General features: G+C 34.1%; 62 protein-coding genes across 62 annotated transcripts in view; 35 read left to right on the top strand and 27 right to left on the bottom strand.

The window, feature by feature from the left end:
• The window catches only part of MONOS_11548 (putative signal recognition particle subunit SRP19), a 749-nt gene extending 451 nt beyond the window's left edge, over window positions 1–298 (top strand). The window contains exons 3-4 of the mRNA XM_067864087.1: window positions 1–50; window positions 104–298. The exon at window positions 1–50 is cut by the window's left edge and continues 65 nt beyond it. Coding sequence (XP_067720364.1) covers window positions 1–50; window positions 104–201 — 148 coding nt within the window. The 3' untranslated portion in view covers window positions 202–298. The remainder of the gene's footprint in view (window positions 51–103) is intronic.
• A 465-nt stretch (window positions 299–763) lies between these two features.
• On the bottom strand, window positions 764–2898 carry MONOS_11549 (uncharacterized protein). The gene is made up of 8 exons (XM_067864088.1): window positions 2873–2898; window positions 2768–2815; window positions 2654–2723; window positions 2590–2608; window positions 2374–2511; window positions 2248–2306; window positions 1223–2184; window positions 764–963 (listed from the first exon to the last, which is right to left on the bottom strand). The coding sequence occupies exons 1-8, from the start codon at window positions 2880–2882 to the stop codon at window positions 896–898; spliced, it is 1374 nt and encodes a 457-aa protein (XP_067720365.1). The 5' UTR covers window positions 2883–2898; the 3' UTR covers window positions 764–895.
• Window positions 2899–2923: 25 nt separating this feature from the next.
• MONOS_11550 (uncharacterized protein) lies at window positions 2924–3712 on the top strand. The gene is made up of 4 exons (XM_067864090.1): window positions 2924–3031; window positions 3119–3302; window positions 3358–3419; window positions 3495–3712. The coding sequence occupies exons 1-4, from the start codon at window positions 2945–2947 to the stop codon at window positions 3555–3557; spliced, it is 396 nt and encodes a 131-aa protein (XP_067720366.1). The 5' UTR covers window positions 2924–2944; the 3' UTR covers window positions 3558–3712.
• Window positions 3713–10172: 6460 nt separating this feature from the next.
• On the bottom strand, window positions 10173–10535 carry MONOS_7486 (uncharacterized protein; the record flags this gene model as incomplete). The annotated part of the gene is made up of 1 exon (XM_067877815.1): window positions 10173–10535. The coding sequence occupies one exon, from the start codon at window positions 10533–10535 to the stop codon at window positions 10173–10175; it is 363 nt and encodes a 120-aa protein (XP_067720367.1).
• Window positions 10536–10559: 24 nt separating this feature from the next.
• Window positions 10560–13151, bottom strand: MONOS_7487 (uncharacterized protein; the record flags this gene model as incomplete). Its single annotated transcript, XM_067877816.1, has 1 exon — window positions 10560–13151. One exon carries the CDS (start codon window positions 13149–13151, stop codon window positions 10560–10562), a length of 2592 nt encoding a protein of 863 aa, XP_067720368.1.
• A 5090-nt stretch (window positions 13152–18241) lies between these two features.
• On the top strand, window positions 18242–19418 carry MONOS_10990 (Adaptor protein complex 4 (AP-4), sigma subunitB). The gene is made up of 4 exons (XM_067863482.1): window positions 18242–18394; window positions 18449–18535; window positions 18585–18665; window positions 18725–19418. Exons 1-4 carry the CDS (start codon window positions 18257–18259, stop codon window positions 18848–18850), a joined length of 432 nt encoding a protein of 143 aa, XP_067720369.1. The 5' UTR covers window positions 18242–18256; the 3' UTR covers window positions 18851–19418.
• Window positions 19419–19731: 313 nt separating this feature from the next.
• On the bottom strand, window positions 19732–21650 carry MONOS_10989 (uncharacterized protein). The gene is made up of 3 exons (XM_067863480.1): window positions 21364–21650; window positions 20811–21301; window positions 19732–20750 (listed from the first exon to the last, which is right to left on the bottom strand). The coding sequence occupies exons 1-3, from the start codon at window positions 21509–21511 to the stop codon at window positions 19989–19991; spliced, it is 1401 nt and encodes a 466-aa protein (XP_067720370.1). The 5' UTR covers window positions 21512–21650; the 3' UTR covers window positions 19732–19988.
• Window positions 21651–23483: 1833 nt separating this feature from the next.
• Window positions 23484–27599, top strand: MONOS_10988 (uncharacterized protein; the record flags this gene model as incomplete). The annotated part of the gene is made up of 1 exon (XM_067863479.1): window positions 23484–27599. One exon carries the CDS (start codon window positions 23484–23486, stop codon window positions 27597–27599), a length of 4116 nt encoding a protein of 1371 aa, XP_067720371.1.
• A 348-nt stretch (window positions 27600–27947) lies between these two features.
• MONOS_10987 (uncharacterized protein) lies at window positions 27948–32611 on the top strand (the record flags this gene model as incomplete). Its single annotated transcript, XM_067863478.1, has 1 exon — window positions 27948–32611. One exon carries the CDS (start codon window positions 27948–27950, stop codon window positions 32214–32216), a length of 4269 nt encoding a protein of 1422 aa, XP_067720372.1. The 3' UTR covers window positions 32217–32611.
• Window positions 32612–33410: 799 nt separating this feature from the next.
• On the top strand, window positions 33411–34324 carry MONOS_10986 (uncharacterized protein; the record flags this gene model as incomplete). Its single annotated transcript, XM_067863477.1, has 2 exons — window positions 33411–33644; window positions 33689–34324. The coding sequence occupies 2 exons, from the start codon at window positions 33411–33413 to the stop codon at window positions 34322–34324; spliced, it is 870 nt and encodes a 289-aa protein (XP_067720373.1).
• A 1156-nt stretch (window positions 34325–35480) lies between these two features.
• MONOS_10985 (putative amino acid transporter) lies at window positions 35481–37528 on the bottom strand. Its single transcript, XM_067863476.1, has 4 exons — window positions 37409–37528; window positions 37267–37329; window positions 37109–37200; window positions 35481–37054 (listed from the first exon to the last, which is right to left on the bottom strand). Exons 1-4 carry the CDS (start codon window positions 37461–37463, stop codon window positions 35771–35773), a joined length of 1494 nt encoding a protein of 497 aa, XP_067720374.1. The 5' UTR covers window positions 37464–37528; the 3' UTR covers window positions 35481–35770.
• Window positions 37529–39963: 2435 nt separating this feature from the next.
• MONOS_10984 (uncharacterized protein) lies at window positions 39964–41078 on the bottom strand (the record flags this gene model as incomplete). Its single annotated transcript, XM_067863475.1, has 2 exons — window positions 39964–40118; window positions 40583–41078. 2 exons carry the CDS (start codon window positions 41076–41078, stop codon window positions 39964–39966), a joined length of 651 nt encoding a protein of 216 aa, XP_067720375.1.
• Window positions 41079–47812: 6734 nt separating this feature from the next.
• On the bottom strand, window positions 47813–55598 carry MONOS_10983 (uncharacterized protein; the record flags this gene model as incomplete). The annotated part of the gene is made up of 3 exons (XM_067863474.1): window positions 47813–48937; window positions 49085–55458; window positions 55511–55598. 3 exons carry the CDS (start codon window positions 55596–55598, stop codon window positions 47813–47815), a joined length of 7587 nt encoding a protein of 2528 aa, XP_067720376.1.
• Window positions 55599–59349: 3751 nt separating this feature from the next.
• MONOS_10982 (uncharacterized protein) lies at window positions 59350–59763 on the top strand (the record flags this gene model as incomplete). Its single annotated transcript, XM_067863473.1, has 1 exon — window positions 59350–59763. The coding sequence occupies one exon, from the start codon at window positions 59350–59352 to the stop codon at window positions 59761–59763; it is 414 nt and encodes a 137-aa protein (XP_067720377.1).
• Window positions 59764–60422: 659 nt separating this feature from the next.
• MONOS_10981 (uncharacterized protein) lies at window positions 60423–60851 on the bottom strand (the record flags this gene model as incomplete). Its single annotated transcript, XM_067863472.1, has 1 exon — window positions 60423–60851. The coding sequence occupies one exon, from the start codon at window positions 60849–60851 to the stop codon at window positions 60423–60425; it is 429 nt and encodes a 142-aa protein (XP_067720378.1).
• A 5144-nt stretch (window positions 60852–65995) lies between these two features.
• MONOS_14396 (uncharacterized protein) lies at window positions 65996–67222 on the top strand (the record flags this gene model as incomplete). The annotated part of the gene is made up of 2 exons (XM_067867195.1): window positions 65996–66809; window positions 66954–67222. The coding sequence occupies 2 exons, from the start codon at window positions 65996–65998 to the stop codon at window positions 67220–67222; spliced, it is 1083 nt and encodes a 360-aa protein (XP_067720379.1).
• An 81-nt stretch (window positions 67223–67303) lies between these two features.
• MONOS_14395 (uncharacterized protein) lies at window positions 67304–67762 on the top strand (the record flags this gene model as incomplete). Its single annotated transcript, XM_067867194.1, has 1 exon — window positions 67304–67762. One exon carries the CDS (start codon window positions 67304–67306, stop codon window positions 67760–67762), a length of 459 nt encoding a protein of 152 aa, XP_067720380.1.
• A 44-nt stretch (window positions 67763–67806) lies between these two features.
• Window positions 67807–68088, top strand: MONOS_14394 (uncharacterized protein; the record flags this gene model as incomplete). The annotated part of the gene is made up of 1 exon (XM_067867193.1): window positions 67807–68088. One exon carries the CDS (start codon window positions 67807–67809, stop codon window positions 68086–68088), a length of 282 nt encoding a protein of 93 aa, XP_067720381.1.
• A 111-nt stretch (window positions 68089–68199) lies between these two features.
• MONOS_14393 (uncharacterized protein) lies at window positions 68200–68544 on the top strand (the record flags this gene model as incomplete). The annotated part of the gene is made up of 1 exon (XM_067867192.1): window positions 68200–68544. One exon carries the CDS (start codon window positions 68200–68202, stop codon window positions 68542–68544), a length of 345 nt encoding a protein of 114 aa, XP_067720382.1.
• A 297-nt stretch (window positions 68545–68841) lies between these two features.
• Window positions 68842–69654, top strand: MONOS_14392 (uncharacterized protein; the record flags this gene model as incomplete). The annotated part of the gene is made up of 1 exon (XM_067867191.1): window positions 68842–69654. One exon carries the CDS (start codon window positions 68842–68844, stop codon window positions 69652–69654), a length of 813 nt encoding a protein of 270 aa, XP_067720383.1.
• Window positions 69655–70422: 768 nt separating this feature from the next.
• On the top strand, window positions 70423–71022 carry MONOS_14391 (uncharacterized protein; the record flags this gene model as incomplete). Its single annotated transcript, XM_067867190.1, has 2 exons — window positions 70423–70507; window positions 70553–71022. 2 exons carry the CDS (start codon window positions 70423–70425, stop codon window positions 71020–71022), a joined length of 555 nt encoding a protein of 184 aa, XP_067720384.1.
• Window positions 71023–72762: 1740 nt separating this feature from the next.
• On the bottom strand, window positions 72763–75183 carry MONOS_14390 (uncharacterized protein; the record flags this gene model as incomplete). Its single annotated transcript, XM_067867189.1, has 2 exons — window positions 72763–74393; window positions 74793–75183. The coding sequence occupies 2 exons, from the start codon at window positions 75181–75183 to the stop codon at window positions 72763–72765; spliced, it is 2022 nt and encodes a 673-aa protein (XP_067720385.1).
• Window positions 75184–77664: 2481 nt separating this feature from the next.
• On the top strand, window positions 77665–78625 carry MONOS_14389 (uncharacterized protein; the record flags this gene model as incomplete). Its single annotated transcript, XM_067867187.1, has 2 exons — window positions 77665–77797; window positions 77880–78625. The coding sequence occupies 2 exons, from the start codon at window positions 77665–77667 to the stop codon at window positions 78623–78625; spliced, it is 879 nt and encodes a 292-aa protein (XP_067720386.1).
• Window positions 78626–79619: 994 nt separating this feature from the next.
• Window positions 79620–81510, top strand: MONOS_14388 (putative GAMM1 protein; the record flags this gene model as incomplete). Its single annotated transcript, XM_067867186.1, has 5 exons — window positions 79620–79745; window positions 79862–79922; window positions 80188–80381; window positions 80664–80759; window positions 81027–81510. 5 exons carry the CDS (start codon window positions 79620–79622, stop codon window positions 81378–81380), a joined length of 831 nt encoding a protein of 276 aa, XP_067720387.1. The 3' UTR covers window positions 81381–81510.
• MONOS_14387 (putative ubiquitin-conjugating enzyme H5b) lies at window positions 81440–83830 on the bottom strand (the record flags this gene model as incomplete). The annotated part of the gene is made up of 12 exons (XM_067867185.1): window positions 81440–81652; window positions 81727–82211; window positions 82333–82343; window positions 82479–82572; window positions 82624–82665; window positions 82731–82845; window positions 82907–82920; window positions 83006–83060; window positions 83177–83193; window positions 83302–83352; window positions 83404–83458; window positions 83792–83830. 12 exons carry the CDS (start codon window positions 83828–83830, stop codon window positions 81584–81586), a joined length of 1047 nt encoding a protein of 348 aa, XP_067720388.1. The 3' UTR covers window positions 81440–81583.
• Window positions 83831–85956: 2126 nt separating this feature from the next.
• MONOS_4921 (uncharacterized protein) lies at window positions 85957–86863 on the bottom strand. Its single transcript, XM_067875031.1, has 2 exons — window positions 86310–86863; window positions 85957–86251 (listed from the first exon to the last, which is right to left on the bottom strand). The coding sequence occupies exons 1-2, from the start codon at window positions 86835–86837 to the stop codon at window positions 86201–86203; spliced, it is 579 nt and encodes a 192-aa protein (XP_067720389.1). The 5' UTR covers window positions 86838–86863; the 3' UTR covers window positions 85957–86200.
• Window positions 86864–87169: 306 nt separating this feature from the next.
• Window positions 87170–95121, top strand: MONOS_4920 (uncharacterized protein; the record flags this gene model as incomplete). The annotated part of the gene is made up of 7 exons (XM_067875030.1): window positions 87170–87275; window positions 87371–87561; window positions 87648–88191; window positions 88249–88905; window positions 88984–91794; window positions 91984–94968; window positions 95024–95121. The coding sequence occupies 7 exons, from the start codon at window positions 87170–87172 to the stop codon at window positions 95119–95121; spliced, it is 7392 nt and encodes a 2463-aa protein (XP_067720390.1).
• A 1306-nt stretch (window positions 95122–96427) lies between these two features.
• MONOS_4919 (putative guanine nucleotide exchange protein C9orf72) lies at window positions 96428–100737 on the top strand. Its single transcript, XM_067875028.1, has 9 exons — window positions 96428–96563; window positions 96618–96750; window positions 96800–96881; window positions 96935–97022; window positions 97076–97176; window positions 97245–97304; window positions 97524–97596; window positions 97900–98766; window positions 99110–100737. Exons 1-9 carry the CDS (start codon window positions 96462–96464, stop codon window positions 100208–100210), a joined length of 2607 nt encoding a protein of 868 aa, XP_067720391.1. The 5' UTR covers window positions 96428–96461; the 3' UTR covers window positions 100211–100737.
• An 11-nt stretch (window positions 100738–100748) lies between these two features.
• Window positions 100749–102671, bottom strand: MONOS_4918 (uncharacterized protein; the record flags this gene model as incomplete). The annotated part of the gene is made up of 1 exon (XM_067875027.1): window positions 100749–102671. The coding sequence occupies one exon, from the start codon at window positions 102669–102671 to the stop codon at window positions 101007–101009; it is 1665 nt and encodes a 554-aa protein (XP_067720392.1). The 3' UTR covers window positions 100749–101006.
• A 111-nt stretch (window positions 102672–102782) lies between these two features.
• Window positions 102783–104126, bottom strand: MONOS_4917 (putative MOB kinase activator 1A). Its single transcript, XM_067875026.1, has 3 exons — window positions 103693–104126; window positions 103406–103633; window positions 102783–103342 (listed from the first exon to the last, which is right to left on the bottom strand). The coding sequence occupies exons 1-3, from the start codon at window positions 104099–104101 to the stop codon at window positions 103335–103337; spliced, it is 645 nt and encodes a 214-aa protein (XP_067720393.1). The 5' UTR covers window positions 104102–104126; the 3' UTR covers window positions 102783–103334.
• Window positions 104127–108327: 4201 nt separating this feature from the next.
• MONOS_4916 (uncharacterized protein) lies at window positions 108328–112003 on the bottom strand (the record flags this gene model as incomplete). The annotated part of the gene is made up of 1 exon (XM_067875025.1): window positions 108328–112003. The coding sequence occupies one exon, from the start codon at window positions 112001–112003 to the stop codon at window positions 108494–108496; it is 3510 nt and encodes a 1169-aa protein (XP_067720394.1). The 3' UTR covers window positions 108328–108493.
• A 1659-nt stretch (window positions 112004–113662) lies between these two features.
• MONOS_4915 (putative nucleolin) lies at window positions 113663–114732 on the bottom strand (the record flags this gene model as incomplete). Its single annotated transcript, XM_067875024.1, has 1 exon — window positions 113663–114732. One exon carries the CDS (start codon window positions 114730–114732, stop codon window positions 114013–114015), a length of 720 nt encoding a protein of 239 aa, XP_067720395.1. The 3' UTR covers window positions 113663–114012.
• Window positions 114733–114745: 13 nt separating this feature from the next.
• Window positions 114746–115000, top strand: MONOS_4914 (uncharacterized protein; the record flags this gene model as incomplete). Its single annotated transcript, XM_067875023.1, has 1 exon — window positions 114746–115000. The coding sequence occupies one exon, from the start codon at window positions 114746–114748 to the stop codon at window positions 114998–115000; it is 255 nt and encodes an 84-aa protein (XP_067720396.1).
• Window positions 115001–115927: 927 nt separating this feature from the next.
• Window positions 115928–116404, top strand: MONOS_4913 (uncharacterized protein; the record flags this gene model as incomplete). The annotated part of the gene is made up of 3 exons (XM_067875022.1): window positions 115928–115955; window positions 116018–116077; window positions 116130–116404. The coding sequence occupies 3 exons, from the start codon at window positions 115928–115930 to the stop codon at window positions 116402–116404; spliced, it is 363 nt and encodes a 120-aa protein (XP_067720397.1).
• Window positions 116405–120175: 3771 nt separating this feature from the next.
• Window positions 120176–120980, bottom strand: MONOS_4912 (uncharacterized protein; the record flags this gene model as incomplete). Its single annotated transcript, XM_067875021.1, has 2 exons — window positions 120176–120810; window positions 120905–120980. The coding sequence occupies 2 exons, from the start codon at window positions 120978–120980 to the stop codon at window positions 120176–120178; spliced, it is 711 nt and encodes a 236-aa protein (XP_067720398.1).
• A 1665-nt stretch (window positions 120981–122645) lies between these two features.
• Window positions 122646–122870, bottom strand: MONOS_4911 (uncharacterized protein; the record flags this gene model as incomplete). Its single annotated transcript, XM_067875020.1, has 1 exon — window positions 122646–122870. The coding sequence occupies one exon, from the start codon at window positions 122868–122870 to the stop codon at window positions 122646–122648; it is 225 nt and encodes a 74-aa protein (XP_067720399.1).
• Window positions 122871–122992: 122 nt separating this feature from the next.
• MONOS_4910 (uncharacterized protein) lies at window positions 122993–124176 on the bottom strand (the record flags this gene model as incomplete). Its single annotated transcript, XM_067875019.1, has 2 exons — window positions 122993–123210; window positions 123321–124176. The coding sequence occupies 2 exons, from the start codon at window positions 124174–124176 to the stop codon at window positions 122993–122995; spliced, it is 1074 nt and encodes a 357-aa protein (XP_067720400.1).
• Window positions 124177–128698: 4522 nt separating this feature from the next.
• Window positions 128699–129572, bottom strand: MONOS_4909 (uncharacterized protein; the record flags this gene model as incomplete). The annotated part of the gene is made up of 2 exons (XM_067875017.1): window positions 128699–129087; window positions 129539–129572. The coding sequence occupies 2 exons, from the start codon at window positions 129570–129572 to the stop codon at window positions 128699–128701; spliced, it is 423 nt and encodes a 140-aa protein (XP_067720401.1).
• Window positions 129573–138239: 8667 nt separating this feature from the next.
• Window positions 138240–141743, bottom strand: MONOS_4908 (uncharacterized protein; the record flags this gene model as incomplete). Its single annotated transcript, XM_067875016.1, has 2 exons — window positions 138240–141000; window positions 141433–141743. 2 exons carry the CDS (start codon window positions 141741–141743, stop codon window positions 138240–138242), a joined length of 3072 nt encoding a protein of 1023 aa, XP_067720402.1.
• Window positions 141744–144083: 2340 nt separating this feature from the next.
• On the bottom strand, window positions 144084–146628 carry MONOS_4907 (uncharacterized protein; the record flags this gene model as incomplete). Its single annotated transcript, XM_067875015.1, has 3 exons — window positions 146577–146628; window positions 144155–146477; window positions 144084–144104 (listed from the first exon to the last, which is right to left on the bottom strand). Exons 2-3 carry the CDS (start codon window positions 146453–146455, stop codon window positions 144084–144086), a joined length of 2322 nt encoding a protein of 773 aa, XP_067720403.1. The 5' UTR covers window positions 146456–146477; window positions 146577–146628.
• Window positions 146629–147165: 537 nt separating this feature from the next.
• MONOS_4906 (putative Sec23/Sec24 trunk domain) lies at window positions 147166–153086 on the bottom strand (the record flags this gene model as incomplete). Its single annotated transcript, XM_067875014.1, has 7 exons — window positions 147166–147325; window positions 147563–150326; window positions 150719–150829; window positions 151136–151256; window positions 151563–152617; window positions 152688–152823; window positions 152868–153086. The coding sequence occupies 7 exons, from the start codon at window positions 153084–153086 to the stop codon at window positions 147166–147168; spliced, it is 4566 nt and encodes a 1521-aa protein (XP_067720404.1).
• Window positions 153087–153280: 194 nt separating this feature from the next.
• Window positions 153281–154407, top strand: MONOS_4905 (uncharacterized protein). Its single transcript, XM_067875013.1, has 5 exons — window positions 153281–153377; window positions 153435–153465; window positions 153529–153649; window positions 153713–153850; window positions 153922–154407. Exons 1-5 carry the CDS (start codon window positions 153345–153347, stop codon window positions 154121–154123), a joined length of 525 nt encoding a protein of 174 aa, XP_067720405.1. The 5' UTR covers window positions 153281–153344; the 3' UTR covers window positions 154124–154407.
• A 286-nt stretch (window positions 154408–154693) lies between these two features.
• Window positions 154694–156522, top strand: MONOS_4904 (uncharacterized protein). The gene is made up of 2 exons (XM_067875012.1): window positions 154694–154865; window positions 154932–156522. The coding sequence occupies exons 1-2, from the start codon at window positions 154814–154816 to the stop codon at window positions 156350–156352; spliced, it is 1473 nt and encodes a 490-aa protein (XP_067720406.1). The 5' UTR covers window positions 154694–154813; the 3' UTR covers window positions 156353–156522.
• Window positions 156523–156781: 259 nt separating this feature from the next.
• Window positions 156782–159373, top strand: MONOS_4903 (uncharacterized protein). The gene is made up of 2 exons (XM_067875011.1): window positions 156782–157763; window positions 157840–159373. The coding sequence occupies exons 1-2, from the start codon at window positions 156915–156917 to the stop codon at window positions 158962–158964; spliced, it is 1974 nt and encodes a 657-aa protein (XP_067720407.1). The 5' UTR covers window positions 156782–156914; the 3' UTR covers window positions 158965–159373.
• A 4742-nt stretch (window positions 159374–164115) lies between these two features.
• MONOS_4902 (uncharacterized protein) lies at window positions 164116–170886 on the bottom strand (the record flags this gene model as incomplete). The annotated part of the gene is made up of 1 exon (XM_067875010.1): window positions 164116–170886. The coding sequence occupies exon 1, from the start codon at window positions 170860–170862 to the stop codon at window positions 164116–164118; it is 6747 nt and encodes a 2248-aa protein (XP_067720408.1). The 5' UTR covers window positions 170863–170886.
• A 1837-nt stretch (window positions 170887–172723) lies between these two features.
• MONOS_4901 (uncharacterized protein) lies at window positions 172724–173029 on the top strand (the record flags this gene model as incomplete). The annotated part of the gene is made up of 1 exon (XM_067875009.1): window positions 172724–173029. The coding sequence occupies one exon, from the start codon at window positions 172724–172726 to the stop codon at window positions 172994–172996; it is 273 nt and encodes a 90-aa protein (XP_067720409.1). The 3' UTR covers window positions 172997–173029.
• A 117-nt stretch (window positions 173030–173146) lies between these two features.
• On the bottom strand, window positions 173147–173575 carry MONOS_4900 (putative 60S acidic ribosomal protein P2-1; the record flags this gene model as incomplete). Its single annotated transcript, XM_067875008.1, has 2 exons — window positions 173147–173170; window positions 173249–173575. 2 exons carry the CDS (start codon window positions 173573–173575, stop codon window positions 173147–173149), a joined length of 351 nt encoding a protein of 116 aa, XP_067720410.1.
• Window positions 173576–175527: 1952 nt separating this feature from the next.
• On the top strand, window positions 175528–177172 carry MONOS_4899 (uncharacterized protein). The gene is made up of 4 exons (XM_067875005.1): window positions 175528–175663; window positions 175733–175806; window positions 175869–176359; window positions 176420–177172. Exons 3-4 carry the CDS (start codon window positions 175940–175942, stop codon window positions 176939–176941), a joined length of 942 nt encoding a protein of 313 aa, XP_067720411.1. The 5' UTR covers window positions 175528–175663; window positions 175733–175806; window positions 175869–175939; the 3' UTR covers window positions 176942–177172.
• A 1401-nt stretch (window positions 177173–178573) lies between these two features.
• MONOS_4898 (uncharacterized protein) lies at window positions 178574–179209 on the top strand (the record flags this gene model as incomplete). Its single annotated transcript, XM_067875004.1, has 1 exon — window positions 178574–179209. The coding sequence occupies one exon, from the start codon at window positions 178574–178576 to the stop codon at window positions 179207–179209; it is 636 nt and encodes a 211-aa protein (XP_067720412.1).
• A 1966-nt stretch (window positions 179210–181175) lies between these two features.
• On the top strand, window positions 181176–184633 carry MONOS_4897 (uncharacterized protein; the record flags this gene model as incomplete). The annotated part of the gene is made up of 3 exons (XM_067875003.1): window positions 181176–181534; window positions 181640–181728; window positions 181899–184633. 3 exons carry the CDS (start codon window positions 181176–181178, stop codon window positions 184631–184633), a joined length of 3183 nt encoding a protein of 1060 aa, XP_067720413.1.
• An 879-nt stretch (window positions 184634–185512) lies between these two features.
• On the top strand, window positions 185513–191790 carry MONOS_4896 (putative casein kinase I; the record flags this gene model as incomplete). The annotated part of the gene is made up of 2 exons (XM_067875002.1): window positions 185513–185823; window positions 185900–191790. 2 exons carry the CDS (start codon window positions 185513–185515, stop codon window positions 190956–190958), a joined length of 5370 nt encoding a protein of 1789 aa, XP_067720414.1. The 3' UTR covers window positions 190959–191790.
• MONOS_4895 (uncharacterized protein) lies at window positions 191709–192915 on the bottom strand. The gene is made up of 2 exons (XM_067875001.1): window positions 192209–192915; window positions 191709–192154 (listed from the first exon to the last, which is right to left on the bottom strand). Exon 1 carries the CDS (start codon window positions 192884–192886, stop codon window positions 192251–192253), a length of 636 nt encoding a protein of 211 aa, XP_067720415.1. The 5' UTR covers window positions 192887–192915; the 3' UTR covers window positions 191709–192154; window positions 192209–192250.
• A 141-nt stretch (window positions 192916–193056) lies between these two features.
• On the top strand, window positions 193057–194685 carry MONOS_4894 (DNA repair protein RAD51). The gene is made up of 4 exons (XM_067875000.1): window positions 193057–193284; window positions 193355–193465; window positions 193526–193731; window positions 193798–194685. The coding sequence occupies exons 1-4, from the start codon at window positions 193071–193073 to the stop codon at window positions 194263–194265; spliced, it is 999 nt and encodes a 332-aa protein (XP_067720416.1). The 5' UTR covers window positions 193057–193070; the 3' UTR covers window positions 194266–194685.
• Window positions 194686–195189: 504 nt separating this feature from the next.
• On the top strand, window positions 195190–196662 carry MONOS_4893 (putative nucleosome-remodeling factor subunit BPTF). Its single transcript, XM_067874999.1, has 6 exons — window positions 195190–195306; window positions 195377–195395; window positions 195511–195561; window positions 195665–195790; window positions 195864–196221; window positions 196354–196662. The coding sequence occupies exons 1-6, from the start codon at window positions 195245–195247 to the stop codon at window positions 196437–196439; spliced, it is 702 nt and encodes a 233-aa protein (XP_067720417.1). The 5' UTR covers window positions 195190–195244; the 3' UTR covers window positions 196440–196662.
• Window positions 196663–201018: 4356 nt separating this feature from the next.
• MONOS_13716 (uncharacterized protein) lies at window positions 201019–205437 on the top strand. Its single transcript, XM_067866444.1, has one exon. The coding sequence runs from the start codon at window positions 201050–201052 to the stop codon at window positions 205118–205120; it is 4071 nt and encodes a 1356-aa protein (XP_067720418.1). The 5' UTR covers window positions 201019–201049; the 3' UTR covers window positions 205121–205437.
• A 3513-nt stretch (window positions 205438–208950) lies between these two features.
• On the bottom strand, window positions 208951–210445 carry MONOS_13715 (uncharacterized protein; the record flags this gene model as incomplete). The annotated part of the gene is made up of 5 exons (XM_067866443.1): window positions 208951–209313; window positions 209372–209497; window positions 209551–209649; window positions 209980–210134; window positions 210271–210445. 5 exons carry the CDS (start codon window positions 210443–210445, stop codon window positions 208951–208953), a joined length of 918 nt encoding a protein of 305 aa, XP_067720419.1.
• A 306-nt stretch (window positions 210446–210751) lies between these two features.
• On the bottom strand, window positions 210752–211078 carry MONOS_13714 (uncharacterized protein; the record flags this gene model as incomplete). Its single annotated transcript, XM_067866442.1, has 1 exon — window positions 210752–211078. One exon carries the CDS (start codon window positions 211076–211078, stop codon window positions 210752–210754), a length of 327 nt encoding a protein of 108 aa, XP_067720420.1.
• Window positions 211079–211221: 143 nt separating this feature from the next.
• MONOS_13713 (putative SRP40, C-terminal domain) lies at window positions 211222–213006 on the top strand (the record flags this gene model as incomplete). The annotated part of the gene is made up of 2 exons (XM_067866441.1): window positions 211222–211453; window positions 211545–213006. 2 exons carry the CDS (start codon window positions 211222–211224, stop codon window positions 212672–212674), a joined length of 1362 nt encoding a protein of 453 aa, XP_067720421.1. The 3' UTR covers window positions 212675–213006.
• Window positions 213007–217691: 4685 nt separating this feature from the next.
• Window positions 217692–222548, top strand: MONOS_13712 (uncharacterized protein; the record flags this gene model as incomplete). Its single annotated transcript, XM_067866440.1, has 2 exons — window positions 217692–218411; window positions 219171–222548. 2 exons carry the CDS (start codon window positions 217692–217694, stop codon window positions 222546–222548), a joined length of 4098 nt encoding a protein of 1365 aa, XP_067720422.1.
• A 1908-nt stretch (window positions 222549–224456) lies between these two features.
• On the top strand, window positions 224457–224999 carry MONOS_13711 (uncharacterized protein; the record flags this gene model as incomplete). Its single annotated transcript, XM_067866439.1, has 1 exon — window positions 224457–224999. The coding sequence occupies one exon, from the start codon at window positions 224457–224459 to the stop codon at window positions 224997–224999; it is 543 nt and encodes a 180-aa protein (XP_067720423.1).
• A 9791-nt stretch (window positions 225000–234790) lies between these two features.
• Window positions 234791–237253, top strand: MONOS_14100 (uncharacterized protein; the record flags this gene model as incomplete). Its single annotated transcript, XM_067866875.1, has 1 exon — window positions 234791–237253. One exon carries the CDS (start codon window positions 234791–234793, stop codon window positions 237251–237253), a length of 2463 nt encoding a protein of 820 aa, XP_067720424.1.
• A 1427-nt stretch (window positions 237254–238680) lies between these two features.
• MONOS_14099c2 (uncharacterized protein) lies at window positions 238681–239136 on the top strand (the record flags this gene model as incomplete). Its single annotated transcript, XM_067866872.1, has 1 exon — window positions 238681–239136. One exon carries the CDS (start codon window positions 238681–238683, stop codon window positions 239134–239136), a length of 456 nt encoding a protein of 151 aa, XP_067720425.1.
• Between the last annotated feature and the right edge of the window lie 3364 nt (window positions 239137–242500).

Below are 242500 nucleotides of genomic sequence, written 5' to 3' on the forward strand. Positions count from 1 at the left end.
AAAAGATGAAAAGAAGCCAAGGACTCCATTACGCGAAGACATACCATCTAGTATGAGAAATTTTTGATTCAATCGCCTTTCTTTTCTTTATATTTGTTTTTAGAATTAAAACTTGAAAAGATGGTGGCTGAGATAATGAAAAATAGAAGAACGGAAAAGGGACAAAAACAAAAATCAACAGGAAAAGGAAAACGAAAATAATTCACTTCATTTTTGTAAAAATGATTATTGAAAGACTTTCTCATGAGTGAAATATTTGTTTTTCAGAAGTTGTATCAAAAAAATCAAAATGCCTAAATTTTATTATTTTAAATACTTTCAAACAAGGAAACAACAAGAATTCTCATCATATTTTTTGACAAATCATTCAAAAATAATTGTGCTTATCAAAAGTGAAAAAGGGAAAAACTTGCAGTAACCGGGACTCGAACCCGGGTCGCAACGATGGCAACGTTGCATTCTACCCCTAGACCATTACTGCTTGTTGAAAAGAAGGTTCTTTTGCTTCATAGCTGTTAGTAATGTTTATCATAAAAAATTTTTGTAAGGAAATACTTTTTATTGAGAACTTCACATTTCCAAACTAATATTTAGAAACTGTCCTGAGATATTTGAGTATGTGTTTAAATTGCAATGAATCACTTTTTATTCAAGATGTATTTTTTGTGTTTAATTTTTCTTAAAATATTTGTTTTGATGAGATAAAATAATTATTCAAATATTCTTCCTCTCAAAATTAAAAAAGTAAAAATACTCATAAATATTTTTTTAATAAATGAAATTTTTGATACAAGCAAAATCGGGCATTATCACATTATAATAAATGAAACTTTAATGTGATCGTTTCCGGTTTATGCTTTGTACCAAAAAATTTTTTATTCGTTCCGTAAAATAATTATCTTAAAAACTGTATCAGTTGTATCCTGCATCGAGCCTGAAGGGTTGACGGAATGCGAAATGGGTCTGCAAATAAATCACAATGTTCAACAAAAATGAACATTCATTTTTGTTTTTGTTTAATTTTTATAACAAAAATAAATAAATAAATAAATAAATAAATAAATAAATAAATAAATAAATAAATAAATAAATAAATAAATAAATAAATAAATAAATAAATAAATAAATAAATAAATAAATAAATAAATAAATAAATAAATAAATAAATAAATAAATAAATAAATAAATAAATAAATAATATAAAATAAATAAAGTTTCAAACTTTTCCCTTCTCCTTCAGAGCACAACTGACGTGGCGGGATAATCTCCTTCACGCTTCCAATGCGCATGCCCAGCACACTCTCGTCCAGATACATCGCGGCTGTCCCTGTCTGCACAATGAATGACAGCATCGTCACAGGCGAAGCCACAGGCACATTCGACGCTGGTGCACGAGGCATAGAAGAAATAGCTAGTCCACAAAATGAGTGTGAAACTGTTGACTTTGAAGATGTTGTCTTTGAAGATGTTGTCTTTGTAGCATTGCTGCTGGAAGACGATTCTGCTTTTTTCTTTCCCTGTTGCTGAGACGCAGAAACGGGTTTGATGTTTCTTGCTAATACGTCCTTCACTGGAATGGATGTGTTCTTTCCATTTGGTTTGTCAAAGTTGCATATGTACCATTGGATAGCCACTTTGACTGTGTCGCCTGGAATAACTTTTCTACGCGAACGAAGCACAATCGAAACAGGATTGGCTGCAATCAATTTTTGCAGTTCTTCCTCTTTTGCTTTCTCTTCTCTTCTCTTCAGTGCTTCTTTTCTTTGCCTCTCCCGCTCCTTTTCCAGCTCTCGTTTGATATCTTCGTCGCTTTCGGAGTCGCTATCCTCGTCAATTGGTTCATCCTCATCCGATTCTGCATCTGCAGCTCTTGGAAACTGCACAGTTATGTTGCATGTACGAACAGTGCTGCGAGTTTCGTGGAATTTTGAGTTGTCCAATGCCTTTAATATAGAAAAAGTGGGGAAGAATGTTAGCTTTCTAGCTTCTTGATCCCCGCAAATTTCAATTGAAAAATTCTCCGGTGATAGTGTAGAAGTTGGTTTGGATGAATTTACTTCATGTTGCTTTGCTTCATTAAGTTCTAATTTTTTTCTGTCTACGCTCTCGTCTTTTTTGATTTTTTCCGTTCCTGTAACTTTCTTTTTATCAGGTTCTGTAAATTCATCTACTTTAGGAATAAGTCTACAGGAAGAATTTAATTGTATTTATTTGTACAAATGTAAATTGATGAAAATAAAATAAAACCTAAAAATTGTTGTTGTGTCGAGTGACGAAATAGGTAAAGTTCTTGCAAGTGAAGCATGCTTTAAAAAATAATAATAATGAAAAAATCTTTTACAGAAAATTATTGAAAACAAAATAATTTCAAACTGCAATAAATCCACTAAGGATTATGGATGAATTTCCAATAACAGTAAATCCTCCATCAACATCATCGCAGCCAAATCTCAACTGAAATGAAACTTGTGGGCAACAATGATTTAGTTCGCACAGTTCATATTTTTGAGTCTACAACGCAAGTTATAAAAAATACAAAATGAGAAACGAAATTTTGAAAAGAATAGCTTTCAGGATTTTTGTTCACACGTTTGAAATGTTTGTAAATCTAAAAAAGCAATTAATAAAAATGAATCTAAAGAAATAATCAAACATTAATGATGACTTTGAGAAATCATTATCATCCATTTCTAAAGTAGCCTGTGTTGCGTAAAAATGATAATCTAAGAAAAAGTAAATTCTAAATAAATACAAAATAATTAAATACGTTGCTTGATCTTGATATGCGCTAATAACCCAGGTGTAACCTTTAATGCTGACAAAAATGCATTAATTTGCGCGATAAAATTTAACTAAAACAAAAACAGCTAACCGTAAAACATTGAAAAAACTTAAACAAGATTACTTTATGGTTGTCTTTCCCATAAATAAAAGGCAAAAAACAATGGGAAAACGATTGGGATGTAAGGGCAATGTCCACAACAAAAGAGAGAGAGCCAACCATAGAATTGCAGTTGAAAAAGAACGTCCTGTATGTTATTTATTGTATATGTTTTGGATCTTAACTGTTTTCGTTTTATCATCTTTTTTTCATTTTAAATTACGGTGATTCTATTAGAAAGTTTTAGCTGACTACGAGGAAAGATACAAGCTGTTAATGGCTGATCTTAGACTTCAAAATAGAAGAAAAGCTGCTGATGCAAAGAAGGCTGAAGAAATAAGAAAGCAGAAAGGAATTGAAACCCCAAAAGAAAAAGAAACAAAAAATGAGCAACAAAAATCAAAGCCTAAAAAGAAAATGAGTTTGTTCTTATCATTTTGTGTTTTATCAGTTTGTTGAGCATGTTCCAATTTTAGGTGAATCTCGAAAAAAGAAAATTGAGCTAAGCAGGCGTCCTGACATTCGAAAAAAAATACAGGTTTGTAAAATATAAAAATGGAAGGTCAAGTGTTTTTTTAACTTTAATTTAATAAACTTACAAATCCATTTTTAGAGACGTATCAAAAGGAACAGAAAGCCAAAGCATAAAAAACGTCATATTGCTGCTGTTGTCTGAAAAACATCATTTCGCTATTTTAAATGCGTCTATTTGCTTTGTAATTACAATGCTTTATTTTTTGGTTATTAAATGACAATGTTCAATGTTTTCAATTGATTAATTGATTGTTGCTTATCATTTCACATATTTTAAAAGATATAGCAGATTATAAATTTTTCTTAAAAATAAAAGGATATACAGTGAAGCTCGGTTATAATCACCTCGGTTGTAATCAAGACCGCGAATAATCACAATTTTTCGTGCATCGATAAATTTTGCATTTTTCCTTATGTAATTTCATCGGATATAATCACACTAAAATCGTGAATAATCACAAAATTTGAAAATTTATGGGTATTTTTCTGTTTATTTCGAAATTTTTGAAAAAATGAAAGTTGTTTTTTTCTGCTTTATAATGAACAAAAATTTTCATTAAAACATTAAAAATTGAAAAATCGATTCAAATGTGTGGATTTAAATAAATATTGAAAATTTTCTTTTTTAATCTTCAAAAAAATTTTTTCTGAAAAACTTTTCAATGAAAAAGATGGTTCGGTTGTAATCAAGTTCGGTTATAATCACAAAAAATCATGCAAAATGGATTGTGATTATAACCGAGCTTGACTGTACTTCAAAAGTATAAAGTTTTGTTAGGTTTTGAAAATGAACATAAACGTCAAACATGCATAATTATTTTTATGTAGCATAAAATATTATGAAAAACATCAGAGTATACTAAATTCTGAAGTTCTTGTTTCGAAAAAAGATTGATTATCCAGCATTTCAAAATTTGCATTTTCATTTATTAACATCAAATTTTCGAAATTATAATACTTCAAAAATTAAAAAATTGGAGATGCCGGGCTTTGATCCCAGTGCCTCTCGCATGCTAAGCGAACGATCTACCAATTGATCTACATCCCCAGGTTGTGAAACAAATCTATTTTAAAAATATTAGTAAATTATTTTTTAGAGAAAAAAAAAAAAAATTTCAGTCAAATTTCTGAAAAATGGTTTTATTTTTATTTCATTTATGTTAATTATTTTGTGATCCTTTTTTAGAAATTATGATTAATATTAAAGTGATATTTTGTTGTACTTTATGAATCCATAATTTGTCTTTCATATATTACAATTTGTGAATTCACTTCGAATTATGATTAATGAACAAAAAAGTTTTTTTTTTTATTTTTTTTTATTTTTTATTTTTTTTTTTTTTTTTTTTTTTTTTTTTGCAGACAAAGAAATAAGAATGTTGAAATAAGGAATATTGAATTGAATGAATTTCTGTGTTTTGAACACTTCAGTGTTAGAACCAAATCCACAATCCTCATTTATTAATTTTTAGATTATTTAAATTTCACTTTTGTCCGATAAAAAATGTGAAAAAAAATGATATTTTTTCATTTAATGAAAACACAATGGCAGATGTTCCTTGAACTTCTTAAGGACATAAATTTGGTCTTCATTTCAAATTTCCATTTAAAAGTTTTTGAAACAATGCGGTTATCTTATAACCTTTGAAAGCTGCAATCTCTACAATTATTAATTTTTTTGAAAACATGTGATGTGTGAGTTTCTTCGAAACCTTATAAAGTTTCAACAGTTGTAAAGAGATATAAGAAAAAGAAAAGGTTAAATTAGATTATTATTGAATAAGTTTTGCGAACGATCAGTAAGATGCTATGATCGAAGGTCATGCCAAAAAAATGAATAAAACATTTTAACAAAATTTTATTTTTCGAATTCATAAAACTTTCACAATTATGCACACACAGATAAATGTTTTGATTTCTGAAATAATCACACATTCAAAAAGAAAACACATTTTGTTAAAAAAACCACTATGTGTGGAATTGAACGATTTGAATAAAAAAACATGAAGCTTCGGACATGTTTTTATATTTGTGTCGCTCTTTATGAAAACTCACATATTTGTAATTGTCAGGATAATTAAAAATCATATTAATTGAATTTTTTTGATTTAATAAGTTAAATCATTTTTTAATAAAACTCATTTTCCGTATTATATTCAAGTTTTATTTATGTTTTTTCTGAGTTATTTGAGTGAAAAAAAGCTGAAATTGATTTTTAAAAAATTTGATTATAAATCCAGCATGTGTGTGATTATTTTTGAAATCATAACTTTTTTCGGTGTAATTATTATTTTGAAAATTCATTATCATTTGCTGAATATTTGTCATTTAAAGATTAAATGCTTATCATTCGTTTCAAAAGCCAAAGTTCGACTTGAAAAAAATAGAAGATGTGTCATTAAAAAAATCTGTAACTTTTCAGGGTCCATTCTTGAATATTCCTTTCAAATGTACAATCCGAAATTTTTGACAGAAAAAATATGATTTCGAAAATAATCACTCATGAAAATGAAACTTGTTTTTCTTTAAGAAAGTTCCTTTTATTTCAATTTATTTTTCATGAAAAGCTAATATTTATAATTAAAACCAATGCTGTTTATTTATGAATATGCCTTGTTATGTTCACAAAATTAAATAAGAAACATTTTTCCTTCTTTGTTCAAAGAAAAAAATTTTCTGAATGAATGTCATTATTTCAATAGATCAAATGAAGATTAACTGTCTGAGATAAATTTTATTAAAAATAGAATATTTGAATTAATGATAACTTTTTTCTGAAAAAGCACACGTACGAATGTTTATTGACAATGAAAAAATAATTTGATATTAATTATTTTTGATTTTCAAGAGGACAAATATCGCTTTAAACACTAGACAAGATCGATTTCATAATAACTGCATGAGGAATAATTCTGACAAATTTCCTCAAAATATATCTCATCAATACGAACTCTATTGAAATACAAAACTTTCAAGACAGCTTCATTTGTGCTCAGAAAAAATATATTATTAAAAATTCGGAGAAAGAGGATTTTGAGTTTCTCCGAGATTTTAATAATAATTATCTCTGAGCACAAATGAGACTATTTTGAAAGTCTTTTGTGTCACGCGAGTTTGTATTGATAAGATATATTTTGAGGAAAATTGTCAAAATTATTCCTCTTGCGGTTATTGTGACATCGATCTTTCCCGGAATTTTATGCGATATCTGTATTTCATCGATAACAACATTAATATTTATTTCCGACATTTTGACAGAAACAGATTAATATCTATGAGTGTTTATCAATAAATCCTCAAAACGTTTTGTATCAAACAATATGTTTAACAGTGTTGAATAATAAGTTCATTTATCTCCAAAAAATGTTCACCAAATTTGAATAAAATATTGCGATGATAAACAAAACTGAATCTTTCACTTTTCGAATTTTTTATTCGACTCAAAATTTGCAAACATTGTTCTCAATTATGCATTTTTCTGTTCTTTTTTGCATTGGAGAAGAAAACTTATTTTGATATGATTTCAGAAAAATTTTGCAACAAATCCCGGTTTTTTTCATTATTATAAATATAATACCACAAATATCTTGCAATAAAAATCGAATAACGTTTGTGCAAATGTTTCATAAATTTGAGTTAATCTTTTAGAAATCATTGAATTTTTTTGGAGATGTTTTTTTCAATGATATTAAGCAGTTAAAAAGAAAATTTTCTTTTTCATGGAAAAAGTTTCACAACTGCTTTTTAAACATATGTTTTAGATGAAATATCGATGAAGACGTCTTTAAAAAGCTTTTTCATTTTTCAGTATTCTTTTGTTGGATTCAATGAATATTTTTCGTCAGAAAATTTTTAATGAATTATTACGATAACAAAAATTATTACTCACTAATAAGGTTGAGTGTTTTTACCAAACGTCATTATTTAAGATCAAATTGCATATAGACTTTGAGTATCGTTCAACAATGTTATGGTTTGGATTCATTCTCAAAACTAAGCCTTTGCGACAAGGAAAAATTGAACGATGATTGTCGGTCGATTGGAAAAACCAATGTCGAATTTTTTTTTTTTTTTTTTTTTTTTTTTTTGAGACATGAAAGTTTTTATCTGTGTTGAATAATTCGATTGAACAAAAACAAATAAATAAATAACAAAAAAATTTAAGAAAAAAGTTTCAATTTTTCAAAGATCAAAAATACCATAATTATAAATAATTTTATCCTAATAATGGGTTTGATCAAAATAATTAATTGTTTAACTGATGAATCGTTAAATATAAAGTGTTGTAAGCTTCGCATTTCATAAATATTTATGGCATATATTTAATGTCTATAGTATGTTTTTTGCTTCTCGCCAATTTCATTTTGTTCTCAAAAATGATCTTTGTTAATGAACTATTATTTCACTCTCGCATTTTTCAATGCACAATCATTTCAACCTGTTTGAGAATTTTAAGAATTTGCTAATTTCATAGGTAGTGGATGATTGAGCATAAGCTTTTAGAAATTTCACACACTTTTACGATCCTTTAAAATTTTGATTTGAATTGTGTTTTGATTATTTTCATTTTATTGTTTTTGTATAGATTTCAATTGATTTTTTAAAATAAACGCAATTTCAAATCGATAATTGAATAAAAGTTTATTTTTTCAAAGAAAAATTTAGATTTTTAGTGTTTGAAAGTTGAGAAAATTATTAAATGTTTTAACTGTAGATTTTTCACAATAATTTTAACTCTTTCATTTGAAAAAATATCAAAGAATGAACTTTGAAATATTAACAATTTGAGAATGACACATTAAAGCAAGTTCAGAAGGTTTTTGAGAAACTGAGATGCAGACATAGACCAGGAGCAGTGAAGGAAAGTCGCACGGGAGGCGTGGAAAATGAAAAAGGATATGAAAATGAAGTTTGTTTATGAGAAGCGGTTTTTGTATTCGGAATCAGAAGAGCTTCTTCTTTCTGAGAGTGGGAAAACCGAATATATCTTGTGGAGAGACTCAGACAAGATCCCTCAATGGATATAGGAAAAGGAGGAAGACGAAGAAACAGAAGAGGAAACGAGAAAGAGATTTCCAGAGTCATCCGTTTCATCCACTTCAACGAGTGATTCAGATTCAACTTTTGTTCGATCGAAGAGTCTGTGCCCAACAACCTCATCAATGTCGAACTTGGTGGATGCAATGGCATGCTCATCTACTCATGAGAAACTGATTGTGGATTTGAGGGATTCTCTGTTCATGTTGCTTCATGGAAGGAACGAGAAAAAGGAGATGGCGATTGGCACTTTGAAGGAGAGAGAAGTGACAGCTGCTTGGGTTTTATTGGAGGTGGCGAATGAGACAATTTCACTCGTTTTGTGAGACGGAAGATCTGCTTTTATCGTTAGCTAGTCTGAGTCCTCATGTTGCGTTGTTCTCTGAGCATGCCATCACCTGCATTTATCTTTATTCAGATTGTTTTGATGATTCCGATTCGTAATCAATCTCTTCAAGCTCCGCAATTGAAATATCTCATTTGATGTTCCGATGATGAGCGAGAGATTCGTAGATTCACTACTGCTACCATCTGTTCTTGAGGATGAGGATGACACCTTGAAGGAGTGTTTGAGGTGGAAAGTGGCAGAGCTACTGACAAATAAGAAGGGCATAGGTGTAACTGTCTACCTTTTGTAATTCTGGATTTTAACAATTAATTTTGTGATGTTTCAAAAGCAAAAATTATTTAAAAACTTTTGTATGGACCGATTTTTCGCAAAAATTTTTGTTTCTCGTGAAAAAACAGTTTTTAAAAATGACCCATAAATATGAGTATTTTTTAAAAAAATAAATAAAATAAGATAATTATGAAATAAAAAGTGGATAAAAGGTCATTAATTATTACATTGTCCTATTTCAATAATAATAATTTGAGAAATAAAACATAAAAAAAAAATAATAAATAAATTAAATTATTTTGATCAATCACATAATAAATTTTCATGTTTGAAAGGAATCTGTTTTTGCTTTTTTGCATGATGGATTGTGCAAATTCTGGCCAATCTTCCTTTTACTTTATGTTAAATATATTTCACATAAATGGATGATAATAAACATTTTAATTTGCTTTAACAGACTGCGCATTTTCATTTTGAATATCAAAGATCATTCTTGTTCATTTCAGAAATGATTCAGTTTTGAAAATTCTATATACTAATTCCTCTTTTTTGTTAGTATTGCATAATATTTCTATTTTCTCTAATATTCATTTTAATTATTCAAATTTTGTTTTTTTCTTTTAATTTTTTTTTAGCATACCGTTAATTGATATTCGATTCAATTTGATATTATCAATAATTTTTTGTGTTCATATTGTGATTTCTTTTTTAAAAAACGAATGAATCTTAATGGTTTCTCCTTTCAAAAGAACAACATAGACAAAAAAATACCGTCATTTCATATTCATTTTTCCTTATCATTTTTCATATTTTCTATCAGTTCATTGAAAAAAAGCGTGTTTTTTTAATTCACAAGCCTTTCCATTACATGCTAAACTTATTTGAGAGATCAAAAAACTACGAAAAAATTGTTTGATTAAATAATGACAAATAAATAACAGAATGAACAAAATTTCCATTACAAGAAGTTTCAAATTCTATCTCTATCTCTATCTCAATCTTTATCTCTTTCCCTATCTTTCACTTTATCTCTTCCTCGTATTTGTGGATAGTCCAAGTCACTTCTCCTTTTTTCTCTCCCTGAATGCAAATTGCGTTCTTTCACATCAAAATCTCCATATTCACTCTGTTCTTGTCTATCGCTCTAATCTTTCGCTCCTCTCCCTTTCTTCCCTCTCTTTCATTCATCTTCATTGCTTCTTCTTCTTCTTCTTCTTCTTCTTCTTCTTCTTCTTCTTCTCTTCTTCTTCTTCTTCTTCTCAGCTCTCCTTCTCGATTCTGCCTGATGTTGAAATTAACAGAAGCTAGTGGCAAAAAATGATGGAACGGTGAAAACGAAATGGCAACTGGCTTTTCGGCTGCTCTTTCTCTTTCTCTCTCTTTCTCCCACTTCGTTCTGTTCTGATCTCTATCTCTATCTCTATCTCTATCCCTTTCTCTTTGCTTGTCTCTTTCTCTCTTCATATTCTCAATCCTCTTCTTCTTTTCTCAAAATCTTTGTCTTCTTCTCATAATTGCCTTCCCTTTCCCTTTTCCTCCCTCCTTCCATCTCTCTCCCTCTCTCTCTCTCTCTGCTCTCCTCAGCAGCTCCTCTGGTAACATTTCCATCATCACTATCTCAATCAATTTCCGATCCTTCTTCACTGTGTCATTCACAATCTCCTCCAATTCTTCTGTTCTTCTCTTTTGCTTTCTCCATCGAATTGATACAACAACAAATCCTATCAGAATAATAAAAAGAACAATTGCCATGGCAATCACAGCCCACAATAAACTTGTCAGGTTGCCTCCTTTCACAACATTGTCATCTCCACTTGTTTTGGATTCACTCCTGTTCTTTAGGACAAATGGATCAGTTGAGGAAGGAGGTTCTGCATTCCCAAATAAAATGTGCACACTCACTTCTATTTCTTCTCCACAACTGCTTATGAGATCTTTCTCCACACTTCTTTCAACTTGTGTTTCTGACAAGAATCCACTTAATTCAAAATCATAATGTTCAATCTCTTTCTCTTCTCCTTTCCTCTTCACAACAGAGAATGACAGATTGCATGGAACAGGAAGCATTCCTTTGAATATCAGCTTCATTCTATCTGTTGATTCTTTTGCTTCCACACTCTCTAGAACAGGAATGAAAAACGATGAATCCCTTTCGGAAGCAATTCCTTCAAAACTGCATCCATTATTTAACATCCAAAGTAATGTGTTTCTCTCCAATCCATCTCCCCCTTTCAAACCCATCACATTCAATATTCCAGAATCTGAACAGATGATATTTCTTCTCAATGACGGATATCCTTCAATGAATGGATTGTTGTTCTCAAATCTTCCATCATTAACAGTCATTTCCCCTCCACTCATTGTTATTCCACCATCTGGCGAATTCCAGATTGTCGCATCCTTCATCATAACAGAACTCTTCACAACTTCAACAAGAGATCCGTCCCATTTGCAAATATCTTTTTCCTCATTCAAATATTGTTCATTTCTTTCCTTTGCGCTCCCATTAAAAATGCAACTGTCCATTTTCATATCCAAACAATCCTCCTCTTTCATCAATTTCCCTTTTGCTTTGTTTGAACGGATTCCACCCATTGTGCAATTTGTCACTTGCATTGTCTTTTTCATTGACAAGCAAGATATCAATGATTCTTCATTTCCTTCAACTGAAATGTTTTCTGCGTTGAAATCCTTGGTTGTTAATTGTCCACATTCATTAATATCTATCAGAGATGGTTTAATTGTTGAATTGCTAATCTCTAATGAATCTATCACTGATGGAAGAGAAGATGATAGATATATTGAAGATTTTTGAAGAATGAGATTTGATATTGTGCATCCGTCAAGTTGTAACTCTCCTTTTGCCATGTTTATAATGTGAAATGGAATGTTTGTAAAACCTGCATTTCCATCTTCATCAGATTGTTTTGTAGTGAATGAGCAATTCATTATCTCAAGAATCCCTCCCTCTGGTGATATCAATGATTCGTGTGAAGAGATGAAATTTGAATCAAACACAAAATTTACTTTCACCAACGAGACTGTTCCGGTTGTTGTCACCAATGCCCCTCTTGTTCTTTCAATCTCTGATTTCACTTCAACTTCACACATTTCTCTGCTCTTCGAACTCAAACTCATCTCCTCCAGATTAATTTCTCTTCCAATTACACTCTCAGCGTCAACATACAATAGACTCACATATTCAGATGTCAAATGCACCATCCCATGCTCAATTGAATCACATGGAAGAGCGTTTGTTCCACATTGCCAGTCATTCGATCCATTCACGCTGCAAACAATAATTGTGTCACTCTGATGGATCGTCACAAATCTAATCAGATCTGTGTCACCTGGATAATCGCAACTATCAATTCCATAAATTGCATTGTAACGCGTATAATGACCTTCTCGAAGATCAAACTGAAATTGTGTTTCATTGATTTGAGATGTGATGTCATAACATTCAATGAAAATATCTTTTCCAACACTTGCACCGTTGTCACTGAATTTCATTCCCACAAATGAAAAATTCAATTCTCCTCTTTCCTTTGTTGCCAAATACACTCCTCCTCCTTTTCCTGAACTAAGGCTGCAACTGCAATGACTGATTTCCGATTCAATCATCTTTATTGATCCAGACTTTCCAAATGCGAAGAATATCGCCCCTCCTTTTTCACTATCTTCTGCTTTGTCTTCTGTGATGTTGCTCTCATTTACAGCCAAACAAATCTTTTTCTCACTTGCAGACTCCAAAATGCTCGCTCCATTTCCACTTCTCTTCACTCCTGAAAATGATGAATTGTCAATATTGAGACTCATTTCCTCACCCACTTTATTTATCTTTGTTGTTGATTCAGTTCCTTTGATCAGAAGAAGACATCCTCCACTTTCATTCAACGATTCTCCTCGAACATTCACCAAATGACAAGAAACTCCAGAATCGTGAATAACAAAAATGTTGTTTCCAATATAGCACGAATCCATTGAAAAACTGTTCACTTTCACATTTCCTGATGAAAGTGAAAACAGTGTAACTGATGATTTCACATCTGAAAGCGTGACGGAGTCTAATTCAACCATCTTCCAGTTGATTTGATCAAGGAGAATCCAACCGTATTTTGCTTCCCTCCAATCACGCTCATCTCGCAGTTCTTCATATGCAATTCGCCATTTTGAGTGTTTGATTCGATCATTGATGTGATTGTTCTGCTAAAACTTGGTGGAATAATATTCCCAACGAACTTCATTTCTTTTTAACCTTGTGCTATTTTTTGTACAATTTTCACTCAAATCGGATATTTAATTTAACATCTATTTAATTTCATAAGAAAATAAATGATATTTTATGTGTTTTGGAAAAAATTTTAATATAACAATGTTAATAATTAAAAAGAATGTTTCACACGATTTGTTTGTTCTTCTTTATTCATTGTCACCATAGCTTAATAATAATATCCTTGTACTGCATGCAAATATTCATCTTAAAAATCATAAACAAAATTCATAAAAACTTGAACGATATATAGATAACAATTCATCGCACACTTTTAAACTACATTTATATATATGATTTGTTACATGATCTCAAACGAGGGTTCAATTCTTGGCGAAAGAAAGCAAATTCTAAATTTTTGGATATTCAAAATATAATTGTGGGATTGATCAAAATAATTTAATTTATTTATTAATTTTTTTTTATGTTTTATTTCTCAAATTATTATTATTGAAATAGGACAATGTAATAATTAATGACCTTTTATCCACTTTTTATTTCATAATTATCTTATTTTATTTATTTTTTTAAAAAATACTCATATTTATGGGTCATTTTTAAAAACTGTTTTTTCACGAGAAACAAAAATTTTTGCGAAAAATCGGTCCATACAAAAGTTTTTAAATAATTTTTGCTTTTGAAACATCACAAAATTAATTGTTAAAATCCAGAATTACAAAAGGTAGACAGTTACACCTATGCCGAATTTTTTATATAAGTTAAGAAAATAAGAAGTTTTTCAATCGGTCGAAGGATTACAACCTTTTTTGCTGGAATGATCAAAAGTTTTGCTCAAGAAAAGATGGAAGATAGATATTAAAAAAAATTGATGAGGAAGTCAGTATTCATGTGACTTCATAAATTGTTAACATATGTTTTTGCATGGAGATGCTGTTCGTGAAATTGTAAATAAGAGAATGTTCACAGTTTTTGTTTGCCAATGCATCATATAGTAAAATAAATTCAACTTTAACATTAAAAAATGTTTATTTATGAACTTATGGAGATGTGATTTAAAAATAATAATTGTCAAAATTTCAAAAATAGAAATTGCTTTATATTGAAAAGCGTTATATGATAAATAACAAAGGAGCATATTAAATGAACAAAAATGAAAAAAAAAACTAAAGAAAAAGTAAATTATTGAGAGTTTCCAAAGAAAGAGAGTGCCTTCTATCCCCAACAATACGTCGAAGTCGAGAAAAGAGGCGCTCACAAGAAGCTTCGCTACACGGAAACGTAACCAAGGCGAAACAAACGTTCGAAAATATCGAATGAAACATGCCAGACTTACTAATTTCTGCAAAAAAAACAAATAAATTATTCTGTAGAAATGATTGATCACAATCAAGAAGAAATGAAGAATACAAAGCTTCAAGCTTTTCCTTGAAGTTTTCCGTTTGGTTCAGAAACACTTTTGATATATAACCATGAAATCCACTTTTCATTCTTATGAACCAGTCCATATTAATTTTCTCTTGGATGTTTCTTGTTTCTTCAACCTTTTGCTCTAAATTTTTAAGAATTCCAATTTCAATTTGTTCATTTGAACCAATGAAAACAATATCTTCTTCATTTTCTTCATTTTTCTTTTCTTCATTATCATCCATATCATCCGTTTCATTATTTCCTTTTTCTTCAAAACAATCTTCATTTTCTTTTCGACTTTTGTTACGAGTGTTGTGAGTTACATTTTTTTCATTGATGATGAAGAAGATTCAGATTTATCCGAATATTCATCTTCTTCAGAATCGCTTTCAGCTTGTAAAAGTCCAAACTCATCGTCATCTGTTTCATCTGTTTTCTCCTAATGTTTTGAAGAAGATTCTTCACATTTTGTTGAAAAGTTTTCTTCGATTATTTGAAGAAGTTGAACAATTTGAGAACATTCTGGAAATGAGTTTTCTTTTTTTTCAGAAACTTTGGCTGTAGAAGACTGATTTGACGGAGGAATGATGGATGAGTCTTTTTTTTGTGTTATCATAGAGTGATGGATTTAGTGATCGAATTGCTGAATGAAACGAATCAATTGTGAAAGGGTTAAATGAGTATGTTGACGAAGAAGAAGGTATATCAAATGACAATTTATTTGGAAAAATATCGCTATCTATTGGGCTTCTGGACTCAAAGATTTGTTTTGAGGTTTTCGAAAATAATTCTTTCTTTCGGTCACTTCGTTTTTCGAAGATAAAAGTTCTCAGATCATAATCGACAACTTGATTTGATGAATTTGATGAAGAATTTGAAGTAGAACACGATGAAGAATTTGAAGCAGAACTTGATGAAGAATCAGAAAAAGATGAAGATGACGGGGAGGAAACTAAAAAGGATTCGAAGGACGAAGACGAAATAGAAGATGATGGCATATGTTTTGATTGCTCTAATGAATATAATGGATTCATTTTTTTAGAAGTGTTTTGAATCAAGTTTTGTTGATTTGTTTTTGATTCAGAGTTTTTCGTTGTTTGATCCAATGTTACACTACGAAAAACAAGTTCGTAATTCGCTTTCAGCCTATTCAATTCTTGGTTGTATGACTCAGAAAAAGAACCCAATTGATAGTTTTTTCTCCCTCCAGGAGTCAATGAAAAGGCCAAAGAGATCAGGTTTCCCCTGTCACCTGCAAAAAAATAATTAAACAAAAGGATTATAATATCACATAAACCAGATTGCCAGTTTTCTTCAGAGAATTCTTCAAGGTCCTGCATCCATGAGTAGCGTGCAAATGCTTTCACCAGCAGAGGGAATACATCTCCCAACTTCGTTTCATCTTTTTCGAACTGTAACTGAAGTTCTCTTAAGGGAAATAATAGTAGTTCACATTTGATCACATTTTCGATAAAAATCAATTCCTGTAATTTTGAAAAATTATCATCATGAAAATGTTTTCTAATAAAAAAACAAATATCATAAATGCAAAGCCATCTTGTTTCTATGAAAGAAGGGCATTTTGGTGTTGAGGGTTGCCTGCGGGAAATCACCTTCGCTTGTTTCGTAAATGTAATAATTGCATCTTTCTGTTTTCCGAAAAATTCGTTGTTGTTGAAAAAATGAGATACAACTAAGTTTAATAAATGATTGCAACAATAAATAAAAATTGGTGGTGTTCCTTTGTAAAATGACAAAGATTTTTCTGTAGTGGTTTCTTCTGAAAGGCTCTGAATTGCAAGCTTCTGAGGAAGCAAGCCATCTGTGCAAAAGCACCGAACTTCTCCGTGTAAATCTTTTATTTCAGTCATGATTTGGACTGCTAATTGCGAATAATCAAAGGACGAATAGCACGCTTTAACTAATTTATAAAACATTGGCTTAGCACCCGGATTCAACGGAACCACAGTTACTGCAGTGTACTTTTTGCCAGCAATTACTCCACCTTCAATCATAATTCCGACTGAAGAATTGAAAATTGCAGCATCCCTTTCTTTTATTGCACCTTCCACTTCCTCATGAATTATTGAAGATAGTTTTCTGTAATTCAATGTGGGAAATATGGTTTCGGGAGAAAATGATGGATTTTGTTGAGAAATCTGTATGAGAGAAGAAATGAAACTATTAAACTCAGATGAATAAGCGGACAAAAATGCAATGTTACAATGTCCAATTAACCTCAAAAATAGTTTTTTCAATAAATCATATTGAAAATGAAATGGAACTAATTTTCTGTTTGAGTAATAAGTTGCTTGTTTGAGAGGATGATTCTGCTTCATAAATTTGACGATTGATGAATTTGTCAAAAGTGGACATTGATGATTAATTATTCGATCACATCCTTTTCTTCCGGAAACTCCACAATTAACTCCTTCTTTGCTGTTTGGACACAAATAATAAATATGTCCATCTTTTTTCAACGTTCCATCATTTTTCACAGGTGTGTAAGCTATCCAAACTGAATTTTTTTGAATTTCAAAGTGAACTTTTCCTATGTCTTCTCCAGTGTTATTAGGGTGCCTGTAAACTTGATAATAATTAAAACAAATGAAATGATATAATTTTTGATCAAAACTTGAAAATATCAAACATTTTCCAAAAATAGTTGATTTTGAACATTCCAACTCAACAAATGAACAATCACTTTTTTTTAGCTCTTCTATTTTTTTGCTTAATGCAGCACTCTTTTGTAAAAAAAAAAATGAAATAAAAAAGTTTCTGCCAAATTTTGTCTAATGTTAAATTCAAACGATTTCTTTAGATTTTGCACTGTTTTGTAATTCCAAAGGCAAGCTCCTTAAAAAATCCTCATATGTTGTCAATTGATTCATGATATCAATGAAATAATCAATATTTCCGTTCGACCGACTGATCTGTTCGACCGACTGATCTATTCGACCGACTGATCTATTCGACCGACTGATCTATTCGACCGACTGATCTTTGTCGAAAAAATGAATTTTTGAAACAAGGGAAAAATACAAAATCTTATGTTAAAAAAAGGACAATAAGTTATTTTTCATGGACTAATGATAATTTTTTAATTTCGAAACCATGAAAAATCAATTTCTTAATAGCAAAATGTTAAAAATTATTCATTTCCATCAAAAACAGATAATTGTTGATTTGTTTGTTTTTCTATTAATAAATCAAAATATTGAGATACCATGATAAGAAAAAACGAATAAATGAAATGAAAGTGAAATTAATATAAATAGAAATATTTTGCATTGTCGGTCGACTTGTCGAACACTTTGGAAAATGTCGGTCTGTCGCAAAGGCTTACTCAAAACAGGTTTTTCAATAAAAATATTAAAAATCGTTTTAAGATCACCACAGTTCTTGAATTATCTTTTCTTTCCCAATTCTAATCACCAACGTGATTTATTTTCGTTAATCTTTTTTTTTTTTTTTTTTTTTTTTTTTTTTTTTTTTGTTTTCATAAATATATTCACAATCTTTCATAGCCATTATTTCTGTTACAATGATCCAATTTTTTTTGATTGTGAATAAATTTGGTGAAACACGACTTTCACAGTATTATGAATCAATTCCTTTGAATGAAAGAATTGCTCTTGAAGGAGAAGTTGTGCGAAAGTGCGTTTCTCGGCCCGATGGTGCAGTTTGTTATTCTTTTTTGTGCTGGCATTTTAAGTTTATTGCTGTCTTTTTTTAGGTTCCATTTTTTAATTTTGAAAAATATACAGTCTTTCATAAGCGATATGCATCGTTGTACGTAATTGTTGGAACTACTGATGAAGAAGTGTGATTTTAATTGTTTTTTTTGTGTGTTAGAAAAAATTTGCACATAGAATGAACTAGAAATCATTGAATTCATTCATTTATTTGTTGAAACATTGGATGAGTATTTTGAAAATGTCTGCGAGTTCGATGTATGAATTAATTTTTTTTTAAAGATTTGAAAGCAGAATAATGAAATATTTTTTTACAGGTCATGATGAATCTTGATCGAGTCCATTTTATTGTTAACGAAATGATTGCAAATGGGCACATAATTGGTACTGAAAAGACTGAAATTTTGGAACCAATTGAGTATCTTGACAAACTTTGTCCTTAAAAGTGAAGTGTAAATACCAAATTATTCTTGTTGTAAATTGAAGATTTCTGGCCTCTGTTTTTATACACTGTTTTGGTTTAAATCGATAATTTATACATGTAAATGTTTTTGTCTCCTCGTTTGAGGAAGGTTTTTATTTTATTTACATAACTTCTGTCTATTAACAGGTGTAGTTGATGCAATTTATTTTTTAAATGCTTTGTTTTTAAAGTGAGTATTTTATTATTTTCGATCCATTACTATGTTTATGAGAAATTTTCATTTTCTTTTGAATTTTTTATAAAAAGATTTTTACACAAAGTTTCATTTGTCTGTTGTAACTTATAAAATATATAAGCCGATTAATTCACACTCGTTTAATTGACTTTTTATATTCTTTGTTTGACATTTGACGGATTGATCTGTTTTTATTTTGTTATTTGTCTCTTTCTTTTAACAATCAAGGATGAAAAAAATAAGCTATCGAATGATTAGCTCTTTTTATTTACTTTTTTATTCGACTTTTCAGAATGGACACTCTTTGAGGCATGAATAAATCTCAATAATCTATCTGCATTGAAAATAAAAATATTTTCTTTCAATATTCACTTTGATTGAATTTTCTGAATGAGCTTTCTTGACATAATTATTAGGTATCCCTTACACGCAAATTATTCTATCCATGTGGTCACACACAAAATTTGAATAAAGCAATTTTCATTCAAACGACAAATATTTGTTGTTCAACAAATTTTTGTGATTTCCTTTTCAAATCAACAGAAACTTCGAGTTTTTTAAAAAATCGTATTTTTCGATAAACAAATAAAATGAGAAAAAGAATGAAATACAAGTTGCAAATAGTGCGAACAATTGAACTAATAAAATCAACGTGTTGTACAATGATATAAAAATTTGTAAAATTCCAGAGAAAAACATTCGCAGGAAACCAACTTTCAATGATCATAATATTAAACTCAAAAATACATTGCTCTATTTTATGAAAAAAAAAATTACTGTATAGAAAATTCAGTATAAATTAAAAAAGCATAAAGGAAACATTTCTAGCCATTTTTGTTGGTTACGAGCTTGCATAAAACCGTAGCAAGCTCCTCAAAAAAAAAAAAAAAGTCAGAAAAAAAAGCACCATTAAAACATTTCCTCAAACATTCACAAAATAATCAGAAATATTTAATGACAATTCACAATCGTATTCCTTGTTAATATAATCATAAGTTTCATGAAAGCTAGCAATTGTATCTTCAAATCCTTCTTCTTCTAGCTTTTCGCGCATCTTCATTTTGGTAGCCTTGGTTTTCGCTTTGACAGATTCGCCTTCATTCTTTCCATTAAATCCGTCTGAAATATTCAAAAAGAAATACAAGAAATCTCTCACCATTTCATCTTTCGGAGTTGATTTCTTCATTTCTTCTGAAAACAGATCAACGACTCCTTCCTTCAGCAAGTCATCAACTTCCGTGGCTTTGTTCGTCGTTGTACATCTTAATGTTTCAATGCATTGGTCGCTTATTCTTCTGTGATTATCTCTTGATGCTCGAAATACCTTAACAATGCTACCAATTAGCACAGAAAATTCTTCATTCCATAATTTGAACCAGAAAAAGTAATTATCAATTGAATAGAGCCATCCCTTGATAACAAGCACTTCTTTGACTTCTCTTCCTCTTTTCTCTTCTTTTCTCTTCCAATCCACATTTCTTGTCAGTTCTTCCAGCTCTCTTGAGGCCTCTCTCGCAAAATGCAGTTCATCTTCAATAACTATTTCCAAACTTCCATTGGTATAAAACCTATTCATCAAAAACTCCCAAGCATATTGATACGCCAGATGAGTAAGGTTGCGATGCTTTTGGTGAAATTGGATAATATCTTTGATTTCATCCAAGAAAAGTTCTTGCTCCATTTTCTAACAAAAAAGAAAGAAAGAAATACAATGACGTTGGGGATATAAAAGAAATACACATACATCATATCCAAAGCAACGCAAAGCCATAAAAGCCATTTCCACTTCTTTTTGGTTCTCCTTGTCTTTCTCTTTGCGCAAAGCAACTTTCAGAAGATAAGGTACACATATCGATATAAAATTTATAAAAGTTCCATTGTTAAGGAACAGATGGCACTCACAAAGATCAACCCATAGCTTTTCATTTCTTTCTCTCTTTATCATAACTTCGTCAGAAATCACCTTTTTAAATACTTTGCTCAGTGAAGATTTTTTAAAGCTATCAACCCACGTATATTTCATAATTTTCCAATACCCAATGTTCTTCAACAAATAAAGAACATTTTTCATCGAAAGTTTCATTTCTACATACATATTGAATATTTTATCGAACATTTCTTTTGTGAAAACTGTTTTTAATTCTTCTTCATTCATTTCTTCCATCGCTTCGTTCAGTTCTTCAATTCTGTCCTTCAGCTCAATTTCTGCGCAATAACCAAGTTTATCAAACAATTCTTCCAAATGAATTTAAAACAAAACGATGAGAACCTTTCAAATAACGGAAAAAGGAACAAACCTGAAAAGCGTTCAGTCGTTGGAATCTTTTTATGCTCATCCACTTGCTTATCATCAATGCACGAACTCATTTTGCTTATCATGCACAGTGAATGATACATTCGAATTGTTTCTTTGCTAACAAAAAAATCGATAAATACAAACATCATTGTTTATCTTTCAATACGGAAATTTTACAACAAAAAAGGAAATGCCTTGCTTTATTGAAAAAAGGTTTTGGAAAAGGTCCAACGAAATTGCAAGGCTACGTTGAATGAGGCCAGAAATGATAATCTTTTAATTCTGTTTGATCAAACCAATAATTATGCATGATGATGAAATTAAACTTTTTCATTTCAAGCAATTGACTTTTGGACTAGGAATTGAATTTTTTCTAAGAAGGAAATGAAATTTAAACCTTTGAGAAAAAGAAAATCGATGAATATATCAATTCTTGAAGAGAAATAAATAATCACTTTTGCCTTCTTCAATACTTACGGAAAGCAAGGGCAACGAATGTTTGCATACTCAACGAATGCAATCTGTTATTGAATTACATTTTTTATTTTCATTTCCAACGAATCGTGGAACTGTTGAAATTGAATGAATTCGAAAATCAAGAAGAGTGGACAAAACAAAAGCATTGAACGATTTTCGCAAAAGGAAACAAATATGAAACAATCGACCTTGGAGAAGAAACAAGGCAAATGCTTCAATTGCAAGAGAGGAAAAAAGAATCAGGAAATGAACATTGTAAGAATAATTTGATAAAAAAGCAAAAGCAACAAAGCTCATCAAAAGATCTTTTGAATGTGAAACAGCTGATAAAGTTTATCCTCCTTATTACACTCTAAATTATTGAAAACATTTTACAGAAAAAAAACATTTCCGAATGAAAAATAGGGATTGGAAGAGGAAACAAAAAGGCAACTATGTCTCTGAAAATTAATGACACTTCCAAGAACTCAACATTCCTTCTTCCTTTCTTTTTTCGGTGTATTCATTCTTCGCCATCCTCTTTCTCCTCGTTTTCCTTTTCCTCTTCCTCTTTTTCTTCCTCTTTTTCTTTCTCCTCTTCTTCTTCGTCTTCGTCTTCGTCTTCTTCTTCTTCACTTTCTTCTTCTTCACTTTCTTCTTCTTCACCTCCTTCTTCTATATTAGTCCTTGTATTTATTTTGAAAGTTGTTTGATGAAAGCATTCAAATGCAACTTTCAGTTAGAAGTGGCGCACTTATGAAAAAGTTTCCGAGATGAATGTGGCGAACTGGGCAAGAGGGATTTTGGAGAAAGAAAATAAATTGCGTTTGAGTTGGGTGATATTGAGAAGAAAGGGAAAGGAAGGGGAAGGGGCAATGGATGGAGAGCCAAGGAAAAGTATTTGTGAGAAAGGAAAATGAACATGAGAAGGAAAAAGGAAGGAAGAAAAGAGAAGAGAAGGAGAAAGTTTTGAAACAAGATGCACTACAGAGTGGTTTGAAGGAGTGAAGGGAGGGGAAATGGGGGATTCCCGTTTGAATGAAGGAAAAATCTGTTAGAGGTTTGCATTTTTTATGGGAGATGGAAGTAAATGAGGCTGAACAACAAAGAGATTGGATGTTGGATTTGTCAGCTGTCTCGATCAGAAAGGTTATTCGCTTACGCTGAAGACTATTTGGGAAGAGGGTTTATTCAAAGTTTTTCGAGTCACAGATATCATATGAGACACTTTTTGCAATCAGAATAAGTTCTTGTGGAACAAGACTTTGTGCATTGGTTAAGAATCAAAGAAAGTGTTTTGACAGCGATTGGAAATGTGCGCATCGAATCAGGAAAAAGTGAATGGTCTTGAATATGTTTGTATTCGTTTTAATTTTCCAGTAATTTGTTTCTTTTGCAGTTCAGATATTTGTTGAATGAATTATAACCAAACAATATATTTTCGAATCCAAATTTTGATTGTTCCATTAAGAAAAATTCAAAAAAGCATATTGAAAGAGTTAAAAATGGATATTATTAAAAAATGAAGTCTTAATCAAAGAAAATTCATTATTCATGCTAATTTCATGAAATTAAAATTTGGAAATGTTAAAATCAGTATTTTTTGTGAAATATGATCAAAAGACATAATAGTTAATATAATTTGTGAATTTATGTTTATTAACAATGAGCAGGCGTTTGCTTTTATTGATCTGTCTGCTCATCGCCAAAACATTTGAAGTGCAAGATATATTTCCACTTACCGCATTGAAAAATCAAGATTCTTGCACTGAAACACATCAACACAATAATCGTGCTTATTCAAATAAAGGCACTCCAGAAAATAAATACTTACATTCAAAGAACGCTATTGTGACTGGAATTATGCAAAGCATATTTTCTGAAGCGAAAGGACTTCGACGGCTTGCAACAACTGCAATTTTTTCTTTTTTTGAATTCTTCAATTCTTCAGTTGGACTGAAAAATGTGGCACTTGAACATCCTTCTTCACCTTTGATGCTTGTTGCAGATAAATCAAGTGTGATGCTGGATTTGTGCATTTCCCACCAAGAATCTGAATCTCCTTTTCATTTGCAAAGTGGGTCAATCTGCATGGCGAATTTGAGTTTGACCCCCCAAATGAATGTCAACCCTTCCAGTCTTGTTTTTTCATCTGATGATTCAAATATTGCCATTTTGAGAAATTCCATCGTTACAGATCTGGCTGTTTCATCCTCAGATTATTTCCTATTGTCTGGAAACAGTAAAAGTGAAGAGATTTCTAACTGTGCCTTCAGGAACATGTCTGTGAAATATACCACAAATGGTGATAATTTTGTGGACCATTCATGCTTGTTGAGTTCAATGGAGAATTGCCTCATTTATTCGTGTGTGAATGCCTTTGAAGGAGGGATCTCAAGTGGATCGCTTTCTTCAGAGAAATTTGTCTGTAAAAACACAACTACTCTTTTTGGGAAAAGGGGAAAGAATGCTCTTCAGAAAAAAGAACAAATGGACACAACAGAAAGCCAATCCTTTTCATTGTGTGAATGGGAAGATTGCACAGCACCACAAGGAGGTGCTCTCTATGTTCATGACAATGAAAATGCACTTTTGACAATTGAAAATTCTTCTTTCGCAAGATGTTATGCTTCATTGACAAGAGGCGGAGGGATATATGCTTTGAAAGTCGCTGAATGCATTGTTCAGCACACAACATTTGATCAATGCTCAGCTGCAGCAACCTCAGATTATGGTGGTGGAGGAATTACAGCAGAGAGCATATACGTTCAGTTAATGGTTGAAGATTGCTCTTTTCACAGCTGTTTCTCCGGAAACGACGGAGGTGCAATTGAACTCAGTTGGTCGAAAACAGAAAAACAGAAAAAATGTATCATAAATTCCAATTTTGATAACTGTAGATGCAATGTATCATCTAGTGGAATAGGAGGTGCGATCGAACATTGGGATCCAACTGATAAAGTTATAATTTCAAATTGTCTATTCCGCAATTGCTATTCAATGTGTGGAGGAGGCGCAATTGGCTTATTAGTTAATAGTATCAATAACGGAACATTGCTTTGTTATTGCTTTTTCCACAATAATACATGCCAAAAAGGAGGACATGACATTGTTCTTATAGATTCAACATCAAACAACATTGATTCCACATGCTTTTCAACAAGGCAAACAGAAAACAGAGTTAGCACTCATTACTATTCTGTTATTGATAAAAGCGAATGGCTTCGAAATGATTTCGGAAAAGTCAGATTTGTCTCATCAGTGCAAACAGAACCCAATGCCATTGATACATATTCATGCGGACTGCATAAAAACCTTCCGTGTTGCACCATCAGGCACTGCCTCACTCAGCTGATTCCAGAATTTGTAACTGATATAGAGATACTCACAGGCACAATCACAGAGACAAAAAGTGTGGACTGCAACATCAATTCTTTCACAATATATGGACAAAGCGATTTGAGCTCAACAGTTCAAATTGAATTAGAGGCAGCTGGATTGTCTCTTTTTTCAGTCTCAACAGGAACGTTGGCTGCCAGAGACTTTGTTCTTGTGTGTGACTGTGCATATGAAAATAATCGTGGTTCAAGACTGTTTGAGATTACTGGAACAGGAGAGATGCATATTAGCAGATTGAACATATCAACAGGAAGTGGGCAAACTTCAGAAACAGCTTTTTCAACAGAACTGATAAATGTTCAGAATGGGGTGTTTCAGATGGAACATGTGAACTGGGCAAAGACAATCTCCACAACTTCATTGTTTTCACTTTCTTCAACAAATGAAATTTCATTGACTCTCTCAGAATGCACCTTTGATGGGATTGAAAGAACAACAAGCGGAGCAGCAGTGATATCGTTTTCGAATGACAAAGCTAACATGAATCTGGATTCTTGTTCATTTTCAGGATGTGGAAGCACAAATTCAGAAAATGGAGGATCGATGATGCTGTGTGTTGGGAATGAGAATGAGGTGAAAGTGAAAGGCGGATCTTTTGATGGATGCTTTTGCTCAGAAACAGATGGATTTGGGGGAGGAATTCTTCTTCAATTATTGACTGATAATCCAGATTTCCTGATATCCTCTTCTTTTGGAATAAACACAGCCAAGTGGGGGAATAATATCTTCGTCATTTCACCAGATTTGGAAGCAATTGCCAATCCTCAAAAGATTTCGTGTGTTTCAGCTTCTTTAGATACTTTTGACAAAGTGAGAGGATATGACAATGGAAACACAAGTGTGGCCATTCCTCTGTGTATCTATCTCCTTCCCGATCCAACAGAAATATATGTGAGTAATACTGAGGCATCCGATCACTCACATTGTGGAATTGCTCAATTCCCTTGTTTGACAATAAAGCACTCACTCGCAAGGCAAACAGGAGAAAAGAAAATTATTGTAAGTGGAATGATTTTGGTGAGCGAAGAAATGACATTTGCAGAGAGTGGGTGTGTTATCGAAGGAAGCGACGAGAATAGCGGGTGGTCTGTGAATGCCGATGGCGATATATCAAATAACCCGATGCTATGTGCACATGGAGATGCAGCATTGTCAAATCTTATCTTTTCTCTCCCTCCTTCTCTGTCGACTTGCTTCAGTTTCCTTTCATCGGACAGATTTTTACGGATTGTCTCATGCTCTCTTTCGCTTCAAGATCCATCGGCTGATCTTAATCTGCTGTTCTTATTTGTTGAATCAGGAACCTTAACAATCGATACATTCTCTGCTTTTCCATTTAATATAAATGGAAGACCGTTTATTTCGTTATCAGGAAGCAGCACAGAAGCCAAATTGAAAAATGTTTATTTGATTGAGATTGAAACAAGTTGTACATCAGGATTATTTGAAGTGGTTGAAAAGGCTTCAATTCAAATGAGTGATTGTGAAATTTCTTCGATTGCTCCATCAGAAGGAATAACATCCACTCGTTTGATCTCTTCCACAAGCGCCAAGAAAATAAAAATTATTCGAACTGATATTTCAAACTTTGCAGTCAAAGACCAAAATGGAGGAGCAATCGAGTGCACTGTTGAAAGTGGTTGCTCTTTTGTCTTTGAAGAAGGAAGCATGAGCTCGTGCAAAAGTGAGGGAGGGAGTGGAGGAGGGTTGTGGGTTCAGATGAAAAGTGGATCATCTCTCAGCATTGGCAATGTGACAGAATCCCTTTCAAACAATGATAATGGAAATGAAGAAGAGAAAAAAGTGTGCTTTTCTCATTGTTCAGCAACTGCAAATGTTGATGGGAGGAAAGGATTGGGAGGAGGGATATATTTGTATTTGGATGCTGGAGCATCTGATTTTATATTGAAGAGCGTGAGATTTGATGGATGTTCAGGAAGGAAAGGGAAAGACTTGTTTTTGGATGCAAATGATCTGAGGGCTGTGACAAACACAGCAACAATCTGCTTCAATGTTGATGTGAATGACCTTCACAAGTTGAACGGGTTTGAGCGCTCAACGGCAAATGAAGAATTCGTGATACCACTTGTTGCGTATTTTTGGAGCAACTTCACATCCCCTTGCCATGTTGGAGGGCAGAAGGCACATGATTTCAGTGGGTGTGGATTTGAGCAGGTTCCGTGTTGCACAATTACTCAGGCAGCAGATTTGAGGTTTTCTGGAAAAAACAAGTCGATAAAACTGCATTCTCCATTTTCATTTGTGGAAGAACTGAAGATAGATTCAAATGAATGGAGCGTGACTGGAGAAGGAAATTCCTCAAATTATGAGATTGAAGCAGAAATTTCTGGTTCACAAAGTGGAGTATTCAAGACACACTGACCAACAACCTTTGATGAGGTTGTGCTTTCTGTTGCAGAAAGAATAGGATCTTATGAAAGCATATTCCATTGCATTTCCAGTCAATTGACAATTCAGAGCTGTGGAATTGTTGCCTCGGAAAACGAATTGCGAGTTTCCTTTGTGAAAGTGGAAGGGGGCGAGGTTGTGATAAGCAATGCGTTTGGGAATGCAATCGGATGGCAGGTGAGTGCGATTATTGTTGATGGGGGAAGTGGAGGTTTCTCTTCAGTTGAAATCAGTGAAAGCAACTTTTCCGGAAACAGCGAGCAAAATGGATGTTTGATTGAATGCAGAAGCATAATGAGTTTGAACATCACTAAATGTGAAATGAAGACAATAGAAAGAACAATTGGAAATGGAGGATGCATAAACGTTGACAACAGCAATGATGAAAATACGAACACACAAATAAATATTGAAGAATGTTATTTTGAGGAATGCTCTGTACTGGCTGATAGAAGCAGAGGAGGGGCTATCAATGCTCAGCTGAAAGGAAATACGCATTTGGATATTATTTCTGGCACATTCACAGGATGCACAGCGCCAACTGGAGAAGAAGGGAAAACTGGGTTTGGTGGAGGGATGACACTGAAGCTGATTGATGAGTATTCTTCATTTGTGATCTCATCCCCTGTTTTTGATTCTGATAAGCCAAATACTGCAAGATATGGAAATGATCTTTTTGTTGAGTCATTCAACTTGACAAAGAGCATCACAAATGACTCACTTCCATTTGTATCTGAGCATTTAAATGATATTTCATTGAATTCCATGAGAGGGTTTGATGGGAATGACACAACGAATGCTATTCCATTTATCTATTTCTGGCGAACATTTGGCTCAGAGATAGTTGTTAGTGATGATGGAAAAGATGTTTGCACTTGTGGATTCTCAGATTATCCTTGTTTGTCAATTGATTATTCATTAACAAAACTGCCAGAAGGAAATGAAAGGAATATAAACATCATTGGAAAAGGAATTATTCAAAAATGTATTGATCTCAGCGGAGTTTCTATTAAATCAGATGATGAAGAAATGTGCTCTTTGGAATGTCACTCTTCTCTTGAAGGAGCAGAAGGAGCTGCAATGAAGATTCAGGGCATTTCCAAATTCGAACTGATTCGCTTTGTTATTCCATCTTCATTTACAAGTGGAGTCAATTATTTGATGCATGTTGACTCAAGCGATGGATCATTGACTGTGAAGGACTGTTCATTCACAAAAAATGAAGAAAGTGGAGAAGAAATAATTAATTTTGGGCTGATCAAAGCAGATGGAGGAACTGTTCAATTGGAGTTTGTGTCAATGCAATCACTCAGCTTTTCAAAAGATGTTATTTCTGTTTTGTCAACAACAACATTGAATGTGAAAAACCTGACGATGAAGAATGTTGAGCTGGAAGGAGCAAGCGGATTGAGGATTTCAAAGAGTTCAAAAAGAAAGAATAATGAAGAGGAACAAGATGTTCTTATTGAGTGGAGCATTTTCGAAGAAGTCACCCAGAACACAACAGATGATATACCAATCATTCGAAATATCAATGATAATCCATTGAAAATTGTGATTCGAAACACAACGATGAAGAAGTGTGGAGGGTTGAAGTGTGGAAAAGGAGGAGGGATGTTTTGTGTGTTGAATGAGGGAGGAAGCTTTGATTGCTCATTTTGCACAATTTCTGAGTGCTTCTGCTCCACCACAGGAAGAGGTGGGTGGCTGTTTCTGGAGTGCACCTCGACAGCCGAGCAGCCTCTGAATTTTGTGCTGTTGAATATCACATTCAGAGACAACTCTGCATTGAGAGGAAGAGATGTGTATGTTCGATGCCACTCAATTGAAACACAAATAGTTGATGAGCAATTCCTTTTGGATTTCAGATTGCCATTTGTGAAGGATCTGGCGATATGGGGATGCACAACCGACTCGTTTGTGGGGGAAGAAGATCTTCTGCTGAGGGTTGTGAAATACCAGAGCGAGACGATATTTGTGTCTTCTGTTGCAGACAATCACACAGACAGCAAGCAATGTGGAGAGTTCAGTATGCCTTGTCAATCGCTGAATATTGGAATTCAACACATTATTCCATCTCTGTACTCTCAGCTGTTGATATCAGAAGAGACAATAATCAATGGAGAATGTGAAGCGAAGGATGTGATTATCCGCTCACTTCAATCTCCCTCAACTGCTTTGTTTCATTTGAACTCAACAATTACAGGTGATTCTGGGAATCTAATCACAACCACAGAGAATATTCGAATTGAAAGATTGAAATTCAATTTTGGGAAATCGTTTTCATATTCAGGCAATTCAATTATTCATGAAACAAGCGGACAACTTTCTCTTTCATCTGTTGATTTTTCTTCTGTTGGGGAATCAGAAAACGTTGAATCTGTTGTTCTCAATTCAACGTTGTTGAGCATCGAAAATGGAATTCTTCATGTTGATAACTGCTCGATAACAAAGCTTTCATTCAAGAAATCTTCGTTTCTATTAAATGGAGATGAGATAAATATAACGAATGTTAAACTGGAACAAATCGAATCAACAACAGATATATTTGTGATTGGAAAATGTGGAAGTGTTGTATTCAATGGAATTGATGCTTATGGGGTGAAGTTGTCTGGAGGTTGTATAACTTCTATTAAAGAAAAAACTTCGGGAGCAATTTCTCTTGTTGATTCATCATTCAACAACTGTTCGAGAAATTCAGAAGGAGCTTCAGTTTTCTCTGCTTCTTCATCATCCGCTCAAATAGTTCTTTCCAACTGTTCTTGTTCCAACTGTTTCTCTTTGTCTGATAAAGGAAGCATCATGGAATTTGACAACATGAAAGATGCTCATATGAATATGTGTGAGCTTGAAGGAATTCTGACAAAAGAAAGTAAAAGAGAAAGAAATAATGAATCCAGAGAAATATGTGAATGGAATGGATCGCTTGTCCACGTGGAAAACTCCAATCTTGACTCAAAAGAAATAAAGATAGAGAATTCGTCAAAGGGAGGAATATCAATGAGAAGAGGAAATGTGAATATTGAGATGGGAATGTTTGCAAACAACAATCCTTTCATTGAAAAATATCCATCACTCCGAAGAAACATCATTTGCTCAGATTCTGCTTCATTGGCCATTTCCAGCTTGAAAGGTGGAGATGGATTGAAAGATAATTCTTCTCTTTGGATTCTGAATGATGGATGCACGCTTGGAGGGATAGCAGGAGAAAGATCATCTCCTTTTTTCATTCCCAAACTGGAAGATGTTTTTGTGAATGAAAATGGAAGCAACATTTATATCAAATTCAAGGGATCTCTTTTTGTTCCATGTGACTTGTCATTCAGATTGATATTCAAAACAGGGGATGTGGAGTTGGTTGAGACATATCATTTTGACGAAGACAGTTTTGTATCAGAAACTGAGGTGGTTGGGGAAATTTTATCAGAAAATATTTCGAAGATTGCAGATGAAACGGAGGTATCAGTGATGATTCTGTTTGGTGGATCCAACAAACCATCATCAACAAATTCATTCATACTGAAGAACAAAAGTGAATCCGAACCAAAAAGAGATGAAATAATATCAAAAGGAGAGGAAAAAATTGAATGGAGCTTATTTGCCTTTATTGGGTGCATTATTGTTCTGGTGATTTTTGTTGCTTTGTTTGTTGCGGTTCTTGTGCTTCTGCGAAAGAAACTGAGGGAAGCCGAAAAGAAAGTTGAGAAAGAGAGATTAGAAAATGAGCAGATAATGGAAAAGATGGAGAGAAGAAGAAGGGAAAACAATGGAGGGAACTTTGAGATGAGTGAAATGCCATCAACATTGCTGGAAGGGATGACAAGCCAAATTCCGCTTCTCATTGACAACGATGAAGATCTTCCAGAGCCTCCTACAATGAGCAATAAAGAAATTCTGAATGAAAATGATCTTCCAGATTTGGAATCTCCATTGCCATTTTCTGGGGAAGCTTCTACTTCTGGAACTTCACAATCGAGTTCATTCAATGTGATATCAGCAAAGAAGCCATTTCGAGAGAAAGAGAAAAAGAACATCAAAACATTACACTCAGTGATTCATTCAGTTCAGGGTAATTTCACATTGGGAACAAGAGCGATGGATGTTGTTGATGGAAAAGAAGTGGTTTTTGTTGTTGCAGAGCTGTTTGAGCATTTGATTTTCGTTGGAGACGAAAGAGTGGAAATGATGGAGAGGCAGCTGTGCCCATATTCAATCTTCGTTGAGGAAGGAAATGAAGAAATATACGTGTTGACAGAGGAATTGGAGGATGAGAAGCAGAAGGAAGAAATGAAGCGATGGAAGGCACCTGAAACTGGAGTTGGAGACGAGGAAATAGAAAAAGCAGTTGTTTTCACACTTGGACTGATTCTTCATGAAATGACAACAGGGGAAGTGCCTTTTAGCGAGTGCATTGCTGAAGAAGCGCAAGATATGATAAGGGATGGAGTGCGACCCCTGACAGAAGGAATCGAAGGAGAAGATCTGATTAAGCTGATAGAGAAGATGTGGGCAGATAAGCCAAACGAAAGACCCACATTGGTGGAAGTGATTGGCTTGCTGAAAGATCCGGAGGAAGAATCCGAATGCTAATTTGCTTGGCTTTCTTGTTTCTTAGTTATATTCTTGTGGAATGGGAGAGCATATCAAAAATGTTCGATAATATAAATGTTGCAAGCTCCGTATGAATTGTGTTGAATCTTGCCCAACTGAACTTTCTGATCGCAAAGGTTATTAATTCTTAAACTTCTTCAAATTTGTGTTTCTGTGTAATTTATTTCACAATTGTTTCATGTATCAATCTTTTTGTTTTGAATCTTCTACATCTCTTGAACAGACTCACTAAATGTATTTTATTTGATTGTTATAATCTTTTTCTGAATATCATATTTTTTTTGTGTGTATGTTCATTAGGTTGGAATTTTGCATCTTAACTCGTTTTTCTTTTTGTGAATCTATTGCATAAATGAATATTCGATGCATTCACTCGAATTCTTAAAGAGTTTTTCTAAATGTAATCAATTTGTTGTTACTTCTTTTTGACAAAGAGAAAACAAATAACGTTGAATCGTAAGTTAATCAAATTTTGTAAAAAAAGTTTTTCGAATTTATTATACTGAACCTATAAAAATATGTAGGAGTCACATATTAGGAAGACAAGATTTTAGACGATTCTTTTTGAAATCAGGCTTTCGTTTGAGTTTTATGTGATATTTTTTTCTCAACTGGATATTTGAAAAAATGAACTGCACATTAAATACGTTCTATTTTTGAAGTTGCTATTAATGAAACAAAAATATTCGATAATCCCAAAGAGAAAAAAGATTAGAGTTTTTATTATACCTTCTCCTTTTTTTTCACTCTGACCTATTTTTTATTACAAAATTTTATGTACCACTTTTTGAAATAACAACTTGATTTTGAGAATAAAAGGAATCTATATTGAATTTTTAAAATGTGTTTTGAAATGAAGCCTATTTCTCATGGGGTAGGGGGGGGGGGGGGGGGGGGGGGGGGGCGGGGATGTGGGGGTTTAAAACCTTCCATCAAGCTTCCACGAGAAATTGGTTGGTTTCAAGGGGTGTTAAGCCACTTTGTTCATACAAAATTATTTTTTTTTAATTTTTGAATGAAATTCATATTGTTTAAGAAAAATGAAAATTAGATCAAAACCTTAAAATAAATAATGAAAATACGTGTTAGAGAAAAAAGAAAAAAACGGCAGAAAAAATTAGAGCATGCCATGCTATCCTTTCATTATAGAAATAATATGAAATTCTAGAATGAATGGAACACATTGTGTGTTATGTTGTCGTCAAGATCACAGACGCCATCAATTCTAAGCAATTCAGTTGCAGCAGCATTAGAAACGCAGTTCGGGCGTTGCGAACTAAAAGGGAAGTTGGAAAACCAGGGAGACCGCAGGTTCTCAACAGAGAGAAGCAAGAAACAGTTCTTGATGTGATTAAAATTGTCATTATTTGTGGGAGCAGTTTAACAATGAAGAAAACAAGAGAATTGGTTTGAACAAGTTTTTTATTGTTGCAATGAAATTTATTCTTTAGAGGGAAAATGTTTTTAACGATACAAAAGAAGAAAACGAGTCACATATCAAGGTCTTAAATACTGCGGCTTCCGATTTTTTGAAGCGGCATCCTGAGTTGAGGAAGAGCAAACCAAAAAGTTTTGACATAAATCGGCAGGCTATGTCATGTGAAAGTGTAATGAAGCCCTGGTATCAAATGGTGACAGGTTTTCACGAAAAAAATCATTACACACCTTCATTAATATTTAACGTTGATGAATCATCATTGCGAGTTCCATCTGCTGCCAGTATTGAAGTTATCCATCAATCCAACAAATGCGCTTTGTATTGCAAAGAAGCACAAAGAATGAACAATGCAACACTTGTTGCTGCAGTGGCTGCAGAAGATTATTCATTGCCTTGCATCATTCTCTGGCCAAGTGAAAAACAACAGGACGAACTGAAGCCTCTTCTCTCTCCAACTCTGGACATCTGGCCTAACAAAAGTGGCTGGATGGACAAGCAAAACTTCAAGAAATTTGTAGAAACAGTTCTTCTCCCTTCCATAGTTGAAAGCGCATGTCACTGGAAACAGATAAATGTCTTCTTTTCATCGGCTCTCATCCTTCACGCTGAGATCCTTCAATTTGGAAAACTTTCTCAGAAAATAACATAGACGTCGTAACAATCACACCATACAGAATTCATTTATCTCAGTCACTCGATAGATGAGAATTTGCAACTCTCAAAACTTCTCTTTCTTTATCATTTGATGTTCCATCATCCACGTCATTGTCTGCTTCGAGAAGGACGCTTGCAGATGAACTTCATCAATCAGTTCACACCGCTTTCACTTTTTTTGTAATCAATAACTATTAAAGAATTCGGATTCTTTCAAAATACGTTCGGTCCAGTTCTTCGCAAACCACTGGAATCATCAAAATATCATCTTCCTTCTTATCAAAACAGTTTCGATTATTTTGAAAATTTGATCACAAAAAAAGATCATCTCTATGATTTGAATGAAAAAATGAAGAGAAAGAAAATGGAAAAAAATGAAATGGTTGAATTCAACTAAAAAATCAAATGAAAACGCTCTGATGAAATTTTTGAAGACACAAACGAAGGGGAAACGAAGGACTTCAAAGAAAACTTGGAAAAAGAAAGATTATTCGTAAAATTGATTAGTCTTTTTTTCTTTTTTTCTTTTTTTGAATGAGCATCATTTCATCTTGGTTTTTAAATAACAAATGAAGAACATTGAATTATCATCCTCTCACGTGAACAACAATTTAAATGATGTATTAAATCAAAACAATTTGAAAAGCTTAAACTTTTCAATTTGAAATGTTTAATCTGAGCATTTTCAGTTTGAAAAAAAAAAAAGTTTTCAAAAAATAAAAAGATCATTCCAAAAAAGTTCAGGTTTTTTCACTCAGTGCAAATCGAAAATAGAAATATAAAGAAATTTGTTGCATTTTCTATGTCAAAGCCTTCACATTATCCCATTAGTTATCAATTGTGGATTTGGTGAATGAGTGTTACCATTTAATAAAGAGACTTTTGTCCTTAATATCATTATTTGTATAAAAAGCTAATTATTTGAACATCCAAAGAAGTTATAACAAAATTTTAAAGAATAGCTTTCTGGCATGGAATATGTGACAGTGTTCATGTGGTCATTTTGCTTTCATTGTTCAGTTCAACTTTATAAATAAACTTTGAAAGAAAATAATATCCCATTCCTCAACATTCTGAAATAATAATCATTCTCCTGTTCTTCTTGATAAAAAGTTTTTAATTTTTGTTAAAAAGTCAATTATAATAGATAATTTGCAGAATAATTGTTTTATTAAACTTTCTTTTAAGCCAAAATATATTTAAAAATAATGTATTAAAAAGATAAAATGTGCATGTATTTGAAATGTGAGAAATAAATAATTCACATTGGATGAAATAAAGTTACATAAAATGTGTGAAACAGTTGTAATCAAAACGCTAAGCAATCAAATTTCCAATCAACCTATAAATAAATAAAACTTATTTATCAACAAAAAAACGTATCTAAAACGTATCGAAAAGCTAAAGAAAGCAAAATCAAATTCAATTTCGTAATGCTCCTTCATCCATTCGCCACCAGCTCGCAGATGCCAACTGACAAAGCCACAATGCCGTACACAACCGATGCTCCAATAAACACACCATGAGACCACCATCCGCTGTATGGCGTGCCCCATTCAGTTCCGCACTTTCGTTTGCTTTCAAACTGTAGCAGTGCAGGAATAAATACAACCAGAAAGACAGCGGAAAGGCCGCAGAATTCAATGACCACGTCCAGTGACGGGAAAAACAGCGCCAGTAGAAACGGAGGCAACGTCACCAGATACCGCAGAAGCAGCGGGCCAGCTCTGCCATAGGACTTCTTGAAGTGATCAGGAAACGAAGAGAAGAAAGAAAAGCCCACAGATCCAGCAATTAATGGAAACACAGACAGAATGTTCGCCATTGGAAACAGCATCACCGTCAGCTTTATCGCGATTGCAAATGCAGCTGGGATCTTCAGTCCATCTTTTCCTGCTTGTGAGGCTGCATCCACATCTGTTTGTCCATCCATTTGAAACCCTTTCTGCCCGAAATCTGCCCAGTTGAGAATCACAAACTCCCTCGTGGAAGGCCCCAGCGTCACAGCTAGCAGTACGCCAAGCCCCAAGTACAAAGTACCCGAAACTACTAGTGCCACAACTGTCAGACAACCAGCACTGTGCCTTTCCTTTCCCATCAGAGGCACAATACTGGGAAGGTTGTATGCACAGTTGAACGCAAAGCACACAGCAGAAAACAAAGTTGGAAATCCAGACCAGTTGAAACCAAACATTTTCATCTCGCTGTGATACGATTCCATCTTTTCAATGCTTTCCTGAAGTGAATTCGTCCATTTGTTCCCGTTAACAACAAGAGAGACAATGCAAGATAAAGCAATCAATAGAAACGCAACAACGCGATAGCCCATGAAAAATGACTGCACATGCGACATCCAGTTCATATTGAACGACTCAAAACCAATCATCAGCGCGCATAGTAAAGCTACAAAAAATGAATATACTGTTCTACAAGAAAAGGATGGATTATCTTCAATGATACATTCTCCTTCCCATTTCAGAATATACTGCATAGTTATGCTTGCACCAATTGAGGAAAACATTGACACATATGCCCATAGCGATCCCAAAGCATACAGTAGCATAACAATGTGACAAAATGCAGCTCCAATCTTTCCACAAAATATTCCCATTGATTCGCTGAATTCGATCTGTAACGATGTTATTTTGTTCATAAAGACCTTGTGTTTAAGTTGTTTTGACTTCGCATATTTAAATCCACGTGATCGTGAAACAGTTTCAAGTGTCTAAAGATGTTGTAAGTCAACTTAAAAAAACACAGAAACTCATTTATTGCAAACCCACACAGCCCCAAGCATCCCGAACCCCGTAGCAAGTACCGTTGCGATAATAGATAATGGCAAACCGCTTTTGTAGTATGCATGAGGAATTGCTTAAATTCACGTGAAAGCATTCTTTCTTTGTGAACAAAAACAAAAAAGATCAGAGAAATTCACACCAAAAAATCCTGTACCAATGATTACGTTCAGAATCATTCCAAAAGAACGACATTTCCCCATCCCTTTCATGGAGCATACCGATCCAACAAAAATATAACCACAAAATATTTAATATCAATAATTAAAATTTTCAATTCAGACCTTTAGCATCACCTTCTGTTGCGCTATCTGGAGCTTCATCAAGCATGCTCGTCATATTTATAATGCAAATGCAAAAGTAACAAACAAATTTCGCACGAAGAGCAACGGCAAAGTCTTCTTTCAAAATTTGATGACCCTTAATATTATATGCACTGATAAGAAAAATATTTTGAAAAAAAATTGATGTTGACAACTTTATCATTATTCAAATGACAAAAATCATGTTTCTAAACATTTCATGATTTCCATATCTTCATTCGCTCCCTCCTCATCCACATTTCTCCTCATTGAAGAATGTAATTTCAGCTTCTTTGAAGCATTTGTTTTTTGAGATTTGGGATAAAATTTTTGCTTTATGAATTATGTTCCACGAAAAGATAACAAAATATTTTCTCAACTATTTAATTTTTCAAGTTTTTTATGCATTGTTTTAAAAGAATTTTAATGATATAATTGAAGAAAAAGTTTCTAACAAATCTTTGTTTTTTTCATCAATGCAAGTATTTTACACCATATCAACAAAAAATTTTGTAAGTTCAGAAAAACAAAAGAAGAAGTAATAAACAAACAAAAAAGAGGAGCAATCAAATCATAAATTATGCACATTATGTTGTGGTGGGATGAAGAAATTAAATTTTAATGAAATTAGAATGAGCTGAAAATGACGAAATGAGCAATATAAAACGAAAGAAACAATAACGACAGAAAATATAAATTATACATTTCTTAATGATCAATTTCTATCTACAAATGAAATAATGCGAATAAACTATTTTCAATGGAGTATCAAAATGAAATAAAAAATAAATGAATCATCTAAATACACAAAAATTATTTGAATTTTTACAAAAACCACCAGAAATGGTCGCTTTTCATAGAAATTCCAAAAAAAAATTTCCAATAAAGGATAAAAAAAAGATAATGCCGAAAAAAGATAAGTATATTTGCTTCCAGATATATTTCCAGTGAAATTCAATCAGAAACAAAGCATTTTGAGATAAAAAGATGAAGTACAACAACACATCGAAATCATTGGGGAAAAAAAAAAAATAAAAGAAACCCATAATTTCTGGCAAAGATTATATTTAAACAAAAATATTCTTAAAAAAAAATGCACATACATCAGAAAATACAAAATCAAATAAGAATAAACAATCTATTCTACAACTAAATATGTTCTTTCAATCAGAAATATTTTGATTTAAACTATAAACATGTAAAATATATTTCTAAAAAGATAACAAAATAAATAAACAAAAATGGTATTTCAAAGATAACAGGAAATATACAATTGAACATAAAATTCAAAAAAATTATTCAGCTATTTGAAAAAAAAAAAAAAAACCGCAAAATTCCTAAAAAGATATCTGCCATCTCAAATATAAAGGAAAAAAATAATGCAACAAAAAAAAAAAAAAAAAAAAAAAAAAAAAAAAAAAAAAAAAAAAAAAAAAAAAAAAGAAAAGAAAAGAAAAAGAAAAAGAAAAAGAAAAAGAAAAAATATTAAAAGAAAAATAGAATTAACTAAAAAAACCTAAGCAAAAATATAAATTTTGAAAAATTATCTTTGTAAAAACAAGAATTATTAACGAAATTGTTCAAAACAATTGAAAGACTTTTACAACATAATTTATTTATTTTTTCAAAATAAAACAAAACCAGAAAAAATACATACACATTTTTAATCAAGAAATAAATCATTGAAAAAAATAAAATTTACAATAAAGGAAAAAGAATAAGAATGAAACAACATCCCTTTGAAAATTCCATCAAAAATATACAATTTGAAAAAATAAAAATAAAAATAAAAATAAAAATAAAAATAAAAATAAAAATAAAAATAAATAAATAAATAAATAAATAAATAAATAAATAAATAAATAAATAAATAAATAAATAAATAAATAAATAAATAAATAAATAAATAAATAAATAAATAAATAAATAAATAAATAAATAAATAAATAAACAAATAAATAAATAAATAAATAAATAAATAAATAAATAAATAAATAAATAAATAAATAAATAAATAAATAAATAAATAAATAAATAAATAAATAAATAAATAAATAAATAAATAAATAAATAAATAAATAAATAAATAAACAAATAAATAAATAAATAAATAAATAAATAAATAAATAAATAAATAAATAAATAAATAAATAAACAAATAAATAAATAAATAAATAAATAAATAAATAAATAAATAAATAAATAAATAAATAAATAAATAAATAAATAAAAATAAAATAAAAAAAAAAAAAAAAAGAAAAATAAAAACATAAAAAAAAACATAATAAAATAAAATAAAGTAAAAATAAATTAAACTTAATACAAATATTAACACAATATTCAATTTGTTATAATTCAAAAGGAATTCAACTAAATTTATAAGAAAGTTTTTCAATAGCAACATTAATGCAACAATCAACAAATGAATAATGTAAGAATTGTTCTATCAATTGTAATTTATTCTTCATATTTCAAACTTCTTCTTCCTTTTTTTCTTCATTTTCTTCAAATTCTTTTTCTTCTTTCTTCTTTCTTCTTTACGTTTCTTCATCATCATCATCTTCTTCTTCAATAACCTTTTCTTCTTCTTTCCCTTCTTTTCCTTCTTCTTCTTCTTCATCTTTTTCTTCTTCTTCTTCTTCCATTTTCTCCTCTTCTTCCTTCGCATCTTCTTCAATTTCTTCATCAATTTCTTCAATCACACACGAATCATCAACAGAATTTGCATATGAACTTGTACAAGCCAATGAATTTGTGCTGATGTTTGTGTTATTATTCGTATTTGGATCAATATCTTCACAAACACTTGATGAAATTTCTGTGTTAATGTTATTTATTGCTCTTTCTGTTTGATTGATAATTCTTTCTTTTGCTCTTTCTCTTGCTCTTTCTCTTTCTCTTGCTCTTTCTCTTTCTTTTTCTCTTTCTTTGTTCATTTTCATTTTCTTTTTCATTTTCTCTTTCTCTTTCTCTTTCTCTTTCTTCAGCATCAATTTTCATTTCTTCTTCTTTTTCATCATATTCTTCTTCTCCTCCTCCTCCAATGGAAGATTCTAGATTTGTTAAAAGCAGTTTCTTTCCCATTGCCTTTTCCTCTTCTTCTTCCTCTTCTTCCTCTTTCCTTCATCTTCTCCTCCTCTTCCACCGATATCACACTCGCCCTGCTTATCTTTGCATGAATATAAAGCAACCACTTCCATTTTGCTTCTTCTTCTTTTTCTTCATTTTTCGCTTCTTCCTCTTTTGTCTTTTTTGCTTCTTCTTTCTTTTCTTTCTCTTCTTCCTTTTCTTCCTCTTCCTCTTCCTCTTCTTTTGTTCTGCCCTGCCTCAAAAGCCCCAAATTGGGCTTTTTGGGCACTGGAACACACAGCGGCGTCTGCCAATTGCACTGTGTATTCAACACACTTTCTGTGTGATGGAGAACAGGCTGAATAGACTGAGAAGGCAAAAGTGGATGAAGAGGCTGAATAGAATTAAAAGGAGAAGAAAGTCGAGGGTAGTCTGGTAGGCGTGCCTTGTCCAGAAGCGGTAGATGCTTCCAGCGGACTGTCCGCTTTGGAATGGAAAGTGCTTCTGATGTGCTCTTCAAAAAATAAAGAGCATGAAGAATTGTGTTTGGTTTGCTTTCTGCGGCTTCGTCTGCTCCATTCATCATCCTAGCTTCTTTTCTGCTTTCATCATTGTTTTCTTCTTCACAAAAAATGTTATTCTTGCAAATATGACAAGTCCATGAAACGTGGTTATTGCTTGAAACTCTCTGAATTGAAGGACGAACACTCATTGTTTTGTTAAAAAGCTGGCTTCAAAGTTAATTCGGGCAAATATTTTTCAAATAAATACAATTGTTGTTCAAATGAGTGCCTCATTTTTATGCGCCTTGTGCAGGAAACATATTTTATTGCTACTGTTGCAGACCAATTATATTTTCCCATGAGATAAGCCGCTGCTACAAATAACGCACGAGATCGTCCATATACAGAATGAATCAGTATGCATTCACCGACATCTAATCCATGGTCAACAAATTGCACCAAGCTATAAATGTTAAAATGGTCTTTATCGAAGAAAAATGAATTATCTTCATCTTTCAAGAAAAATGTTAAATAACTTATGCCAAAGTTACTGTACGCATTAATGATTTCTGTACCAGCACAATTTACGATATGTGTAATTCTGTTTGTGCTTAAAACTTGAGAAAATTTTGCGATAAGCTAAAACAGCAAGTTTGCATCGAATCACACCTCCATTGAAAATGCAGTTTCAGCAGGGCCCATGTAAATGCTCCCTTTCAATCTGCTGACAGGTAAAATACGATAAAGAAATCGATAATTATCATTTTCTATAATATCTCTCTTTTTCACAACTTTACAAATCGGTAAATGCAAGTAAAATTGTTCGATTACTTAAATCAATATGAGATAAAGGTCAAACACTTTTTTATAAAAGAAATATAACTTTCTCTGAATATTGATCATTAACCCATTGCATTTTCATTATTCAAAAAACATCGCTTATTATGATATTTCCTGTAATCCAATAACAAATGAGACATCATAAAAATAGATTCTTCATATACAAAGGTGACAAAAAGTGGTGAATGGGAACAAAACGCACTACTCAAAAAATTACTCAAAGAGAGTTTTATTTCAAAAAAAAGTGACACTTAATGGATATAAAGCAATCTATAAAATTGAAATATTCATTTTCGACTCAAAATTCAAGTGATTAATAATTGCATTTTTCATCAAAAAATCAATGATCATACAGATATCGCATGAAATACCGGACAAGATCGATTTCACAATAACTGTAAGAGAAATAATTCTTACAATTTTCCTCAAAATATATCTCTTCAAGACAGACTCATTTGATATATAAAACACACAAAATAGCCTCATTTATTCTCAGAAAAAGTTATTTTTGAAATTTCGGAGAAACTCAAAATCATATTTCTCCTGGATTTTAATCATTAATTTTCTCTGAGCACAAATGAAGCTATTTTAAAAGTCTCGTTTATCAGTTGAGTTTGTATTCATGAGACATATTTTGAGGAAAATTGACAAAATTATTCCTCTTGCAGTTATTGTGAAATCGATCTTGTCCGGTATTTTGTGCGATGTCCGGTATTTTATGCGATATTTGTACACTTATAATATTATTTCTCAAATTTTTTTTATTTGGAATAAGAGAGGCTATCGGTTTCAATTCTTTCACAATGAGTGAATTAGGGTATTATATAAATTAAAATATGAACCTAAATCACTGATTTAAGTTTTATTTATTAAAGAGATAAAAAAACAGGAGTTTTGTTGATGTAAAATTTCAAAAATGGGTCACAAATTCAATTATTCGACTAAAATTAAATTTACCAGGAAAAATATCCCACATGGACTTATTATTTATTTTGATAACGAACATTTACGTTTTTAGAAGCATTTTGTGCAGTACGTTTTGTTCCCACAAATCGATTTGATTATATAAATGAGTTTGAATTAATATTTTTTGTCTTCATGTTTGTTTCTTTTCCATTTCTTTTCTCATATGAGATCTTGTTCAGATTAATTATTCAATCATTTCCTAATTAATAACAGTCATTGAAGCATTGTTTTCTTCATCGCCGACTGGTTCTTCCATTTTATCTGGGTATGCTAATTCTGTTTGTTGTTTTTGAATTTGAGCTCCTTCTTCATATTTTTTCCTTCATTGGTGTATGTTCTTCAGATTGTGAACTGATATTTGTTTCGGAATCGGATTCATGATAAGAAACTGAATCAAACTCTGACTTGGACCCCCTTTCCTCATATTAAAAAAACAGTTGAATGGCATCTTGCTATCACGTGGTCCAGCTAACTTGACACATCTGTTTGGACGTAATGCTTTGTGATGGTGTTGCTTCAAGGAGAGAGTCTGGCAAACTTGGCAATTTGTGCAAATTGAATTTCCTCCATTGCAAGCTCCTTGACAGATGAACACTTCCGTGAGAACGGCACGAAACACTTTGGAATCCCAGCCCTCAGTTTCACTTCAGCTGCATAATTACGAATCCTTCTTACAGAAGAGGTCAGATGAGTTTTCTCATCGATGAATACTGAAGTTGCATTTGGAAAAGATTCTTTGATTCTGTTCCAAAGTTCCTTTACGGAAGCTGCTGGGCACACAAGCGGCTGTTCTTTTAGAAACGGGATGATAATATCTGTCCGTTCTGTTGATGTTTTTAATGATGAATCGAGTTTTATTGAATCATCTCCAATTGCAGAATTTAGAAGGTTTATCCTTTCCAACCCCGTAAAACGACTAGCGAAGATCAACATTCATGTATATATATAGCCTTTTTTGTAAATTAATGAAAGCCAAGATTTCTGTTCCCTCCTTATAATATTATTTTCTGCAGTTGTGGTTTCCAGATCTCTTGTTTGTCTTTTTTCTTCCTGTTTCCTGATCTTCGGAATCATTTTAATAACCTTTGCATGAGTGTTGATTCTCCCAGGACTTAATTGTTCAGTAATTCTGAGATAAGCGATAATGCATCACATGTTTGTTTTGAGAGTTGAAGCCTTCGTCACTTTGTCTTTCAGTCAAACGAAAATGGTAGCACATTTTTCAACCAACTCGCTCCATGCTTCTGGTGGTTATCTGTTCATATTATCTTCCATATTTCGCTGGAACGCGCATAACAATATGAATATCCTTACCTTGTGTTTTCTGCAACGCTATATTTGCATTCATCGATAACTCTTTCGGAATATCCCTTTGAAACAAGCATTTTCCGAAACAATTTTTCTCCTTGCGATTCAAAGGATTGATGAGAACTATTTTTATTCTACCTTGAGGAAGACTTGCTTCCATCCATTTCAACTGTCATCCATCTTTCAGCACCTGATTCTGCTCTTTCCATCCCCAATCGCAGAGTTTCGATTATTTCATAAGTGGTTCCCATATTTTCCCTCTCCAATCTGGAATCTGAAGAAGAACATGTGCTTTTTCTTCAATCGATTTCACAAGCGTTGGGACAATTAGAGGGATAGGCGTGTGGGCTAAAATATCGTCTCTTTGCCATGATTGTTGGAGTCCGTCTTCGTTTCGTGGGTTTCCTGTCCAACACTATTGATCCGTCTTTGCATTCGACTTTGTTACGAGTGCATCCATTGATATTTTGAGATAAAGGTTTTCTGTGATCTCGCTTTTCTTTTTTAATTTTAAGGAGTAACCTCCACTTCTTTCTAGCCTGGAGAGAGCATCTGCTCTGACATTCTTCTTCTCTGTCAAGTGTTGGAGTTCTATCTGAATGTGATTGTTCTGAATAAATGTCCATATTTTCATCAGCAACTTCTTGAAATATGCACTTCATTCCATCGATTGACATTGAAAACTGCTGTTGTATTGTCTGATTTGATTAGCAAGCTGAAGACTTTGTTCACATGAAGAAGGTGTCTGAAATTGTTGAGTGCTCGATTGATTGCATATAATTCCCTGAAATTCGAGCTCTGGCATCTCAATTTCCCTGGAAGCGATTGATGGAAATCGTGTTTCTTGTTGTTCATTTGAAGAATCGCTCCCATAGCTCTCTGATGTATCTGTTGTTAAGGTTGCTTGTGGCAGGAATAATGGGCAAAGCTTTCTCGGTTTGTTCCCCTTCAATCGCGATATCCATTTTAGAATACGCGGAAGGGTTAATTGGTTGATCCTCATGCTTCCTTTCCATCCCACATTTCTGACCATTCTGTTCAGTAGCATGCACATCGATGGAAGAAGGAGTGAAGCTTCCTTGAAAACGAAGTTAGCTGAACTTAGCTTGCAGATGAACAATGCGAAATCTCTCACTCTTGTTTGCTTGCATTTCAGTGCTCAGCGCCTCCATCTGCTGCACTCAACGAAGAGTTCTTTTTTTCTGTCTTTCTCCAAAGTTACAGTGAAGTTGGAAGTGTCACATGAATATCAAAAAAATGAAAAATTATTTGATGTTTTCATGTGGCTCTTTTCCAGATTAACAATAAGTCCCAGTTTCTGAAATAAACTTATAACTGCTTTTGCGATTCTCTTCAGTTTTTGCTTGTCTTGATGGAGCAAGACAATATCGTAAAAATGAGCGAAAGCTTTTTTTTTTCATCTTTTCCGAATGAAAAGAACAACAACAGAAAGAAAGATTCAGATAAAAATTTCTACAAAAACGCAATTGTTTGTTTAAGAAATCATATTTCTTCAAACGAGAATATGGTTTGAATGCCTTTTTCGAATGTTTGATCATGAACACGAAATCGTGAAAATTCCAATTTAATATCTCTGCCTTTTTTTCTCAGCAAACATTGACTTTCAATTCAATTAATATGAATATTGCATTTCAGCCATTCATTTATTGAATTTTTCATGGAATTTTAAAATTATCAACACATCGAAAAAAATTTTGATTACAAAAATAATCACACATGTTTCTATTTCTGACCCTGTCAATAATTGCACAAATTTGTGACTCTGATTCATCAAGAAAAACGAACGTGATCTGAGCTGTTATGTTATTAATTCAATTGGTGAGTTGATAAAAAGTTTGCGATTCAAGTTAATTTGAATTCAAAAGCACATATGTATCAATTGAGAAGAGCCAGATCAAATATTTATCATATGAGTTTTTGTTTACAGTTTCCCTTTTTTTGAAATTCATTCAACCAAATATTTTCTCATTCATCGAATCTTTTGTATTATCTTTGATTTACGCTTCTTGCATCACTTTTTTTCGAAAGTTCAAGTTGTCAAAACATTTTTTGATATGTTTCCTTGAGAAAAAGATTGAAATTTTGGAGAGATCTCATTTTCATTCATTTTTTTTTTTCCAAAAAGAATATTTGTTTTCAATACGATCAACTGAAAATTAATTTTTTTGATGGGTCAATAATTTGAAATCTCATTTGTAATGAATAAAAATTTCTGTTCTTCACAAAACAATTACAGGAGAAAAGAAGTCAGAGTTCAGAACAACTGTTGAAAGAAAAGGTTTCTTGTCACCTATCTCAAAGCTCAATCAAACGACATGTCAAAGAAGATCGTCCATCTCAATTTTTTTGTTTCATTCAATTGGAATTTTCTTTGTCACAGTTGGAGTAATTAATGTTTTTTTTCAAAACAATCAAAGAATTCAAATCGAGATTCTTATTGCTTTGATAAAATCCAAATTCATTTTTGTTTTCATTCAAAAGAGGTTGTTGATCAAGTTGATATTTGAAGGAAACTGATTCTCTGAATCATTTTTAATTTCTTTTGCTTTTGACAATTTATAAAAATGAAAAAAAACTGTTTTATAATCTTGATTGATTTCTTTTTATCTTTTCAATCGAATTTGAAAGCTCCAAAATACAACAGGTGAATGAATATATTATGCGAAATGAAAGGACGAATGAATGAAAACGCAATCACTGGAGAAGAGTCATGATGAACTGGAAGAAAAAAAGAAGACCATTTTCTTTCAAAACGAATCAAAATTGTTAGAGATGAAGAGTTTTGCAATGCTCCTGTGTTCGTCTTCTCATCTTAAAGATGGAAGATGAACGAAAAGCAGAACAGAGAAAAATAGAATGGGAGTTACAAAAAAGAAAGAATGAAAGAAAGAAAGAAAGAATAAAATATTTGATTTGCAGAGATGAAGAAGAAAAGCTCCACAAAATTCTTCATTCTCCCTTCCCCAGCGAAAATGGTGATGCAAAACTATATAATCCAAAGAATTCAAACAACACAAACAGCTTCAATATCAACAACTTAAAAGTGAAATCGCACAATCACTGAAGCAAACAAAAAAATGCAAGTGGTTGAAGAATTATTTAAAAAAACAAGCAAATACAAATGCAAATACATAAATACATAAATGAAGAACAACATCATTCCCAACAAAAAAAAAAAAAATAAAGGGAAAAACAAAACGAAAAAAGAGTCTTTTTTGAAAAAAGTTCATTTTATATATTCCAGAAAACAGAAAATATTTCAAAGAGAGTAATAAAAAAATTAATCAGAAGAAAAAAATCTTGTGTTTCTGATGAATTCAAACACTGCAATTGTTTCAATATTTATGCAAACATGTGCAAGGGAAAATTATTAGCAAATGAACGAAACACACTATTCTTCTCTCAATAAAAAGTATATCAAAAATTTGATAAACAAAACAAAAAGGTGTTGTTGAATAGCAAATATATTAACAAAAACAAAGTGGCACCTTTTGCAAATATCTCTGCCCTCCGCTTTTTTGCTTGGATAAATCCAACGAAACAAAGAATAACAAATCCATTTCTGTTATTACTCATCTCTAATTCATTCTTTATTCATAAAAACATATCTTCATCTTTCTTTCTATTTTTCTTTTTTCCGAAACTCATCAATGCTTGCCCTTCTCTCCATTCTGTATCATCAACTGCTTTCTCTTGTTTGTGTTTCGCTTTCAGATCCAGAATGCAGCTTCACAATAACCCCGCTTCGCTCAACGTATTCTGACTCACAAACATCCGAACCATCGCAGTATGCAATTGCATCTGACACCGTCGCCATCGTGTATCCAGACGGCAACCACCCAACCAGATACCGCTTCACCTGCACAAGCGATGCTCTCCTTTCTGGATCTCCATCCAACCCATTTTTCACCGCCTCACACATCTCTGATTCCCATATGCTCTCCAGCCCTGGTCTCTCCCCATTCACTATCTTCTGCCCTGCCACTTCTGCCTCATACTCTCCAAATGGGATTTGAAGGGTCAAGCACTCCCACAACATCATCCCAATCGAAAACACCACTGTCTTCTTCGTTGCTCCCATCTTCTTATTGATCAACAGTTCTGGTGCCTTCCATCTCAAGCACTCTTTTTTGAAGCTATCTTCATCCTCAAACGCTGATGAGGGCAGAGAGTCATCATCATCATCGCTGGCAGATGTTACAACAGTTGATGATGAAATGGATGAGGAATCTGAATCATCATCTGACAATAAGTCCGAATGCATCACAATGCAGATCACCATGTGTTCGGAGAACAATACAATGTGGGGACTGAGATTGGCAAGTGACTGAAGAGGATTGTCCATTTCATCAAATGAATGAAGGGCGAGATTAGCTACCCAGAACAGGATCTGGGCAGCTGTTTGTTCTCTTTCCTTCAATGAACCAATTGGCATCTCTTTTGTCTTATTCCTTCCATGAAGCAGCATGAACAGTGAATCCCTCAGATCCACGATCAGCTTTTCATGTGGCGAAGAGCATGCCATTGCATCCACAAGATTCGACATGGATGAGGTGGTTGGGCACAGACTCTCTGATCGAACAAATGTTGAATCTGAATCAGTTGTTGAAGTTGATGAGATGGATGGTGAGGGAGTTCGCTTTCTTGTCTCTTCTTCCTTCTCATCCACTTTCTCCAGCATCCATTCTGGGATCTTGTCTGAATCTTTTCCTAATATGTATTCAGTGGAGCCACTCTCAGATAGAAGATGCTCAGACGACTCCGAATGTCCCAAACTTTTCTCATACACCTTCTTCTTTATCCTCTCTTCATTCTTCTTCTCTGCCTCTTTCTCTGCTCTCCTCCATCGCTCCTCTGGTGACATCTCCATCGTCACCATCTCAAATGCCTTCGGATCCTTTCTGATGTTGTCATTCACAATCTCTCTCAGATCCTTCGCTTCATTCTTTACCTTTCTCCATCTGACTGCAAGAATAACAGAAACAATCAGAACAATCAACAATATCACAACAAGGATGATAACAATAAGCAACCAATAAGATTTCCCTTCTTTTCCTCCTTCAACAATCTTTTCATCTCCTTTGAACTTTGATTCTGTTTTGTTTTTCACAATCTGTGGGCTTGTTGCTGCCAATTGCTTTCCAAACAATATCATCACTGACACCTCTGTTTCATCTGCAATCGTTGAAATGTTTTCTGATGGAATTGTTCCAATAACTTCCGTTTCTGATATGAAACTGTCTTCGTCAAATGGATATGTCTCAACCAACTCGACATCCCCTGTTTTGAATATCAATCTGAATGACAAGTCACATGGCACAAAAAGAGATCCCTTGAATTTCACAACAACATTGCATCCATTTTCATTCACAGAAACTTCTTCCAGTCTGGGAATGAAGAAAGGAGATGATCTTTCTGCGGCTATCCCTCTCAAATCACATCCATCATTCAAAATCCAAAGAGAAGAATTATCTTTCAATCCATCCCCTCCCTTCAAGCTGGTGATGGTTAATGAAGCAGAATCTGAGCAAATGATATTTCGACGAAGAGAGGGATATTTTTCTATGAAAGGATTGTTGTTCATAAATTCACCTTTCTCAATCGTCACATTGCCAGCAGACAAAGATAATCCACCCGATGAAGAATCCTCAATCTTAATTTCTTTTGCCTGAAGATTGGAATTTTCCACGTGGACAAGCGATCCACTCCATTCACATATTTCTCTGAAATCTTTATTTCTTTCTCTTTCACTTTCTTCTGTAAGAATTCCTTCAAGCTCACACATACGCATCGAAACGTCAGTCATATTGTCAAGTTCCATGATGCTTCCTTTATCAGACAAAGAGAAACAGTTTGAACAAGAACAGTTTGAAAGAACTATTTGAGCGGATGATGAAGATGCTGAGAAAACTGACGCTCCTTCTGAATTTTTAGAGCAGTTATTGAATGATGAATCAACAAGAGCAATTGCTCCCGAAGTTTTTTCGTTCATAGAAATGATGCAACCTTCAGACAACTTCACCCCATTAGCAGATATTCCATTCAGCACAACACTTCCACATTTTCCAACCTCAAATATATCTGTTATTGAATCAATATTTTCCAGTTTCACATTCGAAATATTTATCTCACCTCCATTTAGCAGAAATGAGGGTCTCTTGAATGAAATGAACGAAACTGAATAGTTGTCAACATGAAGAATTCCATTTTCGATGTTCAACAATGTTGAATTGAGAACAACAGATTCCATTCTTTCTGATATCAAAATCGAAGAAAAGTCAACAGATGAAAGAGAAAGTTGTCCGCTTGTTTCGTGTATAATTGAATTGCCTGAATATGAAAATGACTGTCCAATGTTGAATTTCAATCCTTCAATCCTAACTTTCTCTGATGAAGTGATAATACTCCCTTTGTTGGTTATTGTTGAGTTCAAAAATACCAAAGCAGCTGAGGGAGATTGAAGTGAGCGGATAATCACATCCTTCGCTTCGCATTCTCCGACAATAACCGTCTCCTTTGAGATCAACAGCTGTGAGTACAGAGATGGAATAATGTGTTGAATTCCAATATTCAGCGATTGACAAGGCATACTGAACTCTCCACATTGCTTGCTGTCTGTGTGATTGTCTGCAACAGAAGACACAAATATCGTCTCGCTCTGGTATTTCACAACCCTCAGCAGAAGATCTTCTTCCTCCACAAACGAATCTGTTGTGCAGCCCCATATAGCCAATTCCTTCACAAATGGTGCTCTGAAATCCAAAAGGAATTGCTCTTCAACAACTTGTGTCTCGATTGAGTGGCATCGGATATACACATCTCTCCCTCTGAACGCAGCGTTGTCTTTGAACGTGATGTTGGATAACACAAAATTCAGCGGCTGTTCAGCTGTCGAGGTGCACTCCAGAAACAGCCACCCACCTCTTCCTGTGGTGGAGCAGAAGCACTCAGAAATCGTGCAAAACGAGCAATCAAACTTTCCTCCCTCATTCAACACACAAAACATCCCTCCTCCTTTTTCACACCTCGTTCCTCCGCACTTCTTCATCGTTGTGTTTCGAATCACAATTTTCAATGGATTATCATTTTCATTTCGAATGATTGGTATATCATTGGTTGTGTTCTGACTCACTTCTTCAAATAAACTCCACTCAATAAGAACATCTTGTTCCTCTTCATTGTTCTTTCTTTTTGAACTCTTTGAAATCCTCAATCCGCTTGCTCCTTCCAGCTCAACATTTTTCATTGTCAGGTTTTTCACATTCAATATCGTTGCTGACAAAACAGAAATAACATCTTTTGAAAAGCTGAGCGATTGCATTGTCACAAACTCCAATTGAACAGTTCCTCCATCTGCTTTGATCAGCCCGTACTCAATTATTTCCTCTTCTCCATTATTTTCTTCATTTTTTGTGAATGAGCAATCTTTCAGAGTCAACAATCCATCACTTGATCCAACATACATCAAATAATTGACTCCACTTCTGAAGGATGATGGAATCACAAACCGAATCAGTTCGAAATTGGTAATTCCAGAAATCTTCATTGCTGCTCCTTCTGCTCCTTCAAGTGATGAGAGACATTCCAATGAGCACATGCTGCTCTCATCAGATTTCATTGTTATTCCACTCACATCAACGTATTTCTGAAGAATCGCTTTTTCAATGATGTTAATATTCTTTTCATTTCCCTCTGGCAATCGATCCAATGAATAATCAATTGACAAACAAGGATAATCCGAGAATCCGCAAGCTCCAATATCTTTTCCTTCACCCCCAACAAATAACTCTGAGCCAAGTGAGAGCCAAAAATACACCAGTGGAATTGCATTCGTTGTGTCATTTCCGTCAAAGCCTCTCATTGAATTCAATGAAATATCTGCCAGATGCCCAGAAACAAATGGAAGTGAGTCATTTGTGATGCTCTTCATCAAGTCTGGCGATTCAACAAACAGGTCATTTCCAAATGTCGCAGCATTAGGTTTTTCAGAATTGAAAACAGGAGATGAGATCGCAAATGAAGAATCATCATCAATCAGCTTCAGTGCCATTCCTCCACCAAACCCAATCTTTTCTTCTTCAGCTGGTGCAGTGCATCCTGTGAATGTGCATGAAATAACATTCATTTGAATGTTCCCTTTCAACTGAGCGTCAATGGCCCCTCCTCTGCTTCCATCAGCCATCACAGAGCATTCCTCAAAATCACATTCTTCAATATTTATTTCTCCATTTGTATTTTCATCTTTGCTGTTGTCAATGTTGATGCAGCCTCCGCTTCCACCTTCTCTTTCTATTTTTGTGTAATAGCTTTTTGTCATGTTCAACCAGGGAGTGCTCGTTAACTCTGTATTTGTTCCACTTCCAGACAATGAGATTAACGAATTTCCACTCAAATCAATTGATGAAGCTGAGAATTTGTCGATTATCAGGATTCCAGACTCAATAGATAAGAATAGAAATGTCAATTCTGATGATGGATTTTGAAGAGAAACAGAACAGTGAGACAGAGTCAACGAAGAAGACAAACAAGAAATAAAAGTGGAGTGTGACGAAAGAGAAGATGGAAGAGAGAAGATGAGCTTTGACAAGACTGTTTCAATATTTGTGGTTATCATCGCAGCATCAGATTCAATTTCAATATCGGAGACGATCCATCCACTTTGACCATCGTTTCCTTTGATTTCATGCTTCTGTCCAGCAAAGGCCATTTCATCGCTCATCGCAATCATTTCGCTCACAACAACTTTCTTTTCTCCTGTTTGCCTTGTGAGGGAGTGCTTTATTGTCAAACAAGGGAATTGAGCAATTCCACAATGTGAGTGATCGGATGCCTCACTATTACTCACATATATTTCTTCTGGTGTGGGGAGGAGATATATGCACAGAGGAATAGAGACACTTGTGTTTCCGTTGTCGTATCCCCTCACCTTGTCAGCAGTATTTGATGATGCCGTAACGCATGTGATTTTTTCTGATTTTGCTGTTTCTTCCAAATCTGGTGAAATGACGAAGATATTATTCCCCCACTTGGCTGTGTTTGTTCCGAATTCGGAGGATATCTGGAAATTGGGGTTTGCATTCAATAGCTGGAGAAGGATTCCTCCCCCAAATCCATCTGTTTCTGAGCAAAAGCATCCATCAAAAGATCCGCCTTTCACTTTCACCTCATTCTCATTCCCAACGCACAGCATCATCGATCCTCCATTTTCTGAATTTGTGCTTCCGCATCCTAAAAATGAACAAGAATCCAGATTAATGTTTGCCTTACCATTGAAAAACGACATTACAGCTGCTCCGCTGGTTGTTCTCTCAATCCCATCAAAATCACATTCAGAAAGTGTCAATGAAATCTCATTTGTCGAAGAAAGTGAAAACAATGAAGTTGTGGAGATTGTCTTTGCCCAGTTCACATTTTCCATTTGAAAAATCCCATTCTGAACATTTATCAATTCCGTTGAAAAAGCTGTTACTGAAGCTTGCCCACTTTCTGTTGATATGTTCAATCTGCTTATATGCATCTCTCCTGTTCCAGTAATCTCAAATAACCTTGAACCACGATTATTTTCATGTGCCGAGTCATGCACAAGAACAAAGTCCCCGACAGATAATGTTCCTGTTGAGACTGAAAAAAGAGACAATTCAGCTGCCTCTAATTCAATTTGAACTGTTGAGCTCAAATCGCTTTGTCCATATATTGTGAAAGAATTGATGTTGCAGCCCACATATTTTGTTTCGATAATTGTTCCTGTGAGTATCTCTATATCAGTAACAAATTCTGGAATCAGCTGTGTGAAGCAGCGGCTGATGGTGCAGCATGGATGGCTTTCATCCCGTCCGCATGCATATGTGTCAATGGCATTGGGTTCTGTTTGCACCGAGGAGACAAATCTGACTTTTCCGAAATCATTTCGAAGCCATTCGCTTTTATCAATAACAGAATAGTAATGAGTGCTAACTCTGTTTTCTGTTTGCCTTGTTGAAAAGCATGTGGAATCAATGTTGTTTGATGTTGAATCTATAAGAACAATATCATGCCCACCTTTTTTGCATGTATTGTTGTGAAAGAAACAATAATAAAACAAAATTCCATAATTGTTTGTATTTATATATTGGTAAACAGCGCCTGCTCCACACATTGAATAGCAATTGCAGAATTGGCAGTTTGAAATAACAACTATTTCTGCAGGATTCCAATGTTCGATCGCACCTCCTGCACCATTTGAAGAGTCATTGCATCGACAGTAATCAAAATGCGAATTAATAATACATTTTTTCTGTTTTTCTGTTTTCGACCAACTGAGTTCAATTGCACCTCCGTCGTTTCCGGAGAAACAGCTGTGAAAAGAGCAATCATCAACAATTGGCTGAATATTTATATTTTCTATCGTTATTGCACCACCACCATAATCTGGGGTTGCTGCTGCCGAACACTGGACGAATGTTGTGTGCAGCACAATGCAGACAGCGATATTCAAAGCAAATATCCCTCCGCCCCTTGTCAAGGAAGCGTTGCATCTTGCGAAAGAAGAATTTTCAATTGTCAAAATTGCATTTTCATTGTCATGAACATAAAGAGCACCTCCTTGTGGTGCTGTGCAATCTTCCCATTCACACAATGAAAAGGATTGGCTTTCTGTTGTGTCCATTTGTTCTTTTTTCTGAAGAGCATTCTTTCCCCTTTTCCCAAAAAGAGTAGTTGTGTTTTTACAGACAAATTTCTCTGAAGAAAGCGATCCACTTGAGATCCCTCCTTCAAAGGCATTCACACACGAATAAATGAGGCAATTCTCCATTGAACTCAACAAGCATGAATGGTCCACAAAATTATCACCATTTGTGGTATATTTCACAGACATGTTCCTGAAGGCACAGTTAGAAATCTCTTCACTTTCACTGTTTCCAGACAATAGGAAATAGTCTGAGGATGAAACAGCCAGATTTGAAATGATTGAATTTCTCAAAGAGGCAATATTTGAATCATCAGATGAAAAAACAAGACTGGAAGGGTTGACATTCATTTGGGGGGTCAAACTCAAATTCGCCATGCAGATTGACCCACTTTGCAAAAGAAAAGGAGATTCCGATTTTTGGTGGGAAATGCACAAATCCAGCATCACACTTGATTTATCTGCCATAAGCATCAAAGGTGAAGAAGAATGTTCAAATGCCATATTTTTCAGTACAACTGTAGAATTGAAGAATCCCAAAAATGTGTTTTTCACTGTAGATATTCCTGACTGCAATGTTTTCTTTCCTGAAAATGAACTCTGCCGGAACAAATAATCATTGTCCACTTTCGATTGAAATTGTGCATCATTTGAGTTTCCTTCACCATTATAAACACAAATAATGAAAAATACAAAAATACAAAAGAATACCTTTGTTCTCCAATGTGGCTGTTCCAGAAAGATCTCGTGCTTCAAATGCCTTTCCAAGAATCAAACATGCAAAAAGGAGCAAATGCATTCTCGAATGGAATGACAATCAATTTTGATTTGAAAATTTTTATTTTTTTCCGGATGATCAAATAGAAATTAATTATGGTTTTTGACACAATTAAAGAAAAAAGGATTTCTTTCAACAATCGTTTTGAGAGCAGGTGAAATACATGTGAGTAACTTCCAAAGCGATGTCATTTCTTCAATTTTTGCAAGCCATGAATCAGTGTCTTCTGTTTCAGGTTAAAATTTTTCAAATAAAAAAACAAAAAATAAAAAGGATGAAGTTTGAAAAAAATATGAACAATAATTGAAAAAGAAGGGACAAATCGGGTGATGGAATATGTTCAAATTAATATATCACAAATAAAATAAGAACCAATCTTGCATCACTTGTGAATCAACAAAAAAATATTAATATTTCTGAAAATATTTGGTTTTTCAGAAAACGTTGAATTCTTCATGTTTGTGGCATTGGTTATGTTGAACATAAAAAAAGAAACTCATCAAACAGAAATATCTGTCCAATAAAGGAACAAAAAGTTGAAGCTTCTATTTCAAAACACATACCCTCAATAATTACTCTTTGAAAAGGTGCTATTTCGAATTGTCAAATGTCTCCTCTCCCAACACAATTAAATGGAGATTCCTTCTTCGCCAATTGTTCCAATCTTCGCTGAAAACATAAGGTGACAATCTTTCTTTATCGTTCTGTTTTTGCTGTTTCAAGTGTTCATCCACCTTCTCTTTCTTCTTCCTCTTCTCTCTTCTTCTCATCTTCTCTTCATTTGACCTTTCTCCCTTGACAGATTTCTATTCTTTCCCTCAATCCTATTCCACAGTTTCTCTTCCTTCTCTCTCTCTTTCTCTCTTCCCTTCTCTTTTTTCCTTATCATTCTTCCCAAGCATCATAAATAAATTCATCTTTTCTCTCCAACTGTAATCTTTTTTCTGTCCAAACCTCAAACACCAAATCTCCTCTTCTTCAAATAAATCTTGTGGGGAGTGATTCATCATCATCCCCTCCCTCAAACTTTCTCTTCCTTTTCTCTCTTCTCCATTCTTCCTTTCGCACTCTCTCCTGTTTCGCCTTGTCAAATCGCTTCTCCAGCTTCTTCACCCAAAACATCCAAATGCATTCCTCTCCTTTATTCTTCCTCCCCTTTCTTACTCCTTCTCAATTTTTCTTTTTCATCCATTTTGGGAAGCATCCGATGTTTGACATTCAAAAATACCCATCTGTTTATTTTCTGCGAGATGAAACTTTTTAGAGACAGCTTGTGCTGATTGAAAGGAGATGTTTCATGAAACCTTCTCTGCATATATTCTTGAGGGGAAAAAAAATAAAAATTAACAATTAAAAATAAAAAAATTTTTTTTATTTTGTTATTATAATTCAAAAAATACATTTTCCAAAAAAAAATAAAGAAAAATAAAATAAATCAAAAAGTTTTCTATTTCTTTCATTCTGAAAATTTTTCATCATTCAAAAAAATCAATTTTTTCTGCAAACAAACACTTGCACATTTTGACCTTCTTCATTTGCTAAGCACTCCCATTGCGAAATATCAACAATCTCATTTGCCTCTTCTCTCTTCTCAATCTCTTGTTCCTCGCTTTCCGTTCTGCATTAGCCCTGCTTCAATCTCTTTCCTTCTTCCTCCCATCAACCCCATCCTTTCATTCTCTTCTCCATCTTCCTCTTTTTCCTGTCTATCGTTGCTCACTTTCAATTCCTCCACGTTGTCATTTCAACTCATGAAAAGCCTTCCAATGCATAATCATTCAACATCAGTGCCTTATCATATGAATTGCATGCCTTTGAATAAAATCTGGTATGTCTTCAAAATGCCCCTTGTTGAAATTCCTAAAAAGGGAAAGATATTGTGAAAGCGAATGGCACAGAACAAATGAATAAATAATTCAAACCTCTCAACAAATGCAAAGTTATTGATGTCCAACTACTGTACCAAACTTAATTTTTCAATGAAAAGCAGCCAATACATGTTTGGCAAATTCAAAAAGATTACAATGAAAATGGTAGCATATTCAACAAAGAATGAAGGCTTTGAGAGAATTGAATGTTATTTTTGTGAAACTGTCGAAATTGCTGTAATCCTTTTGGTTTCACCTAGCAAGGCAAATAAATACATAAACAATCAAAAGCATGTTGCACAAAAAATAGTGGAGCCTTCAAGCGCATCCTTGTCAGCTATCTGATAAATGCTGTGTTTTGTGCATGAAATCGATATCTCCTCCATTGTTTGCAACAATTTGGGTCTGGCAAATAAAAGAGGGATTGTCATTGAACTATGTGTTGGATGTTCTGTCATTCTTCGAATATTGTTTGTTCGCGTTGTTGAGCTGCGTTGGCTGAATTTTGATTTGGCGATTTTCCTTCCTTTGAAAAAACACCCTCACTTCCAATCTTTTTTCTTCTGCACATCCATCACAAATAAAGAGTTAAATAATTAATACCCTTTCTTTTTCAATGCTACTCCAAAAATAAGGTTTTATTTGGAATTTACAGTCATCAAATCATCTATTATGGTTGAATGAAAGAAAAAGTGACATTTGACAATATATTTATTCAATATTATAAACATAGTATTGAACATATATGAGTGACTATTTCTCTTCCATCATTTGGCTTATAATGTCCTTGTTTTATTTTTTAATAGATACAATGCAGATTGAATCAAATTATTCAAATTGAAAAAATAATTTAAAATAGTGGGGGTTATTTAAAATAACCCCTGTTTATTTGAATTGACTTGCTTATTTTTAAAATCTTCATCCTATTTTGAATTGAATGTTCAAAACATGAAAATAGATAACATTAAATGATTTGCATAAAAGATTAATGTGAAATACTGAAGTTTTTTTGATTTTCTTTTAGAAAAAATTTTGATCTTTCAATAATCAACTTCGAAAAAATAGAATATTTCGATAATTCGTTTAAAATGCTTTTCCAACTTATGTTATTGAAAACGTGAGTTACATAATGCAAGTATATATTGTTTAAACAATTAAAAATTCATTTTTCCCAATATACAAATCATAAAAGCTTTTTCAAATTTTTAGTTTATTTCTTCGCAATTGAAAGTTGTTTCTTATAATTGTTTCAACATTAGCAACTTCAATGTGATGCCTATCTATTCCCTTTGGATTACTCTGCTTTTCCCGTTTCAAACAACAGCTATTTTCAAACAATATTGTTTTTCATTTTTCACCTTGCTGAAAAACAATGTTTAAAATCATTAACAAGAAATATATAAAACACTGAATATTTATAGGTATATATGGTTTTTTTTTCAAGATTTCGTTTTTTATGAAGAACATTTTATATTATTTCAAATTTTTCTTTTTCGATATTTATCTTCTAATTTTGCAAATTACACAATTTTTTTGCAGTTCCAAATGCTATCAACATTTTGCCTTTGGATATACCACATTTATAACACACTCTATCCTCAAGATTTCTCACAAACGAAATTTCTATTTCAATTGTGGCAAACATTTATTCTCTCGTGTCAGCATCAACAGCTTTCGCTTCCAGCACGTTCAAAACACCATCAACTGTTATATTGTCTTTTTTGTCAACAGCTCCGACACTTCTCTCTCTGCCTTCAATGCTTCTTTTCTCCACCAAACACGCTCTTCATCAAATGCTCCTGTTGAACACATTGGAAATGAAACTAATAAAAAGAAACCTGGAAGACTGATTTCGTTTGACGTGAACAGCCATCGATTCGAGTGGTGAGAATGGAATGATCCAAATGGTGGAAGCGATTGAGGTGGAGCACATAAAGTCAACTGCGAAAATGCAAATCTCACAGTCATATCGTGTTCTTTTCACAATAGTTCATCCAATGGTGAAGGAGAAGCGTCATACAGCTTGCATTTATTTCATGGTAACAACGAAATCCAATCACACAAATTGTTCAGCTGCTGGTGGAGGAGCGAATTGCCTTGGAGGAATGCAGACAAATTCTATTCGGCTGCTAATAGAAAACAGAGTTGAAAGTTGTTCAATAACAAGTTGGGGTGGAACTGGTTGGGAAATAGTGCTTGACAACATGCCATCAGATGCAAAATTTTTGTTCACCAAATGCAAGTGTATTGCAAATACTGGCGGTGATGCGGCAGGAGCAATCACATCTAATTATCCTCCAGCAGTAACTTCTCTTTAATATTTACCACAAAAGTACCAGTTCATTAATAACAAATTGATAAATTCATCATCTTCATGGGGAGGAGCCGGGCTATGTTACATAAACACCTTCACTTGGATGAGCGGGTTCAAATTCATCACATTCTGCTTTTTCGATGGCAACACTGCCACTAATGGCAGAGGAAATGATGTGTTCTTTTACGGAAGTGATATCACCAAATCTCCTTTCCAGCAATGCTGTTCAACAACCCAAGCTAAAAGAGTGTGGAATGCAGGAACTGCTGATAACACTGTGTACAACAGTTGGCTTCCAATCATCAACCAGAACAAAATCGTGTCAAATAATGGGACAAACACAGATCTCTGCGGAATCACACAACTCAGTCCATGTGAAACAATAGAATATGCTCTTGTTCGCATGGCATATCCCCAAGACGCCTCACTCACCCTCCTCTCCTCAACATTTGTTCCAACTCAAACACTCACTTTCAGTGTGGCTGACACTAAAATCACTGGAAATGGCACAACTGCCACCACCATCGCCTCCAGTGGCATTCCCCAACCACAAAACTCATATTCGCAGTCATCGCAGTCATCATCATCATATTCATCATATTCATCAATATCAACATCTTCTTCACCAGATCCATCTTCCACTTTTTCCCTCTTCCAACAGACTCAGGGCTCCCTCACGGTCTCTGCCCTCGCCCTCACCCACAACTCCTCAAACCAAATAACTCCCATCCTCTTCCACCTCTCCCAAAGCTCCCCTTCCCTCAACCTCAACACAACCACCATCACCGGAACAACCTCCATAACAATAAAAACTCCCCTCTTCTTCCTCACTGCTGGCTCCCTCGCCCTCAACCACACAGCAATCACCAGTCTCGCCCTCAGCAGCCAAAGCATCTTCCACCTCACCTCCCTCACCGCTCCCCTCACCCTCAACTCCTCCATCACCCACATCACTTCCACTGCAATCCCCGCCAGCTGTGTCCTCTCCTCTGCCACCTCCCCTGCCCTCTCCCTCTCCCTCGCCAACTGCACCATGACCAACATCAACTCAGAACAGTTCAGCCAACAGACTGCCACAGATGGCGGATGCATCTCATTCGCCTCATCTACATCTGCCAGCACATTTTCTGTGAATGACACCAAATTCACTGTATGTAATATGAGCGATGAAGAAAAGTGTGTATTTGAAATATATGAGTTGATAAATAAAAAGAAAGAGAACGTGGGATGCTTCTAAAAACAGGTGCAAAGGTGAAAAGAAGAAAATGTACTTCTTTTTAAAGAAGTTGGCATTGGAGATTTTATGGGGATGTGGTATGAAAATGAAGAGATAAATGATAACGAAAATAAAAAAGATGCGTGAAGTAATAAGAAAGAGAGAGGCTTAATTTAAGAAAAAGAGAAAGATCATTTGGAAATTATGAGATTACGGCAAAAGAGAAAATGAGTGAAAAAATGAGGAAATAAGGAAAATGAAAAGGAAATAGACCTACGATTCTGCAACTGCAACATCTAAGTGCAATGTTTATTGTGATTATGGATTCTGTATTATGAAACACGCTCACGAAACAAATTTATTCTTCAGAATTTTCAGAATATTGTTGTTTTCTTTTTATTTTTTATGCAAAAATGATAAAAATTATCTTCAAAGTGAATCATTCTTCACTAAAAATTCAAAACAAATAACATTTTCACTTTATTAACAAATAATATATTTAATTTTTGTTTTATTTATGCTCATTTTCACGCTTCCGTAGAATAATCAAAATTTCATTTATGAAATTGTCAAAAAGGTTTGATTTTTCTTTTGTTTCCACTTTGTTTTCAAAAGTGTTTTTTGTTTGTTTTATTTTCCTTTCCCACAATTATTATTAATTTGAATGATCTTTTCTAATTTGAATTAGGATGGTGATTTTTAAATTTTGTGCTTTTATTTGAATTGAGTGGTATTAATTCAAATTAATAGAGGTTTATTTAAAAAACCTCAATTAATTCAAATTTCCCAACTTAATCTGCATTGTATCTAATGGATAATTAAAATTTTTAACAATAGATAGATATTTTCAAAAAATAATAAACTTAAGGTTTGAATGTTTTCTGTAAAACAATTATTTTTCATTTTTGCTTATCATGAAATGCAGATTCTGACCTGTGCGACAAGTGGAAAATTTTGTCAGTGACTGACACAGGTGAGCGTCGTAATAATTTTTTCTTGATCAAAACCTTTTTTATAATAATCTTATTTTTATGTATTTTTTCAAAAAAATATTCACTATTGGTGTTCATTATATTGGAATAACTTTCATAAGAGTGACAACACTTTTTTGAATGATAATTGAATTTTTATAATATTATTTTAAAAATGTTGTGAATTGAGTGAATTATGGTTTACTGACAAGATCAGCGAAACTTGGAATTCCTTAAGCCACTGAAAGTCACTTTCTGGAAAAGTCTGTCACTTGGTTTATAAATTATGGATCCAAATAGCATAACGAATCTCCCTCAGGAGCTAAAGCTGTATGTTTCTAGTTATGCAATCGTGTGTTTCATATCGCTTTTGTTTTTGTGTTTTGTCATTTAAAGCTTTTTTAACTGTATTTAGCAAGCATCATTCATCAAAAAGTTGGAAGATTTGTCAAACAAAAATTGTTAATTTGTTTTATCGGAATTGATCAAAGCACCAGACAAAGGAAACAGAACGTTGTTTTCGTTGAAAAGAATGAATTAATAAATAATTCTATTTTTTAATTTTTTCTGTTTACAGGCATCCAAGAGATATATCAAAAATGATTACGAATATATTATTGAATTTTCTTTAAATAAAAAAAATGTCAATTAAAACTATCAATTTCAATAAAAGACAACTTTATCTTTTATATTTTTTGATATATAGTGTGTTTCATTTGTCATTCCACCCATTTTATTATCGGGAACAATAATTTCTGACTCTCCAGAGCACTTTCAGAAAAAAATAAATAATAGAAAATTATAAGTATAAAATTAAATACTGTTCCTGAAAATATTTTTTATTTTTTCAATTTTAGTGAAAAGATCTGGTATTCTTTGTTTTATTATTGAGATCAAAGATTTGCTAATATTTCAACAAGCTTTTTGTTTTGAATGTTCTGAGTTATATCATTGTTGAAAAACTTCATTTGTTTTTTTTTTGTTTTCGGTTAATTTTTGATATTGAACACTTCGTTTTTCAATTATTTTTATAATTTCGTGATTTTTTGTTAAAATATGAAAAAGCGGTATCGTTTGTGATAATCATGGTTTTTCACGTTGAAGAATAAATGTCATACTGATTGAAAGGTGCATCACGAGAATTTTGAAATGAAAGAATGCAATTTGAAGCAAATGAAACAAAAAAACACAAATACAAGTTTTTTTGATAATAATCACAATCGTTGATATTTTTTAAAGTATTTTTTTCATATTATTTTCTTTGTTTGTCGACAATTTTTATATTTTTGCTTTCAAATTCAACAAAAAATCTTATTCACTTTATTGCAAACTTCAATTTGTTGATATATTGCGAAACGCAAAAAATAATTAAAAAACGAAGTGTTCAATATCAAAAATTAACAAATAACAAAAATAACATGAAGTTTAACAACAATAGCAATACTCAGAACATTCAAAACAAAAAGCTTGTGCAAATATGAGCATATCTTTGATCTCAATAATAAAACAAAGAACACCAGATCTTTTCACTAAAATTGAAAAAATAAAAAATATTTTCAGAATAAATAATATAAATATTTTGAAGGTTTCCTGCCATTCATTTTTTTCAAAAAGTGCTCTGGCGATACAGAAATTTTAGGTAACGTTAATAGAAATAAAAAAAAAAAGTGGGCGGGGGGGGGGGGGGGGGGGGGGGGAGGGTAAGATTAATGATTCACACTTTAAGAATTCTTTTGTTAAATGGTTGAAGTTTATTTCTGAGTGTTTTTTCTTCAAAACTTTGAACAAGGATCACTTATTTTGCATTTGAAGCACAAATGTGCCGATGCAGTCTGTGAATGGTTTTCTTTAACGACATCCTGAATTGATATTAGTGGAAGCCATTGATCAAAAATTGGTGAATTTAGCAATTGAGCATTGATGACAATTTTTCATCAGAAATATGTCGAGTGTTCTCAATGTCTTCATCATCTTCCTCTTCTTTCCTAACATTTGAAATCAATATTTTCTTTGAAGAAGTCACTGATGGTGAAAAGGGGTGTGTTGAAAGTGATGAAATAATGCCAGCTTTCGATAACGCTCTTTGCTTGTTTTTTCAACACTGTTCATCTCGACAGCATCAGCCTCCAGCAAAAGTTCAGCAAAAAATAAATAATAATCCTCTGACAACATTGAACAAATGAAGCGAATGAACCTTTGATAGAATCATCTTTCAAATAAGAGAAGGAATTGATGGGACACTTTATGAATTTCAAAGAAACTTGTGTGCTTTTTTTCAATCAACATATTTCCATGATCCCTCAAACTCCTCTGTTTCTGATCTCACAAAAGGCAGTTCTTCAACTATCATTTTCTTCAAACTTCTTTCTTGGTATTTTTTTGTCACAACAAAAACCATAAAGCAGACTTATTCACCAATCTTGAAGGATTGCAATGTTCAGGAGGAAACTAGAGGATTTCTTTAGTTTAATCCAAATACAATCCTTTCTTGGTTTTATTATTTGATATTAATGAAATCTTATCAAAAAGAAGTGCAATTTAAATATCAAACATATTATTATCAAATGGGACCAAAAAGTCAGCAAAACAATTTCACCCTTTTTTGTGCTTCATAGGTTTCATCTTTTTAAAAAAGGCAACTTTCGGAAAAACAGACACTCAAATGGAAAACAATTCAGTAAAATATATTTATTTTCAAAAATTGATAGTAGCTGCAAATTTCAACTAGCAGCTTTTCATTCTTCCCTTCTTTCTTTAACTCTCAGTTGATAACAATGCATTGAATTCGATTGCTTGAAAAAGAATTATGGTGACATCTTCCCAGTTTATCTTTCAGCACTTTGCAATATTCCATCTGGCTCAGAAAAAGAAGAGAATTTCAAAAGGAAATTTTCATTCATGAAATCATTTCATTGATTCCATTGAGTATTTCAACAATGAAAACTGAAAACTGTTCTTCGGCATTCATTTTATCAAAGAATATTTTCATTTCTATGTCATATATTTTTGTTCATTTTCAGAACCTTTTTCATGCATTGCAAGCAACATTGAAAATAAAAGTTACAAGGTGAAATAACAGAGGAAAGATCTCATTTTTATTAAAAAAATTTTATCACTGCATTTCGTTTATGAAATTTGTTTTGAAGTCATTTTTTCCTTATTTGTTTGCTCTTAAAAAAGAAAGAAAATCTTATTGAGATTATGTATGTCGTAATTGATAGTTTATTTGGAAAATCAATTTCAAGTTATGTGTATGTCATTTTATAACAACTTTTTTCATTTTTAATAATGATCGGAAGACCAATTTTTTTATTGAATTCAAAGATATGTTGAATATTTTTTAAAAACAAAATGACAACGATTATCCATTCTTTTGTTGTATTTTTCTTTTTCATTTGCAGTTGAAAGAAAACAACAACAAATGAAAAACAATTTAAGTTATTGTTATGATTTATTTTTTCAAATGTTTCACCAAAAATATTTATATTTCGAAAAAAAATTCATTTTCGAAAATTAATAATTCGAATTCGGAATTAATAATTCGAAATATTAAATTAATTATTCTAATTTGGAAATAAATAATTCAATTTCGTAATTTATTAATTCGATTTCGAAAAAGAATAATTCAATTTCGAAAATGAATTATTCAATTTCGATATTCATTTATAACAAAAATTCTTTAATTTATCTCGAGAATGTATTTCAAAAAATATCAAGTTATTTTTTTTAATCAATCCAATTTTTTTACTCATAGAAAACTGTTGTTTTTTATTTCAACAATCAATAAATCAATTTTTTTTTTAGTTTTTTTTTCATTTTCGAAAATCATTACTCAAATAATAATTATTTAATAATAATTCATTTTATTGAATAACCAATATAATATAAATATCATCATTCACGTTTTATTGATTTGGAATAGAGAAAATCAACTAACGCAAGGAGCAGGTTTGCTCCTCAACAATGAGTGTTATTATTTATTATGTGTGGTTTTAGATCAAACTTTGCCTGCAATTTAACTTCTTTGCATACCATTGTCATCAATTTAAATGACGCAAGATACTGTTAGAGTACCAAATAGTGACGGTGAAGACAGAAGTAATGATTTGATGCACAGGCTTTCAAGGGAAGAAGACATGATTGAAGAAATTACAAGAAGCCAAACACTAACAATGCTGTCCGGACCTACGGGAATGTTACCAATGAGAAAGGTGAAGAGGGAACGACTGAAGAGAAGAAGCAGATCGAGATCGAGCGAGCCGGAGTCGGACGCAGAATTTTGTGATCTGATCGCAAGAAGGAAACAAGGAAAGCGTGAGAGATTACGTCGTACATTTAGTCGAGTGATGATACGGGAAGATGAAAAAGATAGCGAATGGGATTCTGAAGAGCTGGGAGCGCTGCAAGAGAAAGAAGGAACAGAAGACTTCACAAGAATTTTTCCCAGGGAGTGGTTGACACCCCGGAGGCAAGCGAGCGAGTTGAGGAAATTCATCGAGTTCTGTAAGGCGGGATCCTTACGAATGAATGAGGACATATTGAATACGTTTATTCCGGAGAGAGAGAAGGAATTTTTCACGGGACACACAGACACAAGCTGGAACGCGCTAGCCGTGACGGGGGTCACAGCTGAAGGAAGGAAGGATTCTCCGGAAGCTGTTCGAGCCATCGAATTGCTCCAGCCTGCCCTGGAATCGGGCTTTGAAGCAGCGAAAGCGATCGCAGCCCTCTCGGTGAAGGATCTTGAGAAGGCGCACCTCATGGAAGAGGAGAAAGAACGATTGAGAGGACTATTTTGCTCCTATGCGCTTATTGTCGACTGCATCAGCAGAATTAACCTACTAAAGGTTATACCCCAATCGGGTTGGGAAAGCGCGAAAGGCTATTAAGAAGGAGGAATGTCCAAGGATGTATTAGAGAATTTGAAGAAGCTGGTAGAAAGCACCAGCATTTTTCAATCTGAGGGAGATGCAACAGGATGTTGTGCATCTCCCGAATCCACAACAGGTTTCGGGACCATAACAGATAGAGGGGGACTTCCGAGAAGATACAGTTCGGGAAGGAGCACCCAAGGATGTGTATACAGACAGCTCCAGAGAAGAGGATGCGGCAGGAGCTTCACAAACTTCAAAGGAAAGAAGAGAACACCCCAGTTCCAAGCACAGTGTGTCCCCACCATCGTTGGGAGGCCAGCCCCAATTCCTGGTCCATTACCACCGGCTCCCCCAAGGACCCAAGGAGTGACAGCTATGGAATCAACAATTGAAGCCGACTAATGGTCGCGAGAGTAGAGAGAAAAGAGAGTCTCGCTTTGCCGCAAGACCGAGAGAAGAGATAGAGAATCAAATTACAGCGAAATGAATATACATCGAGAAACCGTAGCTCCGGGCGAGAAGCGATCAGAGCCGGATATGCAGAAACAGCATGTCAATATCAGAGATGCACTGAGCCCGTTAGATCAAAGGAAGGAGAGAGAACGAGAAATCACACGGGATTGTGTGATGGAGATATCGAGAGAAGATGCGCAACACGATACAACGAAAGAAGACTCCGCATATCCCCGAGTGAGGAGACAGATGAGCGAGAGGAGGAACGAGAAGAGAGTCTTGAGAGCTTTTGGGACGGTTATCGATTCCCCAATTGGGAATGCTCTGGAGAAGAACTTGTGGAGAGCGATTGCAGACACCCACGCGACAGAAGAGGACACAGAGATTCAGCATAAACACATGATGTCAGAATTGAGGAGGAGTGAAACGATTGAACCATTGATGGAACCACTTCCTGGGAGACTGGTGAACAGGCTGAGCGAGTGGTAGAAGATTGGGGGAGACAAACTAGTGAGCCGTGGTGTAAGAGCTCGATGGAAGAGTCTCCAGTCTCCAAGCTCACTCGAGGAGAGAAAACACAGGCAAGAGTTTCGGGTGACGATAGAAATGACGAGGAATTATTTATCCCTCTTGAAGGAGGAATTAAAGGACGGAGTGGTGAAGCCCATACTGGAGTAGGAGGTGAAGTGGTTCAACCCGACATTCATGGTGATAAAGAAGAACGGAAAGTGGAGAAAGATACTAGATTGCAGGGCGCTAAACGAGGAAGTGCAGGGAAAGCATTTCAAAACGGATACACAGGAGACAGTGGTTGAACTCCTGAAGGAGAATGATTGGATGGCCACTCTCGACATATCGAGTGCTTATCAACATGTCAAAGTGGACGAGCACTTTTGTCCCTATCTGTACTTCAGCTTTCAAAGTCAATGCTAAGCTTCCATGGGGATGCCATTTGGAGCAAAGGACGCGCACAGAGTATTCACGAAGATAATAAAAAGGGCAGTGTCATGTTTCAGAGAAAAGTGGAAAGTGAAGCTCGTAATATATCTGGACGACAGTCTCCTCATGCACCCAGACAGGGGAGCGTTGAGATCGATCTCACAGGAGATAGCCCAGTTCCTGAGGAATCTGCGCTGGATTCTGAAGGAAGAGAAACTGAAGTTGGAACCCGCAAGGAGCGTGGAGTTTCTGCGATGGTTGTGGAACTCAGAGAAGATGGAAGTGATTCTCCAAGAGAGGAAGAGAGTGCTGCTCCTGGGGGATGTGCGTAAATAAATAGCACATGCAAAGAAATGGAAGAGACAAAAGACGAGGGATTTAGCAGCACTCCTCGGGAGGCTGAATTTTGTGAGGAAACAACACCCACCAGCGAGCTTGTGGATGAAGCGCATGCAATATGTGCTGAGGCAGGCGATAGCCCGCAGAGGCTGGAATGGAACGGTGATCGTTAACCCAATGATGTTGGGAGAATTAACACACTGGAGAAAGATACTACAAGTAAACAGAACAAGGAGTCTGAAGAGAAGGAACAGACCAGCAGAACTAACAACGGACACGTCAGAGCTGGGATGTGGTGCAGTATTAACAATACCGAGGGAGAACAAAGAGGAGAAGATATATGTCCACGGGAGTTGGACCCTCCAGGAGAGCGCGTTAGCGATAAACGAGAAGGAGTCCAGAGCAGTGTTGAGGACACTAGAGAGAAAGGGAGCATGGCTGCAACAACAGAAGATGGACCATATTCGTCTGAAGACAGACAATATGTCCACGAGATGGACAATTCAGAAGAAGAAGAGAGCGCCATCGCTCATTCCAACACTGAGAGCATTAGGGAAGAAACTGAACAGACTGGACATTACGATACAAACGGAACATCTCCCGGGAGAATAGAATACAGAAGCAGATGCACTCAGTTGGATGGCGAAAAAGCTGGATTATGCACTGAGGGAGGAGGAAGTTGCAGAGATATAGTGAACAATCGCACCGAGAATACCAGATACAATTTTAGAACAGATTGCGCCTGTGCCCTGCGGAAGTACTTGGAGACAATCCTCCGTGAGAAGGAGGAGAGAGAGAGAAACACAAGAAGACGACATAGTGCTAGTCCATCCGTTCCTGAGAAACATCGGACGGGTGGTGAAAGAGAAAATGAAAGGATTTCAGAGAGAAGTGACGATTATGATTCTGATAGCCTGGCGGGTACCGACCTGGACCCCGCTGCTGCAGCCTGGGCTTTCGATAAAGACCCTGGGGACCTTTCAGGAGTGCATGATACCGGGAGCGAAGATGAGAAGGCAAGGCTGGAAACTACCCCCAGGAGAGGTAATAAGCGTCAGACAGGAGAAGGGAATATCCAAGGAAGGGACCTCTTCCGAACATAGGGAGAACACGTCGGAGCAAGAGATATAGCAGCAGCAATACTTAGAAATCAAAAGAGCGAAAGAGATACGTGGAGAGCACTGAGAAAATTTAAGCAATTCATGGATAGAGAGAGCATGGATGACACTGACCCCCTCGCAAACAAAGATGCAAAGTGGATTATGGCGGAGTTCATCGAAACACTCTCGAATACAAACCTCTCAAGCGGAGTGATAAATCAGACAGAATGGAAAGTACTGGATTTTATTAACATATTCAGAGAGATTAAAATTGATGGGAAGGATATAGAAATATTTCTAAACACTTTTGTGAGAGATAAGCCGAGAAAGGGCAAACGATACAAATCAATGTGGGACTTGACGATCATCACGAAATAGGCTGAGATCACCTACGACGCAAAAGATATACGAACACTCCAGAGGAGAGCCCTCATCCTGACTATGATCTTTGGAGCTATAAGGCCAGCAGAGCTGGAGAGAATGAGAAGTGATACAACTTTATTTAAAGATAATTTTGTCCAGACACAAGTACAAACAAAAACATCAGGGGGAGAGACGGTTAAGGTTATCATAAATAAACATCCAAACCTACGTATAGATGCTGTTGAAGCGCTCCAACGTTGGTTAGAGTTTACAAAGATAACGTTCAAAGATGAACATGTGTGGTTTGATATAGAAGGGAGTTAACCTGCAAACTTGCAGAGGATTAAAGAAGAATTAGTGGCTGTCTTGAGAGAGAACGGAATACCCGACACATTTACCGAGTACTCAATGAGACACGCAGTGATTGCACACTTTGCTAGACAACAGGATGCAGATTGGAAAGCAATCAATGCCTACGCGAGATGGGCATCAGGTTCAAGAGAAGAATAGGAATATCATACGGTTTGACCGGTACAAGACACAAATTGGATGCTGGAAACAATCGGTGGATCAGTACCCCAGAGGGGAGAAGATTACAAGCCAGAAAAGAGTGGAGATTCGAAGGAGGGGACGCTGGAGATGGCAGATGCAGATATGAAAGATCGCACCGAGGAATCACCAAAATCTGTTCTTGAAGAAGGGAGGAAACCTACGAGAAAGCGATCGAAACGAAGAAAGATACTGCTGAGTGAAGAAGGAAAGAAAAGTGAAACGGCTCAGTCACGAAGCTCTTCACCCAGACAACCGAGTCGTCAGAGGACACTCTCCATAATCCCCAGTAACATCAGTGAGCTGACTAAAGAGAAGGACATAACTCCACTGAAGAAGAGAGGCAAAGACCTGAAGAGGAGTAGGAGAAGAAGCATTGGACAGATAGTGAATGACACGGAAGAGGCAAGGGACAGACAGATGTCTCCTCAAAGGTATCTCAAGAGGGAGCGGGTGTAGGGCAGGAGTGCTGCACCATCACCCGCACGCTCTCAACTCATCCGCCGCACTGGATCGTGCAAGGAAGGGGGTTTTTGATCACGCGTGCTGAGATAGTAGGGATTTCGAGACTCATTATTGAGGAGCAAACCTTCTCCTTGTGTTTGTTGATTCGCTCCATTGCGAATTGATAGAACGCAGTGAGACAGATTTGCTCTTAGATAATACGAATGCAGATGGATAGACGATAGGCGGCTGGGTGCGAGAATGGAAAACAGACTGGTATGAAGATGACGAGAAAAAGGGCGAGATAGCAGAGGAGAGAAGTAAGGAGAAACCGCCATGAAAGATTTGTCTCACCTTTAACCTGTATTGAGAAACAGGGTTTGAAGAAAAAGTTTTTAACTTGAGCTTACTCCAATATTTCACGTGAATAAATTGCAAAGAGAAGAGTCAGACTGATCCACACAGCGTGTGGTGAGTGGATTTGCTCTGCTGGATCAGCAGAAGAGCAGGAGGCAGAGCTCATCACATGCAGTTTTCTTTTCCACGCCTCGCGGAAGCGAGAGTGGTTTTTTTTCTGCTCCGTTTTTAGCTTTTGCCTCACCTGATCCCTGCATGGACTGCAGGAGACAGCTCCGAGGGGCGATGTCCCCTGTCCTCTGGTCTTCGTGACCAAGGCAAAAAGGCGAAGAAAATGGTGAAGTGAGGCGGACAATGCATTATTTTATTATTATTTAATTTTTAATGTTATTGTTTTATACTTTTGTCTCGCTCTTTTTCCACGTCATTTTTGTTAGGGCAAAGTTCTCACTTAAACCACCCATTATTCAGAAATAATAAAACTGATTATCTTGGAGTGAACCTGTCTCTCTACGTTCTATCAAGAAATTTCATTTCTGCAATCATTCAATTGATTCTGTCAAGCATTTCTGTGGTGAAAACTTTAAACACTTCATATGCATCCATCTCTTCAACATTTTTATTAATTTCCCAAATCATACGTTTTGTTCATTTTCATAACCTTTTTCAAGCGTTGCAATCAACTCTGAAAAAAGGAATTAAAGAAAATAATCAGGTGAATGTTTCATTTCTTTCAATTGAATCATTTGCAGCTCTCCATTCAATTTAACTTCTGAAGAAGTCATTTTTTCCAAAAAAGTTTGCTCTGAAAAGAAAACAATTAATCTTTTTTGAAATATTGTGCCACTTTTCCTGATAGTTGATTTGGAATAAAGGATTTTGTGTGATTTGGACACTGTTAAATAAATTATAATTCCATTTTTTTGTTTTGACTGTAAATTAATTTTTTGAATGAATTCAAAGAATTATTGTTAGTTTTTTTTCAAAATTGTCTGGAAAAGGAATCAACATTATTTATTCGAATTATTCAAAGAGAAGTTTCTGTTAATGAAAAACAACAACAAATGAATAACAAATTTTGATAGAGATGCTTCTATTTTTTGGAATGTTATTTATTTGTTTTCTTAAAAGTTGCAGTGTATTTTTCACATTCTGAAAAAATACAAAAAATACGCGTCTATATATATCAATAAAAAGATTTTGGTGATATTTTGTGTTCATAGTATTATTAACCGTGTGATATGTTTTGAATAAAGTGAGAATATCAATGATAAAAACAGTTAAACAAATTGAAAAAGTGATAAAAATAAAGCATGACAAAAATATTCGAATGAATATACACATGGAGTGACAAGAATAATTGCTGTTCCAAAAGATAAATGAAAGATCCATTTTTAATTAATCATTCATTTCTTGTTCCTTTCCGTTATTCTCTTCATTTCTTGATCTTTTTTTCCTCACAACAACAACAACAATCACAATCACCACAACTGCAACCACAACAACAATCGGCACAACAATGGCAACAACGATCCCTGCCATCCTCTTTTTGTTTTGTTCTTTCAGTTTCTCTTGTCTCACTTTCACATACTTCTCATACACATCTTCAGGCTCTGATTCTGCATCGTTTGCTCCCTCGATCCACCCAGCTGTTGATTCATCATAATCATTCGCAAACGCAAAGGCATCTTCTTGTTTGCAGAACTTGTCGAAGTCTGGGGCAATGATGAACAGAGAAGTTGTTTTTGAGCCAGCTGTGTTTGAGCTGTCAATCTCCAGGTTGTGTTCTGAAGGGAGTTTGAGATTCGATGTGGCCTTGGGCATGTCAATGAATATTGCTCCTGATTTCCCTTCTGGTGCTGAACATGACTTGAATGAACATTTGCTTCCCCTTCCAATGGCCACTCTTGATTCTTTTGAACTGAGGGTGATATCCAACCCTGCAGATGCTCCTTTCTCCGATTTCACTTCATTAATGTTCAATCCTTCGATTGAAACCTTCGAAGATGAATTGATCCCATCATTGATGCTGATTGCTGCTCCATTTTGGACATTCACTTTGCTAATGTCCATTCCCTTCAACGACACCTCTCTAGCTCCAGAAAATGAAAATGGTGATGATGAGAATGACACAAATGAGGTCTCATCTGTGCATTTCACTGTGTCCATTTCCACACTTCCAGATGTCACACTCACAAGACTGCTTTCCAAGGGGCTGTTTCCATCAGCATTTGCCATCATTCCTTCTTGTGATTGTGATCCAATTCTGGCAAATCGACATGTTGATATTTTCAGTGATATTGAATCATATCCAGCACCGATCAATGTGTCCCAATTCTTTGTTGTTGAAGAGATTTGGAATGCCAGATACTTGAATTCCACAGTTTTCTGGCAAGAAAAGAGAATTGATGGAACAAAAACATCACAATCAATTGCCACTTCCGTATTTCCCTCTCCATTGTCATTCACTCCTTCAATTGTTATTCCACTAGCGATGTCGAAACTAATGTCTTCTGCTTTGACTGGATCAGTTGTTTTGATAATGTCAATGAAACACTTTTCCCTCTTTTCCAAATAGTCGTATGCGTCGTAGATGCTATTGATTGCTGAATTAACATCGACTCCATTTCCCTTCCCTCCTTTCTTCACAAATGCCCTTGTCATGTTGTCTTGTTTCGGAGGAGGCGGCGGATCAAAAAATGAACTGACGAAATCACATTCTTTTTGTGTGTTGTTGTCGTAACCAACAATATTCCACAAATTCCCTCTTCTTGTGTAATCAGCTGCAAAACTGTCCCTCATAGCATCTGCTATTTCTTTGAACAAAGTACTTCTTTCCATATAAATATATAATCCAGTATTTCTCTTCATTCCATTATATTCAGATGAGCAATCCTTAAATACAAGATTCTTTCCATTCGTTGGCCATTTCAGTTGAGATGCTGATGCAATATAAGGAATATACAAATAAATTCCACAAGATTCACCGCCAGTGCATGAGATGAAAGATGTCACACCTCCATCTCCAACTGTGAATGAATTTTCACTGTTATTGTTATAAACATCTAATGTTCCTAACATTTCTGTTTGACATTCAGTGAATGTGCAGTTATTCAGAAAAACATCCACTTTTTTTTCATGATATTCCCATACAGATATAATTGATCTATTTCCTGATATTTTTTTCAAAGAAATATTTGTTAATAAAACTGTATTTGAATTACAAGCATAAAAAACAACGTCAAAAAATTTGATGTCATTTTTATCATCAACGCATTCAACACTGTCCATATATAGATTCCCACCATCCATATTCAGCAGTTTATAATTCAAAGTTCCTCCATCATATGGCGGACGAACAAATTGACAGTTTTTTATAGTGAGATTTCCATTATATGCTTTTATCAATGCAGGTGAATATAAAACACCTAATGACATCGGAAAATCGAATGCCAAGGACTTGAATTCCACATAATCTTCACACGTGAATAAATTTCCTTTTGGATTCACATCACAATTAATTGTAACCATTTCATTTTTGGTTCCATCGCTATTGACTCCTTCAATGGTGATTCCTTGGTTTTTGTTGAAAGTTATAGCTTCTGCTGTTTGTGCACTTTCATCAAGGACAATAAAGATCTTGCAAGCATTATCATCTCCAAGCAGATCATATGCGCTTTGAAATGATTTCTTTTCCTGACCGATCTCTGTTCCAGTGTTGGTGTCATCTCCTGTTTGCTTCACATAAACTGTGTAAGGTTTTCCTTCATTCAATTCTTGTGAAATTGCAAATGTGAATGTCAGAAAAACAAAAATCATGAGTTTTGATGTTTCTTGATCAATATCTCAACAGATCAAAACATCCTTTATTCAAACACAAACCGATTCATTCAATGGTTTGCACGTCATTCAAGATCATTCGAAAAGTGAATTTTTATCATTGGATAATACATTAATCGTATTACATGCACCTTTTTAAATATCAATTGATTTATGAATTGAAAAAAAAGTTAACGCCCAAAATATATTTTGGAAGCCCATTTATCAAATGAAAGTTGAAAAGATTCGATGAAGTTTGCGACAGAAAATGTTTCATCGATGAAAAACGAAAAAAGAAAAATCAGGAAAAAATGTGATATCTTAGGTTTTTCTGTTATGAACATGAAAAAATTGATTTTTTATCAGTGCAGAATCTTTTGGAATAATTCTTTGACTCAAGTATTATTTCTTTCACATTGAATGTGGATAACAGAAAAAATGAAGTTTTGAAACATTATCAATTGTGTATTGATTCACCACCTCGTTTGAAAATGACAAATTTTTTTCTTGTTCTTTCCACCGGAATTAACAATACAAATATTTTTATCTCTTTTTTAAATTAATCAATATCATTGACTTGACTCGTCGATTACACAACCTTATGAACCATTTCATTGTGATATATTTTTAAAAAATCTGTGTTGATGTGTTTTTGTTTTTGAAAGAGTTTCGATTTTCTGTATACTCCTAATTTTGTTCTTTCTAATCTATCTCATCTGGAGCCAAGCTCAGTTCATTGTTTTGTGTTCGGAGGTGGTGAAACAAAAAAACGGAAGGCAATTGCGACATTTGCAATGGGCATTTTTTGAAATTAACATTTAAAATAAACCCTTCTCATTATTTTCAGTTGGCAGTTTCATGATATCAGCAAGGATGTCAGTGAAAATCAGGAAGCATTTACAGATTAATGTGCCAGAAAATGCAAAGTTGCATGTGATGTGTTCATTTCTGAAAAATGAAATGCTGCAAGTCCAGTAATAGCACATATGATGAACACCTTCATAGCTTTTGATGAATATTTTCATGGTTTTGAGGATTATTTTATTCAGAAAATCCTATTTAATATTTCAAAAATGTTGCTACACAATTTAATGAACTTTTTTATCACCTCAATGTTGAATTATTCCATTTGAAAATTCTTTAGACAAAGAAAAACATACGAAGTTAGACATTTAGAAGAAATATCGAATGGAAAATAAAAAAATATAAAAACATTTTCGCCAAACGAGAGATTGGTCGATGAAATAGTTATTATTTGAATGATTTTTGATGAAATAAGGAATGAAACATATTTGTTGCAAGATTTTTGAATTGTTTGACATTTTGTTATAATACACAATTTAATAAAAAAGAAAGTCCATTCCAATTCTTATTTGATTATTTTGAAAATTGATAACCATAAATTATTATTTCAGTTTTTTATGACAAGAAGAGAAAGCTCTTCCAAGGGTGCTGTAAATGCATGTTTAGGTGTTGAATCGTTTTATTTGCAATATTTTATATTTTGGAATCGTTTTATTCAGGCAGCCTTCCCGATGATATTTTGAGGATGTTTGAGTTTTTATTTTCAAAATATTTTGATGAAACGAGATTTGCCCTTTTTGCGTATGATTGTTGCAAATAGAATCTTTGGAAAATGCAACTATTCAACGATTCGTTCGTTGTCTCAGGTGAATCGCCGATTCAATCTGCTCTCAAAAACGGAAGAGTTCGTCTTTTTTGTTTTTTCATATTTTTCAAAGAAAGAATCAACATTTGACGCTTTGCATTACCTTTTCCCACTGGTTGTACAGATGTGCGAAAATCAAGTGTCAAGTGATAATTCCCTTCATGCACAAGATTTGCCTTCTGCCAGTTTGTGCGTTTCGAGACATTTCCATATTTCAGCCAAATTCGGAAGAAGACTGGAAAGAGAGCTACAAATACGGGGTGAGCACAAAGGGATGGAAGGAGACATTGCAGTTTGTATTCTGAAGCATTTGAACATTTTTTATTCTTTGACTGGTTGTTTGTCTTTAATTTATGTGTTTTGTGTGAATATTCTCTGTTGCATTTAGAATATACAAAGAGCTGGCACACATACGAGATTTTCCACGGATCTCTGAGGAGAATAGGAAAAGATTGATGAAAAAGGCGCAAAAAATTACAATTTACTCAATTTTGCGATTACTGTCAGAGATTTTGTTGGTGCTTGGGTTGCTCAGTTTCTTGAGGAACAGTGAAATTGCTTATAGAGAAAGAATGAATGGAGAAGCAACCAATAAGTCATTTGCAGACACTTTGACATTTTCAATGCTTCTGGTTGGATCGTTTTGTTTGGCTGATTATATCATTTCGCACTTGAAAAAGCACGAGTATTCAAACAAATGGTGGTATATTGCCAACGGAATTATTCTTTTGACTGTGATGTATTTCGACTATTTTTGGAAGCACATTCCGATATTTCTGTTCATATGGCCATATTTTGTATTCACTGTTTTGATGTATGTCTTGCTGTTTGAAAACGAATTCAAACAGACAGCTTCATTTTCAAAATACCTGTATTTGCTGTTGGATATCGTTTCAGCTGGTCTTATGCTGATGTTTTTTGTGATTGCTTCGCTGAAAGCAGACGGTTTGACCTAACTGATGAATTTGAAATTTTTATTTCTCTTTCTTTTTTTTTCTCACAAAATGCATTGCTTGATGTTAAACAGCACACATTTATCAAGTTTTAGTGAGTTTGACATCACACGAATGGAACGACATATTTATGCTGCCAATTTTGAGTGTTTCGATCATCTGTGCCCGTTTCTTTATTGCGATATATTCTGATTGCGTTCTTGGCAAAAAAATGGATAATTTTGATCCTTCGCTGATTGTTATTTCAATGGCACTTGGTGCAGTGACTGTGCTTCCGTTTCTGATTCTTGTCCCGCTGAAGCTGGATGGTTCAATCAAGCTGCATTTTGGCTTTTGTATTGCTTCTTTGATTGTTCCTTTTGCAGTTTTAGAATATTTTACGATTCAGAATGTTTGTCAAGACTTGCGTCATGGGTTGGATTGCGAGTGGGAGAAAGAAGAGATTGAAAGTGGGTATTGTTTTGGGATTAAGAAGTTTAAGTGGCTGAGAATGAAACTTGGACTGTGCAAGCTTTCAAAGGGGGAGGCGGTTGTTGGTTTTAAAGAGCCCTCCAAAACGGAAAATTGGATGCAAATTGGAAATGCAGGTTACGCCAATAGAGAACGATCAGAATTTCGGCTGACTGATTTTGAAACTAAAAAAGCAATGCGAATAAGAAGGTATTACTATGCAAAGCTTGAAGGCTGCAGCACCAGGGGATCTGATTGTTTTGCGAAACATCCGGAATCTCTTTTAGTCAGGCTCTTCAATAAGATGAACACTTTCGATTTCAAGTGTTCGCTTGTTTTGGTTATTGTTTATGTTTATTTGTTTCTGTAAAATTGCCTTGTTTAAATATATAGAGTTTTTTCTTTCCTTTTGTTATTTCATAGAGACAAAGAGTTTTTCTTTTCTTTTGAGGCTAATTTTATTTTCAGTTTTCAATATTTTTTTTTTTGTTTTTTTTTTCAATTCAGCTTATTTGCCTTTTTGTTTTCAAATTTTGCTTTTTTTGAGTAATGTAACTCCGAAAAACTCGTTAATAATGGAATTAAAGAAAGAAAAATTGAATTATTGTGAATTTTTTCAATTCCATTTTAATCAAATGGTTTATTCTTCATAAATACAAGATTATTTTTTTTTTTCATTGAAGTGTGAAATTGAACTCGATTCGTAAATATCATCATGAAATGTTTATTTCCAAAAATGTTTGAAAAAACTGTTTTATATATCTTATTCAAAATGAAATAAAAAGCAAAAAAAAATATTGTACAAAAAATTGATCAAAAATTTTGGTTTAAGTTTTTGTTAATTCTGGTTTAATTGAAATATTTTTGATATGTCAGATATGGAAGAAAAAAAGACTATTGTTGTGCACAAAGGAAACTTTCATGCGGATGATGCCTTGTGTTGTGCAATGCTTCAATTACTTCCTGAGTTTGCTTTTGCTTTTTTATTTTTCAATGATTTGATTTGATATTTCAATTTCATGCATTAATCAAATAACTTTTCATTAATTCACTTTTTTGCCCCTGATATTTTCAATTGGGCATTTATATTTTTCTTCCTTTATCTTTGAAATTTTAATCATCTCGCACAATGCAGATATCATGAAGCAGAAATTATCAGAACGTATGAATTGTGTTTCTCTCTTGTTCATATGCATTTAAATGAGTTATTGAAAAATCTGGAATATTGACTTTTGTTTTTAAAAAAAAATATAATTTTTTTGAGAACTGATCCAGCGATTATAGAAAAGAGCACAATTGTGTGCGATGTCGGAGGCATATATGATGCTTCTATTTTAAGATTTGATCACCATCAAAAGGGATATATGGAAATATTTGGAGGAAAAAGCGCTGGAATCAAGATGGCAGCATCTGGATTAATATACCGCCATTTTGGAAAGCGATTACTCACGACTATATATCCAAATTTAGCAGAAGATGAATTTTCATTGGTATTTTAAGCTTTTAAGTTCTCTTTTAAAAAACAAATTGAAATACTTATATTTATTTTTTTCTATATTAAAACAACCTAATCATATTTTTTTATTTCTGTTTTACTGCTGTTTAGAACATTGCTTATAATAAGTTATATTCACGTCTGATAAAAGAAGTGGACGCTGAAGATAATGGTTTGTATTGACTATGTGTTTTGAAGTGTTTCGTGAATAAGAAATCTCGAGGAATTTTAAGTATTTTTTGAGATTATCTCGTAAAATTTTTTTCAGATATTATTAAAATTTCAACTTTTTTTATTCTTTTTTATCAAAATTGCATCTTATGCATTTATGTTTCTGTTGATACTAATTTATTATTATTATTTTATTATTATTTTATTTTTATTTTGACTTTTAATTTAAATTTTAATTTTTTACTCATTTCCCCATTCATTTTGAGGTATTGATCCATGGAGTGGTGTGGAAGGCTTCAAGCCGCTGTACTCGACCCACACGAATCTCGGTGCGCGTGTGGGCATGCTGAATGTGTGGTGGTGCGAAGACTACAGCCAGGAGAAAGAGAACACGCGGTTTATGGAGGCAGTGGAGATATGCCGCACGGAGCTGCTCAGCCAGATGAAGTGGGTGGTGGAGGTATGAGTATCCATACATATATATATGAATATGTGAGGAGGAAGAGGAAAAGAAGAAGGAGAAAGGGGAAAGGGGAGGGAGAAGAGGGGGAAGAGAGGGAAATAGAAAGAAATGTGAGAGAAAGTTTATTGAAAATTAAAAAAAGATGTGTTATGAGAATGGTTATTGTGCTTTTGAGTTTGTTCTCGTTTTGTTATTCTTCTGTTTTTTATAGAAATCATTTTTTTTTTATCATTAATTCCATTGCTATTATTATAATTCGTGAATTTAAAATCCATAAAGAACTTTTTGCCTGCACGTAAAATTGTACAAGAAGCTTATGCAAAACGTGAGGGGCCAATTATGATCATTGAAGGGAAGTGTGGTCCTTGGAAGGAGGTTTGAAAGCAATAAAAGATAGAAAAAATATATTGGTTGCGAGTAAATAGAGAAAAGAAAGCAAATTATTAAGTTATATGAAGAGTGAGAAAGAAAGAGAAAGAAAGAAAGAGATATTTTCTCTAACATTTCTGAACTGGATTGGATTTCTATTTTTTCTTTTTCTATCTCTTATTTATTTATTTATTTGTATGCTTCATTCAATTCTTCAAAATCACTTTGATTTTAAAAAATAATAATAAAAAATAAATAATGCCCTGAACACAGCATCTGTTTGAAATCGAGGCCGAAGCCAAAGCGGAAGAGCCTGTTTTGAATGTGGTTTCGTTTGACAGGGGAAGGCAGCAGTGGAACTGCATATGTGTGCCTGACTCCCCTCAGTCGTTTGGTTTGAGGCTTGGCTTCCCTCCTGAGTGGAGGGGGCTGCGCAATGAAGAGCTGGAGAAAGTGTCTGGGATCAAAGGAACAGTATTTACGCATGCAAGCGGGTTTATGGGTTCAAATGAAACCAAGGAAGGGGCGATTGAGATGGCAAGAAGATCTGCTGAGCTACAGAAAGATAAGATGCCTGAAGTGATGCAGTTGTTTAAGTCAACACGTGATTTGTACGCAAGCACATGAAGTATTTTAATAAACAGATGGAATATTATCTTTGATTATTTATAAAAAAATCATTGATTTTAACGCTTGATGAATTTTCAAAAAAATTTTTTTAAAAAAGAAAAAACATTTTGAGTGATTTTCAAAGAAATTTGAATATTTATTTCATTCTAAAAGGTAGTATTTTCAAAATCATGAAGCGTGAAATACATATCTTGTTATGATCATTCTTCAGGAATTTCTGGATTTTTTTCAGCCATTGCTGTTGGTTGTTTGTTCATATAAAAATTGTACTTGAAATAAATAAAGTTGGAAAAAAAATACATTATTAAAAAAGCAGAAGCGTGGAAAAAATCAAATATCAAACTTGATATATTAAGTGTGGAATTGAAGGCTTAAATGGAACTGATTTCACTTGAAGCAATTCGGATAGCATTGAAGCATTTTCTGCAATCGAACTGCAAATAAAAAGTGCATTTTCGGAAGCAAGTTGTTTGCCCATTTCAGCAAATTTCTCCCATGCATCACGAGTTATAAATGGTGGATCAATAACAACGCAATCAAAGCTATGCTGCATTTCTGGAGGTAATGAAAGAGGTTTCTTATAATCATAGCAAATATATCCTTTTTCGCTTTCCCACTGTGAATCAATATCAAGCAAAGCTGAATGCTCAAAAATGTCTTTACTTTGCTGCTTCAATGACATGAAAATTGAGGGACAAGCAACGCATGCAACAGAATTGCATTTTTGCCTCTTAATCTCTTCAATAATGCAATTTATCGTTGGTTGGCTGTACCAGTACTGATTATATTCTTCTTTTTCAGGGGTTGTTGAAAGAAATCTGTTCGGCTCTAAAGACATTAAGAAAAATTAACTTCTATTTTGAATAATTTTCCCCTAATAAAAAATTGAACATAATTGTTTTCTTTATTCCATATTTTTTTGCATATAATAAAGAAATAAATACAAAACTCAACTTATGACTACAGAAGGTATAATTGTTTTATATTTCCAATTTAGCGAATGCTTCAATTAAAATATTTATGTAATTTGAAATTTTTTTTAAAAAACTCAAAATAAAAATGTGTAATGTTTATTATGACAAATGATAGTCTTACGAAGCGTATTGTTTTGTCCATTCTTTTGCTGTTTCTTCAAACTTCTTTTTATCTGTGCGCATAACTTCAGCGATTTCAGGTGCGAATGGTTGATCTAAATGGAAGTTAAAATGACAAAAGAAATTGAAACGAAAATGATTCATACTTGGATCGGGATCGGTGAGAAGAACCTGAACAGCAAGAAGAACTGAAGGAAAAGAAGTTTTAAAAAAAAATCTTTTTTTCATTCTGCAAAATCCAAAAAAAAAATACCTTTTGAAATGGACATGCTTGGCGCCCAGTCTGTTTTGAGAATATCTAGACAAATTCCTCCTTCTGGATTAACATTTGGATGATAAATCTTTGTTCTAAATTTAACTTGTGGAGGCTAACGTTAAAATTGTAAATTATTTCAAAATATTGTTAAAAATTAAATTTTAAAAAATTACCTTGAATGGATAATCTATAATTGTTCAGTGAAAAAAAAGAAATATGCGTGCAAAGGGCAATTTTTATATACATATATACAATTTATATTTTAAACAGACCGGTTGGGAATTTCACATCCAAATAAAACACTCCTCCTTCGTAAGGGGTTCCTTCCTTATGTATAAAAATTAAAATTCAATTCAAAATCAAGTTGCATGAAATAGGATCGTGCATTAAAAAGAGGGTAAAATAATGAAGGTGAAAGAATCAACAAGCAAAAGGCGACAAACTGGACCGCAAATTGTTGCTGATTATTGTAAATAGAATGAAAAATAATTCCGCGTTGCATTAATAAATCGTGCACTTAAAAAAATAAAACAAAACCTTGCCAATTAAAGATGTCGGTATCCCTAACTGGACCTCCATTGCAGCCCAAAGGAGGATCGTTTTGAAGTTCGGTCAATTCCTATAAAACAGAATGCAACTGTTAACGCAAGTTGGTTAACATTTTAAAAACCGATCAGACTTTTTGAATACGCTTTATTGCCATTTACAACAATCTCTTTTGATCGCTACCATATCAATTCTTCCAGCGATCAACAAATAATAAATTAAATATGGCTGCAAACTATTTTTTATTTCTTATTTATGATTTTCTCTCATTTTAAAAAACTCTAATGTGTGCTTTACTTGTTTTATTTTTGTATTTCTTGATAAAATTCCTGTAAATTATTAGTCTTTTTTAAGGGATATTTTATCTTTATTGTTTTTCAGTTCAAAAAAAAATGATTTTAAAAATGATAATTTAAGACATTTCAAAGAATTGACCGGACGTTAAAAACGGAAGGAGTGGACTCAATCGACACCTTTTGTAAAAAGCATTTTTTGAGTATTTTGATTCATACCCTTTCATAATCAAATAATTGATGAGAGAGAATGTTCATAAGTTGTAATTTAAAAAAAGTGAAGCGATAGACAAAAAAGACATAATAAAAAATTTCAATTAGTGATCTACTTTGTAATCGGATGTACTTGCTTCGTCTTCTATATGGGTTATTATTTTTGAAATCATATTTTTTCGAAGAAGTTTTTCGGTTAAAAATTTCTTTTTAGGATAATTGTCAATGAACACAGAAAAGAAATAGCTGCAACAAAAATCATCTCTGCCTTTCTTTCACATCAAACAGTGTCTTTTGATTCAATTGAATGAATAAAACATTTCAACAAAAAGTTTATTTGTGAATTCAAAAGAATTTCATAATAATGCGCCCACAGAAAAATGTTGTGTTTTCAAAAATAATTACCCATATCTTTTGTATCGAAATTATAATAGAAAAAATCTTCAACAACATATAATTCATCTTAACTTGATTCCTCATTTGTATTTACAGAATCACTATTACAGATATCGCATAAAATACCGGACATCGCACAAAATACCGGACAAGATCGATATCTCAATAACCACAAGAAGAAAAATTCTGTTAATTTTCCTCAAAATATATCTCATTGATTAAAACTCAGTTGATAAACGAGACTTTCAGGACAGCTTCGCTTGAGCTCAGAAAAAATTATTTTTGAAATCTCGGAGAAACTCAAAATACTATTTCTCCGAGATTTTAAAAATATTTTATTCTGAGCACAAATGAAGCTATTCATTAAGCCTCGATTATCAAATGAGTTTGAACTGATGAGATGAATTTTGAGGAAAATAGTCAGAATTTTTCTTCTTACAGTTATTGTGAAATCGACCTTGTCCGGTATTTTGTGCGATGTCCGGTATTTTATGCGATATCTGTATCTTTTTTTTCATTATGGGTTTCGTTATCTTTAAAAAAGAAAATTTTTTGACAAAATTTGACGAAATCCAGATTCTTTCTTTTGAAAGAAATAAATCCACAATTGTATCATATATGAACCGATCTCTGATACCTGTTGTGGATAAAAATTTTCTAAATTGCGACTAAATTCCTTCAATCATATTTGTACATACTCCGTCTTCAGTTCTGTAACGATACTTGTGACATACTGTCTTGTGTGAATATCCATATTCAGGTAATGATCTATATGCAAGCCATTCATCGGAGCAAATCATGCTATTTTTTCTTATGTGGGTAATTCTTTTTGAAAAGTCGCAAATGTTTAATTTTCGTATAAATCAAAAATTTCATATTTTTAAAAATTATTAGAAAGAGAACATCAAACTTCACTAATATGGAATCTATCTCTTGATAATGCTATTTCACACATTCTGAAGAAGAATCGTGAATGAAAACTGAAATTTGAGCATTATATGAAATATTTGATATATTTGAAAATAAAACGTTTGCGACTTTTCAAAAAGAATTACCCATGTTTGTTATTATAATTGGAATAAGGCTTTCTTTTTTTTTATTTCGAACTCTAACAATTGCTTAATAACCTGGTTTGTCCAATATATTCTTTTCAACCATTCAGAAAAGTCAAATCTGTTTTATTATTTTTCCTCTTTTGCACTTTCTTCGACGAAGCAACATTTCATCAATATCAACAATCATATTTTTTTCCTCCAATCCACAATGATTCCTACAGCAATGACTCCAACCTTATTTTTCGAGCTGTATTTGAGTAAAAAGAAACGGTAGATGGGTCCACGTTAAGAAGAATAGATATTTGAGTTATATTTAAACGTAGGAAAAGTTAAAGAAGTAACATCAATAATTTTGAAATCCCCAATTTTGTATGATAATTAATCAAATTGGTAAATGGTGATTTTCTTCTTTTGCATTAAGGACAGCGAAGAATAAATGATGATACTGAATTTCTTCCAAGAAACATAAATGAACCACAAAATCTTCACTTTGTTTTTGATATATCAAGAATTTGAGTCCTAAACCATTCTCAACAACAACTGATATCATAAAACATTCGAAAATTTGTTGATAATTCAAATTCATCTTTCTGCATGCTCTTGGAAATAGAAAAGAAAAAAAAAAAAAAAAAAAAAAAAAAAAAAAAAAAAACTCTTGTTTAACTTTAAAGTTCAAAAATAATCTTCGAAGTTAATTCCAGATTTTATAATGAAGTTTAAAATTCAGTTCAAATTTTATTTAATAGTGAAATGATCGAAAAATTCACACATAAAGCAAAAATGTCACACATTTACCGCAGATAATTAAGTGTGTTACAAGAATAAATACGTATAAAATATATTTCCTGACGATAGATTTGAAGGAAGCAAAACACAACGAATTACATAATTTTATTGTGTTAATGTGATGCTAAGATCAATCAATTGAGTTATATTGAAAAAACGATATTGCAAAAGTTGATGCTCATTTCTTTTTGTTCTTTGCAGAAGGAGCTTCAATTGTACCTTCCTCATCCTATAAAAAATATTTATTTTAAATCTTGGAAAATAGAAAAATCAATTAAAACAAAAACCATTTTATCCAAAGCACTAAACAATGCATTTGCCCTTTGTCTCCACTGTTCCACAAATGTATCGTTTTGATGTTTCAAATTAATCATCTCTGAAAGATCCATTTGTGCTTCTTCCATTTCCTTATCAAGCTGGGGCCGTGAAGGAAGAGATAGAGCCTCTTGTATTGAAGGTTGAAGCGACACAACTTTATCTGCATCTTTTTTAGCCTGTTCCAGTTCTAAATCTAACAATGCCAAAGCTTCTGCTCTTGTTTTTGTTTCTGCTTCGATCAGACGAATTCTTTCAGCTAAGCATTTTTCATCCACAATTTTTGCTTGCCTAACTAGTTGAGCTTGATGCAATATAATTCGCATTCGCATGCATGAAGTGTAAAAAAGCTCTGCTGCCTCTTCAAGTGTCTTTTCATCAGTGTCGTCATTCTCAATAAGATCAGCTAATTTTTGCTGCTCAACAATCAATAAACGATATTCTTTATCATCTTGAAAATATAAAGCTCTTGCAGTTGCTATTTTATCGTTTAATGACATGAAATAATAATCAACAATTGATCCATAACCAACAATAATTTTTGGAATCCAAAAAACATCATTTCATGTTCATCAATTTGTAATTATATCGTTTATTGATTCCACTAAAAGCAATTAATCTACCCATTTTCAAAATTCGAAAATTTTGATTTTAAGATTTTGAGAGATTTCGTTGCATTTATTCCTGGCAAAGCACGTACGATTTTATAAAAATTACTATTTTGCAAGTGTAATTGCAAAATAATAAATGGGTCATCAAACGTCGCATTATACAAGCTCACTTTTAAATTATATTATAAATCTACCACAGACTCCAGTACAAGGAATAGAATATGCAATTCATGATTCGTTACAACAAAACGGATATGAAGACTCATATTTTTGTCTGTGGCAAATTAAACATAAAGATAAGGATTGGGAAAATGTTGGACAAGGGCCGTATGCAAAATTGCTAAATTTCATTCTCATATTATGATATAATTCATAAAAATTTCCTTCTTTTAAATGAAGTTTTTATACTCCGAATGAAAAAGATATTGGAGGATTTTTGCGACTCAGTGTTTACTCTCAGGAATTGCATTTAAATGAACCAAATTTTCCTCCTCTTCAGCCTCTTCCAAAAGGTGCATTACTTGTTCCACTATCAGAAAGTTTCTCTGAAGTTCAGCATAAAATGACAGATACTTATCGTAAATATTTTATCCAGATGATGCTTCTTATGCAAGTGTGTCTTATTAAATTTTATAACAAAAAAATTCTAATTGTTCAAAAAAAATATCAACACGATTTCCCCTCCCTTTCACAACCCAGCCAGTCGCCCCCGCCCCTCTGTACAGCATCCAAAAGAAGCAGGTCTGCCTGCCTTTGGGGCTGATTGAGTACAGCCGGATGAGCCTTTCGCAGCTCGCCCAGGAGCTTCCGTCGCACTTGACACGCAGCCAGATGGTGAATATGGAGAAGCACATTTCTCTTCTCTCTGATTTTGCGTCTTCTCCTCATGCCTCCCTCGACCAGCGCGTCTGCCCTTCGTCTCAAAGAGCGTTTGTGGGGCTGTCTTCACACGAGGAAAAAAGGAAATTGGAAGAAATTTTGGGGTGGAAGAAGAAGAATATGATGATGATGATGAGGAAGAAGAAGAATTGGAATGGATGTGAAGATTGTGAAGAAGGAGATGAGAAGCAGAGAAAGATAAACAAGACTATTAATTCAATAAAGGCAAGAAATACAGTTAATTCAAATAATTCAATGAAATCTGTTAATTCATTGAATTCAGCCAACAAGCCAGCCATTCGCACAGCTGCTGCTCGTTTGCTTCGTTTTGTCAGTCCGAAGCTTTCAAAACGTCTTCTTCCTGGTTCTTTCTCCTTTCTCAATGAAAACATTAATCAAAAATTATTCATTGAAAATAAAGAGAGAGAGAAAGAAGAGAAAGAGAAAGAAGAGAGAGAGAAAGAGAAGAGAGAGAAAGAGCTGTATTTTGCACTGAAAAGGGCGGTGGAGAAGAGGCCGGTGATTTACACAGTCCATTTGGAGAAGGTTTTTGAGTGGACAAGCAAGTTTTGTGTGATACCCTTTGGAGAAGGGCTGAGGAGGGTGTGTGAGAGAGAAGGGGGAAAAGAAGAAGAAGAGGAGAGAGAGAAAGAGAAAGAAGAGAAAGAAGAGGAGGAGGAGAAGAAAGAAGGAGAAGAAAGAAAGGAGAAAAGAGAAGGAAATGAAGAAGAAGAAGAAGAAGAAGAGGAAGAAACGAAATGGGATGGAAGAGCTCCGGAAACTCTTTTTGAAGATTTGGAAGAAGGAGAAGAAGAAGGAGAAGAAATTGAATCTGAAGATAATGAAGAAGAAGAAGATTATGCAGAAGATACAGAAGAAGAAGAAGAAGTAGAAAGAAAAGAGGAAGAAGAAGATAAAGAGGAGGAAGAAGAAAACAATGAAGAAGGCAAAGAAGATGGCTTAATCAGGTTTCGTGCGCCTTCTCCACTTTTTGCAGAGGAAGAAGAAGGAATGAGAAATGAAAAAGATAAAGCTGAAAGAAAAGAAACAATAAAAAAAGAGAAAAAAAGAGAAAAAAGTTTTCCGGACAAAAATAAAAAAAAAGGGAAGCAAAAAATGATTGAGAAAAATGCAACAAATCAGAATCATATTGAAGTTGATGAACACATTGGTGTTCTTAATGAAATAAATAAAATTAATTCTTCTTCTTCTCCTTCATCATCATCATCATCATCATCATCTTCTTCTTCTTCTTCTTCAAATTCTTCTTCTTCTTCTTCTTCATTCTCAAATAGCATCAAACAAAAGATTTCTGCTCTTTTTCCTTCTTTTAGCCACACAAAACCAGAAATTCATTCACAAAACACACAAAACACACAAAATTCGCAAAGTCAATTAGAAAATGAAGAAAATGATAACAATCATAATAGTTATAATAACACACAATTAAATTTATCTTCTTCCTCTTCCTCTTCTTCTTCTTCTTCTTCCTCTTCTTCACAAAATTCTTCTTCTTTAACAAATTCTTCTTCCTCTTCAAATAATTCATTTTCCTCTTCCTCTTCTTCCTCTTCTTCCTCTTCTTCCTCTTCCTCTTCTTCCTCTTCTTCTTCTTCAATTAACCCACAAACCTCAAATAATTCTCTCTTTCGCCCTCCCAATGAAAACTTAGTTGCTTCGCCTTCTTCTGCTTTTATCCCATTTTCCGGCAGCTTTCACACCCAAAATGGAAAAATTAATATGCAAAATTCAAAATTTGAGCATAATTCGAATGAAATAGAGAAGAAGATGTTGATTAATTCTTCTTCTTCTTCTTCTTCTTCTTCTTCTCTAAATTCTTCCTCCTCTTCTTCATTAACTTCTTCATCTTCATTTCAAAATTCATCATCATCTTCAAATTCATCATCATCATCAAGTTCTTCTTCTTCCTCTTCTTCTTCTATCATTGAATCACAAAATTCTTGTATTATTCCTCTTTCTTCTCCTTCTCCCTCTTCTCCTCCTTCTTCTTCCTCCCCTTCTCTTTCTCCTTCTTCTCGTTCTCTTTCTCTTTCTCATCTTTCTTCTTCTTCTTCTCCTTTTATTTCTTCTTCCTCTTCTTCTTCTTCTTCTTCTTCTTCTTCTTCTTCTTCTTCTTCTTCTTCTTCTTCTTCTTCTTCTTCTTCTTCTTCTTCTTCTTCTTCTTCTTCTTCTTCTTCTTCTTCTTCTTCTTCTTCTTCTTCTCTTTCTCCTCCTCCTCTTCTTATTCCTCAATCAAAAACCACATCTCCTTCTTTTCCTTCTCATTCTTCTCAAATTAATTCTTCGTTTATTTCTCAAAATTCGATGAAAAACGAAGAAAACACGAAAAATTCAATGAAAAATGATGAAATTTCGCAAAATTCAATGAAATTTGAAGATTTTACTCGAAATTCAATAAAAAATGACGATTTTTCTCAAAAACAAACAGAAAATCAATCAAATTCTCTATCAGAAACAACAATTCAACCTCATCCGAAATCTCTTCCTCTTCCTATTTCTTCTTCTTCTTCTTCTTCTTCCCCTCCTCCTCCTTCTCTTCCCCTTCTTCCTCATTCTCTTCCTCTTCCTCTACCAAATTCTTTTCCTCTTTCCTCTTCTTCTTCTTCTTCCTCTTCTTCTTCTTCTTCCTCTTCTTCTTCTCTATCTATTTCTCCGGATTCTTCTTCTATTTCTCCGAAGGAAATGATTACTCAACCAAACAACAAAATAGATACACAAATAGATCAACAACCAAATATTACTTCTTCTTCCTCTTCTTCTTCTTCCCTTTCTCCTCTTTCTTCTTCTTCCCTTTCCCCCTCTCCTCTTTCTTCTCTTTCTTCTTCTTCTTCTCCTCTTCCTCTTCCTTCTCCTTCTCCTTCTTCCTCTCCTCTTCCTCCTCCTCTCCCCGTAGAATTCCCTCCCTTCCACTCCTTCACACAGACCACGATGCTTTCTGACCCGCATTTCACTTGCAATTCGCATCAGCATTTTCATCTCTTAACTTTGAATGTGTCAAGATTTATGGAGTCATTTGTTGAGGAGATGAGGAAGAGAAGGAAAGGAAGAAGAAGAAAGGGAAAGGAGAAGAGGAAGGGAAGGAAGGGAAGTGATTTAAATTCTTCTTTGAATTCTTCTTCTTCTTCCTCTTCTCCTTCTTTCCCCTCTTCTTCTTCCTTTTCTTCTTCTTCTTCTCTCCCCCTCTCTCTCTCCTTCCTCCCTTTCATCCCTCACCTCATCGCTTCTGTAGTCCTTCAACAGCTTCCAGACGTAGTTTGCCTTCAGAAAGTTCCTTGTTCTTCGTTTTTTTTCAGAAAAAAACTGAAAAAAGTGAAGAAAAAAGCGGAGATGAAGATGGAGAAGGAGAAGGAGAAGGAGAAGGAGAGAGAGAAAGAAAGAGAAAGAGAAGAAAGAGGAGAAAGAAAAGAAGAAAAAGAAATAAATCCATTTCGAATCATTTCAACTTGTTTCACTTCGAATCAACAGAAAAAATCACATTCACTTCAACATTCACTTCCTCCTTTCCATTTCATTGTCCCTTCTTCTTCTTCTTCTTCTCTTTCTTCTCCTCCTCTTCCTTTGAATTCCACTTCAAATCTTTCATCATCATCATCATCATCATCATCATCTTCTTCTTCCTCTTATTCTTCTTCTCCCTCTTCACCCTCCTCCTCTTCCTCCTCTTCTTCTTCTCCTTCTCCCTTCTCTTCCTTCTCCTCCCCTCTCTTTCATGTGAATGCTCCTCTTGTCGATCAGATTGCCCGGGCGCTGTTTGCACAATACGACGGTGTGGCTGCTGATGTTTGTGAGTTTGGTGATGAAAATGAATTTAATGAAGAAAATGAAAGAAACGAAAGAAAAGAAGGAAATGAAAGAGATGATGAAGGAAATACAATGAATGCAATGAATGAAGAGAGAAAAGAGAGAAAAGAAGGAAAAGAAGGAAATATAATGAATGTAAAGAAGGGTACAAGAAATAATAATTGCGATGATAAATCAGATAATAATTATAACAATAATAATAACAGTAAAAGCAATAGAAAAAGTGGTGGAAGCAATGATTATTACAATAATTGTGAAGAACATTCAATAAGCAGCAGCAAAAAAGATAATTCTTCATTTTTTTCTTTCTCTTCGAAACACAATTTTCAATCAGAAGAGAAGAAAAAAAGAGGAAAACAAACAAATTTAAGTTCGAATTTTAGTTCGAATTACTCGAATTCCGATGTTTTTGCTTCGACTCCTGCAATTTTTCCTGATATTCCATTTGAATACGATGATGACAGCGAAGAAGAAGATGATGAGGAAGATGATGAGGAAGAAGATGAGGAAGAAGAGGAAGAGGAAGAGGAAGAAGATGATGAATTTTTTGAAGAAGATGATACCAATGAAGAATTTAAAGTTCATATCAATAGAAAGGAAGAAGAAGAAAATGATGAAAAAGAAGAGAATTCCAATCAAACCAACTGTTTTTCTCATTCAAAACTTAGTTTTCATTCAAAATCACACAAAATTTCATCCAAAAATTCATCCAAAAATACATTCAAACAGACAATTAAACAGAAAAATGGAACAAGTTATGTTGACTCAGTCAACTGCATCTTCTTCAAAAGACAAGCACTTTCAGCTAAAATGATCCCATTTGTCGTGAAAATGTTTCCGGACAACTTAAATAAGAAGAGTGGAACATGCAACTCAGAAGGAATTGATGAAGAAAAGAGGAGGAGGAAGAAGAAGGATGGGATTGAGAACAAGACGAAGAAAGAAATAGAAAAGGAAATAACAAATAAATCAGAAAAAGAGGAAAATAAGTCGAAAATGAAGAGTTTTCCTGAATATTCATTGAGAAAACTCAAATTAAACAGAGATAATCAAATTCCATCAAAAATCATTGAAAAGTCATCAATTTCAAAGAAATTGGCAAAAGAAGTGGAAAAAGAGTTGAAAATGCAGCAGGAGAAATTTATTTCAAGGAGAAGCAGATTCAAAGGATTTCGTGTTCTGCTTCCATCTGATGCAATAAGTGAAAAAGAGAAAGAGAAAGAGAATGAATTTGGAATGAAAAGAATGAGGCTAATTCAAAGGGAAAGTTTCAAAATGAATGAAATTTCTTCTTCTTCTTCCTCCTTTTCATCATCATTTAATCCAATGACAAATAATCAATCCTCCTCCTCCTCCTCTTCTTCTTCTTCCATTCGCTTTCTTAGGATGCGAGCACTTTGTGTTGTTCTCGAAATGAATCCAAAGACATACAACGGAACGCGTCTGGGAAGTGAATACAAAAATGTTTCTTCTTCTTCTTCCTCCTCCTCTTCCTCTTCTCTTCCACTTTCCGAATGCCTTCCAGATCGCTTTGCTGACAAGCTATCCATCCTTCCATGTGATGCAAGGCAAGGTGTGAAGCTTCTAGGTGATTTTATGATGTCTGACAGAATGAAGAAGGAGAAACGGTTGATGAGGGGAGAGAAGGAGAAAATTGCATTCAATCCGAATTTGATACTTCTTCAAAACTCGAGAAGGAAAAGAGCAACATATTTGTCATTAAAAAACAATTTGTTTTCACAAAATTCCCCTTTTCCACAGAAATATGCGACAAGACAACCTTTTCCTTTTCTTACTCCTTTGCAGACGGCTGTTTTGCAGACTCATTCAACAGTTTCTGCTGTGAAGAGACACTATGTAAATACCAGTTGTGTGATGGTGGTGTCGTTTGTGTTGTTTGAGGAGGATGAAAGAGAGGAAGAAGAAAGAGAGGAGGAAGAGGGAGAAGAGGAGGAAAAAGGAGAGGAAGGAGAAGAAGAGGGAGGAAAAGAAGAAGGAGAAGAAGGAGAGAGGAAGCAGATGAATGAAGAGAAGGAGAACACAAATAAATTCGAAGAACTGGAGAAAAATGAAGGGAATTTGTCACAAAATGAAGATGAACAACAGCTATTGCAAAGGTCATACGCAAAAGAATCCACATTTAACATTTCAGATAATGAAATAGAAGCAGCTTCTTCTTCCACTCCTCCTCCTCCTACCTATTCTTCTTCTCCATCATCATCATCATCATCATCTGCAAAATATCTGCTCACTAACAAACCTTCATCCACCCCAATCTCCTCCTCTACTCCTTGTTCCTCTTCCTCTCAATCCCTCCCCTTGATCCAGTTTATGCAACTCTTCCATCTCACCCACGGTCTCATCGACGTTCTTCATACCGCTTTCAAAACGACAATCGAAGCAAAACAGAGAATAAGCCGAATGAATGAAGAAAACAATGCGAAGGAGAAGCTGTGGAAGTCCAGTGCTTTTCTAAGCATGCAGACAAGGACGCCTTCTTATCGACTATCAGATGCAGTGAAAGCACAATCATTACGTGAATTCTACTCATCTTTGTTTGAAGGTCTCAAAATTATAACCCCAACACCCAGATCTTCTTCTTCTTCTCTTTCTACTTCTGCCTCATCTGCTTATCAAGATGTGCCAACAAACCTGCTTATACCTGAAGTCCTATCACTTTCTGCAGATTCCACGAATGATAGTAACTTTGGCGGTATGTTTGCTGCTTCTCCTTCTCCTTCCCCTTTTCTTTACTCCAACAATAATGTTCATTCTTCCCAGTTTTTCCGGGCAAACCCATATTTCCGCTTCCGATTTCTCCGAAAAGTTTTTCCTCCACTCCGCCCGCTTTCTTCAGCGAGGTCAGTGGCGTGTGTGAGAATGGATGATGCAATGACATTGAGGAGGATGAAGTGGAATGTGCGGATGAAGGCAAAAGGATGGGGATGGGAATATGAGGATGGATGTAAAGGAGAGGGAGTAGAAGGAAGAGAAGAAGGAGAAGATTATAAGTGGAATAATAATGGAATTAGTAACAGAAAGAATGAAGGGAAACTTGTGAAAAGTTTGTGCAAAGGTGAACTTTGCACATCAAACAACCCAACAAACACCCAAATTTTATCTCTTTTATCATCTTTTCCTTTGCGTCAGTCAGAAATCTATCAACCAAACATCACAGCTCCTCCTCATTTGCTCTCTGATAAGCATAGTCATCCATGGGAATTGCCTTCTCAGAACGATCCTACAAAACCTGGGAGAAATGGTTTATCTTCTTCTTCCTCCTCTTCATTTTCTGCTTCTTCTTCTTCAAGTTCTTCTGGTAATTCTTCTTCTATTTCTGATGCTTTTGCTTCTGTTCCAATCATTTTGTGCAGCGGGCTTTCCTTCTCTTTTCAAAAAAACAACTCCACAATTCAATCGCAAAACACACAAAACACACAAAACAATAATATTTCGTTCCCTTCTTCATTAACTTCACGATCCTCCCTCTTCTCCCAGCCTGCACTTCGATTTCTGTTGAATGGATTTGAATGGAGTGGACATAAACTCTTTCAAAATGGCTCTTTTTTTGCTCGTTTGCTTTGCGAAATGGCTGGTTCAGTTGGAGTCCAATTGGTTCCTTCTGAACAGTTTTTGCATTCTTCCTTTGAAAATAACTCCATTTTGGTGAATGAAAAAAATGGAATTAATTCAAAAATTTCAAGTTTAAATCAAAGAAAAACGATAAATTTACATGTTTCAACTGAAAATTGTGGTGGTCCCTTGTCATCACCTGCGAAATTGCTTTCTTTAACTCGCTCTCCTTTCATGTTTTCTTCTCTTCATCCTCAATTTTATACCCGTTTTACCAGCTCTTCCAGCACAAATTCTCAAAATAGCACAAATTTGGGAGGTTTTGAAGGAAGGGGGCAATTCAATGGAAGGAGTTTTTTGAATTATACTTTTGGACAAACACAAGCAAGCACATTGATTTCATCATTTCCAAATCAATCGCAACAATTAAGTGAAACAACAACAACAACAACAACTTTTCCTCCTTCCTCTTCTTCCTCAGTCTCCCTCTCTCCAAGCCACCCTCCTCCTGTTTCCCTTTCATGTTTCTGCTCTCCTCATTTCATTCTCTTTCACTCCCCCATTCAACTCACTGACTGCTTTTCTTATGTCTCCTCTGCCCGCTCTTCGTTCTCCTCTGCTGCTTTCCAATCAAAAAGGCTTGTTCGCATCCCTCATCATACAAATCCTCATCATAAATCATTCAATTTAACTGACTCTGGCTCAGAATTCACTACTTCTCTTCTAAACCCTTTTGTTTTCGCCTCCAACAACCTCCATCCAGTGTCGATTGTTCGGTTTTCGGTTGATCAGCCTGAAAATGACTCAAAAAACGGAAATTTTGATTTGAATTGTTTTTCGGGTGTAATGCCAACTTCAATTATTTTCCACAGATTTTGGGATCAGCCACAACCAATACAGAAAACATTGTATTCGTGGATGATTGATCAAATGAAGAAGGCAAACAAAAAGAGCAATATTTGATTAATTCAAAGGTTAACAAGTGAAGCTGATCCGTTGGATTACGTTTATTCTTCATTTGATTCTTGTTTGTTGCACAGAAATAAAAAATATTTTCGTTTCATGGATTGTAATTTTAGGTTTATTTTCTCGTGAGGGAAAAACATTAACTTTTTAGCGTTTTAAGTTCATATGTATTTATCCTTCATTCGATGGATGCCTTCTTAATTTGAATTAACATTTTCCGTTTTGATTTTTCGTTCCATTATAAATTTTTATTTTAATTGAATTGATTAAAACATGACAACTGCATTGCATCAATCGCCATTCTTGATGTGCAATTATGTGGAAGGAATGTTTGTATCAATGTGGGATGAAATGATTGGTCCAAAACTGATAAAGGTAGGATTATTGTTGATTAGAAATAAAAGCTATTTATTTTATATTCTAATGAAGTTTTGGGATGGAAAACATGAAATTGATAATAGCATAAAAAACTATTTTGTAAAAAATTCTTTAAATTCACATCAACCAAAGTCGACTGCAACAAATACATTTGAAACAAAATTGAGCTTTTTAGCTGAACCATGTGTGCATTCTTGTTATTATATATTGTATCCTTTATACCCATGATGTAGATTGCGTTATATTAAGTTGTATGTTTTCGTGCAAGCAAAAAAAGAGATATATTCCACATTCTCTGTCAGTGATATTTCCAGGGTTTGATACTTTTGTTTACAACTTTTTTGACATAATTGATTTATTATATGAAGTGAATATCATGAAAGAGTAAAACAAGTTCTTCATGTTCTTGATGGTTGGATTCTTTCTTTGAGCAGAAGGCTGAAGAATCTTATACAGGTTTGCAATGAATACAATTGTTGAGAAGTGATATTTATGAAATTAAAACATAGAAATCTCCTTACTCATTGCAATACTTTGGAAATTTAGTTTCTAAAAAGGCATTTGAAGTTGAGGCAATCATGCGAGCTCATGAAAAACAACCTCAAATACAGTTTTGTCTATTTTTTTGTTGATTACGAAATGCCAACCTTTAATTATTATTGAAATCAATAAATTCAGAGATACATTTTTGTATGCTCCACCGACGGAATTTCATCCTTTGAACCAATTCGTTTCCAGGTGTGAACAAATATCACTGATGATCCAAGAAAGTCATCATAAAAATACAAAAAATATTTTTATTAATTCAGTTGATCATAAAAATATTGCTTGCATTAACACTTAATTTAATTCTATCCTTTTTGTTTTTAAGGCAATTTTTATGCACATTTTCCATATTAATAATTTATTTATTTATTTATTTATTTATTTACAAAAATATTAATATCTTTTTTTCAGTGCTGTATCATCTCATCTTCAGACATGCTATCATTCCATCGTCGTTGGGCAAGACAAGAAGACTGTTGATAAGGTTTGTTGAAAAAGTTTGGGAATATACAAAGTTGTGTTTCAAATGCCAAATAAATTGAGAGCATTCATTATAATTCGAATAAATTCATGTTTTATGCTCTCTTTTTTATTTTTTTTTTTAAACTTCAAAAAAATTTTCCTGTTTTTTGTGACTTATGTTTTCATTAACATTCCTAAAACCCTCATTTCTCCTCCCCTCTGACTTATTGATTATATCCTTTTCATTTTGGCTCATTCTTTTTTTTCATTTTCTTCTCTTCCTTTTCTTTCTTCTCTTCCCTCTCTTCCCTCTCTTTTCACACAGATGATCAACACTCTTCTTGTCTTCTCCCCTCAAGACATCGCTCTTTCCACTCGCCTTTCTGTCTTTCCAAACGAAATTTCTCTTTCTTCTTCTTCTTCTTCCTCTCTCTTTTTCACTGAACCTCCTCATTCCTTCCCTTCTTATGCTTCTTCATTGTTCCATCTGCAATCCATCAAAAATTCTGCAAATGAACAAAATTCTCCTTCTTTTTCCGTTACGTCTTTATCACCAACAGCTCCTTCACTTGCTTCTTTTTCTTTTTCTCCTTCTCCAAAAGTTTCATTTCAATCAACTTCCTCTTCCTCTTCCTCTTCTCTTTCTTCTTCCTCTTCAAATTCACAAGAAAAGAATGTTTCATTGGAAGGAATGCAAAAAGAAGAAGAACAAGGAAATGAAAGCACATTGAAAAATCCAATAGAATTATCAAATAACATTAAAGAAACGAAAGAAAAAGAAGCAGAAGCAGAAAAAGAAGAGAAAAAGGAAGAGAAAGAAGAGAAATCCACTTCAATTAGAGAGGAGGAAGAAGAAGAAAAACAAGAAGAAGAAAAGAAAGATAAAACAAAAGAGAAAGAGAAAGAGAAAGAAAACAATCAAAACGAAGACAATGAAGAGAATCACACAGAAAACCGAATAGAAACACGTACTTTAAGTGAAATCAGCGGCCAAAGTGTTGCTTCAACAGAAACTGATTCTTCTTCTTCCTCTTCCTCTTCCTCTTCTTCTTTTCCCTCTGAAAATGACCCATTTAATTCAAAAAATGATACTTCGCAGCAGTTTATTGCTGCTTCTGAAGAGGAAAAACGAAAATGGCTGGCGAATTTCGCGAGATTTGTACCTGGATTGGCTATTCAGGGGATTCCATCGGTATGTTGAAGAAGAAGAAGAAGAAGAAGAAGAAGAAGAAGATGGTTATGATGATGATGAATGTTTGATGAATGTTGGATGGATATTATGGAATGAGCTATTTGTGTTGAATGTGATGATTATGATTGTTGTTATTGAAGTTGTTAATGCAATCGTAATTATTAGTAAAATTTTCGTTTTTTGTTTTTGTTTTTGTTTTTGTTTATTCTCTTTAATATTCTTCACTAATTTTTTCTCATTTCTCTTTTATTTTCTTATTTCTCTTTTTCTTTTTCTTTTTCTCTTTCTCTTTCTTTCTCTTTCTCTCCATCTCCCTCTCCCCTTCTCTCTCCCCTTACCCCAGAGCCTCTCCCCCGACTGCGACTATGTCTATTTAGCCTCTGGCCATCCCCTCACTGTCATCGACATGGACAGACAGACAGTAAAACAGCACCCCGTCCCCCGCACATTCCGCGAGGCGTGTGACGAATACGATCTTGTGGTGGAGGATGAAGACCTGAAAAGAAGCAAAATCCTTCAGGAAAAACAAAACATGAACAAAAACCTGACTTTGCCTCTCCCGTCGTTCGAGTTTGATGTGCCAAAACTTTACGCTTCTGTTGAGAAAGCCGCAAAAATGACCAACGCAAGCGATTCAATCAAGTCCAACACGTCTTACATCACCGCCATCACCATCCTCACTGACCTCCCTTCCAAACAGCCCGTTTCAGCCGTCTCTTCTTCCTCTTCCTCTTCCTCCTCTTCTTCTCTCCCTTCCCTCTTCTCCCCAGTCACGCAGCCTTGCTCCATCATCGTCAACGCCCTCAGACAAATCATGGACATCCCACAACCCGCACCCAGGCTCTTGTCTGCTCTTCATCTTCGCTCTCTGCTTCTGAAGGAAGCACTGGGGGTGGCCCTCATTCACAGGGCAATTAGTGCGGAAGGAGAAGAGGAAAGGGCATTTGCGAGTCAGAAGCACGGGAGGAAGGGAGGGGTGGGAGGAGGAGGAGGAGAGAGAGGGGGAGGAGGGGGAGGGGGAGGAGGAAATGGAGGAGATGTGTTTGGGGAAAGAGGAGGAAGCGGAGAAGGAAGGGGAGCTTTTCCTATGAATACACAAGGTGCTGGTTCTTCTTCGTTGTCTTCTTCTTCTTCTTCTTCTTCCACCTCATCTTCCTCATCTTCCTCCTCTTTGACATCATCGCCTTCTCCTCTTTCCTTATCCACTTTGACATCTTCTTCTTCTTCTTCTCTTTCTTCTTCCTCTTCCTCATCTTCCTCCTCCTCTTCTTCTTCTCGCAGCTCCTCCATTGAAACGCCTTTAATCAAGCTGAATGCGAAGCTCTTTTTGAACTCGGACGATTTGAGGCTTCTGATTGCACTGGGCGATCGCTTCTTTCCTGGTCTGGCAGCGTCGTTTACGTCGAATGAGTATGAGAACCTGGCAGCGATTGAATATTATTGAGGAGAAGGGAAGAAGAGGAAGAGAAAGAAGAAGAGGAAGAGAAGGAAGAAGGAAGAAGGAAGAAGGAAGAAGAAGAAGAGAAAAAAAGAAGAAGAAGGAAAGAAGAAGAAGGAAAGAGGAGAAGGAAGAGAAGATATTCAGAAGAAAAAATTAAACTGAAATTGAAAATTTAATGAATGTTTATTGATAATTTCTTAAAAAAAATAGACATTAGAATATTTCATTTTCTGTTTTTTTCATTGTTTTTGTTTGAGTTTGTTAAAATTTGAGAGATTTGTTGAGATTTGCCAATCTTTCTGTTTTCTTATTTATTTATTTTTATTTGAAAAGTTGTTTGAATGAAGATTAAAATTGCATTGTTTTTATGAAAGTTTATGGATTTATTTATTCATTCATTTCGTTATATTTATATTTCTTTTCTTTTCTTCCCTTTTTCGTTATATTCATTTCAGCTGTTGATATTTGCTTCTCTTCACACTCAAAGAAAGCAAGACAGCTCGAGTTCTAATATCAAACACCAAAAAAAATTAAAAGAGAGAATTTTATGTTTTTTTTATTTCATTTTTGCTTCTTCTTTCGTTTTAACTTTTTTTCTTTTTGACATTTTTTGCTCATGAAACAAATAAAAAAACATTTTGAAATGTTCAATAATAAAGAAAAAAAGATATCAAAATATCTAAATAAATAATTTCTTCAACACATCCACACAAAAATCTCTTCTCCCCTTTCGACTTCATTTCTTCCATCTCTCATATCTTCTTCTCTCACACTCTCAACTCTTCAACTCATTAACCCATCAACCCATCAGCTCCTCCACCTCCTCCACCAGCTTCTCATCCGCCAGGCATTCGTCCAACGAAGGCAGCAAAATTGACACGGGCAGCTCTTCCTGCGGAATCTTCACAGGGCGCGGGGCATTTGAGTGTGAAGAGATGTATTCGGCAATCCAGCCAGCCGGAACAAGAGTTGGGTGGGGCAAAGAGAGCGTGTGATGATAGGAAGAAGAAGAAGCAAGGGGGGAGGTGGAAGGGCTGATGGAAAAGGGAGAGAAAGAGGAAGGCTGAGAAGAAGAAGAAGAAGGAGAAGGAGAAGACGATGATGAAGCTGTTATTGGTGACGTGGAGTGTCTGATGCCAGCAAGATAATCAACAGTGGCGCTGATGCAAGAAGTCAAAGGAATTGAGGAATCACTCTTCATTGACGATGAAGGAATAGCTGAGGAAGAAGGGGGAGAAGAAATTATAGAATTAGCAGCAATAGAAGAAGAAGAAGAAGAAGAAGAAGAAGAAGAAGGTGAAGGTGAAGGATAATACGAATGTGACGAAGAAGGTGGAAGAGAAGAAAAAGCATGAGGAGGATGAAGTGGCGGGGGAAGAGGAGGAAGAGGAGGAGGAGGAGAAGGCATCGCAATTGCTGAAGAGGATGACTGCATCATTGGCATTGGCATTAATTGTGGCGGCATTGAAGATGATGACAATGGAATTTTGTTCATTTGCTGATTAATGTGTTGTTGAGTGGCATTCACAGCTAACTGAGAAAAAGGGCTTGGATGAAAAAGCTGAGGCTGTGCAGTTGCGAAATGCTGCTGAGAAGCAGGCTGCATGGCCATTGTTGCAGTCATTGTTTGCATCTGCAACTGTGTTTGAGGCGGGCGTAACGAAGCAGGAAGTATTGGTGCAATCCCATTTCGCGAACGCTCATGAACATATGTCATTAGCTCTTTAAACAGCTGATCGCTTAATCGAATCTCATCTTTAAATTGAAACATTATTTTGTCTAATTCCATGCGCTCTTTCTTTTCTACAGTCTCGTGATATGTGGTTCTCAGAAGAAATGCCAGATAAGTTATATTTTTTTCACATAAATGAGGCCGTGCGCTCAGCAGGCTAACAAATGTCAAACACAAGTTCCGACGAGCTTCAAACAAAGAAACACCATTTCCTCGCTGCTGAGTGCCATTTTCGACGAGTACCTTGCAACATATATAGCCAAATGCACCAAAAGGAAATGAAGTCTGATCATAATTTGAAAGTCCAATTGCAGTCTGAACTTGAGTCTGAAGATCAAAGTCTAATTCGAACGAAGATTTACAAACAGCTATCCACTGTTCAGTCAAATTTGTATTTTGTGGCATTTGCGAGCTTGGAATTGGTAATCGCAGTCTTTTGGCTTCGGAAATGAGCGCAGATGAAATCGCTTCCGTAGATAAATGATTTTTATGGCACCACACTTGCCATTTAAAATAGTCGTTATGATCATCTTCATTCAACAAAGAAACCAGTTTGTCGTTTTTATTTAACTCAAAAAGATATTGTTTATTTATTTCACTATTTTCTGCTGTAGCTTTTGCGAAACGTTCGACTAATCGAGCAATTTCTTCGTTTTCTGGTGGCTCTATTGGATCAGCATTAAAAATCTGCTGACCTCGCAGTTGAGGAAATGAAAATTCCTTTGCATACATAAAATGATATTGAATAAAAAATTATTATGTGTTTGCTTTATGAAATTGGTTTAAAATTCGATAATTTCTGAAAAAAACAATGTTTTGTTCCAAACTTTTTCTGCAACTTTGCCATTAAAGTCTTTCATTCCCGTGTGAAAAGCAAAATAAAATTTTTTGAAAAATATCTGAAAGCAAAAAATGGATCATAATTCATAAAGCAAATAATGTCATCTCAAATACCTAAATTTTTCAATCTTTTTTTGGTATTCATTAACAAAAGGTAAACCGAAAACCGATTAAACACAATTTAGCATCACTCATTCAAATGGCAAATTTCAGAATTTTACAGAATAACAAATGAAAAAATTTCATTCAGCTTCAATTTCTATTATGAAAATAAGCACAATTGTCATGTAGTGCAAGTCTTGGTATTTCCGTTGCGCAACAGAAAAGAATAGATATCACTTTTTAATATGCTTACAAAATGCAATTGCAGCAAGTAATTGACAGACAAGAAAATATATAAAACTCACGCAATTATTTGCTTTATATTTTCTTTAAATTTTTTACCCCTTTTAATATTTCAAAAACAATAAGCGATAAAAAAATAAAAAATCAAAATTTTGATAGGTTGCATTTTAACATTTTTTTACATTGCAAGATTCAAAATGACAATGTTATTTATTCAGCTAAGAAAGAAATAGAAAGTTTGAATATTTTATTTTAAAATAAAATTTAAAAACGATGCATACATAAAACTTTTTTAATAAGATCATCAAGTGGCGCCAATTCTTCTTTCTGAACCAGTTTAAATTCAGTGATGAAGAACAGGAAATGCTTGAAGCATGTGTTCAAATGTGCCTCTTCGCCAAGCGAAATGATTTTTTCGAAATGGCAATGATAAATGTGAGCATAAACGCGGAACAATCTCTTAAATATGTTTTTCACAACGTCTTGGAAATTTCTCGGAAACGGAACTCCTGAGAATGTATTTGATGCATAAATAATGTTAAAAATAATATTTTAATTGCATGCAAACCTATTTTCGATGGGAACAGTGTTTCATCATCAAGCTGCGATTGAACCCATGTCATTAAAGCATCAACGTATTCAGGAGCTGACAATTTAACAGGCTTCTTGATTTTGACACCATCCGCCCAACGATATTCATGCGTTGGGCCTGCGCTCATAACTGGGCAAGTCTCGTTTGTGCAAAACTCCGTGATCGTTCCATACAGCATGTTTATCTGATTGAAAAAATCAAAAGTGTTCACAGCAAGCCATTCATTCAGATCCTCGCCTTCAGGCAAAGCAACAGCCTCTCGAAGATTACCGCTTCCAAGAGTCGTCTCAATATGCTTCAGCAAGTCTTGTTTGTGTGTGTCGTCTGCTGAAACATTTTTCTTTTTAATCATTGTTGCCTTGCTCGCAAAAAGAGCGAAACTCATTTTTTATTTTATTATCTTTATGCTTATGGCATAGATCAATTTAAGAATAAATTCAGAATAATTCTGTTGAGACTTAATCGTGAACAAAAAAATGTGTGGTTATCATAAAAAGCGAAATGTTTTCGTGTTATTTCAAATCCGTTTTTTTCTCTGGACTGATTATGTTTAGTTTTACATAAAAAATGTATTTTCATTTGAATGAAACAGACATTTTTTTCCTTAATCTTTATCACAGATTTTTTGAAAGATTGAACTTAACCAGCAAACCCTGCGTGACACACCAAATTCTGAAGTGATTTTTTTTTTTTTTTTGATTTTTGACAAAAGTGGTATATAACTATTCATCGACAAAAAGGTACCTATGTGTGTGATTATTTTTGAAATCATAACTTTTTTCGTAATGTTAATTTTTCAAAGGTTGGTTGTTATTGGAGAGATATTTTGCATTTTCATGTTAAAAGCATCACAACTATTTTCAAAACAAAATTTTTTGATTCAAACAATATGACGACGTCTTTCATAAGCCTTTTCTCTTTTCAGTGTTCTTTTGCAGATATTCAAGGAACTATTTTCATCCGAATTTTTTGAATGAATCATTACAATGTCAAAAATAATCACACATATATTATTCAATCTTATTTAAACAAAATTTTGAGAAATTAATAAATCGAAATTTTTTATCTAAAAAAACGATTTTTCATTGAAAGATTTGCATATTATGAAATAATAAGTGATTTTTTGAATTAAATGCAGTAATCGTATATGTGGAAAATGAATAAAATGAGGCAAAAATAAAGTTTATGTGATGAAAAAAGTGATAAAAACGGATGAAAATTGAAGTCATGAACATAGCCCGGGAAAGGTACAAAACCCGGGAATATCTAATGAAAAACTCAAAAAAGAAAAAGTGAGTTGAAGAATTTGATATTGAAAAAATCAAACATCTCCCTTTTGTTCTTCAACAGTGCTATATTTAACTTCTTTTTAAAATGATGAGATTATTGAATTAATTCAATAAAATGAATGAATCACAAAGTCATAATGTTTGCTTTTTTTTTTCAATTTGTCTTATTTTCCTTCGTCTTCAGAGCTTTCAAAAGTTTTAGCCACTGAAGAATTTAGAAAATAAAAATCAAAAGCTGAAAAAAGAATTTTTTTTCTTTCAAGAAAAGAGATTTCTCACAAAAGCATAATATCTTCTGGCTTTGTCTCTTCTTCTGCACTATATCGACTAACATCAACTTTGAGACAGGGAATGGATCCACAACATAATGGAAGACCGAATTTATTTAATAATGAGGAACAAGAAGAAATAGAAGAATGTGCCAAATCTCATTCACTTTCAACGGATTAAATAACATTCAAAGATATCAGTTATATATTTTGGTTTTTGTTTTGATATTTATATTAACTTTTTTGATGTCGTCTTTTCCGTCCGAGAATGTTTTGCAAAGAAAAACCCGAAACAAGGATGATAACAGCGAATTGACAGAAATTAATGAAAAATAGGCAAGACGGTTCATAAAAAGAAGCAATGCTCTTCAAACGGTGAAACCAAAATCCATTGATGTGAAAAGGTTGCTTGCATCTTCAACTGAAAACATTTCATCGTGGTTTTCATTGCTGGGGGAAACAATAAGAACAAACAAAATTTCCGCTGATATGATATTAAATATAGACGAAACAGGTGTCAGTTAATGTAAATCTGATGACAATTTCGTGGTCAAACGATCAGATCAAGAAGACACAATGTTACACTACAAACTTCCTCAGCCAAATGCAACATTGGTTTTCGGAGTTTTTGCAGATGGATCTTCTATTAATCCAGTGATGATTTGGCCTTCAAAAACTGTTCCAAAAGATCTTGCAGTAAAAAAATATAAACGATTAGTTATAGTGTCCAACTGAAGCGGGCGTAGAACAAAAAATGACTTCAAATAAATAATGATGAAAAACATTTGACCAACAGTTAACAAAAAAAGAATTGAATTACATGGATCTGAAGCATCGGTGCTTATTATTATGGATGGGCGTTCATCGAGGCTTTGCTCGCATGTTATTACACGGAATCGTGAACATTATATTGAAATAAGTATTCTTCCTTCGCACACCACACATTTGACACAACAGCTTAATAAGTATATGTTTGGTTAAATTAAAAAAGTCTGTATTCATTTTTTTTTTGCCTCCAACAGAAAGTGGAATATCGTCATATTGAAAAACTCTTGTGTCATCATTGGCAGATGTTTTGAGTGCTGCGTTGGAACCAAGAACTATAAAAAAAATCGTTCTATGCAAGTGGAATTGAGCCCTTCTATCCTTCCGTTGTTTTGGATCGATTACCCAATCAGTTGTCAAACGAAAAATTTTTTTCAATTAGTTCATCGGCCCGTGCTTCAAATGGAGTTTTAAACATGAAAGTTTTGACAAGTGATAATTTTGTTCAGGAGAACGAACAAAGTGAAGAAGGTTTGAAAATTTTCATGAAATTTTCATGAAATGAGTATTTTATTAATATTATTTTTAAATTTCGAGGAAAAGAAAAATGTGTATCCTGCACCTTGAAAGATAGTCTGCAAAAGCAAATGTCAATGAGAAAAGCAAACGTCGATAAATGTGATGGGAAAACAAAATAAAAGATTTCAGAACAAACTCATGAAGAAGAAATGGATGAATCTTCTTTGTTTTCAGGAGAAAAACAAAACAGAAAACAAGTGTTTGGAACAAAATGTAGAAAACTGTTTTATTTCAGCTGAAAGTGTCTTTTCTTTTCAAACAATTTTATTTTGCTACTTGTTTATAGAATTATTTTCTTTTTGTTCGATTATTTTCATATAGTCTCGTATCAGCGAATGTTTCTTTTCGATTGTGATTATATATGCTCGTTTCATTTGAAATCAAGAAAAACTTTTTTAAAAAACATTGAATGAACATTTTTTCAAATAAATAATTTTTTTTTTTATTTTTGTTAATTCAAAATAAAAAAGAAATCAGGAAGTGGAGTTAACAATTGAAAAACTTTTCAATTGATTGGGCATTCCCGGGTTTTGTCACTTTTTAGAGTTTTGTTTAAGACTTGATATTTGATCTGATTATTTCAGGTTTTGAATGCGAAAAAAATATGATTTTGTGATTTGTCAATTTCTTTCTCGAAAAACAAAAAACAATTATTATCTGAAAAAAAAAGATTGTTTCCAACAGATATAAGTTCCGTCTTCAATAAAAATATTTATTTTCCTCTTTTTTGATAATGGTTCATTGAAGCGTGATAATATCGTTTGCGAAACAAGACAAAATATTATATATGAAGAAAATAATAACAAATGAACAGACAATCAGATTATCCACATTATTCAAAGCACAATCTCCAGATTATTGTTCAATAATTGGGTCATTGAACAAAATTCACTGTCACAATTATTCTTATTATCGTGTCGAGCTACGAATGAACATTTGAAATGCTCTAATTGAATAATAACATAGAATTTGGAGAACAACACGAAAGAAAAATACGAGAATTACGAAAATGAGAATCATCATCACTGAAAAATATAATCGAGTTTAATATTTGAAATTATATCGAAACACAACAATAAGTGCAAATGCTTTCAAAACATAACGAAAATCGTGAGATAAAACAACTGAAATAAAATTTCTCATCATCATTTATCTCTGACTCCAAAACAAATCAACATGGAAATCAACAAAACACAAACAAGAAAACATTTTCATGGAAAGGTATTTCAGTTTCATTTATTGATTGAGAATTTTAAACATCTGTTATTTTGCCAAATCTTTCATTTTGTTCTCTCAATCTTTTTGTCAGTCTTTCTTTATTCACGCAAAAAATCTAATAAAATTTTCCAGAGCCATTGTTTTTTGTGAATAACCAAACTCAATTCATTATTTTCTTTCAAATGTATTTCATTTTTTCTTTTTTTGAGTTTTATATTTTGTTTCATTTTCCAAATGGAATCTTATTTCACAGATTTCTCTTTTGTCTGCTTTGTTATTCAACTGCATTAATTTTCTAGCTATTTTGTGAATCGAGGAAAATAAAATTTTTACGTCAATTTCTTTGTTCATTTCGATAATAAACTTTTTCTTTGTTGTTTCCATGATCTTTTTTTCGTAAAAAGAAAAAACTCTCTTTTGGATACAACCGTTCTATATTCTCTCAATTTTTTTTTTGTCTTTTTCAAAAAAAAATTAACATTTCTTTTGTCTTTTGACAAAGTTATGTTCTTGATAAACTGTGAATTTATAAAGACAAAATAAAAAAATAAAATAAAATAAAAATACCAATTGAGCAAATGAGAATTTTTGAAAAAAGATGAATACACACTGAAGCGTGATATCAATAACATAGAAAAAAGAAAAATCCACTTGCCATTAATCCTTCATTTCTTGTTCCTTGTCATCACTCTCTTCAATTCTTGATTTCCGTTTCCTCACAACAACAACAACAATCACAATCACCACAACAGCTGCCACAACAACAACAATCGGCACAACAATGGCTGCAATGATCCCTGCCTTCCTCTTTTTGTTTTGTTCTTTCAGTTTCTCTTGTCTCACTTTCACATACTTCTCATACACATCCTCAGCCTCTGATTCTGCATCTTTTGCTCCCTCCACCCACCCAACAGTGGAATCATCATAATCATTCGCAAACGCAAAGGCATCTTCTTGTTTGCAGAACTTGTCGAAGTCTGGGGCAATGATGAACAGAGAAGTTGTTTTTGAGCCAGCTGTGTTTGAGCTGTCGATCTCCAGGTTGTGTTCTGAAGGGAGTTTCAGATTCGATGTTGCCTTGGGCATCTCAATGAATATTGCTCCTGATTTCCCTTCTGGTGCTGAACACGACTTGAATGAACATTTGCTTGACCTTCCAATGGCCACTCTTGATTCTTTTGAACTGAGGGTGATATCCAACCCTGCTGCTGCTCCTTTCTCCGATTTCACTTCATTCATGTTCAATCCTTCGATTGACACCTTCGAAGATGAATTGCTCCCATCATTGATGCCGATTGCTGCTCCGTTTCGAACATTCACTTTGCTGATCTCCACAGTGCTCAATGACACCTCGCTGGCTCCAGAAAATGAAAATGGTGATGATGAGAATGACACAAATGAGGTTTCATCTGTGCATTTCACTGTGTCCATTTCCACACTTCCAGATGTCACACTCACAAGACTGCTTGCCAAGGGGTTGTCTCCATCAGCATTTGAATTCATTCCTTCTTGTGATTGTGATCCAATTCTGACAAATCGACATGTCGATATTTTCAATGATGTTGAATCATATCCTGCACTGATCAATGAGTCCCAATTCTTTTCTGTTGAAGAGAATTGGAATGCCAAAAACTTGAATTCCACAATTCTCTGGCAAGAAAAGAGAATTGATGAAACAGAGACATCACAATCAATGGAAACTTCTATATTTCCTTTTCCATTTTCGTTAACTCCTTCAATTGTTATTCCATAGTTGGTTGAGAAGATGATTCTTTCAGCCTTCACAGATTCTGCAGTTTTGATAATGTCAATGAAACATTTCCCACTCTTTTCCAAGAAATCATAAGCATCGAATATGCTGTTAATTGCTGAATTAACATTGATTCCATTCCCCTTCCCTCCATTCTTCACAAATGCCCTTATCATATAATCTGGTTTAGGGGGAGGAGGATCAAAATAAGTGCTTGCAAAATCATATTCAGTATAATTGGAATAATCATATCCAACAATAAACCAAGAGTTGTCTCTTCTTGTGTAAGCAGCTGCAAAAGAAGTTTTCATTGCATCAGCGATGTCTTTGAATAAATAAACTCCATTCCAAATACCAATGTTTAATCCAGTATTTCTCTTTATCCCATTTTTATTTGCAGAGCAATTCTGAAAAACAAGATTCTTCCCATTCGTTGGCCATCTCAGTTGAGATGCTGATCGTGCATTTGACAAATTCAAATAGATTCCACCAGATTCTCCATTTGTGCAACTGCATGAGGTGAAAGATGTCACGCCTCCATCTCCCACTGTGAATGTGCTTTCACTGTTATAGCTCGAAACGTAAAATGATCCTTCACTTTCTGTTTGACATTCAGTGAAAGTGCAGTTATTCAAAGTGACATCCACCACATTATCTCCATATATTTGAACAATAGGTTTGCCACTTGATATTTTTTTCAAAGTCACATTTGTAAATGAAACTGTATTTGAATATCTTATATAAAAAACTTTATCGTTAAATGAGACGCTTCGACTATCATCAACACACTCAACATTGTCCATATAAAAATCACCATGTTCCGAAAGCACAAGGTGATAATTCACCTTTTCATCATTTGTTGATGGCCGGATAAATTTGCAGTTTTTAATTGTCAGACTATCGCATCCGTAAATCAAGGCACTGTCATAGTAATATCCATCACTTAATGCTATTGGAAAATGGAATGCCAAGAACATGAATTCCACTTTCCTCAAACATGAAAATAAATACTGATCTGAATGCACATGACAATCTATCGAAACTATTGTATTCCCAGTTCCTTGGCTGTTTATTCCTTCAATTGAAATTCCATTGGTAACATTCAATATTATGGCCTCAACTTCCATTGAAATGTCCGTTTCAACAATGTCAATGAAACATTTTACACTTTTTTCCAAATAGTCATATGCTTCTGTTATTCTGCCCATAGCTGATTCCACATCCATTCCATTTCCTTTTCCTCCATTTTTCACAAACACTCTTGTCATATTGTCTGGTCTTGGAGGAAGAGGATCAAAAAATGTGCTTACGAAATCAAATTCTTCTTCATTGCTATACTCGTATCCAACGACATTCCATTTATTGCATATTCGAGTGTAATCAGCTGCAAAACTATCCGTCATTGCATCTGCAATATCTTTGAATAAAGTATCATTTCTCATTTCAATATATAATCCAGTGTTTCTTTTTGACTCTCCTTCTCCACAAAAGCAATCCTGAAACACCAAATTCGTTCCATCTTTTGGCCATTTCAGCTGTGATGCTGATGCAATGTTTAACATTCTCAAAAAGATTCCACCAGATTTGCCATCAGAACAACTGCATGACGTGAAAGAAGTCACACATCCATTCCCAACTGTGAACGTGGACTCATTATAGATGCTACTCACAAAAAACACTTCATTTCCACCTGTTTTGCAATCCGTGAAAGAACTGCCGTTTAACGTTGTATGAAAACCATGAATGGAAACGATGGAGTTATCACTTGATATTTTCTTCAAACTCACGTTCGTCAATGTAACTGTATTTAAATTCTCTACAATAATAATACCATTAAATGTGACGGTATTACTGTCATCCACGCACTCCACACTATCCATAAATAAATTTTCAAAATTCATTCTCACAAGACAGTAATCCGCAGTGCCAGCTTTTGTTGATGGTCGAATAAATTTGCAGAATTTAATAGTCAACATCGAGTTGTTTCCAAAAATAAATTGATCTATTGTGTTTCTTGAGTCATTTTCTTTGTAAGATGTTATTGGTAAATGGAATGCCAAATATTTGAATTCCATTATTCCAGAGCAAAAAAATAAATTTCCACTCACATTTTCATCGCATTCAACAGAAACCATTGTGTTTCCTTTTCCATCGCTGTTTACTCCTTCAATGGTCAAACCTCTGCTGAATGTTATTGCCTGAACTTTGAATGCAGCTGCATCATTGACAACATAGATCTTGCATGCTTGATTATATCCAAGAAGATCATATGCACTTTTCAATGATTTCATTTCCTGACCGATTGATGTGCCAGTGTTGGTGTCACTTCCACTTTGCTTCACGTAAACTTCATAAATTGCTTCAGCACTCACTGCTTGGAAAATAGATAATGCGAAAGTCAGAATGACAAAGAGCATTCTTTTTGTTGTTTTTCGATCAGGATCACAATTGATCGATTTTTGTTTAATACAAATGCATATCAGATTCATTCAAAGATTTGGTTCCAACGGGTGAATATTTGAAATGGAAAGGAATAATCACAAACATATTCAAATATCAATGACTTCCGTCAATCGTTTTTTTGAAGAAAAAAACGGAAAAAAAATAAATAATACATACATCAAGTTAGCGCCCATAACATATTTTCGTTGAAGGTTTTGCCATTTCGTTTTGTTTCCAACGTAAATCAAAAGAAAAAAAGATATAATTCCTTAATAATGTTTTCGATGACTAATCACATATTTTCAGACGCGAATAACAACTTTCCCATAATTAATTCTTTTTTTATTGTTGATGAAAGAAATAATAATTCACTTTCAATTTTCTTTTCTTCATCATGGAAAATTTTTAAAGAATTCGAATAGAAATGCAAGAATAATTTTTGATAAACCTTATGAAAAATTCAATCATAAATTTCTTAAAAGAAATTAAATAATCAATCATTATTAGATTTTCAAATCTAACATTTTTAAAACTGCAGTGAGGGAAACTCAAAATAACAACAATGACTTAGGAAGAGTTTTTGAAAGATAATGAAGTTAAAAAAGTTTTTGTTACGAAAAAGCGTCAGTTTATGATAGTCATTTCGGAACTTCATTCCAATGTCAAGCTTCAAAGACTTGGACAGCACAGCGAATTTTAATAGACACCAACGCATCCATTTTTTTTTGAAGCAGAGAAGAATGAGGAACTTATTGCAGTCATTTGCTTCAGTTAAGTTGTTGGGAGATGAATCTCAAGATAATTGATGTATTGTAGTTTATTCAAAAGAAATACTGGCAACTGATACTTATTGCAAAATATCTGCTGCTTTCAATTCGTTCAATTGCCTTATTCTTATGTTTTTTTGAAGGAATTGAATGGCAAAGAAACGAATTTGAAAGAAGTCTAAAAAGAGACAAAGGATGAAGAGGAATGAGAATTTGAGGGGAATGATGTGTTGAACTCAGGAAATGTTTTGAAAGACGGGATATACCAGATGACGAAAGACACAATCATGATGAAGAGGGATTTCTCATTGTATCATGAAAAATACATCTTCTTTGGGAGCCTATCTGTTTTCGTTTCAGTGAAAAATAATGGAAAGAGAATAATTCTGATAGAACTTAGGAATGAAAAGAAGAAGAGAATGTCATGGCTCATTCGATTTCTCTTTCAAAGAAACAGAGAAGAACAAGGCATCACAATCGAAAAAACAAATTGGAGTGTTGATCAGTCATTTCCTTCAGCTTTTGATATCCTCATTAAGAGATCTATGTATTCCAAATGGAATGTTTGTGATGTTTCAGAAACAGAATTGGAAATTCTTTTTTGGTTGTTTAATCTGCCTCAATTGAACAGAAAATAGATGCAATCTTTCCAACAAATCTCTCAAAATGGTGATCATTTTTCATTGTTATATTGTTTTTCCTTCTTCATTTTTGATATCTTTTGTTGAACTTCAAAGACAACAAGATTTCATTCAAAATTCTTCTTTGAAAATGATCTTTTTCAGTCTCATTGTTTATTAACAGGATGTTGATTTCTTTTCACATTTCCTTTTTGGATGTCAAACTGTCTCTTTTTCAAATTCGAATTTTATTTGTTTCTGATGAATAACTGTTTTGGGGGGAATTCACGATGATGATGAGTGTTTGTTAAAAATATAATAAAATTAATATTTTGTCAGAATGAAAATGAAATGATAATTTTGTCAGTGCTTTTATCAAAAAGGCTTCAAATGTTGATGTGTGTGCAGAATAGTTTTTTTGAATGAAAATTGTATTTGCACATGGTGAATATCATTCTGAGAAAAAGAAACCAAAAATTCAAATAAAGCCATTGAGATGCTCATTTCAATGTTTATTTCTCGCTTTTGATGCTCTCTTTTATGTTTTCTCCATTTTTCTCTCATTATTATTTTTCTTTCCTTTTTCCTTTCTTTTTTTTATTCTTCCTCATCCCCCAGCTTCACCGAATTGATCCCCATCCCGATCTGCCCTCCCTGATACGTCCCTCTCTTCAGCTTCGTCTTCGCTGCCCTGAATCCTTTTCCCCGAGTCTGCAGCAGCTTCTCCGACGCCTTCTTGCCCCACGCCTCGCCTTTCATCTCGAAGCTGTTGTCCGCCAGCCGCGGGTCAGTAATCACATACTTGGACGGATCGACACGGCGGAAGGGGGTGTGGCGAGAGGGAGAGGGAGAGGGAGAAGGAGAAGGAGAGGGAGAAGGGGAAGGAGAAGAGGAAGGAGAAGGAGATGACTCGTTATTGTTGGATGGGGATGAACTGGGAGCATGATTTGCGTTTGATGTTATTTTGTTGTTGTTCTTCTTTTCTGAAAAAGAGGAAGAAGATTCTGATTCAGAATCAGAAGAATCAGAGGAAGAATCAGGGGAAGATGAATCAGAGGAGGAGGAAGAAGAAGAATCAGAACTTTCTTCTTTCTTTGCAGAAATTGCTGGTTGAGTTTGCTTCGCCTTCTCGTTTGCATTCACTTTTTTGGCTGTTTCTTTTGCTTCTTCTTTCTTTTCTGGTTTGGCTGAAGAAGAAGAAGAGGAGGAGGAAGAAGAAGAAGAAAAAGATGTTGAGGCGGAATGAAAATGGTGAGAGAAGGAGACGAAGCGGAAGAGCGGACTGGCAGAACAGCTGCTGGAGAATGACAAGTTCATCCGGATGAATTAGATGAAAATTTTGGAGCGAAGCTGGAAGCATAACGCAGAGGTGAAGGAGCTGCAGGAGCAGCTGGCGGAGATGAAGGAGAAGGCGGGGCTGATTGGTGTAAGGATTGAGAAGGAGAAGAAGCGGCGGACGCAGCAGGTCGGGGCGGAGAGTAAGGACAGTGAGGGAACAGGGGCAGTGGCAGGGGCAGGGGTTCCGCTTGTCACGCTTTCTTCGTTGTCGTCTGCGGGAGGTGGGGTGGTTCCGTATTCGGCGTAGTTGATTCTGCCTTCGGGGATGTGTGAAAAGTGCCAAGAAAAGTTGCTTCGAGCATCAAAAATGGTGGAGTTGCGATGCTTGAGTCAAACCTGATTGGAAAGGAGGTTGTTGTGAAAGTGGGGAGCGAAGCGAGTGTTGTGGGAGAAGCAAACAGAGGTTGGAGAGGAGGTGGTGGAAGTGAGTGAACGAGATCTGGGATCAGCGAGGAATCAGAAAAGAACAGCGCTGGGACAAATGGAAGTGGGGGAGGCAGTCAGAGTGGTGGTGGAAGGACAGATGTAATTGTGCAGCAGAAGATGAACAAGATGGAGAAGGAAATGAAGATGCTGATGGCGCCGTCGAAAGTGCAGTAGCAGACGTTAAGTGAGCAGAAGGCGCTGTTCAAGGAGGTGATTGAGAATCAGAAGAATGAGCTTGCGAAATAGAAGCAGGAGAATAAGAAAATGAAGGCGTCGTATGAAGAGAAGGTGGAGCGGCTGGTTGGGTAGGTGAATGAGCTGGAGGAGCAGGTTGGGCTTGGGGACTTTGGAGGTGGAAAGGAAGGTGTGACAGAGGAGAAATGGGTAAGTGCAAGAGATGGGTCGAGGATGAAAAGGAGGAGGAACAGAAACGGAGGCGGAGAATATGATGAAGCTGAGAAAGGTGAAAAGGGAGAAGAAATAGATGAGAGCGAGCCGCATGGGTTTCATCCATCGCAGTGTAAAGATCTAACGAAAGAGTGAAAGAACTGGATGCTAGCTGTTGTTCTAAATTGTGAAGAAAAAGGGGTAGTGAAGGCGATTATGTGCAGCGGCTGTACATGCTTCTTGAGCAGATGACAGACGGCCGAGACCGGGAAGAGTCGGAGTGGCCAGTGACTTCGCGTGGTGGAACGGGGCAGGGTTGTCTGTGGCAGGCGGGGCGCCTTTGCCAAATGGGAAGACAGAGATGAAGCCGCTGATGAGCACGGTGTCAGGTGTGCTGGGGCAAGTGACGTACGAAATGGTTTATGTGCTTCGGATGTCGCACATATATTAGTCGTCTATTCCGATTCAGTCGAGACAGCAGTGGCTAAAGACAGGACTGCGATAGAAGCAGGTGTGGACGCTGTCGAAGATTCAGGGGATATATGGAGACAAGATATTGGCAGATTTGAGCAATGGCAGCTCTGGGTGGGAAGATGGGGTGCTTCCAAGTCAGTTGTTTTGGGGATATTTTGTGTATGCGGCTGTGTGGGAAGTGCGCGGAGAAATAGAAGAAGGAGGTGGTGCTGTTGAAGATGATCTTCGTGGTGGAACTGTTCCGAAAAAAATTTTCGGAGGTGTAGCAGTTGGGTGGTATGTGCCGGAGGAGTTTCCTGGATGCGAGCTGTATGACTTCCTGTACTGCAACACGGTGTTGTTTGAAGGTGAGCAGCAGCAGTAGCCAATGAAAGAGAAAGAGGACTTCTTGACGTTGTCGTTCCGGATGTGTCGGATGCGTATCAACATTTTGCTTGAAGGGGAATTGGGGAAGAAGATAAAGTTGTTTCTTGGGGAGTTGGAAGAGATTAAGTTGGACAAGGGGGAGGCAGAAGCGTATGTGTTTCTTGGATTGCAGCTGAACATCTGAGGAAGAAGCTGCGATGTTGAAAGAGGCGATGAATGCGCAGTCAGATGCGATATGCAGTGAAGATCCACTGATTTCATCATCTTCAGCAACATCACCGTCAATGGGTGTAGCTTGTTGAGGCAATGCGAACGATGAAGTGGAGTCTCTTCTGCATGTGCTATCCACAGACGCTATTAGCGCTGTCCCTGAGGAACTTCTAAGACGCGTGTTGGCTGTTTTGATACTGTCTGCCATATTAAGTGCTGGTACTGTGGGCATATGAGGACAACGACTTTATCAAGCTGTTCCAGCACAGCCGGATGTGTGCAATGCTGCTTACCGACGAGAGCCTCTTTCATAGTCTGAGAATGTTGCGGTTGAAAAGATTGTGAGCTGTCACTTTGCGCTGCGGAAGCAAACACCTGACGAATAGATGCGGGAGATGTTGTGGATGGTGCTGCTGGTTGTGGAGCTAGTGGAGCTACAGCTGTGTAGAACGATGTGGAAAGGGCGATCTGCTTTGGGCTGCTACTGGAGGATGGGCAGCAAGTGATGCAGTTTCACAAGGAGATGGCACAACAGAGGGAGGGAGGAGGAGTCTAAATCTTGTCATGCATCATATGTATATGCTTCTTCAACACAGCACAAACAGATTTCGAGTGAGATGGTGATGGCGATCAATAACATGTTGCTGTCACTTGAGGCTGCATTTGGCTTGATCGATCCTCAGATTTCTCCGACCATATTATCATCGGCATTATCATAATCATCAAATAAGTCTTTTTTTTATTTTTTCCTTTTCTTCTATCTCTTTAATTCTAATTATCTCTATTTTCTTTTGAAATGCACTTTCTTTTTCTTCGATACTTGCTTCCGCTCTGTCCATTAACCTGTTTCATCTTCCATTTTTTGTTTATTATTGCCTTAATTTTCTTTTAATGAACTTGTCAAGCGAAATAAACATTTTATTAATCTTAAAATACGTTGTCTTCATTTAACAGATTTCAAATAAAATGTGAGAAATATAGAAGAAGAAGAAGCTCTTGACGAAGAAGCAGCAAACGTCGCAGATGAAGGGATAGACAAAAAAACGGATTTTGCAGAAGAAGCCTCATAATGTGCTTAAAGCGTGTATGACGAGAGTCTGATAATCGTCTTGTATATTTTCCCGCAGGTTGTTCCCTCTACGGAGTGCGCTTCTGAATGGTTATCGAAATGTTCGTCTTCTCTTTTATTTTTATTCTGCAATTTTTTTTTGTGATGTCTTCTTTATATGTAAGATGTTTAGATGGTTTATCTTCAATGACTTCAGAAGAGTAAGTTAACAAAATCACGTTAAGTGAGATTGAATGACATTTTCTTCAGTGACCACACTGAACACAGCTGATGTTGTGTGCATTGCAGCTTGCAAGAGGGCTTTTCCAGCTTTTGTTAAAGCTTGAGACTATGCTCAAGCAAGTTATCATTTTTTCATTCTTCATCTTCCACTCCATCCATGTCATCTCCTCTATCCTCCTCGCCAACTTCGCACACCTCTTTTTATTGTTCCACTTTCGAAAAGTGTGCGCATGTCTCCTTCTGTAATAATTGAGGAGCTTGTAGTGCATAGTAGCCAGCAGTAGTTGGAGTGAGAACGACAAGCCCGATGCAGTGCCTGTAAGTGAATTGCTTGCGGTTGATATGTGGAGCGCATAAGACATAAAAGCATGCTGAGCAGCCAATTCAACATCACTCGCTCCATCGCTTTCTGCTTCTAGATTGTTTCGACTTTATGCTTCAGATTGGTAGATGCACATAAAAATGCTCCCAATAAAGACTGAATGCGAGCTGGTTGTAGAGAAATTCGAGGATTATTTTCTCTTCACTAACTTCTGTCATTTCCATATGGTGCGTGACATCTTTTAATTATGTCTTTGTGCCTGGATTTTGCTTTAGCTTCTGTACAATTTCATCTTCTGTATTCATTTTTTCTTTTTCTTCTTCATTCTCATCTTTTCCAGTTTGAATGTTGCACGCTCCAAAAAAGATAAAGTTGTTGGCAGGATGTCGTTTTCTTTGTTCGACATTGATGATGTGAAAGAAGAACTGAAAGAGTTGATGGAGAAGAGAGAGAGAGAGAGAGAAGATGAAGGGAAAAGAAAATGGCAGATTCTGGATGGAATCGATGCATTTGAGGTTTTTGAGACTGATTTGCGATCGTGGGAATTGGATCTGACTGAATTATCTGGTGACGATGACTATAATCGTTGTCCGCGTGATACAGAGTGCTTTCCAAAAATGAACAATTCTACCAAATTGAATCTTCAAAATATCTTTTCTTTCCTTCTCGTCTTTTGATGACTCATGTTCATACCAATGGTTTGAAGCTACTCTTCTGAAAACTTCGCTCAGAGTTAATTCTTCTTCTTCTTCTTTTTCTTATTTCTGTTTTTCCACTTAACATTTTGGAATCTTGTATGAATCTATCCCCAGGATGTATTCAGTCGAACAACTTTCAGCCAAAAAAAATTCTGATGATTCTGAATGTCCCAAGCTTTCTCATATATTCTCTCTTTATCCTCTTTCATTCTTTTTTTCTCCCTCCCTCTCTGCTCTCCTCCACTTCTCTTCTGAAGAAGGCTCCATCGTCACTATCTCAAACGCATTCGGATCCTTTTTGATGTTATCATCAACGATCTCCTTGTATTTTTTTGCTTCATTCTTTGCCTTTCTCCGTCGAACAACAATTAAAGATAGCAACATTATGAAGACCGAACAAGCAATCACAATTAACAATCAATAAGATTTTCCTTCTTTTCCTCCTTGTACAAGTTTCCCATCTCCATTTGTTTTCACCTCTCTTGTGTTCTTCAGAATGAAAGGCTCTGTGACCGAGGGAGCATCAGCATTTCGAAAGAGCAGACACGCATACGCCTTTGCCTCCGCTAACGCCTCTCGAAGAATGCTCTCTTGCATTATCAAAAAGGACTCTTTTTCCTAGACAATCCCTTTCGCATCGAACTCCAACAGATTCAGCAAAACCTCTCTTTCGATGGTTGTTTACAGCCGGAATGACAAATTGTAGGATAAAAATACTCCCCCTTGAATATGATTGTGAACTCGCTTTTTGTTTCATTTTTCACCTTTTAGGCAGAATGGAGTGTTGGGATAAAGAAGAGAGATTGTCTCTAGCGGGGGATGCAGGCAAGCGTGTATTTACTGTCCAGCATCCACAGGGAGGTGTTGACTTTCGCATTGTCTTCCTCTTTCAAGCTTGCCAGTGTCAGCGATTCTCAATTAGTGTAGGCGATATTCCTGCGGGCATCCACTTAGCTGCATTCCAAAGGGATGTTTTGACCGGAGGAGCTGTTGCCCACAAACTTTGCATCTTCAATGCGGTCAGCACCTCCTGATACACATAATGCCTCATCAAAGGCGTTTGCCACGGTAAGATACCTTATAGATGTTGTTGTGTTGCAAAGATGGACGATATGATGCTGTTTGCGTCGTTTCTGTTTCCATTTGCACTCGCAGCCCATACTGTAGGTATTCCCTCGAACACGCACATTGCAAGCGAGATAGATCGGCTGCATTGCTTGCACTTATAATGCTCCCCTGCTGCCCAGGTTAATCTGCATCGTTGCCAGAGGATGTGTCATATTGTGAGCAGGTGAAATTTGACAGGGATATGTGTGTTGAAATGGAAGACGCAGAAAATGCAGACAATTTAAAGGAGGCATCTGTACTAGTGTTTGAGCAGTTGAGGAATGAATAGCCAGGAAAGGCAATGTCTCCTGTGGTAGTAGCGGGGAGGCAGAGGACGCTGCCCTGCGAAAACACCAGATGCTCGGCTGCCACGCTGTGCGCCAAGGCGCTCTGGCACTGGCGGAACTCGAAGGCGCTGGCTAACAGCTGGAGGTGCTGGAGGTTTATGTTTGCGAGGGCAACACGGTCGGCGGCGGAGAGGAGGAAAAGCAGAAGAGAGAACGTGAGGTGTTTGACGTAGCTGCTATCGACAGTCAAGTGGCCATTCTCGATGGCTAGCAAAGAGAAGTTGAGGAGTGCTGAATGTTCAGCTGGCGAGGTGGCTGATGAAGTGGCAGAGGAAACAAACTGGACAAAGAAGAGAAAAAGGTGGCCATCGGTGTGGCACACAACTGCGCTGCCTGTGTGCGAAAAGTACTTGTTGAAGAGGAAGTCGAGACACTCAATCCGGACGTTTGCAGAGGTTGCAAGGATGGCAGGGCAGCGCTGAATAAAGGCTTCATTTGCATTATTGGGAACATTGCAACAAAACAGTTAATTTAAAATAAATCCAAAATTTTATTAACATAAAAGAACAAACAAATCACAAACCATCAATTTTGTTAATAATTTTGTTTATTTGGACTTGAATAAGTTGTATTAGCTTCTGTGAAACATTGATGTTCATTATGAGCAATGAAAAATTCCGATTTTATACAAAACAAGAATTCTTATTATCGTTAAAATATATTCAAAAAATAATCGAAAAATACCATGAAAATTTCATGAATCAACAATTGCAAAACAGTTTAATCAAGAAAACCCCTTTTTCATATTAAAAAACTGAAATTTTAATTTTGATCAAATACTTGGATGCATAATTTTTTGCTTCAATATATTTCTTCTCACTAATAAGTTTGCAATTAACAAACGAACATTTTCATGCTTGTTTCAAATTTTCATAATAATTATGGTAACGGAATGATAATGAATTTTCTTCCATGGGTCACATATTTGATCTGATGTCACTTTTCTAAAAAATTTTGACAATTAGAGAATACAATGAGTACAAATTCGGGACTAGGCCTCTGCGACAGACCGACATTTTCAAAACAACTCGACAGGTCTACCGACAATTTTTATCCAGTTTAAATTTTTTAATAATTAAAAGATTGATATTTTAAATTTAATTTTTTAAAAAAAAAAAAAACGAAATGAAATATTTTTCTATATTTTTTTATCGATAAATATTATTTTTTTTATAAGGAAATGAATAATCATAATTTTTTCTTTTTTTTCTGAAATTCTGATAATAATAATGGGTTATCGACAGATCTTTGTCGAGATCAGTCGAACGACAATGATCAGTCGTTTGACAAAGATCAGTCGAGTTGTAAGATATAACCAAAAATAAATGATTTTTTAACAATTGCTTATTTTTTTTTTATTTTGAGACTTTCTCTCACTCAAAGATTTTACTTTTTTTCATTTTTGAATCATGCTAGCTTTGATTTCTTATTTTGAAGTTCAATGATTTGTACAAGTTTAATATAAAATGTTGCATTGCTCAAACAAGATTTATGATCATTATGAATAAAAGGAAATGGAGTTCAGAGTATTTCAAACAATTCTCTTTAATCTTTTTGGTTTTGATTTTTTAAAACAAATTTGATCATCGTTTCAAAAATAACATTTTATTGTTGTGGCAATTATATGAAACAATAAAATTGCAGTTTAAAGACTATTGTTATTGCTAATAGTTGAAAAGATCTTTTGTTCAAAGTGAAAATTTGTACAAAAACATATGATGCGATTCTTTTTCTGTTTCATGAAACGGTGATAACATATTTGTGAAGGAATATTATTTTCTAAACAAAAAAAGTGAATGAAACGAAGTTCAGATTATTTTGTATAAACCAGAGAATGAAATATCGCTTAATTGGAGTGAATTTGTGAGATGGCTTGAATATTAGGAAACCACAATGGTGATGAAGGAGCAGATGGAGCTGTATGCGAAACCGAAGAGGACTGTGGAAAAGAAGGTTGCTGGAATGATAAAATAGTCTGATGACGTGGAAAACGTCACATTTGTCGAAAGAAATTGTTTGAAAGAAGAGAGAAGGCGAAAAGTGGAAGATGACGAAGGAGAAGTGAAGGAAGAAGAAAAAGAATAAGAAGAGGAGGAAGAAGAAGAGGAGGAGGAGGCGGAAGAGAAGGAAGAAGAGGAAGAATGATTGGAAGATTTTATTGGGCTGTTACGAATGTGAGTTGAAGAAGAAGAAGAAAAGAAGACGATGAAGTTAAAAGAACTCTTTTTGTTAAAGTCTTTTTTCGATTGCTTTCGCAAAAGTTTTCATTTGCTTGTCTTGCTAAATGCTTCACTATCATCTTCATCTTCTTTTTCGTCGCTTTCATCATCGTCGCTTTCATCCTCATCCTCATCATCATCATCGCTATCTCTCTTTTCCATCTTTGTCGTCTCCTTCATCTCTGCCCTTTCTCTTTCCGAAATCGCCTCAAACAGCCTGAATTCCTTCCACCCTGCACACACTTTCCTCTTCACCTTGTCTGGAATCATCACTTTTGGCGCTTCAAGTTCAAATCTCCCTTCTTTCGAAAAGCAAAAAGAGACGTATGAAACATGCGGGCGCGGAAGAGAGATCGGAATGAGCAGCTCAAATTCGAGCAGAAAATATAAAGTTAAAAACGGGTGCGGATAGCAAAAGCGAACAAAAGATGTTTTTTTGGCTTTTGAAGGAGTGGAGTGACAATGTTCATTTTTTTGCCGTCTTTGCGTTGTATCGAAGAAGTTTTGCCTTTCACAAGAAAATTCGAAAGATGCTTTTCAGATAGCATTTTGTGGGTGTTGCGCACGAAAACACGAAGGGTGCGGGAGAGGATGGTGACAGACTGATCATCTGATGGGAAAAATTAAATTTATGAATAAACAAAAAAAAAAAAAAAAAAAAAAAAAAGCAAGAAGTTAATTGATTGATTAATTAATCATAATTACTTCAAAAGCACAAACCATTGAATATTTTATTCTCTGCCAGCCTGATGAAATTCACTTTTGTTTTGATCTGCTCTTCGAGCGATGCATCCATCTTCCCACAAACATTCTCCAATTTCAGTGTCAGCGGAACAGCTTCAATTGGATTCGCCAGGCGGTTTCCGAAGAAGAGCGGGCACTGTGTCACAACTGCACGAAAATTGCGATAACCAGAAGGGAAAAGAGATAGAAAGAGGGTGGAGAAGCTGAAATCTTGGTTCCTCTCTTTCGTCCGCTCCTTCTCGGTGGTGCTGGGCTGTTCACAGAAGTCGCCCCGCTCCCAAAAACTCTGATCCAGCCAGGATGAACCAAGAAAAGGAACATATTTTGATTTTGACAGATCTTCATTCTCAATCTCTTCTCTCAGCGTTGCTTCCTCGTCTTCTTCTCCTTCTTCACATTCATCGTTATCATCGCTTTCATCCTCGCCATCATCATCTTCTTCTTCTTCATTACTGTATTCTTCTTTGTCATCATCTTCATCTTCATCGTCATCTTTGTCGCTTCCTTCATCAGAACTTCTTTTCCTCTTCGATTTCTTTCGCTTCAAATGTGAATTTGTTCTTTTCATCTGCCCGATCTTCTTCTTCCTCTTTTGAGTTGCTTTCTTATTTGCATTGCCTTTTGCTATTTTCTGCTTTTGAATCTTTTCCAATGGAAATGAGCCGATTATCCTCTGCTTCTCTCTCATTTCTTCTTCTTCTGATTCTTCCAGAACTGAATTTATCAGATTCAATGTCCGCTCCAAAATCAGAACTTGAGGTGTTTTTTTGCTTTTGCGTAGCACTTTCTCTTTCTTCTCTGTTTTTTTCACTTTCAACTGACTCATCTTCATTTTCCCAGTTCTTTTGTCTTTTACTTGTCATTTTGATGAAAATTTGTTACTTCTTCATTTTGGATTTCAGTTTTCTTCTGACTCTTCCATGTTTTCAGCTCCGCTTTCATCAGCATTTTGTTCTTCTGCTTTCTTTTTCTTTCGCGAAGGATCCAGTTCTGCTGGCTCTGCTTCAATGAAGTCTTTTTGCTCGAGCAATTCTTTCTTCATCGTATGCTTTTTAATCACTCAATGCGCTGGCGATATGATGACAACCTGTGACAACTATGCATTCCGCTCATCGATGATCGTATATGAAGGCAAAACCTTGATGATCTTTGTGAGCATCTTGCGGAGAATTAATGTGAAAGTTAGTTCTGGTTCTTGCATTGGAAGGAGATTGGCTGAAAAAACAAAAGAAACAGTCATTTTTTGGATCATAATACAAATTAGCAAAACAACAAACGTTGAACGCTAAGATCTGTTTGCACAAATAGCACTCGTGGAGAACCATATGACAGCTTTTTAGTTTAATAATCGAATAAACAGAATAAATCAAATAAGAAAAATAACAACACACTTTTTTTGTCTCCTTTGTATAAAAAAGGAAATATGCAGAAGTTTCAGTGCGTGATCAGTCATTTCAGCAAAAAGCGTATAAGCCTCTTCTCACAGCGTCTTTTTGGCTATTCAAAAATGCACTTCGATACATTGATGCTGTTTGAAAAGAGCACAAATATGAGAAAAAGAGAAACAAATTGAAGAAGAAGAGGAAAAAGATGATGATGAAATAAAAGAAGAAAAAATCGAAAAAGGGTTTAAGAAAAAGTTATTTTAAAAAATTTCATTTTTTTTTTTCCTTCTTTTTTCTTTCACACAGAAAGCAAAACAAAATAAATAAATAAAAATAGAAAAGAAAACGAAATATATCATTTTCCCCATCATTTTCGAATAAAACGATAAAGATGAAAAAGAATTCTTTTCAAAAATGATCGAAAAGCATACGAAAGAAAACTTTCTTCAGATTTTGCTGAGGATATGTTTGAGAAGCGAAGAAAGGAAGATTTGAGGAAGATTTGAGGAAGATTTGAGGAAGATTTGAGGAAGATTTGAGGAAGATTTGAGGAAGATTTGAGGAAGATTTGAGGAAGATTTGAGGAAGAGGAAGAAGAGGAAGAAGAGGAAGAAGAGGAAGAAGAAGAAGAAGAGGAAGAAGAAGAAGGAGGAGGAGGAGTGGAGAGGAGCCTGGCAGTGGAGAAAGGAGACATCGAAGTGAGCCGGGAAGAGCGGGAGGTGACTGGATGAAGGGAGGAGGATGGAGTTCGGTTTATTAAAGCGACTAAGAAGAGGTTAAGGAAGGATATGAGAGGAGGAAAAGGAAAAAGAGAAAGTTGAGGCACTTGTGATATGAAATATGGAGTTGTGGAGTGTAATGTGAGATGCTGTGATGAAGTGGTACAAAATGGAAATTGAGTATCAATTGATGATGGCTGTGTTGAAGTGGGCAGAAGCAAAGGAACTGGTCAAATGGAAGAGGAAGAGGAAGAAGAAGATGAATAGAATAATTCTTATTCATGAGTAAATTAACTTCGAGTATTTAAAATAGCAACGTTGAAATTATCTCAACTAATCAAATCCACATCAGCAGCAATGATATCCCAAAAAACTTCCATTCCAAATCATTGTGCTTTATAAAAAACAACAATTATTTTGATTCCTTTCATAAATCTTCTCCAGTTTTTTCATTAATTTCTTATTTGTTTTCAAAACACAAAGTTAATTATTATTATGGTAAAAAAAAAAAAAAAAAAAAAAAAAAAAAAAAAAAAAAAACAGTGAAGTTTAGGAAACTTTGATATGTCCATGAAGTGCAAAATTAGGGAAAAAACAATCATTTCTTAATTTTCGACAAATGAATAATTTCTCGACCGACAATTTGCACTTAAAAAAAAATGTGTGTCACAGAGGCCTACAGCTAACCCTGCGTGACACACTAAATTCTGAAGTGATTTTTTTCTTTTTTCTTTTTCTTTTTCTTTTTCTTTTTTCTTTTTTTTTTTTTTTTTGATTTTGACAAAAGTGGTATATAACTTAAACGTGTGTTACTTTATGACCATTGACAATTAAAAAATTGTTATTGACGGACGTGATTTTTATTTTCCCGTCAGGTCCTAATTAATAATTAAAATATTGAACAATTTTAACAAATGAGATTAATAAAAGAATGGAACAAGTTATTCTCAACATTTATTGTAAAAATAATAGAACTTTATGAATTGTCTCAAATAATCATAATTGAAAAAAAATATTACTAATAAAATAATTTCATTAAGGTTCAGTGACCGCTCAGTTAATCTGGGAATTAATAGATCGACAGACGGTCAGAAATGTCAGTGGAAAATAATCCGTCAGGAGTTGCAAGAAAAGACCACTTTGATCCTGCGATATTATCATTTGAAGAAGTTTTTAAAGAAATACTTGAAAAGAAATAGATCGTTTGTTTATTTTAAACAAATGTCTTTTTTATTTGGATAAATTTTATTTGAAGGAGAAACTTTTCAAATTCCATTCTGAACAATTGAAAAAGTGTGGCTGTAAGTTTATTCAACTGGAAAAGCTTTGCGTATCAAAATATGGACAAGGTTTGATATTTTTCAAAAAAAGTGAAGTTCTTTCTTTATATATGCATAAAAGTTTTCAAACATCCACGTTTAAAGGAAGTATTCATGTCGAAAATTACACTCGAATCTTTGAACAACTGTTTGTGGATTTCTTATGTCAAAGTTGAAAAAGATGGAACTCCAAAAAAGGATTGGCATCGATATTTCTTATGTCCTAATTGCAAAGACGGTATAGCATGCGGAGTTACGGGGAGAAAAAATTACATCACAATAGCAAACCACAAGTGTGATTTGTTGAAAACGCAACATATTTCAACATTACTGAAACAACATCATCATCATGGCAAACGACTTTTTCTTGAAACTTCAACTTTTCCCAAATTATCTTTGCTGAATCAAGATCTGGAAAAACAGTTTGTTGCAATGGTCAGTAAATGCAACATTTCTTTTATGGCAGCTTCATCGAAAGAAATGAACTCATTTATTGGTTCATTAATAAGATATGGACAAGAGAATCCAAATGTTTCACAGAAAAATATTTTCCCATATTTGACAAGAAGGAAAATATCCCAGATGATTATCAAAGAGAAAATCATATCTGAAAAGGTCAAGCAAAAAAGGATAGCAAACACAAGTCTCAGTGTAATGATTGATGGAGCTTTGGTTGGAAACAAGCACTTCACTGTTGTCACAGTTGTCCCAATATCATTGAAGGCTTCACCTTTCTTTTGGGGATTGTACGAGCAATGTTTCTCAACGGAGGAGTTTTTCAATCTGCTTCAACATTTGTCTCAAGAATTCTCCACATTCAATTCTTTTGTGAGAAGTTACTGCACAGACGGATTCGCTCCACAATTAAAAGCCATTCATCAAATTTCCAAAGAATGCTCAAACAAAAAGTCATTTGATAATAAATGTTTTCCTGTTGCTCCAGAATTCATTTATTGTTGCAACCATCTTGTAAATTTGGTCATATCCACATCTTTCACTAAAGTTCCTTTTTTGAATGATTTAAAAATGAAATTGCAGGAATTTTCTCAAAAGTCCCATTGCAAAATCTACAAATCTTTACTCAGAAAATCCGTTCCTTTCTTTGTCTCAACGAGATGGCATAGTTTATATTTATTATGTGAATTCATCAGGAAAAAATACGATGTTATTTACGCTAATTACATGTTAGACTCAATTAGTATTATTGATATAATCAAAACAGAGTTGTTTTTGTATCCTTTATTCAAATTGCATTTATTCTTTGAACATGATTCAACAAAGTTGTGGAAGGCCTTTCCTCAAATTCTGAAAACATTCGGCTATTATTTCAGTTTGCTTCAACATTCGCTTTTTTCTGAAGAAAAATGGCACAATGCCATCACAAACATTTTGGTTCAGTTGAATAACTACTTTTTGGAAGGTGCCAGAGGAGAAATACTTTCTCTTTCATTTGCGTTATCTCCAATTGGAATGCAGCAATATCGCAGAAATAAATTTGTTCAGTCTTTTGTTGAATATTCATCTTTCTTTCAAAATTTTAATAAAGCTGATTGTTTTTCAAAAACTTCAGACAAAAGTGTTGGAATCAACAAAACAAATCAAATTGCATTACATTTTAACGGAACATACAAAGATCTTTCATCTTCAAGATGCACAACATCCAATATTATTATTGAACCGAACAATTTTCAACACCAACATTCAGTTTTGAGCACAGACGCTCAATCTCAAGCGCTAATTCGTTTGAGCTCGGAGAGTTCAAAGAAAATTAACGTTTTTTTTCAAAATCCTTTAACATGTTCTTTTGAAAATGATTCTTTATATTCGAATACTCCTTTTAAAATTATTGATCTTTTAGAAATAATATTGAGAAGTGACACATTGACACAGACATAGGATACTGATTTTGTCCAAGAAAATTCAACCGATAGTCAATCTGAAAGCGATGAATTGGGAATACTTGCAGCGGAAGAAATCGAAGCAGATGATATGTTTGAATTATCAACTGATGAAGATGATTTCGAATATTGTGATCTTGTTGATAATAATACTTTAATATCTTCCTCTTCCTCTTCATCCTCCTCTTCCTCTTCCTCCTCTCCTCCAACCTCCACATCTTCACCTTCTGCTTCCGCTTCAGCTTCGTTATTATCATCAACTTGTTTTTCTTCCTCTTCTTCCTCCTTTTCGTCTTTTTCTTCCTCTTCCTCTTCCTCATCCTTATCCTCTTCTTCTTCTTCTTCTTTTCCTTTATCATCATCATCTCCTTCTTCCTTTTCGTTTCCACCTTCCCTCGTCTCACACGACACTTCTCTTTCCGCTTTATCATTAACACAAGTTGTTAGTTCAGCTGCTGATTCTTCTTATTCTTTTCCTTCCTCTTCTTCCTCTTCGTCTTCTTTAAATTTCAACTCTTCTATTGACGCAGGATCTGTTTTCAAGCATAATGGTTTTAAAAAATGAAATTTTTCAAAATATTTTCATTTTCAAACTTTTTTTTAGGATTTTTGGAGCAAATTGACGAAACGGAAGAATATTCAGAAGATAAAGCAATTAAAGACAATGAAGCATCAAAAATAAACTTTAAAACTTCGAACGAAAGTGACAAGGACAAACCTAGCAACAAAAACGAAGAAATTCCCTCTCAAAGTGAAAGTGAAGATGATCTCGTCATGTTATTTTCTACGAAAAAAATTGCTCTTTGCCAAATGCCATCCAAAGAAAAGGAAATTGAAATGCAAACAAACATTAAAAACTCACTTCTAACAGACTGGTATCCAAGGTTGCATGAATCCTTCGCTGCATATACTAAAAAAACTGTGGGATGTTTGGATGAAGACTTAACAAAGGGCTGCTTGTTACTGTTCCAAAAATCTTTGTAATTGGAACCAGAAAATCCTTACGAAGAAGATGCAGAAGTCTTTTACAAAGCGCTTTCTTCTTACGGAGATTTGCATATGATTTACTCTGGCCTTTGTCTCACTCTGGTAGCTTCTCCGTGTAGCGAGGTTAGCTGCGAAAGAGTAATTTCAAAAATGAGAAATATTCTTGGAGATAAGAGACACCTTGTTAGCGCACAGACTCTGGAAGCTCTTCTTCAGATCTAGAAGTCGGTGAAAGTTTCTTTTGTTCAATGTATCATTATAGCAAAACTCCTTTCCTCTATTCATTTTTTCTCGTTCTGTGTTTTCAGAGAAGTATTTCAACTAGTCAATTCCGAATATGAAATAGTTGTTACAGGTTTTGAATTTATTAAAAGAATCTTTCATTCAGATTTTTTTGAAATCTTTGCATTATCACTCTTTTTCACATTTCATCAATTCGTTATTAACAAAAAAAGCTCAATAATTAAAGTATTAATTGCTATTTCGGTCAAATAAATAACAAATGATAAACTATTTGTTTTGAAGCACTTGCTTTCACAATGTTGAATTATTTCAGATTTATTAGCTTAACTGGAGAGACAAAAGAGGAGGAAAATGCTTCCAATTCAAAAAATGAAATAATTGAAAATGAGAGAACACATCTAATTATGTTGAGTTCATTTCTTGTTTCATTTTCTTCCTTTCCCAATCCTCTACTCCAACATCTTCATTTTCATAACCATTTTCTTCTTCTTCCACTTCAAATACTGCTGCTGCTGCTTCTAATAAATGATTCGTTGAGCATATACCATTCACTCATATCATCAATCTTCTGCTCTCACTTCTATCTCTTCCCCTCATTCCTTCCAAAATATCTTATGAATCTCACAAATCTTTTTTTTTCCATATTTTTCATATTTTTGATCAAGATCTTTCTTCTATACGTCCCTTCATTTATTGTATTCAAATTTCTTTTTATGCAATCAGTTTCATTCTTCCCATATTCCATGCTTTTTCATTGTCGTTGAACATTCTTGTAAAAATCCATATCTCATAAAAATTAAAAAAATATTGAATGTTATATAAATAATTATCAAAAAAACAAACATAAATCTTTCATAACGATCGCCTTTAACAGATTTTTTTTGCTTCTTTTGAAAATATTATTTATTTCTTCCAACAAAGCTCATCTTTCTCGTTTTTGCCTCTTTTCTGCTTCATTAAATAATAATTGTTCAAGTCCTGTGATCAATAATGCTTTCACTAAAATCAAGCCAAAAACTCTATTCAATAATAATGTCAGAATATTTTCTTTTCATCAGAATAATCCCTTCCCATCCCTTATTACTGCATCACCTTCTTCTTCTCTTCATTTTCTCTCATTGCAAAAACGCACATCTCTCACACTTCCGTTATCTCCTCCGCAAACAATAACAAAATTCTTTTTTCCTTCACTCTCAATCTCCCCATTCTTCAAATCTCTTCTCCCAATTTAAAATATTTGCTTCCATCATTTTTCTGTATCGAATGATCGACTTCATCTTGTGGTCAGCCCCTCATCTCGCTCCATCCCTGCTGCACATCTGCCTTCACTTCATCAATGCAGAGTCAGTATTAATGTTCCTTCTTCCCATCTTCCCCAGCATCCACATCCATCCCTTGAATGACAAATGCAAGGCGCGCACAAGCAGTCCTCTAAACAATTAGTGAAAACTCAAAAACTTCCCTCACTTTCTTCTTCATCTCTTCCTAAATGAATCACTCCAAAGTTTCCTCCCTAACAGCTCATGTTTTCACAATAATCTCCCATAGCCCACCGCATATGCCCCCTTTCTCCGTGAGTGTGTTTTTAATATAGCCATCTCCTCCCTTGTCTCTCCATTTCCTTTCCATTTCTTGTCCTTCTCTAAAAAAATATTATTTATTCGCTCCACATATCTCCATGTTTCTGTCTCCTCACTCCATCTCAACTCATCAAATTCCTTTTATCCACAATAAACACGAACATAATTCTTCATTCGCGATGAATACAAATATAGAATACTTTTTTTTCCATCCACAATCATTCAATGCACATCCTTGTAATTCAGAAAATTCAAGTGTTAAATATTCTCCTTCATTTCAAGCTTCTTTCATTTTATCTCCTCCATCATCCTGTGTCATCACAAAAATCATCCGTCCCTATCCAAACACATTGATGAATGAATCACGCACCTCAATAAAATCCATATTCCCTCACAGCTGCGATGCATAAAGTTGTTCAACTTTTTCTTTTAATGTCCAAAAATTTTTATGGAGAAGATCAACAAATTTCTCACAAAATAAAGAAACTTTTCTGACTGGAGAATGAAATTCGAATTCAACCAGAGTTTTCTGCACCAGAAATATAAAATTCAGTGTTGATAATGGAATATTTTGAAGATAAATATCTGGATAAAGTGAAAATTAATAATTCTATTGAAAAAAAGGAAACGAAAAGGATTCTTAATAGAAGACTGAGGGAAAAAACGAATGTTTTTAGGATGTGAGATTGATGAGCATTGAAAGGTCATTGAATGAAATTTGACCGAGAGAATGAGATTTGAATAACGCAGAAGGCATCAAATATTTGAAATCTTCTATTCACTTGTTTTGATACATTTAACACTGTTCTTATCACCTTCTTCTCATCCACTTTGCTTTCACCAATAAATTAGTTGTTGACGTGCATGCTTACGGATTCATTTGCTATTCATTCTTCATTCGCAATCTCTTTGAAAAACTGTTTTTCATCTTCAATAATGTTCCGTTAATCTTTTCAAATAAAAAGCCCTTTGGACATTTTGTTTTCTTTTTGAAAGTTTGTTCACATATCGAATTGTTTCATCGTTATCACAGTCATCGCAGTGAGTGTCAAAATATTTATAACATGATCAAATTCAATAAGATTTTCATGTTCATCATTATCTTTATCTTCTTCTTCTTAGACAAAAAATTATCAAAACTTTTTTTTCAACTTGTTTTCCGTTCATTCTGAATATCCAATTTCAAATAACAACCTCATGAATGTTCCTCTTTTTACAAGCAAAATAAAATAAACAGAAATTTTTAAGTTGAAAAAAGTGAATTCATCTCAATCACATTCGTTTTCTCATTTTTTTACCTCAAGTAATTCATTTTTCCTCAATGCAGTTTGCTGCACGTCAACATCAAAACTTCATGTTAAGAGCAATGATTATGGATCTCAAATTTTTCGTATTCTTCCAAACAGAACGCCTCCATCTGAATTGGCATTGCCTCACTCTTCTCATTCGTCAACTCCCACTGCAACTCACAGAAGTTCAAAAAACTTTCAACATTATCATCCTCCTATTAATGGGCAAAACACTATATCGTTGTCATTCTTCCTGTTCATTTCATATATCCTCCAAAACTCTTCTTTCTTTTCATTCTTTCTATTATTCATCTTCACAAAATACTTATGTGTTATAATCAACATTTTTGAATCAATATTTATCAATTTTTATATCTGTTATTCTTCAATCTTTTTTATCATCAAAATAAACTTCGTTGTCTCCTTTCAGATTCTTTGCAAAAGAATTTTTCACATCATAATTTATTTGCTTCACTTTCTTTTGACCAAACGCTTGAAAATTACACATTTGTTGTGAAATGTGACTTTGTTTATCTTTTCAAACATCATAACTTTTTTTCATTCAAATACACAATATAATTAATTTTCACTTTTTTGTGATTAAAAATCCAATTTCCACAAAAAATTTTGTCAGATTTATTTCATTTTTTCTTACAAAAAAAATTGTCGTTGAAGAGAAAAAGCTTTTGATATGAAAGAAATAATAAGTGAAATGAAAGTTATTTTTGGACGTTTTTTTATCTTTAACTTCGCAATTTGCTGATTAAGAAACATTGTCTTCAGAAAAGGCATCAGTTCAATCATTTATTAAATAATAAATCTATTTCAACTGTTCATATACTTTCAAGGTTTCTATGTATTTAATCCAAGCAAAAATGCTTTTTTAGCTTAAAAAAGAAGAAGTTAATAACTTTTTCAAGTTTTTACCCAATAAATTGAACTTCAATCGAATGCTTTTCGTAAAATAAAGTCGAGCAGTTGTTAAATGTGGATGAAAACGGTCTAATAAGCGCAAAGAAAGGCAAACTGACAATTCCGAAGAAACAAAAAACTTGAATCGGTATTTATTTGAATTCAAAATATTTTCCATGTAAATATCAATGTTTTTGAAAAAGCATCTCTTTTAGAGCATAATTTGATGATAAAATCGAAATCTTTGAAAGAATTACTTTCACAAAGTCATTATGGTTTTTCACCAAAATTTTAAAAAAGAAAAAATTTTTTAAATAAATAATGTGAAAAAATTGCTAAATATAATTATTGAATAAAGATTTTTTGAAAAAACAATTGAAATATATAAATCCAAGTTATCTTTGGAAACTTCATAAAGACTGACGGATTCAATTAATGACTGACGGACGTGAAAAAAATTTTTCCATCTGTAACACATGTTTAATATAACTATTCATCGACAAAAATGTACCTATGTGGGTGATTATTTTTGAAATCATAACTTTTTTCGTAATGTCAATTTTTCAAAGGTTGGTTGTCATTGGAGAGATATTTTGCATTTTCATGTTAAAAGCATCACAACTATTTTCAAAACAAAATTTTTTGATTCAAACAATATGACGACGTCTTTCACAAGCCTTTTCTCTTTTAAGTGTTCTTTTGCAGATATTCAAGGAACTATTTTCATCCGAATTTTTTGAATGAATCATTACAATGTCAAAAATAATCACACATATATTATTCAATCTTATTCAAACAAAATTTTGAGAAATCAATAAATCGAAATTTTTTATCAAAAACGATTTTTCATTGAAAGATTTGCATATTATGAAATAATAAGTGATTATTTGAATTTAATGCAGTTATCGTATGTGTGGAAAATGAATAAAATGAGGCAAAAATAAAGTTTATGTGATGAAAAAAGTGATGAAAACAGATGTTAATTAAAGACATGAACATAGCCCGGGAAAGGGACAAAACCCGGGAATATCAAAAGAAAAACTCAAAAAAGAAAAAGTAAGTTGAAGAATTTGATATTGAAAAAATCAAACATCTCCCTTTTGTTCTTCAACAGTGCTATATTTAACTTCTTTTCAAAATGATGATATTATTGAATTAATTCAATAAAATGAATGAATCACAAAGTCATAATGTTTGCTTTTTTTTTTCAATTTGTCTTATTTTCCTTCGTCTTCAGAGCTTTCAAAAGTTTTTGCCACTGAAGAATTTAGAAAATAAAAATCAAAAGCTGAAAAAAGAAATTTTTTTTTCAAGAAAAGAGATTATATACAAAAGCATTATTTCATCAGGCTTGGTTTCTTCTTCAGCTTAATATCGACTAACATCAACTTTGAGACAGGGAATGGATCCACAACATAATGGAAGACCGAATTTTTTAAATATTGAGGAACAAGAAGAAATAGAAGACTGTGCCAAATCTCATTCACTTTCAACGGATTAAATAACATTCAAAGATATCAGTTATATATTTTGGTTTTTGTTTTGATATTTATATTTCCTTTTTTGATGTCGTCTTTTCAGTCCGAGAATGTTTTGCAAAGAAAAACCCGAAACAAGGATGATAACAGCGAATTGACAGAAATTAATGAAAAATGGACAAGACGGTTCAAAAAAAAAACCATTGCCTTGCAAATGGTATAACCAAAATCCATAGACACAAAAAGGTTGCTTTCATCATCAACGACAAACATTTCCAAGTTATTTTCATTTCAAATGGATATACTGAAAACAAACAAAATTTCCGCTGATATGATATTTAATATAGACGAAACAGGTGTCAGTTAATGAAAATCTGATGACAATTTCGTGGTCAAACGATCAGATCAAGAAGACACAATGTTACACTACAAACTTCCTCAGCCAAATGCAACATTGGTTTTTGGAGTTTTTGCAGATGGATCTTCTATTAATCCAGTGATGATTTGGCCTTCAAAAACTGTTCCAAAAGATCTTGCAGTAAAAAAATATAAACGACTAGAAATAGTGTCCAACGGAAGCGGGCGTAGAACAAAAAATGACTGCGAACAAATCATGATGAAAAACATTTAACCAACAGTAAACAAAAAAAGAATTGAATTACATGGATCGGAAGCATAGGTGCTTATTATTATGGATGGGCGTTTATCGAGGCTTTGCTCGCATGTTTTTGCACGGAATCGTGAACATTATATTGAAATTATTATTCTTCGTTCGCACACCACACATTTGACACAATAGCTTAATAACTATGTGTTTGCTTAAATTAAAAAAGACTGTATTCATTTTTTTTGCCTCCAACAGAAAGTGGAATATCGTCATATTGAAAAACTCTTGTGTCATCATTGGCAGATGTTTTGAGTGCTGCGTTGGAACCAAGAACTATAAAAAAAATCGTTCTATGCAAGTGGAATTGAGCCCTTCTATCCTTCCGTTGTTTTGGATCGATTGCCAAATCAGTTGTCAAACGAAAAATTTTCTTCAATTAGTTCATCGGCCCGTGCTTCAAATGGAGTTTAAAACATGAAAGTTTTGACAAGTGATAATTTTGTTCAGGAGAACGAACAAAGTGAAGAAGGTTTGAAAATTTTCATGAAATTAGAATGAAATGAGTATTTTATTATTATTATTTTTTTAAATTTCGAGAAAAAGAAAAATGTGTATCCTGCACCTTGAAAGATAGTCTACAAAAGCAAATGTCATAGAGAAAAGCAAACGTCGATAAATGTGATGGGAAAACAAAATAAAAGATTTCAGAACAAACTCATGAAGAAGAAATGGATGAACATTTTCTGTTTTCAGGAGAAAAACAAAAAAGAAAACAAGTGTTTGAAACAAAATGTGGAAAACTATTTTATTTCAGCTGAAAGCGTCTTTTCTTTTCAAACAATTTTATTTTGCTACTTGTTTATAGAATTATTTTCTTTTTGTTCGATTATTTTCATATAGTCTCGTATCAGCGAATGTTTCTTTTCGATTGTGATTATATATGCTCGTTTCATTTGAAATCAAGAAAAACTTTTTTAAAAAACATTGAATGAACATTTTTTCAAATAAATAATTTTTTTTTATTTTTGTTAATTCAAAATAAAAAAGAAATCAGGAAGTGGAGTTAACAATTGAAAAACTTTTCAATTGATTGGGCATTCCCGGGTTTTGTCACTTTTTAGAGTTTTGTTTAAGACTTGATATTTGATCTGATTATTTCAGGTTTTGAGTGTGAATAAAATATGATTTTGTGATTTGTCAATTTCTTTCTCGAAAAACAAAAAACAATTATTATCTGAAAAAAAAAGATTGTTTCCAACAGATATAAGTTCCATCTTCAATAAAAATATTTATTCCCCTCTTTTTTGATAATGGTTCATTGAAGCGTGACAATTTCGTTTGCGAAACAAGACAAAATATAACATATGAAATAAATAGTTATAAATGAACAGACAATCAGATTATCCACATTATTCAAAGCACAATCTCCAGATTATTGTTCAATAATTGGGTCATTGAACAAAATTCACTGTCACAATTATTCTTATTATCGTGTCGAGCTACGAATGAACATTTGAAATGCTCTAATTGAATAATAACATAGAATTTGGAGAACAACACGAAAGAAAAATACGAGAATTACGAAAATGAGAATCATCATCACTGAAAAATATAATCGAGTTTAATATTTGAAATTATATCGAAACACAACAATAAGTGCAAATGCTTTCAAAACATAACGAAAATCGTGAGATAAAACAACTGAAATAAAATTTCTCATCATCATTTATCTCTGACTCCAAAACAAATCAACATGGAAATCAACAAAACACAAACAAGAAAACATTTTCATGGAAAGGTATTTCAGTTTCATTTATTGATTGAGAATTTTTAACATCTGTTATTTTTCTAAATCTTTCATTTTGTTCTCTCAATCTTTTTGTCAGTCTTTCTTTATTCACGCAAAAAATCTTATAAAATTTTCCAGAGCCATTGTTTTTTGTGAATAACCAAACTCAATTCGTTATTTTCTTTCAAATGTGTTTCATTTTTTCTTTTTTGAGTTTTATATTTTGTTTCATTTTCCAAATGGAATCTTATTTCACAGATTGCTCTTTCGTCTGCTTTGTTATTCAACTGCATTTAAATACTAGTCATTTCGTGAATCGAGGAAAATACCATTTTCACTTCAATTTTTTTGTTCATTTCGATAATAAACTCATTCTTTGTTGTTTCCATGATCTTTTTTTCGTTAAAAGAAAAAACTCTCTTTTAGACATAACCGTTCTAAATTCTTTCAATTTTGTTTTGTCTTCAACAAAAAAGATTAACATTTCTTTTGTCTTTTGACAAAGTTATGTTCTTGATTAACCATGAATTTAAAAAGACAAAATAAAAATAAAAAATAGAATAAAAAAATAAAATAAAATATAAAAATATAATAAAAAATAAAAAAAACAAGGCAAATAATTTAAAAAAGATGAATACACATGGAAGCACAAGAACAATTTTTGTTCAAAAAGAAAAATCCACTTTCCATTAATCCTTCATTTCTTGTTCCTTGTCATCATTCTCTTCAATTCTTGTTCTCCTCTTCCTCACAACAACAACAACAATCACAATCACCACAACAGCTGCCACAACAACAACAATCGGCACAACAATGGCAACAACGATCCCTGCCATCCTCTTTTTGTTTTGTTCTTTTAGTTTCTCTTGTCTCACTTTCACATACTTCTCATACACATCTTCAGGCTCTGATTCTTCATCAATTGCTCCCTCGATCCACCCAGCTGTTGATTCATCAAAGTCATTCGCAAACGCAAAGACATCTTCTTGTTTGCAGAACTTGTCGAAGTCTGGGGCAATGATGAACAGAGAAGTTGTTTTTGAGCCAGCTGTGTTTGAGCTGTCGATCTCCAGGTTGTGTTCTGATGGGAGTTTCAGATTCGATGTTGCCTTGGGCATCTCTATGAATATTGCTCCTGATTTCCCTTCTGGTGCTGAACACGACTTGAATGAACATTTGCTTGACCTTCCAATGGCCACTCTTGATTCTTCTGAACTGAGGGTGATATCCAACCCTGCTGCTGCTCCTTTCTCCGATTTCACTTCCTGAACATTCAATCCTTCGATTGACACCTTCGACGATGAATTGCTCCCATCACTGATGCTGATTGCTGCTCCACTTTCCACATTCACTTTGCTGATGTCCATTCCCCTCAATGACACCTCTCTAGCTCCAGAAAATGAAAATGGTGATGAAGAGAATGACACAAATGAGGTTTCATCTGAACATTTCACCGTGTCCATTTCCACACTTCCAGATGTCACACTCACAAGACTGCTTGCCAAGGGGTTGTCTCCATCAGCATTTGAATTCATTCCTTCTTGTGATTGTGACCCAATTCTGACAAATCGACATGTTGATATTTTCAATGATGTTGAATCATATCCAGCACAAATTAATAAGTCCCAATTCTTTTCGGTTGAAGAGAATTGGAATGCCAGATACTTGAATTCCACAACTCTCTGGCAAGAAAAGAGAATTGATGAAACAGAAACATCACAATCAATTGCCACTTCTATATTTCCTTTTCCATTTTCGTTAACTCCTTCAATTGTTATTCCATAGTTGGTTGAGAAGATGATTCTTTCAGCCTTCACAGATTCTGCAGTTTTGATAATGTCAATGAAGCATTTTCCACTCTTTTCCAAATATTCATATGCATCGAATATGCTGTTGATTGCTGAATTAACATCGACTCCATTTCCCTTCCCTCCTTTTTTGACAAACACTCTTGTCATGTTATCTGGTTTTGGGGGAGGTGGATCAAAATATGTGCTTGTGAAATCATAAAGTTGATAAACTTTCAAATCACATCCAACAATATTCCACCTGTTGTCTCTTCTTGTGTAATCAGCTGCAAAACTTAATTTCATTGAATCTGCAATATCCTTGAACAAAAAGTTATAATTCATCGCCAATAATAATCCAGTATTTCTCTTTTCTCCATTATAAGCAGCTGAGCAGTTCTGAAAAACAAGATTCTTTCCATCTTTTGGCCATTTAAGTTGAGATGCAAATTGAATGTTGGGCATGTCCAAATATATTCCGCCGGATTTGTCATTTGTGCAACTGCATGAAGTGAAAGATGTCACGCCTCCATCTCCCACTGTGAACGTGCTTTCACTGTTATAGCTCGAAATGTATAATGATCCTTCACTTTCTGTTTGACATTCAGTGAAAGTGCAGTTATTCAAAGTGACATCCACCACATTATCTCCATATATTTGAACAATAGGTTTGCCACTTGAAATTTTTTTCAAAGTCACATTTGTAAATGAAACGGTATTTGAATATCTTATATTAAAAACTTTATCGTCAAATGAGACATTTCGACTATCATCAACACACTCAACATTGTCCATATAAAAATCACCATCTTCCGAAAGAACAAGGTGATAATCCACATTTTCCCGATTTGTTGATGGCCGGATAAATTGGCAGTTTTTAATTGTCAGACTATCGCATCCGTAAATCAAGGCACTGTCATAGTGATATCCATCGCTTAATGCTATTGGAAAATAGAATGCCAAGAACACGAATTCCACTTTCCTCAAACATGAAAATAAATATTGATCTGAATGCACATTACAATCTATCGAAACCATTGTATTCCCAGTTCCTTGGCTGTTTATTCCTTCAACCGTAACTCCTTCATTCTTGTCGAATGCGATTTGTTCTGCTTTCAATTTATCTTTAGCATCAATTATGTTGATATAGTATCCAATAAAACTCACATCATCCGCAAATAAACAATATCCCTTTTTCACTGACCCCGTTGGAGAATCAAAATTCAATCCATCTCCATTTTCTGCACCACTTTTCACATAACAAGTTGTGACGATGCTGTAGTACTCAGAGACAATATCGATCTCTGCGTTATCGATTCCACAAATTATAAATTCATTGTTATCTCTATTAGTGTAATTGGCCGCAAAACTTGCTTTCATTGTATCTGCTATATCTTTGAACAAATAATCATTATTCAAAACAAAATACAATACAATATTTCTTTTTGACTGTCCTTCTCCACATTTGCAATCCTGAAATACTAAGTTCGTTCCATCTGAAGGCCATTTCAGTTGAGATTCTGATGTTATATTTGGTCCATACAAACAGATTCCACCAGATTTGCCATCAGAACAACTGCATGACGTGAAAGATGTCACGCCTCCATCTCCAACTGTGAATGTAATTTCACTGTTATAGCAATTAACATACAATGTTCCTTCCCTTTTTGTTTGACATTCAGTGAAACTGCAGTTATTCAAAATGACATCCAACTTGTTATTGCTATAGTCTCCATTTATGCTAACAATTCCATCACCACTTGAAATTTTGTTCAAACTCACGTTCATCAACGAAACTATTTTTGTAAGATACGTAAAAAAAACTTGGTGTGAAAATATGACAGTGTTGCTCTTATCAACACACTCAACAGAATTCATGAACAAATTTCCCCCACGCAAATCTAAAAGGTGATATACCAAATTTTGGCTATTTGTTTGAGGCCGAATAAGTTGACAGTTAGTAATTGTTAGTTCTCCATCATCTCCGAAAATAAATGCACAATTGCCAAATTCTCTCAAAGATATAGGAAGATAGAATATCAAATATATGAATTCAACCTTTCCCCTGCACATGAAAAAATATTCTTCTGCATACACATCACAATCCATTGAAACCATTGTGTTTCCATTTCCATCGCTGTTTACTCCTTCAATGGTTATTCCTGAACTTTTTCCAAATATTATTTTTTCTGCTTTGAATGCAGTTGTTTCATTGACAACATAGATCTTGCATGCTTGATTATTTCCCAGAAGATCATAGGCACTTTTCAATGATTTCATTTCCTGACCGATTGATGTTCCAGTGTTGGTGTCACTTCCACTTTGCTTCACATAAACTGTGTAAGGTTTTTCTTCATTCAATTCTTGTGATGTTGCAAATGCAAATGTCAGAATGACAAAGAGCATTCTTTTTGATGTTTTTCGATCAGGATCACAATTGATCGATTTTTGTTTAATACAAACGCAAATCAGAGTCATTCAAAGGTTTGGTTCCAACGGGTGAATATTTGAAATAAGAAGGAATAATCACAAACATATTCAAATATCAATGACTTCCGTCAATCGTTTTTTTTGAAGAAGAAAACGGATCAAAAAAATAAATAATACAAACATCAAATTAGCGCCCATAACATATTTTTATTGAATGTTTTCTTATTTCATTTTGATACAAACATTAATCAAAAGAAAAAAAGATATAGTTTTTAAATAATGTTTTCGATGACAAATCACATATTTTCAGACGCGAATAACACCTTTCCCAAAATTAATTCATTTTCTTTTGTTGATAGATTAAACAAAAATTCACTTTCAAATTTCTTTTCTTCATCACGTAATATTAAAAAAGTGGAATAAAAATGCATGAATAATTTTTGATAAACCTTATGAAAAATTCAACATTAATTTCTCAAAAGAAATGAAATAATCAATCATTATTAGATTTTCATATTTAATATTCTTTTAAACAGCAATGAGTAGAAAACAAAATAAAAACTCTGACTCAGGAAGAGCTCTTTTAATGATGAAAAAATTGAATGAGTTGTTGTTGAGATAAAGTGTCATCGAATATTAGTCATTTCGGAACTTCATTCCAAATGCAAACTTCCAGAGTTGGACAGCACCGAGTATTTTCTTGAAACCCTTGAAATGTTTCTTCCATTCGAAGCAGAGAAGAATAAAGGGCTTTGTGCAGCCATTTTGCTTCAGTGACAGTTGTCGGAAGCTGAATCTCAAGATAATTAATGTATTGCAGTTTATTCAAATAAAAGGATAGCAACTGATACCAATGGCAATCGATCATATGTTTTCTGTTTTTTCAGCTGTCTTATTCTTATGTTTTTTTGAAGGAATTGTGTGGCAAAGAAATGAATTTGATAGAAGTCTTTGAAGAGATTACAGATGAAGAATGAGGATTTGAGGGAAATGATCCATTGAGCACAGTAAATGTTTTGAAAGAAGATGTTTCAGATGACGGAAGACATAATCGCGATTAAGAGGGCTTTCTCATTGTATCATGAAAAATACATCTTCTTTGTGAGCTTATCTGATTTGGTTTCAATGAAAAACAACAGGAAAGCGAATAATTCTGATGGCACTTAGGAATGAAAAGAAGAAGAGAATATCATTGCTTATTCGATAACTCTTTCAAAAAAACAAAGAAGAACAAGACATCACAATCGAAAAAACAAATGGAGTACTTATCTTTCACTTTTTTCAGCTTTGGATATCCTCGATTGGAAATCAATCAATTCCAAATTGAATGTTAGTGAAGTTACTGAGACAGAATTGGAAAGTCTTCATGGCTGCCTCATCTACTCAATTGAACAAAAAAACAGACACGATCTGTCCAACAAATCTCTCAAAATGGTGATTATTTTTCATTGTTATTTTGCTTTTCCTTCTTGTTTTTGATATCTTTTGTTGAGCTTCAAAGACAAAAAGTCTTCATTCAACACTCAGTTTTTAAAATGATTCTTTTTCTGACTCGTTGTTAATTAACAGGATGTTGATAACTTTTCTCATTTCCTTTTTGGGTGTCAAACTGTCTCTTTTTCAAATTCGAATTTTATTTGTTTCTGATGAATAACTGTTTTGGGGGGAATTCACGATGATGATGAGTGTTTGTTAAAAATATAATAAAATTAATATTTTGTCAGAATGAAAATGAAATGATAATTTTGTCAGTGCTTTTATCAAAAAGGCTTCAAATGTTGATGTGTGTGCAGAATAGTTTTTTTGAATGAAAATTGTATTTGCACATGGTGAATATCATTCTGAGAAAAAGAAACCAAAAATTCAAATAAAGCCATTGAGATGCTCATTTCAATGTTTATTTCTCGCTTTTGATGCTCTCTTTTATGTTTTCTCCATTTTTCTCTCATTATTATTTTTCTTTCCTTTTTCCTTTCTTTTTTTTATTCTTCCTCATCCCCCAGCTTCACCGAATTGATCCCCATCCCGATCTGCCCTCCCTGATACGTCCCTCTCTTCAGCTTCGTCTTCGCTGCCCTGAATCCTTTTCCCCGAGTCTGCAGCAGCTTCTCCGACGCCTTCTTGCCCCACGCCTCGCCTTTCATCTCGAAGCTGTTGTCCGCCAGCCGCGGGTCAGTAATCACATACTTGGACGGATCGACACGGCGGAAGGGGGTGTGGCGAGAGGGAGAAGGGGAAGGGGAAGGAGAAGGAGAAGGAGAGGGAGAGGGAGAGGGAGAGGGAGAGGGAGAGGGAGAGGGAGAAGGAGATGACTCGTTATTGTTGGCTGGGGATGAGCTGGGAGCAAGATTTGGGTTTGATATCATTTTGTTGTTCTTCTTCTTTACTGAAGAAGATTCTGATTCTGATTCAGAATCAGAAGAATCAGAGGAGGATGAAGAGGAAGATGAAGATGATGAATCACTATCTGAATCATCTGAAGATGAATCTGAATCTGAATCTGAATCTGATGAAGAATCGGAGGAAGACGAATCAGAAGAGCTTTCTTCATCTGAACTCACTTTTTGTGCAACAACAGTTTTTGGTACTTCTTTTTTCTCTTCTTTCTTTTCTGGTTTTTTTGAGACTTTTTCTTCTTTTTCTTCTTCGCTTGATTCATCTGAAGAATCAGAATCAGAAGAGGAGGAAGAAGAGTCAGAAGAAGATGAGTCAGAGGAAGAATCAGAGGAAGAATCAGAGGAAGAATCAGAGGAAGAATCAGAGGAAGATGAATCAGAGGAGGAGGAAGAAGAAGAATCAGAACTTTCTTCTTTCTTTGCAGAAATTGCTGGTTGACTTTGCTTCGCCTTCTCGTTTGCATTCACTTTTTTGGCTGTTTCTTTTGCTTCTTCTTTCTTTTCTGGTTTGACTGAAGAAGAAGATGAGGAAGAAGAAGAAGAAGAGGAGGAGGAGGAGGAGGAAGAGGAAGAAGAAGAGCTATCATCATCTGAATCAGAATCTGAGTCAGAATCAGAAGAATCAGAAGATGATGATTCAGAAGATGAGTCTTCTGTGTCAGTTTCAGATTTCACAGGAATTCCTGGTCTTTGCTTCTTCTCTTTCTCTTTCTCTTTCTCTTTCTCTTTCTCTTTTTCATCTTCTTCTTTCTTCTTTTCATTTTTTTCTTCCTTTTTTGGCTCTTCTTCCATTTTATCAGATTCTGATGAGCTTTCATCTGCATCAGAATCTGAGTCAGAATCAGAAGAAGAATCTGATGAATCAGAAGAAGAGGAAGAAGAAGAAGAATCAGAAGAATCAGAAGAAGAAGAAGAAGAAGAAGATGATGATGATTCATCGCTATCTTTTTCTTCTTTTTCTTCTTTCATTCTCTTTGACGGGATTTTCTGTATTTCTGTTGGAACTTTAGCTGGTTTAGCTTTTGAAGAAGAGGAGGAGGAAGAAGAAGAGGAAGAAGAAGAATCTGAATCTGAGTCAGAAGATGAATCTGAAGATGAATCAGAATCAGATTCAGAGGAAGAAGAAGAAGATGAATCTGAATCTGAATCAGAAGAAGAATCAGAACTTTCTGCATTTTTGTCTGCTTTTGAAGGGATTCCTGGCTGCGGTCGCTTCACTTTCTCATCCAAATTAGCTTTGATGGGAGATTCTTTTGGTATTTCTTTCTTTTCTGGCTTTGTTGAAGAGGAAGAGGAGGAGGAGGAGGAAGAAGAAGAAGAAGAAGAAGAATCTGAAGAATCCGAATCCGAATCTGAATCTGAATCAGATGAAGAATCAGAGTCAGAAGAAGATGATGATGAAGAAGAATCAGAACTTTCTGCTTTCTTTGAAGGGATTCCTGGTTGTGGGCGTTTCACTTTCTCGTTTGCTTCAACTGTTGCTGGGGTTGTTTTGGGGGCTGGTTTGTTTTCTGCTTTTGATGATGAAGAGGAGGAAGATGAAGAAGAAGAGGAAGAAGAGGAAGATGATGACGAAGATGAAGAAGACGAATCAGAATCAGAAGATGAACTTTTCTTTGCTTCTTTGTCTTCTTTCATTTTTTGCTGGGATGAGGCAGTTGCAGATGGAGCTGCTTTTGATACTGTTTTGGCTGATTTCTTTGAAGACGAAGAAGATGATGATGACGACGACGAATCTGATGAATCTGAGTCTGAATCAGATTCTGAGGAAGAATCGTCTGTGTCATCCTCATTTTTCACTGGAATTCCTGGACGCGGGCGTTTAACTTTTTTGGAGGCTTCCTCAACTTTCTTGATTGCTTTTGAGATTTTGTTTCCTTTTGTTGAAGATGAAGAAGAACTCGAAGATGACGAGCTCGAAGCGGAGGAGCTCGACGAAGATGAACTTGATGAAGATGAGTCAGATGAAGAATCCGATGAAGATGAATTTGACTGCTTTTTAGCTTCGATTTTTGGATTTACTGTTTTTTCATTTTCTTTTGTCATTTTCACATTTTTAACGGTTGAAGAGCTGCTGCTGCTGCTTGACGATTCAGAAGATGAACTAGAAGAGTCACTTGATGATGAAGAATCAGAAGAATCGGAACTATCTGAATCCTCAATCATTCTCTTAGATGGCGGGTGAGTAATTTTCGTAACCTTTTTAGTGACCTTTGTCTTCTTTACAATCTCTTCTGAAGAGCTGCTATCGCTAGATGAACTGGAAGATGAATCGGAACTTGATTTTGCCATTATGTTGTAAAAATTGAAATATCTTATGAAGAATCAAGTTTCAGAGTTGATCATAAACGATAAATATGAAAAATAAAAAGATGTATAAAAGATAAATTCGAATAAATAAAAATTTGTATACTATTTCAGAAAAAAGGAAATTACAAAGAATGACAATAAATACAGTTAATAATGGTCAGACAGATCGATGAAAATTCCCAAAAAACAGAAATTTAGGAATTTTCTCAGTAAATGCAATCGATTTTTTCTAATATTTAATGTCAAGTTATTATGAGAATTTCATTTAATAATTTATATTTTTTAAGTTCCATTAACGTTCAAAAGAAATTGATTTCATATTTTTGCAAACAAAATATTCACTTATCAATGCTATAAAACCTATTCATCCAAAAATTTTTAGACATATGAAATTATAGCACATACAAATCATCGTTCTTGAAAAAACTCCAAGCCTTCGATTATTTGAAAGAAAATAACTTTTAGAAAAAATAAGTTCTTGCATAATAAATTATGCAAATCGTTTTCAAACAATCTATAAATATTTCAGATAATAAATAAACTTTGTTTTGAAAGAATCTTATTGAGAACCACCGACAAATTAATCTTACATTCAATTATTCAGTTTATTAATAAATAAACAAATTTATCTTTAATATTTTTATTTATTTTCATTACTATTATTGTTATTATTATTTATCATAATTTATTTTTCACCCCATTTTTTCTGCACATTTTATAATTTCAGAGACATATTCAGAATAACTCCATTGTGAAGGCCATTTGTCTTCAATGAGAAGATGCTGCAGAAGAGAACAATCTTCGTCTTCCTCCCAGCTGATGCAGTATATTTCTGGAACTGGGGAGCAGGAGCTGAATGAGGAAAGAAAGAGAAGAAGAAGGAGAGAGAGAGAGAGAGAGAAAGGAGAGAGAAAGAGAAAGAGAAAGAAAAACAGAAAAATATGAAATATAAAAAATAAAAATTTCAAATACATAATTAAGAAAATAAAAAATAAAAATAAAATTTCAAAAATACAAATAAAAATAAAAGAAATAAAAATTTTATTTAATTTATTTTTTATTTTTTATTTTATTTCATATTCTTCACACTATTTCAGAGCCAGCAACCTCACCAGCTGTTTGACTGCTTTTGCCAATGGACTTTTCTCTGAAGAAAAAAAATACTTCGAAAAAGCGTCTTCTTCTGCGCTTTTCTTCAGAAGAGGAGAAGAAATTAAGGAATTTATGACTTTTGAGGGGAGAAATGTGAGTGAAGGAAGAGAAGAAGAAGAAGAAAGAGAAGAAGAAGAAGAAGAAGAGGGGGAAGAAGAAGAGGGGGAAGAAGAAGAAGAAGAAGAAGAAGAAGAAGAAGAAGAAGAAGAAGAAGAATTTAACAATATTCTCTTTTTTTCTTCAATTTTTGATTGTTTTTGTGGATTTTGTGAGTTGAGAATGGAAAAACGACGAAGAGAATGAAAAACGTCTGAAGTGGAATCAGTTAGTGAAGATATGAGTGAAGAAGAAGAAGAATATGAAGAAGAAGAATATGATGATGATGAGGAGGAGGAGGAAGAGGAGGAGGAGGAAATAGAAGAAGAAGAGGGGGAAGAAGAAGGAGGAGGAGGAGAAGATGATGATGATGAATTAAATGAAGAAGAAGAAGAAGAAGATGATGATGATATAGAAGGAGAAGGAGAAGAAGAATTAAAAGAAGAAGAAGAGGAAGAAGAAGAAGAATTAAAAGAAGAAGGAGATGAAGAGGAAGAAGGAGAAAGAGAAGAAGAAGAATATTCATCATTTGTGTGAGTGAAATAAAGCAGAGCGAAAAAAGGAGTGAAAAACAAATAGATTTCTCCGTCTTTGATTGAGCTGCTGCATAAATGGAGTTGCTGGGGAATGAAGGAAAGAGGAGGAAGAGAGGAAGAAGAAGAAGAAGAAGAGGAAGAAGATTGTGATGATGATGATGAAATTAATTCTTTATTCTTTTCTTCATTTTTTTCTCTTTCTCCTTCTTCTCTATCTTCTTTTTCTTCTTCTCTATCTTCTTCAATAACTTCTCTATTATTTCTCTCAGACCTTCTCTTCTTCTCCTCCATCTCCTCCATCATTTCTATCAAATTGTCCACTCGACACAGAAAAGGGAAAAGAAAGCACAAACATTGCGGAACAGAAGAAGACAAGAGGAAACTGCGAGAAGCAATTTTAGAGTCAAAAGTGAGAGAGAAAGATGGAATTTGAGGGGTTGAAGAGGAAGAAGAAGAAGAAGAGAAAGAAGAAGAAGAATCATTTTCTGAATAAAAAGAGCTGAGAGCATAGGAAAGCTTGTGAGTGACTGGAAATGGCGTCAAATTGAACGGAAAAACCGAATTAAATCTTTCTGCAGTCACTTTGAGATTTTCTTCATTTTCTTTTGAATCATTCAGAATAGAAGCCGAAAAGGGGAATTTCGAAACGGCCGTAGACAACCCAGAATTATTCCATATATTTTGACATGTTTGTTTAAATTTCCCGAAAATTGACAGATTTGACTGAAATGCGGAATTATTGCGATCACTCATTAAATCAATTGGATGCAAGTTTCCGGCAGCTTCTCTCAAAGGAAGCGATTTTAACAGCGCTAATTGGTACAAGAAATACGTCTTCAGCGCGTCTGGAACCTGTGCCCGGCTCGCTTCCATGGCACCTTTCTCAGCCTCCATCACTCTGCGCCAGTTGACCAGCGCGCGAGCGGAGTTGTTCAGGAAATTCCTTGTTATTTCTTCAGTTGAGTGGTATTTCATTTGATAAGCAATGTTTTTGGCGTCAAAAGCGATGGCTGCTTCAGAATCGAAGGAAGAGAACATGGAAAGCAGGGAGTGGACAATAGGCAGGCGGAAGGTGTGAATGCGGATGAGTCGGATGGGATGAGGAGAGGAAGAAGGGGAAGAGGAAGAAGAAGAAGAAGGTTGAGTAAAAGAACTTTCAGATATTTCTCCATTTCTTTCATTTTCTTCTTCTTCTTCTCCTTCTCCTTCGCCCTTCCCTACGTACCAAACCTTCCTCCCTCTTCCTCTTCCTCTCCCTTCTCCCCTTCTCCTTCCTTCCCCATTCACATTCGCATCCATATCCACATACTCCACCACCACCTGCACTGTTATTTCCTTCGGCACTGGCTGCAATTTCGAGTAATCTGCCTGAAATTTCACTCCAAACGAGCAATTTTCATCGGAATGGCAGAGAAAACAGTCGTTTTGGGTGTTTATGAGGCAATTGCCAGAGGAGATGGAGGAAGAGAGGCCAGAGGGGGAATAAATGTGGAGAGAGAGAGAATGGAAGGAGGAAGAGGGGGAAGAGGAGGGAGAAGAGGAGGAAGAAGAGGAAGAAGAGGAAGAAGAGGAAGAAGAGGAAGAAGAGGAGGAGGAGGAGGGAGAAGAGGGAGAAGAGGAGGAAGAAGAAGAGGAAGAAGAAGAGGAAGAGTAAGAGGAAGAAGAGGGAGAAGAGGAGGAGGAGGAGGGAGAAGAGGGAGAAGAGGGAGAAGAAGAGGAAGATAAATGTGATATGTTGTTGGATCCAGTTTGTATCGAAGGTGCAGATGAAAGATTTGAAGAAGAAGAAGATGATGATGATGATGATGAAGTGGAAGAAAAAGAAGAGGAGGAGGAAGGAGAACAGGAAGAAGGAAAAGAGGCAGAAGAAGAAGATAAAGAAGACAGAGGTGATGATAAAGGAGAAGAAGGAGAAGAGGAAGAATTAAATGAAGAAGAAGATGATGATGATGAAGGAGAAAGAATCTGTTCAATGTCAGAATAAAGACGTTGAGTGCAAGAGAGAGGAGAAGAAAGGGCAAAAAGAGGGAAGCTTTTGAGACAGCCACCCGTGAATTCACACAATGGAGCTGTTCGAATGGGATATATGGATATATTTATGTATGTTTATTTATATTTTATTAATTTAATGAATGTTTATTTATTGATTTATATTATTGACGTATGTTTATTTATGTATATAAAGATACAAAGATATAAAGCAGTGGAGATATGTTGATATTGATACATGGATGTGTATGAAGAAGGAGTTGGTTTTATATTTGGGGATCATAATAATAATAATAATAATAATAAGGATGATGATGATGACGATGACGATGAAGAAGTTGATGGCATATATCAATAAAAAAGGAAAAAATAAATGGAATAAATGAATAAATAAATGAATAAATAAATAAATAAATAAATAAATAAATAAATAAAAAGCTATTTAAAAAAACTAAATATAATCTTTTCATACATAACGAAGCGAGGTCAATGAAATGAGAGAGAGGAAAAGCGAAGATGTTGAACTGAATGTGAGATTGGATGCATTTCCAGGCAAGTTCTTGATAGAAGGGGTTGGATGAGGCTGTTGAATAGGAGAAGGAGAAAGAAAAGGAGAGAAGGAGAAGGAGAAGAAGGAGAAGGAGAAGAAGGAGAAGGAGAAGAAGGAGAAAGAAAGAAAGAAAGAATAAGCAAATGAATGAATGAATGAATGAGAAAAAAAAAGAAGAAAAAACAATGAAAAAGAATTAAAAAAAGAAAAATGAAAATGAAAAAAGAAGAAGAAAGAAAGAAAAGAAAGGAAAAGAAAAAAATAAAAGAAAAAGAAAAAAAGAAAGAAAAAGAAAAAAAGAAATAATAATAATAATAAACACAACAAAATAAAACCAACCTAGCAAAGAAGGCTGTTTGTCAGTTCCAACAGCGTCTGAATGGAAAGAGAGAGAAAGAGCACCTCTTCCAACACCTGGGCGAGTGGAGAGGAAGGAAAGAACACACCCTGCTTTGTTGCTCTGAATATGAATGAGAAAAAAAAAAAAAAAAAAAAAAAAAAAAAAAAAAAAAAAAAAAAAAAAAAAAAAGAGAGAGAGAGAGAGAGAGAGAGAGGAAGAGAGAAAGAAAGAGGAAGTGGAAGCGGAAGTGGAAGTGGAAGAGAAAGAGAATGAGAATGAGAATGAAAGAAAATAAATGATATAAAAAATATTAATGTGAGTTTAAAATAAAAATTTTAAAATTTCAAAAAAGGAATTATTTTTTTTTTTGAAAATTTCATAAAATAAATAAATAAAATAATAAAAAATAGAAAGAAAAGGAAATACCATCAATTCCACAGCTGCCTCAAATGCAAAGCCAGCAGCCGAAACGCCCTTTTCCATTGCTTCTGTTTTGGATAACATTTCATTTTTCCTTCCTTTTTTCAATTTTGACAGAACATTTGAATTTTCTGTCATTTTTTCATTTGTTCTGTTTGTTTTTCCTTGTGAATTTGACAAGTTCAAATGTGAAGAATTTATTTGAGTCAAAAGTGCTCCCCCAGCATTTTCTGTGCAAAAATTGGGTTTTTCTGAATCAGCTGCCGGAAAGTCTTCTTCGCTCAGTTTTTGTTTTTCAATGAAAAATAGCGATTTTTCAATGAAAGAAGGCAAAACATCATCAAAAAGCGAATCAATAGCTTCTTTATCTTCTGCGAATGATAGAAGAAAATTGTTGGATGGAGCAGGAATCGAACCTTCGCTCACGTCGCACACAGTGTTTATTCGAAATCCAAACTGTTTTTGTTTTTTGTCAGAAAAATTAACATCGTCAGATTGATCTGATGGTTCAGAAGATGAATTTTTTCCCCTTTTGAAAGAGCGAGAAGAGTTTGACAAGATAACAGAAGGAAAAGAAGTTGAACAAGAATCATTCAATAGCTTCTGCTTGTAACGTTGTCTTTCGAAGAAATGAACATTGTTTTCATCAAAGGCAATGACAACGATGCTGTCATAATTGCTGCCCTGCATCTTCTTCACGCAGTCGCCAACGCAGGCCGTGGCGATCTGCGGAATTCCCATCTGAAGGGAGCTGGCTGTGACATCCAAAACAATGCACACATTTATCCTTTTGTCAGTTTTGGCAGATGAGATTGAAGGCAAAGAAGAATTTGAAGGGAAAGAAGAAGGATGAACGTGTGAATTAACTTGAGAAGAATCATTTGACAATTTATTGAATTTATCGTTGCCATCGCTTAATAATGACTGTGGATGTCCGTCAGTTGAAGAAGGAACTTCTGGGCAAATAATGTCAAATGATGCATGTGTAAGCTCAGGATGCAAATGATGATCATAAAGCAACTTGCTTTCAGGGTTTATTTTATTGCAATAATTCGGAGGCACTGATATAATCAATTACAATATTAAATTTTCAAGACAGTTGCCTTTTCCAGCATTAAAACAAGTTGAGACCTTTATTGTAAATACTACAAATCGGGCAAAGCCATCTTTTCCCGCCATCCAAAAAAATAGCATACGGATTTATATAAGCTTGGCAATTACAGCATCGTATCGGTAAGTTAGGTGCAAAATCAACAAGAGGAGGATTCTGAGAAATATTGAAAGCAATTAAAATAATTTAATTCGGCAAACATAAAAATTATTTTCATCAGCAAAAGGACTAATAATTGCACCGAATTGCATTGGGAATTTATCGAGAATATCCTGATTAACAGGAAACGAAAAAGTGGTTGGCCGAACATATTCCTTTCTGCAAATTGCATTTGGAAAGAGCTTAATAAAATCGCTTCCACTTAATGTTCTTAAAAGGATAGAAGTATACGGTGGATATTCAGAGTTAATTGAATTCATCAGTTCATTAAAAATTAATATCTTTTAATTGAAAAAATTTATGATGGAATACTTCCACCTGGAAGCTGAAGTGATTTTGAGATAAAATAGTTGAAAATGCAATTCTTTTATCGCAAACCATTTTGAAAAACTGATAGAAATTTTTATCCATTTATTCTTCAATCAAAAAATCATTTCATATGTGATCATACATAAAAATTATATTTTTTTGTTTTTTTCTGTTCAAGGTTGATTTGTCAAAACCACAATCGATAACAAATGGAAAAATGTGAATGCACAGCCATGGAAAATGTAATGAATTTCAATTTGTTACGATTTTCAATTTATTCATTTTTTACCAAAAAATAGACATATAGAAGGAATTTTAAGCAATCTTTTTGTATGGATCGAATTTTACTAATAAAATAATGTATTCTATTGTTTATGTGATTTTGTGCAACAGACACATGTGAGACTTGTGGATACGATGAAAATCGCCCAATTTGTTCCAAATGCTGTGAAAAATGCCATTCTACTCATAAAACAGTGCCCATTGCGGACAAAATTGGGTTTTGTCATTGCTCGTATGATTTTTATTTGTATCTTTTTGAATGAGCCATCTTTTGCGTATAATTCGATATTTCGAGATTATCGTATGAAGGATGCCAACTGATGCCTGGTGAGTGCATCGGGAAGTCGAGATGTACACAGGTTCAACCTTGCTTTTCTTGTGATACGTGCGGACTTGCACATATTTGCATGCCTTGCGTCAAGCGCTGCCATTCGTATTTTATTTCTTTTTTTAAGTATTATTATTGTGAAACTGGCTTTTGTATTGCTTGAATTCATTTATCAGAACTCATCAGTGGAACTATAGCGGACAGGAGAAGTTTGTCTGCGATTGCTCAATGCCCACAGCACCAAATCCATGCTTTATATCAAGCGGGCTTTCATCGGTTACCGTGTTTGAGCATCCTCGTTCAATGCCTGATGGAGAAATTGCTTCGCTGAAAGTTGCTTATCCTACTTTGATTCACATGACTGAAGTCCGTGTATGAGGTCATTGTCGTTGTATTTACCTTCAAAAAGAAAGATCCATTTTTTTGGTAATGCTGTTGCGTTCTGTTTGAATAATAAGGAATCATCATTGAAGCCTTCTGTGTGATTATTTTTATATTTCATTCGATTAGTACTAAATTTTGTGAAGAGTAAAATTTTTGATTTTTGCCAAACTTTCTTTCCCTTAAATTTTTATGTTTTTTATTTAACAATCCACATTTCTTGCGAATTATTGCAGTGAAATTGAAATGAACGATGATAAATGTGATTTCATAAAATTGAAGTCTTATCTAGAAAATTCCTTTTACGTGTATTTGTCTTTATCAAAGGAAGATAAAAAAAAATGTGATGTTAACACTTTGTTTGAAATATTAAACTTGAATCTAAAAGATTCAAAAGAATCCGAAAGCAAAATTATATTATATGTTTTACATGCGTTTTCAATATCTGGAGTGTCGTCATTTGTTCGTGTTGGCCAGAATCATTATGAATGGATTTTTCGTGATGCACGCGTTATTTCGACGTTAAATAATATTTTATCTGCAAGTGAAAATAATTTTAAAAGCGTTCAAATAGCCTGTATAATCTCAAATGTAACTTCTCTTGATGATCTGAACAAATCGATTGTTGATTCGCTGATAAATATTTTTATTTCTAATGGAAATTCACAAATAGCAAAAGAAAAGCAAATGAATCCTGCTTTATGGCTGCCTTCGCTTTATCGACTATTAACAAATGAAAGTTTGATTCTTTTTGTAATTTGTTTCGTATTTAATTTATATTTTGTTCATTCAATTTCATTAACAGAAATTGCAGAAATGTTCCAAAACATGGGTGGTGTTACATTTCTAAAATCTCTTCTTTTTGACCCTTCGTTGCTGGTCAGATCTCATGTCCTTCTTTGTTTGTCATTATTATTGAAGTGCAAAGGATTGAAGCTGGTAAATGAGGTGGAATCTCTTGTTAAGCAAAACTTGAGGAGCATTATTTCCGAAGTTACAAGCATTCTGTGCAACGAAGCCTCAACATACAATCAATCCCCGAAAGTGAGTTCAGATTTGATGAAGAATTTGACTGAACAAGATGAAGGGGCAGATTTTTTCTTTTCGAATTCTGAGCTGTTTGTTATTGTTAAGTGCTGCATCTGTTCATTCCGCTTTCTGTTGTTTCAAAATGAGTCTGTTGTTCAGCGTGTTATTGAAGAAAAGCTGGAGGAGATGAATAAAGAGAATACAACTTCTGTAAGCGCGAGTGGTGTAGAAAAGCCTCAGAAATCGTTACTCTCAATGCTTCTTGTTATCATTGAGCGCCTTGACGAATTATTGGTGAAAGCGAGCATCGAGTTGAATGCCTTTGGATTCAAACTGAGGAACGATGTATTTCCTTCAGTTGCAGGCAGTGGTTCATCAACAGAACTTGATTCTGATGTGTCTGAGTCATTACAGCCTTTCTCATCAAAGGAAATTTCAAGTGAAATGAGGCTGCGATATTTGCTTCTGTGTGAAGAGTGCGAATACCGCGCCACTCAGATTTATGCGGCAGAGATATTTGTTTCTCTTTGCTTCAATGGGAAGCCAAGACTTTTCTGTGCTTTGTTCGCATCGCCTTTGTTTCGGGAGACTCTTCAAGAGATTTTTATGTGGGACTGCTGCATCAACAGAAGAAGGCATTTGACAGCGAGTGTTCAGTGCCAAAGGAAAGCAATTGATGGAAAGGAAAAAGAAGAGGAAAACAAAAACGAGGATATGTTTACTGTTGACGATGGAAATACAATTGACTTCATAAAGCAGCTTCTGTTTTTGATGAAGAAAATGTTGTTGGCTGAGTCATCAATCAAATTTGAAGAGGATCCTGATGACAATGAAAATGATGAAGAATCAGGAAAAAATAGTTTTGAAGAGGAGAAAGAAATGAAGGATAACAAATCAAAAGAAACAAGCGAATGCTCAACAGAGAATTTCGTAGTGGAAAAAGAGAAGAAGGAAAAGGAAGAAAAAAAGGCACAAGTTGATAGTGAAGATATTAAAATTATAAAACAAAGCGAAGAGAAAAAATCAATTTTACCAAAATTTGTTCTTTCGAAAAAGAATCTTCTTTTGTGTTTTAAAGAATTTTTAGAAGAAGAAGATATTCTTCAGTTTGTGATACAGTTTATTCATCATTCTAACGAAAGAATAGCTGAACTTGCAAATGAAGTGATGTTGTTATTGTTGGATTTTGAAGGATGAAGAATTCGTTCCAAAAGAAAAAATAATGATAAAGATATTCTTTTTCGCAAAAGTTTGAAGAAATTACTTTGAGCATGGAGCAAATCATGCATATATTTCATTTAAATTTATAAAAAAAAAAACGTGTCATTTTTTGTCATTTTTAATAATGTCAAATCAAGCAACTAGCTTATATCTTTGATCTTTAAATTTCTTATATTTCTCCTCAAAATAAGTTCAAAAAAAATGCTAAAGTTATTCTGTTCAATGTTTTTTGTTTCAAATGAAAAAAAAATAAGAATCAAGTATTGAAAAAAATTTTTTTGGAATTAGTTTTTGCAAATTTAATGAACATATTTGTTGTTTCTTTGCCCTCAAAAAAAATCATTTTTCGGAGATTGAGAAAATGTAATTATGGTAACATTCCGAAAGATAAAAATTATATATCCCAGGATCAAGATAATCATTATTAATTGAGCTATTTCGCGATAGCTCTATTCATTGTGATTGATTTTGGTGTAAATTTTGAAGCCTCTTGTTTTTGAAATATTTATTTTGAGGCTGATTTACATCGAAAAATTCAATGAGCGGATGTTTTAAGTCATTTTCGGAACACTTCATGAAGATTTCATCTATCATCATCATCGCGATTCTATTAATGTACCCTACAGCACGCATATTAACCTGGGTTTGGTGGGGTTGGATAGTGGAGATTCCTGCTCGTTTTTTAGTTTTCTTTGTAATTTCAATAATCCCTGTTGTATTATCTGCTATTTCTCGAATGTATCGGAATCGCAATAAGAACTATCTGCTATGGTGCCTTGTATCATCTGGAAATATTATATTAAATTGTCTCCTTATAGGCATTGTTTTATGCATGATTTGCGAAATTGTTGTGATTATTTCATATTGTTTACATATTTTCTACATCATACACAACCAATGGATATTCGCTGTGGCTGTTGTTGGACTAACAGCTATTTTCGCTGCTATTGGACTTGTTAACGGATTGACTGTAAATATCAAAAAATTCCAAATTTGCTCACCTTTATCTCAATCACTTCGAATAATTCAACTGAGCGATGTTCATATTGGATCTCGCTCAAAAAGATTCCTTCGAAATGTTGTAAACAAAGTCAATAAGCTTTGTGCAGATTTCGTTTTTATTACTGGAGATCTTGCTGATTCATCAGTGGTGTTTGATCCGTCAACTTCACTCGGTAAAAGCTCTGATGATAGGGCTTGTGAAATGGGGAACTTTAATTCTTCATCTACTGATGCATCCGCAAATTCCAATAAAAATTCACTTCATTCAAATTCTTCAGGTTGCTGTTGTAATATTTCCTACAAAAGCATCCCTCATCACAAAAGAAATCATGATCTTGAACCACTTCACGACTTGAAGGCAAGATTCGGAATTTTCCTTGTTTTGGTTTGTATATTTTTTATTTATTTATTTATTTAAAAAAGAAATTTATATGTTTTTTTTTTTTTTTTTTAAATTTTAGGGAAATCACGAATATGTCAGTGGTCAGCAAGGCTTCTTGCGCACCTTGAAGAATTACCCCAACATCACCGTCCTCAACGACGAAGAAGTGTTTGTGCCTGTTTCACCAGCGGCAAACGCTAACACCTTTCATTCAGCACAGTCAGCACATTCAGTGCGATCAGTGCAATCGTCTGATTCCTCATCAGAAGTCACTTCTGATTCTAATTCTTCTTCTTCTTCTTTATTAAATTCATCAACACCTTCTTCTTCTTCTTCTCTTTCTTCTTCCAAAGAGAAGCCCATCGAATATGTCGACATTATCGGTGTAGATGACTGCTGTTCTGCTGCTTTTCGGGAGACAGTCAACAAATACTTGCTGTTGCACCAGAAGCTGACTGAGCCGCCGACTGTAAATTCGCCTTTCCATTTCGCTCTTTCACGGAAAGATGACGATGTTGAAGCTGGTGGCAATGAAATTGCTTCTGTGAATGCGTCTGATTCATTGTCTTCTTCTTCCTCTTCCTCTTCTTCTCCCTCCTCCTCCCCCCATCTCTCCATGCACCCATCCAACACCCTGCGCATCATGCTGCACCACCGCCCACACCGGAGAACGCTGAACGACACAGTCCGCAAGATGGAGCTGGATGTGATTCTGAGCGGGCACACGCACGGCGGGCAGATTCTGATTGTGATGCCTTTTGCGAAGATGCTGTTCCACGGGGTGTATGGGATGTACGAGCTGGTGAAGGACAAGGCGAAGAGTATGAGGATGATGGGGAAGAAGGGGGTGGAAGGAGGAGAAGAAGAAGAAAAAGGAGAAGGAGAGGAAAGAGAAAAGAATGGGTTGAAGGAAGCTTGTGAGGGAGAGGAGAAGGGGTTGCTGGAGGAGGAAGTCAAAACGCAGAATTGGAATCAAAGCACAGAAAACAAAGAAATGAACACTTGCACGTTATCATCATCTTCTTCTTCTTCTTCGTCTTCATTGACTTCATTGAGCAAAGGGTCATCACGACTGAATCAGTTGCCGTTTATTTACATCAGCCCTGGGACAGGGACGGGCAGTGCTCCGTTCAGGCAAGTGGCACGCAATGAGATTACAGTTTTTGACTTTACAGGAAAAGATGAAGTTTCGAAAGATGTTTGAAATTAGTATATTCTGATTATTATTATTATTATTATTATTTCACTTTATTTTATTTTTTTATTTTATTTTATTTTTTATTTTATTTTATTTTTTATTTAATTTTATTTTATTTATTCTTTTTGAAATGATTTATTATTTTTAAGTGCACTTTTAACAAAGATGTGTCTTTTCATTGGGTTTTGAAACTTTTTGCTTATAATTTACATATATATATTTGTATTTCTACTGGAAGAGAAATATGGTTAAATAATTTTTTATTTTTCTTTTTGTTTTAAGTTTTTCTCTTTCAAAAAGCACCATCATTTTTTTTAAACTCAATTCATTTTTTTGTGAATTTGTGATGTGTAATTGTGACAATTTGCTATGTTTTTCCCAATCAATAGAATATGTTTGTCAATTTCAATTTAAAAGAGATACACCAAAAATTATTCAAAATGAGAATTTTTGCAAACGAATTGGAAATTTTTTTATTCAAATTAATAATTTTTCATTCAAATTTATAATTTTTGCGTTCGAAATGAAAAAATTTCTGGCGAAATAAAATTTTTTGCATTCGAAATGAAAATATCTTATGTTTTCACGGGAAATAAAAATAATTTGAAATTCTAAAGATTTTCATGAAAAATTAAAAAATTTCGAAAATTTTTCTTTCGTACGAAAAAATAATGACAACACAAAGTTATTTCCGATTCAAAAGTGGAAAACTGATTTTCACAAAATTTCGTGAGAGTGTGAATAAATTTTTGTAAGGCTTACAACAATTATTAATACGAATGCAAAATTTTTTATTTCGTTTGAAAAAATTATTTATTTTGTTTGCAAAATTTCCATTTTGAACGCAAAAGTTCTCATTTTTTTTGCAAAATTATTATTTTATATGCAAATTTTATTTTTTTGAATGCAAATTTTATCGTTTTAAATAATTTTTGGTGTAATTTTTTTTTGAAAAGTCTCAAAAAAGAAGATGATAGCAAATGTTATTATCAGCCCATTCAAAGTGTTCATTGTTTGGTTTTGCACAAAATGTGCTCTTTTTCAAATGGAGCATCTTTTTGATTTCATTCTTTCTTTCGAATTCTGATCAAAATAATTTGTGTCAATTATTTATATGGAACCATTTTTTGACGGGATCTAGATTTTTAAACAGTTTATAAAGATTCCCACTAACAATGTGTTTGAAAACATTATCAGTATTTACGCAAACCCTGAAAAAAAGGATTATTTCATATGAACAAAAAGCCCATTTCCAATGGTGTGGATAGGTGTGGTTAATCCCTTCCATCGAAAAAAATCAATGAAGTGGTGAGTAACAAGTGGAGTTTTTCATTACGAATCTTTACAGATTTTCATGAAGCTGCCAGAAACATCTGAATATCTTCCTTCCATATAAACAAATTGATTCGACTTCTATGGAAAACTGATTACTAATGAGAAACTTTTGAGTGATTGGAGTGATTTTTTCGTAATTTAGTGAGATAAAAAAGATTGAAAAGATAAAAAGGATGATGTTGAAAAGGAATCTTAAGAAGAAATGAAAAAAAAATAGAACATAAAGAAGATTATGAGTTAAAGTCTTTTGTTGAAATGAAAAAAATAAAGAGAAAATTTGAAGTGAATGGAGATGATCATGAAAACGAAACAATTAAATAAAAAAAATAATGCAAAAAATTAAAAAAAAGAAAAGTTGTTCGTCAAATGGATTAGTTATATGTGTTTTTCTTTTCACTATTTTTTTCAATTTTTTTATATGAAAGAAAATTCGAACTTTCAAGCTTTTTTTTGTGCGAAGCATTAAGAATTTGTTTTTCTTATTTCTTGATAAAACTGACACATATAACAAAATATGTTGGATTTATATATATAGGTGGTTAATTTTGAAATCATATTTTTTCGAATAAAATTATCAGATTAAAATTTTTGTTTCGAATTTTTGTCAATGAACATCGAAAAGAAATAACTGCAACAAAAATCATCTTTGTCTTTCTTTCCCATCAAACAATGTCTTTTGATTCAATGAAATGATTAAAACATTTCAACAAAAAATTTATTTTCGAATTCATAAAACTTTCATAATAATGCACACCCCGAAAAAAGTTATGATTTCAAAAATAATCACCCAATTGTTAAATCATCACAACTGATTCAAAACAAATGTTTTTGTTAACATAAAGATAAAGAAATCTATATAGAGCCTTTCCATTTTTCAAAGTTCTTTTGTTAATATTCTAAAGAATCCATCGAACCGAAAGTTTTGTACGGAAAATTTTGATATAAAAAATAAACACCCATATGAATGCATATATCGTTGATATACCAACACAACGTTTGTTGACCTCACATGTATTGAATGAAATGAGCTCATTGAATTTGTATTATTTGATCACGAAAAGTTAATCCACAACACATTATTTTTCTTTAAAATGACTAATTTGTTATATTCAACTCAGTAATTCTTTAAATAATATGTTGAGAAAAAAATAGTGGTTTCAAAATATTTGAAAAAAAAGAAATCTCAAAGTTTTTGAATAACCAAAAATATTAAAAAGAAAAGCTTGACAGAAACAAAAAAATGAAAACACTCAAAATCAAAATCTCATGGAAGCAATAATAATTCATTGATCATTAAATTCAATTTTTTTTTTATTTTTTTTATTTTTTTTTTAATTATGTTATATTTTATTTTTTTTAAAAGAAGAAAAACAAATTTTTTGAAAATATTATTGTGAAACTTGATAATAATTTGTTTTTTCTTGTTAAAGAATTCTCATCAAATGCAAGCTTCTCTTTGAAGCGATATTAGCAAGAAGAAATGAACTTTTTCAAAACTGGGTACTAAAAAATATCTGGCAAATGATAACTTAACGTAGTCAATGAGAATAAGTATTTAACCTATATTTTTTTTTATGTTGTATATTAAATGATAAATAAAAAACCAATAGGTTCGAAAATTAAAGAATATTACAAATATTTTTCAACTTATTTTTAATTAAAAACACCCAAAATATTTTTTATTTTGATAAATAAAAATTTAAAAAACTCATTATTCAGAAGTCATAAAAGTTAAATCTAGTTTTTAATTTTAATTTAATAAACATATGTGTGATTATTTTTGAAAACATAACTTTTTTCTGTGTGTTTATTTTAAAAAAGTTGTTGATTTTTGGTAAAAAAAGTGTTTTCAAATGCACAATTTATGACGACAGTGTTTATAATTAGTGTTTTTTCTCAAATAAAGATGAAGATTTCTTTGATAAGTTTTTTCATTTTTCAGTGTTCTTTTGTTGATATTTTAATGAAATTTTCGAATCGAAATTTCAGAAAGAAAAAATATGATTTCAAAAATAATCACCCATATCTATCATTTTATTAAATGCGTTATTAAATACATAACCTAAATGCGAAATATCTGTTTTTTCAATTTTTCAAAAATTGATCTCTCCCACAATATTTAACTTTATTCTAGGTTTTTTTTTACAAAAAAATTTGAGATTAAAAACCAAAAATTCGATTCTAAACGTGTTTTATATATTCCATTTAATAACGATTTAGGCAAGTCACAACTTTAAGAAACATTCAGATATTCGTTTTTTTTTTTTTCGGATTTTTTGTGATAGAATGATTTAACATCAAAAAATAAAACATGCTAGGGGTGAATTTTCCATTTTAAGAATCCTTTTTTTTCAATGAAAAAAGTCAAATTTTCGAAAATATTATGGTTATGATCAAACTAATTACAAAAATTTAAATTTGAAAACCGAACGATTTTATGAAATTTCTTCGTTTAATACAAATTGATTTGTTGGAAAAAATCTTTCCATTCAAATGAAGTGAATAAAAGATGTTTGAAGTTTTTTTTTTTTTTTTTTAAGGAATAAAATGTAGTGAAAATGAACTTCTCGGATTTCATTCTGCTTTAGGGTTTTCCTTCGAATCGAAATATTAAGTTTTAAGGTTTGCATTTAATTTTTGTTCACATTTTTATTTATAGGGTTAGGGTCTTAATCTCAAAAATCACTTTTTCACACATAAAAAAACGTGTGTTTTAATGATTGTGTTTGATGAAATGAAAAAAAAATATTAAATATTTGAATAAATTACAAACTTTTCTTTCATTCTTTATTATAATAAAAAAAGAAAGCTCAGAATTATATAAATTTATTTTAAAAATACTTTAAAAAAGTTTATTTTTATTTAAATTTTTGAAATTAGTTTGATCATAACCATAATATTTTCGAAAATTTGACTTTTTTCATTGAAAAAAAAGGATTCTTAAAATGGAAAATTCACCCATAGCATGTTTTATTTTTTGATGTTAAATCATTCTATCACAAAAAATCCGAAAAAAAAAAAAACGAATATCTGAATATTACTTAAAGTTGTGATTAACCACGTTTTATTAATGTTAAAAATTTTGTGAACATTTCAACGACTACGTAAAGTTATCAGATGCCAAATATCTGAACCAAAATTGAAATTTATGATATTCACAAAGAAAGATTGAAACAAAGCAAATAAGATGACTGACTGGCACTTACTGATGTTAACAATATTTTTACCACCCCCCTATCTCTTCAGGTGCTAATTTAAATGGACACAAAGAATACAAAGCCTTTAATAATGTTTCATTTTTGCCTGCTCAAAAAATTTATAAAAGACAAAAAGAAAAATTTAAAAAAGATGGAAAAAACATTTAAATAAAAAAGAAACAGCCTACAAACACTTCACGCGAGAATTTTCGAATAGAATTTTAGCGAATTCATCGAATATTCATTTATGCAATAGATTCACAAAAAGAAAAACGAGTTAAGATGCAAATTTTCAACCTAATGAACATATACACAAAAAAAAATTTGATATTCAGAAAAAGATTATAACAATCAAACAAAATACATTTAGTGAGTCTGTTCAAGAGATGTAGAAGATTCAAAACAAAAACATTAATTCATGAAACAATTGTGAAATAAATCACACAGAAACACAAATATGAAGAAGTTTAAGAATTAATAACCTTTGCGATCAGAAAGTTCAGTTGGGCAAGATTCAACACAATTCATACAGAGCTTGCAACATTTATATTATCGAACATTTCTGATATACTTTCCAATTCCACAAGCACATAACAAAGAAACAAGAAAGTTAAGCAAATAAGCATTAGGATTCTTCCTCCGGATCTTTCAGCAAGTCAATCACTTCCGCCAAGGTGGGTCTTTCGTTTGGCTCGTCTGCCCACATCTTTTCCATCGCCTCAACCAATTCTTCCCCTTCGATTCCTTCTGTCAGCGGTCGCACTCCATCCCTTATCATATCTTGAGCTTCTTCAGCGATGCACTCGCTTAAAGGCACCTCTCCTGTTGTCGTTTCATGAAGAATCAGTCCAAGTGTGAAAACAACTGCTTTTTCAATTCCCTCATCTCCAACTCCAGCTTCAGGAGCTTTCCATCGTTTCATTTCTCCCTTCTCCTTTTCATCCTCCAATTCCTCTGTCAAAACAAATACTTCATTATTTCCTTCCTCAACAAAGATCGAATATGGGCACAACTGTCTCGCAATCATTTCCACCCTTTCGTCTCCAACTGAAATCAAATGTTCAAACAGCTCTGCCACCGCCAAAACCACCTCCTTCCCATCAACAACATCCATCGCTCTTGTTCCTAATGTGAAATTACCTTGTACTGAATGAATCACTGAGTGCAATGTTTTGATGTTATTTTTCTCCTTCTCTCGAAATGGCTTCTTTGCTGATATCACATTGAATGAATGCGATTGTGAAGCTCCAGAAGCAGAAGCTTCCACAGAAAATGGCAATGGAGATTCCAAATCTGGAAGATCATTTTCATTCAGAACGTCATCGGTCATTGAAGGAGGCTCTGGAAGATCTTCTTCATCGTTGTCAATGAGAAGTGGAATCTGACTTGTCATCCCTTCCAGCAGTGTGGATGGCATTTCACTCATCTCAAAGCTCCCTCCATTGTTTTCCCTTCTTCTCCTCTCAATCTTCTCCATTATCTGCTCGTTTTCAAATCTCTCTCTTTCAACTTTCTTTTCAGTTTCCTTCAATTTCTTTCGCAGAAGCACAATAATCGCAACAAACAAAGCAACAAAAATCACCAGAACAATAATGCACCCAATGAAGGCAAATAAGCTCCATTCAATTTTATCTTTTTCTTTTGAGATTCTTTCATCTTCTTTTGGTTCAGTCTCACTTTTGTTCTTCAGAACGAATGAATTTGTTGATGATGGCTTGTTGGATCCACCAAACAGAATCATCACTGATACCTCTGTTTCATCTGCAACATTTGATATATTTTCTGATGGAATTCTTCCAATCACTTCTGTTTCTGATACAAAACTGTCTTCCTCAAAGTGATATGTCTCAACCAACTCCACATCTCCTGTTTTGAATATCAATCTGAATGACAAGTCACATGGAATAAAAAGAGATCCCTTGAATTTGATAAAAATGTTGCTTCCATTTTCATTCGCAGAAACTTCTTCCAATTTGGGAATGAAAAATGGAGATGACCTTTCTCCTGCTATCCCTCTCAAATCACATCCTTCATTCAAAATCCAAAGAGAAGAATTATCTTTCAATCCATCCCCTCCCTTCAAACTCAAAATGGTCAGTGAAGCAGAATCTGAGCAAATGATATTTCTTCGAAGAGAAGGATATTTTTCTATGAAAGGATTGTTGTTCATAAATTCACCTTTCTCAATCGTCACATTACCGGCGGATAATGATAATCCACCTTGTGAAGAATTCAATATTGTAACATATTTCATTATCACAGAAATCTTCACCATATCCACAAGAGATCCACTCCATTCGCATATTTCTTTCAAATCTTTATTTCTTTCTCTTTCACTTTCTTTGGCAAGGACTCCTTCAAGCTCACACATGTGCATCGAAACATCAGTCATATTGTCAAGTTCCATGATGCTTCCTTTATCAGAGCGAGAAACACAGTTGGAACACGAACAATTGGAAAGAACTGTCTGAGCGGATGATGATGAAGCAAAGAAAATAGAAGCTCCTTCTGAGTTCCTTGAACAGTTATTGAATGATGAATCAACAAGAGTGATTGTTCCCGAAGTTTTTTCGTTTATAGAAGTGATACAACCTTCAGACAATTTCACTCCATCTGCAGATACCCCATTAAATACAACACTTCCACATTTTCTAATCACAAATATATCTGTTATTGAATCAATATTTTCCAATTTCACATTCGTAATATTTATCTCATCTCCATTTAGCAGAAACGAAGACTTCTTGAATAAAAGCATCGATATAGTGCAGTTGTCAATATGAAAAATTCCATTTTCGATGTTCAACAATATTGAATTGAGAACAACAGATTCAATGTTTTCTGATTCCCCAACCGGAGAAAAATAAACTGATGAAAGGGAAAGTTGTCCGCTCGTTTCATGAATAATTGAACTGCCTGAATATGAAAATAACTGCCCAAAATTGAATTTCACACTTTCAATCCGAACTTTCTCTGAGGTTGTAATCAGATTTCCAGAATCACCTGTAATTGTTGAGTTCAGATGCACCAAAGCAGCTGAGGGAGATCGCAATGAGCGTATGGTCACATTCAAAGCACTGCTTTCTCCAACAATAACCGTCTCCTTTGAGATCAACAGCTGTGAATACAGAGATGGAATAATGTGTTGAACTCCAACATTCAGCGATTGACAAGGCATACTGAACTCTCCACATTTCTTGCTGTCTGTGTGACTATCTGCAACTGATGACACAAATATCGTCTCGCTCTGGTATTTCACAACTCTCAATAAAAGATCTTCTTCCCCCACAAACGAGTCGGTTGTGCAGCCCCATATAGCCAGATCCTTCACAAATGGCAATCTGAGATCCAAAAGGAATTGCTCATCAACTATTTGTGTGTCAATCGAGTGGCATCTCACATACACATCTCTTCCTCTCAATGCAGAGTTGTCTCTGAACGTGATATTTGACAGAATAAAATTCAGAGGCTGCTCAGCTGTTGAAGTGCACTCCAGAAACAGCCACCCGCCTCTTCCTGTGGTGGAGCAGAAGCACTCAGAAATCGTGCAAAATGAGCACTCAAAGCTTCCTCCCTCATTCAACACACAAAACATCCCTCCTCCCTTTCCACACCTCGTTCCACCGCATTTCTTCATCGTTGTGTTTCGAATCACCATTTTTAATGGCTCATCATTCACATTTCGAATGATGGGAATATCATTGGTTGTGTTCTGGGTGACTTCTTCGAATAAACTCCACTCAATAAAAACATCTTGTTCCTCTTCATTTGTCTCTCTCCCTGAGCTCTTTGAAATGCTCAATCCGCTTGCTCCTTCCAGCTCAACATTCTTCATTGTCAGGTTTTTCACATTCAATGTTGTTGTTGACAACACAGAAATTACATCTTTTGAAAAGCTGAGTGATTGCATTGTCACAAACTCCAATTGAACTGTGCCTCCATCTGCTTTGATCACACCAAAATTAATTATTTCTTCTCCACTTTCTTCATTTTTTGTGAATGAACAGTCCTTCACAGTCAATAGTCCTTCACTTGAGTCAACAAGCATCAAATAATTGACTCCACTTGCGAATGAAGATGACATCACAAAGCTAATCAGTTCGAAATGCGTGATCCCAGAAATCTTCATTGCAACTCCTTCTGATCCTTCAAGTGATGAGAGACATTCCAAAAAGCACATTTCTTCATCATCCGATTTCACTGAAATTCCACCAAGATCAACACATTTTTTGAGAATTCCTTTCCCATTGATGTTTATATTCCTTTCATTTCCTCCTGGAATTCTGGCCAAAGAATAATCAATTGACAAACAAGGATAATCTGAGAATCCACAAGTGCAAACATCTTTTCCATCCTCTCCAATAAATAACTCTGAGCCAATTACTCGCCAGAAATAGATCAATGGAATGGCATTCGTTAAATCATTTCCATCGAAACCCATTAAAGAATTCAATGAAATATCTACCAGATGCTCAGATACAAATGGAAGTGAGGTGTTTGTGATACTCTTTGTCAAGTTGGATGACTCAACAAAAAGATCATTTCCATATTTCGCAGTATTTGGTTTGTCTGTATCGAAAACAGGAGATGATATCACAAAAGAAGAATCACCATCAATCAATTTCAGTGCCATCCCTCCCCCAGACCCAATCTTCTCTTCTTCAGCTGGTGCTGTGCATCCTGTGAATGTGCATGAAATAACATTCATTTGAATGTTCCCTTTCAACTGAGCATTGATAGCTCCTCCTCTGCTTCCATCAGCCATCACAGAGCATTCCTCAAAATCGCATTCTTCAATATTTATTTCACCATTTGAATTTTCATCTTTGCTGTTGTCAATGCTCACACAGCTTCCACTTCCAGATGTTCTTTCAATTTTTTTAAAATTGCAATTCGTCATGTTCAACCATAGAGTGTTCATCAACACTGAATTTATGATGCATCCACACAAAGAGATCAACGGATTTCCACTCAAAGTGATTGATGAAGCTGAGAATGAATCAACGGACAAGGTGCCAGATTCGACAGATAAGAATAGAAATGCCATTTCTGATATTGAATCTTGAAGAGAAAGAGAACAATGAGACATAGTCAGTTGTGAAGATGAAGAAATAAAAGTTGAATGTGATGAAAGAGAAGGAGGAAGAGAATATATAAGTTTTGACAAGACTGTTTCAACCCCAACTGTCACCATTGCCGCATTTGTTCCTGTGGAGGAATTAGAAACTGTCCATCCACTTTGATCATCATTTCCTCGAATTTCATGTTTCTGTTCACCAAATGCCAATTCATCATTCATCATTATCATTTCACAAACAACAACTTTTTTTTCTATTGTTTGCCTTGTGAGGGAATGTTTCATTGTCAAGCAAGGGAATTGGACAATTCCACAATGTGAGTGATCAGTTTCCTCAGAATTGCTCACAAATATTTCTTCTGGAGTGGGAAGGAGATATATGCATAGTGGAATGGCCACACTGTTGTTTCCATTGTCATATCCTCGAACTTTGTCAAAAGAATCCAATGAATCTGTCACACATGCGATGTTTTTTGATTTTGCAGTCATTTCCAAATCTGGTGAAATGACGAAGATATCATTCCCCCATTTGGCTGCGTTTGTTCCGAATGAAGAGGAGATCAGGAAATCTGGATTTTCATTCAATAACTGAAGAAGGATTCCTCCTCCAAGACCATTGGATGTTGAGCAGAAGCACCCATCAAATGATCCGCCTTTGACTTTCACTTCGTTTTCATTCCCAACACACAGCATCATTGATCCTCCATTTTCTGAATTTGTGCTTCCACATCCCAAAAATGAACAAGAATTCAGATCAATGTTTGCCTTGCCATTGGAAAATGACATCACTGCTGCTCCGCTTGTTGTTCTTTCTATTTCATTAAAAGTAGATTCTGAAAGTGTCAATGAAGTTTCATTTGTCGAAGAAAGCGAAAACAATGAAGTTGTAGAGATTGTTTTTTCCCAGTTCACATGTTCCATCTGAAACATCCCATTCTGAATGTTTATCAGTTCTGTTGAAAAAGCTGTTTCTGAAGTTTGCCCACTTCCAGAAGATATGTTCAATCTGCTAGTATATATTTCTCCTGTTCCTGTGATCTCAAACAGTCTTGAACCACGATTATTTTCATATGCACAGTCATACACAAGAACAAAGTCTCTGGCAGTCAATGTGCCTATGGAGACTGAAAAAAGAGACAAACCAGATGCCTCTAATTCTGTTTGTATTGCAGAACTCAAATCATTTTGTCCATATATTGTGAAAGAATTGGTGTTGCAGTCCACACTTTTTGTCTCTGAAATCGAACCTGTGAGTATCTCTATATCGGTAACAAATTCTGGAATCAGCTGAGTGAGGCAGTGGCTGATGGTGCAGCAAGGATGGCTTTCATTGATCCCGCATGCATATGTATCAATAGCATTGGGTTCTGTTGCAGTTGATGAGACAAATCTGATTCTTCCAAAATCGTTCCGAAGCCATTCACTTTTATCAATGACGGAATTGAAACTTATACTAACTCTGTTTCCTGTTTGCCTTGTTGAATAGCAACTTGAGTCTATGTTATTTTCTGTTGAGCCATCTAGAGCAATATCATGCCCTCCTTTCGCACATGTGTTATTGTGGAAAAAGCAATAGAAAAATAATATTCCATTATTGTTTGTATTAATTTGTTGGCTAACAGCACCTCCCCCACACATTGAAATGCAATTGCGGAATAGACAATTTGAAATTATAACTTTATCCGCAGGATTCCAATGTTCAATTGCTCCCCCAGATGATGAAGTTGAATGATTTGCCTTGCAGGATGAAAATAATGAATTAAAAACGCATTTTTTCTGCCTTTGAGTATTTGTTTGACGAATACATATTGCTCCTCCGTCATTACCCGAAGAACAATTTTGAAAAGAACAATCATCAACCATTGACTGGACATACACATACTCTATCATCATTCCCCCTCCTCCGCGATCTGCGGTTACCGCTGCAGAACATTGAACGAATGTTGTATGTTGAACAAGGCATTCAGTGATATTCGAAGCATATATTCCTCCCCCAAATGTGGACGAAGCATCGCATCTCAAAAAGGAAGAATTTTCAACTTTCAGAATGGCATTTGAATTATCATGCACATAAAGAGCACCTCCTTGTTCGGCTGTGCAATCTTCCCATTCACACAACGAAAAGGATTGGCTTTCTGTTGTATCCATTCGCTCCTTTTTCTGAAGAGCATTCTTTTCCCTTTTCCCAAAAAGAGTAGTTGTGTTTTTACAGACAAATTTCTCTGAAGAAAGCGAACCACTCGAGATCCCTCCTTCAAAGGCATTCATACACGAATAAATGAGGCAATTCCTCATTGAACTCAACAAGCATAAATGGGATATCTGGTTATCACTGTTCTTGTCAGATTTCACAGACATGTTCCTGAAGGCACAGTTAGAAATCTCTTCACTTTTGCTCTTTCCAGACAATAGGAAATAGTCTGAGGATGAAACAGCCAGATCTGTAATGATGGAATTTCTCAAAATGGCAGAATTTGAATCACCAGATGAAAAAACAAGTCTGGAAGGGCAAAGATTCTTTTGGGGGATCAAACTCAAATTCACCATGCAGATTGATCCACTTTGCAAATGAAAAGGAGATCCCGATTCTTGGTGGGAAATGCACAAATCCAGCATCACACTTGATTTATCTGCGACAAGCATCAAAGGTGAAGAAGAATGTTCAAGTGCTACATTCTTCAGTCCAACTGTCGAATTGAAGAATTCAAAAAAAGAAAAAATTGCAGTTGTTGCAAGCTGTCTAAATCCTTTCGCTTCAGAAAATATGCTTTGCATAATTCCGTTAACAATAGCGTTCTTTGAATGAAAGTATTTATTTCCTGAAGTGTCTTTATTTGAATAAGCACGATTATTGTGTTGATGTGTTTCAGAGCAAGAATCTTGATTTTTCAATTCCGTAAATGAAAATATATCTTGCACTTCAAATGTCTTGGCGATGAGCAGATAGATCAATAAAAGCAAACGCCTGCTCATTGCAAATAAAAATATTCTCAAATTTTATTAACTATTATATATTTTGATCATTTTTGCTCAAAAACTGAAAATAACATTTTAAAATTTTAATTTCATGAAATAAGCATGAATAATAAATTTTCATTGATTTTGATTTCGTTTTTTAATAATATCCATTTTTAACTCTTTCAAAATTCTTTTTTGAATATTTCTAAACAAAATAATCAAAATTTGGATTAATAAAAGTGTTGTTTGGTTTTAAATAATTCAACAAATATCTGAATTGCAATAGAAACAAACTATTGGAAAATTCAAACGAATACTAACATGTACAAAACCATTCACTTTTTCTTGTTTCGATGCACACATTTCCAATCGCGGTCAAAACACTTTCTTTGATTCTTAACCAATGCACAAAGTCTTGTTCCACAAGAACTTATTCTGATCGCAAAAAGTGTCTCATATGATATCTGTAACTCGAAAAGCTTGGAATAAACACTTTTCCCAAACAGCCTTCAGCGGAAGCGAATAACCTTTCTGATCAAGACAGCTGACAAATCCAACACCAATCTCTTTGTTGTTGAGCCTCATTTTCTTCCATCTCCCATAAAAAATGCAAACCTCTAATAGGGTTTTCCTTCCTTTTAAGCAACACTCTCCCATTTTCACTTCCTTCACTCTTTCAAACCACTCTGTAGTGCGTCTTGTTTCAAAACTTTCTCCTTCTCTTCTCTTTTCTTCCTTCCTTTTTCCTTCTCATGTTCATTTTCCTTTCTCACAAATACTTTTTCCTTGGCTCTCCATCCATTGCCCCTTCCCCTTCCTTTCCCTTTCTTCTCAATATCCCCCCAACTCAAACGCAAATAATTTTCTTTCTCCAAAAGCCCTCTTGCCCAGTGCGCTCACGTTCATCTCAGCAACTTTTTCATAAGTGCACAAATTCTGACTGAAAGTTGCATTTGAATGCTTTCATCAAACAATTTTCAAAATAAATACAAAAACAAATAAAGAAGGAGAAGGAGAAGGAGAAAGAGAAGAAGGAGAAGGAGACGAACAAGGAGAAAGAAAAACTGGAGATGGAGAAGGTGAAGGAGATTGGAGAGTAGACATCTGGAGGGAGATTGTTTGGGGTGGAGAAGAGGGGGAAGGAAAGGGTTTCCGGTTGAGAGATAATGAAGGAGAAGTTGGTGAGGGCGAGGGAGGCATGGGCATAGAGGAAGAGGGGGCACCGGTGGTTGTTGTTGGTGAGGGAAGGTGGGTGGATGGTGCAAGTGGAGGAGCAGATGGAGGCAGTGGAGTGGCGTTGGGCAGTGAAGAGTGTACAACCGCTGTGAGGGATGATGTTGAGATGGCTCACACACAGCGAGCTGTAAATGTTATTGAGACTTGTTTGAATGTAACAGATATGATTGTCCTATGCATATCCAATGCTCCAATCTTTGGTGCTTCTAGTGTTGTCATATTTTTGCACAAATAAAAATTTTCAAAAAAAAAAAAAAAAATAGAAATAGAAAATTATTTTCATTTCATTCATTTTTATTTTTTCCTTTTTCTTTTTCGATTTTTTTTCTTTAAAAATAAAATGAATGAAATGAAACAAATTTTGCAAGGGAAAGCGAAAATATACTTAACCAAACAAATCGAACATTCCCTTTTGAAAAAAAAAATGAAATTCATAAAAACAAATTTTTAATAATTAAACAAAATATAAACATAAGCATAAACAAACCCCTTCGAACTCTTCTTCTTCCTCCTCCTTCTTTTCTTCCTTCTTTGACTCTTCCTTCTTCGATTCCTTCTCGGGCGCTGCAGCAGCCGATGAAGCGGAAGCTGATGGAGCAGCAGCTGCAACTGCGAATGATGCTGCAGCCATCTTTCTCAGACCGTCATCCAAGATTTCCTGTCCGGTTTTCGTTCCGACTTTTGAAATTAAATCGGCAACTCTGGCTTCATCAACCTCAGCACCTGCTGCCTTCAATATGTTGATTATATCTGCTTTCTTTGGATGTGTTTTTCCACCGACTTGGGATAAAAGCAATGCTGCTGCGTACTTCATAGATATTTTTTGTTTTTTTATCCATAAAAGATATGTGTTTTTATTACCTAAAATAAGAATCCCACAACAAAAATATATCAATAATCCTTAATTGATTTTTTTGTTAAATTGAAGCTGTTCATCAGAATTTTTTTCAAATAAAAAACGAAACAAAACAATGCAAGTCCTTTTCATTGTTATTTTTGAAACCATGACAAATATATTAATGGCATTTCAAAATCTTTCAAAATCTTAAAAAGGCAATAATTTAAGAATTAAACATTCATCATCATAAAAGAGAATATTTCGAATGGCATGCATGTATTATAATGGTTATTGAGCCTTTGCAACAATCATTTTCATTATTTATTTATTTATTTATTTATTTATTTATTTATTTATTTATTTATTTATTTATTTATTTTCTTTTTGTGGTTGTTGAATAAGTTCATTCGTAGTTTCTCATTGTTATGGTTTGTTTCCAGAGGATAAGAAATAAAGACATGTACGCATTAACGATAGTTAAATACTTACATTCATAATTCTCTCCATTCGCGATCTCACCTTTGAACATCTGCAGGAGAAGAACCAAACGAATCGGTAGAAGCGATGGATAAAATTTTGAAGCATGTGAAAACTATTTAAACAGAAGAAAGTTAAATTTTTGTTTTTATTTTTCAATCTTATTTCATTTCATTTAATTAATATAAATTTTTATTTTTTGTACATCACAAGAAGGCTTTTCAACTTAGGGAGCTGCAGATTTGACCCAGTTGACATTTCTGAGGTGATATTACTGAATAAAATTGCAAAATGACATTACGATGTTTCATGCTGTGCTTAAAATGCAGTCTTGTGCCTCGATGCAATGTGGTGCTTTCTACAATGTTTTTTGTTCTTTTCATATCTCTGCTTCTGTTAATAGCTCCCCCTTTTATCACTTCGTAGATAGTTTTGTTAAAAACTAAAGGAGCAAGAGGATATTTGAAGCATAGGAAGATGTTTATTCATTTTTTGCATATTTTCCAATCTTCTTGATCGTAGTTACTGCCATTGGAGAAGCCTAACTATTTTTGAGAACATTGCAGTTAGTTTGCGCGTGATGAAGCAGGACAGCATATTGAAAGAGCAAGTGGTTGTGTTGTGGACTGTGGAGGAGATTGTTGAGAAGACGACGGATGTGATGGGGCTGAGGATGGATGATTCGGAACTTTAATCCATAAATCAACTGAACATTCAGGAGGAAAAAGAGAAAGAGGAGTGCGGAGAATGAAGACTCTGAAAAAAGAAAGGAAGAAGGAATGTTGAGTTCTTGGAAGTGTCATTAATTTTCAGAGACAATGTTGCCTTTGTTGCTTCCTCTTTCAATCCCTATTTTTCATTCGGAAATGTTTTTTTCTGTAAAATGCATTCAATAATTTTGAATGCAATAAGGAGGATAAACTTCATCAGCTGTTTCACATTCAAAAGATCTTTTGATGAGCTTTGTTGCTTTTGCTTTTTTCTCAAATTATTTTTATAATGTTCGTTTCCTGATTCTTTTTTCCTCTCTTGCAATCGAATCTTTTTGCCACGATTCTTCTCCAAGGTCGGTTGTTTCATATGTGTTTCCTTTTGTGACAATTGTTCAATGCTTTTGTTTTGTCAACTCTTCTTGATTTTCGAATTCATTCACTTTCAGCAATTCCACGAGTCGTTGGAAATGAAAATAAAAAATGTAATTCAATAACAGATTGCATTCTTTGAGCATGCAAACATTCGTTGCCCTTGCTTTCCGTCAGTATTGAAGAAGACAAAAGTGATTATTTCTTTCTCTTCAAGAATTGATTTATTCATCAGTTTTCTTTTTCTCAAAGGTTTGAATTCCATTTCATTCTTAGAAGTGAACGTATGTCCAAGCTCAGAAGTCAATTGCTGAAAAGAAAAAGTTTAATTTCTTCATCATGCATAATTATTGGTTTGATCAAACAGAATTAAAAGATTATCATTTCTGGCCTCATTCAACATAGCCTTGCAATTTTGTTGGACTTTTTCCAAAACCTTTTTTCATTAAACCAAGACATTTCCTTTTTTGTTGAAAAATTTCCGTATTGAAAGATAAACAATGATGTTTGTATTTATCGATTTTTTTGTGAGCAAAGAATCATTTCGAATGTATCATTCACTGCACATGATAAGCAAAATGAGTTCGTGCATTGATGATGAGCACGTGGATGAGCATTAAAAGATTCCAACAACTGAACGCTTTTCAGGTTTGTTCCTTTTTCCGTTATTTGAAAGGTTCTCATCGTTTTGTTTTAAATTCATTTGGAAGAATTGCTTGATAAACTTGGTTATTGCGCAGAAATTGAGCTGAAGGACAGAATTGAAGAACTGAACGAAGAAATGGAAAAAATGAATGAAGAAGAATTAAAAGCAGTTTTCACAAAAGAAATGTTCGATAAAATATTCAAAATGAATGAAGAAATGAAACTTTCGATGGAAAATGCTCTTTATTTATTGAAGAACATTGGGTATTGGAAAATTATGAAATATACATGGGTTGATAGCTTTGAAAAATCTTCACTGAGCAAAGTATTTAAAAAGGTGATTTCTGACGAAATTATGATAAAGAGAGAAAGAAATGAAAAGCTATGGGTTGATCTTTGTGAGTGCCATCTGTTCCTTAACAATGGAACTTTTAAAAATTTTATATCGATATGTGTACCTTATCTTCTGAAAGTTGCTTTGCGCAAAGAGAAAGACAAGGAGAACCAAAAAGAAGTGGAAATGGCTTTGATGGCTTTGCGTTGCTTTGGATATGATGTATGTATATTTCTTTTTCATTTTTTGTGTTATTGTATTTCTTTCTTTCTTTTTTGTTAGAAAATGGAGCAAGAACTTTTCTTGGATGAAATCAAAGATATTATCCAATTTCACCAAAAGCATCGCAACCTTACTCATCTGGCATATCAATGTGCTTGGGAGTTTTTGATGAATAGGTTTTATACCAATGGAAGTTTGGAAATAGTTATTGAAGATGAACTGCATTTTGCAAGAGAAGCCTCAAGAGAGCTGGAAGAACTGACAAGAAATGTGGATTGGAAGAGAAAAGAAGAGAAAAGAGGAAGAGAAGTCAAAGAAGTGCTTGTTATCATGGGATGGCTCTATTCAATTGATAATTACTTTTTCTGGTTCAAATTATGGAATGAAGAGCTTGAAGTGCTTTTTGGAAGCGTTGTTAAGGTATTTCGAGCATCAAGAGATAATCACAGAAGAATAAGCGACCAATGCATTGAAACATTAAGATGTGCAACGACGAACAAAGCCACGGAAGTTGATGACTTGCTGAAGGAAGGTGTTGTTGATCTGTTTTCAGAAGAAATGAAGAAATCAACTGAAAGATGAAATGGTGAGAAATTGCTTGTATTTCTTTTTGAATATTTCAGAAGGATTGAACGAAAAGATGGATGATGAAACATAAGAAAAGGAAAGAAAGGCAACGAAAAAGAAGGTGCAAGAAAAGCTTGAAGAAGAAGGATATGAAGATATCATACCAAGTTTTCAAGAGACTTCTGAGTTTCTATACGATAAAGAGTGTGATGAATCATTGGATGTTTCTGATTATTTTGTGATTGTTTAAGGAAATGAAATGAATTGAATTTTGTAACTCAAAGTTTTTATTTTTCTTTTTCTGTCAATTCACCATGTCGAAAGCAAATATTCCAATAATATTTTAAAAATATTTGTTTTTCATTGCTTTTTAATGAAGTCAAACAATAACAAAAAATGAACAGTTCTGAAATCTCCTCACTTGGATTCAAACAAAAATCTTTATCATATTGAAAGTTGCTTTGTTATCTACAAAAAGGAACCCGGTGAAATAAACTTTTTTTTGTTCATTTGCTTTCTTATACAAAACTTTCTTTTCCATTGAATGTTTAAAATTTTATTTCATTCAAAAAATTTTTATATCGAGATAATCCTCCTGTTCTCATCAAACAGAAGAGGAATAAAGAAAGCACTTCTAGATTATGGAAATTACTCATGAAAAAGCAGTTCATCTCCGTTCTTAACAAGGAAGAATCACATCTCACGTAACTCTTTTGTAATAATGGTGAAAAATAAAATATAGTTGGTGTTTATTATTTTGGACACTTTCAATAATCAAAACGCAAGCATTTTGATTTATAAGAAAACATTCATTCACTTTCTTCTCTTCGATCTGAGAGAGTGTCACTTAAGGGTCAGTCACAGCGAATCTGAAAAAAGGATGCTCTTTAGCTCTCCACTCAGCACTGGACCCGCGTTGAATTCTGCTGCATCAATGATGTCAGATGGACCTCCGGGAGAGATGTTTTCGAGGATGATTTCTCATTCTAGTTCTGAATTTTCCCAACAGATCCCTGGAGCTTCACATGCAAAATAAGCCAGGGGCATAGGTCTATTTTGTACTAGTTTGGAAAGGCTTTTTTAAATTTTTTATTAACATATATTTGATTCTTATAATTATTGAAAACGAACTACTGATGGAAAAAGTTGAATTCTTTCATCAAAAAATAGAAATTTTATTAAATTTTCGAAACCCATAATATTTCCTTATTGATCATAAAGAATAAAGAATTCAATTTCTTGCATTGAAAAGCTAAAAGCAATTTCATAACGCAATGGTTGTTGAAATTATTTGTATTATTCAAAAAAAGAATAACTTTGTCTATGCATCACTTTTTTATTACGAACTTTGAAACATTTCTTAACACAAGAGTTTAAGTCTTTATTGAATATTTGGAATGAAAATGTGCAATAGACATCATATCGCATTTTGATTTATTCAAAATTTGAAGGGTATTTTCCTCAAAATTGATGCTGGAATTATTTTCAATCTATTTTCTTTTTTATCAGAATAAAAGAGTTAATGAAATGAAATGGAAAAATAAAAAAGGGAGATTGCATATTCATTATGCACTCATTCACATCATGCACAGCCATAAATAAAAATTGCAGTGGAATGCATTACAATGAAATACAGCTTTTTTCAAGATGAGGAGCCTCCAATTTATTTCGTGCTCGACATATTCATATGGCGGAGGATTGGATTTCAGGCCATATCAATCAACAGCCCCAAGCAACAATCAATATTGCTATTTCTTCTTCTTCCACGATTGCAGATGCACTACAACTTCCACTCCATATGGCCATGATGTGTATTTGGAAGGTTATTACAATCTCTTCTCATCGAACAATCCGTTCTATAAATCGTATACAACGAATAGCAATGATACGAGAGTGAACCATAGATATTATTCAGGCAGTTGGACAAATCTGCATACAGAAAAGAAGGATTGGCTGAGCGTCGGGATGAAGGATCGGTATGTTGATGTGAGTGGGGATGACGCAAACAATCTGTGTGGGATAAGTGGGGCAGCACCTTGCAAGACAGTGGGGCATGCAGTGGAGTCGAGCATGGCGCAGCTGAGCTCGACAATCACAATGCTGAGTGGGAGGCATGTGAGTGAAGGGATGACGATCAGTGTTGTGGAAAAGGAGATTTCTGTTGTTGGGAGAGTGAAGACAGTGAATGTGATTGGGGACGAATTCTCTTTCGATCTCTTCAAAGACGTTGTTCAGCGTGAAGAGTGGGCAGTTGGAGTCGAAAAAATTCACTCGCTGAAATAACGGCAAATTTCAGATCTGAAGGAGATCATCTTATAAAATCAACCGTATTTGTGCAGGCGCTGCCACAACTGCCAATAACTGCCATTGAGATGAAAAAATAAAGTTCTGCTGCAGCCCCTTGTCTCCACACTACACCCCTCCCAACAGCTGTTTTCATTGCTCCCATTGCCTTCCCTGCAGTTTTGGCAAACCCAGGCACCAGGATCATCGAAAAATTCTTCTGTTGCGAAACATCCCCAGCTGTACCCTGCTGAGAAATAAAATCCGAAAAAAAAGAAATAAAAAAGGCGTAATACGTCAACAGCTCCTTTGAAAGATAAACAAAATGGCACACCCCCACCAGATTGGCAGATTAGACAACATTCTGAAAAGAAACAACACCACCCACCGACACCAAGCTGTCCCTCAAGCCCACTCATTCGGCCAACTCATAACATTTTGCAGGCACAGTGCATACACCAAAAATTATTCAAAATCGAAAAACTTTCAATCAAAATCGAAAAACTTACAAACAAAGTCGAAAGTTTGAAAAACTTCAAATTTTCAAAAAGATGACAAAAATTAATACAAATCAAAAAACATTGTTTTTGCTGAAATATCAATTACATTTGTAATTATAATGATTTTTCATCTTTTTTCCGTTGTTTTTCTTTGCCTTCTTTTGACCAATTACAAATTTAAAATTATGAGAGAAATTTTGACATATTTTTATCTCATTTCAGTTGAAAGCACTCTACTTCATAGAAAATTATCCATAGAAAATTTTTATTTTTTTTCCTATTTTATGTAGAATGAAGAATACATTATTGACTCTCTTATTTAATGATTTTTCATCACAAACAACTCATTTCTTATTGAAGGAAACAAATGTTCTCAGATGTGTATTGAGTTTATCTTTGAATTAATTTTGTTTCGAAATCTTCATAATTTGCAGAAATCAACAACGCAAACATTGCTGATAATATTTCCAAAAACAAAAGAATATTTTTATCTTTTGTGGAATACTTATTATTTAACGTTTATTTTTTTTGTAAAATTTTCGATTTCGATTGAAAGTTTTTCGATTTCGTTTGCAACTTTTTCGACTTTGAATGAAACTTTTTCGACTTCGAATGAAAACTTTCGACATTGAATGAAAGTTTTCCAACTTTGAATAACAATTTTCGATTTCGTTTGAAAGTTTTTCGACTTTGAATTATTTTTGGTGTATTTTCTTTAAAGAAATTTGATTGGAAAATTTAGTCGTATTTTGACTTTTGAAACACTGAGAACTTTTTTATAATCATTATCTCATTTTTTCAATGGTTAATAACAATTTTGAAAATTTTACAGAATTTGAAATTTTTGATATCTGTCGAAATGTCGAAGATAATAGATTCAATCGGTTTGACGCAAAGGAATAAATTTTTAAATGAAAATAAGTTAACATTAACCATTTTGGATGATATCGGATTTTTTTCCCCATAAAATCTATAAAATATAAAGGTTTCACATAATATGTTTTGGTAATAAACATTTTTTTTTCAGTTCATAAATAAGTGGTTGTCAAAATGAGAGCTTCAATTTGTTGGTGTGATTGTTCAATGATATGGGTGATTATTTTTGAAATCATGTTTTTTCCATCAAAATTTTCGGTTTATGAATTCACTTCAAGGGCTGATAAATGAGCACAAAAAAGAAATAGTTTCATTCAAATATTATTTTTTCATGAATATTATCTGAAGCATTGTCTTTTTAAACAATTGCATTACATTTAACTTTTTAAAGAATAATTCCTCTCAAAAGAAATTAAACATTTGAAAAATCGACACTCCGAAAAAAGCTATGATTTCAAAAATAATCTCCCATATTAACTCACTTTTCAAATGATCTTGGAAGAAAAGCAAACCATTTATTGCATTCAGTTAGCATTTGTGTTAAGGACGTGTTGATCTTTTGTGATATTGATCAAAATACATCAAAACTAATGATCTTTGTTTTTCTGATATTTTCTTTGATAACCTCACAAACAGTGAATGAAGAAAAGCCTTTCACAGTTTACGTGAAGCAAACAGGAGATTACATCCACACTGGCACGGCGATCGGTCAGGAAAAGAAATCAATGAGAAGTGCATATAATATGCTTGGATATTCAACATCATGTAAGATCTATGTTGTGAATGACAAAACCGCATTCACAGCAGAAGCAATAACTTTCAGCAAGACTGAAGGAATAACAATTGAAGGAATAAGCAGCGATGGAAATGGAAACACAATTGTTGCAATTAATTGCTATGTGAATCCGCAAGGAAATCTTTTCACATGTGATAAAGATGTTGAATACAAGTGTTTAGCATTCCATTTACCAACAACATTTAGTTATGATGGCTTCTGTAAACTGATTTGTGCATATCATTCGAAACTTGTAATAAATAACTGTAAATTTTTAAGACCTGCGGCCAGCGGAATAGGAGTGGATTACTGCCTTGTGGATATAGGAGATGGAAATTTATATATGAACAGCGTTGAGTGCATTGATAGTAATAACTCTATCAATTTTTTTGTGCAGTTTTTAATATTTTTGGAGGAAATACTGTTTCGTTGACAAATGAAACTATGAAAAATATATAAAGTTATTATTCAATTTACTATATTTATGGAATGGATAATAATAAAATGGACGTTTTGTTGAATAACTGCACTTTTTCAGAATGTCAATCGGAAGGGTATGGAACAATAGAGATTTCGAGTTGCAACAGCGAAATTACATTTACCGTTGGAAATGGTGGTGTAGCATCTTTCATTTCGTGCATTGGAAGTGCATTTGGTGGAATATATTTGAATATACCAAATATTACATCAGCATCCCAATTGAAATGGCCAACAGACGGAACAAATCTGGATTTTCAGAATTGCAAAGTTGGGGAAGGAGCGTCACAGAAAAATACTGCAATATATTTAAAAGATGTGAACGACGAACTAATATACGATATGGCATACGAAATGAAAGCAAGTTTTGCAGCCAATTACACGAGGGAGAATAATCTGGAATATATTATTTGTGAAAGCAATAACACAGAGATCGATATTGTCTCTAAGTATTATGGCACAATCACAACTAGTTATGTGAAAAGTGGTGCTGAAAATGGAGATGGATTGAGTCTTGGATCGCCAAAGAATTCTCTAAAAGAGGCATATAATTTGTTTGCAGAAAATGTCAATTATCCGGGATTCAATTTGAAGATTGTTGAATCAAACGAAAAATTGAAAGCAGAGCAAGTGACGTTTCACAAAAGAAAAGGAATCACTATTGAAGGAATAAACAGCAATGGTTCTGAGAATGCAATGGTTTCAATGGATTGTGACGTGAATGCAGAAGAATATCTATTCACATGTGAAAGTGAAGTGGAATTCAAATTTTTGGCATTCCATCTTTTGATTTCATTAAGTGATGAAAACATTCAATATCATTCGTTGATGTGTGGAAATTCAGGAGAACTCATAATCAAAAACTGTCAATTTATTCGTCCACCAACAAACGGAGGAACTTTGTTTTTTAGCCTTGTGTACATGAATCGTGGAAATTTGTTTCTGGATTCAGTTGAGTGTGTTGATGAAAGTCAAACTGTTTCATTCTGCGGGAATGTTTTCTTCATTAATTATCCCGCCATAGTTTCATTGACAAATGTGAGTTTGAACAAAATTTCAAGTGGTGGTGCAATTGTTGGTATAAGTGGAAGTTATTTTTTGGAAGTTGCCGTTAATAACTGCACATTCATTGAATGTCAAGCAAAAAATTATGGAATAATATCTGTTTCCAGCAATGACACTGACTGCACATACACAGTGGGAGATGGAGGCGTCACATCTTTCACTTCATGCAGCAGCAGTGGATTTAATGCCAAATCTGGTGGAATCTATTTGGATGTGTATAACATTGAATCAGCTTCACAGCTGAAATGGCCGACAAATGGAAGGAATTTGGTATTTCAGGATTGCTTTTGTGGAGAAGGACAATCAAAAAGAAATACTGGATTATATATATCATTAAAAAATGATTCCTTGTTCAAAGATATGGCAGATTCTATAAAGGAAAGTTTTGCAGATGATTTCACACGAGAAGACAGTTTGTGGCTTGTTGTTGGATATGACTATTGCAAGCAAAAAGAATGTGATTTCGTTAGCACATTTTTTGATCCCATTCCTCAAAAGCCAGACAATATGACAAGGGCATTCGTGAAGTATGGTGGAAAAGGAAATGGCATCAGCGTTGAATCTGCAACAAACAGCTTGAAAGATGCATATGAATATTTGGAAAAGAGAGGAAAATGTTTCATTGATGTTGTCAAAACGGATGATCCAATCAAAGCAGAAGCCATAAGTTTCAGCATTAACAGTGGAATAACAATTGAAGGAGTGAATGACAATGGAGAAGGAAATACAGAAGTGGCAATTGATTGTGATGCTTCTGCTTCATATTCACTATTTTTTTGCAAGAAAACTGTGGAATTCAAGTATCTGGCATTCCAAATCTCTTCAACAACAAAGAATTGGAACTCATTGATCTGTGCTGGATATGATTCAATTTCATTGAAAATATCAACATGTCGATTTGTCAGAATTGGATCACAATCACAAGAAGGAATGAATTCAAATGCTGATGGAAACAGCCCCTTGGCAAGCAGTCTTGTAAGCGTTACATCTGGAAGTGTGGAAATGGACACAGTGAAATGCACAGATGAAACCTCATTTGTGGCATTCTCTTCATCACCATTTTCATTTTCTGGAGCTAGAGAGGTGTCGTTGAAGGGAATGGACATCAGCAAAGTGAATGTGGAAAGTGGAGCAGCAATTAGCATCAGAGATAAGAGTGATTTATCTTCGAAGATGTCAATCGAAGGATTGAACATGAACGAAGTGATATCGGAGAAAGGAGCAGCAGCCGGGTTGGATATCATCCTCAGTTCAAAAGAATCAAGAGTGGCCATTGGAAGGTCAAGCAAATGTTCGTTCAAGTCTTGTTCAGCACCAGAAGGGAAATCAGGAGCAATATTCATTGACATGCCCAAGGCAACATCGAATCTCAAACTCCCAACAGAACACAACCTGGAGATCGACAGCTCAAACACAGCTGGCTCGAAAACAACTTCTCTGTTCATCATTGCCCCAGACTTCGAAGAGTTCTGCAGACAAGAAGATGTCTTTGCGTTTGCGAATGAATATGATGATTCCACTGTTGGTTGGATCGAGGGAGCAAAAGATGCAGAATCAGATCCTGAGGATGTGTATGAGAAGTATGTGAAAGTGAGACAAGAGAAACTGAAAGAACAAAACAAAAAGAGGATGGCAGGGATCGTTGTTGCCATTGTTGTGCCGATTGTTGTTGTGGCAGCAGTTGTGGTGATTGTGATTGTTGTTGTTGTTGTGAGGAAAAGGAAATCATAAAATGAAGAGAATAACGGAAAGGAACAAGAAATGAAGGATTAATAGTGAAGCTGATATTTTATTGCGCAGCAGTTTTATTTCTTCCGTGTGTATTCATTATTTTTTTCAAAATTTTTATTTCCTCAATTGGTGTTTTTATTTTATTTTTTTTTTATTTTGTTCATCAGAAATGCACAGTTAATCAAGGACATAACTTTGTCAAAAGACAAAAGAAAAAATCTTTTTGATTGTCTTCAAGATGATAATGCAAATATTTTGTTCATTTTCAAAACTGAATTTTTGTATTTGTGTGAACAGTTCGCAGTTGAAATATAAAAGAAAATATCGGCTTTCAGAAATGAAACATAAAAAATAATACTCAGATTGTTAATATTCATAAATAAATAACATTGTTCATTTCATTTTTGTGGTTTTACTCAAAAATCAAAATTTGATTCAAAACTTATTTCCAACAACAGCTTTTAATTATTTAATTTCTCCTGAATCAAAGTAAGTTTTAAGCATATCTTTGGTCAATATATTTTCTTCTAAAGAAAAACATGTATTTGAAAATAAAAACTCTCTCAACATTTCCAACCTCAATGCGTTGCGTTTATTACAAAAACACAAAACGTTAATAATAAAAATAAAAAACAAAATTTGAGCAAATACAACAAGCTATTATTTGCCAACAGTTTATCCTTTCTTCATTTAAAATATTTCTTGACTGAGTTCAATCAATAATAATTTCCATTGTTTGATTTATTTTTGATCAAACCTAAAATTTTAAATATCAATCAAATTTTTATTGAATTGATTTTGAAAACACAAAAATAAAAGCACGTTTTATTTTTGTTTCGTGCTGCACATTTTCTTTCTTTTTTCCCTCCTATTTTGCAAATGTTAAATTCTGTGCCTTGCAAGATAAATAGTCGTTTTGATATTAATGTTGACACATGCATTGGAAAAGGAAGCTTTGGATCAATTTTTATGGGGAAAGATGCAATCACGCAAAAAAAGGTTGCGGCAAAGATGGAAAAATGTGAAAGCAAAACTTCTCTATTGCTTCACGAAGCAGAAATTTTGGAAGAACTTCAAGGAGGCGAAGGCGTTCCAAAGGTGTTTTTCACTGGAAAGGTTGGAGATTACAATGTAGTTGTAATGGAGTTATTGGGAAATAACTTCGAAGAGATTTTTTCCCAAATGGGAAGGTATTCTTTCAAATTTTTCAAATTTTTATTTCATTAATCCAAATTTTTATTTTTTTTTCAAAAATAATAACAAAAGGAAATTTCCGATGCGAACGATTTTGCTTATAGCCATTCAACTTATAAGTCGTTTCAAATTTATGCACGAGCGTCAATTTATCCATCGCGACGTCAAGCCAGAGAACTTCGTTGTTGGTCTTGATCCAAACAAGAATAAGATTTATCTTATTGACTATGGATTGTCCAAGCGTCATGTGGTGCACAAAGGGAATTCGCTCATTCCGTTCCGCACGGGCGTTGAGCTGATCGGCACGCCGCGGTTTGCACCGATCAATGCGCATCTGGGGATTGAGCTGACAAGAAAAGACGATCTGGAGTCGCTGATGTATTCGCTGATCTACTTGTCGAAGTCGTCGCTGCCGTGGCAAGGGGTGGGGGCGCGGACGCTGCGGGAAAAGTTTGCGAAGATTGGGGATTTGAAGCTGAGCTGCAGCGTGGAGCAGCTGTGCCGGGGGCTGCCGGTGGTGTTTGCGACGGTGCTGGGGTATGTGAGGGGGCTGGGGAGGGAAGAGGTGCCGGACTATGTGTGGATGGGCAGTGCGTTCTACAGGGCGCTGGAGGAGGTGGACGGGGCGTGTGTGGTGTGGAGGAGGAGGTGGTGGGAGAGGGAGATAGAGAGAGGAGGAAAGGGAGGAAAGGGAGGAAAAGGAGGAAAGGGAGAGAATGGGTGTGATTGTCAGAGTGATGTTGTGGAGTTTGTGGAGAAGTTGTTTGAAGACAACGAAGAAGAAGAAGAAGAAGACAAAGAAGAAAGAACGTGGAGATTTGGAGGTGTGATTGGGCTTGGAGAAATATGTGGCAGAGGAGAGAGAGGAGGAGTCGAAGAAGAAGAAGAAGAAAAAGATGATGATGATGAAGAGGAAGAGGAAGAGGAAGACGAGGAAGAGGAAGAGGATGATGATGATGATGAAGGAGAAGAAACGAAAGATGATGAAGATAATGATGAAGATGATAGTGAAGATGAAATGTGTGTTAAAAGGTTGGAGCGTTGCTTTTGTAAAACAAGTGGATATGCCGGCAAATTAAAAGACATATTCAAACAAAAAATGGGAAGTTCCGAAAATTTTGCCGGTAAAACCAGTTTTTCCGAAGAAATTGAAGCGAATTTGAAAGGAAAAGCGAGCAAAAGGGCAGAAACACGAAGGCTTCTGAGGGCACGCACTGAAAGCCAAAACGAAACAATCAAATTGAACGAAAGGAAAATGGCTGATAGGAGAAATATGACTGGGCAGAAGGAAATGAATGATTCATTCAGCAAATTGGCTATTTTGAGCATGAAGAATGGTCAGGAGAAAGAGAAAGAGAGAAAGAGAAAGAAAAGAAAGAAAAAGAAGAAGAAGAAGAAAAATTTGAACGCACATTCATATTCCCGTCCTTCTCTTCGCCATCGCTTCACTTTCTCAGAACTCGACTTATTTTTGTCTGAGCAAAACGTTAAATCGAAAAATATCCCAGAGAACTTTGCAGGCAAGCGCGATAATTCCGCAAGTGGTGACACATTTTTGAAAAATAACCAAAAAAGAAGTCAAAATCGAATGAATGAAAGAGGAAAAGAGAAAAACGAGATGAAAAAAGGAAACGAAGAGAATTGTGGGAGCGATGGACGAAGAAAAAAGAAGAAGGGAGGAAGTGAAGGAGTTGTTAATTCTATGCTTTCTCCTTCTCCTTCTCCTTCCCCTTTAGCTTCTCCTTCTGCTTCTCCTTCTGCCTCTTCCACTGCTGTGCAAATGTCTTCTCATCCACCTTTTCCTCTTTCCTCGCCTGCAAATTCGCATTCATCAGACTTCATTCAAAATGGAAGTAAAATCAATGGAAAAGGGAAAAATGGATGGAGTTCTAATGGAATAAAGGAGAAAGAGAAAGGAAAAGAAGGGAAAAGAAGGAAAGAGAGCAGAAGCATTGGCAGTTGTGGGAGTTTTAGTTGCCACGAGAAGGAAGAAGCGAAAGAAGAGGGCAAAAATAGCAGAATGAAAAATAAAGAAGAAGAGGAGGAAGAGGAAGGGAATGATGATAACAGCAAAGAAGAAGAAGATGATGAAAAAGATAAAGATGAAAAAGAGCAGAGAAAAAGTTGTATTTCTGATGAATATGAATATGAATACGAAGATGAAGACGAATACGAATACGAAGAAGCAGGAGACGACTTCTCCTTAAAAATGCTTCTGCCAACAGAGGAATTTTCGTTTATTTGCCGGCGCCCATCATTCACACCACTGTCCGGAATAATTCGGGCACCACCACCGAGTTGCGGATTTTCCGGTTTTTCCTGCGCCGGCACAAGCGAAGTTGCTGGCAGCACACCCACAACAAGTTCTGCTTCTGGTTCTTTTGCCGGAATTGATGAAGATGGAAAAAAAGAAGTGGGAGGGCGGAATAAATTCGGAGAAATAGAAAGAGGGAAAGGAAAAGAGAAAGAAAGAGAAAGAGAAAGAGAAGTCGATTCATTCGGGTTTGGATTTGGGTTTGACAATGCAGCCGGAATATCAACATGTTATTTCCCTTCTTCTTCTGTCTCTTCCTCAACAACAACAACAACTTCTTCTTCTTCTTCTTCACCTTCTTGTTCTTCTCCAAATATTCTTCATTTCTCTTCCATTTCTCCTTCCTTCAGCACACCTCATTCCAGCATCCCTCTCTCTTCTCTTCAAATTCCTCTTTCATCCACAACAACTTCATCATCATCTTCTTCCTCCTCCTCCTCTTCTTCTTCTTCTTCCTCTTCTTCTTCCTCTTCCTCTCCCTCCTCTTCCTCTTCTTCTTCTTCTTCTTCTTCTTCTCACCCCAATCCTCATTCTCCTTCCTTCTCCCCCATCAACAAACACCCTTCCCTTTCCTCCTTCCCCTCCCTCTCTTCTCTTCATTCTCTTCATTCTCCTCTTTCCTTCTCTTCTTCTCTTCCTCCTTCTCCTTCTTTCTCTCAGCCTTCTTCTTCTTCTTCTTCTTCTTCTTCTCCTTCTCCTTCCCTTTCTCGCTCTCTCTCTTCTTCTTCTCGCTCTTTCTCTCTTCCTTCATTCAATCCTTTGCTCCTCAATAAATGCAATAAAACTCCTGATTTTCTTCCTTCTTCTTCTTCTTCCTCTTCTTCTTCCTCTTCTTCTCTATTTAATTCTTCTTCATCCTCCTCCTCTTCTTCTTCCTCCTCCTCTTCTTCTCCTTCTCCTTCTTTCTCTTCTCCTTCCAACAGAAAAGTTAACACAGCAAAAACTCTTTCAAAAACAGACAGAAAATCAAATTTGCCTTCTTCTTCTTCCTCTCTTTCTTTATTAAACACACCAACATCATCATCTTCTTCCTCCTCCTCCTCTTCTTCTTCTTCTTCTTCTCCATTAAATTCTTCTTCTCCTCTTTCTTCTTCTTCTTCTTCTTCTTCTCATCTTCTCAAAGACAATCCCATCAAACGAAGCTTAACTTCTTTCTCTCTCAGAAGATCTTCTTCTTTCTCTTTCTCTTCTTCTTCTTCCTCCCCCTCTTCTTCTTCTTCTTCTCCTCTTTCTCCTCTTTCTCCTCTTTCTCCTCTTTCTCCTTCTTCTGCCCCGTCTTCTCCTCGTCTTATTCCTTCTTCTTTCTCTTCTTCTTCTTCTTCTTCTCTTTCTTCTTCTTCTTCTTCTTCTTCTTCTTTGATGTCTTTATCTTCTCCTTATCGAAATAAAACTATTAGTCCTTCTCCTCTTTCTTCATCATCATCTTCTTCCTCTTCTTCTCCTTCTCCTTCTCCTTCTCCTTCTCCTTTATCATTTTCTTCTTCTTCTTCTCTTTCTCCCTCTTCTCCTCACAAACCATCCATTTCTCGTCTTTCTATGCTCAAAAGAGCAAACTCATTCAGTTCTTCTCCTCTTTCGAATTGCTCTTTTTCTTCCTCTTCTTCTTCTGAAATTGAAGCTGAAGAGGACGTTAATGATAATGTCATAAGTACAATTAATATTTCTTCTCCTTCCTCTTCTTCGTCCTCTTCCTCTTCTTCTTCTTCTACAAATTCTTCATCAAATTCTTCTTCTTCTTCTCCTCTCCCCAGTACCCCTCGTTCCTATCTCAAACTGACTCGTTCTCATTCATTCAACTCCAAATCTTCCTCTCCAAAAAGTCCTTTTTCCTTTTCTTCTTCAAATTCTTCTCCTTCTTCTCCTTCTTCTCGACATTTTGACATGTCTGTCAAATTATCTGATTCAAATACAAATGATGGCAAATTGTTCGAACCCACAAGTAATTTTCCGGTCCGGAAACTCGAAAATATAAGTGATGGGTGCAGAAAAAATGAAGGCGAAAAGGGCAATTTTGATGGGAGAAGCAGCACTTTGAGTAATAAAAGTGGGCAAATCAGTCAAATTAGTAAAATAAGTCAAGTTAGTCTTATTAGCAAGGCAAGACAAGGGAATAAGAGCAGAATTGGAAGTGGAAGTGGAAGAAGAGAAGAGAATAGAAAAGAGAACAGAAATATTAATGGCAGATTTGATGAATCAAGCAAACACAACAACAAAGAAGAAGAAGAAGAACATGATGATGATGATGAGAAGGAGGAAGAAGAAGATGCTTTGTGTTTGAGTGAAACATTTGCAATACCTGAATTCAAGCCACACAAAGCAGAAACTGCTTCTTCAACTACAACTGCTTCATTTTCAAATTCTTCTTCAAATTCCTCAAATTCATCATCTTCTTCTTCTTTTTCTTCTTCTTCTCATATCTCTTCATCGCATGCTCTTCTCCCTCAGTTTTCATCATACATCACTCACATTCCCCTTCCGGCTGGTTCTGCTTTGCCGGCAAAATTATGTTCTTCTTCTTCTTCTTCTTCAAATTCTTCAATATCATCTTTATCAACAACAAAAGATCCTTCATTGTTATCATCATCTTCTTCTTCTTCTTCTTCATTTTCAAATTCTTCTTCTTCTTCTCCCTCTTCTTCTTCTTCTTCTTCTTCTTCTTCTTCTTCTTCTTCTTCTTCTTCTTCTTCTTCTTCTTCTTCTTCTTCTTCTTCTTCTTGTTTGAACACTTCTTCGCTGTATAAAGCGTCCTCTTCTTTATTTAAGTTCGCTTTGACTGCTCCGCCTTTGCCTTCTTCCTCTTCTTCAAAGAAAGCATAAGAATTTCTATCTAATTTATTTCTTTTTTCTTCTTTTTTTCTTCTTCTTCATCTTCATCATCTTCATCATCTTCTTCCGTTTCTTCCATTTCTTCAGTACCTTCTTCATATTTAGCTTCATATGAATTGCAAAGAACATAATTCTTCAATGAAAACATGACATTTAAAAGGCGAAAAGCAGAAAAAAGCGAAATAAAAAAAATGGAAATGTTAATTTTTAATTGTTTTTTGTGTGTGTGTTATGAAAAAAAAAAGTAATTGTTTTGTTATGTTGTGAATATGTTTGATTAAAAGAAGAAGAAGAAGAAGAAGAGAAAGAAAAGAGAAAGAGAAAGAGAAAGAAAAATTGGATTATTGTTTGGATTTGGTTGGAGTTCGTATTAATTTGTGTAATTCGAATTTTTTGTTTTTTCAATGAAAATGCATTCATAAACATCATCTTCTTCTTATTCTGCTCTTTTTCTTTCTCTTTCTTTCTCTTTCTCCCTTGCTAATAAATTAATTTCTTTATTTATTACCAAAAATTAGTATTGATTTATGTCTTTATTGAATGTTCCATGTAATGTATGTTATTTTTCATTGGCTGTTGTATCATATTGAAATTTTGTTGTAATTCGATTTCTTTCTTTCTTTCTTTAGCGAAAAATATGTTTATTCTTCTTCTTCTTCTTCTTTATGGAATTATTTATTTATTTAACTTTTTTTTTTTTTATTTTATTTCTTTTTTTATTTTTTTATTGATTAAAGTTTGATTTTCAAAGCATTTCGAGGATTTTTACTTGTTTTTTTAGCAGTAATCCTTGAACATTTTTGTTTCATCTGAAGATTGCAATCAAGTTGCTTTCTCTTTTCTTATTCTGAAGCTTTTGCCGTGTAATATTGTTAATAATAATTTTGTTTCATTTTTCCATATTTTTATCTCAATTGAATTTTCAATAATAATTTTTATTTTTTAATCAAACAAAATCCATGTTTTTTTTTTGTGTCATATCTCACGTCATTCACGAAAAACAAAGAAAAGAAAAAAGAAAACAATTGATAAAATACTAAGTGCTTGTAACTTTTTTATCACTTCGGATTTCATGAACAAAAAAGAAGAAAACCTATTAGCATTTGTAAGTATTAAAATAACACAACAAAATTTTTGTTGCTTCTTTATTTCTCTTTAAGATGAGTATAAAATAAAAAAAAACTAGACTGCTTTCCAAAATATCCTCTCCATAAAATGAAGATAGCAAAAAAAAATCAAACCATTTAAAATTCAACAAAACAAATACATTCTCAAAATGATTATTATGAAGTACTCGACAAAGCTGCGTCTTGCTTATCCATCATTGGTCCTGCTCCTTGACCGGCATAAGGTTGATAGGTTGTCGGCTGATATCCACTGTTCGCAACATTTGTTTGCGGATATCCAGCATTATATCCAGGGGTATATGCTGCTTGATTTGGCGTTGCATTTGGAGCAGGATAACCCGCTGTATATCCAGTTGGATATGTTCCAGGATATCCAGTTGGATAATTCTGTGGATAGCCTTGTTGACCTGCCGCAGGATAACCAGGAGTCTGGTATTGAGGTGCCCCATATGGAGCATATTGAGCGGGTTGAGCACCTGCAACTCCTGGAGCTGGAACATATCCACTTTGGTTCTTCTTCTTTTTCTTTTGATAGCAGCAGCAACATATGATAACGCCAACAAAGATCAAAGCCCCACCAATGAAAATAACACAGTACACAGCAGTGGTAATATTAAGTTTCGTTTGTATTTCATCAAGTTGACTCAAAGTGCATTTGTTATAAGTGCAATCATAATATCCAGTGCATTTAAAATAATGTGTATAGTTGCAACAATATGTCGTTGAATAATTTGTGTAATAGCAAGTGTAGCAAAAAGTTTCTTGCAAAAGTGGTAAAAGAATTGCAAGCATCACAAACAATTATGATCAATTATGATCTTATCTCATAAAAGCAACTTTTTCATATTTTTTGATAAAATTATTTTGCAATTAACTTTCAATGTGCGAATAGTTACATACTCAAATTTCTATCAGTTGAATGACTTATCAAACATTTTGAAATTTTGTGAAGCATGTTTCCCATATTTAAGTATTTATGTCTGTTCAGGAAGAAGAAGTTCAACAAGAAGTCGTTGAAGGAGCAATTCCAATTTCAAAGTTGGAAGGAAATGGAATTACTGCAGCAGATATTAAAAAATTGATGGAACAAGGATTTTTCACAGTTGAATCTGTTGCTTTTACAACAAAAAAGAATATTATGAATGTGAAGGGAATAACAGATGGAAAGGCAGACAAATTGTTGGCGGAAGGTATTCATATGTATTATTATTGTTGATTTATAAACATATAAAATAATTTTTACTCTATTTTGTATTAAAGCTGCAAAGCTCGTGCCAATGGGCTTTCGAACAGCTTCTGACTTTCATCTTCAGCGCCAACAAATCTTGAGAATAACAACAGGATCAAAAGCACTTGACGAGCTTCTTGAAGGTTTTTTTTTTCAAAAATTCAATTTTCTTCGTTTCAAAAAAAAATTGATTTATTTCACAGGAGGAATTGAAACTGGTTCAATAACAGAAATATTCGGTGAATTTAAAACTGGAAAAACACAGATATGCCACACATTATGTGTCACTTGTCAACTTCCACAAGATCAAGGAGGTGCAGAAGGAAAAGCTCTTTATATTGATACTGAAGGTACTTTCCGTCCTGAGCGTCTTGTGAAAACAGCTGAACGATTTGGATTAAATTCAGCTGTTTGTGTTATGTTTTTTTGTATATTCTTAATTTTTTACATTTTATTTTTTGTTAAACGCATTTAGGATGTTCTCGATAATGTAGCATATGCACGAGCATACAATAGTGATCATCAAACACAACTTCTGATTCAAGCTTCTGCACTTATGGCAGAAGAGCGATTTGCCCTGTTGATAATTGATTCTGCAACGGCATTGTATCGTACTGATTATTCTGGACGTGGCCAGCTAAGTGACAGGCAAATGCATTTAGGACGTTTTTTGAGAACTTTGCTTCGTTTGGCAGATGAATATGGAATTGCTGTCGTCATTACAAATCAGGTGGTTGCTCAAGTTGATGGAATGTCTTTTGTTGGAGAAGCTAAAAAACCAATTGGAGGTCATATCATGGCTCATGCATCAACAACCAGGTTGTCTTTGAGAAAAGGAAAGGCTGAAACAAGAATATGCAAAATATATGATTCTCCTTCTCTGCCGGAATCTGAGGCACAGTTTGTAATAACGGAGAATGGAATTGGCGATGCAAAAGATTGAATTGCGTGTCTTTTTATATGTTCAATTCACCTTTTTCTTTATTCTCATGGTGCATTTATGATTTTTTGTTTGTTTGTTTGACTTGTTTTTTCACTGAAATCAAATATTTTGTTCCAATTATTATACGTGTTTGTCCACACGGTTTTGGAATATATCGTTTAAGAACTTTAAATGGAAATTTGCTTTTGTGGACAATTATCTTTCTAAAAAATTAATTATAGTGCAAAAAGAATTAAACATTTATTTAAATTGTAACAGAATAGATTTTACTTATTTCAAAACTTTTCCGAATAAGTTGTCTTTAATTGTGTTATTCAATCAAATTAATAAGTTAATACAATATCAATACATTTATACGTTGACGTATTCGCTACACATCATATCCTACTACAATTTCAATTATGAATCTGTAAATAGAAATGTTTGTAATTATAAAACAAAATAAAACTTCTGTTGAACAAAATATTCGAAAAAAAAAGTGAAATGATTGCATAAAATATAGCAAGTCGAATAAAATCCATTTGATATCAACAAAAAATTATTTTCAATTTTTTAAAGATAAATTTTCAACGGATTAGGATGTTAAAAAAAGAACAAAAACCTAAAATCGTCACAATTGTTTATAAAATTGAGTAAATTCATATTGAGTTCCCGATCATAGATTAACAAAATAAAGTCCCGCAAAAAATATGTATAAAAACAATTAAATTACTTAGAATTACACAATACGTCGACTAAATTCAGTAAATCACTCTTAAAAGCTTAAATAGCGTTTAAAAAAATAAAAAGCCTTTGGATAAAAGCACAACGCAAAGTTATAAGTTACATCTTCTTCGTTTCACATGTGCAGCATTCATTAGTAAAAGAAAATCTGATTTTTATCTATTTTGGTGATCTTTTTGCTCAAATAGTGGAAGTTTTGATCCATAACAACCAATTTGTAGGTTGAATTTCAATTTAAATAAATATATCGTTTTAAATGCCGAAACAAGCAAAAGGAGGATATCATCAAAGTCAACAATCTGAAGAAGACCCCAATCGGTTTGAGTTTAATCATTTTTTACACTGATCATGACGTCGAACATTTCAAATTTTGCACACTTTTTTTTAGCCTCTGGTGCACATGTCAGGTGTGACACAATTCATAAAAGTTGTCAATTATTTAATTTTATGTTATATCTATCAATTATAATTCATGTGCCGCATTGCGCCTTTAAATAAATAACAAATTACAAATTTTCAAAGACTCCTTATGTTGAAGGTCAATTTATGATTCAGTGCGATATGTGCAATGAAGTTTGATGTTATTATTATATTTATAATTTTTTCAACAAAATTTATTTCTTTTGTTTTTTCTTTTATTATGATATAAACGCAAATAACATTTTTCAAATTTTAGTGGTTTCATGGAACATGTGTTGGTATTACTCCCAAGCAGGCTGAAACAATGGATACTTATTATTGTGATGCTTGTGTTGCGAAATCACAACATAACAAAAAGCGTCTTCCTCCTTCAATGCCTGGAGTTTGTTATTGTTATTGAAGTTTTTTCCAAAATTGATCTTTCAACTAATATATTTTATTTTCTTTACAAAAAGGCTTCTGACGCATCTAAACCTTCAAAGGATGTGCGTGTAGAGGTTGTGCGTCATCTTGAGTCAATATTTAAACGTGGAGCTGAAAAGTGCATTGGAGTTTTAAAGAGCGAGATTGACGCTGGAGTTGGTGAGTCTGAAAAAGCTCAAAAAGAGCGAGAAATCGAGTTGGTGCGTCAAGTGATGCAGTCCAATGAAAAATTACATGAAATGTCAGTTGATGCTGAAAGAGGCTTGAAAGAGATGTGTGGAGGCGAAAAGGAAAAGCGATACAGAGATCAATATAGAACCATCAAATCGAAAATGGACTCTGATGAAGCTGCTAATAATCCATGGAGGCTGAAATTCTTTTTGGGAGAACGTTTGCAAATTTGTTAATTTATTTATAAGTTTTTGACAATCCGTAATTTTTATTTTTAATTTTTTCTCATTCGAAATTGAAATACTTTTTTTTCATATAATTTTGCTTGTTTGCAAATAATTGGCTTTTTAGAACCTGCTTATAATATGGGAGCTGCTGAGATGTCAGGTTCCGTTGATCCTGCTGCCCAGCCTCCGCAACATCCAGTTTTAATGTGAGTTTAATTGTCACCCTAATATTTTAATTTGAGCTGGTCGATATCTCTCCCACTTCAATTGTTATACGTTTTTTACTTGTCACCAGCATGCAGATAATGCTTTATCATTCACTTTTATTCAATTTGCTTATTGGATTGAAATAGACACTGTATTGTAAATCTTTAGACTGCTTAATTATGTAATATTTTTTATCCTATTTCAAACAGTACAGCTATAAAGTCAATATTTATCTAAATTTTCTAATATATATACCAAAATGTTTCAAAGAAAATAATTCAAAATCGCAGTCAATCGTTGAAAGAGAAGTCCATGTTTATTGAAACCTTGATAAAATAAGCTTAGAAATTCCAAGTTTTGTTTTGGATAATTAATAAAATCTTGAAAGAAATATAAAAAATTTGAATGAGAATTTCAATGTATAACAATGAAATTTTCAACAGTTTCAATTTGTTTCAAAAACTCTTTTTTTAATTTCCACTTTCTTTACTCAATTTAAAAAAAAAAGTTTTTTCTTCAACAAACTACATTCAAAAATTGTTCCAAAAAATATCAATTTAGTTGTTGCATACACCAAAAATGTTTCAAAATCGAAAAACTTTCAAGCACAGTCGAAAGTTAGAAAAACTTCAAATTCACAAAATGGGGAAAAATACGGACTTTCAAGCTTTTTATGTGCAAAGTTCAAAAAATTTGCTTCACTTATAACTTTGTTTCGATTTCTCTGATTTTCAAAAAATTGGATTTTCATCTCAGGGATCGGATATCATTGATTTTACAGCATTAAGTTTAGTGACATTTCACGAATGTCGAAGAATGGAATCATTTTTACTGTGTATTTTTATCAAAAAAAGTCAATTAAAAGTGCTTTTTTTTTTTTTTTTTTTTAAGAAAATGCTTGAAGAGATATATTTTCCCCTAAATGCTGACAAAAATACAAAGATAATCAAAAAAAAAAAAAAAAAAAAAAAAAAAAAAAAAAAAAAAAAAAAAAAAAAACATTGTTGTTGTTGAAATATCTTTTATATTTGTAATTTGGGTGATTATTTTTGAAATCATATTTTTTTGTTCATAATTTTCGGTTTATAAATCACCCTTGAATATTTATAAATGAACACAAAAAAAGTCAAATGGTATGTTTGAGACATCTTCATCTTTATTTCAGCAAAAACATTTGTTTTTGAAACAGTTGTGATAGTTTCAATGTTTGAATTCGAAATCTCTTCCCAATAACAAACAATCTTTGAAAAATCAACACCCCGAAAAAAGATATGATTTCAAAAATAATCACCCATTTAGATTATTTTTTATCTCTTTTCCGATATGTTTTTGTGCTTCATTTTGTTTAATTGAAATTTTTTGAAACATGAGCTGAATTCTGATTTATTTTTATCTCATTTCAATTGAAAGGATCCTTCTTCACAGAAATTTTCCCAAAGAAAATTTTTGTTTATAAACCAATTTTTAGTGGTATGATGAATTCAGAATTTGTTCTCTTTTTTCGTGTTTATTTTAACGAAATACTCATTTCTTTTGAAAAAAACTAATGTTTTAAGTTTTGTTTCGAGTTTGTTATTGAGTTAATTTTGGTATAAAATTGTGAAATTTTGAAAAAAAACAACAATCCAAACATTACGAATTTTTTTCTCATATACAAAAGAAAAACATTTCTTTTCCATTGAATACTTTTTATTAAAGTTAATTTTTTCGATTAATTTTCGATTTCTATCAAAAGTTTTTCAACTTTTGTTGAAAGTGATTCAATTTTAAAATTTTTTTGGTTTTATTCTTTCCATTAAAAAAAAATCGTTTTTTTCTTTTTCTTCGATTTTTCATTTTCTTTTTCTTCTTTCTTTGTTGGTTGGTGTGTTAATAAATTGACATATTCTTTTTTTCGGCAATAAACACGTTTATGATTTTATTCTTCATAAAACCTACTGCATAAAGAAAAAAATGAACTTTCTTTTGATCTCACTGATAAGCTCGAATCAAATAGGTAATTCTTTATGAAAAGTCGCAATTTTTTAATTTTCAGATAAATCAAAAATTTCATATTTTGCTCAAAATTTTGTTAACATCAACAAAACTTCACAAACATGGAATCAATATTTGGATAATGCAATTTTAAACATTCTAAAGAAGATTCGTGAGTAGAAACAGAAATTTGACCAAATTATGAAATTTTTGATTTATTTAAAATTAAAGCATTTGCGTCTTTTCAAAAAGAATTACCCAAATAGAAGCATAATATTGTCGTTCCTTTCCATTTTTATTTCAATTTGAACAAATTGGATTGTTTATCTCGGACACAGTTTATTATTCCTAATAGTGATGATCGCTTTGTATGTTTCTTTGACTTGTGAATTCACGTTTTCATGTTCGACATTGGAGTTTTTTTTTAATCTATTTTTTGACTTTCAAAAACATCTGTTTTAAATTCACTCCGAATGAAGATAAATGTGAAATATTTTTTTATATGTTCGTTTCGATTAAATACACCAAAAATTATTCAAATTCGAAAATGAATAATTCAATTTAGAAGCAATAATTTTTTTGTTTTGTGGAATAAATAACTTGTGTTTTGGGTTTTAAATTCTTTTAATTATTATCTCATTAGCAAATTTTGTTTATCAATATTTGAGAAATGATGCATTTTCATTTTGAAAATGTTTTTTATTTTGAATGAAGGTTTATTGATTGAAGTTAATTTGAAAAGGAAATAAATACTTTTTCATGTATAAAACCGATATTATTCAAAAATTTGCCAATGAAACAATCACATTATTGTGAAGAAATAATTCAATAATCGTGATAAAATTTTTTCAATTTTTATTTGGTTATTCAATAGAATGAATTTTTATAAAACTATTATTATTTGAGTGATGATTTTCGAAAATGAAATAATTTTTTATAAAAAATTGATTTCTTGATTGTTGCAATAAAAAATACAGTTTTAATGAGTAATAAAATTTGATTTGTTAAAAAATAACTTGAACTTTTCTGAAATCCATTCTCGAGAAAAATTAAAAATTTCAGTTTTTAATGAATTTCGAAATTGTATAAATCATTTTCGAAATTGAATTGTTCTTTTTCGAATTTGAATTAATAAATTACGAAATTGAATTATTTTTTTTCGAATTAGAATTATTTTTGGTGTATCAGGTTAAAATGAAAAACGAATGTTATCATCAAATTTTCAATTCAACTCACCGAAATACACCAGCATGGAAACGATTACAGCATCAAGCGTTAATTTCAACTCTGGTGAATTTTTGTTAGTTGGCATGAATATTTGATGAAAATATTCGTTTATCATTTTACCTGATAATTAAACAAAAGGAACTTTTCAAAAAATTTCTCATATAAGTGATAATCTCTGAAATCACAAATTTTCAATGAGATAACGAAAAATAATTCTTTTGTCAAAGGAAAAAATGGTTATTTGGGGCAAAATATGGACTTTCAAGCTTTTTATGCACAAAGCACAAAAAAATGTTTCACTCATAACATTTTTAAACTTTATCAGATTTCAAAATAAATTTGATTTTCCTAACTGAAAGCAAACATCATTGATATTATAACATAAAGTTCAGTGACTTCGTATATATTTCGAAAAACAAACCCATTTATTTTCTATTTTTAAGATCACTGAAAATTCATCCAAGGTGCATAATTTTTCAATGAAAATGCCTGAAGTGAAATATTTTACCCCATTATTTCAACGGTTTTGTTTTCAAAACATAAAGAACAAAAGATTTAATACAGATTTCTTATCATCAAGTTTTTGATATTTTACGTTTTTAATCATCTTTTAAAAACAAAGAAGAATTTCAATGATAAAAACTGTTTTTATTGAATGAAAATGACAAAATCTTTTCATAATTGAACTTTCATTTGAGTTTTTTATCAGGAATTTTTCCTCCATGGACGTTTCGATGTTGTTTTTTGTTCAGGAGGCAATAAAAGAAACAGCACACTCATGGTTTTTCACATTCTTTTCACAAAAAAATTTGAGAATAATATATGAATAAACGAATAATAAAAGTGTGATTTCAATAAGGTTCAATAAAATTTCTTATTAGAAGAATTGCTTGTATTCACACTTTTTAGGACAAAAATAATAAATAGTGACAAAAAAACGAAAAAAAAAAAAAATAATAAAACAAAAACTAGATCCAAATCCAAAGCAAAAACAAAAACATTGATTATATAAAAAACAAGGTCAGTATTTCTTCATTTTGAAAATAAATACGATTTGTTTTTGACTTTTTTTTAAAAATATCATTAAAAAAAAAGTCTATCATTTTCATTTAAAATTCATTCTGAAAAATTATCTAAAAGAGAAAAATATTAGAACATTTAACATTAAATACAATTCATAAAGCAAAAATATTTGTTCCTAATACGTTTGAACTCAAACAGCGAGATTATTAATGCTTCATTGATAATAAGTCACTAACACTTTTATGAAATACTTTTTTGAAAATAACATTTCAACAATTTTTATTTCTATATAAAATTTACCATATTGTTCTCAATCAAATGTCTCTGACATAAAAGTTGGATTATTTTTAATTATAGTTACGTGATCAAAACATTGGATTGAGCCTAAAATGTTTATTATAATAGCACTATTTGCAAGCGCTTTTTCAAACACAAACGAAAATAATCAAAGTTTTTCGGAAAGGGAATTTATTGCTGAAAGAGGAAGAGTTCAAAAAGCACCAATAACAATTGTTTTTATTTCCGACAGAGGGGACGATTCGAACCCCAACTGTGGAGTCGAAGCCGAACCATGCAAATCGGTTGCGAAAGGAATTGAAAGACTTGGAGACGATCCTGGGGACAAATCTATTAAAATTGTTGATTTTGCAGAGATTCAATATGAATTTATATTTAACAAAGAGTTCAGCTTAACAATGGATTCAAGAGTAGACAGTAACACCAGAGGAATGCTTGATTTTGACTTGAAAGATCTCGTGGAAAAAGGAAAGTTCCATATTATTAACGAAAAAATTTTAAAATTGGAACATTTGACATTTAATCTAATTTTATCTCAGACTGAACAATTGTCAACAGAAACAGACGAGGAATCGGCGATTATTCTTTCTAGAGGTTTTGACGGAGACTTTGCAATTTGCGACTGTGGCATTAGTCTTAACAGATGGACAGAAGATTTATTGCCTTTTTCGCTCTTGAGTGTTACGGAAGGGAAAATCTCAATTAACAAGTTTTATTGGATATTGTCATCAAATTTCAAAAACTTTAATGGAGCAATTTTGCATATTTCTGAAGATGCCACTTTACAAAAATTGAGAGGCTTCGAATTTGGTGAAGCTACATTGAACAAAGAATGCGCTCTGAAACTTCCATCATCATTTACACTGGAAGGAAGTAACTTTGATTATGCTAACAGAAAAACTGCAGGCCCTGCGATACTTGAGGCTAAAAGCGAGGAAAACAAAAAAGTTGAGATTTCAATTTCAGAATGCTCATTTACTTCAATATCGCCTTTGTCAGAAAAGGGAAGCAGCCTTTATTTTGAAATGATGCATCCAGAGAGTGAGCTGAATGTCATTGATTCAACATTCAGGAATGGGGAGGCTACAAAAGGTGGGGGGATGATGATTGGGATGACGAAAGGGAAAGTGAAACTGGAAAACGTTGAATTTTCTGGCTGCGTGGCCACAGAAGGAGGAGGAGGGCTGTACGCACTTGAGTTGACGCAAATGGCAGGATTTGAGTGCAATAATGTGAAGTTTGAAAGATGCACAGCGAAGTCTGGAGGCGGAGTTTATTTGACTTTGGACGAAGAGAACATAAAAGGCGACGGAATCTTTTTTAAGGATTGCTTCTTTGCGAAAAATGAGGGTAAAATAGATGCAAACGACGTGGTTATCCTCTGCAAGGGGGATTCTGAGATGAACAAGAATCCTTTTGATGCAGCATGCATTAGCTCAACGAAGAAAGAGCGAGTTGTCGTGAAAAGGCCAAGCACCACATCAATCATACACGACGATTGGCTGGCTTACAACTCGTTCGAAGTGGATGTTGACGCGATAAATGGAGTGGACAACGACGAATGCGGCAAAGAAGGGAATAAGCCATGCAAAACGATGAAAAAGGCGATTGAGAACAGCCTTACGGGGAGGCTGTTTCGCATTTACACAACCAAAAATTGCAACAAATACGACATCGAACCAATTACAATAGAAGGGCGCAAAATTGAGGTTTTAAACAGAGATGTCAGCAAAATCTCCATTACAACAGCTCTGGACGAAACGAAGGTGCTTCCAGGCGAAGGGGTTTTCAACTTGAAACAGCAAGGCAGTCTTCTGCTGTACGAAGCAGAAATCAATGTGGACACGACAAGAGCAAGCGGAAGAAGCAACGGGCTGATTGTTACAGACGGCGACGATGCATCAGCCCAGCTTTGTAATGTTAATATCACAGCGACTGATGAAAATCAAGAGCTTAACTGCGCTTTGATAGAATGCAAGACGGGGACATTATATTTAGTTACCGTAACCGTCGAGAACTTTATTTCTTCGTCTGCAATTATTCTTTGCGAAGCAGCAAATGCAGTTACATTCTTCGGATTTTTGCTCAATAAGCTTTCAGTCAAAAGCGCAACACAGTCTGTTGTGACTGTTTTGGAGGGATGCAAACAAGTTTCTGTGACAAATGGCAGAATTCTGAACTGCTGGTCGGTGGAACACAAAATAGGAGGCTGCATATATATGGAAGTTGGAAACAGCGCCAATGAATTTTCAGTTTCGCACACAACTTTTCGAAATTGTTCTGTCAGAAATCCAACGAGCAATGAGGAAGCAAATGCATTAGACAGAAATGAAGAATCAAAAGGAGGAGCGATGTTTGTTCGAGTCGCCGATGGCGTTACCGATCCAGTTAAATTATCATTAGAAAATTTGAATTTCATTGATTGTGCAGCTGACAGAGGAGAGTACATATACTTGTCTCTTCCAGTTGGAAGAGAGCAATTGAAAGATGAACTCTTAATATTTGAAATGGAGGATATTTATGGAGAGCCGAATGGAATACTTTTGGAAGAAAGGAAAGGCGATGAAGCAAATATTATCGATCTTTTAACAGACGAAGCTAACAGACTGCCATATCATTCGAGCAGGATCTTTGTTGGAGGAGAGAAAGCAAGCAATGGAAAGAGCTGCGGAAGCAAAACAGTGCCGTGCGATCGAATCAGTACAGGAACAAAACACAATATACCAGACGAGGCATTTATGATGCTCTTTATTGGAATGGTTTCAGTAGACGAACCATTTGAAACAAAGCAGCCAATGACATTCGCTTCAGCACCTGATTCATCTTCGTCTTCATTGTTAACTGCAGAGCCAAATCGCGGGGCGCTTCATGTTGAATCAAAGATATACGCTGGGAAATCGCTGGCAGTGTTTGAAAACTGGCGCTATTCTTGTACATTCAGGCATGTTGATATAGAATACCCAGATGCAGTTGAAGGAGAAGCACTGAATTTGATCTTCACTCAAAATCAATTGACCATCATTGATGTTGTGCTTAGACCGTGGTTTACAGAGCTGACAGGAGAAAGCGTCCAAGGAGGAGAAGGAAAACCGTTACCGTACAAGCTGATAGTGATTGAGAAGGAATTTGGAAACTTTAAGCAACTTGCGATTTACGGAAGAAATGGCAATACAAACAAAGGGAGACGAGCTGACGAAGAGAAAAGCGAAAAAAACCAATATTTTTTGGAGATGAAAGGAAAAAAGACAAAACCAGAGCCAATTAACAAAATAAAAGAGGCAGAGAATGGTCTGTGCCTGTGGGATTCAGGGCTTGTGACGCTTCACGAGACTCGGACAACAGTCTTTGAAGACTGCTCGTTTGTCAACATCAGCGAGGGAGTCATCTTCACAGACGGAAGTCCCTTGAATCTGAGCAACTGCAGCTTTGCAAACAACCATCCAATTGATGCGGATTGGGAGAAATTCCCTTCATTGAGGCACAACATTCGAGCTAAAGGAAAACAACCTTCTTCTGTTTGTGTTATATCTCTGACACAGGGAAGCGACGGGACGGAAGGGAAGCCGTTTGGAATGATTGCGGATGGGAATGCGAGCGGAGAAGCAGCGAAAAAAATGGACTCTCTCTTCTTTTCTCCTGTGCTGAAGAATGTGACGATAGTGAAAGATGCTGAAGGCGCAAACAGGGGAAAAAGAGAAGCAAATGGAAAAGATAAAGAAAATGAGGAAGAAACAGTGACTGGAATTGTTCATGGAAGCTATCTCTTTCCTTGTGAATTGACATTTGAAGCTGCAAAAGAAAGAAAAGGAGAAGAGCTGAAATGGGTTGACTGCCCAGTAACAGAGTTTGCGGGAGAGGCAGAAATGAAAGTGAAGATTCCCAAGGCTCTTCTGGATGTGGACGATCAAACTTCGGTTATGTGCCATTTGTCGTATTCGAGCGGCATAACTGCAAATGAAAAGAAACACACAGAAGACTGGTTTTTGGTGAAGCGGAAAGAGGACAATCCGAAGAAATTGACGAGAACACAGCTGATTATAATTATAGCTTCTTCTTGCGCATTTGCAGTTGTTGTGGCTGTGATTGTGGTGGTTGTCGTGTGTGTTGTGAAAAGAAGGAAGCGAAGAGACTACAAAGAAATTAAAGAAGGGAGCAAATTTTGAGAAAGATAAAAAGGATGCTAAAATTAAATTTTTTAAGTTCTGATTATCCATAGAGTGAGAATTTTTCTGAAAATATTAGTTTTATTTTATTTCTTCATTTTTAATTTTATCTGTTGTTTATTGCTTTAATTTCTATGTAGTTACGTATTTTAGAGTTTTTGAACATTCAATTATCTGTAAATTGACTTACCTCCAATTGAAAAGATGATAAATTCAATGAATATCAATTTATGAGATTATTTGGTTTGAATATACTGTAACGTACGGTTCATTTCAAAGATATTTAGAGAACTTCAAAAATAGGAGAGATACAATTACTATTTTCTTGTTCATGGCTTAAAATTTGTTGAATTCAAAGTGCCACATTATGAATTCAATGTATATATTTTTTAAAATAAACTCCAGGAATTTATTTGAAAAAATTGTGTGCGCTTTTTAATAATTTTTAAGAGTTCAATGATTTCTGAAAAAGAAAAGCGAAACGAAAGAATACCAAAACAATTTCTTTGATTTGTAACACTTTCATTTTTTCAAGATGAATCGTTTTCACATTTCTTCTCCACTTCTTGAAAACACATGGAGCTGAAGAAAACTGACCGGCTTCCTTTTCCACAAAGTCTATTTCAGACTTTTTGATGAACACAAAATAGTCTCTCTTTTGAATGCCATTAATGTGAAAAGAATTCTCCTGTGCACATTTTTCTTCATCTATTTTGTGAGATAATAAATTTTGATTAATTGAGAGATCGAAAAAATAAATTGTTAAAAAATGACAAAGAAAAAGATGATGAGAATCTGGGAAAGTTTCAATGTTGCTTTTTCTTGAACTTCAAGCAACAGTTTGACAATGTGCAAAATGGGCAAAAAGACCAATTGACTAATTCAAATCATTATTCAATTCAATTGGTCTTTCAAAAAAGCTGTTGGTAATATCTTCGAATCCCATTTCCTCAAATCCTTCCCTTATCCTTCTTCTTGTCACTTTTTCCGTTTTTTCATCATCTTCAACTTCATCTTTTTCTTTCATCACCCCATTCAATTTTTTCAAAAGAATTTCAAAAAACTCAAAACACTTTTTTATTGTTGAATTGTGCAAAGTTGATTCGAAGAAAACAAACAAAAACATATTAACAGCTCCATAGCTCAATAAACTGTGAAGAGTTATATTTTTGTATTTCGCAATACTCACAATGGCAGACAAGCAACGGGATGCAATGTCTTCATGGTTGCATTTTGTTTCGTTATGCAACCATATAATCAATTCATTAAGTCTACAAATATCACACATTTGGAGTAATTGTTGAAAATCAAAAATCATGAATAAATGCAACCACTTCATCACAACTCGAGAGCTTCTAACTTCATTTAACTTGAATTCATTTCTTCTCCACTCCACACTTTCTATCAATTCTTTCAATTCTCCAACAACTTCTCTTGAAAAATTCAGTTCACTCATTATTGAACTTTTCAATCCACAGTCATGAAAAACTCGGATTGTCAAAAACTGCCAAGCACATTGATATGCAAGTTTCGTCATATTACGATGTTCTTGATGATATTTGATTATTCTTGTTATCTCACTCATATATTGTTCTTTCTTTAAGTTCTTTTTCAAACAAGTTAAAGAATAATTTAATCAAAAATAAAATAATTTGCAACATACTCTCGCAAGACTGACTTTTACGAGAGCCACAAAAGCAAGTTCAATATCTTTTTGAGTTTTTCCACTTTCTTTATTTTCAAATGCATCATTAAGAATACAAGGAAGGCAAATGTTAGATATTTCTTTAAAACAGCGGCTATTCGTAAATGACAAAGATAGATAATTCTGACAAAGTTCAGTCAGAAGCTTTGTATTCATTTCTTCTTTCTTCTTTTTTTCATCAGCGATCATTTTTTCAAATCTTTTACGTAAAAGAGACTCTTCAAATATCGCATATTTTGAATAATCCAATACTTCCCACAACTTAATTCGTTTCAATAATGAAAACACTTTTTCAAGAGTTATTTTCTTTTGTTCAATCATTTTATCAATTTGGTCTAACAGTTCTGTAGTTGCAACATTGAAAAACTCATTTTCGCTCATTTCTTCCATCACTTCACATATTTCGTCCATTTTCTGTTTTAGCGTTGCATCTGTATAGAGCTCAAGTTCAGAAACCAATTCTGCAAAAGTTGATGAAAAATCACTATTTCATGAAAGAAAAGAATAATTTCAGACCAGAAAAATTCCCTGTTAACAGAGACTTATGAAACGAAAAAAAAATATTCAACAAAAATATAAGTTAGTTTTTCCACGAAATCAGATTGGAAAATTATTTATCATCAAATAAAAAGAAAGAGATAGTGAAAAAATAAAAAACTGCTAAACCTTCGTTTGAAAAATTTGCATCTTATCTCAATTGTCAAATAATTCAAATATGGGAAATTCTAACTTGTAATTTTTTCCTTTTCAATCTTTGAATCTTATCATGAATAATAGAATGGATTGTCGAAGAGGAAGAGAAAATATTTTCGAAATAAAATATTATGGCTTTTTTATTGTGGTGATTTTTTTCAAATGAATCGAAAAAGAAAGATAATGAAAGAGAGAAAGAAGGGAAAACAGTTCGTTTAAGTAAAAAGCGTGAAGAGCGTGAAAAAGATGGATATATTTTTTGGAAGGAATGAGAAAAATAGTTCTGAAATTGAGTGATTGAGGACAGTTTCAGAGAAGATAAACAGTAAACCATGGTGCAAAGGCGAAGAAGTTACTGAAAAGAAGATAATGTCGCGACAAAATAATGATTTGGAAAATCACAAAGGGAACAAAAATGTATAAAGACAAAAGAGCCCAGAGACCGTTATTTAGACACAGCTGGGACGAATCTTTTTCAAAGTCAAGCATCAATTCAAGAATCATCTTTTTCAATGAATATTAAACACACATTATTTATTTCGCCAATTCGTTGAAATCTATCTTGCTTCTTCAGCTTCAATGCTAAACGATCTCTTATTTTTCCCTTCAACATAAATCTCAACACTTTGATTACAGGTATTTTCGATCACATCTTCTGTAATTTTATTTCAGTAACAATTCGAATTTATCTTCTTTTCATATATTATGGCCATTATAAAAAAATCTGGAAAGATGCAAGAATCATAATCACTGACTTTTGCTCGGACTTTTGGAGATGTCTGATTCTCTAACAGCAGCCAGTACAAAAAAAAAATTGAAGAAGATGAAGAAATTATATCAGAAGGAGAAAAAGAAAAATCTTGGAAATTAATCATTTAGCTCCAGTTGTTACAGATTCAGTTTCATCAAGCATATTTATCGCTCAGATATTGAATCCTTCAAAAATGTGTGTTCGGAAAATATTGAAAGGATGAAACCGGTTTGATTCACTTTCATCATCAACTTTTTATTTGCTTCAAGAAAAATACTGAAATATGAAATAAAATCAATTAGAAAATACTTAACCTTCTTCTTCTTCTTTTTCTTCTTCTTCTTCTTCCTTCTTCTTTTCTATTGTTTTTTCAGAAATATGAAGAAAGAAGACTAAACATCCTTAACATTGACTAAATATTTATTTCTTTCAAAAAATTCTTTGAAAGATTCAAACAAGGTTAGGGGCAAGAAACGGGAGATAGAAGAGGAAGAGGAAAATAAAGAAGAGAATGACAACTAGGAAAGAAAAAGCTGACAGGCTAATTAAATGATCGATCACATCCAGTGCTCGCTCAAAGGATTGGAGCATATTGCTTATCGCCATCTCTTTCCACTTAGAACTTGTTTATACAATTCTGAAGAAGCAGATGATGATGATGGCACATAACAAGATATAGCCTCATTCTCCCTTCATCTGCTGTGCCATCGCCTTGCGAAACAGCTCCACACGCTGCCCATTCTCCATTAGCAGCCCAAAGCAAATCACTCCTTCCACCTCGTCTTTCCCCAACTGCGGACGCATCAGCTCTGTCAGCATCATCACCATCAGGAACATCGCACACTGCCCTTCTCTCTTCACAACTGTCGACTGCACAGCCTCCACCCGCTGCTTCAGCCCTGCCGCTGTTACTGCTGCTGCTGACACCTCCGAAAGCTCCCTCTCCTGATCATTCAGTGCCAGCTCACTTTCTTTGCAGCTGCATCTTTTATCAGATGGATACAGATATGCTCGAATTTCGGAGGCATTAAATACATCCAGATACTTCCGGAACGGCGTGAAGAAATCGTTGCTCTGGAACACCTCCAACACAGATGCAAACGATTGCGGTAAGCACCTCGACAGATGGGATGCATCTCAGAAGAATTGTTGAGACAGCGCCTGTGGTGTCTGCGGATAGCACACATACACGCACAGAAGAGACTCCAGCTCTGAATTTGTGACGCACCTGATATCGTAGACGAAGAAATCAATGCATCACCAGAGCATATCGAATCATACAACGTTTTCTTCGAATCCTTTCATCATCCTTCCTTCTGCCCAGCAGCGGTTCATTAAAAACACCAGAGACACTGATATTTTCTCCTCCCCCTTCTCCGACTGGAAGTATCAAAAACTCCACAAAAAAACATCTTGATCTTCATCTCCGCTCCACTTTCAAGAACGATGCTGAAGAACAAGAAGAACGACAGCTTATCTTCATTGAACTTCTCTGGTACAAATTCCCCAAACAGCCGCATTTCTGCAAAGTTCCACTAGAAAAGCTTCTTCTCCGCGGATCATCACCTTCCTGATTGCCTCACTTTTTTTCTGATTCTCAATCACCTCCTTCAACAGCATCTTCTTCTCGCTTATCGTCTTCTTTTATACTTTCAGCAGCTCCATGAGCATTTTCGTTTCCTTCTCCATCTTGTTCATCTTCTACTATACCGTTGCAACTGCTCTTCCACCACCTCCTCCACCATCGCTGTTGATTTTTCTCGCAACACTCTCCCCGCTCCCCACTTTCATAAAAACACACTTCCCATTGAGATTTGGCACAAGCATCACAACACTTCCATCCCCGATGCTCGCTGCAACTTCTCCTTGTGCGTTTCACACAGCCCTAACAGCAGAATCAACGAAGTCAAAGATGGAATTATCTTGCCCTCCGCAGAAACCAACGAAGAAGATATGGCAATTGTTACCGCCGATACATCAGTTACTGCTTGCCATCCATACTCACCACTTCGCCCTGAAAAGAACAGCCTTTCTTCTCCTTCTCAATCCTTACACCAATCAGCCCCGCCTTCTCCTTCGTGGCTACAAACTGTACCTTCGCCTCCTTCGCCATCTTCACCTCCTTGACTTCTGAGTTAGACTTCTCATTCAGCTGCAAAATCTTCCTCTCCTGCATCGATATGATCTTATCCTACTTCTGCAGCCGCTCCTCCAGCTTGTTTATCAGCTTCAAAATCCTCTCATCTTCCATGATCTTTTGCAGCTTCATGCAAGACTCCAAATACTTCTTCTTTATCTCCTGCTTCACCTTTTCATACTTTTCCTTTAATTTCATCTTCTTCTCTCCAGCCAACTTTTTTTCCTTCTTTTTTTCTTTTTCTTTTTTTTCTTTTGCTTCCTCTGCTTCTTCGCGCTTCTCCAGCATTGCCAGCGCAATTGCTGCTGGAGACAGAACCACATCCTCCATCCTCAGCCAAACCGCTTACATTTCCTTCTCCACACTCTTCCCCACTTCACACACTGTAACCCCTCGCCCCATCACTTCGTCGTCCAGCGTCACTACCACACGCCTCGATTGTTGTGATCGCCATATTTGCATTGAAGGGCCAAACAGATCGTAGATCGATGGGAACACATTCACATCTACCATCGCAAAGATCCGCTTGCTCCCAGATTTCGTGCCCACCGGCACCAACAGCGAACCGAAAGCATCGCTGAAAGCTCCACATCGCAGGCACACACAACACCCCCACACAGCACCGCCCGCCGAGCCACAACATATCCCTCGAATTGTCTGTCGCTCCCTCATTAACGACTGTCTACGATTTTCATATACCCAAGCTGCCTCATGCAACACAATTCGCAGCCGCCTTTCGATATCATCCATCGCTGCTGCCTTCGTGAATGACGCAGCTACCACACATGCATCTGAAGTGTTAATTGCAGGTGCTGATGATGGCTGATCATCTCCTGTCACTTTCTTCTCTTCACTTCTCAGCATTCGGAATGGCGAAGTTGATCGGAATGCTGCTCCTGTTGAAGAAGACGAAGAAGACGAAGGCGCTGAGCGAAGAGACGACTACCGTGCTGCCCCGGCCACAAGAAGCTTTTTCAGACACCCAACCACGTCTGCTGGCAGCTCCACAGGCGACACAAACATCACATCCACTTTCGGATCAGAAAGGTCGAACAGCCACAAAAGCTCTCATTTTCGAGCAAAAGGAAAACATATAGAAGGGTTTTTTTTCAGACAACTTATCAAAAAAAGAAGAAAGAGAAGAAGAAGAAGAAGAAGGAGAAGCAAAGACCAGGAATTCCTGTGAAGAAAGATACTGACATAAAAAATTCAACTTCCGACTTTTCCTCCTCCTCGTCTGATTTAGATTCCTCAGATTCTTCTATTTCTTCCTCTTCCTCTTCTTCCTCCTCCTCTTCATCATCTTCTTCTTCAGCCAAACCAGAAAAGAAAGAAGAAGCAAAAGAAACAGCCCAAAAAGTGAATGCAAACGAGAAGGCGAAGCAAACTCAACCAGCAATTTCAGCAAAGAAAGAAGAAAGTTCTGATTCTTCTTCTTCCTCCTCCTCTGATTCATCTTCCTCTGATTCTTCCTCTGATTCTTCCTCTGATTCATCTTCCTCTGATTCATCTTCCTCTGATCCATCTTCCTCTGATTCATCTTCAGATGAATCAAGCGAAGAAGAAAAAGAAGAAAACGCTTCAAAAAAACTAGAAAAGAAAGAAGAGAAAAAAGAAGTCCCAAAAACTGTTGTTGCACAAAAAATGAGTTCAGATGAAGAAAGCTCTTCTGATTCGTCTTCTGATTCTGATTCTTCTTCCTCCGATTCATCTTCATCTTCATCTTCATCTTCAGATTCATCTTCTGATAATTCAGATAGTGATTCATCATCATCTTCTTCTTCATCCTCCTCTGATTCATCTTCTTCTGATTCTGAATCAGAATCTTCTTCTTCTTCTTCTGCAGAAAAGAAGAACAACAACAAAATGACATCAAACCCAAATCTTGCTCCCAGCTCATCCCCAGCCAACAGTAACGAGTCATCTCCCTCTCCCTCTCCCTCTCCCTCTCCCTCTCCCTCTCCCTCTCCCTCTCCCTCTCCTTCTCCTTCCCCTTCTCCTTCTCCATCTCCCTCTCCCTCTCCCTCTCGCCACACCCCCTTCCGCCGTGTCGATCCGTCCAAGTATGTGATTACAGACCCGCGGCTGGCGGACAACAGCTTCGAGATGAAAGGCGAGGCGTGGGGCAAGAAGGCGTCAGAGAAGCTGCTGCAGACTCGGGGAAAAGGATTCAGGGCAGCGAAGACGAAGCTGAAGAGAGGGACGTATCAGGGAGGGCAGATCGGGATGGGGATCAATTCGGTGAAGCTGGGGGATGAGGAAGAATAAAAAAAAAAGGAAAAGGAAAAAAGAGGAAAAAAATAATGAGGGCATCAAAAGCGAGAAATGAACATTGAAATGAGTATTTCAATGGCTTTATTTGAATTTTTGGTTCCTTTTTCTCAGAATGATATTCACCATGTACAAATACAATTTTCATACAAAAAAACTGTTCTTCACACACATCAACATTTGAAGCCATTTTGATAAAAGCACAGACAAAATTATCATTTCATTTTCATTCTGACAAAATATTAATTTTATCATATTTTTAACAAACACTCATCATCATCGTGAATTCCCCCAAAACAGTTTTTCATCAGAAAAAAACAAATAAAAAATTCGAATTTGAAAAAGAGACAGTTTGACATCCAAAAAGGAAATGTGAAAAGAAATCAACATCCTGTGAATAGACAGCGAGTCAGAAAAAGAATCATTTTCAAAGAAGAATGAAATCTTATTATTTTTGAAGCTCTTCAAAAGATATCAAAAATGAAGAAGGAAAAGCAACAAAACAATGAAAAATAATCACTATTTTGAGAGATTTGTTGGACAGATTTCATCAATTTTCTGTTCAATTGAGTTGATGAGACAGCCAATGAAAACTTTCCAATTCTGTTTCTGAAACATCACAAACATTCTATTTGGAATACATAGATCTCTTAATGAGGATGTCCAAAGCAGAAGGAAGTGAAAAATAGGCTCTCCAATTTATTTTTTTTAATTGTGATGCCTTGTTCTTCTCTATTTCTTTGAAAGAGTGATCGAATGAGCAATGGCATTCTCTTCTTCGAATCATTCCTAAGTGCTATCAGAATTATTCTCTTTCCATTGTTTTTCATTGAAACCAAAACAGATAGGCTCTCAAAAAAGATCAATCTTTCATGATTCAATGAGAAAGCTCTCTTCATCACAGTTGTGTCTTCTGTCATCTGGCATATCCCGTCTTTCAAAACATTTCCTGTTCTCAATACATCATTTCCCTCAAATCCTCATTCCTCTTTATCCTCTATCTCTTCACAGACTTCTTTCAAATTCATTTCTTTGTCACACGATTCCTTTTGGTAAAATGAGAAAAGGGCAACTGAATAAACAATAAACAGTAGATATTTCACCATTGGAATCAGTTGCAAGCTTTTCTTTTGAACAAACTGCAATATTATCAATTATCTTGAGATTCAGCTTCCAACAACTTCACTGAATCAAATGGCAGCAAAAAGCTCTTCATGCATCTCTGCTTCAAATGGAAGAAACGTTTCAAGGGTTTCAAGAAAATAAAATGTTCTGTGCAACTCTGTGAAGTTTGACATTGGAATGAAGTTCCGAAATGACTGTCATTCGATGACACTTTTTCTCAACAAACACTCTTTCAAATAAATCATCATGAAAAAACCTCTTTTTGAATCTGTTATACTGTTTTGCGTTCTTCACATCGTTGTTGAAAAAATGTTAGATTTAAAAATCAAATGAAAATTAATCGGGTTTTTTCTTTGATGCAATAAATGATTGAATTTTTAAAAAGTTTTATCAAAAATTATTCATGCCTTTCTATTCGAATTTTTTAAATTTAACATGACGAAGAATAGAAATTTGAAAGGTTATTTTTGTTTTATTTATCAACAAAAGAAAATGAATTAATTTTGGGAAAGTTGTTATTCGCATCTGAAAATATGTGATTAGTCATCGAAAACATTATTTAAGTATTATATATTTATTTCATTTGATTAATGTTGGAAGAAATATGAAAGGAAAAAATCAAAAAATCAAATATGTTATGGGCGCTAACTTGATGTTTGTTATATTTAATTTTTAATCTGTTTTTTTTTCAAAAAACGATTGACGGAAGTCATTGATATTTGAATATGTTTGAAATAATTCATTATTATTTCGAAAGCAAACCAACAGGATCCAAACCATTGATTGCATTGTGTGATTTAAAATAAAGGATGTGTTGATCTTTTGAAATATTGATCGAAAAACGTCAAAATTCATGATCTTTGCTTTTTTGACTTTCTCTTTAGTAATTTCACAAGTTGTGAATGCTGAAGAAATATATGAAGTTTATGTGAAGCAAACGGGAGATAACAGCCACGCTGGTACAGCGATCGGTCAGGAAATAAAATCATTGAAAAGTGCCTATGATCTACTGGGATATATCCAAGCATGCACGATTTATGTTGTCAATGATGCAAGCGCACTGGAAGCAGAAGCAATAACTTTCAACAAAAACCAAGGAAGCACCATTGAAGGAATAAGCAGCGATGGAACCGAAAATGCAAGGGTTTCGATTGACTGTGATGTGAATCCAGGTGGAGATCTATTCACATGCAATGGAGATACAGTATTCAAATACTTGGCATTCCATTTTCCGTTTTCATTAAATGGATCCTCAAGCTATAGCGCATTGATTTATGGAAGTGATTGTAATCTGACGATAAAGAATTGTCTATTTATTCGACCACCTTCAACTAATGAGGAAAAAGTGGATTATTATCTTGTGTGCATGAGCGGTGGAAATTTATATATAGACGAAGTTGAATGTGCTGATGACAATTCAACCTTTAAATATAAAAGAAAAGCTTTATATATTGTTAATCCAGCAAGGGTTTCATTTTCTAATATGATTTTGAAGAAAATTTCAGGTGGCAATTCAGCTGTTTCAATTAATAAATATGATGATATTCAAATGAATGTGATCCTGAATAACTGCACATTCACTGAATGTCACACTGAAAGGGATGGAATATTATATATTTCGAGTTTGAACAGAGAAAGTACATTTTCAGTTGGAGATGGGGGTGTGACATCTTTCATCTCTTGCACTGGAAGTAAATCTGGAGGAATCTATTTGGACATGTCATATATTCAATCAGCATCTCAACTGAAATGGCCTGAAGATGGAAGGAATCTAGTATTTCAGAATTGCTCAGCTGCTTATAAAGGAGTGAAGAGAAATATCGGATTGCATTTTGATATGAGAAGTGTTTATTTGTTCAATGACATAGCAGATGAAATGATGGACAGCTTTGCAGCCAATTACACAAATAAAGATAATTTGTGGTTTATTGTCGGATATGACAAGGAAAATGAACAAATTTTCGAATTCACAAGCTCATATTTTGATCCAATTGAATCAGCATATGTGAAAAGTGGAGCATTGAATGGGGATGGATTGAGCCTTGATTCTCCAATGAAATCTTTGAAAGAGGCATATGATTTATTTTCTGGATGTGTTAGTATTTCTGGATTTGACATCAAAATAATTGAATCAAATGATCAATTGAAAGCAGAAGCAATAACTTTCAACAAAAACCAAGGAAGCACCATTGAAGGAATAAGCAGCGATGGAACCGAAAATGCAAGGGTTTCGATTGACTGTGATGTGAATCCAGGTGGAGATCTATTCACATGCAATGGAGATACAGTATTCAAATACTTGGCATTCCATTTTCCGTTTTCATTAAATGGATCCTCAAGCTATAGCGCATTGATTTATGGAAGTGATTGTAATCTGACGATAAAGAATTGTCTATTTATTCGACCACCTTCAACTAATGAGGAAAAAGTGGATTATTATCTTGTGTGCATGAGCGGTGGAAATTTATATATAGACGAAGTTGAATGTGCTGATGACAGTCAAACTGTTTCATTTGAAAGCAGTGCTTTCAGTTTTAGAAAATTAAATTTTGTTTCATTGACGAAATTGACTTTAAAGAAAATTTTAGGTGTCACACCTATTGTTCAAATTTATGGTGATAATGTGGTAAATGTCACTTTGAATAAATGCACTTTCACTGAATGTCGAGCAAAAAATAATGGAATCTTATCTGTTTCCGGCAATAACAGCAAAAGCACATTTACTGTGGGGGATGGGGGTGTGACATCTTTCATCTCTTGCACTGGAAGTAAATCTGGAGGAATCTATTTGGACATGTCATATATTCAATCAGCATCTCAACTGAAATGGCCTGAAGATGGAAGGAATCTAGTATTTCAGAATTGCACTGCATTCGATAACGGAATAAAAAGAAATACAGCACTGTTTATTGATATTAGCAAATCCTCAATATTGTATAGTTTCATTATAAACATGAAACATAGTTTCGCTGAAAACTATACGAAATTTAGTAATAATGAATTTATTCAATGCAAAATATATAACGGATCTACGATTGATATTGTTTCAAAGTATTACGGTACAATCACAACGAGTTTTGTGAAAAGTGGAGCATTGAATGGGGATGGATTGAGCCTTGATTCTCCAATGAAATCTTTGAAAGAGGCATATGATTTATTTTCTGGATGTGTTAGTATTTCTGGATTTGACATCAAAATAATTGAATCAAATGATCAATTGAAAGCAGAAGCAATAACTTTCAACAAAAACCAAGGAAGCACCATTGAAGGAATAAGCAGCGATGGAACCGAAAATGCAAGGGTTTCGATTGACTGTGATGTGAATCCAGGTGGAGATCTATTCAGATGTAAAGGAAAAGTGGTGTTCAATTATTTGGCATTCCATTTTCCAATTTCCTTTGGTGGATCCTCAAGCTATAGCGCATTGATTTATGGAAGTGATTGTAATCTGACGATAAAGAATTGTCTATTTATTCGACCACCTTCAACTAATGAGGAAAAAGTGGATTATTATCTTGTGTGCATGAGCGGTGGAAATTTATATATAGACGAAGTTGAATGTGCTGATGACAGTCAAACTGTATCATTTTCTGAAGGTATTTTTAATGTCAGTGATATAAATACAGCTTCCTTGAAGAGTTTCACTCTAAAGAAAATTTCAAGTGTTGAGCCAATAGTAAACATATACGGAAATAACAACAAAAAGTTGGATGTTTCTTTGAATAAATGCACTTTCACTGAATGCCAGACAAAAAAGAATGGGATCTTTTTCATATTCAACTATCATTGCAATAGCACATTTTCAGTTGGAGATGGGGGTGTGACATTTTTCAACTCCTGTTGTTGCAAAAGCAATTCTAGTAATTATGCAGGTGTTATTCATTTGGAAATGCCAAATATTTCATCGGCATCTCAACTGAAATGGCCAAAAAATGGAAAGAATCTGGTATTTGAAAATTGCTCTTGCGGAGAAGGTGAATCACAGGAAATCACAGTGATATGCTTATTTTTAAAGAACGATAATCTATTACAAGAGATTGTGTATGCAATGAGATGCAGCTTTGCTGCGAACTACACTGATAAAGAAAATTCGAGATACATTATTGGCAATATTGGTAATTATTATGGGATAGACATTGTTTCAAAGTATTACGGTACAATCACAACGAGTTTTGTGAAAAGTGGAGCATTGAATGGGGATGGATTGAGCCTTGATTCTCCAATGAAATCTTTGAAAGAGGCATATGATTTATTTTCTGGATGTGTTAGTATTTCTGGATTTGACATCAAAATAATTGAATCAAATGATCAATTAACTGCGGAACACGTTATATATAACAAAAAAAAAGGAATCACTATTGAAGGAATAAGCAGCGATGGAACCGAAAATGCAATGGTTTCAATAGATTGTGATGTGCAAAAAGGTGGAAAACTGTTCAATTGCTTCAACGAAGTTGAACTTAAATTCTTGGCATTCCATTTTCCGATTGCATTAAATGATTACCCACATTGTGCGTTGATTTATGCATTCGATTGCAATCTCACAGTTAAAAACTGTCAATTTGTTCGTAAATCTTATGGTGGTCATGACATATCTTTACAACTTGTGGTCTTGGAAAGTGGCAGTTTTTTCATGAACGATGTTGAGTTCGTTGAAAACAGCACGAAATTCACATTTTGTTATAGTGTTTTTAATATAAGTGCTTCAACTCCAGTTTCATTAACGAATGTGACTTTGAAGAATATTTCAGCTGTAGGTTCAATAATATACATTAATGGTAATAGTAATGACAAATTTGAAGTAACTCTGAATAACTGCACATTCACTGAATGTCACACTGAAAGGGATGGAATATTATATATTTCGAGTTTGAACAGAGAAAGTACATTTTCAGTTGGAGATGGGGGTGTGACATCTTTCATCTCTTGCACTGGAAGTAAATCTGGAGGAATCTATTTGGACATGTCATATATTCAATCAGCATCTCAACTGAAATGGCCTGAAGATGGAAGGAATCTAGTATTTCAGAATTGCTCAGCTGCTTATAAAGGAGTGAAGAGAAATATCGGATTGCATTTTGATATGAGAAGTGTTTATTTGTTCAATGACATAGCAGATGAAATGATGGACAGCTTTGCAGCCAATTACACAAATAAAGATAATTTGTGGTTTATTGTCGGATATGACAAGGAAAATGAACAAATTTTCGAATTCACAAGCTCATATTTTGATCCAATTGAATCAGCATATGTGAAAAGTGGAGCATTGAATGGGGATGGATTGAGCCTTGATTCTCCAATGAAATCTTTGAAAGAGGCAAATGGATTATTATCAAGATGTATTAATGATTTTGGATTTTTTATCAAGATAATTGATACTGATGATCAATTGAAAGCAGAGCAGATGATATTCTTTAAAAGAAAAGGTATTACCATTGAAGGAATAAGCAGCGATGGAACCGAAAATGCAAGGGTTTCGATTGACTGTGATGTGAATCCAGGTGGAGATCTATTCAGATGTAAAGGAAAAGTGGTGTTCAATTATTTGGCATTCCATTTTCCAATTTCCTTTGGTGGATCCTCAAGAGGGAATGCATTGATTAATGGAGAAGATTGCGATCTGACAATTAAAAGCAGTCAATTTATTCGACCAGCAACAAATGAGGGAACTGTGAATTATTATCTTGTGTGCATGAGCGGTGGAAATGTGATTATGAACAATGTTGAGTGTGCTGATGATAGTCGAAGTGTCTCATTTAATAATCAAGTTTTTAGTATAAGATATTCAACTACAGTTTCGTTTTCAAATGTGACACTGAAGAATATTTCAAGTTACGCGTCTATTTCTTCTATTTATGGAAAGCATATGACACTCTATAACAGTACTTTTGCTGAATGTCAAACAGAAGACAAAGGAACACTATTCTTTTCCAGCAACAACAGAGAAAGCACATTTACTGTGGGAGATGGGGGTGTGACATCTTTCATCTCATGCAGCAACAGTGGATCTAATGGTAAATCTGGAGGAATCTATTTGGACATGTCATATATTCAATCAGCATCTCAACTGAAATGGCCTGAAGATGGAAGGAATCTTGTGTTTCAGAATTGCACTGCATTCGATAAAGGAACAAAAAGAAATACAGCACTGTTTATTGATATTATCAATTTGGATCTTTTGCATTATATTGCTTTAAACATGAAACACAGTTTCGCTGAAAATAATACAAGAATTAACAATAGATGGAAAGTTGTTGCATATGGAAATTACTATGAAAATGTCGACCTTATAAGCTCATATCTCGATCCAATTGAATCAGCATATGTGAAAAGTGGAGCATTGAATGGGGATGGATTGAGCCTTGATTCTCCAATGAAATCTTTGAAAGAGGCATATGATTTATTTTCTGGATGTGTTAGTATTTCTGGATTTGACATCAAAATAATTGAATCAAATGATCAATTGAAAGCAGAGCAGATGATATTCTTTAAAAGAAAAGGTATTACCATTGAAGGAATAAGCAGCGATGGAACCGAAAATGCAAGGGTTTCGATTGACTGTGATGTGAATCCAGGTGGAGATCTATTCACATGCAATGGAGATACAGTATTCAAATACTTGGCATTCCATTTTCCGTTTTCATTAAATGGATCCTCAAGCTATAGCGCATTGATTTATGGAAGTGATTGTAATCTGACGATAAAGAATTGTCTATTTATTCGACCACCTTCAACTAATGAGGGAACTGTGAATTATTATCTTGTGTGCATGAGCGGTGGAAATTTATATATAGACGAAGTTGAATGTGCTGATGACAGTCAAACTGTATCATTTTCTGAAGGTATTTTTAATGTCAGTGATATAAATACAGCTTCCTTGAAGAGTTTCACTCTAAAGAAAATTTCAAGTGTTGAGCCAGTTATTTATATTATTGATTATGGCAGGAAAATGGTTGTGACTCTTAATAAATGCACTTTCACTGAATGTCGAGCAAAAAATTATGGAATTATATCTATTTCCAGCAGTTGCAGCGAAAGCACATTTACTGTGGGAGATGGGGGTGTGACATCTTTCACCTCCTGCAGCAGCTACTTTTCTGGAGGAATCTATTTGAACATGTTTTTCATTGAATCAGCATCTCAACTGATATGGCCTGAAAATGGAAGGAATCTTATCTTTAGAAACTGTTCAGCTTCCAATCATGTAGATATGAGAAACACTGGATTGTACATAAATATGGAAAATGTTGCATTATTCAAAGATATCGCAGGTGCAATGAGGGAAAGTTTTGCAGCTGACTACACACGAAGAGACAACTCTTGGTTTGTTATCGGATATGACTATCATAACTATAAAGATACTGATTTCGTAAGCACATTTTTTGATCCTATTCCTCAAAAGCCAGATAATATGTCAAGAGCATTTGTGGAGAAAGGAGGGAAGGGAAATGGAATCGATGTTAATTCAGCAATCAACAGCATGAAGGAAGCTTATGATTTCTTGGAAAAGAGTGGAAAATGTTTCATTGACATAATCAAAACTGCAGATCCTGTGAAGGCTGAAGGAATCATCTTCTCAGCCAACTATGGAATAACAATTGAAGGAGTGAATGACAACGGAAAAGGAAATGCAGAAGTTTCCATTGATTGTGATGTTTCTGTCTCATCAACTCTCTTTTCTTGCCAGAGAGTTGTGGAATTCAAGTATCTGGCATTCCAATTCTCTTCAACAGAAAAGAATTGGGACTTATTAATTTGTGCTGGATATGATTCAATATCACTGAAAATATCGACATGTCGATTTGCCAGAATTGGATCACAATCACAAGAAGGAATGAATTCAAATGCTGATGGGAACAGCCCCTTGGAAAGCAGTCTTGTGAGTGTGACATCTGGAACAGTGGAAATGGACACAGTGAAATGCACAGATGAGACCTCATTTGTGACATTTTCATCATCACCATTTTCATTTTCTGGAGCCAGCGAGGTGTCATTGAGGGGAATGGAAATCAGCAAAGTGAATGTGGAAAGTGGTGCAGCAATCAGCATCGAAGATGGGAGCAATTCATCTTCGAAGGTTTCAATCGAAGGATTGAACATGAATGAAGTGAAATCGGAGAAAGGAGCAGCAGCAGGGTTGGAAATCACCCTCAGTTCAGAAGAATCAAGAGTGGCCATTGGAAGGGGAAGCAAATGCTCATTCAAGTCGTGTTCAGCACCAGAAGGGAAATCAGGAGCAATATTCATTGACATGCCCAAGGCAACATCGAATCTGCAACTCCCATCAGAACACAACCTGGAGATCGACAGCTCAAACACAGCTGGCTCAAAAACAACTTCTCTGTTCATCATTGCCCCAGACTTCGAAGAATTCTGCAAGCAAGATGATGCCTTTGAGTTTGCTAATGATTATGATGAATCAACATCTGGGTGGGTGGAAGGAGCAAAAGATGCTGATTCGGAGCCTGAGGATGTGTATGAAAAATATATCAAGGGAAAGAAGGATCCGGAGCCAGAACCACAACCACAACCACAACCTCAGCCTCAACCTCAGCCTCAACCGAAGCCTCATCCAGAGCCAGTTCCAGAGCCAGAACCGAACCTTGCCAGGAAAGACAAATCAAAGACAAACTCTGGAGTGATTGCTGTTGCTGTTATCGTTCCTGTTATTGTTGTTGCTATTGTGGTGATAGTGATTGTAGTCATTTTGAAAAAAAGGAAAAGTTTAAAATATGAAGAGAGCTAGGAAAAAGAGGAAGAAATGATGGATTAAAAAAGAAACTGATATTATTATTGAATTAGCTCTTTTTGAGCTCACATGTGTATTCATCTTGTAAATATTATTATCTTTGCTTTTTTTTCATATTTTCCTTTTCCATTAGTTCATCCATATTTGCTTTTCAATGATATTTCAATTTTTTTCCAAACATGTCACTCGAATAAATAATAAGCAATTAAATTATGAATGGTTTCATATGAAATGGAAACTGAAAATATCAACTTATGAAATTAAAAATTACGGGAAAGAAAAATATGAAATATTTTGTTATCTTTTATATGAATGATTAATAAATCTGTTGTTTCCAAAAAGAATCAAAAAATGTTATGAAATGAGTGGTAATTCAAAGAAGGAAGGAAAAAATAAAGAAATAACAATTTGAACACAAATACTTCTATTTCAACAAAGGCGACTCCTGCGTGTGAACAGGTCGTCAAAAGGGCTCATGCGGGCAAAAAAATTTTTTTTTCGAATGATGTAAAAAATTCAAAAAATTCCAAAAAAAACCCAAATAATTTTGAAAAAATATGTGTTTGTCAAGAAAATCTGTTTTGATGATAAAAAATCGCATTACTAGGTTGCCCAACATCGGAAAGCTCCATCTGCTGATATTTGTTCATCGAAAGAGTGTACAAATGAAAGCTTGAATTATTATGATTTTACATATGGCATTTTTTTTTTTTTTTTTTTTTAATCATTTTCAATGTTTTTTTTCAATTTCAAAAATCCACACAAACAAACAGATTATTAAACCACATTTGAAATCGCAAGCAATATGATGCAATTGTTATCCAATAGCAAATGAGAAATTTATTATCAACGTTTTGACGTACAGAAAAAAAATTTTTCTGAAATGAATTTTTATTTTTATAATACTTCAACCAAAAATGACAGTTTTTTCAAAATTATTAGGGTCAGTTATTTATCGGGACCTTTTTTTACGGTGCCTATATTTTTTTTAATAGAAAATTAAAATTCCCACTTTATATATATTTATTAACATTATCAGTATATAAGCAAACCCTGAAAATTAGGATAATTACCTTTGAATACGAAGCCTATTTCCAAAGGGGGGGGGGGGGGGGGTTAATCCCTTCCATCAAAAAAATGAATAAATAGGTGGGTAACAAGGGGTGAAAACCATTAAAATTCGTATTAAATGTAAATAAAAATTTAATTACAATGAAAATTGAAAATTAAAAATAAAAAATTTTATAAATTGGATTAAAGATCATAACCATAATAAAAAAATGAAAATTGCTGCGGAACAAAAGAGAATTGCTGGACTAAGGAAATTACGTGTTGCAATGAAATCTTTCGATTACAAAGGATTGACAATCGGATGGAACGGATGGTATACATTGTGGTTGATGGAGTTGTCAGGATTACAGACGCGATAAACTCCATGGAATTCTCACGCAAAAGGATCAAAAACGCTGTTCGGGCGCTGAGAAGCAAAAGGCTAGTTTCAAAAGTTGGAAGACCGCAATTTGTGACAGTCAACAAAGAACAAATTGTTCCGGAAGATATCCTCATTGAATAAAAATCTGGAAGATGTTTTCCTAAATTGAAAGTCGTGAACTGGTTTGTTCCACTTTTTTAATCAGAAATTAACGAAAACAAATATTATGAAAAAATTTTGGAAATATTTCAAATGACTAAAACTATCTTAATGAAAATGTTTCAATTGCCACAGCCTAATACTTAGTGAAGTGCTATCCAAAGTTGAAAAAAAGCACTCTCAAAAAATTTGGATGATTATAACATTTCGGTGTCGGGCCAAAGTATTCAACAGCCCTGGTATTTATTGCTTGACGATTCACATGAATATATATATGATAAAAAGAACAAATATTCAATATGGATGATTCAATAATGAGAATTCCAGCCACTTCAAAACTGAGTTTGGTTCATCCGAAAAATGAAAATCCAGGATTTCGCAAAGAACCACCAAAACTGGCGAATTCCACTCCGGTTGCTGCTGTGGCTGTTGATGGATTTGCACTTCCTTCTGTGATTCTGTCGCCTAGCAAAAGTCTTCCCGATGAAATGAAGCAGCTGCTGTTACAGACTCTGGATATCTGGCCAAATGGAAGTGCTTGGATGGGCTGCAATCAATTCAAAAAGAACGCTCTTACAACACTCCTTCAAGCAATTATCTATCGCAGAAAGTGCATGTCACTAGAAAACTCTCGCTGCTTGCTTCTCATTGACTCACACATTTCTCGCGCAGATCCGACAATCTGGAAAGAATTTCAAAAAGAAAAAATCAACTTCGTCAACTTCATTCCTCACAGCACACATATCGCACATCTTGACAGAGGAGTCTTCGCTGTTCTCAAAACAGAACTGCAAACAAAATATGATTCTCCATCTTCACGACATCTTCATCGAAAAGAACAGCTCTCGTTAGGTTAGGGTTAGACCGTGCTGAACCCAATGATTGTTGTTGTAGTTTTTATGGTCATCTTATAGAAACTCAGGGAAAAAACTTAATTTTTTAGTCATTTTTTCAGTCATTTTTTGACTTATCATTTTCAGCGATTTTGCCTTACCCCCCCAATTACACCAGGCCCCAGTATGAGCAGTATGTGGCCTTCGTAGAAGGCGGACGCGGGGCGGACGCCTTCTAAAACCTCAATTCCTGCCTTTTCACAGGGCCTGCGCCCCCCAAAACGGGCCCTTCTGGGGTCATATTTGACCAACACTCAAAATTTCATATATTCGTTCCTGGCCCCTGGGCATTCCATCTGACAACCCCCACACCACCCCCACACCCCCCATCCCCACTGACACTCCCACTGTATATATCTGTTATAATGTTAGAATATCCTTTGATTTTATATGAATTTTTCTTGTCATTTTTCTGAGTGAAGAAAAACAATATATATTTTATATCTCACTGGAATGACTGATTTGGAGGGAGATATTTTGCCAGTGTGTTAGTTGTGAATTATGTGTAATAATACAATATTGGAGAAAAAAAGAAAAAATTGAAAATTAATTAATTAAATATTATTGTTGTCATTCTAACCCAAAAATATTCATTTTTTTTAATAAATTTATTTTTAATAAAATAGGAAATAATTGGTTAGGACTAGGGCGGCCATGCGCGATGTTAAAAAAATGATGCATGTAATTGAATAAAATAATATCATAGAACCCAACAATTTCTCATGTATATTTTATTTATTGAAATAATTATTTTGACATTAACCCATTGAAATCAGAAATTAATTCAAAATTATTGTTGTTGAGAGATGGTTAGGGTTAAAGGGTGTTGAAATCTAACCTTCAATGAAAGGCACTTATAAATAATAATTTATTACAAAATTATCTAACAACTTTTCTATCATGAGATATGAAAATAATGAAATTTCAGTGAAATAACAGCCAAAAACAATGAAAAAATAAATTTTTTAAAAAAGATTGAGAACAATGACAAATCTGATTGTAGGTTCGGGTTAAAGGGTGTTGAAATCTAACCTTCAATGAAAGGCACTTATAAATAATAATTTATTACAAAATTATCTGACAACTTTTCTATCATGACTTATGAAAATATTTGATTTTCAGTGAAATATCAGTCAAAAAATAGTCAAAAATAAATTTTTTAAAAATGATTGAGAACAATGACAAATCTGATTGTAGGTTCGGGTTAGACCGAGCTGAACCCGATGATTGTTGTTGTAGTTTTTGTGGTCATCTTATGAAAACTCAGGGAAAAAACATAATTTTTTATGAATTTTCAGTCATTTTTTATGTTATTTTTTTGACCAAAAATTTGCCTTACCCCGGAGTTTCATGGGGGTGCCCTATGAGCAGTATGTGGCCTTCGTAGAAGGCGGACGCGGAGCGGACGCCTTCTAAAACCTCAATTCCTGCCTTTTCACAGGGACTTGCCCCTGCAAAACGGACCCTTCTGGGGTCATATATGACTAACACTGAAAATTTCATAAATTCGTTCCTGACCCCTGGGCATTCCATGTGACAACCCCCACACTACCCCCACACCCCCCATACCCACTGACACTCCCACTGTATATATCTGTTATAATCTTAGAATAACCTTTGATTTTTAATGAATTTTTCTTGTCATTTTTCTGAGTGAAGAAAAACAATAAATATTTTATATCTCACTGGAATGACTGATTTGGAGGGAGATATTTTGCCAGTGTGTTAGTTGTGAATTATGTGTAATAATACAATATTGGAGAAAAAAAGAAAAAATTGAAAATAAATTAATTGAATATTATTGTTGTCATTCTAACCCAAAAATATTCATTTTTTTAATAAATTTATTTTTTATAAAATAAGAAATAATTGGTTAGGACTAGGGCGGCCATGCGCGATGTTAAAAAAATGATGCATGTAATTGAATAAAATAATATCATAGAACCCAACAATTTCTCATGTATATTTTATTTATTGAAATAATTATTTTGACATTAACCCATTGAAATCAGAAATTAATTCAAAATTATTGTTGTTGAGAGATGGTTAGGGTTAAAGGGTGTTGAAATCTAACCTTCAATGAAAGGCACTTATAAATAATAATTTATTACAAAATTATCTGACAACTTTTCTATCATGACTTATGAAAATATTTGATTTTCAGTGAAATATCAGTCAAAAAATAGTCAAAAATAAATTTTTTAAAAATGATTGAGAACAATGACAAATCTGATTGTAGGTTCGGGTTAGACCGAGCTGAACCCGATGATTGTTGTTGTAGTTTTTGTGGTCATCTTATGAAAACTCAGGGAAAAAACATAATTTTTTATGAATTTTCAGTCATTTTTTATGTTATTTTTTTGACCAAAAATTTGCCTTACCCCGGAGTTTCATGGGGGTGCCCTATGAGCAGTATGTGGCCTTCGTAGAAGGCGGACGCGGAGCGGACGCCTTCTAAAACCTCAATTCCTGCCTTTTCACAGGGACTTGCCCCTGCAAAACGGACCCTTCTGGGGTCATATATGACTAACACTGAAAATTTCATAAATTCGTTCCTGACCCCTGGGCATTCCATGTGACAACCCCCACACTACCCCCACACCCCCCATACCCACTGACACTCCCACTGTATATATCTGTTATAATGTTAGAATATCCTTTGATTTTATATGAATTTTTCTTATCATTTTTCTGAGTGAAGAAAAACAATAAATATTTTATATCTCACTGGAAAGACTGATTTGGAGGGAGATATTTTGCCAGTGTGTTAGTTGTGAATTATGTGTAATAATAGAATATTGGAGAAAAAAAGATAAAATTGAAAATTAATTGATTGAATATTATTGTTGATATTCTAACCCAAAAATATTCATTTTTTTAATAAATTTATTTTTTATAAAATAGGAAATAATTGGTTAGGACTAGGGCGGCCATGCGCGATGTTAAAAAAATGATGCATGTAATTGAATAAAATAATATCATAGAACCCAACAATTTCTCATGTATATTTTATTTATTGAAATAATTATTTTGACATTAACCCATTGAAATCAGAAATTAATTCAAAATTATTGTTGTTGAGAGATGGTTAGGGTTAAAGGGTGTTGAAATCTAACCTTCAATGAAAGGCACTTATAAATAATAATTTATTACAAAATTATCTGACAACTTTTCTATCATGACTTATGAAAATATTTGATTTTCAGTGAAATATCAGTCAAAAAATAGTCAAAAATAAATTTTTTAAAAATGATTGAGAACAATGACAAATCTGATTGTAGGTTCGGGTTAGACCGAGCTGAACCCGATGATTGTTGTTGTAGTTTTTGTGGTCATCTTATGAAAACTCAGGGAAAAAACATAATTTTTTATGAATTTTCAGTCATTTTTTATGTTATTTTTTTGACCAAAAATTTGCCTTACCCCGGAGTTTCATGGGGGTGCCCTATGAGCAGTATGTGGCCTTCGTAGAAGGCGGACGCGGAGCGGACGCCTTCTAAAACCTCAATTCCTGCCTTTTCACAGGGACTTGCCCCTGCAAAACGGACCCTTCTGGGGTCATATATGACTAACACTGAAAATTTCATAAATTCGTTCCTGACCCCTGGGCATTCCATGTGACAACCCCCACACTACCCCCACACCCCCCATACCCACTGACACTCCCACTGTATATATCTGTTATAATCTTAGAATAACCTTTGATTTTTAATGAATTTTTCTTGTCATTTTTCTGAGTGAAGAAAAACAATAAATATTTTATATCTCACTGGAATGACTGATTTGGAGGGAGATATTTTGCCAGTGTGTTAGTTGTGAATTATGTGTAATAATACAATATTGGAGAAAAAAAGAAAAAATTGAAAATAAATTAATTGAATATTATTGTTGTCATTCTAACCCAAAAATATTCATTTTTTAATAAATTTATTTTTTATAAAATAAGAAATAATTGGTTAGGACTAGGGCGGCCATGCGCGATGTTAAAAAAATGATGCATGTAATTGAATAAAATAATATCATAGAACCCAACAATTTCTCATGTATATTTTATTTATTGAAATAATTATTTTGACATTAACCCATTGAAATCAGAAATTAATTCAAAATTATTGTTGTTGAGAGATGGTTAGGGTTAAAGGGTGTTGAAATCTAACCTTCAATGAAAGGCACTTATAAATAATAATTTATTACAAAATTATCTGACAACTTTTCTATCATGACTTATGAAAATATTTGATTTTCAGTGAAATATCAGTCAAAAAATAGTCAAAAATAAATTTTTTAAAAATGATTGAGAACAATGACAAATCTGATTGTAGGTTCGGGTTAGACCGAGCTGAACCCGATGATTGTTGTTGTAGTTTTTGTGGTCATCTTATGAAAACTCAGGGAAAAAACATAATTTTTATGAATTTTCAGTCATTTTTTATGTTATTTTTTTGACCAAAAATTTGCCTTACCCCGGAGTTTCATGGGGGTGCCCTATGAGCAGTATGTGGCCTTCGTAGAAGGCGGACGCGGAGCGGACGCCTTCTAAAACCTCAATTCCTGCCTTTTCACAGGGACTTGCCCCTGCAAAACGGACCCTTCTGGGGTCATATATGACTAACACTGAAAATTTCATAAATTCGTTCCTGACCCCTGGGCATTCCATGTGACAACCCCCACACTACCCCCACACCCCCCATACCCACTGACACTCCCACTGTATATATCTGTTATAATGTTAGAATATCCTTTGATTTTATATGAATTTTTCTTATCATTTTTCTGAGTGAAGAAAAACAATAAATATTTTATATCTCACTGGAAAGACTGATTTGGAGGGAGATATTTTGCCAGTGTGTTAGTTGTGAATTATGTGTAATAATAGAATATTGGAGAAAAAAGATAAAATTGAAAATTAATTGATTGAATATTATTGTTGATATTCTAACCCAAAAATATTCATTTTTTAATAAATTTATTTTTTATAAAATAGGAAATAATTGGTTAGGACTAGGGCGGCCATGCGCGATGTTAAAAAAATGATGCATGTAATTGAATAAAATAATATCATAGAACCCAACAATTTCTCATGTATATTTTATTTATTGAAATAATTATTTTGACATTAACCCATTGAAATCAGAAATTAATTCAAAATTATTGTTGTTGAGAGATGGTTAGGGTTAAAGGGTGTTGAAATCTAACCTTCAATGAAAGGCACTTATAAATAATAATTTATTACAAAATTATCTGACAACTTTTCTATCATGACTTATGAAAATATTTGATTTTCAGTGAAATATCAGTCAAAAAATAGTCAAAAATAAATTTTTTAAAAATGATTGAGAACAATGACAAATCTGATTGTAGGTTCGGGTTAGACCGAGCTGAACCCGATGATTGTTGTTGTAGTTTTTGTGGTCATCTTATGAAAACTCAGGGAAAAAACATAATTTTTATGAATTTTCAGTCATTTTTTATGTTATTTTTTTGACCAAAAATTTGCCTTACCCCGGAGTTTCATGGGGGTGCCCTATGAGCAGTATGTGGCCTTCGTAGAAGGCGGACGCGAGCGGACGCCTTCTAAAACCTCAATTCCTGCCTTTTCACAGGGACTTGCCCCTGCAAAACGGACCCTTCTGGGGTCATATATGACTAACACTGAAAATTTCATAAATTCGTTCCTGACCCCTGGGCATTCCATGTGACAACCCCACACTACCCCCACACCCCCATACCCACTGACACTCCCACTGTATATATCTGTTATAATGTTAGAATATCCTTTGATTTTATATGAATTTTTCTTATCATTTTTCTGAGTGAAGAAAAACAATAAATATTTTATATCTCACTGGAAAGACTGATTTGGAGGGAGATATTTTGCCAGTGTGTTAGTTGTGAATTATGTGTAATAATAGAATATTGGAGAAAAAAGATAAAATTGAAAATTAATTGATTGAATATTATTGTTGATATTCTAACCCAAAAATATTCATTTTTTAATAAATTTATTTTTTATAAAATAGGAAATAATTGGTTAGGACTAGGGCGGCCATGCGCGATGTTAAAAAATGATGCATGTAATTGAATAAAATAATATCATAGAACCCAACAATTTCTCATGTATATTTTATTTATTGAAATAATTATTTTGACATTAACCCATTGAAATCAGAAATTAATTCAAAATTATTGTTGTTGAGAGATGGTTAGGGTTAAAGGGTGTTGAAATCTAACCTTCAATGAAAGGCACTTATAAATAATAATTTATTACAAAATTATCTGACAACTTTTCTATCATGACTTATGAAAATATTTGATTTTCAGTGAAATATCAGTCAAAAAATAGTCAAAAATAAATTTTTTAAAAATGATTGAGAACAATGACAAATCTGATTGTAGGTTCGGGTTAGACCGAGCTGAACCCGATGATTGTTGTTGTAGTTTTTGTGGTCATCTTATGAAAACTCAGGGAAAAAACATAATTTTTTATGAATTTTCAGTCATTTTTTATGTTATTTTTTTGACCAAAAATTTGCCTTACCCCGGAGTTTCATGGGGGTGCCCTATGAGCAGTATGTGGCCTTCGTAGAAGGCGGACGCGGAGCGGACGCCTTCTAAAACCTCAATTCCTGCCTTTTCACAGGGACTTGCCCCTGCAAAACGGACCCTTCTGGGGTCATATATGACTAACACTGAAAATTTCATAAATTCGTTCCTGACCCCTGGGCATTCCATGTGACAACCCCCACACTACCCCCACACCCCCCATACCCACTGACACTCCCACTGTATATATCTGTTATAATGTTAGAATATCCTTTGATTTTATATGAATTTTTCTTATCATTTTTCTGAGTGAAGAAAAACAATATATATTTTATATCTCACTGGAATGACTGATTTGGAGGGAGATATTTTGCCAGTGTGTTAGTTGTGAATTATGTGTAATAATAGAATATTGGAGAAAAAAAGATAAAATTGAAAATTAATTGATTGAATATTATTGTTGATATTCTAACCCAAAAATATTCATTTTTTTAATAAATTTATTTTTTATAAAATAGGAAATAATTGGTTAGGACTAGGGCGGCCATGCGCGATGTTAAAAAAATGATGCATGTAATTGAATAAAATAATATCATAGAACCCAACAATTTCTCATGTATATTTTATTTATTGAAATAATTATTTTGACATTAACCCATTGAAATCAGAAATTAATTCAAAATTATTGTTGTTGAGAGATGGTTAGGGTTAAAGGGTGTTGAAATCTAACCTTCAATGAAAGGCACTTATAAATAATAATTTATTACAAAATTATCTGACAACTTTTCTATCATGACTTATGAAAATATTTGATTTTCAGTGAAATATCAGTCAAAAAATAGTCAAAAATAAATTTTTTAAAAATGATTGAGAACAATGACAAATCTGATTGTAGGTTCGGGTTAGACCGAGCTGAACCCGATGATTGTTGTTGTAGTTTTTGTGGTCATCTTATGAAAACTCAGGGAAAAAACATAATTTTTTATGAATTTTCAGTCATTTTTTATGTTATTTTTTTGACCAAAAATTTGCCTTACCCCGGAGTTTCATGGGGGTGCCCTATGAGCAGTATGTGGCCTTCGTAGAAGGCGGACGCGGAGCGGACGCCTTCTAAAACCTCAATTCCTGCCTTTTCACAGGGACTTGCCCCTGCAAAACGGACCCTTCTGGGGTCATATATGACTAACACTGAAAATTTCATAAATTCGTTCCTGACCCCTGGGCATTCCATGTGACAACCCCCACACTACCCCCACACCCCCCATACCCACTGACACTCCCACTGTATATATCTGTTATAATGTTAGAATATCCTTTGATTTTATATGAATTTTTCTTATCATTTTTCTGAGTGAAGAAAAACAATAAATATTTTATATCTCACTGGAAAGACTGATTTGGAGGGAGATATTTTGCCAGTGTGTTAGTTGTGAATTATGTGTAATAATAGAATATTGGAGAAAAAAAGATAAAATTGAAAATTAATTGATTGAATATTATTGTTGATATTCTAACCCAAAAATATTCATTTTTTTAATAAATTTATTTTTTATAAAATAGGAAATAATTGGTTAGGACTAGGGCGGCCATGCGCGATGTTAAAAAAATGATGCATGTAATTGAATAAAATAATATCATAGAACCCAACAATTTCTCATGTATATTTTATTTATTGAAATAATTATTTTGACATTAACCCATTGAAATCAGAAATTAATTCAAAATTATTGTTGTTGAGAGATGGTTAGGGTTAAAGGGTGTTGAAATCTAACCTTCAATGAAAGGCACTTATAAATAATAATTTATTACAAAATTATCTGACAACTTTTCTATCATGAGATATGAAAATAATGAAATTTCAGTGAAATAACAGCCAAAAACAATGAAAAAATAAATTTTTTAAAAAAGATTGAGAACAATGACAAATCTGATTGTAGGTTCGGGTTAGACCGTGCTGAACCCAATGATTGTTGTTGTAGTTTTTATGGTCATCTTATAGAAACTCAGGGAAAAAACTTAATTTTTTATGAATTTTCAGTCATTTTTTATGTTATTTTTTTGACCAAAAATTTGCCTTACCCCGGAGTTTCATGGGGGTGCCCTATGAGCAGTATGTGGCCTTCGTAGAAGGCGGACGCGGAGCGGACGCCTTCTAAAACCTCAATTCCTGCCTTTTCACAGGGACTTGCCCCTGCAAAACGGACCCTTCTGGGGTCATATATGACTAACACTGAAAATTTCATAAACTAGGTTAGGGTTAGGGTGTTCGGTGGTGTTACAAACGTAATTAATGAATAAAACACATTTCTGGATAATCTACGATAATTATAAATAATCAATAATTTCATTCAACTTATTTTCTATTCTATTTTTTTCAAAAATTTCGTTATTTTTTAATATTCATTGTTAAAATTTGATCCAACCCATGACAAAATTTTTGAATTTTGAAATAGAAAACAAGTCGATTTTGTTGTTATGGAGCAAATACAAATGAACAATCAAGTGATGGATCTGGAGCATGAGTTTGAAATGCTCACTGGAATAACCAGTGAACATTCAACAGAATTTTTCAAGTCAAATTCAGAAAAAGAGTTAAAGTTAACTGTTTGTGAATTAATTTGTTATTTATTCGCATCGATTCAAACATGCATTCAATATTATTTATTTATTGAACAAAATTATAGAGAGACGAAACAACAACTGTGCAGACAGAAACAAAAAATTCACTTGAAAATTCAATTGATGAAGAAGATTATGAGTTGGAAAAAAGAAAAGAAATATGCTCCAAAGTTGTTGAGTTGATGAATGAATTAATGACACCAAATAAAAAATCTTCATGTCAAAATGTGAAAAATCATTTTTGCAGGTGTTCTTTAAACAATACGGAATCACTGAACAGTTCATTACAAATTCAAACACCAACAAAAAAGAACAAATGTTTACAAAAAACAAGTTTTGAAAATGCTAACAATGTAACTTCAACTCCCTCTTCATCCCGTTTTTATAAAACAACACTCACAAACGAAGATTTATTATGCAATGTTGAAAAAAATGATAGAAATGAGGAAAATGAAAAAGAAATTGAAAAACCTTCAAATGTCGAAAATGACAATGATGAATGCAGCTCAGATGATGAAGATGACGAAGATTTAGAAGAGGATGATATATCATCTTTGAACATAACATCTGTTCAAAGATTGGGAAAAGATAAAATGGAATTATTCTTTCAGAACCTTGAAAAAGCAGATTCAAATGAAGAAGAGAGTGTTTTCTCTTATCAATCAAACGAATCAGATTCATCATTAAGAAAAATATTCTACTCAAATCACTCCACACAAACAGAAATCCCTTTTTCTTTTACTTCCTCTCAAACTCTCTCATTCGGTTCTTCTACTCAGTCAAGCGGATCCGCATTCACTGACTTCATTTCGGAACAAAATCCATACCTTCGCCCCACAAGGATGGACTTGGCTGCAAAAAGAGTTGGAAAGGAAAAAGCTCTCCAGTACATGAAGCCAAGTCCATTGTGGTCTGACGCTACTATTCGAAAGCATGCATGGGTGCAAAGATTGCTGCAAACGTGGAGCAAGCTTGTTGAGTGCCCAATATGGCCTCTTCATCCATTAGTCGCAAAGGGATTCATTCTTTTCTGCGGTAAAGAATGTTTCTACTCATTGACAAGCATTGTGCACGTTATCACCCCTTCTATAAAAAGAATAAATATAGAAAAAATGGGAAAAAAGATTAATAGCAAGACAAACGCAGCAATAAATGAAGCAATAAGAAATTTAAGAAACGACAAAGAAGTGAACAAAAAGGGAAAAGAAAGGGAACCTGCGCTGATTTCGGACGTTGCTCGAATAGTCCATAATCTCCCTGATGAGCTAGAAAGCAAATATTTGGAAGCATCTCTGTATCTAATTGGAGTTCAAACTGGTGCAAGAGCCATTACATTATCTAGCCTAAAAATGAGTGACATAAAAAGAGTAATACAGTCTAAGGAAACAAACAAACTTCTTGTTACACTTTGTTACAACAGGACAAAAGGTTCCTCGCATTGGAACCATCACGTCACAATCGAAGGAGAGGAGGAGAGTCGTAGCGACGATGATGCTGTGTACTGGTTTTCTTTGCACCTGAAAAAAAGCGTTGGTGTCAGATTGAGTGAGTGGATGACAAAGAAAGAAGAAGTTGATGGAGAAAGGCCTGTTTGGCCAATCTCCACAGATGTGATGAGAGAAAGATTCAAGCAGAGGGCCGAGAATGCTGGATATCCCCGGAATCTCTTCAGTTTCCACTCTTTACGAAGCGGATTCATATGCTCCGCCCTCATAAAGAGTGGAAAAAATGAAGATTCAAAGAAGGCAGTGCTTGAGAAGACTGCGCTGATTGCTGGTTGGGTCCCATACAGGTTGGCCCAAATGACATATATAAAGAACGTGGCAAGAAGGGCAATTGTTTCATCACGTTTGGTGATGCCATACAAAGAGGGAAGAAATGAAAGTGAAATGGATGAAACGTTGTTGGAGTTAGAAATGTTTCATGGAATAGTTTTGAAGATGAAGGAAGGGAATGAGAAGAATCCGTACGAGAAATATAAAGAGAAAGTTGAAGAAAGAATGAAGATATTTTTTGAAGAAGAAGAAGTCAAGAAAGCAAAGAAAGCCAGATACATAAGAAGCGGGTCCGTTGGAATGTGCGCAGAGAATATGGAATTAAATGATTTCATAAAACAAAAAATGGCAATGACTGAATATAAGGGGAAAAAAAAGCAAACCCCAACTCTTCGAACAAACTGCGCTGTTTTTTGTTGGAGAAATTACATCAAGCAACAACTGTTTATGCACATTGCAGACCCCTATATAACAGCTGAAGAATTTTGCAATCATGCAGAAATAAACACATCAACTAATATCGTGAGAAAATATGAGAAAAAGAAATTGAAAGATAACAAAGAAAAGGAAAAAAGCAACATGAATGAAGAGAATGACAAAGATAATGAGAAGGAATTATCAGACAAAAATGAAATCGATCAGAAGAAATTAACGTTTGACAAAAGAAAAAGAAATGAGAAAAACAATGTTTGCAGAATTAAATGGACAAAGGAAGATGATGAAAAAGTTAAAAGAATGTATGAGGTTGAAAAAAAAACAATAACAGAAATAAACAAAGAGTTCATATTCAGGTCATGGCACAATATCCACGATCACATCAAACATATGATAAAGAAAGGAAAATTGAAAAAGAGACAACCGCAAACATTAAAAGAAATACTGCATATAGACGAAAATATTGCAACAAACCTTTATTCTTCATCCACTTCTTATGCCTCAGACACAACACCATCACCATCATCATCGGCCTCAGCTTCAGCCTCAGACACAACTCCATCATCATCATCATCGACTTCAGCTTCAGCCTCAGACACAACTCCATCATCATCATCATCGACTTCAGCTTCAGCCTCAGACACAACTCCATCATCATCATCAGCTTCAGCTTCTGCCCCTTCATTGTTGTCAACCTATGTGAATGAAATAAAAGCGTTGAAAAGAAAGAGAGTCAATAAAAGAAAAAGAAAAGAAGATGATGAATATGTCGATTATTATGCAGAAAATATTTGCATAATATTAAAAGGAAATGGAAAGAGAATTACAAGAAGTATGGACAGTTAGATAGACAGAAGAAAATAAAAATCATACGTATTTAATGTTTTTCATATCACGTTTATATCAATACACATAATGATAATTAAAATAAAAAACATAAAATTAGTTATTATGAAAATAAAAGGAAAAAATACAAACCCAAGTGAACAAAAGAGGTTTTACAAAAATGTGTGCCCACCTGCCCACCCTCCATCCCTCCTGCCATAATTCCCACCTTCCCGGCTACTTGCAACAGCTTTGACCTATTCCCCTTTGCACCTCGTTGTTTCACTGCAGCAAGTTAGCCTTCCCACCCACCTTCCCGGCTACTTGCAACAGCTTTGACCTATTCCCCTTTGCACCTCGTTGTTTCACTGCAGCAAGTCAGCCTTCCCACCCACCTTCCCGGCTGCTTGCAACAGCTTTGACCTATTCCCCTTTGCACCTCGTTGTTTCACTGAACTTATGAGATGAAATAAAGTTATATATGATATTAGTAATTAGATAGTGAAAATTAAAAAAAGTTGCAAAAAAAGTTATGAAAATGAAAAAAGAGTTGAAATTGATAGAAAAGATCAACAAAAAATAAAAAGATCAACGAGTTGGGGTATATATGAAAAAATCGATCATATATTCACAAAAAACAAACGATTTAATATTTGTTGAAGTTTAAAAATTGTTAAATATGATTATTGAATTAATAATAAACGAATATATAAATAAAGCATTGTTGAATATAACTTAAAAATGAAAAAATGAAACAAAAATGAAAACATACAATTTTCAGTGACATTTTTTCTTTTGAAACAATAAAACCATCAAAACGGGAACTGATACAGCACTTAATATTTGCATTAAACTAATATAAAGAGAAAAGAAGTGTAAAGAAATTGAATTCATTAAAATACAGTGAAAAATGTATTTGGTGAAAAAAAGTCAGTCAAACCTTATTTAAATGAAAAACAAACAACAATTCACTCAATGATTCTAATGCTGTGAAGCCATTTCTTTATGCCATTTTGGATGAAAGAAAGAAAAAAAGAAAAAAAGAGAAGATAGCATTACATCACAATGTGATTTGGATTTATGGAACGTGATCTTTACGATCAATCTTTATGGAAAAAACTATTATTTCATTGGCGCATGTGTCTCATTTCATTGAAACCGCAGACATTTGATTTTGGTGATTTGAAAGCAAGAATGAGAGACCAAAGGAAATCGATTTTGCAATGTTGTTGTTCTTTAACCAATGCTTCAAATGAAGGGTTTTATTTTTTTCACAAACAGAAAGAAATATTAATTTCTTTTGAAGTTTCAATTAATTTCAAAGTTTTCAGAATTAGGTTATTCTTTAATAAAGTTTTCAACAGTTATCTTTCATTTGTTTTGGTTAATTCAAATAAGCTCTTTGAAATGAATTCATTTAAAGCTGAAGTGACAAGCTGCTTGAAGAGATGAGACGTCAGCGGAGAGCGGAGACAGCACGAATGAAGTTAGAAGTGAACTTGAAAGAAAGTCGGGCAAAGAAGCAGTTTGCGAAGGAACGTGATGAGCTAAAGAAGCGGCAGCAGATTTTTGCGAAAAAGCTGAGTGAAGTTGGTGATGAAGACGACGAAGAGTCGCTGCAGATGAAGGAAGAAGAACGGGACAAGAAGAAGCGGTGGCAGATCCAGCTGATGGCTGAACGGATGAGGGAGATGCAGGGCTTTCTGGAGATCCTGCAGTGTATTGCAGAGACAGAGCAGAAGCTGCGGCGAGAAGAGCGGAAGCTTGTGAGGGAGCTGGCAGCGCGGAGGAAGGATGACTACGAGGCGAGACGAGCAGCGCAGGAGCGGATGGCGCTGGAGAGGACGAGGATTCAGCAGGCGGCAGAGGAGAGGGCAGAGGCAGCGCTGGAGCAGGCGAGGTGACTTGATCATACATCGAAAGTTTCAAAAAACGTATTGAAGATGCAGCTTGTGCAGCCGAGCAAAATGAAAATAAAGGCAGAGCAGCAGACTGATATGGCGAAAGAGATGGCAAAACAGGAGACAGATATGTTGCAGCAGCGGAAGAGGCAGATGGATAAGAAAAAATAAATCTAGGAGAAAAAGAAATAAAGTTTTTTTAAAATAAGCAAATCAATAGATTGAACGCAGCTGAAACCGAAGTTGTAACGATTATCCCATTTGACCAACTGTCCGCAACGCCGTCGCATTCGCTGCAGTCAGTTCTTCTCTCAAAAGCCGTCTCCCTTTTGCTGAAACGAATCACTCTCACAAACACGTACTTACGCTTTATGCAGAATGCAAAGTGGACGAATAAGAACGTGAACTTTCTGAAGGGAAACAAAGAAGACAGAATTGGATCTATAAGATACGCTGATAGCGGACGCATGACTTTCAAGCCTGTGTCTTCGATTGTTCCACTGTTATGGAATTCATTACAAACTGTGCCTTTCTCCAAAGCACCTTCATTTTCTTCTTTCTTTTCTTTGACAAGAAATTTGACTTCATCGTGCAATACAAGTTCTCTTCCTTTCAACGATTCTCATTTCTTTCAGCCTTTTTGTTGATGAGCTACATGCAGAAGGAATATTAAGTCAGATACACTCAAATGTTTGTAAATATGAGAGGATAAATAAAAGCGATGAAAGAGGATATCTTTTTCATGGAGATTTCAATAACATTTACAATCGAATAACAGATTTTTGCAAACAATGTTATAAGGCAGGGGGAAAGCTGTATCTATAAAGGAGTTAGCTATGAAAAAGTCAAAAAAGAGTGTCAGATGAATGAAACAAACAATGATTCTATGAAGGACTTGGATATTTTTCACTGGTGAAAGACATATTACTATTCGATAATCATCTTGGATTTACGCAGTACGTGAGAAACATGTTGAGTTTGAAAGTTAATCTTATTGTAATTGGCAGAATTGAAAGTTGAAAGGAAATCAACAGTCAGCGAAAGAAAACAGAAAATGACAAATCCCAAAGTATTAATAATTAGGTCGAATGAATTATTTTGAAAAATTCATGTTGGATTGAAAGGAATTGCGAATGAAGAGAGATTACTGAGGTTACACCTGATAGATTGATGTTTTCAGGTTTTTGTTTATTTGATGAGATGGAGGAGTGAACCGTGAGAAAGAGACAAAGACAACTGGGAAGGGATTGTTGAACTTGGAACCTTTAAAGTTGATGAATTATTGGAGAATGTTGCTGCGCTGATGATGCATAAAGCCAAACAGAGCCGGATGAAAAGACAGAAATGAAAGAAAACTGGAAGAGGAACGAACGATTTAAAGAAGATGCTATTAAAGAATGAGACCTAACTGAAAACGATAAATACGAAATGAAAATGCAAACCACAAAAGGATATATTACAGAAGATTGATTGCATTCATCAAGTTGCGAAAGAGTTAATGGAAAGGAAAGAAAAAAAAACAAAGAATGGAATGAAAATAGAATTGCATTGAATGTTCAAACATGTTATATGGTTTATTAATACAGTTCATATTTTTTGATATTTTAAATAAGAGTTTTTCAATTTAATTATAAACTTATGTTTGAAAACAACAGCGTGAACTGACATTTTGGCATTTTGTTCTGGTCGCAAATTTCTCACATAGAAAAAAGAAAATATCCATATATTTTATTGAGCAAATTATGAAATTAAACGAAGAAATTATTGGAACATCAAATAAGATGAAAAAGAGACAAACAAATGAATGCCAGAAAACAATTCATTTTGGTTTTAAAGGCTGAGAATGATAGAACAAAGGAGAAAATTGGACAGAATTTCGAGTATAGTACAAGATTTTTCAAATAGGCTTGATTTGTCAGATAAATCTTATTAAAAATGGAAAAGAAGTACTTGGAATTCTTTTCAAATGATTGAAAAACCTTTACAAGAAGGACTAATCAGTTCATTAGAAATATTCGTCATTTATGTTAAAGAAATATATTTGATTCTTGTGGATTATCATTTCAAACATTGACAACTCCAAAATGTGTTCAATTTTTATTGTAGGATTAAGAGGATGCTTATGTTTCAAAGATTATCGAAGCAGAGACGAGCAATTTTCCAATACTGCAGTAATTGTTCAAGTTGTTAAATATTACTGTTTCAAAGATGTTTGATTGTCTAACATTTAATTTATGGAAAAGAAATATGAAAATCAAATATGAATACAAGTGTTTTACAAACCTTGGTTGAAGTTTGCTGTGTTTCAAAAGAATAGATTTTCTTTAAATTTTATTTCAGTTGCCGCATGAAGAACGATACCAAAAGGAAAGGCAAAATAGTAATCTCCTTCAAAATAATCAGTGTCAGTGAAACACAAAAACATGAAAGAAGGGTGAACATTGGTTATAGACATTTTTGCGAAGTTGGAAATGCAATCCATTTTGTGAAATGAAATCGTTTTTGCAAAACTTACTATTTCATTAAAAATAAGGAATAATAGAAATGAAAATGAGAGAAATCTTACAACATAAGTGTGTTTGATGATTCAGATGTCATCTGTAGTACAACAATGCGTTTCAAGATGGTTTGTGTGTTATTTCATGAGAAAGTTCAAAATTTTTAAAATGTGCCTTTATGAGTATAAAAGAACATGAATGAATTAAAGAAAGGTGTGTAATTTTAACCTGTGAAAATGTTTCATATTCGATATTGAAATAATTGGAAACAAACGCAATTCGTTATCACCTTATGTGTTTGAATGATTAACGGAAGTTTACAACTTCACTTCTTTTTGATCTCAATCGAAAAGTTTCCTTTTTGAAGGAATGAATAAAAATTGAAAGATCAAAAAGAGAAAATATCATTCTACTTTTTCAATAAGTGACTGTTTACAAAATGAAATGAAAAAATAATACCAAATAAGAAAAAAGGCAAACAAAAAATGACTCAATGACTTTTGTTATTTATCTTAAAAATTGGATCAGAGAAGGAAAGGATTAATTTGCATAACAAGGCTTTATTGAATTTGAAAGGAATATGCATGAATAGAAATCATGAGAAGAAGTTTATTATTGAATAAGTAAAAAAGGTGAAAATCATTTGTTACAAGGTCAAGTTTTTCATAAGAAAAAAAAATATGTCATTTTGTTTTTCTTGGAAAAATATTTTTCAAAGTGTATGAAATATTTGGAAGTTAGTTTATTTTTTAAATGAAAGAAGTTGTTCCAGACCAATAAAATGAATGATTGCATAGGATATGGAGAATATGATTATATAAAGCTTGAATAAATTACATTTGTATTCAAAGAATGTTTGGTGAAACATT

This window comes from Monocercomonoides exilis (assembly GCF_001643675.1).
Source record: "Monocercomonoides exilis strain PA203 chromosome Unknown scaffold54-601524, whole genome shotgun sequence".
Lineage (NCBI taxonomy): Eukaryota > Preaxostyla > Oxymonadida > Polymastigidae > Monocercomonoides > Monocercomonoides exilis.

Bases quoted from the DNA above. Each gene is read 5' to 3' on its own strand.
- MONOS_11549 (XM_067864088.1), bottom strand. The intron at 2,307-2,373 runs GTTTGAAATTAT...TATTTTTTAAAG, and splicing joins TCCTTAGTGGATTTATTGCA to CATGCTTCACTTGCAAGAAC. The intron at 964-1,222 runs GTTTGAAACTTT...ATTTATTTGCAG, and splicing joins CTCTGAAGGAGAAGGGAAAA to ACCCATTTCGCATTCCGTCA.
- MONOS_11550 (XM_067864090.1), top strand. From the start codon at position 2,945: ATGGGAAAACGATTGGGATGTAAGGGCAATGTCCACAACAAAAGAGAG. The intron at 3,032-3,118 runs GTATGTTATTTA...TGATTCTATTAG, and splicing joins CAGTTGAAAAAGAACGTCCT to AAAGTTTTAGCTGACTACGA. The intron at 3,303-3,357 runs GTTTGTTCTTAT...TTCCAATTTTAG, and splicing joins AAAGCCTAAAAAGAAAATGA to GTGAATCTCGAAAAAAGAAA.
- MONOS_10990 (XM_067863482.1), top strand. From the start codon at position 18,257: ATGATCCAATTTTTTTTGATTGTGAATAAATTTGGTGAAACACGACTT. The intron at 18,536-18,584 runs GTGTGATTTTAA...ATTTGCACATAG, and splicing joins TTGGAACTACTGATGAAGAA to AATGAACTAGAAATCATTGA. The intron at 18,666-18,724 runs GTATGAATTAAT...ATTTTTTTACAG, and splicing joins AAAATGTCTGCGAGTTCGAT to GTCATGATGAATCTTGATCG.
- MONOS_10989 (XM_067863480.1), bottom strand. From the start codon at position 21,511: ATGATGTTTGTATTTATCGATTTTTTTGTTAGCAAAGAAACAATTCGA. The intron at 21,302-21,363 runs GTTTGTTCCTTT...TTCATTTGGAAG, and splicing joins AACGACTGAACGCTTTTCAG to AATTGTTTGATAAACTTGGT. The intron at 20,751-20,810 runs GTATGTGTATTT...CTTTTTTGTTAG, and splicing joins TGCGTTGCTTTGGATATGAT to AAAATGGAGCAAGAACTTTT.
- MONOS_10985 (XM_067863476.1), bottom strand. From the start codon at position 37,463: ATGACGAGCATGCTTGATGAAGCTCCAGATAGCGCAACAGAAGGTGAT. The intron at 37,330-37,408 runs GTCTGAATTGAA...GCTCCATGAAAG, and splicing joins AACAGAAGGTGATGCTAAAG to GGATGGGGAAATGTCGTTCT. The intron at 37,055-37,108 runs GTTTGCAATAAA...CAACATCTTTAG, and splicing joins GGATGCTTGGGGCTGTGTGG to ACACTTGAAACTGTTTCACG.
- MONOS_4921 (XM_067875031.1), bottom strand. From the start codon at position 86,837: ATGTCATTAAACGATAAAATAGCAACTGCAAGAGCTTTATATTTTCAA. The intron at 86,252-86,309 runs GTTTTTGTTTTA...TATTTTTTATAG, and splicing joins TTAGTGCTTTGGATAAAATG to GATGAGGAAGGTACAATTGA.
- MONOS_4919 (XM_067875028.1), top strand. From the start codon at position 96,462: ATGACAACTGCATTGCATCAATCGCCATTCTTGATGTGCAATTATGTG. The intron at 96,564-96,617 runs GTAGGATTATTG...ATTCTAATGAAG, and splicing joins TTGGTCCAAAACTGATAAAG to TTTTGGGATGGAAAACATGA. The intron at 96,751-96,799 runs GTGTGCATTCTT...CCCATGATGTAG, and splicing joins GAGCTTTTTAGCTGAACCAT to ATTGCGTTATATTAAGTTGT.
- MONOS_4917 (XM_067875026.1), bottom strand. From the start codon at position 104,101: ATGAGTTTCGCTCTTTTTGCGAGCAAGGCAACAATGATTAAAAAGAAA. The intron at 103,634-103,692 runs GTTTGCATGCAA...ATACATTCTCAG, and splicing joins ACTGTTCCCATCGAAAATAG to GAGTTCCGTTTCCGAGAAAT.
- MONOS_4905 (XM_067875013.1), top strand. From the start codon at position 153,345: ATGGAAAAATGTGAATGCACAGCCATGGAAAAT. The intron at 153,650-153,712 runs GTATGATTTTTA...CGATATTTCGAG, and splicing joins ATTGGGTTTTGTCATTGCTC to ATTATCGTATGAAGGATGCC. The intron at 153,851-153,921 runs GTATTTTATTTC...TTCATTTATCAG, and splicing joins TGCGTCAAGCGCTGCCATTC to AACTCATCAGTGGAACTATA.
- MONOS_4904 (XM_067875012.1), top strand. From the start codon at position 154,814: ATGAATCCTGCTTTATGGCTGCCTTCGCTTTATCGACTATTAACAAAT. The intron at 154,866-154,931 runs GTTTGATTCTTT...TTTCATTAACAG, and splicing joins TCGACTATTAACAAATGAAA to AAATTGCAGAAATGTTCCAA.
- MONOS_4903 (XM_067875011.1), top strand. From the start codon at position 156,915: ATGAGCGGATGTTTTAAGTCATTTTCGGAACACTTCATGAAGATTTCA. The intron at 157,764-157,839 runs GTTTGTATATTT...TTTAAATTTTAG, and splicing joins TCGGAATTTTCCTTGTTTTG to GGAAATCACGAATATGTCAG.
- MONOS_4899 (XM_067875005.1), top strand. From the start codon at position 175,940: ATGGAAAAAATGAATGAAGAAGAATTAAAAGCAGTTTTCACAAAAGAA. The intron at 176,360-176,419 runs GTATGTATATTT...CTTTTTTGTTAG, and splicing joins TGCGTTGCTTTGGATATGAT to AAAATGGAGCAAGAACTTTT.
- MONOS_4895 (XM_067875001.1), bottom strand. From the start codon at position 192,886: ATGCTTGCAATTCTTTTACCACTTTTGCAAGAAACTTTTTGCTACACT.
- MONOS_4894 (XM_067875000.1), top strand. From the start codon at position 193,071: ATGTCTGTTCAGGAAGAAGAAGTTCAACAAGAAGTCGTTGAAGGAGCA. The intron at 193,466-193,525 runs GTTTTTTTTTTC...TTTATTTCACAG, and splicing joins ACTTGACGAGCTTCTTGAAG to GAGGAATTGAAACTGGTTCA. The intron at 193,732-193,797 runs GTTTGTGTTATG...AAACGCATTTAG, and splicing joins GATTTGGATTAAATTCAGCT to GATGTTCTCGATAATGTAGC.
- MONOS_4893 (XM_067874999.1), top strand. From the start codon at position 195,245: ATGCCGAAACAAGCAAAAGGAGGATATCATCAAAGTCAACAATCTGAA. The intron at 195,562-195,664 runs GTTTGATGTTAT...TTCAAATTTTAG, and splicing joins AGTGCGATATGTGCAATGAA to TGGTTTCATGGAACATGTGT. The intron at 195,791-195,863 runs GTTTGTTATTGT...CTTTACAAAAAG, and splicing joins TTCCTCCTTCAATGCCTGGA to GCTTCTGACGCATCTAAACC.
- MONOS_13716 (XM_067866444.1), top strand. From the start codon at position 201,050: ATGTTTATTATAATAGCACTATTTGCAAGCGCTTTTTCAAACACAAAC.